Below are 254780 nucleotides of genomic sequence, written 5' to 3'. Positions count from 1 at the left end.
CGTGACCCTGATTGTGCCCTACTCTCTGTCCCCCTTCCTCATGCTGTCCCCAGCAGGACACTGCCCAGAGCCACCCCACAGAAGTCCCCACCCAGCCAGGGCTGCCTGTCTGCCCCAAGCTAGCCCTGAAGTGCCAATGGCTACCATCCTGCAGGGACAGCTGTGGAGAGCCAGCACTCCTCCGTCTCATCCCTCCTTGGTGCGTTAGCACACCTGGGAGAAGACGGACACCAAACGCGCACGCACACACTCACAAAACCAACCCCAAATCTGGATCAGTATCAGAGAGAATTAATTACTGGCTCATGCATATTCAGATTAGAAACTCAGCTGAACCTGGCGGCGCCTTGGGCGGCCCTGCAAAGGAGAATTCCTCTGGAGAGATATAAATCACTGCTCCCTTCTATTGCTTTCCCCATGGAGCGCTACCTCCTGGGGAAGAACTGAACCTTGATTTCCTTTTTTCCCCTCCTTCTTTTTCGTTTTCAATCTGCGCGGGGCCCCTGTAATTACAATGGGCTGCTTTAGGGCTTGAGTTATTTATTGGGTAACAGGGACACACCTACCCAGCTCCAGCCGCCTGCCTGCCCGCGTGTCACAGCTTGTCCTGCCTACCCAGCTGCGCCTGCCGTACCGTGCCGTGCCGTGCTATGCCGTGCCGTGCTGCTTTAGCTTGAGACAGCAGCAGCAAACGGGGACCACCAGCCTTATGTGATCCACTAAAGGCACATTGGTGGTGTAGCCCCTGCGAGCAGGGGTGAGAGTCACATTCTTGCTTATTGCAAAACGCTGTCTTGCACGCACGTTTGGGATGCCACTGGAGCTCACACCACTTGTGAAATCCTTGGCCCTATTTTATAGGTGGGTAAAGTGAGGCACGGAGCAGGGAGGTGCTTTCCTCAGGGTCATCCCCAGGGATCAGAAGAACCCATTCCTCCAACCAGTGGGTGGCTGGGAAAGGAGGTGCCAGCGCAAGTGCTCTGCTCAAGACTTCAGCTGGTGGGACCTGTCCCCTGTGCCTCTGCTTTGCTTTCCAGTGGGAATCCTCTGCCCAGCCCCTGCTCTGCATCCCCCTGCCCAAGCCCTTTCCCCCCACTGGCAGGCCTGTGCACTCAGAGGAGACGAGCACTCGGGGCTGGAGACCACATGGCTGGAGGGAATTAAATAATTGATGGACCAGAAGTCTCAAGCAGATACCAAATCTCCAGGGGCAGCATTCGAGAGGCAAAGCAGAGCCCCGGACAAGACCCTTCTCTCTGATATCATGCCAACATATCTCATTCCTGCCTGGGGCTCCTGGTGGGCTGAAGATGTGGGGTGCTGGGGATAGGAGTGAGCCTCCACTCATCTCCCAGCTTGCCCCTCGTGCAGCTGGAGCTCTGGAGGGACTGGCTACCTTCCAGCCCAGCAGGGAGGAGCCAGGGGAAGGAGGCTGCTGCTTCCAGGCTGAAACCTTCCTGCTTGGGGTGGTTCCCATTGAACAACTCCCTTGGAAAGAGTGGGCTGAGCAGGGAAGAGGAAAGAAGTCTGCCAAATCAAGGTGGGTGTTTGGCTCTTCCCTGTACAAGAACGTGGGGCCATCAGATAGCAGCAAACTCCACTCTAGTGAAAGGGAGAGCTCTCCTGCCACAGCTGAGCTATGGCCTCCTTGCTGTGGGAGCATGGAAAATGGCTTAAAAAATTACAGGCAAAAAGCAACTGGATAAGTTCAGCAGAGAAATTGGAAGAAGTTAAATACAGTGGTCCCACTCCCTGTTCTGGAGCTCCCTCAGTGGCAAAGCCTCAGTGGCTGGGAGAGGGTCACTGCCTAACAGTCCCTCTCCTGCTTCCTGCCCTCAGCATCATGGCAGAAGTGCTGGTCACCCACTGCTGGCCCAGCCACGATGGACATCAGTGGGTCACAAGGTGAAAAGACTCCCCATGCAATAGCCATGCACCCCAGGCATCAGCCTTGCAGGATTGCAGTGGCAAGAGGAACAAGTTTTCCCACCCGAAGCACTGCTCAGGAGATGCAATGTGATTTGCCAGCTGCGGCATGTAGCATCTCTCTGCATTAGACAAGCTTGTCGATATTTTATCCACCAATAAAAGCAGTGCATGACCAAATTGAATATTTAATTTAATATACACTAACCAGGAGCTAGTTGGCATTGCACCCAATGGAAAATATTTGCTGCCCTCTCATTTTTAGCAGATTTTTCATGAAAAGTTGTTGCTTTTTTGCTTGCAATTTATTCTTTTTTTTGCCTTTAGGTAATAACAATATGATCTGAAAATAAAAATTTTCATTTACCAACTCAGGATTTTAATGAACAAGCTGTTTCAATAACCATTTGGATAACTATTGGAAAAAAAAAAAGGGGGGAGAGAAGAATGCATTTGAAATCCTCAAAATAGCTCCCCCCTCCACCAACTTCAGTAATTTGCAGAAGAGCAGTTCCTTAATTTTTTTTCCCCCAGCATACTAGATGAAACATTTGAGAGTGTTTGAAGCTGGCAAGAACTGCATTTCTAGCTACTGATGTCATGAAAATATAAATTGGCAGATTTTCCACGCTGGGTCAATGTGTAGTGATAAGCACAATGCCATACCTTTAGGAGCAGCATTTGTTGGTAAACAGAGGGGAGCAGCCCGTAATGTCCATAGTCAATAACACACAGCCAACGTGCAGTGCCGGGGTGGCTGTCAGATCATAAATTGACGACCTTCCTGGTAGAGCCTGGGCCATCCTGAGCTGTCACTGTTGAGCCTGTTGTGAGGAAAATACACAATGTGGAGAATCACAATGAATAATTTAAGAGAATGTCCTTGTTCAACGTTCTTGAACTGCCCATTGACTCATTTCTGCTGCTCCCGTTTCAAGCAACTGGAGGAATCCTTCCTATTTTCCATGCCAAATATAGCAGTTTTTCCAGAAATGCTCAAACACACAAGCCAGGAAGTTTCCCTTCTCTGGGTGAGTCACTGGAAGTTCAGGCTGCATTTTCATGATTGCTTCAAGCCGATCGAAATCTGTGCCGCTGCCAAAGGAGCCGTCCAGCCCTGCCGGTGTGCGGCCTCCCTCACTGCTTGTGCAACAGAAGGAAATCAGGGAATGGACTCTGCCTTTTTTCCTTTTTTTTTTTATTTTCAACCAGTTTGTTTGGCCAACTTGTCTCATGGCTGTGCAGGCTTTAGGGAACTCGTCTGGTCTAGGAGATATATAAGAATGCTCCTTACACCAGTAGCTAAAAGCAAAGGGGTTATGGGGGAAATGCCATCCCCATGGGGTCACAGTGTCACTCAGCTCAGCTGCAGAGCTTATGGGGTCTGTGTTCACTCTCCTAGCCCCAGGATGGGAACACGGGGAAGATCCCTGCCAAGAGATTTTCTTGGATGGCATTTCTGAGATTCTAGATAAGGTTTGGGGTTAGGGTGACCAATCTGTATCTCAGGACTGTCCCCCACTTGTTAAGGATGCTCAGGAATCCTACTTCAGTGGAGACACCTGTGATAGGCAGGATTTTGGAGAGAAGAGATATTTTAGCAGGATCATTCTCTTCCTACTTCTTTCCTTTACACCTTCCTGCATCCCTTAGCATTTATTTTAGCTACTGTCCACATTGGTTTCCAAAGAAAAGGAGCCTTTCTCCCATTTTTCCTGATCATTCCTTTCAAAATGTTGTAAACCCATGGGACCAATTTTAAACAAATTTGGTGGTGATGTGAGGGGGAGATTCTAGATCTTCTTGCAATGTCCTGGAAACAAGTGGCTCAGCAGATGGGGGACACTGACTGGAACCCACCCCAAGAGACCTGCCACTGCAGATGCACTGTCTTCTCTTAGTCAGCAGAGAATCCTCACCAAGCACCACATCTGAAGCATGGCTTTGAAACTGCAATGTCCCCAGTGCTTCCCAGGGGTGCACCTCAGCTTTTCCCAGCTTCACTGGATGCCCTCCTGCTCACTCCTTAGTGGGTGTGGGACAAGCATTGCTCTTGCAACCCCGTGCCCTGGGATTTTGGGGCTGCAATCCATTTCATGGGGCTCCCATGAGGGTAAACAAGCCTGGTTTGTGTTTCCAGTGCTCTTAGGAGCTGCAGCTTTTGTGGCTGGGGGATCCCCATGGCTCTGTGGCTGCTTTTAAGGAGGAGTAACTGAGGCCAGGAAGTGTCTTGCCAGGTGGTGTGGGTTTGCTACAAAGGAACTCGCATCTCTGGTAGGATATTTTTGGAGATCAGCAAAGCAGAACAGGTTGAAAATCCCTGCTCTAGAAACCAGCATTATTTTTTTCTTCCTCACAATGTTTGTTCTGTTATTTTTCAGAGATGGTGCTCACCCCTTTGCAGAGAAGCCTTGCTAACAGGCAATTCCTCTTCCTGCTTTGGAAAGGCATCTCTGCTTGCCTCAGGTCCCTCCCTCCTCTGATGGAGCCTCATGGCCAGAGTTTGCTCTCACTGGCCCTGATCCAGGCAGGCACTTACACAGGTCACTGCTGCAACTCGAAAGCCAGTGGATCACTTCAAGGCTGCCCTGGGGACTGACAGGTTTTCCTGCTCTATCTCCTAAAGAAGCTGGGGAAGGAAGGGAGTGTCCAAGCTAGGCCAGAGCTGGCTCTGGTGCATGTCTCTGGGTGAGCTATTGGAAATGCTGGGGTAGTTACTGCCTACCCTATGTGGCACTGCTGTCCCCAGGCACTGGCACTGCAGGGTAGCAAAGCCACCAGCGTGGGACATGGCAGCTCCTGGCCAGTCCAGGCAGGGAGGTTGCCCACAGACAGCAGCAGACAACTGGGCAGCACCAGTGTTGGATGTCACAACTCCATCATGGACTGCTGGATGCTACTGAGGAAAGTTCTTCCTTCTAAAGGCTTTGCTTCCTATCTCCCGTTATTTCCCATCTGCCAGGGAAGACTGGAGCCAGGACTCCTTGCTATGAAAACCTCCAGGCAGATGCCACCATCCCTGCCTGCCCTCCTCCTCCCCAGGGTCCTGAGGGGATATGATGAGGGACAGCCACCATTAAACTGTGACTCCCTTGGGTCCTTACAGCTTCTGCCCCACCTTGGGTGTATCTCCCCATGCAGAGCCAGGCAGGCTTTGGGACACTGATAGTCCCTCCCCATATCCAGGTGACTCAGGGGATGGGGACAGAGTTTGAGGAGGACAGTGCTCACCTGCAACAGCTCAGCTCAAGCACTTTGGCCACCCTGGTGCAATGGGGATCCTAGCTTCTTCTGCCCCACAATGGGGGCCTGGCTGAGATGCATGAAGCACTCAGGCTGGACACCCAAAATCCCTAGCTGAGAGCTGCCACAGGCTGGGCAGTGGGTGCTGCAGGATGCAGCAGACATGAGGCAGCCAAGCCCCTGTGGATCTGCTGTTTATCTCCACTCACACAGCCTTGGTCAGACTCTGGAAGTGTAAATCATCCTGGCCCTCCCCAGAGATGCCATGTCCACTCTGGCTGGGACAATGGGGTCCCCACCAGTGCTTTCTGCACCCCACACATCCTGCAGCAAGCATGCCCTGACTGAGGTCTGCTCCTTTAGCACAACCAGGACTCTGCTCCCATTCCCCAGCTGAACTGCACAGGCTTTGCCCCAGGATGTGAATTTGGGTGCTGGAATTTATCCGCGGCTGTTTTGGCTGTGCCTGAACTCCACCTCCGGGCAATGACATGTTGTTTCCATAGTAGCTAATGGACTGGAGATGGAAGGGGGAAACACATAGCTGCGCTAAAAAGGGACTCGTGAGTAATGTGGTTTCTCCCAGCGCAGAGTAGGAAACTTTCTAGCACTCGAGGAGCCCCTCCTTCGCCCCTCCTTCGCCAGCGCCTGTGAAGTGTCAAGAGGAGAGAGAGCGTGTGTGTGTGTGTGTGTGTGTGTGTGTGTGTGTGTGTGTGCAGAGCTGTGCACGGGGCAGGAGGACAAGGGGGTTCTTGTGGGGGCTTGGGGGGCCACGTGGCGGCTGTGCAGGGGCAGCCTGGGGGACACATGGCAAGCATGAGAGCTTGTGGGGAGGGTGCAGCACAAATGCTGGGGACACATAAGGAAAGCACGTGTCTGTCAGGGTGTCCCCACCCTGTTGTGTGCAGAGGGCAGTTCCCGGAGGAAGGCGGGAGCAGCCTGGGGCAGCCTGGCATGGTGGTGATCTGCTGGAGCTGAGGTTGTCACAGGCAGCAGTGTGGCTGGGGTGAGCCAGGCTGTGGGTGTCTGAGGGCCCTGCTCACCCATGGGATAATAAAGAGTGACAAGGAGAAAATCTGGAAGATGCAAAGAGGCAGTGGGAGAGATGGCAGAGACTCTTTGTCTCTGCTGCACCCATTATGCAGGCACTGGTGGGTCTTGGTGTAGAGCAGGGGGTCAGTCCTGGCTCTGCTGCCAACCCACTGAGAGCCATCCACCATCCCTGAGTCCAGTACCTCTCCAGGAGCAGGGAGAACTGGATTTTCCTCTGTGCCACGGCCCTGGGCTTCCCCCTGGCCAGTCGGGCACAGAACTGTGGGGCCTCCACCCTTTGACATTTCCATGGACCAAATCTACCCTTGGCAGGAACACCTCCATGTACAAACTGAGGGAAAAACCTGGGGATATCCTTGTGCCCATCTGTGGCTGGCAGCCCTGGCCAGATCCCTGCACCCTGGCTGCTGTTCCAGCATTTTTCTTCCCCTTGCACGTTCCCCAGCTTGTTCGGTTGTGTAGCTCCTGCCGTGTCCGGCTCTTTGTGTTGTTTGCTGTTAAGTAAATCACTGGCAGCTCCCCAGAGCGCTGGGTAATGGCAGGATAATTCCCAGCAAGACCCTGGTAATTCACTTGAAGGAAAGCAGAGCAGAGGAAAACAGCACTATTAGCCATTATCCTGGCCTCTCAAAGGCCTCCTCGCCTGCAGAAACGCCGCATGGTGCGGCAGGCATGCCTGCCACAGCTCCCAGACACTGTGGGCCGTGGGAGGGCCAGCAGCAGCAGAGAATGCCAGGATTCAGCTTTCCTTTGCCATCCTGGATGAGCAGATGAAATGTAGTTGAGTGCCTCCACCTGCCATGGATACAAGGAGGCTGATGTCAGTCCTGGGAGAAGCACCCCAAGGACAGGAGTCAGGAAATGCAGAAGTGCCCATCAGATGGTGCAGACCACAGGATGCTCCAGCTTTGGGTCTCCCACCAAGAACACGGGATGCATGGCTTAACTGAGGTCTCAAGCTGCAGGAGTGACCCTTCAGTCAGGAGTCACCAGGCGCCTGCCTTGCTGTTGGCCCAGGTGCGGTAGCCAGAATATGGGGGAAGACAGTCACAGTACTCTGGCTTCCATAGCTCCTGGCAGCTTCTCTGGAGCTGGGGGGGCTTTGCCACCTGCATCAGCAAAGAGCATGTCCCTTCCAGATGGCCTCAGCACCTTTCACACCTCCCTGTTATTGGAAACCCCCGATCCTGGCTGGGGTTCAGTGGAAACCAAGAGCATGGTTTCTGCTGGGGCCTTGCCAGTGGTAGCTCAAGCACCAACCCTGCCCCACTCTGCACCCACAGGATCCACATCCATGTGCACATGTTCACCAGGGTTCTCCAAAAAGCTCCAGCAGTATTTCTGAGTTGCACAGGCAGGTGTGTGGCACAGTGAGGGCAGACCCTCCAGAGAGCCTGGAGGAGGCCTCGAGGTGACAGGCTCCCTGCAGAAGCCACTTGCTTCCTTCCAGCTCTGCAAAGGGGCACTGAGCTCCTCTGCAGACCTGCCCCTGAAGTGGCTGCCGGCATTTCTGAGAGAGGCCTCTGTTTGCAGAACTGCTGAACTTCCCCCCTGAGCCTCCCAGCAGCGGGAGGGTGCCTGGAGCCGCTGGCTGCCCCTGCCTGGCTCCCCCAGCAGCACAGGGAGGGCGAGGTGAGCTCCCGCCCCACCCAAACCCACGCTCAGAGCCCTTGGCATGCGCACACAGCCAGGCACCCACACACCAAGGAATGCACACAAAGGTGCACCAGGCTGATCTACGTGCATGCAGGTTTTCTGATGCTTCCCATTGGCTGGCTCGAGAGCAAAGTCCTGGCTTTGCCGGCAGCAATAAAGGCTTCCAGGCCAGGCTAGTAGTAAAAGTAGTAAACTTTAAGGGGAAAGGCTTTTCTGACTGTTTCCGCAGTGCTGCTTGCCGCTGTTGCCTGACAAAGGCTTTCTCTCTGTTCACTTTATGCACATTTGGTGCTCATTAAGCGTGTGGGGCTGCAGCTCCAAGCGCATGGGGCAGCTCTGCTCCCAAGCACTACAGACTGACCCACCCCCACCTTGCACTCCTGCTCCCATCTAGTTCCCCTGCCTGGCAGCCAAGTGGGATCTGGAAGACCTTCCCCAAAGTGCTATGGCTTTGGTTTCATTCCCATGTGCTCACCAGGAGTGGCAAGTCCATGGAGTCATGTTTTGATAGTCCATATCTGCCCATGTTTCCCAGCAATGCCCCTTGCTCTGTGCATGTGCAGCAGGAAATGAATGACCACAGAAACAGAGACAGGGAGACTGGGAGCAGCCTGTCCCTCTTGGAGAAGTTGGTTGCAGCATTTGGACTGTCTCCTGAAGAGGTCCCAGAAGAAGCAGTATGGTTGTCCTCAAATGCTGACCACACACACACACACACCATGGAGCACCCAAAGACAAGGAGAGCTTGAACTCACCTCTGTAAAGATATCATAAGTATTATCCTGTTGGAAGTCAAGGGTTTGCATCCATTTCAAAGATTCAACAATCATTTCCAGAACAGCATCGAGGGCAAAGCATTGACCCTCATCAGCCCCTGTGACCTCCACCCCAGAGATGCTGTATGGAAAGCATAGGACATACTTGGCATGGGTCACTGGAAATAAATATGGCAAAGCTGTGTGCTCTCTACTGTCTCCTCAGAGCAAAAGTCCTTATGCCCAGGGTGCTGTGCTGCTAGGGCGGCCAGAAATGGTGGTGGGAAATGGAGGAGATGCCAGAGATGTGGCCGTGTCCAGAAGGGCAAGATGAGGTCTGCCAGCTGGAGCAAAGCTTTATGAGGTATGGATCAAGGTGACAACAGAAGATGAGATTTTACTACCCCTAAGACACCCATCCATTACTGGGATGCCTGCTATCATCAAGCAGGAGGGAGAACCACCATCAGTGCACAGTTCATCCTCCCACCTTTTACCCATCTCATCGGGTTAGTGACGTTCCACCAAGTAACAAGGAAAAGGAGGTTCTCTGTGTCCAGAGGTACCTCTCAGTTAATGAGATCTCTCAAGACAACCTCTTGGGTTGTATCTGAGAGGACAATGCTGGCATAGCTGCCATAAAGCACAGAACAGCACATTCTAATGGAATTTCCTTTTAGGACCATGATCAGCCTCAGGCTGGGGTTGAGGATTTGATTGGGAGCAAGTTCTCCAAGTTGTGACCTCCAAGGAAGGCTCTGTTTGGTCTTTTGGGTTGGTGACACTTCCAGACACGTGTCAAAAATTTATGCATCAGAGAGCCTCCCAGGCCTTTGGTAACTCTGGGCTGGGGTTAGCCACACTTTGGCTCTCTGCCCTTCACTGCTTTACACTACATATCAAGGGATCCCTTGAAGGCAGAGAGGGCAAGCTGGATGAGCTGTCTCCCCAACCCTGATATCAGGGAGCCAATTTGCTCACCTCCAGGTCTTGGTGGAGCAGGTGGAGTGCATTGCTTTTGGAAGGATCAGACCAGAAAAAATGGCCACCCCTCCCATGTGGCTTCCTTTACACCGCAGGACCTTGTATTTTGCCCACTTACTGTTTCAATGGATGCCAAAGCAAACACCTCTTCCAGGAGAGAACCAAGTCTTGATCTGAAGATAAACCCATAGAGTCTCATTAGCTGGTTGGTTCTGGTGATTAATCATGCATCTTGTGGAGGAAGCCTGATAATTTCTCATGTGAGTTTACCCTGGCTTTAGAATTTGGCCTTTGGTTTGTTGCCTATATGAAAGCATTTAGCATTGAAATGGAGGTAATTAGGCTCCTGAGAGAGTTTTAATTTAAAAAACTTTAACTCCTCGTTAAGGGTTTTGTCAGCATAAAGAAAAGGGTCAAAGGACCCCAGATGAAGAAGATGGTGGACAATTTTGTTAATGGAGCAATAAAATGATAAATCTCTCGATGTGTAAAGGTGCTAGATTAAAATGGGCGTAGAAGGAGCAATAAGGATATTTTAACATTGCCGGTTCTCATAAGATGTTAACAAAGTCAGGCTGTATGAACATCACCTTCCTTAAGACACTTGTGAGATCAAGCACCGATAACGATATGCAAAGTGGCCCTAATGCTTCAACTAACGAGGAACTGATAGGAGTGTGAAGTTAGCCAGCAGAGCGAGGTATCCAAGGTATGTGCTGTGGGATACCTGCTTGGAGTAGGTTGAGATGAATATGTACGTTTGGATTGCTGAAGGGGATCAAAGGGCGTGTCTGAGGGTTTTGTTTCCCAGGGTGAGGTCTCCAAAATCTGTGGTGGATCTTTCCTCTGCCAAGCCAGAGAGATTGGGAACATGATGAGAAAAGGCTAGAGGTTTAACTTTGATAGAACGCACCCCTCATGTCGGCAGCAGGCTGAGGAGTTTGTCTTGTCGGTTTCTCCTCTGTAAATGTTTGGTGTTGTCTACAACAACTGAAATTAGCTTTCCCGTGGCCTTAGGAAAGCACTCATACACCTCTTAATCTCTGTTTCATTTAGATAACCAGACTAGGCATGTGTGCTCTCGCTCTCTCCCATGCTCAGGCTTCCTTGCAGTGATTATTTTCTGCCTCTTCTCCCATGTTTCATCTCCATTAAAAACAAAACAAGACATAACAAAACAAAACTGAACTGAACTGAACTGAAAACCATAGACATGACTTGCATCAGGCATGTCATTACTCTCCATTCAAACACCCAAAAGCTGTGCTACTCCTTGCACTCCCATATCACAGCAGGAGCTCTGCTTGAGTTGTTTGCTCTGACCATCTCCATCCATCTCCATTTCCATCCTCCCACTTGGTAACTGAAGTCCACAGTTTGCTGTTTCCTCCTTGCATTTGACTTGCTAAGATGTTTTGTTTGAATGGGTTGAGTTCACCAAAGTAACAAACCACTGAGCAGGACTGTGATGTCCCTATCTCAGTACCCATCCTTCCGCCATGCGTCAGCCTTGAGAAAGGTTCAGGAGCATCCTCCTATCCGTGGGGAAAATTCGTGTGTATCAACAGAGGTCATCTCTTCCTGAGGCTCACCTGTAGCTAACTCTTGCAGGAAATACTTTATCCTATTGCATCTCAGAGTTCTCAGTCAAAATGTTCACAAGAACAATGTTGTGGTCATGCAGTGACCTTCACACACCAAACCCAAACATCGTTGCCACAAAAACTGGGCAATTCATTATTTATATTCTGTTAGCTCTGTGTTGGCTAATGCTCAGATTTTCTTCCACTCTTTTGCATGATGCCAGGTTAACAGGTCTGATTTATCCAGTGATCTCATTTGCCTTTTTTAGAAATTCTGGCAAAACATTAGCATTTCTCTGATCTTCTTGCAAATAAGGATTAGTAGGGCAGGACACCTCTGCCAGCTCTCCAAGGACTCATCTGGGCTTGTGAGTTTACTTCTATATGTGCTCTAATATCTCTAAGCTCTAAGATTCCAGTGGTCTATATGATATCTCATCTGATACAAGTATATCCCCTCCTGGAATTACTTACTGAGAACATCAGCTTTTATGTATCACTGTCAGTTTTACCATCTCCATGATGTTAGGTGGAGACTGTATCAATGCTGTCACTTCTTTTCTTCTCCATCTACCTGCACTTCTCTTCTGTTGTCCTCACCCTGGCCCTGTATGGACTTTTTTGCTTGTTTTACTTTAGCATTTGTAATCAACATCTTGAATTTCCATTTTATTGACTGATTTTTAGTCAGTCCTTCTTCCCTTCCACTTGTCATCTGTAGCTCTTTGGTTTCCAATGTACCACTGAATCAGAATGGGCTTGTAGCCAGACCCATTTCCTTTCTGTTTGCACTGTGACATGCCACATATGAAAAACTCTTTCTGAAGAGCTCACAATATTTTCTCACATTTTTTTCTAAATTATTCCTCCCAATCTGAATTCCTCTTCTCCTTTCACCTTTGGAAAAATTAACCCTATGGAGCATCACACTTAAACGAGCCAGAACAGCTTTTTTTTTTTTTTTGCCCAGAACAAGCAGAATCAGGTCAACCAATCAGGACAACCCCTGCCTTCCAGCCCAGCAATTAATTCAACTGTATCTGTCATAACGAGGTCCAAAGTCAGTTTATTTTGTGTCCTGTGCGGTTCCTTTCATGTCAGATTATCACCTACAGTTTCATTCTTTGTTTTTTTAACTAGTGGATGTGCCAGGCCTTCAGGATGGTCTTCACCCTGGTGTAATTTCTCTGAACAATCCACTAGGTTGTTCACCATTCTGCTGTGTGTTAACATGAACAAAGACTTACCAGACAACTTCAAAATTCCACCTGGCCTCACAGCTACATCCCTTCTTCCAGGAGAAACCACAGCAGCATGTCCTATAGCTCCTGGGCTATTTAAGCACCTCTGTTTAGTTTTTAGCTCTCAGCCCCAGACTTTAATTCTCCTTCTATAAAGTATAATCTTTCTTCTCCAAGTGCCTGTGGCACCATTTGTCTGAGTGCCCAGAGGGTCCCAAATCCATGAGGTCCCCAGCGTGTCTCAGTGCTGGATATGACGCCCTGGGCACCTGGTGGCACAGGGAGCAGAAAGTGTGTGTGGTGTTTTACACCCACCTGGCAGGACTGTGGGGCAAGAAAAGGGACAAGAAAAAGGTGTAATTTCCAGGAGAAATCACTCAGCTGGCAAAGGATGTGTGGGAACCTCACAGCCCCGCAGCCAAGAGGCCAAGGTGATAGGCTCTCAGCTGGAGCTACAGGCAGTCAGCCAGGGGGATAAAGGCTAGGGAGAGGAAAAGCCCAGAGCATCTCCTGGCAGCTCAGGGAGGCCAGGGGAGCACAGAGAGAAGAGAAGCAGCATCCTCCCCTCTTCCCTTGTGTGCAGGCAGTCGGGAAGCTGTCATGATTTAGATCCCAGCCTGGCTAGGCTCGGTGTGCCTTGGCTTGTCAGGAAAGCTGGCAGCCCAGGGCTGAGGGTTGTCTTCTGCAAACAGATATGGCAGTTTGGGGCTCTAGAGTCCACATGTGGGACAGTCTGCTTGTCCTTCTACGGGATCCTTCTGCTTTGGAGTCTAACAGCCCTCCCTACCCCCTCCAGTGTGTCCCCAAGGACTTTTGCAAAGCTTCCTGTACAGAAAAATTTTCTGACAGCAGTAGTGTAAGGAAAACCACAACAAATATTTGCTGTGTCCCAGCCCTGGGAGGGGGACAGGAGGATGAAGAGGGTCACAGAGGTGAGAGAGCTCTTATTTGGGGAGATACACAACCTGCATTCGAGTGTGCCGCTCCCTCGCTGTGACTGTGACACCAGTCCTTGTCCTCCCAAGCGCTGCCTTCTGCAAAGTGTTTTTTCCCATGGTGTCCTCTGTCACCTCAGTGCTGTCCCCAGGAGACCTTTCTCATTCCTGAGCAATGCTGGTAACTCCTGGCCATCAGGCTGCCAGCCAAAGGCCTGCCAGGCTGTCTGGGCACTCAGGTGAGGGTGGTTTAGCATGATGCTTTCTCTCTCCCTGCACTATGCACTTCATAGCTGGGGAAGGTGAGAAACACAATGCAGAGCCAGCAAAGCCAGGCTGGAAACAACTGCATCCATAAAAGCTGGCAGCCAGGTGTACCAGCTCCCCCCAGGCAGCCCTGCATGGGCACCAGGCTGCACTGTGGCATTAGAGGAGAGATCAAGCTGCTGGTAATCAGCTCAGGGCTCAGGCCATCAGGATCAGGACAGAGTCTGAGGGCACAGTGCCAGCTTCTCATCCTCTTGTTTTGGTTCCTTCCCCAGTGTTTCCTTCCTGTAGGCAGCAGGGACCGGTGGCATCAGACTCAGCAGGAGCAGCTCTGAGGGGCTGCCGGAGGGTACCATGCCATGATTCCAATCCATCTCTCTACAATCTGCAGCCAATTCTTAATCTGGCCCTGAGCTTTGGGGATTTCCCAGTGCTGACACACTCTACAATTGCAGGAGCATCTGAATTACAGCACCGATCATTCCTCTGCACGAGCACAGCCTCTGTCCCTGCAGCAGAAGGAGGTGGTTTATAGCCTAGATCCTATGTCACAGGCCGCCCCTAAATCCACCTCCTTTGTGTATCCCAGCTTCCCAGAGAGGTTCAGCTGGAGGCAGTTATTTTTATGGTCTATTTCTTGGTCCTTTGCTCATGCAATGAAAATGAGCAACTCGGAAGCCAGATGGGACAGGTATTCCTGGGTAGGAGCAACTGCTTTCTTTTAGGAACCAAAAAAAAAAAAAAAAAGAAAAAAAGAAAAGAAAAAAACCCAACCAACCAAACAAAAACAAAAAATCAAACCAAACAACAAAAAATCCCCAAAAAATCATATTAGCTTTTATTTTTTATTGCTCTAGACTGAGCAAGAAGGGAAGCAGGACAGCCCAGACATCCGTTTCCATCACTGCCCCATGGTTGCCAGCCTGGATGTCTCTCAGATGTGCAGGGAGCAGTTCAGGAACAGGAACCACAGGATGGACTCTCATCTCTGACACCTCTCAGCACAGGGGTGTCTGAGCTTTTGTATCTAACAGACTTCCATGGATTTTTCTTCTTGCTGTGGGGAGTCCTGTAGGCAGTCCTTGAGTGACCTACACCACCCATTTTGCTTCTCCACCTTCAGTCTTCATTTGCTGCCCCAATGGCTTTTCTGTTGGAGGCAGCAGGAACTGTCACCCCTCCTCACCTTTTCCTTGACACTTGGGATAGTAGTTTAACCTTCTATCATCTCCCCTTGGTGTCTCTTCATCCATGTGGACATCACAGCTGTTCCCTCCACAGAACATCCTTGAAGTGCCACTCTGAGCCTCATCCAGCTGTGGAGAATCGTTAGGAAATATGAAGGCTGGAGTGGCAGGGGCAGGACCTGCCAAGGTCAGGGATGCAAGCTACAAACTACCTTGTCCTTCATGGGGCAGGGATGCAGGGAAGCAAGGATGCAAGCTGCCAGCCACCTTACCCTTTACGGGGCAGGGATGCAGGGATGCACACCACCTCACCCTCTGCGGGGCAGGGATGTAGGGATGTACACTACCTCACCCTCTGCGGAGCAGTGGCAGGGCTTTTGTTTCAGGAGGCAGTGGGGTTTGCTGTGGGCTTTGGGAAGCAGCGCCCTGTCCCTGTCCCCTGTCCCTGTCCCCTGTCCCTGTCCCCTGTCCCTGTCCCTGTCCCCTGTGCCCCCGCCCCATGCCGCCACTCGCAAGCGTGGAGCGGGGCGCCCTCTGCCGCGAGAGAGCGGCACTGCCGGCAGCGGGCGGCGGGGCGGGGGCGAGGCGGCCACCCCCGAGCCTCTCACTCCGCTCTCGGCAGCCCCGTTACGACAGCAGGGTAGGCAGCAAGGCAGAATCCCCCATTGCCTGCACTTGGAAAGTCTGGATCCCACTTCTCTCGCTCACCGCCAGCCCCCCATTCCCAACCGAGGATGCTGTGACAAGCCCCCCAGTTAGTGTTCTCCTCCATGCAGGGTGCAGCACCCTGCTGTGGAGCAGGAGATTTCCCTCCAGGGGAAGGAGGAGAAACGTGTTTGTGCTCCCCAGCTTTTCCTCAAAGGCTCTTTTCAAGCAGTGGCTCCCAAGTGAGAGGTGCTTTGCGGCGTGTCCGGGCTCGTGGGTTTGGCTGCCGAGGACTTTTCCAAGTGCTTTTTGTCTTTGTGGCTCCTTTCCCTGTACCCCGCTGCCTCCCGACTCTCTGCAGTCCCAGTCTCTTTCTGGTTCTTTCTCAGAGGAAGTCGTGCCTTCTTCCAAGCATTCCCAAGCTGCTTTATGCACCCTGTTTTGGCAAACTGGCTCCAGCAAAGCTGGCAGGGGTGAGCTGAAACATCACAGCATCCAGCTGGCTGTTCTCCTCTACTGCCGGAGGGTCCTGCACGTCCCTTGTGTGTCCCTGGTCCCTTTTTTGAACCTGAACGTGGCCGTGGATTTGTACTCAGGCCCCAAGCTCCAAACCCGGGCCTGAAGAAACGTCCCCTGCGGCTGCCTCCGCTTCCCCAGGGGAGCGTCTGGCAGAGCCCGACACCAGCCAGGGGCTGATTTATGCCGCCGCCTGAAATAAAGCGTTGCCCGTCCTGCTCTTCACGCTGGGTGAGCCAAGCCCGTTCAAAAACCAGTTTCAGGATGAAACTTCTGTGATCCCTTGGTGTGAACCAGGCCTAGGCAGACAGGAATGGGGGAACGCTGCACCCCTGGGCAGGGCATGGGAGAGGTGTTCACAGCACGGGCACCACAGGGATGGGGGCAGCTGTGGGGGCAGGTGCCCTGATTCTGCAAGGGACCATGCCAGGGGCTCCCTGGGACTGACTTAGAAGAAGGGGAGCAAAGGGGTTTTTAGTAAGTCCTCACCATCTGGGCAGATCAGGGGTCACCACTCCAGGGGTGCAGCACCCCATGGCACCCCTTGGTGGGAAGTGGCACAGGGTAGCAACTCCCCTGTTCATGCCACACACTGGGTGCTTGGAGCAGGGACCCATCTGCCCCAAATCACAGCCAGGACTTACGTGTCTGTCCCCTTTGTGCTCATGGCCCCAAAGTGATGTCCACTGCCCCCGCAGCGATCTCCTGCCCTTTCTCCCGCCCCCACCCCAGCTCCAACATGCCCTTTGGGAAAGGAGGCGGTGGTCTTTGTGTCCCTTTAAGACGCGGCGATGCTTTGCCAACGCCAGCTGCTCCCCAGCCACACACGCTCCCCTACAATGCCCTTTTCATGCGCAGCGGCCGTCTGAGCAGTGAAATGCCCCTTCAGAGCCGCGCCGTGCCCGTGCCAGCTGTGACTCTCGCAATGCGGGCGCTCTCTCAGCATGGCACAGCGTCCTTGCCAGCTCCGGCGACAGCGATGCCAGCGAGTGCCCCCGGCCCGCGGCAGCTCTCCCTCGGGGCAAACACGGCACCGGCAAAAGCCGCTGGGCAGCGCAGCTGTCCCGCTCCTCCCGGCATCCCCGGGGATGGGGTGCTGGTCTCTCTTCCCCGGCACTGAATGCCCGATTCTACTCCAGGTCACCCGGCAGCGCTGCAGTCATAAATCCTGGCCACCTGCCCTCAAGGGCCAGCACAAATGCTGCCTCGTTAGGTTTAGCTAATAAAGCAATAACAACAGGAGAAAAAAGTGAGCTAATCCCCGAGTGCTGGCGCTGGGCTTTGAGGTGCCATATTGCACCAGGGAGAAGCAGCGAGGCAGCCGGGCAGCGGGGAGCCCACAGCCATATGGAACCGACCTCGGGTCTGCTGGGAATTACAGCAGTGATATTTCCAGGGAGAAAGGCGGTGTCCCAGGCCTGGCTGCTTTATTTGCAGAATAAAACGTCCAGAGAGGCAAGGCAGCACATCCCCAAGTGCAGGGAAGAGGAAGAAATGGGTTCAGGAAGAGAAGCAGCATCACAGGGATGCTCGTGGGGTTGGAGGGGTGGGTGTGAGCCCCCCTGCCTGCTCCTGTGGGCAGAAGGGTGTAAAACCAAGAGCAGGGCATCTCTAAGGGCACCTCTCAAAATGTAGAGTGTGCCTGTCCTTAATGCCTCACAACCTAATTTTTCCCTATTAGAATCCCTCCCTAACCGAAATGCCAGAGCACTTCCAGCCTGACACACCCCACCCCAGCTCTCCTCCCAGCCACAGTCCCTCTGCAGTGTGGTGGCATCATGCCAAGTGTCACAGTGAGTGGATTGTCCCATGGAGCATGCAACTGCCTTGCTTCCCAAGGGATTCCTGCAGTGGTGGGGAGCAGGTCCCACGGGTGATCCTGCTGTCACACTACTGTGCCTTGCTGCCCTGACCATGGCTCCCCTGGACAGATGGGCTAAAGTCCATGTGAATGTTGTACCCCCTGAAACAGGATCAGTTCCCAGAGAAACCCCAGCTGGCCAGGGATGGGTTCTCCAGGTGCGCTGGTTGCTTGGACATTTCAGGAGGAAGGTCCCTTCCTTAGTATCCTCTCCAAAATCTTCCAGATATGATCAGCCCTGGGACTGCACCCATCCAGGCTGGGATTTCTACACTGAATGTCACCCAACATGAAGCCATGTCCTGATTGTATGCCCCTGCCTTCCTCTCTGTCACCATTATGTCACCCTGGGCAAGCATGATGGGGCCCACACCCCTTGCTGCCAAGAGCTGTGTTCATGTCCAGGCTAGGAAGCAGAACATCCTTAACTTGTTGGTCAAGGTGGAGTCATATATGTTTGTGAAAAGGACTGGGGTGTCCCAGCAAAGAAAAGCTGCTCAACCCTTAGAGAGAACGGTCCTGGACAGAAACACTCCCTGGTACAATGTGACAGTGGGTGCTGGGACTCACTGGTCAGTCTTGGGTGCCATGAGCACCAGTGAATGTGGGCACAAAAAGCCAGAAGGAGGCTGGTATGCTGGTACCCTGCCTAGCAGGGTGTTTGGCAAGCTGGAACCCAGGGCTCTTCCTCTCTCATGGGTATATTTCCCGAGGAGAAGTGCGTGCTCACCACTTTCTCCTGAGCTGCAGCCCAGGTTGGGTATGAATAATGTATCAGATAACAGGCGATCGATGTGTCTCACCCGGATGGACTCCTCTCCCCCAGCCTTCCCCCAGAGCCTCTCTCATTCTGCATGGCTGGACCTGTGCCCCTTGTCACTCCTTTGCTGGTGGCATCACACACGGACAGTTGGGACCCAGCCCAGCAGAGGAGTGGAGTCAGAGGCACCAGCAGTGATAGCCAGGCACGACACCAGTTCCGTGGATCATTTCATATCGCAGTTCCAGGGAAAAATTTGGCAGGTACAGGATCTTCCACCCCACCAGGGATTTCCCTGTGAGGCAGAGCTCAACAGCAGCAATCAGTAACTCTCCCCTCCACAGCAGCAGGGATGGGAGTCTCATATCTCTGAAAGATGACCTCAGCTGGAGGGAATATGGACCTGGAGATGCACGACCAGTTCCGGAGAAAAAGAAGGTGGATGGAGGAGCTGCATGTGATTTGTGGATGGGAGAGCAGTTTCTAGCCACTGCCAGGCCATTTGCTATGGGGACAAAGGAGTGATTTTTATTGCATGCACTCCTTGAATGCTGTGTCACTTGCCAGAGCTTCCTAGTTGAGTGAAAATGGGGCACAACCCTTCTCAAAAGCCTCCTGAGAGGATGCTGCTGAAGCCTAATGAAATTTGAAGCTAAGGGAGCTGAGCCAGGAGCAGGAGTAAGGGCTGAGACAACCTTGAGCAAAGGGGGATTGGCAGAGGTGGATGCAGATAAGGAATGGCTGCTCTTGGAGGGGTGTGTCTGAGCACACATGCCTGGTATTTGCAAATCCAGACTGATTTATCCTGCCTCCAGGACTTTGGCCAAATAACATCTTGGCAGGAATTTCTTGGTAAGATGTAGAGACAGCTCTGGCCTTGGCAAGGCCAACAGTGAACCTTTCAGAGAGACCAGGACCAAGAAAGTCTCTGATCACTTAGACTTCCAGTGGGGTGCAGGCACCAGGGCTCCAAGCATCCTCCTCCTGTCCTGCAGCAGCAAATTCATGGGGCTCCCGCAGCACCTCTCAGGTAGCTCCCAGCCAGTGAGGAGAGCAGCTGGATGCTCCCAAGCCTTAGAATGCTGCACTTCAGCTGGTTCCCATTGCATTTCCAGGTCACTCTGGGACAGTGTCACCTCTGTCAACCACCCACAGAGCCTTCACTGAATTACAGATTCACCTGGATGCTGTCAGATCCCCCATCACCTTTTGTCTTCTCCAGGAGCTCAACATCTGGCTCAGCATCTCAAGTCCTCTGTTCCTGAAATGTTTTGGGATCACACCATTACCAGCAGGGCCAAGACTTGATCTCTTGGCAACACTGGAGATTAGCTCCAAGGCCTTGAATTGGCAGCAGAAAGAGAGGCAGAGGCTGCTCGGAACTGTTTCCAACTGGGCCAGGCACAGTCGGCAGAGGATGTAATCCCTCCCCAGGGATGCCACTGTGATCACAGAAGAATTATGGATAGACAAAGCTTACAAGCTCCAAGGGTGAGAGCCAGTTCTCAGGACACCACAGCCACATAAGCTGACCATGCCAGTGACAAGGCACCATAGAGCTAAGTTTGGGCAGCCACACTGATCTGTCACTCCTAAGCACTTCCTGTTGTTCCCAGGTGCCCAATGACAATCCCATAACCCCACTGATTCAGAGCCAGGATCAAAACCCATTGCCTCACTCCTTCCCAGGGACTCTCCTGCCTCATCCCATTATGCCTGCACAACTTAGCCCACTGTCTGCTCTTCCCAGCTGATGCTGCTTTGCTTCATGTTTCTGAGAGCTTTGGCTGCCTCCCTCTCCTTCTCCTCTCTCAGGGGAAAGTAGTTCCCAAGGTGCTCAGAGCAGCGAGGCCAGAAAACCAGGGCACTTCTCCAGCTCACCTAATTGTTGGTTACTGTCCCTCTCCCTCAGTGCCTAATTAAGTGGAGCAGGAGGAAAGCCCAGGAGAAGCCACTGAAGGCACAGGAACACGTGTGCACATTACGGAGAGGCTGGTGAGTGTCCTCATCCACACTGCTTCAAAAACAACAGGAGGAGATGATGCCAGGGATCAAGCAGGAGCAGTGACTGGACCTTGTGTCTAGACCTGGATGCAGACCTGTGATGTGACAAATGCTCACACATGCTTGTTGCTAAGTGATCTGCAGACAGCTGTCAGGTTTAGAGCAGAGAAGAGAGCTCATCCCAGGGGGCTGCACTAGGGATGAGCAGGACCAGGGCTGGTGGCCAGACTCCCTCCTGGGCTCCCTCTTGCTTATCTCCCACCCCAAACATCAAACCACCCCCTTTATATTAAATTTTTGTCATGAATTCTTGAGCCCAGTCCCAGGAGTGCATGGGACATGAAAAACCATTTTGAAACTGATTTCCTGGCTGCCTCAGCCTTGTAATCCCTTAGAACAGTGGATGGAGTTGGATGCTGGTCCAGGTTCTGAATGAAAATCCTTGAGCAGACCTGACTCTTTCTCCCATCGTTTAGGGAGGATTTCAGAAGAGCTTTTTCAGCTTTGAATCCTTGCATCAAATTTATTGCAAGCCAGGGCTGCCTGAACAAGCACCTGGCTGCAGTGTGTTGAAGGGGAGGAAAATCACTCCATCAGTGCAACATCTGCGAAGCTGCAGTCCCTGGGACGACATCACTGCAGGCAGAGGAGGAGCTGAGCTGCTACTGGAGAGAAGCCTGTCCCAAACTCGATGCCAGCCCAGCTCCTTGCTGTGACACCACATCCCCATGCTCCAGCACCTCTGGCTCAGCTCTGCTCTCAGCTGAGGACAAGCAGCCAGACTGCCCCATGGTGTCCCCATGGGGCACGTGTGTGTGGGGCACTGTGTGCAGGGGAGCCTTGCCCAACACGTGCCCGAGCCCAGGAGGGCACTGAAGGCAGGACCCCGAGCACAGCAGCACGTGGTGCTGGCATGCTGGAGCCACATCTGCCCCATGCTTGGCTGTAGCCTTTGGCTCTCCTCCTGCTGCCTGCCAGGGCATTTCTCCCGATGACAAACAGTCCCTCGATGTCACCAAGGATCATGATGTTTCTTTCTTGCTGAAAGAAGCAATAAGGGCTGGGGTGGAGTCAGGCCTTTCTGGCTCCACATCTCCCTCCTGCAGCCAGCCTAGCCCCGCAGGGCTGCTCCGATGGGCGGCGGAGCAAACTGGCCATGGCCCTGTTTAATAAAATAGGGGGCTAACAGGAAAACTGGAACAAACACTAGCGGGGGCCTTTGCTTTGCCAGGGTGCTCCAGCCAGCTCCAGGCAAAAAGTTGGAGCAGCCAAACTTTTCCTGCTCAATATTTGTGTTTGTTTTATCCCCGTTGCCTGGGCTGTAGTGAGAGATTTATCTCCAAGAGAGAAAAGGCAGCTGGATTTGGTGGCATATGTCTCCTTTGGGATCCAGCCCATTGTGGGCCATGCATGGCTAAGGGTGAACTTAACGTGCATGCCTGAGCTGAGCGACTTCCAACAGCCTTGGGAAGATTTAAGCAGGAAGGTGAGCCCTGTGGAAGGACAGAGCATCCCAAAGCAACATGCTATCCTTCTCTGCCTGCATCCCTACCCAAGCAGAGCCCAGGACCCTTCAAACACCCAGTGCCCACCATGCCTTGTCCCACTTGTGCCCATGCTGGCAGCCTGGAGACCTGTGTAGCCACGATGAGTTCTCAGGTGCACTTCTGAGCAGTTCTGGTTGCACACATGGGCACTGTGACAGGGCTGTGTGGGTTTAAATACCCGGCAATCTCGTTAAAGTCTGGGTTTTAACAAGTTGTGAGCACAATGCTGTGTCATCATTAGCACTGTCTGTCAAGGAGCCCTGAGCACTGCTAACCCAGACTGTTCAGCTCTGGGGTTAATTCCAAAGCCAGCCAGCCACAATCCCTCTATGGTTTTACCTACCTGCAAAGGAACAGCAGAAATCCAGAGTCAGGTCAGGTTCTATACAAGAAAAGAAAAGACAAATCAAAGAAACCGAGCCTGGATGCAGCCTGTGTATGATGTAGCCTTATTTTTTTTTCTATATACCCACTGATCTTCAAGATGGACTTGCCACAGCTGGGTCTGGCCCTCTATGAACAGGCTCAGGAGCCAACTTGCCCTTGGTGTGGGTCCCTCACAGTGTGCAGATGAGCCCTTTGGAAACCACTACAGGGGCTGGAGGGCAAGAGCAGTGCTGAGGCCTCCTGCATCCTGGCTTTGAATTAGAACTTTTTTTTGCAGTATTGCCACAGGTGCCAGCCTGACTTCTGTGCCTCAGTTTCCCCCTCCCTCCCTGCCAGAGGATCCCAACTGTCCAGGCAGAGTCAGACAATTCCAACAGAAGATGTGTGGAGAGGGGAAGAGGCCACAGCATCTAACTCCATATCCACTGGCATTGCCAGGGGAAATTCTTCCTGAGGGCATGAGACAGCAGCCACAGTGCCCGGCTTTGAGAGTGGAGTCACCGAGTTAATTTGACTTTCCAATTAACATCAAGAAAGGTCATTACTGAATTGCTCATGGCTCTCTGTCCTGACACATTGTTGCCCAGGGCCTAGAGCTTGGCAGTGGAGCAAAGAGGACAGGCTGGGGGCCTGGGTGAGGCATTCGCCCCCTGCCCTGTGAACAAAGCTCAGTGCAAGAGAAATTCACAGCAAACGAGGGGATTGGGATTGGTGTTCCCAGAAGCACTTACCCTCCTGCCTGTGCCAGGACCCCTCACTTCCCCACTGGGTCCTCCCCTTCCTACAGCCATCCCCACAGCATCCATGCTGTCTGAGCAGGGCCTTGGAGCTGCCCTGCACCTGCACAATTCCCAGCTGCACATGGACACTGCTTGCTGTCCTACCCCTGTACCTTTGCTCCTGACAGAAGGTATACCCAGCCCCGAGGGGTGATGCTTCATATGCAAACCCCAAAATTTATTACAAGAAAACTGGTCAGGAACACTTTGGATTCAAGAGTGGCACAGTGAAGTGCCAAGGCTGAAGCATGATGAGGCTGGAATTTTTTCCCATCAGGATGGGATTTAGCAAGGTTTTTCTTTCTGTAGCTGGGTCAATCTCATGCCCAGCGCCTGTGAAGGCATGATAACCCTGGGCCAAACATGCAGCTACTGAAAAGGTGTGACACACTACTGTGAGCATCCCTGTCCTGACATCCTAAACACTAAATGTGCTCTAAATGTGCTGCATCAGAGCCACTGAGCCCCAGAACATCCCCCTTCTGCCAGTGCCCTTTAAAGCAGCTTTGGTGGGGCTAGAAACACCTTCCAACGGGTGGGACAGGGTGAAGAGAGTTCTCCTACCCACCACCCTTTGGGGTGCAGCCAACAGCAGCTCCCTCTGCCGTGCCAGTGCTGGTGTCAGCAAAGCCAGGTTCTCCTCCAGCCTCGGGGGTGGCAGCTCTCGGGGGCCCGGCCTGTCTGCAGCCCCGAGCGGGATGGGATGGGATGGGATGGGATGGGATGGGATGGGATGGGATGGATGGGATGGGATGGGATGGGATGGGATGGGGCCAGCATCCCGGACAAAAGAGCTGGATTATTCGGTACAAGCATACCCCCTGCCGACGAGCTGGAAAAACACAGCTCTCCGGACAACACACCCTCCCCCCGAAAAAACCAACCAAACCCAAACCAGCTACAACCATGGGATGGAACAGGGCGTGGGGGGGGCCAGGGCAGCCCGGAGGTGAAGCCCGGCGGCTGGAGAAGGGCCGGGCCCCGGCAAGGGGCTGGAGCCGGGAGTCGCCCACAACAGGAGTGAAACACCCGCCCAGCCCGTCTTGCCAGGCCCGGCATTTACAAGTTTTTTCCTCCAGAGGTTTGCGGTTTCCAGCCTTTCCCACCCGGCCCCTCCGCGCAGCACCCGGGACCCCTCTGAGCCCCCCCAGCCCCGCAGGGCGGGAGGAGCCGGCGGGGCCGTGCCCGGGGCATCTCCGGGGCTGTTTTTTCCGATGCTTGCGTGCTTGCGGCTGGATTGCACTTTCCCTCCGCTGTTTGCTTTTCTTTTTTTTTTTTTTTTTTTTGTTTAATTCTGCTCCCCCCGCTGCGCGGCTCCCCCCGCAGTGCTGCCCGCCCCGCCAATCCGGGCCCTGCGGGGCTGGGGGGCTCCGGCAGCGGCTTTAAAAGCGGAGCCCTTTGTGCGCCGGAGCCCGCCGGAGCCCCGCACCGGCAGCTGCCGGGGCCGGACCGGGATGTGCCGTGCCGGGATGTGCCGTGCCGTGCCGGGATGTGTCGTGCCGTGCCGGATGTGCCGTGCCGGATGTACCGTGCCGTGCCGGACCGGCCGGCCGCCGCCGGGAGGAGCCCTGGACCTCGCTGCACCGGCAGCCCCGGGACCCGAGCATCCCCCTCGGCAGGTATTTCATCCTCCCTCCCTGCACCCCAATAAACGTGCCCGGCTTGCCCCGCTCGCCGATTTGCCGGGTCTGGCCTGGTCGGCTTTTATTATTTATTTACTTCTTTTTTTATTTCCTTTTTTTTTTCTATACCCGTCTTCCTTCTTCTCTTCCTCGCACCCGCTGGGTTGGGATGGTGGGGCTGAGGGTGTTGTGCTGGTGGCACTGGAGCAGGTTGAGGTGACAGGGCTGCTGGATGTGTCGGGGCTCGTTGGGGACAGCTCAGTGTCACTGCTGCTGAGGGTGGGGTGAGCACAGAGCGGCTCCGCGGAGTCTGGCATTGTACGGTCTCTCGAGGGGGTGGGATCAGCACTACGGGTTGCTGCTGCCCCGCACTGGGTGCTCTATGGGCACCTCCAGACTCTCTTCGCAGTGCCTATGGGCAGACCTTTCCCAAACCTTTTGAAATTTGGCCCTAAACAGTCTTACAGCTCAGCTACCAGCTTTAGAGGGACGCCAAACTGGCCTGGGATGTCCCTGCAGCTGCCTTGTCACCAAGTGGTACCATGAGTAGTGGCCGCAGGCAGCGACTGCAGCCAGCCCTGTCTCCAGCCAGCCCTGCTGAAGTGGGACCTGCCTGCATCCCTGGAGCCCCCAGCTCAGCCCTGCCCCACCTCTGCATTTTGGCGAAGGCTCTGCTGCAGTCCCAAAGCTGTGCCGTGTCCTTGGAAGCAGAAAGCTTCCTCCTGGGCTGAGCAGTGGTGGCTGGAGCCGGCTAACAGCACCGCAGGCACTGGATCTGGGCTGCTATTTCCCATCCTTGTCCCTGACTCCCCGACCCCCGGGCTGGGGGGATACACTGGTGGCTCAGGCTGGAGCTGGGAGACTGGGGATGTGGTGGTGAGCTATCCCCCCTGGGCTTGCTCTTTGCCCCTGGGTTCATCAGGCTTGACTGGGAAGCACGAGGGGCCTGGACCTTTGCCCCGTGGGAAGTCACCCAGCGAACGTTGGTGAACTTGGATGCCCTCACGGCACTGCTGTGCCAAAGCCACCAGCCCTGCGCGAGCACAGGATGGAGAAGACATCGGTCACAGCCACCCACGGAGCCACCGTCCCTCACCCCTGTTGTTAGAGGGACGCTGCTGCCCAGATTGCTGCCTGAGCAGCCGAGCAGCCACACAGCGCCAGGCACTCCGGCTGGGCGTGCACTCCTCGCGGCACTTGGGATGGGGACGAGCCCTGAGCCCTGGCTGGGGACCAAGGGCGGGCGCTCACCAGCCCCCACGTGCAGGCAGGAGCCGTTGGTGCAGTTATTTGCATGAGCAAGAGCGAGAGCTGGGGCTGACCGCAGGAACCCACGGCTGCCGCAGGGGGCCCGGCTGCGGCGGGGGTCCCGTTGGCCCAGGGAGCAGCTGAGGGGCTGTTATGCAAATTTAGAGGAGCCAGGAAACCAGTTAGAGGGCAGAGGAGTCTGAATTTCTCCTCTCTCCTCTGAGTCACCAGGGCTGACTTCCCTGGCTCCAAGATGATGTGGTGGTGCCTGATGAGAGCCTTGCCTGGGATCCTTCCAACACGGCATTGCTCTGGCACCTGGCACTGGCTGGTCCTTGTCCCCAGATCTGGGCAGGGCTGGGCACTGAGTGTGTCCCTGCTCCCAGGCTTGCCCCCTAGGAATGGCACAGCCTCGTGGTCTCCACCCTGGTTCTGCAACCTCTGTCAGCACAGCCACAACCTATGGCTGTTCTGGGACGGGGCTGGAAGCAATGTGCAGTGGTGACTGGGGGGCTGGTGGTGGGACAGAGCAGGTGCAGTTTTGGGAAAGGACCAATACTGGGTGTTCTGAACTCAGTCTCTGTTCCCAGGGTCCTTCCATGTAAGGCTTCATAACAGCCTCAAGGGACAGTGGGACTGCTGCAGGGCTGGGATGGAGGGGACTTCCCTTTGCCCTGGAAAAGTGGCACTGGCTGCAAGCATGAAATGAATAAGGGTGGTGCTGGTGTGGTCTCCTGAAAGTCATCCTGGTATCTTCCTTATGGCACATGCCTGGGGGTTAGCAGTGGGTTTGGGATCCCTGCCATCCCCCAGGAGGGCAGGGGCTGGTTTGCTCTGCTCTGTCCCCAGACAGTCCTCTTGCACACTGTCTTTTGTCACAGCCCCTTGGCAGCAGCAGAGGATGATGTCCTTGCCTGCCCAGGAGTGCCAGAGAAACACCACAGCCCCACACATCCCCCAGGTACTATCACAGCCACACTCTGCCCTGCTCTTTGCACCCTGGTGACCCAAGCAGTGGGCACAGGCAGTGGCTGTCCCCAGGGAATCAGGTGCTGTGGACCCTGTGATTTCACATACCAGTGGCCAGGCTGGAGGCAGCAGCCTCCTGTCAGATGCAATAGGAGGAACGTGTGTGTGAGCAAGAGAGGCCAGCACCCGTGAGCAAAGCACAGCCAAGTTTCTGCCACTTCCTCACTCCACAGGAGGGACACAGGGAGTGACAGCTCTGAGTGACAGCCACCACCAAGCACATCAGTGTGGCCAGCCTGGCAGCATGGCTCCTTCCTGCAGACCAAGCCACAGGTGAGTGGGATGTCACCTACCCAACACAGGAGCAGAGCCCAGCCCTCAGAGCAGTCTCTGGTACGGTGGGAGGGGACAAGCCTGGCCAGAGCCTGGCATGGCATGGGGAAGAAAATTAGTCACAGCAGCTGAAGGTCCCCATCACCACACACTCTGCCCCAGTGCCTGCTGGAAGTTCCCTGACAGGCAGATTCCCTCTGGCACAAGCAAAGCCCCCAGGCCCTGTAATAGTCCTGAAAGCACCTTTGGGTGAGAGAGGCCAGGTGCCTGTGACACTGACTGGCAAAACATTGTTCCAGTGGGACATGGTAACTGTTTTTGCTCCTCCAGTATGGTGCAAAGCCTGATCCCCTCTGCCCCTCTCTGGGCCCTGGCTCCTGCTGCTGCCATTTGTCCCTGTGCCCTCCTTCCTGTGCTGCAGGGAGGCAGAGCACAGCTGAAAATTCACCTACTGTGTCCCCCCTTCCTGCCTGTTTGCTTCCTCCCCTCCAGGCTTTGCCTTTCAGTGCAGCTTCCCAAGAAAATAAAGGTCACAGCCTCACACTTTGCCTATATACACACACACAAACACTCACACAAACACACACACACGTGTGTGTGTGTGGCTGGCATCCTTCTAATAAACTTTGACCACATTTCCATCCCTGTGGACAGAGGGGCGGCAACCTGCAAACATGCTGAGGTCAATGGGGCTGGCAAAAATGTGCAGCTGGGGGAGGGAGAGAGAGGCTTTCCCTTCCTTTAGCACAGAGTCAGGCTGCTCCACTGCTCAAGCCCTTAATGGACAGGGAGAAGCCACACATGGTGCACCCAGCACACCCCTCCTGCAGGAAGGGCTTTGCTTAGGGTTCACACCTGAGCTGTGCTGCTGGGGGAGCTCCCTGGGGACCCAGGGCATGACTGCCAGCCCCCTCACCTGGGGTGGGCCCTGACAGACTCATTCCACAGCCATGGGGCTCCCAGTGCCATGCCTAAGCCACAGGCTGGCCCCTGAACCACTGCTAGCCACAGCCTGCACTCCACACACCCCAGAGAAGCCAAATTCCACCAACACAGAGGCAGCAAGGTGACACCAAATGTGCTCATCTCACAGCTCCCCCACTCCATTTTCCCTCCAAAAAAGGCACAACTGCCCAAATTCCCTGCAGAATCCACCCATCGGTATTTAGGCTGAGAACACAGGGGTTGGAGTGATTTATCTGACATAGTTTTCCAGAAAGTTCCCCTCTAGCCTTGGCGTTATCACTGTGTTTCCGTGCTCTCTCAGCAGTGGGGTGCCTGGGGTGATGGGGGCTCCAGCTGGAGCTGCCCACAGGCTGGGGGCAATGAGTGGGTAACTCACAGTGGGATGCTCTTCCTTCACTTTGTTCAGCCTAAAATGTAGTTTAATTATTAAAATACACTTTGGGAAGAGCTTCACGTTGAGCAGGCCAAGGACAGAACCTTCCAAGACTCTATGGCAGTGGGGGACTCAAAGCACCTTCACTGCTTGGTGAAGATGTGACTCCTGGACACGGCTTGGGACAAGTGTCCCTTTCTGTCCCCAGGATGCAGGCAGTGCTCCGGGGGAGCACAGAGGCACTCGATCGGGGTCAAGCTCACCTTCCTGAGATGTGACTCCTCTGGGGCAGGGGCATCCAGTTCTGGGCAAGCAAGGGCTGCCGGGCACGGGGGCACGGCCCCCCAAACGCGCTGCTCCACAGGGCAGGCATGGGGCCCGCAGCAGCCACCCAGCACGAGCCAGCCTTCCCTCCGCCCTTCCCTGCTGTCACTCGGGCTTCAAATGGGGTTTTATTGTGTCCTGTTTTGCAGGGCCGGGCCGTGGCAGGGCTCTGGAGGCCGTGTCCCCCAGCCCGGCGGGGCTGAGCCGGGGCGGGGGGCGGGCACAGCCCTGCCCGCTCGCAGCTTTGGCCGCTGGCCCTTAACGCTGGGGGTTTCTGCTCCTTATCGCCAGGACGTGGTTTATTCCCAGGAAGGAAGCCAGGCAAAAGCACGCTATTAAAATGCTCCCGTGGCCTTTGCAACGGGAAGCCCTCGGGCTTTGCCAAGCAGATGCCTCAAATTAGGGTAGGGGATGCAAGGAACGGCCTTTGAGCGCCGGGAGGCTGCCCCAGTGCCCCACATCGCCTCCCTCCCCACTGAGCCAGCCCGGGGGGCTCCCTGGGCGGAGCAGAGGGGAGCGGGGGGGCCCCGTCGTGTGGAGGAGGCAGGAAGGGCAGATTGAGTTATCTCTGTGCCGGGGGCTGAGGGCGGCGCTGCGCTGGCACCCAGCCCGGCGGCAATTACTGCAGCGGCATCGCTCCGTGCGCGGCGATGATGCCACGCTGCAGGAATGGCAGGGGTGGCTCGCCTCTGTCCCTGGGGCTCCCCGAGCCGCCAGGCTGGGACCGGGCTCATTCAGCCGTGCCCTGCGTCCGGTTCTCCCGGCCCTCGTGGATGTGCACCCCGGGCTGGTGCTGCTCTGGATGTTCCCCCTCCCGGCTGCGGACAGGGAGTTTCTGCCTTGAAGTCAGCGTGGGGACATTGCTGTGACCTGGTGTCCTGGTCCCTTGCATGCTTTGTGCTCGTGAGCAGGATCGAGCTCTCATTTCCACCACACACTGCACATTCCTGGTCTTCGCTGGTCACAGAAGGAAGCCTGAAAATGGACCTGAAGGTGAAAAGAAAATGACTCCCTTGCCTACCCCTCTCCCAGGGGATTGTAGGCAGCTGTAGTGTGGGATGTGGTGTGGCACTTTCCAGCCTCTCCTCAACCAGAATTCACTTCTCTTTCCCCAACTATAATATTTATTTCTCTTAAAAAATATCACTCCTGCCATTGTCCTGCCCTGTGATACCCAGGCAACAGAACACAGTCCCTGCCACACTGTGACAGCTGTTTCTTCCCACTGCCCTCACTCTGTCCTGCCTCCCAGTTGCCCTGGGCTCCCAGTTGCCCTGGTGGATACTGAGATTGCAGCTTTTGCTGAGCTTCCCTCCCTCACAGCCCAGGGTGCTGGCTCGGACTCCCAAAGTTGGGATGCTCACACATCTCTGTCACCAAGGCTCTTCTCCAGCCTTGCCTCTGGATCAGGGTTTGCTGTTGCTCTGCTTCACAGAAGGACCCTCAAGCCCCAGCACTCGTGCAGCACTCAGGGCTGCCCCCTCAATCATATTTATCTCCTTGCAGACACTCATTAGCTCTGCTGCCTGCTGACCATCCCTTGGGATCTCCACAGGGGGACAGCCACCCGCCACCCAGCCTGCTTCTGCTGCAGCCTGCAGGGAGCCCCCACTGCCCTTAAGTGATCTTGTTTAGGGCCTGATGGCAATTAATCCGTGCTCAACAGGCCACTGGGTGAACAGGCCAGCTGCTGCTTGAGGGGTGGAGAGGCATGAGGGTAGCGAAGAGGGAGCTGCTCCTGGACAGATCCGAACCAGGGCTAGAGATGCAGGGACAGCTGAAGCCTGTATTGCAGCATAGCAGAGCAGCTGGAGAGCAGGGAAGGTGACCCTGGTCCCCAGGGCCAGTACCTGGCCGTGTGCTGGGGATGTGGCTCTCCCCTCCCGTGCTCCCAGGCGCTGCTGCAGGAGGCTGGCACGCAGCATGGCCCAGACACATCCCAGCAGCGCAGGGCACGGGCAGGCCAGCGGGTTCATTGCCATGCTGAGCTCCTTCACAGGCAGGGGATGAGAAGGGAACTGAATATTTAATGCCGACAAAGTGCCTTGATGCTGGTGGCTGGAAGGCGCCAGGGAGGGCCGGGAGCCGTGATCAGGGTACTGCTCACTGTGCACAGCGCACACAGGGCAGGGCGGCACCAGCCCATCCTCTGCCTTGGTGTTTTGTACCCTCAGCTGATGAAGGTGGATTTATGGCTCAACTGCCCTGACTGGCACCCAGCAAGAGCACCATGGGGTAGAGTAGTGGGGCACAACAGGGGCTGGGGGCTCATGTATGAACAAGCAGGGGCTGTGAGGCTGAGGATGGCACCAGGCACTGGTCCCAGCCCATTTGCAGGTGAGCTGTGCCCTGCACTGCTGCTTGGATTGGTTTCTCCTTGGAAGGATATGGCAGGGAGGGGGGCAATACAAGCCGTATGCAAGGGGAGATGTTTTGGTTGCACCCAGCTTAAAGAATGAGTGATGCCCAAAGCCAGGTTTAGCTGGGAATGACTGGTGTGTAGTGGGAGGTGGAAGAGACAGGGCTGTCATTGCCAGGACAAGATAAACCTGAAAGAGGGAACAGAATAAAAACCAGGTGGAATACAAGGGAAGGAGTCAGGAATGCCATGGGCTTCAGAGGACAGGAAGAGGCCCTTGCATGGGGTCCATGGCAAGGAGGACTGGGCAGGGCCAGGGAGCAGCATCCCAGCTGCCTCCTGCATTCCCAGCCACACACGTCTTCCAGTGCCATTCCCTCCATGCCCCTCCCTGGAGCACTTGGGGCCATATCCATGGGCACAGGGAACAGGACAGGGCAGCAGGGACCCCAGGCTCTCCTCCCAGTCCTGATGTTGGCTTCAGTGTGACCAGTGACTGGGGCACAGCTGGAACTGAACTACTGGGGAGAGGAAGAAGAGCAGAACCACTCTGTCTGGGGACCCTGCTGCTGGTACCCATGGGGGTTCAGTCCAGCATGCCTGTGGGCCAGGGCTGTGCCCTGTGCTGTGCACCACAGTCCTCTCTTCTTGCCTCCAGACTCACCCCTCTGCCCTCACACTGAGGGAAAAAACGGGGAACACAGCCTGAATGTACAACATGGGTGCCAGATGTGTGTGCCCCCATATGCACACTCACACTCCCCTGAGCCACACACAGGCTCCCATGTATAACCCCTGGTGCTGATGTGCACACTTGCACACACTCCTGATGTCACACCCCCACAGCCTGGCACCCCCACAGCCATGCCAGCACACATGGTGCCACGGTGCCACATGTGCAGAGACACACCTGCACGGTCACACCCGGGCACACCTGTGCCGGCTGTCCTGTCACCCCACACCCACAGCCCATCACATGTGCCATGTGCTCTCCCATGTGCACAGAGTGCCACAGCCGTGCCCCGCTGCTGTGCACACGTGGGCACACCGGCACACAGGGGTGCACACACAGCCCCTCTCCGAGCCTCCCTTGCACGGTGCTTTGGGGAGCACCGCCGGCCGGCTGAGCCCCGGGACACGGGAGGTGCTGCTTCTGCCGGGCTGAGACTGCCACAAACTCATCGCACGTGGATTCGGGACAGGTCTGAAATGACGCCGCTCGTCAGACACAGCCCGGGCATAGCGGGGATGCCCGCGGTGCGGGGGGACCGGGGAACACGCGTGCCCAGCCGCGGGGCAGAGGCGGACGGCGGCTCTTTGTTCCTGCCTCCGCCGGTCCTCCATGATGTGGAGAGGGCGCGGGTGAGGCCGGCGCTGCGAAATGGCGGCCGGGGGGCGGGATCGGGGAGGAGGAGGAGGGGGAAGGGGAAGGCCGGGCGCTCTCCCCGCGCTCGGCGCCGCGCACACAAAAGGCTGCAGGGAAAACACGGAGGGCAGCGGGGGGTGCGGAGTGGCCTCGCCGGGGACCTCCTGCCCGCCCCGGCCCTCACAGCTGTGTTGACCCGCTGCCCGCACACGCTCTGGGGGTCCCCGTGCCCCGCAGCCCCGTGTCCCGCATCGTGCCCGCGGGCCCGTCCCAGTTCGGGGGTAGTCGGGGTGCGCGCCCAGTGCCGGCTCATCGGGACGGCTCCGTTGTGCTCAGCACAGCCCAGCCCAGCTCACGGCACAACCGAGCTCAGCCGTGACAGGGTGCCGCCGGTACCGGAGTCCCGGCCCGTGCGTGTCCCGGGATTTCCCAGGCAGGGCCGTGCTGCGGCAGGCAGGAGCACGCGGTGAGGCCGGGCACAGGGCGGTTTGTGCCGGGCTCTTTGTGTGAGTGAAGGGGTGACGCGGCCGAGCACTGGCACCCACGGCCGGTGCCTCCCGGGCAGCGAGGGCCTTTCCCAGCCGCGGGTCAGGAGCACACGTGGCCCCGCTGGGCCTCTCCCCTTGCCTGTGGGGATGGGGCCGTCCCTGGGGCAGAGGCAGGCGCTGGGGAGGGGACCCGCCGGGGCTCTCCAGCCGGTCTGGGCTCCTCGGCCGGTAGAGCCGGTTTGGAGGAGCTGCGGGCCCGGGGAGGCTCCCGATCCTCCCGCCCGGCCCGATGGCAGCTCCTCGGGGCACACAGCACCCACGGGGAGCTGGTGGGGAGCCTGGGAGTGACCCGTGCACGTGGGGCAGACCGGCAGAAGATGTGGGGACAGAAGCCGATAGAGCTGGGAGAGGGATGGATCAGAATTGCGGCTCCCCCCCTCTTCAGTCTGCCCTCTCATCTCTGCCGTGCCTGCGTGTGGTGAGTTTGGTCGGGTCTCAGCCTCACGAAGTGAGGATGGGGACACGCTGCAGCCCCCACCCCACACCTGCAGGTGTGACTTGAGCATCTCACATTCTGGGCAGGTTTATGGTCGCTGCAGGCTGGGTGCCACTGACACCCAAAGATGTGTGGACACAATAGAGGAAGGGGGGGGAGCTGCCCACCCATCCAAATCATACACAGACCCTGCAGTTTCTCCATCCTGTGCCTGCTTCCCTGCCACCAGCCCACCCCCTGCAGCAAAGCCCCCTCCTCCAGTGCCACCAAGGTGCTGATCCACCCCCTTCTCCAAGAAAGCATTGGCACAGGCAGGTGTCACCGTGGCTGTCACTCTCCCCTGGCTATGGTGGGGACCTCTGCCTGGCACAGAGGGAGGTGTCCCCTCATGAACCCCCCCATGTCCTTGTGCAGGGAGCAGGTTTGTGTCCCCAGAAGGTGACACGGAGGCAGGGCACCATCTGCTGGTGCCTGGGCACAGCACACGCCAGCCCACACGAGCGCTGCTCACCCACACTCACTCTGTGAGGCCCCATGCACTGTGCACACACGTGTGTGCACCCCAGTGCCCAGAACTCGTGTGTGTGCACACACGTGCCCAGAGTGCACACACGTACACACAACCCCACGTGTTAATGCACACCTCCGTGCTTGCACGTGTGCTCGCCCACGCAGGCTACAGACACTCACAGGTGGGTGCCCAGCCGAGCCACGGGTGCCCAGGTGAGCCCATGGGTGCTGGCATGGCCATGGGGCGAGTATGAGGCTCGGTGGGCCACCTGTGCCAGGCGTGTGCCGTGTCTGAGCACGCACACACAGGCAGGTGACATGTGTCACTGCAGGTGAGCAGCACTACACCCTCCGAGTTCCAGCCGGGCAGGCAGCACTGAGAAGGTGAGCACAGGGCATGCCTGCTGGATTCCCTGCTCCTCTGGGGCAGCAGGGCTAGACTGGCTTTTATTGCTCCCTCCTTGAGCCTGGGGAGTCATTTTCAGCTCTGCCCCAAATTCCCTGGAGGACCTTGGGCCTGTGATCCCTTCTCGCTTGCCCGGGGCACAGGCTGAGGTGAGCGCAGGTGTGAGACATCGCATGGGGAGCGAGCACAGGGCACTTCTGGGGCTCCGAGCCCGCCGAGGCAGCAGCGGCTGCTCTCCAAGGGGCGTGTTCGGCTGCAGAGGTTTTGGCCGCCAGCCCGGCTCGCACAGCTGGAGAGGGAAGAGCTAAATTTGAAGGTGTTCGGGGGGGCCGGGTGAGGCTGCCTGGCGCGGGGCTTCTTCCTGGGCGCCTGCACGGGAGGCACGGGCATGTTCTCACCGCCGCACCCTTTCTTTCACTGGGGAGGCAGAGGCCTGATGGGAGCAGTGCCGGTTTCATCAGCGGGAAATGAGGTTGAGGACTGAGCTTGAGCAGTGAATGCCATGTGCCCCAGCAGGGACATCCCTGCCCCAGCACAGCCCTGACCTGTTCCATGCAAGCTCCCCCAGACCCACACACTGTCTGTGTGTACTGCTCACACCCAGCCAGACATGTGTCTGCTTGCACAGCTGGACTCACTGACAGCCCCCCAGACTCTTTCACCTGGGGCCCAACCACTCCCACATGCACCCAACAGCCCTGGTCCTTCATCCTCGCACCATTTTAGGGTAATAAAAGTACTATTTGAGGGTGTTTACAATTTTTATTTTAAAATCCCTTTCCCAGATAGTTTTCAGGGCTGTAAGCCAGGCATGAGGGGTGTGTGTGTGAGCCTCTTGCAGGCAGGATGGAGATTTAAGGAAACCAACAGCAGGAAAGTAGGGGCTCCATCAGGCCCTGAAAAATACTTTTGACTGCACTGGCCCCCAGGATCAGGGAGAGCACCCAAATTTTGGGGAGCAGGGAAGCATCGAGCTAGTGGGGTGTCTGTGATGCCACCCCAGCACCTGCAGGAACTTAGGCAGCTACGTGGGTGCTCCCACCCCCCAAGCACCAGACTTGGGACCCGGCAGGCGCCAAGCAGACTTGGGAGTTTGCTAAAATGAAAATAGAAAAGAAGCCTGGGACATCATCCAAAACTGCCGAGTGTTAATTAATTCATCCCTGCGATGTGATCTGCCCTCGGCCCCAGAACATCCTAACATAGTCACAGCCATGGCCGCCCACCCCAGCCTCCCTGCTGGCCACGGCTTTATTTTAGGGAAGAGGTGGTGCAGCTGCTCTCCTGACTCTTGAACACCCATGGGTGCTGAGGGTCCTGAGATGTGGGTCATGGAAGGAGGGCAGCCATGCCAGTGTGTGTGGCCTTGACTATGGGGCCACAGCCACATCTGCCCTATAGCAGCCTGCCAGCTCCACAAAAAACCAGCCCAAAATTCCCGTGGGAGCTGGGACAGCGTAGCAGTGGGACACCCCATCACCCCTGGGAGGTTGGATGGGGTCCCACTCATCCCTTGTTCCCCCCCAAGGTGAAATGAGAGCATCAATATCCTGGGTCTGGCAGGAGTCGGTGCTGACACCTCCCCTGAGGGTCAAGCAGAGCTGCCTCATTCCCCCATGTCCCACCACCACTGTGACCCCAGAACTCCTCCTCCTCCTACACCCCATTCTCCTTCCATGGGACAAGGGGGCCAGGCACAGCACCCCAGCCTGGCCCTTGACACAGAGTGCAAAGCAGCTCCTGCCTCTGCCTGTTCCTGTCCTATCCCCTGTGGTTTGGGGATAAGGGCTGGGGTCATGCTGGGGACCGCTCAGGGTCTGGGGACATCCCGATGTCATGGAGTTGGGGACAGTGAGATGGTGCAGTGCCACCTTCTCCACAAATCCCCATCTCTTGAAGTCCTGAGATGGGAGCACATGAAGCCAACCTCAAGCTTTGCCCTGGGAGAGGCAATACCCCATAAGTGAGAGTGGGGCTGGCTTGTGGGGCACCAGCACCTGTTTTAGGGGCTGGGGGTGGGCAGGAGGGAGGGGGAGGCAGGGGCGAGGGGAGCAGGCAGTGCCATGACTCAGCCGGGGGTGGCAGCAGGTGAGGTGTTTGTGTTTAGTTTCTAACGTTACGGTTTCCACAGCGCCGGGAAGCAGCCCTGGGGGGCCATGGGGACCCGGCGACACTGAGGGCGGGATGGGGCAGCAGCTGGACCGGGGAGGCTGTTCTGTAGCTAAGGCCACAACAGCTAAAAATACTGCAGGCCATTGTCACCAGCAACAAAGCCACTGGCGTATTTTCAGCATTATCTCGGTTGCCATCAGCTCTGCCGCCCTCCCGGGAAGTGCTGTGCCCACTCCACCCGGGCACTGCTCTCCAAAGAGCTGGACAGGGCCACCTGCCCCTGGGTGCAGCCACTGTGCCTCAGTTTCCCTCCTGCACACTGTTCTGTGGTGCCACCCCCCATCCCACTGCTGTCATCTGACTTCCACACTCATCCCCTTCACATCCACAGTGTCCCCTGCCCCTAATGACTGCCTGGGGACACATGGCTCCAGGACAGCCATCTCCAGCCAGGCAGCTCCAGCCCAGCCCAGGCAGCTGGAAGGGAACGGCAGAGACTGGAAGCAGTGAGTTGGCCAAGTGTCACCAGGAGATTGGTGACAGCCCCTCCTCCCTGCTGGGGCACTAGCCTTCCTCCTCAGCTCATTCCAGCAGGCAAAGCCAAGAAGCTGCTGGGCTGCCCAGTCCAGCCATGCTCCGCAGGGAGCTGTCATTGCTCGCCCTGGGTGAAGTGAGTTGGCGCGGTCTCAGCACAGAGACCGGGTGGCCAGGGAGGGCTGTGCCAGGCTGTGCAGGCACTGCCAGCAGCTGGGCACTGCCCCAGCCCCAAACCACCAGGATAACGCTGGATTTGTGCAGATTTCCCCACTAAAACAGGCAGTGAGGGGGGGTTAACTTGCCTTTTCCCTGCCAGAGCAGCTCGGCTTCCCTTCCTTCCAGCGAGTCGTTCTCCACCACGGAGAGAACAGATCAGCAGCAGCTCGTCTGCAGCAGCTCGGGGCAGGGACAGGGTGGTGGCAGTGACCCAGACCTGGGCACAGGAGGTGGGTGGCCAGGGACAGGTTGGATCTGCGGGTGGCCCGTGGCTGCCCATGGGCGCTTTGCCGGGTGGGAGGCACAGCCAAGGCAAGCAAAGAGTCCGTCTGGTGCTGCTTGGATTTCTCAGCACAGCCCTAAGCTGGGACTGCTGTGGCCCTGCTGGGATCCCTCCCCAGCCAGTTGGTTGCGTCCCTCCATTGCTGTATGGGAAGTTTAGGACCAGGGCCAAGCAGGTGGGACTGGTCGCCCCTTCCTGGTGCTCAAGTACCTGCTGAACCTCCCTGTCCTCATAACAGCCCCATCATGTCCCATGGTGCACACTGGGAGACCCTTTTGGTTTGCATGGAGGGTGGCTCTGCACCCCTCTCCCTTGCCCCATGCCCCCTTGACATCCTACCTCACTTTCATCTTGGGGTCTTGCTTGTTCCAGCTGCAGATCCTTGAGCAGAGCAACCTCTCCCTACAGCGCAGATGGTCCCTACGGCAAGGGGAGAGGGAGGTGAGACCTGCTTTGTGAGAGGCAGGGAGCCCCACTTCCCTGGGGGAAGACACACGGATAGAGCTCAGTCCATGCTGTGACTGAATGCTGCTGCTGGGGCATCTGTGGCTGGGGATGGGGGGTGGAGGGTTGGTCATCTACACCCCAGAAATGGGAGAGCTGTGGGCCACCCCACCAGCAGCACCCCTGGAAGCAGAGATTGAAGAGTGGGTGGAAGAAAGGGGTCTGCTAAGAGCAGAACTCTGCACGTAGGTGGATGGGGATGCTGGGGAGCAGAGACCAGGAACACGGGAGACGAGACGGCATTATTGTGGGGGGAGCTGTGGGGGCCAGGCAGAGCTTGCAGGAGCAGATATTTGGGGCGGGGAGCGGGGGAGACCTGCAGCGAAGTGGGGTGTGTGAGCCCAGATCCGCCACTGCAGTAGGGATTGAAGGGCGGGGGGAATCGGGGTCCTTCCTCAGCCTCAGTCCTGGACCCGGTTCCCCGGCAGCGGGGCGGGGAGCACGCAGCCCCCCCGGCCGGGCCCCGCGGTGGCGGCCCGGGGGAGCGGGAGGCAGCGGCGCGGGGCGGGAGGAGCGGAGGAGAGCGGCGGCACCGAGACCGTCCCGGCGGCCGGGGACCGCGGTGGGTCGGTACCCGGCGGGCTCCGGCGGCCCTGGCTCCGCGGCGGCTCCGCACCCGGGCAGCTCGGCACCTCCCGTACCCGCGGGCAGCTCCGGTGCCCCGAGTGGCTCCGGTACCACTGGAAGGCTCCGCTGCCCCGTGGCGGCTGCGCACCCCGGCGGCTCCGGTGTCTCGGCTCCGGGCAGAGGCGAAGGAGGCAGCGGCCGCAGCCAGGCAAGCGGGCGGGGGCGGCCGGGCCGGAGCTGAGCCCCCCGAGTGCCGGGACCCTCGCCCGCGCCCCCTCCGAGGGCAGGGGGCACCCAGGGGGGATTGGCTGTGGGGTGAATCCGGGAGGGCAGGGGGTATACGCAACCCCCATGCCGAGAGCGGGCCGGATCCGGGATTTGCACAGAACAAAGGACCATGGAGGGTGTGTATGGAAAAGTACCGGCGGGAGGGGAGCGTTGATCGTCTGCAAACTGGGCTGGGGGCGACGGTGCGTGGTGCGAGGGCTGGGTGTGCCAGGGCAGCACTTCCCCCCTCCCCGGGCTGGGGGCTGCTCAGGGCTGGGGGCTCTGCAGGGAACAGGGATGGCAGCCATCCCCACGTCCGAGGGGTTTCTGTCTCCCCAGTCATCCTGCCGCAGGTTTAATGGTACAGACGGGCTGCAGGATTTGCATCTGGGTCGGGGGTGCAGAGTGCCCGGAGAGCAGCAGGAAGGGGTGAATGTGTAGGTGGGCATGGGGGTCTCATGCAGGGCATTTGTGGTACTGTACGAGGTGGGCTTAGGGGCGTTGTGTTTGTAAAAGGGTTGGGGGTGGCTGGGGGGCAGAGGGGGATCCAGGGGGCTGGCATTTGCCACTCTCTGTGCTAGTGGCAGAAATGCCGCCTATGCTTGCCCACATGATCGGCACTGGGGTGCCATGCCAGCCACCTCTGGGCTCTGCACCCCAGTGTCCTGGCCATGAACTAGGACATGGGGGCACTCCAGGGGCTCCGAGACCTGCAGGAGGGCAGCGCTTCCCCTTACGTGATCTCGGCTGCGTGACTGGGTCTCGCAAGGGGAGATATTTATAGCACTGCTCCACTGGCCCGGGGTTTGCACGGCCTGGAACGGGGCTGGCAGCTGCTGCCCCCCACCCAGAAACCTCTGGATGCAGCTGAGCCGTTTGGGTGGGTGGGAGCCTGCAGGGCTGAAACGGCTGCATGGAACATGCTGGGGCTTGCTGCCAGCTTACAGGCTCCTGCGTGCTCTGCTGCCTGCAGTGCTGCCTGCAGTGCTGCCTGCAATGCTGCCTGCAGTGCTGCCTGCAATGCTGCCTGCTTGCTGGGTGCTGCGGAGGCCTCACAGGGAGGGTGCAGGGAGCAGCTTTTGCTTTGGCTTGGGCCAGCCAGGCGCTGGCAAAGGAGTACACCACTGTGCAAGGATGGGGACCAGAGGGAGAGTTCATGTTTTGACTTTGCCCTGAGACACAGATTGGCCAGAGCTATTGCGGGGGAAGGTGAGAAGGCAGGTGGGGCTGCGTATCCAGGAGTGTTTTCCACATGCTTTGTCCTTGTGATTCCAACCACCACGTGTTCCCAGACCCCAGTAAAGGGAAATGAGAGGTCAGGGAAGTGCCCCGAGTCAATCCATGCTGTTCCATACCCTGTGCATGGAGCAGCCTTCTCTTGGGTTCTGCTGGAGTCACCAACATGTGGTGACAGCCAGTGCCGGAGCCATGTTCCCTCTTTGTGTCAGATGGTCCCACAGACGTGGTCCTCTCCTGACCAGACATCTGCTCTGCTGATGTCCCCAGGCTCTGGCTTCCCTGGCACAAAGCCTCGCAGTATGTGGGGACGCCTCTGTGCGTGCCCCGGCTCCTCTCCCAGTCTCCTGATCCTCACAGTTTGCACGTGCCATCCAGATGCCATTGCTGTGCTGCTGTCACCACCCCATTACAGGCCCCCTCTCCATCTTCTTTACCCCCTCCACCCAGAAATGCCAGCACCAGGCCAGCAGCTGTGTTGTGCCCTCCTGCCATGCTCACGGGGTGCCTGGCATCTGCTCACTGTTGGGTGGGGGGAAGGAGTAGGGCAGGGAGAGGCAGGAGTGGGAGATCAGGGCGAGGGATAAAGCCAGGCCTATTTTTACACTGCAAAGTAATTACCAGAGCTTTCCAATCCTTAATCTGCTGAGAGCACCCTGGTGCGATTGGATCCTTCCCCGAGCCTGGCAACAATTCCCCCATCACACATCTCCTGCGTCAAAGCCCCGTAAACTCCCACACTTGGGCTCACACTGGGAGACATGTGCTGCAGAGCTGCCAGCTCGTCTGCCCTCCACTTCCAGCAGCCCCTGGCCCAGGAACAGGGATGGGGACCCTGGCTGAGACCCTGATTTACAGCTGGGAGGATCTCACCGCCGAGCCACTGGAGTAGGATGCAGCCTTGGCCACCTGGCTCAGCTGCTGGCTAGATTTGGGTCCCAGCACTGTGAACACATTAAATCTATGTTTTCCCCATCAGCTGCCTTCCAGGGGGTTTTGGTCGAGATTAGTGGCCCACACAGCACCCTCCAGCACCCATCCAGCTTGGCTTCCCCCTGGCACAGACAGGGTTTGGGGTGCGTCTTTCCCGATGGCGCGCAGGGCGGTTCTGGGTGGCAGTGCCAAGTCTCGGCTGGCTCCTTTCCCGGCCTCTCCCTGTCCTGTCCCCGTGCCAGGGGGCTGCTGAAGAACCTGTTCCATAGCTCCCGCCACGGAGGAGGAAATGACGGGTGATGTTTGCAGGAGCACCTTTCATCCCGGGGCTGGGGGGCTGCTTCGCCTCTGCCTCTGTGCAGCTGGCTCCAGGGCAGAGCATGGGATCTCCACAGCCCAGGGATGGAGGTGAGGACTCACCTTCCTCCACCTGCCCTGTGCCCACCAGCTCTCCGACACCTCACCCAGACCTCTGACTGGGCTCTTCAGCCCTGTTCCATGACAGGGAAAGGGGCTTTTTGTGCTACAATTCTTCCACTGTGGAGTTTGCAACATTCTTGCTAAGTATTTGGGACTAGCCCTCGCTCCATCTGTCTCAGTGCACGGCAGCAGGCACAAAGTAAACTTGGAAGTGTACAGGATGCAGTGCCCCCACAAACGCTGCTGTTCTACACAAGGACCCAGTGCCAGGGATTGCCTGTGTGAGCCGCCTGCAGGGCATCCCCAGGTGACCCTACCAGTGTCCCTTCCCCCTGCCTGGCAGGGACCCGGCGCCCTGCCTCAGGCAATGGCCATAAAAGGCCCTGAAATGGAGAAGATGGGCGGGGGGGGGGGGGGGCCGGGCTGCTTCTCCAGCCTGAATGGGATCTTCCCGTCTGCTCCCGCAGGTCAGGCTTGCCAGGAAGTGGGAATGGGAGGCTGGATAGAGGAGAGCAGCTCCAGCAGCCTGGAGCGGGTTCAGGAGGCTGGGGCACACCGTGCTCCCCTGCACCTCCCCCAGGGGCACGCTTGGACCATGGCCCGGGATGCTGGGGATCTGCATCACCTCCCACCAAGGGCCCAGGGGGATAAAGCTGCCTTCCCATCGGCACCTGAGCTGGGGGGCAGTGGGGGCTGGGGGCGAGGGGCACTCAGCGGGCTCCCCCACCGGCCCCCACTGCCTCTCCCCTGACAATGGCCACCCTTTGTTGGGGTTTTATGCATCTGGCCCCCTTCCCCGTGGCCCAGCTGGTGACATTTTACCACCTCCACATTCCCATGGGGATTCAAAGGTCGCAGATGCACCGTGAAACCACAAAGCACAGCCTCCCCCCTCAACGCTCCCCCTCCCCTGTGCCTCAGCATCCCCAGGGAAGCAGAGCCGGGATGCACAGAGGGGATGCTCCCACTGGGATCCTTCCTTTGGAGCTATTTCAAGGGTGACCTGCCAGCCCTTGGGAGTTCCCTCCATCTTCCTGCCCTTCCCTTGTCATCAGTTCTCCATTCCTTTGTGCCTCTTGAGTCACCTCCCTGTCCCAAGAGGGCTTGGCATGCCAGACCCCCCCTGATGGGAGATGAAGGGAGGCAGCGTGGGCACCATTTCCAGGCTGGTGACACTTGACCTTTTGGAGCTGGAGCCGTGTGGGTGGTACCCACCCAGCTGCCAGGGCAATGCCAGGCAGGGCTGGTGGTGGCAGACCCGGTGTTGCCCTGGGCTCCTGGGTAGCCAGTTTGTGGGTGTAGCCAGGCTGTGGGATACACAGTGGCCTCTGTCCCTTCGAGAGAGGTCCCAGCATGTAGGCGTCCAGCCCCTGCCCGTCCCTCCTGCTCCCAGACTTCTGGGGGCTTTCCCTCAAGGATCTGGGCAAACAGCCCAGTTCCTCCCAACCAGTCATTGCCTCCGCAGGGACCTTGGGAAAACAGCCTGTAAACAGGCAGATGGAGAGCGTGAGTCACAGTGACCGAGAGGGAAATAAATGCAGGAGGGGAATTTGCAGCATGCACTGGGTCATGGGGATGAATCCAGCCTCTCCCAAGGATGGTGAGTGGCTGGCACGTAGGTGCTCTCCTATGGAGCCAGCTGTCCTAGGAAGGGTTGTTTATCCCCCTGATGGCAATGTGTCCAGACAATGTGTCCAACAATGTGTCCAGACAAGCTGCAAAACAGCTCCAGTCCTCTCCCCCCACCAAAAGCATCCCCTGATCCTTGCCACTTTCATCCCGAGGGATGAGCAGTCGCTGCCCTGGAGGCAACAGCATTTCAGCACGCAGCACCCTGCCCGTAGAGCCATGCAGATCATTTCCCCGCTGAAAGTCACCCTGCCGTGGTTATTTTTGGCTGCCGGCGGGGCCGGAGGAGCTGGCTCTCTCCCAGCTGCTGCAGCGCGTCCCGTTTGGAATTGCGTCTTGCGTGGTGGGCAGCGCTTGGGTGAGCAGGCTGCCTCCAGCATCCCGCTCCTGCTGCCAAGTACCTGCAGCTCCCTCGCCCCGCGCAAAGCAAGAGTGCGATCTAGTGGCTAATCCCGCTGGGGACACCGCTGACGCTGGGGATTAACTTCTGCAAAGGTCTCCGGTGACACCGGGCGCCTCTCTGAGCGTCACCTCACCGTCCCAACTCGGGGACTGGTAGCCCAGGGTGGGAGAGGTTTATCGAGGCTCCAAAAACGCTGTCCTTTTCCCTGGCCTCGCTTGAGGCTGGAGGGACATCCAGGGCTGGGAGGCACGGCAGAGTGTGCAGGGCCTGGGGTGTGTTTGCCGGGGTGAGAGGCGCCCTCGGTGGGGTGGGGGAAGGATGCAGCTCCCGGGGATGAAGGGTGCACCTGGGTTTGCCTGGGGGCATCAAGCAGCTCACTCGAGGTGCTTCGCCCAGGGCATGCACTCAGCCGCTCCCCCCCGGGAGCACCCAGCCCAAACCTTTCCGTGCTTCTCCATCAAGAGCCGCTATTGCCGTGTGCCCCACGGTGCATCAGCTCCGTCCCCTGCCCAGCGAGGGGGGGACCCGGGGCGGGGCTGGTGTTCCCGGGCGGCGTTGAGGTGCTGCTGAGCGACGCTGAGAGTTTTGGCGGCGAGGGGTGTACGTTACCTCTTTTTGCCCCCCGAGACCCCCGTGAGGTCCGGCTGGGGCTCATTTCCCGCTCTGCCCCTCCCCACGCCGTTGGCTGCACTGGGGGTGACGTCCCTAAGATATGCTGATTTATTCACATTAACCCTTTTCCCGCGGGGCTTGGGGGACCTCGGGGAGGCGGTGGCCGTGGGGCGGGGGGACCCCTTCTCTGCCCCGGCCCCTCCAGCCCCGGGTCCCCCCGCGAACGGCCCCGGCCTCCCTCCCTGCCCCGCGGGTTGCCGTGGGAACCGCACCGGGCTTCTGATGTCACCGGGGCTGTTGCTACGCGACCGCTCCGCTCGCCCATCCCCGTGTGAGGTCACTGTCGCTATGGCGACGGCCGGTGCGGCGGGGGGGGAGATGCGGGGCCTCCCCCGGGGCCGGGGGGCGGTCCCGGGGCCGCGGAGCTCCCCCCACGCACCCCCGGGCGGGAGGCGGGCACGGAGGCGGGGAGGGTGGTGTCCTCCCAGGGGAACGGCAAAAGCTTCGCATTAAAAGAGTGAAAAAAGGAAAATAAAGCTTTTTTGTTTTTTGGCTTGTCCCGAGATTTTATTTTTAGAAATCCTGGCGGAAAAGCTGCCTGCGTCGGGAACGTCCTCTCGTTCCACGGGAAACGCGCTTCCCCGTGGAAACAGCGGTGGGGCTGGGCTCCGTGGGGAGTGGGCGCGGGAGGGAGGGGGGGATCGGGGGCTCGGCCACCTCCCCGGGCTGCAGCCCATTTTCCTCTCTGCTCCAGTCCCCGCAGCGACTCAGAGACCGTGGGGTTTACATCTCCCCAGCTTGCATTCCTGCTGGAGGCGGTTTATTCCTAAACCCTGACATCTGCTCCTTGGAAATTGATTGAGCTGCTCCTTCTGAGGCACAAATCCCTGCTCCTGTCCTGCCACTGGCTCTGGGACCCCGGCCAGGCTGGGCACCATCACAGCCAGTGGCTTTGCTCATGATCCTGCGGGCATGTCCCCTCTCTGCCCCTTTTCCCTGGGGACCTGCCCCATCCCTCCCCCCTGCCACCCCCAAGGCTGCTGCCCTCCCCGGTGATCCCGCTGGCCATGAAGCCACGGGGATTAGCAGTTTCCTCTGGACGGGGATTTAGCCAAAGCTACTCAGAGCCACAGGGGGCAGGCAGCGGCCAGCTCGGTTGGAGAGAGGGAGGTGGGGAAAGCCAGGACACGCGGCCTGAGCCCTCCTAAGGATGCTGAGAAGGGAAGGGGCTTTCCCGGGGTTAATAGCTCAGCACCTCTTGGTGAAACCCTGGGTTTGGCCAAACCATGTGTCCTGCAGTGTCTTCCCTTGCCCCGGTGAGCCCTCAGGCTCTGTGTTATTTCCAAAGCTTTGTGGAGACCTGTGAGCCAAAGTCCACCGTGTGCGGGCGGGCTGGAGAGGACAGAGGGACGGGAAGGGGCAGACGCCGCTCACACGGCGCTGCCAGCCAAGATGTAGCACAGGAGCTGGCAGATGGAGGCGGGCACACAGAGGAGAGTGAGGCTGCACCCAGACGCTCCTTGCTGTGACGGGATCTTGGCTCGCTGCTGGCTCAGCAGCTGCTGAGCTTCCCAGGGCTGAGGGCTGCAGGACTCCAGAGGGACAGAGGACACAGGGATGGGGAGCTCGGGCGGCTCCCCAGGGAAAGGAGCAGCTGGGGAAAGAGCAGGCAAAGGCTTTCTGCTGAAGCTGTGGAGATGAGGGGTCTGGCTGGAGCTGTGGCTGGGGGATGGAGCAGGGGGGAGGGGGCTCACAGCCCCATCTGGGACATGTTCCTGTCCTGCTGATGGCACAGGGACCTCCATGTGCACTCCTGCTCTGTTGGACCTCCTGGGTCACTGCGGAGACCACAAGGAAAACTCCACACCCAGCCTGTGTAAAACTTTGCAGCAGGTGAAGCTGAGGGCAGTGGAAAGCCCCCACACACCCTGCCACAGCACATGGGCGAAGCAGGAGCTCCATCTGAGGGACCCTGGGCCTGCTCTGGGCTCTTCAAAGTCCCCTCTGGTGGCCTTATCGTCTGCTAACAGGATTCTCTGGTGCCTTATGGGCAGAAGCTCAGGGGAAAACCTGGCTGCAATGAGGGGATAGGAAGGATATCCTGTTTCCCTAGGGAAGAGGTCATCAGGTAAAGTAGCCAAGGGAATCTTGTCCTGCAGCAGCCAGACCAGAGCAAAGGCTGCCCTGGGGATTGAGGAGAGCCTGACTGCCCACTGGGAGGTTTGGGGTTAGTCCTGCTGGCACTGAGCCTGTGCAGGCCCCTCACAGAGCCTGTGGTTTAACCCAGGTATTTGCAGGGTCACAATTATCACAGTCCTTATGCTCCCAGGCCCTCTGTGGTGGCTCTAGCCTGGCTCCTGCTCCTCACCCATGCTATTATGGGACAGCACAGGATGGTCAAAGCCTTCATCTGCCAGACCCCAGGCAAGGAATCCTGGTCCCCACTGGGCAGCCCTCAGGTGCCCTGTCAGCTGCTGGAGGACAAGGTAGGACCCCCAAGCTCCACCTCCCCTGCACCCACCTCTTCCACCCACTGCCCCCCTCTTTCCCAGAGGAGGGGGCTGTGGTTTGTCCAGAGGGTGGAGATGTGGGAAGCTCTGTCCCTGGCAGAGAATCCCTGCCAGGCAGGGCAGCTCTGTGCACACCTGAGCCAGGTGAGGCTTTTAGAGAGGAGGCAGAAGATGAAACCAGGGGATGAAGCAGAGAAACAAGGATCAAGTTTTAGACACCTCTCCCCTGTTTGACACCTGGAGAAAAGCAGGAAGATCCAAAGCTGGAGGGATGCTGAGAGGAGCTGCTGTCAGGGAACTGCTGCACAGCTCTTACCCTCGAGTGGGGCACGGCCAAAGCAGCTCCCAGATGAAGGATCACACAGCTTTAGGGCTCGGGGACAGGGTCCTGCCATGCCACCATGGCTGGGGACACTGCTCCGGGTCTGGTGCCATCGTGTGGACACACAACACTTGCACGAACGCCTTGTCCCTTTCCCTGGTGGAGAGACCAAGCTTGGCAGCACAGCTCCCCCAGGCTGTACCGAGCACCAAAGGGTTTCTGTCCAACTGTCACCACTGCAAGTCTCCGAAAATCTTGCCCATTGGATCTGGATCTCCGGCTCAGCCGTCAGTGCTGCACCTTCCCTCTCCAACCCATCAACCCCATGGCTGTACCCCACCTGCTCTGGCTACCCCCAAATTGTGACTACATTGAGGGGTCAAGTACCTGCTGAACTGGGGGGAAATCCCCCAAGCCCCCTGGGCAAGGGAAAAGGGGGAAAATAAATGACCACAAGTGGCCAGACATGGAAAGATATGCTGGGATTGGGGGAACCTGCTCTGCTCCCCGAGTCTTAAGAGGCTCTCTGCCACATGTAAAGTTTCTCTCCAGATTTAATACTCCTTGCCCATTTTCCAGGAAATCCCGCACACCTCTCCATGAACTACCCCAGATGTGCTCCAGGCCCCCCTTTTTCCGCGGGGGTCACCAGGGGGAGCGCATCCCCAGGGTGCCCCATCACCGCGCCCCGCCCTGGGGGCTGCATGAGCGGCCACAGCGGATCCCCACGGCTGCCTGCCCGGCCCGGGAGCCCCATCCCGGCGGGGCCCGGCGGTGGCCCCGGGGCTGCCGGACCCGCCGGAGCTCCCCGGCGCTCCCAGCAGAGGGAGCCCAAAGGACGCGGATGGTGGGCGCGGCCGAGGGGCGAGGGGGACTGTCACTGTCACCCCTGCAAACGGGACTGTCACTGTCACCCCTCTGAGCGGGACTGTCTGTCACTGTCACCCCTGCAAGCGGGACTGTCACTGTCACCCCTGCAAGCGGGACTGTCACTGCCACCCCTCTGAGCAGTTCGCAAATGCCCCTAAAGCTCCTTCCAGCCGCCACACCCCGGGCAGAAATCCCTTGTGTCTGTCCCTCCGTGAGCCATCCCTGTGCGGGGGCTGCACCCCCTGCCAGAGCTCTCCTCCAGCCCAGGCGCCCGTGCAGGGAATTTGGGGCCGGACACATGGGAAAGCAGCGGCTCAGGCAGCAGAGGGTGTTCCCAGACTCGGGGCAGCCCCAACAATCCCTCTGAAAAGTGGATTTCCCCCAGTTGAAGCCATTACCTGACACCACATCCAAACTCAGAGCACGGTGAAGCATCCCTGCTCTGATCCCTTTACGGTGGATGTAGTTAGCCTAAATCAATGCAGAAGCAAAGCAGCAGAAAGGGAGGGTTTGAAGTGAAGCTCCTGGTGCTCTTGGAACGTCGGCTCGTGGCACTGCACCAGAAGATTTCCCGTTCACACCTCATCGTTCCACAGGTTTGGGTACTGTTGGACACATTGGTGTTGCTGGGAAAAGGGAGCAGGAAATAACCTGCCAGATGGGGATGGGAGATGGGTGGAGGGAGAGACACAGAAGAAATATTGCAGGCAATGCTTCATGATGTCAGAGGAAAGTCCCTCCCATTTGCCCAGCATTTGCTGGTTTATTTAAAGCCCATCATTAGTGGCAGCCATGTGGAAGGGGATTTAAACCAGTCCTGAGTGAATTAGGTGCCACATTTTGACCATGTGTCTAATCTACCAAAGTCCTCTCCAAATCCTCCTTTCCACTGAAAACTGCTGCTTTCTCCATCCGCCAGGAGGTCTGGGGGCTCCAGCCCTTCCCCTGCATGAGGGACATTTTGGGCACAGGAGAGGCTGGGGCTGAAAGCAGGAGGCTGCCACAGTGTCAACAAGAAGTAGAGAGGCTGTGGGCCAGGGAAAATCATGGAATAAATGGGATCTGGGCCATATCCAGGCAGACAGTGCCAGGCTGCTATTCAGAACTGCTGCCAGAGCAGTCTGGCACAGACAAGGAGAGGAAATCCCAGCCAGACCTGGAATTTAATCCTGACTTCCTGGTGAAGTGGCTGAAAATGTTCAGCTCTTGGGGACTTTGGGGCACAGAAGCAATGAGAGGCCAAGACACTTGAGGGAGGCCATCAAGCCTGGCTGGGAAACCCCAGCGTGGCCATCAGGAGGAAAACACTTCTGTGGGTTGGGTTTGTGCCCCAGACTCTTCACAGCAGTCCCAGAGATGCTGGAAGCAGGGTGTGCATGTCCCCAGCCTTGTGGTGAGACAGCTGAGATGGGGAAAATTGCCTGTCCATCTGGGGAACACCTCGAGGAGGGAAGAGAGGAGAAAACAGGAATTTCCTTAGAACTGCTGTGGCAGGCAGGAGCACTGAGGGAAGCTGAGGCATAGGAGAGTGGACTGGTGGGATGGGGTGGCCCAGGGCACTTGAAATGTGTGGGTGCAGAGCTGTCCCCAGCCCTCTCCTCTAGAGCTGCTGGTGAGGGTGGCATTAGGTGGCTGGCAAGTGTAGGGTTAACCCAGCCCATCCCTTCCCAGGTGCTGCCCAGCCTGGCCCAGGTGGTGCCAGGACTCTGAGAGGCTGGGGGAAGCTGCAGGGAGAGCTGATGGGGCAGAAGGGAGAGGCTGCTGGCTCCAGGCTTGAAAGGTGGTGGCAGCAGAGCTGTGCTGCCCCACCAGGGCTGTTCCCTGCCTTGGGAGCTGTTGTGCTGCACAGCACTGAGAGTTTTCCTGTGGCATGACTGTGCCAGCCTGGGGGCTTTCACCCACTCACCACCATCCTGCTGGAGAGGGGAACAGCACTGGCTGGACCTGTTTTGCTTGTGAGATGTGGGTTTGGGGTTATCCTTAGTGGGTGCAGGTGAGATGTTTAATTTTTCCTTTTAGTTTCCTTCAGAGTGTGAAAATCAGGCTGAGAGTTTCTCCACTTAGTCCCTCCTCTTAGGGAAGAACTTCATGCTGAAGTTTCCATATTCCTATCTCTGAGAGCTCATGAGCTCTTTGAGTTCTTTGAGCTTTAATTCTCTCTATATGCAGCATAAACTTTCTGATGGAAAAAAATGAAAGTTTGCACCTGTCCCTTTTTTTTAGTGGAATTTCTTTTGGATGCAAAACAAGAGTGGAAAAGTACAGCCCTGAACTTTATTGGTACCTGGAAATTGAGGCTCAGAGTAAAATCCTGTCACAGGACACAGAGCACAGTGTGGTATTCTTGCACAGGGAAGGTGCACCCCAGCCCTTTTTTCTTCCAGTGGAGCAGCAAAAGTTCCAACAACCAGTGTAAGATGCTCCCACCCTCCCCTGCCAGCTGCTGCACTGCAGAGAACAAAGCATTAAGAAAAATTGTGGTGTCATTAATGTGATGATTAAATTGGCATCTGGAGGTGTCAGCATGAAGAACAAGGCTCTCACATCCTCATCCCTGCCAGACCCATGGTCCTGCCCCTCAGCCCTGTCCCATGCCAGACCTGGGAGATGCTTGTTCACAAATAAACTAATGTGAAAGTGCTGCAGGTCCTGTGATGAGTTTCCCCCTCTATCCTGCATCTCTATTTGCTGCCATGCTTGTGTTTCATTGGGATGTTGTTGTGGCTGATTGGGGTTTCTTTATGACTGGAGGTTTTGATCTTGGCTTGCAGAGTGAGTCACTGCATGGCAAATGGGATCCCATCCCAGACATGTAATTTCCTCACCCAGTGTTCTTAGCAAATGAGGTTTTGCAGGGCTTGAGCAGCTGTTTTTCCTCCCAGCTGAAAGCCTCTTCCCAGGCACATTTAAAGACATGAACTGGGTGCTGAGAGCTGTGCATAGGCAGGGAATTAATATCTCCCATGGCCCAGTGGGAGATGTAACAAGTCCTGGCAATCAATCCTGGGAGGCCTGGGGGCCACCATAAATCAACCTGTGAGTGCCAAGTGGCTCTGAACCAAGGGGAGGGGGGAGAGACCATCCCTGTGCTGTGCCATGTCATTGCACAGGTTTGATAACTCAAAAAGGAGGAGACTGGGAAAGTAACAAATAAAGCCATGAAGTGACTTCTCGGTGCCTGGTAAAATACCCTAGACCCAGGCTCCATTTAAATGTGTTTTGGAGATGGACTTGCTGTAGATGAGGTGGTCCCAAGCTCATTATGTGTTGGCCAGGATGTTTTCAGCTGGCAAAATGCTCCTTTGGGTGTCCCCTGGCTTGGCTGTGCTGCTGAGGGAAGGCAGGGCAGCTTTGGCCGGGTGCTGAGAGTGCCACAGCTCTGTCATGGAGCAGATCTCAGCCAGGGTGAGGGATTTGCATCACAGGTTGCTTGCTGCTTCTGGGGCTGGCAGAGCACTCTGCTGCAGCCCTGGGACCTGCCTTGGGCCACCTCTCATCCTCCCCAAGCTTGGCTTTTTCAGGTTAAGGAAATTGTGGTGGTAGCTCTGCCTGTAGTGCAGGACTGAGGCCCACAAGACACCCCCTTCTTGCAGCTGCATCTGTCACCTCCAGGTACAAAATGCCACCTCCATCTCTGGTAGCAATCCCAGCCTTGGCTCTGCCACCTCTGAAGACCCTGCATGGTGCCATGGAGCAGCATCAAACAGGAGCCAAAAGAGGGGGAGACAGGAAAGCAATGTGCTATTAGTAGAGCCCTGGCCAGCAGACATATCCACAGCTTGGGGTGAAATAATCTGACCCTTTTTTGATCTTGGGTGATTCATTCTGACCTTAGTAAAAAAAAAGCCATGGTCCCCAGCCTGGTGCTGAATGGAGGGCACAGAGCTGGAACTGTGCAGATCCTTGGCCTGCAGCCAGCCCTCATCCAACTCCATCACTGCCCAGGGGCCCGGCCCTGGCTAACGCAGCCTAATGGCCAAAGCCCAGTGCTCCTGCCAGGTGAAAAGCACTTCAAGCCTGTACCGGCCCTGATTAGCAAAACTATGGTTGCCATGGAGCCTGAATACCTGCTAATAGAGTGCCTGCCTCCCCTGTCCCCTCTGCAGACCCAGGGGACACAAGCTGTGGAGCAGAGGCCAATTTTGCTGTTCCTCAGAAAGCTGATTGCTTTCATCCCAGTGAATATTGAAATGGTCTCTATATTTTTTTTCCTTTCTCCTTTCAGTCTTGTTTGGGGCAGAGGAGAAACGTCCCTCCCCAGCTATTCCCCAGATGATCTGTGGGGCTCCCCAGACCTTGCAGGGAGAAAAGCCAGGCTGTGAGCTGAGCACCAGCCCAGGGGTGCTGTCCCAGGGGAGCAAAGGCTCCCTGCTGTTCCTTTGCCAGATGCCTGCACTCTGGAAAAGGTGCTGGCCAGTTTATGACCAGCTCAGAAAAGGGGATTTGGAAATGTAGAAATAGCTGCCACTATTGTGAGAGGTTAAGATGTCACCTGCTTAGGCTGTGTGAGAGGGGAAGAGAAGGTAAAAATGCTGAGGTGAGATTTTTGGGAATGGGCACAGCTGTTACACAGTGAAAAAGGCCTCTGGAGAGTTAGTGAGTAGAAATGCACAGGAGAGTAATGGCCAAAAAATTATTACAGGAGAGACAAGGATGGGTGGGTGGGCGGGCTCTGCTGGGCAAAACACAGCAGGGCTGCTTTGAAAAGGCCACCCCATTGACCTGTCTGTGCAAAATTATCCAGATCTGGGCCTGTTTGATCAGTCTGTGTGGCCTTTCCTGGCCTTGAGGTCTAAAAAAAGCATCCTCCTGCTCTCTGAAATGCATCCTCTAGGCTTGTCATCTCCAGGTGACCAAAGAGGGGCAGCTTTGAGTAGGCAGCTCCCAGCAGAGAGAGAAGCCCCTTTTACATCCTCATGGCCAAAAGATTTGCTTCCTCTCCAAGGGGAGGGGGCTCATTCTTGCTCAAAAGCTTCATGACCCTGTTCTGTCTGTGCTGGCTGTCCCTGCCCTGGAAAGTTTGCTGCAGCAATTCCCTGACAAGGGGCTGCTCATCTGCTTCCTTCTGTGGCAGCAGAATGCAACCCAGGGGCTCTTGCCTGCTGCAGGATAGCACAAAGGGGACAAGGGACTGTCTGTGCCTCAGTTTCCCTCTTGGATGCAATGTTACTCTGTGGCTGGGTGGCTTTTTGTATTCGCAAGCAGAGGGTGTTAATTAAATCTGCAAAGTGCAGGAAGAAATGAGGATGGAGCACAGACAGCTCCACAAGGCTGGGCTGGGCTGCCCTGCAATCACTGTGTGATGCCCTCTGGAAAGCAGCCACAAGTGGGTGCAGTGGGTTATTAGGGCTGAGCCTCTCGAGCTCTGAAACTGAGGTTTGCTTTCTCTTTTGGCTTCTTAATTCCTAATTCTTAGTACCTGATCAGAGGAATAGGCTGAAGGATCAAGCTCCCAAGTGCAGTTTACCCTCTTTTCAGCAGTGGGGGAGCAGTAGAGGAAGAGGGGTTGTCACCTCCTGGTTGTTTTGTTTATCAGAAAATGAAAAGAGAGAATGGATAATTCTAAAGGACTGTTAGATTTGTGAGGACCTAGAGGTGGGATGCAGGGAGAAAGAGATCCAAGAGAAAGAGGTGATAAGCAGTCAGTCCCTGAGAGCTGCCAACTCTTCCCAGAGAGATGTGACAGCAGGCAGGGCGGGAGCAGCTATTGAGGCTCCAGGTGTGTGGGATGCTCCAACAGGCTGATGTGAATGATGAGGGAAATGAGGAGGCAAAGGGAGAAGGTTCCCAATGTCCTGTGGTTCTGGTGTTCCAGAAAAACTGGGGCTGCAAATGGGGCAGAGAGGTCTGCCACCACCTGGAATTCTGGATCTGGCAGCCCGGTGGGGATGGAGGGACTCGTGGGTCATTTTGGAGAGAACCAAGCTTTGTCTTGTTCTTGCTCCTTGCAAACCTTCCTTCCTACATGCCTGTTGTCCTCAGGAAGGAAAGGAGGGTTTAGGGAAGCAGATGTTGAAGTTTATCAAGAGCTCAGCAACATCTCCACTGCTTTGTTCCAATCCCAGCAACCTCCAAACACCCCAATGCCTGCAGACATCCCCTCATCCTCCTGGGAGTGCCGGACACTTGAGCCATGGGGGTTCCTGCAGGGACAAGGACAGAGGTGCAGAGCTCAGGGGGCTCCCCAAGGGCTGCCTTGAGGCAAAGCCCAGACAGAGATGAGGAACAGGACAGTTGAAGGAATTGTGGCTGCATGCAGGGAACAGCCTCTGCCCCAAGGATGGGGAGGTGGCAGTGTAACAGTGCCCAGAGCTTGGGGAGCACCTGGGACTGTGCTGGGAGCTGTGTGTGACTGTGCTGAGCACCTGGGACTGTGCTCATCAGGGCAGTCAGAAAACAGAGGAGGAATGGAAGGGAGCAGAATGCTTCTTTCCATGTTGTAATCCCTGAAGTGGGCTCATGCTGAGGCTCCTTGTGCCTCTGCACTGGCACAGATCTGTTCCCTGCCTCGGGCATCCCCCAGGGAAAGCAGCCTGTGCACAGTCTGGAGGCAGGGGAAGAAATCTCTGCCTCATCACTTACTGTTTGTAGCTCTGCCACCCAGGGGATGTGACCTGACGTGTGCCACTTCCCTGGCACTGTCACCCATCCTGGCATCTGCAGAAACAGCCCTGCTGAGCCCTTGCCAGCATCATCCTGCTGCTGTCCCTGTGTCCTGTCCCAGCTGTCACGAGCACTTTGCCATAACCCTGTTTTACTGTGTCTCCATCCCCAGAGGGGATGAAGTTTCATTTCCTCACTTCCATAGGAGCAGGCAGCAACTCTTCTCCTTCTCCCTCCCAGTTTCAGACACTGTTTCCAGTTTGTTGATTTCTTCCCTAGAGTAATGTCTTGTTTACACTCATTTACCCTCCAGGCCTTTGGCTTCAGCAGTTCCTCTCCTCTGGGGGAAAAGATGGTTTCCTGAGGAAAGTCAAGGCTCAGGGCAGGCGCAGACCCTCTGTGCCCTTGGAGTGTTTGCTCTGCCAGTCCCCTCTGATTGATGCTTTTTGCTGCAGGGAGCAGAGGTAGGGCCAGGTCAGGGCTTTGCTGGCCTTGTACTGTGATCCCTGGCCTGTTCTGGAATTTCTTTGAGCAAAGTCAAGGGGGAGGGAGTGGTGCTGCTCCATCTGCCGTGTGCTCTGGCATCAGGAGGATCACTGGGCCATGCAGGACCCAGGGGCTGTGTCCTGGTGCTGGAGGCCACCAGATCCAGGTAGCTCCTCACATCCTGGCCACAAGCACCAGGCTGGGCAGTGCAGACAGCTGTGCTGGGGCTCAGCCCGTGTGGGGCTGGCAGCAGGGCTCTCCTGGCAGGTCTCTCCATGTTCCTTCTCCAGATTCCTGGGGGAGAACCCTGCTGGGGCTCTTTCAGCTCAGCCTCTGAGCAGGGTGGGATGTGCTGGGACAGGCAGAAGGAGGTAAATCCCGGGATGCCCCCCGGGGGGGGACCGGGTCCACCTGCACCCTGCCACCCTCAGAGGGAATGAAGGGACCGGGGAGTGTCCCTGTGCGCAGGGGCGCCTCCCGGTCCCGCGGGGTGGCAGTGCCACCAGCGGAGCGATGCGCTGCCGACCCCGCATCCCCTCCCCACCTGCGGGGCTGGAGAGCCGGAGCCGCGGAGCCCCCACCCCGCAGGCGGAGCGGGAGCCCCTGGGCTTCTCCGGCTCCGGGCGGGTGTCGGACCGGACCAGCGCGTCCAGCACGTCCAGTGGAGGAGAGGAGCAGCGGGCAGAGCGGGGACACGCAGCCTTGACACGCGTCCGTGGGACTCAGGAACCGTGAGTGGGTCCGTGTGTGTGCGACAGGTCCGTGTGTGTGCGACAGGTCCGTGTGTGTGCGCGGGTCTGGAGCTCCCTGGCACGGGGGTGTCCGCACGGAGGGCAGGAGGGAGCGGACAGACACCGGGCACGGGGAGGGCAGGAGGGAGCGGACAGACACCGGGCACGGAGAGGGCAGGAGGGAGCGGACAGACACCGGGCACGGGGAGGGCAGGAGGGAGCGGACAGACACCGGGCACGGGGAGGGCGCTGAGCCGGACGCGGAGCACGGGGCGATGCTGCGAGCGCGGCAACTTCCTCGCCCCCAAGTGTGCCGGGAGCCGGCTGGAGGCACCTGCTCCACGGGGGAGTGATTCGGGTGACCCAGGGATGGCACATCTGGAAGTGGGAGACCTCGGGAAGCCGCTGGGTCCATTCGGATGTCCCCGAGATGAGCCCGGACAAGCGGGCGCTGCACAGGCTCCCGTGCCGGACGGTGCCGGGGCTGATCGATGCTTTACTCACCACCGAGGCCACGCCGATGACAAATGCCGGCGTTGTGACGGCTGCCGGAGGGGCAGGAGACGTCTGTGCTGCCCTCCCCTGGGACTCTCAGAGTCGATGGAGTTTATTACCTTAACGTTATTTCCTCTCTCTGAAGGGCAGCTTTTTGGCAGTGCTGCTTTGCAGATAAGGACCCAGCCCCTGGCAGGGGCAGGGTCTCGGCACCGCGATTTGTTTGGCCAGCGGTGGGAAGGAAACCCCTGGCACAGCCCCCAGGCTCTCAGCTGACAGAGGACAAGAGGGAGAAGGTGGATAAGGGCAGGCGGCTTCTCCGAGCTGAGCTCCGAGGGGAAAGCAGCGGCAGGATTTCATTTGCCTGCCTCTTAAGGCAGTGAAGTCTCCATCCCCTCCCACGTTCCCTCCCCAGCCCTGACCCCGTCCGGCGCAGGGGTGGTGGGACCTCAGTGTTCATCTGGAGTTTCCCAACGAGCCGTAAGTCCTTGTCATGTTGGAAAATCAATTTTCCCTCTGTCTGTTTTATTGGTTGCCCTGCCAGCCCTTCTACATATCCGGTAGAATTGCTGCCAGGAGAGATTTTGGGGCTGTATCCCACTCTGCTTACCGAGCAGGAAAAGAGGACAGCCCTGCTGACATTCCCCTGATGGGGCAATGGGGCTGAGGTGGACTGGGGAGCTACCAGGGGTGTTTTCAGATGGGAAATGGGGCAGGAAGCACTTGGGTAGCCTGAGGGAGTTTAGGTGGAGGTTTTGTGTGGTTTTGCAAAGGAAAGGTGGTGTCTGGGGCCGGATGGGTGTGGGAGTGCAGAGCCCTAGTGATCAGCAGAATCCCAGCACCCTGACACCAGTGGGGAGAGGGACAATGGGAGCAGAGGGAGCAGAGAAGTTGGGAAAGCATCCCACAAACCTCTCCATCTCTCCACAGCCATGAATCCCTATGTCAACTGCTCCAGTTCTGAGTTCCCCCTGCCCCAGCAAGATTTCCCTGTGGAGCCCATCAGCCCTGATCTCAGTAACAGGACTCACCCAGAGACCTTTTTCGACCCTAAGGATGCCAACCTGACAGAGGAGCAGCTGCGGGATAAGTACCTGGGACCTCGACGGTCCAACTTCTTTGTCCCAGTCTGTGTCATTTACCTGCTGATCTTCTTGGTGGGGGCTGTGGGCAACACTCTCACCTGCATCGTCATCCTGCGGCACCGGTTCATGAGAACACCCACCAACTATTACCTGTTCAGCCTGGCCGTGTCTGACCTGCTGGTGCTGCTGCTGGGGATGCCTCTGGAGCTCTATGACATGTGGAGCAACTACCCCTTCCTGCTGGGGGCCAGCGGCTGCTATTTCAAGACGCTGCTCTTCGAGGCCGTCTGCTTCGCCTCCATCCTCAACGTCACGGCCCTGAGCGTGGAGCGCTACATCGCTGTGGTGCACCCGCTCAAAGCCAAGTACGTGGTGACCAGGAACCACGCCAAGAGGGTCATTGTCACCATCTGGGTCTTGTCAGTCATCTGCTCCATCCCCAATACCAGCCTCCATGGGCTGCAGCCTCTCTATGTGCCAGGACGGGGGCGGGTGCCCGATTCAGAGATCTGCACCCTGGTGAAACCACGCTTGACCTACAATCTCATCATCCAGGTCACCACCATCCTCTTCTTCTTCCTGCCCATGGGGACCATCAGTGTCCTCTACCTTCTTATTGGGTTGCAGCTCAAGAAAGAAAAGATGCTGGAAGCCTTGGGAGCCAAGTCTGGCAGCAGCCGCAATTGCCACAGCTGCCAGGGGCAGAAGAAAGTCAAGAGGAGGCAGGTCACAAAGATGCTGTGTGAGTCGGTGCTGGGCAGGGCAGAGCCAGGGACTACCTCCCAAGGCTGTCTTGGGAGGGTGCTGGGGGAAACTGAGTCATGGGCAGTCCAGAGCACCACTACTGGGTCATCCCAGAGGAAAGCTGTGGGTTTGGTTTGTGGGGTGTTGGGGCAAAGGCAGATCTGGTGATTCTTGTCCAGTAGTAAGGATTGCTTGGGCCGGCTGCCTCCAAACCATACTATATCCCCTCCTCGAGGGAAGTGCAGGGTGAGAAAGAGAAAGGAGGTGGGTTGGGATGGGGGAACTCACTCCCCATCCCTCCACCCAGACCTCAGATGCTGGTGGCAGTGGTGGCATTTCCCAGAAGGGCAGAACTTCTGCCCAGCCCCTACAGCCTCTATGACTCTAATGGGGCAATGACCCAAGGCTGGATTGAAACATCCTCTTTCCCACTCCTCTTCACTCTTGCTCCCCTCTCCACTATGGTTCCCAGAGCCTCTGGCCCCTTCCCAGGAGTGGGAGCTGCCTGCCCTTAGGTAGCTCCTCCACAAGTTCCAGTCCCGTGGTGGCACAGCCATGGCAGATTGCCCAGCCCAGTCCAACAGTACAGCCAGGCTGTTTCTCTGCCACCTCCCAGAGAAATGGTAACTCTGCTTTCCAATGCACCTGGGCTGGGCTGTGGAGAAAGGGGGACCTGCCCTGCACGCCACAGAGATGCATTATGGCATGGGTATGGCAGAGGACTACCTGTACATATACATACCTACACCCTTTCCTTTCCATCAACAGAGCTGATGGGTTACAAAACGAACAAACAAGCAAACAAACAAACAAAACAAAATCAAAACCAGAGCACAAGGAAAGGTCTCAAACAGCTCGTGCTCCTTGGACTTTGCTGATGAAGTTGACAGGTTTTTGGAGGCTGGATGCTAACTAGGGAGTGAGTTCCCCAGCTGTGCTGCATGGCCGTGACAGGGCCACCTGCCTGTCAGTGAGGAGTGGAGAAGTGCAGCACAGAAGTAGCACTGGCAGGAGATGGAGAGAGGAGATCCTGTCCAGATCTACAGCCCTTCTATGACAAGTCCAAAAGCACTGAGGGGACCTTTCCCTTCTCCTCCTTCCTCTCTCTCTTTTGCTATGGCCAAAGCTGAAATGGGGCAGTGCTTGGCCAGGGGCTGGAGATCTCAGTGGGGTTGGCAATCCCCATGCTCCCAGTAACACCAGCTGCTTGTCTCCCCACAGTCGTGCTGGTGGTGGTGTTTGGCATCTGCTGGGCTCCCTTCCACACTGACCGCCTCGTCTGGAGTTTTGTATCCACCTGGACCAGCCACATGCTCCACATGTTCCAGTACGTCCACATCATCTCAGGCGTCTTCTTCTACCTGAGCTCAGGCCGCCAACCCCATCCTGTACAACCTGATGTCCAGCCGTTTCCGGGAGATGTTCAGGGAGGCCCTGTGCCGGCCCGGGCGCCGCCCGCCCTGGGGACACTCGCCCAGCGTCACCCGCACCGCCAGCCGCAGCACCGAGTGCGAGCCCGCGCCCGGCGCGCTGCCCCTCGCCCACGCCGAGGAGTATGAGCTGCAGGACGTGCAGAGGGGCCAGGCCACCAGCCATGTAATGTCCCTCTGCTGAAGAGTGGCAGCACAGGGACTCTGGGACCAGCTTTCCTCACTGCTGGCATCCATCTGACTGTGGCGCTCAGGCTGTGGTGGGGAGCGCGGCGGGAGCGAGGGCGGGTCCCTGCCTCTCTGTGCTGTCCCACTGGCATGGAAAGGCTGGTTGTGTCAGCAGCACTGCTGCAGGGACATGCTGGCAGTGACCTGGCTGTGCCCTGGATGCACAGCAATGCATCCTCAGCACCAGGCCTGGCCAAGGCCAGGGCATCCCTTGTGGTGTGGGACAGCTGACTTCTACGTCAGGGGTATGTCAGCAATCCCTAAAAATATTCCATTCCTCCTGGCCCAGTGGGGTGAACCCACAGGTACTGGAGATGGGGGCGTAGGCATCCCAGGCTGTTGTGGGACACAGGGATGGATGGGTGCCCCCAGAGGTGCTTGCATCTGGGCTGAGATCCAGGGCTGTGTGAGAGGTTTGTATGGGATTGTGGAAAAACCCCATTCATGGGGAAAAACGGTCTGTGGGTGCCTTCTCCCTTGAGACCTCTTCAGGGCTGTCTGGCACCTGTGTAACCCTGATTTTCTGGAACATCTCTTCAGTGGTGCCAGCTGGTGCCTGGCTGCAGGTGCTGCTGCAGCTGCTTGCTCCCAGCCTTTCTATGCCCGGCATTCCCAGCCCTTTGAGGGCAAGGGAAGGAGCACGGCTGCTCCCTCCAGAGCTGGAGTCCAGGGGGGAGAATATGGGACAAAGGCATCTCCAGGCTGTCTGTAGTGCCAAGGCAGAGCTCCATAGCTGTCTGTGTCAAATGAATATGCTCCCCTCTCCCCTCTCTGACCAGCATGTGCTGGGTGCCAATCTCTTCTTCCTCTGCCCGCTGTGGTCACCTGAACTTGTGGGGAATGTGGGGAGCCCTCCTCCATCCCTGCCCTGCATGGGCTGAACCTCACTGAGAATTAAAAAAGCCACTGGCCTGATTTGTGCCCTGATTGTGTCCCTGAGCACCCAGCTCTGCTCCCAGCATGGGACTGAACCCAGGCCATGCTCCTGGGGAGGGTGGTGGATGAACCACGTGCAGGGTGATGGACACCAGGGCTGCTTCACCAGATCTCCCTGGGGCTCTGCTGCTGTGCTGGGTCTGCAGGTCCAGGGACACTGAGGGCATGGCAGGGAGGGCACAAGTGGGATACCTGCACCCTTCCTGGCCTCTCAGCTGAGCTGGGGCTGGGGCCTGTGCAGAGGGACAGCTGCCTCTGGAGCCGTGGCCATCAGTCCTTGCCCAGACACACGGCTTGGAAAATGTCACGAAAATGCCAGGGAGCGTGGGCTGGCTGGTCATGCTCTCCAGGCTGGAAGGACCCATCGATTTCCTGCCTGAGATCAATGCTGCTGCCTTCCCTGTGCACACCAACTCCTGCAGGATGAAATATTGAGGATCTGAAATGGGAGCTGAGGGACCGCCCAAGCAGTTTGAGCTCTTGTTTTGCACTACTAACTCAACCCCAACTCCCTCACAGCCAGCTCTGGAGGCTCCCCTGGCTCAGCATCACATGGCCGTGCCTCTGGTCAGCATGGGCTTGCCTGGGGCTTGCTTGAGCAGAAATACTGGATGAGCAAGCCCCAGGCAGAGCAGTGCCAGCTGCTGCTCTGCTTCTAGCCCCTCCTAAGCACACTGCATGGGACCATAGCCAGGCCAGTGACCGAGAAGAGGCAGGGTCTGGGGCTTGCACACTCCCTCCGGTCCCATCTACCCAGTCCCTAGTTCGGGGCGGTGCAGTTGGCTTCCCCTGCTCCCCATCCCACAGCCAGGACTGCCATGGGCAAAGCCCTTCCTTGGCCCTTGAGGGGTCCTGGTGGGTGCTGCAGGGTGAGGGTGGGCATTGGGCTGCCCACTTTGTGTAACTTTGTGTTTCAGGGTCGTGCTGACTGCTTGCAGCCTGTGTCTGGGGGATGTCAGTGTGACCGAGGGCACTGAGATCTGTCTGTTTCATCCCTGTCTCTCTCCTGTCGGTGATGGTCCTGGCAGGGCACAGCACCCTGGCAGCCATGTGGGGCCCCTTGTGGCTGCTGTGTGGGTGGATGTGACTGATGCCTCCTTGATGGCCATTATTGCCCTGTCTCACTTCACCCAGCTGCTTCCTCAGCCACAAATCTCCAGGGAATGGCTTTTTAATAGGCAGTCAATAGTATTTTATAATGCAGTGACAGACGCCCGTGTGGAGTTTTGGGTCCCTCGTGCTCCACAAGGGCAAACTTGTCCTGCTGTCCCTGAGCAGGCAGGCTGTGCAGGGATACAGCTGTGGCTGCTGCAGCTCCAGTGCCTTGGCCAGTGTCAGTCTGTGTCAGAGTGTGTGTTCCCAGGGCTTTTCTTGCAGCATCCTTGGTTGCAGCACAGCTGGGATGGAGTCCAGAGCAGCCAGAAAGGTGAGGCACTGCCTTTGCCTTTACCCAGCCTTGTGTTCCCAGCTGCCCAGAACCTGGGACTCCCCGTCCTCCTTGGTGACCCCAAATTCTCCTTTCTGAGACACACAAGGGAAATATGCAGCCCAAGCCCTGATATATTGGGTGGTGGTGCTGGGGCTGCCCCACCACGCACTCCACGTGCACAGCTGGGCCAGGATCACCCTGCAAAGCACCCCAAACCTTGTCAGAGATGTAGCTGCAGCATGGCTGGTGGCAATTCCTGGGTGGAGATGTATGGGCAGACTTTGCTCCCCTGGCTGGGTTTTGATGATGTGGAGACTTCCTGGGTACCACATGCCAGCTCCCAAGAGATGCTGGACTCAAAAGCTGCTGGGCAAGTCTGTTAATTAAATCCTGTAATTAATGAATGCATGAAACCTAATAAAGAAGGAACTGATCTCCTCAGGGAGAATGGTTTCATGAAGAGCATTTTACACCTCTCCACCACTGGGAAGGCGGTGGTTGAGGACTCCTTCCTGCCTCAGGCTCAGTGCAGCCCCCAGGAAGGGAATTATGGAACTGTTTGCTCCAAGATTGATGCTCCCCACTGCCCTGAGCCCTCAGGGCCAGCCTGGCCCCTGCCACCTTCCCAGGATAAACGAGAGGGATTATCCCTCCCAGGGAGGTGATTTAGAAGCAAAGGGCCCTGTGGGATGGGGAAGGCAAGGATGGGCAAGCTGTTCCCACTGCTCCCACCCCTGTAACTGGCCAGGGGGAGTGACTGGTGCTTCAGGATGGCTGGGCTGCAGGAGCATTCCAAAACACTGCCTGGGAGTCAATAAATATTTCAGAGCCCAAGGGACCCCAGATGGGTCAGAGTAGAGGTAAATTGAGGGGCCAGGAGATGCAGGGAGTGTGTGGATGCCATTGCTCTGTGTCTTTGCTCAGAGCTGGGAGAAGCATCTCTCTGTCCCTGCAATATGGAGCACGTGGTCAGGTTGGGCTCCATGCCACCATCTCCTCTCCAAACACTTTGTTTCTGAAGAGCTGTTCCCCAAAACTTGTCCATCTGTCCTCCCAGACTTACAGCAGCTTCTGTCCAACCGCCAGCTCCTGCCCCATCACCTGCTCCTGGCTGCAGGAACCCTCCTGCCCCCTGTGCCAGCTCAGCTCCTGGAGCTGTTCCCCCCACGCTGCTGCATGCCCTGAGTGACACAGTGTCTCCAGAGCTCCCAGTGAAAAGATTTATCACCATAGCTTTGGGGATTAAAAAGCAATTCATCTATGAGGCTGCCCCAGCCTTGTAAGGCTTTTTTTTGTGCTGTGATTATTTGCAACAAGCATGGGGTGGGGTTTTTTTCCTTTACAGAGCCAAACTCGAGTTTTACAGCAATTGCCTTGTATATCTGTAGCCATGATAAATGGCTCCAGAGTGTGCCAGCGGATTTTTTGCTGCCCCTTTTCAAGGGAAAGTGGTTTCAAGGGAAGAGTTGTTTTTCCTTTCCTTCACACAGCCATGGGATGGGGAAAACTGCTGCAGTGTGAATTTGGCAAAGCCCTTGTGAGCCTGGGAATGAGCAGTCCCTGTCTAGGGCTGGGCAGGGGGGCAGGTTAGGGCTGCACAGCCACGGGTGCAGCACAGCAGCCTTTCCCTGCAAGATCCCAACCTTTGTTAGAGGAGGAGGGAAGCAGGAAAATGTACATGTCAGGAAACTGTGATGGGTTTGAGCTCAGGGTGCTTTTCAAACCATATTTCATTTGTTCCCCTTATTCCAGGCTAGTGGTGGTGGTGAAAAGCCAACACATAGTGCCTGCAGATGGTGATGGGCAGCACAAAATAGGCAGGAAGACAGACAGCAAGAAATCACAGAATCATGGAATAGTCCAGATTGGAAGGGACCTTTGAATGTTTTCTAGTTCAGCCCCTGGTGTGTATATGTAGAATTTGATTCTGCTCCTCAGGGACACCTCTGAGCTCAGTTTTTAGGCCCATATCAGAGGCAGCCCCTCTTCCTGCCTGGCTCCTCAGTGGATTCTCACAGAAATCCCACAGCTTCCAGGCAGGCACTGCAGGGAGGCTGGGAAGGGCAGGGTGGGGAGCACAGCCCAGCCAAGGGCCTGGTGGAGGAGCTCAGGTGCAGCTCTGGGTGCTCCGGCTGACTCAGCAGTGGTGCACTGGGACTGTCACCTGCACCAGGGACAGTGTCCTCCATGTCACAGCAAACCCAACAGCCCTGCAGGGATGAGGCCACGTGCAGGGAAGTGATGGGGCCCTTGCACCCCACCTCTCTTGGGGCACACGGCGGGGAGAAACATTAGAGCCAGAGGGACAAAGGGCATCTCCAAGAAGTGAAGGACTGTGTGCTGTTCCATGTCTGAAACCCCAGTGTTCTGCTGGCAGGGTGAGGGGAAGGACAGAGGTGCCATGCACAGTGCCCTTCCCCACAGGCCAGCAGGGACAATTAAAGCCACTGGGCACCTTTCACAGGCATCAGCAGGGGCAGGGTTAAAACCCCACCACAATGGGTTAGAAGAGAGAGAGGGGTTAGCCCACATCTTCTCCTGTAGCAACTGTGGTTGCTAAAGATGGCAGAATTTATGTCAGAGAAGCCTGTGTGATGCTTAATTTTGTTCATGGGGACACTTTGGTTAAAAAATGAAAGTGAGGAAAGATAATTAGCACTGCAGTCAGTGGATTAAAGCTGGCTGGATGGCTGAGCTCTGAGGCAAGGGCGTCTGCTAACAGCTGGCTGTGACTGCTGGCAGGACTGGGGGACTGGGCTCAGGGCCCTGAGACTGACCTGGAGGACAACAGTCTGCCAAGGGGTTTCCTACAGCCCCACAGGCTGTGCTCAGGGCCCCCAGCACACACATCCCAGGGGCTGCCCTGCTGCCCTGGCTGGGATGTGGTGGATGAGGGGGCATCAGCCCTCTGGCTCTTATTGGGGTGCAGCAAATTCCAGCATGAAGAGGAAGGCTGGGAAGGCCAGACTGGAAAAAGCTAACTTTCATCTGGTGTTCTATATATTTAGGACCAGTGGAACTGGTCCCTGACCAGTCCCTATTGTCTCTGCCCAGGCTTCTAAGGGCAAGGGTATAGTACCTCAAGGGGAAATGCCTTCTTATGAACCATGTGCTTTTCTATAAGGTCAGCTCCTCTTCAAATATGGTTTTGAGTGTGTTTACTTCTGCTAAGGACTTCTCTGTGTTACAGCCAGGAAGGGAACAACAGCCCTGGTTCCTGCACTGCACCATGCCCAGATGGCATTTCCCTCCCTCCCTCCCTCCCTCCTGGCACCCGGCAGTGCTTGGGCTGAATCTCTCCAAAGTAAGTTTGAATGAGAACAAGTAAAACCCAAGGTATGGACCCAGGCTCAGGGCTAGGCTCCAGCTGTCTCTGCTGCAACGTTATTACAGTGGCAGACTTTAATTACGTGGGTTTATCACTCTTTGTGCTTATCACGGCAGCCAGGGCAAGTTTGTCTTTTCAGTTCAGGACTATTTAATGTGGCACATTGGAGAAAGCTGTCTGAGACGACTGGGAGGCCAAACTCATCTTTCTTGTTATCTTTCCCGGGCGGGTGGAGTGACTGTGTCACATTAATGACCATCTCACTTTGAGGATGCTGAGACTGAGCATGAGACATCCTCTCCTGCCCACCCCCGGAGCCTGCATCAGGCACAGGATGGCTCCAGCTGGCCCTGGGGCTACAAGCTAGGCCAAAAGCTGCATTTCACACAGCAATCAGCCTGGGGCTGCCAGGATGGGAGGACACAGGTTCCCAGAAGGTATTTGGCAGAGACTGATGGACTGGTTCTCCAAGATCGTCTCCATGCCCTGGCAGGGCAGGCAGTGCCTCAGGGGCAAGAGCTGCCAACAGGTGGCAGAAAATGGAGACACAGACATAGATCTGTTTTTCCTCAGTTCCTGTGCCTGGCTTCTTCCAGGACAGATGATAAAAACTCCTTGCTGCCTGAGACCTGCTTGTACCCGCTTGCAAAGAAGCTCAGCAGCACTGTCCTCCTTCATCCCCAGGCAGGGAATGTTCCTTGGAGGGGGAATCCCTGAGGGGCTCCCATGTGTCCTCTTGCATGGCAGCCTCAGCTCACACAGGGCTGTTCCCTCCCCAGACAGACCTGACTGTGGCAGGCACCTGCTTTTCAGTGTCCTGCTTGCAGGGAGAAGCACGAGCCCTGAGCCCATTTCTCCCTTCCTGGCATTTCCAACCACCCCCATCATCCCATCCCATCCCATCCCATCCCATCCCATCCCATCCCATCCCATCCCATCCCATCCCATCCCATCCCATCCCATCCCATCCCATCCCATCCCATCCCCCCTCCTCATCCATCTCTGGCCCAAAGCACCCCTCCCCTGCACACCAACCCCACCAGCACTTGGCTTGTTCAATTCCTTTTAATTTCTCATCCCTTGCTCAGAGCAGCTGGGGCCAATTTGCTGCTGCTGTCACCAGAAAGAAATCAAGTTAATGACAAGAAAGACATGATAATTTAGGAGACCCATCAAGCCTCAGTGCTGTATTAATAAGGAGCAGGAGGATATTGCTGCTGCCTGCTCTGCTCTTATCTCCCACACCTACAGCCCCAAGCCATCCTGGGAGCCAGCCAGCAATGCCAGGCTCAGGATGACTTTTTTGCCCCTCTGGTGTTTTCCAGTGATTTCTGCTCTGGCTAAAGGAAGATCCACATCTCTCTACAGCTCTTCACTTCTCCAAACTTATCCTGGCGTCAGCTCCAAACCTCTCTGTATTTCAACAACCTCCCTGCACAGATGGAAAAGCAAATGGTTGGAGCTGGGTTTGGTTCCTATTTTTCCGTGGCAATCCCGACCAACAGGCGGTGAGTCCATCTGGCAGGACCCTGAAACACAGCAGCAAGTGCTGTGCTCAAGCATCATCTGCAAGATGAGGGCTGGGTGAGCACTCCTTCAGGCCCTTCCCATGGAGGAAGGGAGATAGATAAGATGCATTTCTACTGATTCAGGCAAGGATGGTTGAATTAGATGTACAGCAGCAAAAAGCTAAAAGAAACAAAACACAGTAACTGGTAACAATTGGGCTGAAAAGCACCCATTTGCACCCAGTGGGGTGGGGTGAGTGTGACAGTAGGATTTAAAGGTAATCTCTAGCAAGATTTTTGTCTCTGTGCTGATTGTCTCTGGGCAGACATAGCTGGGAGATATAACAGTCTAACCCTATTCCAAAAGCCAGTGGTTGCAGTAGGAAACCACCTACCCTTGGAGCTGAGATTGGTCTGAAGGGTGAGCATCTCCTATCTTATCTATCTGTATCTGTGAGCATCTCCTCAGCTGTTGGGAGGAATTCTCTGTGTCTTCTTGCTGCTCCTCAGGACCTTCTGCTCTAATTTTCCCTCCTCCAAGAGGCTGCTCTGTGCCCTACAAAACCAGGCTTATCCCACAAGAGAAGGATTTAACTTTTTTCCAGAAAACAAACAGGCATTTTGCTGTGAGCCCCCAGGTAGCTGCTGTACCTCTGACCCCCCTGTTCACTGCCTTCACCCCAGACCCAGTGGTGGCAGGAGCAGGATCCCCTTTCTGCAGGTGAGAGCAGCAGAGGTCAAAAAATGGGTCCTGATTTTGTGCCCCTTTGGTCTGAGGCACTGGGCAAAAGAGAGGTGGTTCAATATGAGTAAGCAAAGTGTGACTATTCCTGCTTGGTGCATTTCTGCACCCTCCAGTCATTTCTGTGCTAAATGCACCTTTCAATACCAAGAGGGTGAAGCTCAGGCTGCACAAACCCTGCAGCCATGACAGTGCAAGTACAGCTTGGTGCTCTTTTAGACTCACCAAGGTTTGCCTTTAGCTGGTTTTCCAGCAAAGCTGGTGTCAGGCAGACCTGGGGATGCACTCGTCTCCTCTTTCTGTGTTAGAAGTAGGAACAGCTCTTGACCTCCTCACACTTGGCCAGTCTGCAGGACCTTTTCAATTGCCCCAGCCTGTTTTTTGGCCAAGGCTTTGGCAGGAGATGGTTGGTGAGACCAAGCTCTGTGTTAACCCCTGCACTGCTGCAGGTGTTCATGAGAGCCCAGGGCAGCCCTGGACAGAAACTGCCTTTGTCCTCTCTCACAGACAGCCTTCACCCACAGTGTGATGGGGCCAAAAAAACCCCATTAAAATAGAGAAATCTGGTACCATTGTGGCTGGAAATGTTTGGACTTTCCCTTAAATTTCCTCTTTTTCTTCTGGACCTTTCTCCCAGTGAGATCTCCTTTTGCAAAAACGGTTTGCTCCCTCCCGGGCTGTGGCTCATCCACTTGGGATCTTTCATCACCTTCAAGGTCGGGAGGATGCTGGCCCAGCAGCAGGAAGCACTTTGTGTGGAGCAGCTCAGTTTCCCTGGGAGTGATGCCCAGAGCAGGGTGAGGATCAGGCTCACGATGAGCCCCAGCAGGTGGCAGGACCAGTTTGGGCACTCCTCAGCCCAAAGGCACAGGGTGATGCCACCTGCACCAATTTCAGCAGGTTTAGGCACAAGGCTGTGAGGCTCCAGCCCAGAGGGTGCAGGGTTTGGCACCCATAGTGGGGATGATTCATTCTGCTCCTGAAAAAGGGAGCAGAGCCCCCAAGCTCTGCCCATCACTGCACAGGCACATCCCAAAGCCTCAGAGCAAATGAGTGTGGAGACAGCAATGTGTTCCCTTGCCCTCACAGCATCCTCAGGAAATGCTTCTTTCCTAATAACCCAACAACAGTCCCTTACTGAGGCTGTTGTACACACATATGTACCAACACAGAGGTATATTTTCAGTCTCAGAGAGGCTTTTCTAGAGGAAATGCAGCAGCTCACCCAGCCAGGGCTGCCTTACCTGGGGAATGGGACACTGGGAGCACCAGTGCTCCTTCTCCCCAGGCTCAGATATATCCAAAGCACCAGAGACACCTTCTTCCTCATCCCTGAGGCTGTAAAAAAAGCACCTTCCCTTCTTTCTTTCCAGACTTATTTTTTTTAAGACTCTGTAAAGAAATATACTTAGAGATGTTCAATTTCAAACCATGAATCAAATGTCTGGGAGAATTGCAACCTCACGAAGATAAATCAAGCCACAAACAGTGCTCAGAGGTTATTTATCCCACTGAGAATGACTGTAAAATCCACTTTTCCAGTCGGCAGTGTACCCAGGGAGCCTGCCCTCCCAGACAAGGCAGGAGGTGCCAACTACTTGTAAATCATATTCCTGGACCTTTCATTGGGCAGATGCTGCATTATTGGACTATGGCACAGGGCAGAGAAAGTAATGAAGGCAAATGGAGCAGAGCCACCAGAAAAACAAATCAAATAAGGATTTGACAGCATGATCTGTACTTGGACTTGCTCAGAGAAAATTGCCAGTGCTTTTGGTTTTCATGCTGGGGGTCAGGAAGGGCTGTGCAGGCTCCCCTTATCCTTGGGCAGGGGGTTGTTGACACGGGTTTGAGAGCTTAGGTGGAAATTTTGTCTCTGGTGGCTTTTTAGGCCATGTCTGCTGTGTCCCTGAAGTGGCTGCAGGTGGGGTGACCCAGCGTGCCATGGCTGGAGGGACAGTACCTCGATCCTGGGGAGGTGGAGAAGAACTCAGCAGAGGGACGGTCTTGAGAAGGGTTGCTGCTCTCCCCGTGATGCTGCAGGTCCTTCCTTCCTTCCTCCATCTTCTATAAATGGCCCTCAAGCATCTCCCCTGTCCACAGCACATGGGATTCCTGGCCTGTGCTGGGCTCTGAGGTCCCTGCAGGTGGGAGGCAGGGCAGCCTCCATCCTTCACTGGTGAGACCTCCCCTGAGGAAGGGCGCCGTAGCCACCAGCACAGCACGTTCTGAGGGCTGACTCTGCCTCTCCCAGCAGGCAAATCAGCCTCTCCAGCTTGGAGCAGTGCTCACTCAGCTCACTTTTATGTGCTTAATGCCAGGCAATGTGTAGACTCTGCCCTGTGCTCCACATCATGTGCATAATAAACAGGCTAAAGCAGACGGCTAATTACTGGGAATGGAGAGCCTGGCAGGAGGTGGGCAGACGTTCTCTGCCTTTGCCATGGCTTGTTATAAAAGGGTTGAACTGCTCAGATTCATCTTCCTGATCCCATGGCTGACAGCATCCTAGAGCTGTGCTGGGGGCAGCACTGATGCTCAGAGCCCACTCCCCTCCCACTGCCATGGCCAGGGGGATTTCCCTGGGGTAGGGGCTGCTCCCTCCTCCATGGTCCTGCTGGCCCTTCCCTGTTTCCCCTGCTGCCTGGGATGAGCTCTTCCTCCTGAGGCTGTCACGGCACTAATTCAGTCCCTGAGGTTTTTCACTGTTGCTCCCATCCCATGTTACTCTGGTGCTCCTCAGGAGCAGCTCGTGCCCCTTCCTAGCCATGATATAAGTGATTATTAATGCATTAGTGTTGGGCTGCTGAACCATAATGTCTTTATAGTCAATAGCATTAAGCATTTAATTACCCAGCGGGATGAATCGATGGGCTGCTTTCTTTGCTCTACAATTAAAACTGAGCAGGAGAGATGCAGTGCAATTCTCAGTGTAATTTTCAGTCTGCTTTAAGCTTCCTCTGCCTTTTTCTACACAGGGAGATGAGCTGATGGCTTGCACAGGATGGGAAGGAGAAAACTTTTCCCCAAGAAACCATGTTCTTGCCTCCCTCCCAGGATGCAGACATCATGATCACAGCTTGCCCAGCTAAATGAGACACCACTGGGTCGTTCAGGACTAGGTTTTAAAGGTCTGAGGCACCAACAGTGGGGAAATTATTGCTCTGAGTCTTATTTTTAACTATGGTCGTAGGAAGTTTCGAAACCATGGTTTTATCTCACATCCTGCAAGTGGGAATTTCTGTGGTGAAAGCTGGTAAGTGAAACAGCCCAGTGTGCTGCTGGGATGAGGCACAAACAGTCTGAGAGTGGTCTGGGCTGGAAAAGCACTTTCAGCTCTTACTTTTGACCTCCTTTTGATGGAGCTTGCTGCAGGGGAGCAGATGGATGATGAAATCTGGATGGGCTCAGTCTCCCCAGCTCCCAAGCTCTGACTTCTCCCAGGCTCACAGGTGGTCTGTACACCTTGACACCTGCCCCGGTCCTTCAGCTCTGCAGGCACAGTCAAGTGCAAAGTAACCCTTTCTAAAAAGCTCAGCCCATGGCTGGACCATGGAACCATGAGAGCCCTTGGGGTGGCTGTACCCTCTCAGCAGCAAGCTGGGACAGGGCCTTTGCAAATTCCATGGATGAGGCTCAGTGGGCAACTTTAGCTGGGAGAGCACAGGACAGAAGCTCTTAGGGGAATGATAGAACATTTTCCACTGAGCCTAAGAAGCCAGCCAGCATTTCCCACTGGCACTGATGCCTGTTTCCTAAAGCAGTTTTGGCTCTTGCTCCCTGGCAGAGGCTGGGACATGCTATACTGGGGACACGTGTGTTTGTGGCTCTGCTCTCCCTGATGTTATTTGGTTCTGTTCTGGTGCTAGAGGTGAGGATAGGGGGCAGCCCCAGGTTCACCATGCCATGCTGCCCACTGCCTTTGCTGAGTGAGGGGGGCATGTGGCATGTGGCTCCCAAGCAGGGATGAGCTCACCCCCTCACTCAGATACAAACACAAAAATAAACTGATATCACAGAATCTTCTGAGTTGGAAAGGACCCACAAGAATCATTGAGTTCAATTCTTAAGTGAATGGTATATGGGGATCAATCTGGTGACCTTATACGGGGAGTGAGGAGAGACTCCTGCTTTTCCAGTTTGAACTCAACAAAGATTCAATTTTAATTTTAATTTTTTTTTTTTTTTTTTTTTTTTTTTTTTTTTTTTTTTTTTTTTTTGAGAAGGAAAAAAAGGAAAAAAAAAATCCCCTGGTTTGGATTTGTTCCAGGCAGAGCGTCTGCCTTCCACTGGCCTTGTGCCCAGGAGCTGCCATGAAATGGAAATAGCCCAACACAGGCCTGGGAGCAGAGGGAGCTTCCAGCAGGTAAAATGGGAACAGAGACAAAGCCCCAGGTCACTGCTCCATGGGCTGTACCAAGGGGCAGATGTGCTAAGCCATAAGAGTGTGCAGATGTCTTACCTGAATGCCTTGACAGCCATCCCTGGAGACCCAGTGCTTGTCTGGATTCTATTCCCTATTGCCCCAGCTCTGGGAGATGAATGGGATGCACAGAAATGCCCAATGCAAAGAGGAGCTTCCTCCTCTGGGCTGTCTCCACAGAGCTCCTGGAAAGCCTTCCCAAATGCTGCAGGACAATGCAGGAAGATGTGCAGTTGCATGGAAGTGTGACAGGCTCTGGCTGCTGGGCTGGCATTGCTGAACTGGGATCACCTGTAGCTTTGCTCCAGATTGACCTCCCCTGGCTTATAAAGGATTTGCATGCATTGCTTCAACATGCCTGCCTACTCCCATCTCACTGACTTTCTCCACTTGGAGTTTCTCTACTCCAATAGAGAGAGAAGGGTGCTCCCAAGGTCTCCTCTCACCACCCAAATTGCTCCACATTCCCCTGGTGTGTCTTCTTTATCTCACACCTGCTGCAAGTCCTATTCCAGTCCCACTTTTCCCTCACACATCCTTTTATCCAGGGCTGCACTTGTCTCCTGCTGAGCAGATCCAGAGGGGAGCCCACCTGGCTGGGAGGCTCTGGGTGGCTCTGTGGGCTTGCTGGGGGCTCACAAGCAGACCACAAGATCCTTCTGCCTGCTCCAGGTCAGGGGTGTTGGGGAGAGGAACTGGCCTGCCAGAAGGGACATCTTAGGGGAATTGGCTCCTTCTGGAAACTAACACCTCCTTTTCAGTGTACCAGAAATTATCACTACAAGGAATACTTGGAGGTCATGTGGAGACTAAATCTGCATGTACAAAACTCTCTGTGAGTGTCACCTGCAGGCTTCCTCGTCCATGAACCCCAGGAAATGGCACAGAGAGGTGCTGGGTTATCACCCAGCCTCTGCCAGAGTGACAATGGGCATGCCTGGCTCCAGGGGCCCATGCCAGTTCCTGCAGCATCCCACCTGAAGAAAGGATACTCCCCAGAGAAGAAATCCCATACTCTGCCAGGCACTGTTGACTTTCATCTCTGCAGGCCAGCGTGTCCCAGGCTGCCCATTTCAAGGCAGAGGACGTGCACTTGTCTGTGACTACTTGAATTAAGTGCCATTTGTCACAGCAAGCCCTGCACCCACTTCATACTCATCATCCTTGAGGACTCTCCTCTTGGCACAGACAGGGATAATGAAGAAAATACTTAATTAGACTGCTACACAGCCCCATCTCATTTTCTGTCCTGCATTAATCAGAGCCTGGGGAACGGTGCAGTTGGGAAGAGAGAGGCCAAGCCCTGAGTGCTGGTGCTGCTGTGTCACCATCCATCAGCTGTGGTACCTGCTGGCATAGGAGCACCATGGTGGAGTGAGGTGGGCACCAAGAGGAGAAAAGGATTTGACAGTGGAGCACAGGGTTATTCAAGAAGTTTTGAGCAGCACCCAGACCTGGGATTTGTAAATTTGCTTTTATAGTGGGCTTTGGTAGGGGTTTTTGTTTGTTTGTTTGTTTGGGGGTTTTTGTTTGTTTAGTTGTTTGTTTGTTTTGTTTTCTGTCACCTTAGCCATGCCACTGCTCAGACCACATAGCAGGTGATGTCACACTGGGGTGCTCAGGGACACGTTTCATTGCTTTTCTAGCTCGTTTCCCCTTGTCTGAGCACCCCCTGGGTGTTTGCTGGAGACAATTTTTTGGCAGCAGACGCCTGCACCAGCCACAGGTAAAACTTTTCCCCTCCGGCCTGCACTTGGCTGCTGCTCATACCAAATGCACCCCGGGATGTCCCGGGAGCGACGGAGGAGGCAGGGCGGGATGTCCCGCTCCGCTGCGCCCAGGGAGGCGCTGGGGGAGCCGGCTGTCCCCGGGTTCTCGCTCGGGACGCGCAGCCTTTTGTCACCATCTAGTGGAAACACGCAGCCGCGACCGGCCACAGGCTGAACAGGACGTTTGGAACTCACCTCATCTGTGATTCCTGCGGGGCTCCCACTCGGGCTGGCCACCCAGCTCTCCTGGATTTTGGGGAGCGCGTTTGCCGCGCAGCCCAGCTCCCCCCAGCCCTGGGCAGCAGCAGCCGGGTATGGTGTTCCCAGCGCTGCAAGGCTCGGGAAAAGCACAGGGGTGAGCGTCTGCCATGCCAGAAACTGAGAATCTATGGCAAATCCCTCCTGGGGTCTCCACTGAACCAGCTAAATTCTCTTTAACTGTGGAATTATATCAACACTCCCTAGCCACTGACATGCAACAACAAGAGACAGCCATAAAAGGACCTGAAGTATATTTACTGCACAAATGGAGCTGACAAACCTGCAATTTTGGCCTAATTACCCTTCTCATTGATGCTTCTCTGTGAGACTTCCCTCGGCCTTGAAATTCCTGGAGCTGTCTGCAGAGGAGCTGGGCTGTGCAGTGCCACAGCAGGGACAGCCCTGCAATGTGGTGTGTCCCAGAAAAAGGCTGGCCTTGCTCCACTCTGGCATCATCCTGCCCAGTGCTAGGGCTGTAAAATCCTGGCCACACATGGGATACAGGGAACAGCCCAGCCTAAACTCTGGCATCTGCAAAGTCCTGGCTGCTTTCCTCTCTGCAGTATCCTGGGCCCTTTTTGGCCACAACAGCAGCTGGCAGGTTGGGCCATATCCAGACCTGCTCAATGGTGCGTGGATAACAGTGCATGGATTGACATGGAGCATGGATTGATGCAGAGCGTGGATTAATACAGTGCAAGGATTGATACAGAGCATGGATTGACATGGAGAATGGATTAATACAGTGCATGAATTGATACAGAGCATGGATTGACACAGATTATGGATTGATATGGAGCATGGATTGATATGGAGCATGGATTGACTCAGAGCATGGATTAATACAGTGCATGGATTGACCCAGAGCATGGATTGACACAGATTATGGATGGACACAGAGCATGGATTGACATGGAGAATGGATTAACACAGAGCATGGATGGACACAGAGCATGGATTGATCCAGAGCATGGATTACACAGTCCCATGGGCAGTGCTGGTTCTCACTCCTCTGCACAGGGTGCTGTGCTCCTTTCCCCAGATGCTGGGTTCTGCTGCAGCCTCAGAGATGCCAGAGGCAAGGACAAGCTTCCAACACACTGCTGGGGAAAGGGACAGAACACAGGCCATACTGAGAAGTCCCCTGCCAGGGTTGGGAACCAAGACTGGCCTGCTGCCAGCCCAGCCCTGTGCAGATCCCACTGCTGGCACTGCCACTGGACACATGCAGTGTCCCAGCTGCCAAAACTGCCCCTGGCTAAAGCAAAGCTACAGTTGTACCTTTCTCATGACAAACCAGCCTCCCACAGCACATGGAGGAACCAAGGCCAGCCCCAGCACAGGCAGCAGAGCTGTTCAAGCAGTCATGGTACACAATTTTTGTTGCACTACATGCATGGTGAGGAGAGTGCAATCAGCTCTTGCTTCAGACAGTTAAAAATCACTTTCAGGTCTCTCTGTGTTGCATTCCATCCCTCTGCATCCCCTTGGGCCACACTTGGTCTGTGTCACTACTTCCCCAATGCAGTGTCCCCACTTGGGGACAGCTCCTGCAGCACACAGTGGGACATGAGCCAGGCATTGCTATTTCACAGGCAGGGCCCAGCTGCCCTACACAAGGGCTTTTCCCAGGTGGGATCCCCATCTCTCTGCATGCATGTGACCAGGGCTGGAACAGGGGCACTATCCCACTCCATTCCAGCTCCTTCCCTCCCCATACTGGCTGATGGTGGCAGGCTCTCCACAGGCTTGGCTTACTCCTGGAGAGGCTGATTGATCTCATCCCCTCTCAGTGAGCAGGTGCCTTTAACTATGGCTCAGCTTGCCTGGAAACTGCCTCTCTTACCCAGCAGAGGAGAAAGAGGCACTAGGACAGCCTAGGGCCAGGTATGTTGCCTTACCCACAGTGTGTCCCTTGCTTCAGGTGGCACTGAACAATCCTGGGGGGTGCCCTCAAGGGCATCAGTGAAGGACAGCATTCATTGAGAGTCTGCATTTTTATTCTAGGGCTCACTAGGATCTCATGTTCCCCAAGTCAGGTGCTTATCTCAAGTAGGCCTTGGAAGAGCAAACTGCTCGAGTCACCCATGGCTGAGTCAGGAGCCCCCAGGAGCTGGCTGAGTGCCCAGTTTGAAGTGGTAGGGGAGATAAGGCACTGGGGAAACCTCCAGCAATGGAGGTTGCTCTGTCAGGTAGGGGCAAGGCAGCACCCACCCCTGCCAGCAGAGTGACAAGTGAAACAGGGGTACCAATTCTGCCCTGGGGTCATTTCTACCCCGACTTTATAGCCACCGGGGGAAAATTCCACAGGGAGAAAGGTGGTGTCTTCTTGCAGTGACTGAATTCAAAAGCATCCATCAGGCAAGCTCAGGCTTATTTTTCTCTTCCACTTTGGGCCTTTTCTCCCAGCCTGAAGCAGTGGAGGACGGCAACTGCAGAACGCTCCTGTGCCAACTGCAACCTCAGCAGCAGCAGCAGCAGCACACTGACCGGCTCCTACGGACGTTTCTTCGAGCTGTCCACGGGTGCTTAGTGCCTCCCGAGGGTCGGGGAGGGGACGCGGGGCCAGGCAGAATGGGTGGCAGGGACAGCGCCGGGGCGAACCCAGTCCCAAAGCGGAAGGCAAAAGCGTGTCCGGGCACAGTTGCACGCCAGACGCCGAGCTGCCGCAGGGCCGGCCGGGGCAGCCGGGACCGCCGGGGAATGGCAGCGTCTCTCCCGGCGCCGGTCTCTGCCGGACCCCCGGGAGCCGTCACACGCCCGGTCTCTGCCCGAGCTCCGGGAGCCGTCACACGGCCGGTCTCTGCCCGGACCCCCGGGACCCGTCACACCCCCGGTCTCTGCCCGGACCCCCGGGACCCGTCACACCCCCGGTCTCTGCCGGACCCCCGGGACCCGTCACACCCCCGGTCTCTGCCCGGACCCCCGGGACCCCCGCCCGGCCCCACCACGTGGCCGCCGCCCGCCACGTGCTCGCCCTTGGCCCGGCCTCGCCGCCCAATCAGCGCGCAGGCGCCGAGCTGCCTCTGTCCCATTGGCTGCGGCCGAGTCCTCCCGGGCGGGCGGTGTGTCCCCCCGCGCTCGCCCCCCGCCGCACGGCCCCGGGGCTGGAAGGCGCCCGCCGATTGGCGCGGCGGCTCGAGGGGCGGGGGCGGCCATTGGCCGGGCGGCGCGGCGCGCGCGGCGATTGGTCAGGGCGGGGGCGGTGGGGGCGGAGCCTGGCGCGGGGCTAGCAAAGGGGGCGGAAGGGGCGCGCGCTCGCTCTTTCGTGTCAGTGCCCGGTCCGGCCGCCCGCGCGTCCCCGCCGCTCCCGCCGCCCGCCCGCGGCCCGATCCCCCCCGCGCCGCCGCCCCGCCGGACGCGCCCGCCCCGCTCCCGACACAGCTCAGCCGCCGCCCCTGCGCCGCCAGGCACCGCCGCCATCATGGTGAAGATTACCAAGGTGAGGGCGTGGGGGGGGGGCGCAGCCGCCGGGCGGGCAGCGGGCGGACGCCGCCACGACGGAGCGGGCGGGTGCGGATGGCGGCGGATGGGGGAGGGAGCCGGGCCGCCTTCTCGCCGCCGTGCGCTCGGGCCGCGCGGTGGCTCTAGGCCTGCTCTCGCTCGCCGTGAAGATGGCGGCGAGGGGAGGGGCCGCGGGCCCAGAGGCAGCGGATTCAAGCCCCCCTTGTCCCGCTGTGCTCCGTGCGGCGGCCGCGGGCGGGGGCGCGGGGCGGGAGGGCAGCGGGGTGCGGGGTTGGGGGTCCGTGTGTGTGAGGGGCGCGGGTGGGCCCCGCGTGCGAGCGCGCGCGGATGGGGGGGGGTGGGGCTACGTCACAGTGCGGCCACGTGGGGCGCGGGGACAGCGAGCACGTGGGAGCGCGCCCTGCTCTCGGGAAAGGCCCCGCGCTCCCGGGAAGGCCCCGCACACCGGCGGGAGCGACCCCGCAGCCCCCGGCGGCCCCTGAGCGCCGCGGGGGCCAGAGGGCGGCCACGTGGTGGGGACAATTGCCCGCCGGAGCGAGCGCTCGCAGGCAGCCCGGGTGAGCACGGGAGCTAAACGTGCTGCTCCCGCTCTCTTTCAGACCCCGAAGAATCAGATCAAACAGAAAAAAATGGCTCCTCCCCCGAAAAAGTTCGAGGAAAGTGAGGAAGAGGAGTCCTCTGACCTAGAGGAGAGCAGCGGAGAAGAGGTGATTGATCTAGAGATGGAGTCAAAAGGATGCACGTGTTACAGAAGTGTCGTGAGGGTTGTGGGTTACACTGTAACAGCGTATCAATAAACTGTCCGTGTTCCTCACTAAACTGTGGCTGAAGAATAAACTGGATTTTATAAGGCTAAAGCAGCATAGGGAAAAATAGCTCAAAATGCCAGGCCTGTAATTCCAGGCTTTTGGAAATACTGTTGGGGTCTTAAAGCGATTGGTCACTGTCCCAAAGCTGATAAGCAAGTGGGTACCTAATTAGCCTAGTAATAAGCAGTATGACATTTGTCACATCTGCTTATGTGCAAGTGTAAAAATTCCAAGATGCTGAATGCTAATATACACCGCTGGTCTTGGATCAGGACCAGGGAATTTAGAGGTGCTTTGATGTTCCATAAGTAGGCTCCTCAAAGCGTGAAAAAGCTGAGTTTGGGCTTATTGATTCATCAGGGTGGGCATTTAAAGTAACTTAACAAAACCTATCAGAAGGATATTCTTTAGATTTTACTTGCTGTATGTTTGTCTGATAGTGAAGTAATGGTAGATTAAACAGGCCGCCATGAGTTTTACACTAATGTGTCTTTCAGATGATCCCCCAGAAGAAACCACAGAAAGTTGCTGTTACTCCGGCCAAGAAGGCTGCAACTCCTGCCAAAAAAGTTGCCACTCCTGCAAAAAAGGCAGTTACACCTGCAAAGAAGGTTGTGGCTACTCCACAGCCCAAAAAGGGTGTTACTCCAACTCCTAAAAAGGCTGCTGTCCTAACCAAAGGAGCAAAAAATGGAAAGAATGCCAAGAAGGAGGAGAGTGAAGAAGAAGATGATGAAGATGATGACGAAGATGATGATGAGGAGGAGGAGGAGGATGAAGAAGATTCTGGTAAGTTACCTTAGAAATACACATGGACTAAAGATGGTTCAATCAAGTTATTAAATATGAGTACCTTTGGAATTGAAAGATTTGTATGATTTAATACTGGGGGGTGGTTTCATTGATTAAAGAGGGGTTATGAAGGAGAGGTGGGCAATGGGTAAAGTATGGAGGAGAGCTTGGGCTGCAGCTGCCTTACACACAGCCTGTAAAACATCTTGTTTCTTGATTGCTCTTTCCTAAACTTTTGGGAAGCTCTAAGTAGTTTTTACCTGATTCATTGAACCTTAGTAGTAAAGACTTGTGGTACTGTTGGTGCAGATGAGGAGGAGGAACCACCAATGCCTGTGAAGCCTGCAGCCAAAAAGCCTGCAGCAGTACCAGCCAAAAAGCCTGCAGCTGTGCCAGCAAAGCAGGAGTCTGAGGAGGAGGATGAGGATGAAGAGGATGATGAGGATGATGACGAAGAGGATGGTATAAGATGTTTATTAAACACTTATAGGGACCTGGGGGAGGGAGGTAGCTCAAAGGATAATGGGAGTGATGCAGTGTGTGCTCAGCTGGTTTTAGCTGGTTGCTGTTGTCCATGTTGTTGAATGGGTGTTAATTACACTATTGTCAGTAAAACTTTTTACTATTGGTGAACAGGTTTTGGATTTTTTAGTACAGTAAAATTCAAGGCAGAAAGACATATTTTATAAAAATTAAGTGTATTAAACTTTTTTCCTGAGAACATACAAATTTCAGGAGGCATGAGAAACATTTTGCTCAACAGCATTTTGTTATCTTAGTTTCAAAAGGCACTTAATGTGGAACTGTCTAAATACTGTGCTCATCTTCTTTCAGAGTCTGAAGATGAAGCTATGGACACAGCCCCTGTTCCAGTGAAGAAAACCACTCCAGCCAAGGCTGCACCAGTGAAAGCCAAGGCAGCAGAATCTGAAGATGAGGAAGATGAGGAGGAGGATGAGGATGAGGATGATGATGAAGAGGAGGAGGATGAGGAGGAAAGTGAAGATGAAAGTGAGTTAAAGTTCAAAATCTTACAGCTGCTGAGTAACAGGAGGTTTTGTGTATGACTGATGTAAAGATTAATGCTCCTGTGTTGATTCAGTTTAGGAAAAATTCTGTATTTTTCAGTGTTGTTTTTTTTTTTTTCTGGCACAGAACCTGTCAAGGAAGCACCTGGAAAGAGGAAGAAAGAAATGACCAATAAAAGTGCACCAGAGCCTAAGAAGAAGAAAACTGATGGTAAGTGGGATCATCAAATGATGCTTGTTTAATGGACTGTGATGACTCTGTTACATGAGGAATGTAACTGTGAAGGTCCAGGATGTCAGGGGTGGGGCTTCCAGCACAAATGATGATTATAAGGGACTTAATACTGAAATATGATGTCACTTTTGAGCAAAAACTGATGTGCTAAAGCTGTTTGGACTCTGGCTCCCAATTTTAAAAGCTGCCTTAAAAAAACCACCATTTTACTGTCTTTTCATTTAAAGGGCCCACATCAGCTTTCTCTCTATTTGTTGGAAATTTGGTCTGCACCAAGGAGTTTGAGGAGCTGAAGACTGGCCTCAGAGAATTCTTTGGGAAGAAGAATATTGAAGTTGTAGATGTCAGAATTGGTGCTTCCAAGTGAGTTCATCAGTAGAATTTTGCTGATAATTTTCTTTTATTTGGCACTAATTTGTTCACAGGGGTCCAAGTGTGCTGGTGCTGGTTTCCCCTCAAGATGCTGGGGTGGTTGCTTGGTAGTGGTGAGGGTTTAACTTTGCCTGGAACCTGACCAGCCAGGACCTCTCTGGTGTTAGGTTTGTGTTTGTGGTCTCTGCTGCCAGAGATGGATCAGAGACCTCAAGGATGCTGTTCTTTCAGGCGGTTCGGCTACGTGGACTTCTCATCTGCTGAGGATCTGGATAAAGCTCTCCAGATGAATGGAAAGAAGTTAATGGGTTTGGAAGTCAAACTGGAAAAAGCAAAGAGCAAGGAAGCTATGAAAGAAGACAAGAAAGGTATGGCCCAATTAGGAGTTTCTAAAACGCTTACATACAGATATACATGTTCAGACTGGAATATCTGCAAATGTGATCCCAAGAAATAGTCCATATTGGGAGGGCTGAGGAAGAAATAGGTTTCTTTCTGAAACTTTAGGACCTGTTTTTTGAACTTGATGCCCTTAAGAGAAGCACAGCAGTTTCTTTAACTCTTGTTACAGTTGCTTTTGCAGCTTCTGAAAATGTGAATGCTTGCTCTTAATTTCTGCTGGATCAGCTTGCTGAGTCTCACTGAACTGGCAGTGTAGATGCGGAGGGATTTTTAGCTGGTAACCTGAAAGTAACTTGTCTCTGCAGAGAGAGATGCCAGAACACTGTTTTTGAAGAACCTGCCCTACCGCATAACCGAGGATGACATCAGGGAGGTGTTTGAAAATGCAGTGGAGGTCCGGATAGTGATGAACAAGGATGGGAGCAGCAAAGGGTGTGTAGCTGAGGGGACTGTTGTGTGTTTGCTGTTCCTTTAGCTCTTGGCATATTCTGATAAGCTTACATGTCCTTTGGCTACCTTAAGGAACCTGCTGCATTAGTTGTCCTACTTTTTTGCAGCATTTTTCTTCTACATTGTTCCCCCCTCATTCGCATACTTTGTTTTTCTTTGAAGGAGGCATTTGCTTACATTCTTTTCTGTGTTGTAGGATGGCCTACATTGAATTTAAAACAGAAGCTGAGGCAAACAAAGCTCTGGAGGAGAAGCAGGGTACAGAAATTGAGGGTCGTGCCGTGGTCATTGACTTCACTGGTGAGAAGAGCCAGCAAGAACATCAGAAAGGTACTTTCCATACTGATACCATGCATACAGATGGCATTCAGGATTCATTTCCACTTGCTTCAGAAGTTCCTGGGGGTATGCCAACTTAAAATACTACAAAAAGATCAGGATACCATAAATTTTGCCTGACTTGTGCTCTGCATCCTATGCACTTTGTCTCTACTGCATGTTTCAGACAAGGGGGGCGACTGGTCTCAGTGAATAAAACAGGGTTGGATTTTGCTTTGTGCCTCACCTTGAGGTGAGGAAAGGGCAACTGAGTATTCTTAACCCTTTGGCAGAGTCTGGTAACTAGAGAACAAGAGTTCTCCTTCTCCAAACCTGCACTTAACAGCACTGACTTTTCCCCATAGGAGAGTCGAAGACCCTAATTGTCAACAACCTCTCGTATGCTGCTACAGAAGAGACTCTCCAAGAAGTGTTTAAGAAAGCTTCTTCCATCAAGGTGCCACAGAACAACCAGGGCAGGCCTAAAGGGTAGGTTGTGCCTTTCACTTGACCCCCCAGGCTGGCATTGCTAGTGACTTGCCTCCAAGGTTATCCCCTGTTGTTCCCAGGATGACTGGAATCTTCCTCTCCACACAGGTATGCATATGTAGATTTTGCCACAACTGAGGATGCCAGAGAGGCATTTAATTCCTATAACAACACAGAGATTGAAGGCAGAACAATCAGACTGGAATTCAGTGCGCAGAAAGGGAACTCAAATGCACGAGGAGGAGGATTCAGTCGTAAGTGTTCCATGTTTGATCTCCAGCTGTGGCAGGAGAGCACCATGCAGGCAAATCTGGGGCTGCTTTAAAAAAAAACAAACATGCCAAACATTGTAAGCAAGTGTGCTGGATATGATGACTGATTATCTGAAATACTGATGAAACTATTGTTAAATTCCTCTAGATAGTCAAGTGCTGATCCAGCAGTGTTTGTACAGTTGTTATCATTGCTGATAAGGTGCAAGCATCTATTTTAAAAAAAGGAGTGGAGCAAACTTAATTTGGCAGTATCAGGTTGGCTGATGGAAATCCTTTGATGCCAGGCTCTAACTGCAGTCCTGAAAAAGTTTCCATGGACTCCAGGTGCTTGAGCTGCTCCTTGCAAACAATCCCTTTATCCCTAAGAGCTGTTCTGGGAGCCAGTAACGCAAGCTGGATGTGATGTTATGAAGCTGAAGGTTGCCTTGCTCAGGCTGAATGAATTCTGAATGTGCTCCCTTTTCACAGAGCAAAGCAAAACATTGTTTGTCAGAGGCCTTTCTGAGGACACCACAGAGGAGACGTTAAGAGAATCGTTCGAAGGCTCAATAAGCGCAAGAATAGTCACAGACAGAGACACTGGATCATCTAAAGGGTGGGTTAAACATCACCTGGGCTGGGTTCAGGTGCTACAGAGCACCTCACTTAAGCTGATCTCTGCCATACAGGGTGTTTCTCACGCTCATGTGGGTGGTTCTATGAAGCTGGTAAACGGGGTGGGAGCAGGGAACACACAGCTTTGGGTCCACTGGTGGAGGGGCAGCACATGCTCACTTCTCACCTCTTCTCAATGAGCTCCTTCCTGCCAACAAATCTCCGTGGCAGCTGATGGATTCGCACGAGAAGAAAATTAACTGTACAGTACTGGCAAACTCACACTGGGGCTCCATCGATTGTGATTAGCCACTGCTGAACTACAAGTGACACATCCCGTGGGGTGCAGAAGTGCTGGTGTTTGATTCTGAAAGGTTTTCTGTCAGGAGCCTGTAGGTGGTGCTGCAGCTCGTGAAATTCGACTGACTGTTGTTCTTGTAACCTGTTTCCTAGATTTGGGTTTGTGGACTTCAGCTCTGCAGAAGATGCCAAAGCAGCTAAGGAAGCCATGGAAGATGGAGAGATAGATGGAAACAAAGTGACCCTTGATTTTGCCAAGCCAAAGGGTGACTTCCAGCGTGGCGGTGGATTTGGTGGTCGTGGTGGCAGAGGAGGTGGCCGAGGAGGAAGAGGTGGATTTGGTGGCAGAGGTGGTGGCAGAGGTGGATTTGGAGGTAAGAGAAAGCAAATGCTGCTGTTCAGAGGGGGTGTGCTCCAAAATGAACCCTAAGCCATTCTTGGGGTTATGGTGTAGAGCTACTAGAGAATATTGGATGTGAATTTATTTTCTGTCCCGTGCCAGGATGGGTTTGGAAGGCAGTGGTATAGATATGCAATATATTTGTGTGCGTATAAATACTATAGTGGTAACTCTGCTTTTTGCAATAATTTTCTTTCTAGGTAGAGGAGGAGGTGGCTTCCGAGGAGGCAGAGGAGGAGGTGGAGATCACAAGCCACAAGGGAAGAAGATCAAGTTTGAATAAACTTCCCCTTTCCTTTCCCTTTTCCTGCTCTCCGAGACTATCTCTAAGGACTCCGGGGGTTTTTATTCTCCTTTGATCTTGGCGGAGCCTTCGGAGGACATTCCAAGAAGCGAAGCAGTACTGTGAGCCACTTGGAAGATAAAATTTTCATTTCAAGGAAGAGAGAGCAAGCCATTTTGACTGCTTGCCTGTTCAAATGAACTTTTTAAAACAAAGAGTGATAGATGTGGGAATTTACCCCTTGTCTGTGAGTTGTCTTGAATTTATAATGTTTTACCCATGTAAAAAATTTTTTTTTTCCTATAAACTTCTGTAGCATTTTTGCTGTAAAAATGCAGAATGTTTTATCATTTGTGCTTTAGCACCCTGTCTTGGACAGATTAAAGGACCTAAACTGGTTCGTGTTACTTCTGTGCCACTAAATGAAGCCAGGCTGTGAGAGAAACAGGCTGTCTGTAGCCTTCCCTCTTTTGGGTTAAGGTCATTGGTGTCACAGCAGCAGCTTCTGTCCTGCTCTGCTCCAGCAGTGTATGCATGCTGTGTTAGCAGGAAGTAGGGGAAAGGATTATGATGGCCAAGGTAAGCTCTCTCTTTTTTTTTTTTTTTTTTTAACTGAGGATGCTGTGATGGTGCTTGCTAGCCATTTGCTTTTCTACTTTCTTTTTAAACGAAGTAAATCAGATCTTGTACTAAGGCCCTGCAGTTCAGTTGCTCTCTCCTCCAAGTATTTTCTCTTGTGCTTCATTCCGAATCGTCTCTTCTTGCCCCTAACTGTGAGCAGAAGTCTGGGCTAAGTGGCTGCTTGTTTGTAACCAGTCTCAGGCCTGCTGTCCTTCCTCACGCAAGGTCAGGCACCAGGCTGGGGATGAAGGGCCTCAGTCCTGTGGCAGAGGTCACTGGCTGGTTTTTCTAGCCAGGCACAGCATGCTGCCCTGCAGTGGCAGCTGTTGGGAGTACATGGTTTTCCCAGACTAGTGGATGCAGAAAATAGGCACAGAAGGCAGGGCTGCGTAGCTGAGCATTCCTGGGTATGGGGTCCCTTAGTGTCCTCTACCCCTGCCCTGGCATTTGGCCCGTGCCAGCTCCGTCCTTGGTCAGCCTGTCCCACCCTCCTGGCACACGGCCACTGCTGGGACCCTCCCTGCCCTGCTGAGCCTCTGCAGCCACTCACGCTGCTGTGGCCATTTCTCCCTGGCTTCCCAACATCGAGCCTTGTCAAAGGCCATTCCCTGTGATCAAAACTAACCCGGTGGTGTCTGGGCTCGCTTCAGCTGGAGAGCTGTGCGGTTTGTGTGCTGTGTGCCATCGCCCCCGGCCCTTACCCAGCCTCTCCCGGCCCTTCGCCATCGGCCATTTTGGAGCCGCACCCGCGGCCCGGCGGCAAATGGTCGGAGGGGCGGCGCGGCCGCCAGGGGGCAGCACCGGCCCGCGCTCTGCGTCCTTCCCGCCGTGCGCGAGGGGGCAGCTCCGAGGGCACTGCCGGGGAGCCCCGGCCGGAGCCGCTTCCATACCGGGGCAGCTCTGAGGGCACTGCCGGGGAGCCCCGGCCGGAGCCGCTTCCATACCGGGGCAGCTCCGAGGGCACTGCCGGGGAGCCCCGGCCGGAGCCGCTTCCATACCGGGGCAGCTCCGAGGGCACTGCCGGGGAGCCCCGGCCCGAGACGCGTCCGCACCGCACATGGGCCCTGCTCCCACTGCTGGACACGTGGCACACAGTGGCATGTGACAGCGTGGGGTCACACTGGAGAGGGAATGGGCAGGAGTATCCATGAGTGCATCCACTGAGCGCCTGTGTTTTGTCCATGCGTATGAAATTTTTGGTGCCCTGGGGAAGCCAGCCCAGCCTGCCAATAGAGTGTGTCCTGGTCCCCTTTGCTGATCTGTCTGCTCCCCAGGCACCGGGAGTGTCCGAGCTGGGTGCTAGCTCTGGAAACAGCCCCTCGGTGTCCAAAGGCCAAGGTAAGACCCACAGGTTCACCTGTGCCTTTCCTCTTCACCCCAGCCAGGTTGGAACCTCATGACCAGGGGCTGTGTTACCCCATGGTGCTGCTTTGGCTGTGGAAGTGAGCAACGTCCTGCTGTGGGGAGGGTAGCAGGGACAGGAGTGCCCATCTCCTTCTGCACAAGGATAGAGTGCTCAACAAAACCAGTGAGTTCCCAGCCCTGCTGAGGTGGCTTTTGCCACAGAGGTTGGTTGACATGAGAAGCTCCTCCCTGCAGGGCACCAGGAGGATCTGAAGTTTAGTTTGAGATGAAGGTGGAGGAGTGCATGAAAGAGAAAAAATACCCACCAGCCTGGTTACCGTGCCCAGCTCCACAAGGAAGCTGTGCCAAAAACTGGAACAGGGCAGCTTCAGTCCCCAGTTGCCCATTCCAAGAAGTCAGTTTTGTCACTGTAGCACATTGCCAGGTTTTGTTCCCAGTAGAAATTCACTAGTAATGACATGAGGTGAAGTCTTGTAGGATTTTTTTCTTCTTCTTTTAACCTTTATTTAGAAACTAGAATATTTACCAAACTCTACAAGGTTTCTCTGTACAGGTCCCACCAGATGAAGAACACTGAGAGATGTCTGCACACAGCCCTGGCTCACCATACACATTGATACAGAGAGCGAGAGCTGACCCTGCATCCAGAATAAATGTACAGGCTAAAGTACTGTACCTGACATAAATTATGGAGGTATTGATTTGGAAAGTGTTTCTGAACTCACTCCTGTTTGAAGGAGGGAGAGGAGGGGAAAAGGAAAGAGTTGAGTGCTGCCTAAGCCCAGTGGGTACCAAAAATGCCCTCAGGACTCTGCCCTGCTGCTCCAGGGACCGGGTGCATTGTACATCCAGTTTCACAGTATCACCACCAGCTGAGCCCTGGGCAGCACTGGCTCTTTCTCTTCCTTCTCTTCAATCTGCATCTCATCTGAACAGAGAGTGGTGTGGCTTGGCGTGTGGGTGCCCTTTTTGACTGGTTTATGCTCTTTTTTATTTGTTTTCTAACCTGGGAAATGTACTTGGAGTAAATGAAAAAGGCCTGTTTCCAGAATGCATTAAAAAAATAAGAGAAAGGGAAAAAAAAAAGGCACTGCACAGGGAGACCTTTGAGGTAGTAAAATTTTTTTCCTTTCAATGTCTGGCACCACAGAGGGAGAGAGAGTTAAGGGCATCTGTGCCCACGTTTTGCTGTGCGTGGTCAGGGCCATGGATGTGGCTGTGTGTGTCCAGCCCTGCAGGGACATCTGGGCATGTCAGCCCTACACACAGGGACATCTGTGTGTGTGGAGCCTGTGCCTGGGAGCACGTGTGTGAGCATGTGTGGCTTTGCACATTCCTGTGGCCTTTGCTCATGCCTGCAGTCAGTGGCTGGACAGCATCCGTGGCCCTTGTGTGGCCACATGTCTCTCTGTTGGGTGGTTTCCACCAAAGCAACCAGCCCAGGGCTCCCCTCAAGAGCTCGTGGCCCTTTTAGCCTGAAGAAAAAAGGCCATGTCTTGTGACACCATTTCCTGTCATGCTTCAATCTCAGCCTGTAGAATAAATACTGCAACAACCCTGAGAGGAGCAGACGTGTGAAACACCAGCTTTTCTTCACTTTGTCCCCTTGGACCCTGCTTCTCATGCCAGAGCAGGACCAATGTCTCCAGCCTACCCTGGAGCATCACAGCCGCTGACAACCAGGGCTGAACCCGAAGCAGCCACACACAGAGCCTTTGGGGCTGTTGTTCCCCTGCAAGGCAAAGCCATGATGGCAGCTGTGCAGCACGGAGAGGGTCTCCCCACAGCACCCCCTGGGATGCCCAGGAAGTTGGGTCCCAGAAGTGACAAATCCCTGGGGCACTCCAAGGGGGGGCCACCACTTTTTCTCCACCTCTTCCTTGGCCACAGTCAAGGGCAGCTGGCCTAGTCTCTTTCCTGCCAGGAGGAACAAATCCCTGAGGAATTTCAGCTGGGTGCATTCCTCTGAGGCCACATGCAGAGGGGCTGGGGAGCCAGGCACAGCCCAGGCTGGTGCTGGGAGCCACCATTGCCTGGGTCCCTCTGACAGGGACCAGGACCCCAGTTCCCCAACTGCCAGGCTGAAACCCTAACAGGGACTCAGGGCTGTTGAGGGCCAGCCTCAGAGAAGAGCCCCTTTCCCCAACTGCATATGGGGACACAGAGGACTTTGGTGGGGGTGAATCCAATGCATACAGGGTCAATGTTACGAAGACCTTACATAGAGGAGAAATTTGAGATAATGAAATCCCATGATTTTTGAGTCAGGAGGGGTCGATGCACTTGTAATTGGTTGAACTCCCTTGGAGCAGCTTCCCTGGATAGCCAGACCCTGAACATCTCCAAAAAATGCCAGTGCCACATCCCTCCCTGCCTCCCTCCACTTCTCCACTCATCATGCTGCTGTGGAGGAGGTACCTAAAGCAGAGCACAAACCTCTTTGCCCTCTCTCCATTTTGTGCTAGACTTGTCATGTTTTGTTGTTTTTTTTCTCTTTTTCAGCAACCCCCAACCCAGCTGGAGATATGTGAACCACAATACAGTACAGGAACAAGCCCTGCCCGTGAGTGCAGTGTCTCTGCCCTCCTCACCCCGGAGGGCAGTGCCCCTGAAGGATTTGTGTGCCACCAGCGGAGGCTCACCCCACCCCAGAGCAGGGATCTGTTGTCCCAGCTCCTGCAGTCCCAGCTCTCCAGAGAGACTGAGCTAAAGGACATTGAGTTTTCTTGAGCATGTCAAGTTACTGTGGACCAAGTCCCACATTTGGAGCAATTCTGGAGGCAGCAGTTTATGAACCACCAACATACTCCGGTAAAAACATGGCTCCTTGTTCATCTTGCTGTTCTTGTTTTTCACAATACCAAAAGTCTTGAAGCCCTCGTGCCCAACAGGTGACACTTTAAGGACCTCCAAGCACATCCCTAGGAAGACGTCATCGATGGGGTACAGCTCCAGTGTCTCTGAGGCCTTGTGCAGCCTCTTGGCCAGAGCTCCATCCATGATGAAGCCCCCACCCCCTGCATAGGGTGGGTAGATGTTTTTTTTGTAGAGGGCACTGGGGATGTAGTACTTGTTCTCCTTCTTACGGATTGGCCTGGCCCTGTGGAGGACATCCCCCACAAAGAGGTCCTCTCCCTCCTTCTTGTCCTCCAGGAACTCCAGGATATTGCTGGGACTCACAAACACATCATCGTCGCCTTTGAAGATGAAGTGGACATTGTCACAGTAGATGTCGACCCACTTCAGGAAATGGACCTCTTTGAGGGTGAGGTTGAAGAAGCTGTCCAGGAAATCCCACTGCAAGATGTCCCCATAGATGTGGTTCTCATAATCTAGCAGTTTCTGGTGGTTGGCTCTCTCCTCCTCCTTGGAGGCGGTGCCCAGCAAGAACAGCGTCCTGATCCTCTTGCCCTCCACCTCCTTCTCTTGGCCCCAGGTCCTGCGGATGGCCTCGCGGCGGTCGTGCTGTGTGATGATGGACTTGACCACAATGAGCAGGTAGACATCCCCGCTGCACTTCTCTGGGTGGTTGATCAGCATTGGGAAGTAGCGGCAGTGCCGATAGAGCAGGAACTGCTGGAAGTTGGGCTCCAGCCCTTTGAACCAATCCACCTTGCTGAAGTTCTGGTTGGCTGAGCAGTTGGTAGTGGTGACATCCCAGGATTTTGTTTGCTTTGCTGTCACGCTCTCCTCCTTCACAGGAGCTTTCTCCTTCTTGGTCTTCCAGAAACTGTTGCTGATGGAGAAGGTGTTGTCTCTCTTCTGTGATTTCAAGGGCTCTGAAGGGGGCAGTTCTTTCTGCTGCTGGCTCTGCATGAACTGGTTTGGGGCCATTCCACGCTGCAGCACCGTCACTGTAATGATCAGCAAGAAGGAGAGACAAACTGTTTTGTAGATGGTCTTCTTCCTAAAGGGAAGAGACAAGGGGTTAAGGAGAAGAGTATACAGGCTTTAAGAGGCTTGTCTGCAAAAGCACTTTCTTGAGACATCATGGGATGCTCATAATCTGTGTTCCATCACCTTTTGAGGAGGAAAAACCTTGTGGGAAGAGCTGCAGAACACCTCAATGCATACTCTTCCCAGCTGTATCCTGCTTGTGCTAGACTCCACCCCCTGCTTGTGGGGTGGCTTTGGGGCCACACTTAACTGTAGGGACAGCCACAAGGTATTGGGGGTGATTGCAGTGTCATCTGGTAACCCCAGTACTAAGATCAGGGAAGGGTTCACAGGAGAAATGAAAATGGCCTGAGAGAGAGAGAAGTCAGGGTGAGAGTTTCAGCAAGGCAGCTGTTTCAGGAGAAAATCCCAAGAGAAACTGCTGTTTCAGCCATGTGAAAATTGTAGTTTAGGACAAGAGCAGGAGGGAATTATCTTTTCCACAAAAGCCTTAGCTGCAAGACAGACATACTGTCCATGGCCTAGACTGGCATCACAGGTTACACAGCACTGAGAGCTGGGAAGGCCATAAGAGTCAACATGAAACTAGCATTGCTGTTTAATTTCAAAATGGCACATCAGGACAAAAAAAGAAAGCCATTTGAGTCAAATTTCATGGTTCAGTGGGAAAAAGACATCCCCAACCCTACAACCATATTGGGAGCCAGTATTTCTGGGGGCACTCCTGGGCATTTGGGCAGCTCTTGGTTCCCATTGCTTCCTTTGTGGTGATAAGGAGCAGCAGATGCAGGGCAGATTGGGTGGGCAGATTTTCCCAGCCTGTGACAAACCAGGTGTCTGCATGCCCAGGGTGTGCAGGCCATGAGTAGATCAAACCCAGTTCTTCCTGGGGCCATCCTGCTGCTCTCCTCTATGCAGACCTATAGCCCTGGGAAGCTGCTGGCTCAGGAACAAACCCTGGATGGAGTTCATGGGGAGCTTAAGCAGGATCCTCCTGAGATCCTTGGGACTGCAGGAAGGCTGGACTTGGAGATTATTGATGCACAGTTCCTCCCCAGCCTGCTTTTCCATTCAGCTAAAGGTGGGTTTCTCATCCCACTGCCACAGAGGAGGGGAACTGCCCTCTCTGCCCAGCTGCACAACGTAGCTCCTGAGCGCTCAGCTCCCTCCACAGCTTGCACACTGTACCAACTTCCTCCTGCCTCAGTCCTGCGTGTTCCAGCTGCCTTGGGCCGTCTCCCTGGGCAGATGAGCACTGCGCATGGGAGGATGGCAGCTGAGCTCCTTGTCTCTACTCCCAACAGCTTCCCAAGGGCAGCCCCATCTCTGTCTGCTCTGACACAAGGTGCTTGGCAGTCCCTGAACTCCCTTTTTCTGCCACTGTGTTGTGGAGCTGATGGAGACAGATGTGGCACTGTCTTGGGATGCCCCTGTGCCTGTCCTCTTCATGTAGAAGCACATCCCAGCCTGGGTGACACCCACTGGGGACAGCCCGCAGCCCCTTGCTCCTGTCAGAGCCAGAAAAATCCAGAATCATCTCTAGCAGGCAGATGGCACCTTCACTTCAGGACACTCCAGAGAAGGAGCTTGGGGCTGAAATCTGAAACATTTAACCCAAGTATATTCCAGATAGACAAAAAAACCCCCAAAAGCTGCAAAACTCTCCTAGACCTGGGAACTGGATTGTGATCAGAACCACCATGAAGCTGCTGGAGTTTTGGGCCTCAGGCTGCACCAAAGCACTTATGGGACACCCTATAGGTCATCAGACTCCCCAGGGCAGGAGACAACACTGTGCTAGGCGATTCCACTCACCCTGAAATGCAGGAGTCCCAGAAGGGAACCAGGAACTTTCAGGAGCTCCTGTCTCTGGCTTCGTTCTGAAGCACAAAGAACTTTTGAGCTCAACGTTGTCCTGGGAAAACTGTGATCACTAGTGTGGACTGTGGGAGCGAGCGTGGAAATAAGTAATTAAGGATAAATGGATAGATATTCCTCATCCGGTTTTGTATGTGGCCACTCATCTGAGACTGATGAGAGAGCAGTTCTGATTAGATCTCACCATTCCCTTAACCCTCTCCAGCCCTGCCTGCACAGCTTTGAGCTTATTCTTACAAACCCTTCAGTTCTAATACAACTTTACTCCAAGAACAGCCAAGCAATGTTTAAAACCTCTCATCCATACCCAGCAAGAAAATGCTGCATAATTTATGCTGCAGAAATAACCCCTGTCACCCTGTACAGTAATTTCATTTGCATCCATCCCATCCTGTCCTGTCCCACAGCATTCTTACACTCCCCGCCATCCAAGGACAACAAGTGATAAGATACTCAGCCTGAAGGATGGCCAAACGTTCCCCAGAGCCAAAGGACAGGGAATTACTGATACAAATTTTAACAATTTGCATAGGTAGGGTTGTCACTAACTGGCACAGATGGTCCCAGCCTCGGCAGACTCTGCCTAACAGTGCATGGGTGCACTGACACCCATTACTCTCCTTGGGACAGAAGGTTCTGACCCAGGGCTGAAGGGAAAACTCCAGCTTTTATAAGACGTGGAGCATCAAGTGGCCTGGGTATGTTTATAGGTGAGGTGTTGCACAACAGCACAGAAACTTATTCCTCCTTCCTTCAGTGGACCCTGTTTCCTAGTTCTCACCAGTGCAATTCCTGCTTTGTTACAAGAACCTATTTGGGATTTTTCCTACTGGTCTGACTGCAAACCACGGGGTCCCACCAGGTCCAGCAGGAACCAGGAGACCCACAGCCACCTCTGCCCTGCAGAAACCCTGTCCCTGCACTGCCAGGAAAGCAGCGGAGACTGAGAGGACCCTGAGCCACAACCGCAGGCAATTCCCATATCAAATCAAGGATTTGGGGGGTCTGCCATCGGTGCCAGTCAGGTCTGTCTGCCCCAACTGCTGGTGTTGGTGCCATCAAGAGAGCTTTCAAAAGGTCTTAACATGCTCCTTCTCTTCCCTTTTATCCACCAAGGAAACTTCAAAAGCCTCCCTGTGAGGTGGCTTTGCCACCAGGCAGTTAAATATAAACTCCAAATTAGAGGTGGGCAGTATCCCTTTCACGTCTTGATGCTCGGGGGCAGATGAGGCCCCGGGAGACAGGGGCTCTCTATCCCTATCCCATTCACTTTGGATTCACATGAAAACCTCTTTGATCCGCCAGCGCTATATATTTTTGTGATAGGGGCTTTTGCTGGCCCCTCAGTTAGACCCAGTCACTGGAGGCACCACCAGTATAGAGTCCTCTCTGTTGGCAGCGCCAAGGATTTGGAGAGGGGATCTTATAAAGGGGCAGATGCTGGGCAGAAAGAACCCACATGTCCCCAGAAGTAGCCTGTGCAATAGCTGGGTGCAAGCACCAAGCGGGGCCACAGCTCGCCATGCGGGTGCCTGGACATGCGTCCCCTCCCCATAAAAGCCTGGTTTAAATACAAGGCCGTAAAACCACGCTTCTGGGGAAGGGCCAAGAGCCGAAACCCCGAGTATTGCCCCGGCCGAGGGCATCTGCCCCCAGGCTGGCGCTGCCGTGGGACGGGACACCAGCGGCAGGGCTGGAGGCCCTGCTGCCCCCGGCGCCTCCACACAAACCAGCTCTTTTCAGGGAAAAGCTGGGAAAGGCATCCCCACGGGACTGGGGGCACCGACCGGTCGCCCTGCCCGTTGCCTCCGTCCTGCCTCCCGCCGGGCCGGAGCTCCGGTGCCCCGAGATAGAGAAAATTTGTGTCGGGAGCGGAGCCCCAGAGAGCCTTCTCCGGGTACCGCGGCCAGCGAGACCCCGCCCGGGAGCCCCGCAGAGCCGCGGCGGCGGGAGGGTCGCTCCTGGGATGGGGACAGACGGACAGGGGACGAATGACACACTCCGTCCTTAGTCGCTTCCGCACGCCCACCGTCCCCACCAGAGCTGTCCTTCCCCGGCCAGCCACCCCCGGGGCGACGGGAGAGAGAGACCCGGTGCGGAGGGGTCCTCGCAGTCCCCCGGCTCTGGGCAGCGTCGGGACGGCAGCGCCGGGCAGCGGGAGCGGAGGACACGGGACGGCGGAGCCAGGGATACCGGGATTCGGTGCGGGAGCGGGGCAGGAGCGGGGCTCGGGCTCCGCGCTCCCCGGAGATCACTCACCACTGGAACATGCTGGGAGTGGGACGGGGCGGCCGCTCCGCTGCTGGCCGGGCTGCCCGCGGTCCGGGCGCTTCTCTCTGCACTCTTCCTCCTCCTCCTCCTCTTCTTTTTTCTTTCTTTCTTTTTTTTTTTTTTCCTCTCTTTTCCCTCCCCTCTCCCTCCGAGGTGGAGCCTAGAGATGGATGGCAGAGCAGGTAGGTTAACTCTTACCCTGCCCCTCTGTCCCGTCCCCCCCCGCCCGCCCCAGCAGACAGACACCTCCCCAGTGCTCCCTGGGCAAGGAGTTTAAGGGTGACACCCCACACGTCCCCCTGAGGACCCTCCCCGCTGCTGATGGCACTCGCACCAGGATCTGGGAACTCGGGGGCGTCCTAGTCCGGCTTCTTGTGTACTGTGCCCTCTCTGGGGTGCATCAGCTCTGCCCCAGAGTCTTTAATGTGCCTCCCGGTCCCACCTCTCCTGGGACCCACCCTTCCCCCACGACCCACATCTCACTCAGGGTCCACACCTTGTCAATACTCTGCCCAGGACTCCAGTCTCACCCAGACATCCATGCTCTGCCCAGGACTCACACATTTCCTGGGACCCACAGCACACCTGGGGGTGTAGGGAGTTGACGGGGAGTTGCTGCAGCAGGAAGGTGCCTGCTCAGCATACTGGACCTCTCATGGGTCAAATTTCCAATTGCATCACAGCCAGGTGAGGGGTCCTTTCAAACTGTTCCTTCAGCCCTTGTTCAGATGCAGTTTCACCAGCACTCCTGCTAGAGCCGAATCAGTATGAGACATCCCATTGCCCATTAAGAGGCAGATTAAAGACCTTCTTTTCCTTTTAAATGTAATGTTTCAGTTGCAGGTGTTTTTCAGCCATAAAAATCAGTCCTTCTAATTTCTGATATCTCCCTTTTTTGTCACCCTCCCAATCCCACCAGCTGCTCATGTCTGCCATGAAGCCAGGCTGGGAAGCCTGCAGGAAATTTGCAATATTTCCTTTCCTGTCCAGCAGAGATATCCCAGTCCCTTTCTGAACAGTTCCTCTGCATTTTTCATGATGAGGGTCAGGGTCTCCTACAGCTCTCACAACCCACTGGACACACTGAGCTTCTCATGGGAAAGACTCTTCTTTCAAAGACTGGACATGTAGAGGGACCCACACAACCCCTGCTACTCAAACAGCACCAAGAAAAATCCACGTCCAGCTCAGTTTGGGGAGGAAGACTGCATAGCTTTCTCCAGATCTGTTTCTCTCTCCTTATCTCAGCTTATCGCTTTCCCAGGTGCCCTGCAGCTCTGTGTCCTGGGGCCTGTGAAAGCTCCCCAGGAAACATTGCCCAAACAAGCTGCACCAGCTCTACAGCATCCCATGTCCTTATCACCAAAAGTCCATACATACCTTTCCTGATTCCTTTTTAGCCTGTTCCCAATGCCTATAGGGAAGTTTATATTTGCTGCATTCAAGAAAATGTTTGTATTTGCTGGCCCCAAGAAAATCATGGCCATGAGATTCACTGAGCATCAGCTTGACCAGAACAGGCTGTGAGAAGGACCCACCTCATCCCTGCAGCACAAGGGATGGTTCAGTGCATGCCAGCCCGTGGCTGGGAATTCACCCCACTCCGCAAAGAGGGGCCCACAGTGGAGGAGGACCCCACTGGAGAATGGCCCTTGCACAAAGGGATGTGAACAGGAAAGCCCTGAGAGCACAACCATTTCATCCCTGCAATTTGCCCTGGGACCATGATGTGGACAGGGATGGCAGCATCCACTCGTGGGGAGCTGCAGTAAATCCCAAACCACAGCCCGGGGTGACTGCTGCCATCCTGGGCACCCAGCAGCTGTGGTGTGCTGCAGTCTCCCGGGGCTCTGTGGATGCCCCAGCAGTAGCACACCCAGCCTGCGGGCCGTGCTGCTCCACCCCGGGCTGGCCGTGCTGCAGCCTGCGGGCCGTGCTGCTCCAGGGTGGAAGGGGCACTGCCGCAGGGTGAGGAGGGCTCCTGGCAGCCCGGGGCAGGGAGCTGTGCCAGCCCTGCTCCCGCCTCTCCAACGGCTGCTTCCGTGCAGGAAAGCTGCAGGGCCACAAGCATAGGATTTCCCGGATGATTCCATGCTGCTGTGCAGGGTTTTGGTTCAAATAACCCCCTACCTCCCCCTGTGCGGGAAAAAGATGCACGTCCCACTGCAAGGGGTGTGAGGGCTGCACAAAGCTTTACCTCTGATAATCATTAAAGGCTCAAATCCTGTCAGGTCTTGGGCTTCTGATGCCTGGGATAAACACAGTCCTGGGCATCCCTGGCACCACCAGCTCCTGTTTCAAAGATGAACCCGAAAATGAAGCAGAATTGTTTATGATTTTTTTTCATCATTACATAGAAAAGTTTAGGACAAAACCAAGTTTCCAGCTCTTCAGATTCAGCCTGGGAAAGCAGAAAAGCAGCAGGAAGAACAAAATCCAGCTAAAAGCATATTTCTTTAAAAAAGTCTTACACCACACACATTCCCTTTATCTCTTTCCAGCACCCAGCAAGAACAGGTTTCACATGAGCAGCTACAACCACTCTGCTGAGAATGAAACACGAAAAAGAGAAACCTGAATATTTTTATTCACCCCAGCAGATTCAGCCAGCAGCATATCCCTGCCATTCCTGCCCAGCCCTGCCTTCAGCAAAGCAGCTGAACCTGTAGCCTTGCCCCTTCTTCTCTGCAGCACCCATCACCTGTATTTCTTAGGTCTGAGCCATTAGACTGAAATTTGGAGGCACCAGGTGCCTTTTTGGCACTGTGGGCAGAGCTGCAGATTTCTGGATAAGTGCTCTTGTGTGGCAGGTGCTGCTTGAGCATGCAAAAGCCGAGTTCCTCTTCCTTGCACAACACCAGTGACATTTGAGGTGTGCCAGGCCACTGCAGCCCTGGGAGAGCTGGCAGGGCACCTGTGAGGAACAGCATTTGGACACACTGTCGCTGCATTGGACGGGCATGTAGAGGGGAAGGCAATGCGTGGATCTTCCTGGGTGACACCCAAGTGACAGCCAGGGTGACACCAGCTCCTGCTGGCAGCAGCCATCTCCACATCTGATGGCTCCTGTGACCCATTTGGAGAGAGCCAGTCCCAATGCCACACACTCACCCCCCTCCCAAACATTATCCCAGCTGGTGGCACTGCCAAATATGGGGAGGGACAACCTATGGGGACAACAAGGTTTGGAACTGGCATCAAACAGGGCTCCAGGACATTGTCTGGGTTAAGGGAAAGGATGAGGTCTGGGGTGATACCCAAGTGGCTCATTTAGATGTTCTCAAAGCTAACCACAATGCTTTTTTTGTTTCAAGAATCCTCTTTTAATTTCAAAGTGGACCTGAACTAAAATGTTTTATTTTAAAAAATAGTACAAAGAAATAAGTGAACTTTTTTTATTAAGTTTATGTAATCCCAGAAGACTGGCTAGTGGCAGATTGACCTAGCCAGTGTTTTCCCACTGATGGTTTGGAATTTGTTTCACTGGGGAAAGCTGCACTGGTTTCTTTGATATGGTTTTTTTTTTTGTGTGTGTGAGTGTTGTTTTCTGATTTATTTTCATTCCAGCAAATTATACATACACAGAAAAAACTCTCACTTCTTCTTCCCGGAATTCTCACACCTCCTGACCACTTGTGCCAACACTGTGGTCCCTGAGCTGGGTTTCCCACACAAGCCGAGGTCCCATTGCCCTGCGGAGACACACAAACCGTCCCTCTCCTCCCCAAACCTCTGAGTGCCTGGAGCAGGACCAAGGGCTCAGCCTGACCCGAGAGCAGCTGCATGGGGTGGTCACACTTTTAGGTTTTTCTTTGTTAAACCACTCACCTGTGGTGTACCCTGGAGCGGGGAGGGAGGTCAAGGCTGCAATTTGTTTGGCTGAGCCAGACTCGCACCACATCAAGACTTTGCACACACTCAGGAGCAAACATCCTGGATGTGATAGGACAGGGAATGTTCCTTTCTCCTTCCATGTTTGTTTTATAAGCACCTTTCATGATGCTGTGGTAAAGAGCAGCCCTGTGAGACTCGCCCATCACTGCGGCTCTCATGTGGAGTGCTGTGAGTGGGACTGGCTCTGCCTCAGTCCCAGGGAAGGTTCCCCAGGCAATTGGAATTAATTATTAACCTGATTTATTGCTGCATCTTGGAAGGCGGAGCAGACGTCATGAATTGACCAGTCTGACGTGGGACACTGGGAAAGACATCCACCCCCACAGAAATCTCCCTCTGCTTGCCCATGCTAACAGAGCCATAAACCAGACCCCAGGCAGGGCGAGTGATTTTACTCATTAACCCCAGTGCCCCGTGGCTGTTTCCATCCCAGTGCTTCTGTCAGAGCAGGACCATGCTGGCACCCAGGATGCAGGAGGAGGTTTTCTGCCTTCCCACAGCCAGCTGCTCCAACCCACTCCATTGGCCTCAGCACCTCACACACTGAAACACTGAGGGCTGCAGAAACACCTTGAGCCACAGCTGAAAACCATGCCCTCTGTCCTGCCTGGAATCAAACACTCTGGGATTTGCATGATTTCTTCCAAAAAGAGGGGAGGAATGTAAGCTGCTTTGCAGGGTGATGGCTGGGCCAGCCCCCATGCTCTGGGGTCCCCAGGCTGCTGTTGCCCTTTGCAGACCCAACTGTGGGATGCAGCTGGGGCTGCAGGGAAGTGCTCTCCTGGTCACTGTGCCAGGAGCCACAGGAGCAGGACAGGGGGAAGCACTCGGCAAACCTGGGTGAGCAAATCCCAAACCCAGACCCACCCAAGAGTTTCTGTCCTTGGGCTGCCCCTTCCTCATTTTCCCCGGTGAAAAGGCCCCCTCCAGCCTCAGGGCTGCTGCCCAGTGAGGATGCTGCCTTCTCTTCCCATGGGATTTAAACCCCTGGGACACCTGGGTGTCCTGGGAGCCCTGTGTGGCTGTGCTGTTGCTTTAAAGCAGCAGCTGGATCCAGCTGTGACTGCGAGTAACCCTCACCGCAGCCTTGCCCAGGCCTTTTATGCATTTTCCAGTGGTTCCAGAGGCACTTGGCGGCAGCGCGCAGGGGAAACCGGACTCACTGGCTGCGGGCGAGCAGAATGGGAGGGGAAAGGGAAAACATTTCCCTTCCCAGAGGAGCAGGGGGAGCCCAGTGCTGCAGCTTGGGCAGCGGGCACAGAGGGGCAGGCTCTGGGGCATGATGCAAAGAGCCTGAGGCTGGGCACAGTGAGCCACAGGCTGTGGCTTGTTTCTCCCAGCTCAGTGCCCCAGCGAGGGGTGCTGACCCCAGCGTGCCTCAGTTTGCCTTGTGCAGAAAGCCCCAGGGTCTGGGTTTTTCCTCAGGACCTGTGGTAGGATGGTATCCAGGCACTGAAACAAACATGCCCATGAGGACATAAGATGGAGAAATCTTAGGGGATGGGAATGTGGGGTTTGAGGTGGGAGACACTCTCATGCTGCCCAAACCCAGTAAGGAAGGAGGAGGATGAGGTACTTGGCCTTAGGAAGGGAAAGACCTGTCCTGGTGCTGAAAGACAGTCATTTCCATTCTGGACCCTCAAAGAGGTGGAAAAGAGGAAATCAGGAGTGTTAGGAAAGCCCAGCAGTGAAATCAGGAGCCCTGCCTGTAGAGATGCTCCTGCCCCGGACCATGGGCCAGTCCTGCCCAGCCCTTGCCACCCCAACTTTTCTGCCACACCAGCTGTGGGCACAGCCTGAAGGTAAAGCCCTGGTTGGGCATCATCCCATGGAGCCGCTCTCCCAGCTCCAGCCTGGGAAGAGCTGGGCTCCAGGTGCCAGCACAGCCCTGGGAAGCTGTGCTGCCTGGGGACTGGCACGGGCCCAGAAGCCATGAGCTGCAAGGAGACAGGAGACGTGTTTTCCGTTGGGCAGGAGAGCACTCACGACGTCTCTCATGAGTCAGATGGAAAGGACGGCTCAGGAGTCACCTGAGCCCGGCGGCTGCCTGCCCACGGCCCCTCTCCAGCCCAAGTGGAAAAACATACAGCCCCATCCATGCCTGCTGAGACCCTGAGCTCTGGCCGAGCCCCCTCCTAGGCTGGCAGATGCAGAAATGCTCACATTAGCCTTTTTTGGCCAAATTGGTTTAGGAGAGAGGCAGAGACAACTCAGACGTCCCTGGCTCTGTGGCTCTGCTGAGCATTAATCATCACTCTGCTGCTGCTCAGTGCCAAAACCTGGGCTCTGCTACAGCCACTGGTGGATCTGTCTCCAGCAAGAGACGGAAAGAGGGAGAAGGAGGGCATGTGGAGTGCAGACTTCCCCTCTTTGGCTGGGGCTACTGGACTGAAGCCATGGCAAAGCTCCCTGCATGCACACGAAGGGAGGGCAGCACCCGCAGTGCCACCCCCGGGCAGGCACCCTCCAGGCACAGGGGATGACCCTTGCATGGGCCCTGCTCCTCAGCCCAGCTCAGGGAGCTGGTGGGAGAGGTGACAACAGCAATTTGCTAGCCTGGGAGTAGCTGAGACATAAGAGAGCCCTCTGGAGAGGAGAAGAGAGTCGGCACACCCAGACGCATTCCTGAGGTTTGGTTTCCATGCTGGGATGTTCACCCGACGGTGAAGTCATTCTATGCTGTGAGCTGAGATGGCCAGTGAGTTAATGCATGGATCCAGCTCCTTCCCTGATTCACAGCAGGCGCAGCCACAGCCCTGTGCCATCCCTTGGGCTGACGGCCTCACGTGGCTCTGGCATTTCCAGTGGCTCGGTGCAGGGAGGCTCCAGACACCGCTGCTGGGTTGATCCCTGCCTCACCATGGGAAAACAGTTCCTGCACAGGGTGGAGGACGAACTGATGGCTCTCCTGGGTCCTTCCAGCCCATTTGTATCATCACACTGTGCTCCCCATCGTGGTTTACTTTCCCTTCATCCTCCTGCTGTCACTGGGGACTACAGGACAGAAATGCACCACCCTAAGAGGTCATTCCTGCAGGGCCAAAGCTTTGAGGATCTGCCCAACACTAGAGAGAGGCTGGGAATGATGGAGAACTGGGCATCATGGAAGGAGCAGGATGGAAAGCCCACCAGTCCATGGGGTGAGGTGGCAGGGACACTCCCTGGCACAAGCAGCTCATGGTGCCAACACCATGGGGGTGCAGAGTTCAGCCACGGGGCTCCACAGATCCACAAACCAGAGGTGTAGTGGGTGAACTAGCCCTGAAATGTCAGCCAGCAAGTTGATAGGATTATTCCCAGCCTCTGGGGTGGTTTTCTGCAGGTCTGGAGGCACAGGGATGTGGCCAGGCTGCCCAGAGCCATCAGCTGCCATTTGCTCCCTCTGCTTTGGGCCACAGCTATTTGTGCAAAAGGGAAATATCTAAGTCTGACTTTTCATCTAAGTTCAACTCCCTCACAGTCCAGTCAGCTAAATCCCCATAAAAAGCACATCCCTTTAGGATGCATCTCCTGATCAACCAGCACTGCAAGGGCCTTCTGCACACCCTCTGCACCTGTGGTCCCCTCCTGCTCTCCCCAGCAGATGTGGGCTCCAGGACAGGGGAAAGCTGAACCCTAAGGGGCCTCTACTCTTCTCTTGCCAGTGTCTTACATGAGCACGTGATACCTCTGGAAGACAGTAGGACATGACTAATCCTCAGATACACGATGGGGGACCTCTCTGGGTGGTAGCACCACCATGTGCAGAGCTGTTTGCTTTTGAGATGAAACCAGACCTTCCCATACATGTTTGCATCTAATCTAAACCAGAAATCCCTCCCTGCTTCTCATCTCACTTGCAGCCAGGCACAGAGGTCCTAACTGGGGCTACCAGGAAGCCACTCTCCCTTTGGAACTACCCAGAGCTACAAGCAATGTTGCCTGCTCCAGGAAGTGACCAGACACCTCCTGGCTCTGCCCCTGCAGGTGACATCCCTGGGGCCCAGGAGTTGGTGCTGGGGATGTGTAAGGTGCTGGCACAGCCCAGCAGCCGCCTGGGTGTGTGTCAGGCAGAGCAGGAAGTGCACAGCCAAACTGAGCCAAAGAAAACCAGCAGCTCCAGGGATGTTTTACACCAGCCAGGATGGAGCCCCAGCCCTGCAAGCTCGGGGCACCAAAATGTGACACAAGACAGCTCCATGTCCCAAAGACCCCAAGGATCTTTCCAGGGCTTTCCCAGCCCTTGCCCAGGCTTTGACTCCCAAGGTCACATCAAAGTCCAGTGATGGATGCAGACAGACCCAGCCTCCGCTGCCCCCTTCCCGTTCTCGTCCCTGACCCCTGGCAGACACCCAGGTGTGGTGCAAGGCTCCCTCAAATCCCTCCGCCCCTGCAAACACCACCTCAGCCTCCCTCCTTCCTCGGGCCCTTTGCCTGCACTCCACGCTAATGAGCTCCATTTCTCCTCCTTTCCCCGGGCAGCCGGCCCCTCCTGCGGCAGCTCTGGCTGCTCCTCGCCGGCTCCCAGCTGCCCTCCGGCCGGGCTGACTCACGCTCGGCGCACACTGAGCCCTTTCAGAGCCCTCGGCCCCGAACACTGGCCCAGTCTTCCAGCGCCGCCGGGCCGAGCCCCCCCAGCCGGGCCCGGCTCCCGGCCAAGGGGAGCCCTCGCTCAGAGAGCGGCTTTCACCGCGCTGCCCGCAGAGATCGGCCAGGGTGAGGCACGGGCAGGAGCTCCACCGAAAGGGATGGACACACAGACCGGGTCGCTTTGAGCAACGGCCAGCAGTTAAAAAAATAAATAGATGTGTTTGAGAAGAAAGAGGTTTACAAGCTTCTAATGTGACCATTCTTGGCTGAGACAGATGAAACCTGTCAGGAATCTTTTCCTCCTTTCTGCCTTCACCAAACTTCCTCTGACCAACAGCGGGGCTCTGTCTGTGTGGGGATGGGGCCGGAGAAGGGGCTTCTCTGTTCCCAGCTCCCAAACCAGCAGGGGCGTGGGCACCACCATCCAAACCGCCCCTCACCTGAAAACCTTGCAGAATCCTCCATCTGAGGAGCTGCTGGAAAAGCCACTTGCGCTTTCTCAGTGCTGGGGCTGTGCAGAGTGGGCTGCAGCCACACTTGTCTCACACCAACCCCTGCCCTGCCCTGGGCCCTGCTCGTGCAAGGGGACATGCTGGGCCTCCCCAGAGTCTCTCTGACATGCTGTCTCTCCCCAGAGACACACGTCTAATGGCCAGGGGTGAGGTGCTGCAGCCTGGGAAAGTTCATGCATGGAGTTGTAGGGGAGGGTGGTGCTCAGGTGTACCCCAAAAGGAGCCTTACCAGCCTGCCACAGCCTAACACCAGGGCTTTTCAGCTGCCAGGGCCTCTCCAGCAGGGCGTGCATGCCTCAGGGGACACAGAGAGCAAGGTGAACTCTTGTGACCCTGGGTGACACAGCGGGGATGTGCACGGACACAGCAGCAACCTCCAGGCATGAGACTGCACGAGTATCTTCTGCCTCTTTCTTTCCTGCCTCTTGCTGTGGTTTTCACCTGTCATTTTCTGCTCAGTTTGCCAGAATGCCCAAAATACCTGACAAAACAGATTCCTCTGTCTGTCCAGGGAGATCTCCTTTACCACAGCTCTCAGCACAGATGGGACAAAGGGGACAAAGGGGTCTCACTCACCCTTACACCATGGGCAGTGTGGCAAGGTCACCAGTGTAGCTGAAGCTGTGCTGATTTACACCTGTAGAGCATTTGGACCCACACCAAGCTCAGCCTTGGACTTGGGAACATGGGACAGCCCTGCAACCCTGCCTGTGCTACATGCAAGAGGCAGCTGAACAGGCTCAAGGGGAATCTCCCCCAGGAGTTTGCTACTGACTGCCTGACAAACCTCTGCTCTTGCCCAGGCATTTCTCCTTGGAGGGTTTGTTTGTCCTCTTCCACAAGTAGGGCCAGAGAGGGGAAATCTCAAAATCTTGGTGGGAGGAATGTGGTAGCTGAAGGGCTGAGATGTGCATCAGAGCCACCCTCCCCTCTGGGCACGCGCCAAGTTTCGGTTGCAGTGAAGTCCCTCTTCAGCTCCTGAAATGAAACTGCAGATGAAATCACCACAATAAATGAGTGAGTTTTATAAGCCTGGGAAGAGGCATGAGGTTTTGCAAGCTGTGCTTAACCTGTGAAAGGTCACCTGGAAACTGCACTCCTGGCGGTGTGGGGTGAAGCTGTGTGTGTGGACAGCAGCAGCAGCTGCCCCAGGGGAGGGACGTGTCTTGTGCACGATGCTGTGGTGAGCACAGCCCACAGGCTCAAACTGCCTTGGAGCAGAGAGCAAGTGCTGCTGCATCAGGCTGCAGAAACATTTTCCTCTCCTCTCCTCAGTTATCCTTCCAACATTGCCTGGTTTTGTTAAGAGGAGGGGGATGGATCCTGTGAACCCCTTAGCACAGTCCAAGGTGGGGAGGACAAGACCCAGCTTTCAGGGCAGTGGTAGCTGTGCCAGATGTTGTGATGCTGAAGGAGGGTGGTGGCAGCCACGGGGGACAGCTCATGGATGAGGTTTGAATATATACAGAGCCCTGAGATTCCTAGAGCCCAGAGGGACCCCATTACCCAGGCCTAGTGTTGCTGAAGTGGAGGAAGGGCCAGTGAGCATTTCCCACACCCAAACCCTGCAAGGGCAGGGCACTGTGTGCTGGGGTCAGCAGGGAAGGAGGGGAGCCCTGCCCCTGCAGGCAGCTCTGTTTTGGGCTGGTCCCGAATCCCAAGTGGGTCCCAGTGGAGCAATCTGCTCACAGGGCTGACACAAATATCTCCACTGCTCCTGCTGACCTTGGGATCACCCATCCAGAGGCAGAGCCGTGGGCCAAGCCATAGCTCTGCCAGCAACATTATCTCCACTGCTTGCAAAGGGAGAACCAACACATTTCACACCCAGGAAACACAGAGATTCTTTTCTCAATAATCTGGAAAAGAAATTGATATATGTGTGGAGGAAGGGGAGAGGCAGAATAACGTATTTATGGAGCTTTATTCGTCACTGGTTCCTGCACGGCCAGGCTGGACAGCTCTAACCTGCTCAACCTGCTCCTTTGTGGCAGAACACATTGTTTGAGTAAAACCCAGCAAACTCACTGATGCAACAGAAACCTGACCAGATGCTGCCTACGCAAAACAATGCAACAGGAAAAAGTAAAATTCAGGCTTAGAGGGAAAGGAACAGTCCTCAAGGAGATGTGTGGCACTGGTATTTTGCACCCCATTAACTGGGGGTGGCAGAGCAAATGAAAACCTGGGCGTGCACAGCCCCAGTCTTTGGCGTTTGGTGAGGGTTGCACGTTCAGTGGATATGGAGGAAAAGTCAGATCCCATGTAACAGCTTTTAGCTGATGTGGGGCAGAGCATGGGCTAAGTTTATGCAGAAGCAGGATCAAAACGGTTTCAATGTCACTGTGAAGTTAATAGTATGTAGGAGCTTCCCTCCTGAACCGCATCAGTGGGGGAGAAATGTGGTTGTCCAGACAAACACCATCTATTTCTCACCCTCAGGGTCAGCATGTTAGCTTCGAACTGTGCCTGGAAAAGAAAATAAGAAGAAGCTAGTACTGATCATGTTGACATTTTAAGTCTCCAGACAATCTCAGCAGCCCCCATAAGCACAACACTGCTGCTGTTCCCCAGCTGCACCCTCCCTATGCACAGAGCAGTTCTTTCACCCTTACCCTGCCCAAATAATTTCACTTTGCTGCAAGAACACAGGAGACAGCACTAAGGGATCGCCCTTAGTGAATAAGAATCACCCCCTTAGTGAATAAGAATCACCCCTACCACCAAGAAATGGGACTCCCAGATTAAAAAATAAGGATTAAAATAGGACCCTTCCTAAAACTCACCCTCTGCCTTTTTGGGCTGCTGGTCCTTGCAGCCTCCCAGCCCCGCTGCCCACACTCCATGGAGGCTCAGGGGGAAGCCCCATATCTCCCCTGCTTTTCTCTTGCAATCTCCCCATCTCCCCTGCGGCAGCTGCAAAGCTCTCTCTCGCTTGAAGGAGTTAAAATAAGGAGACACTTTTAAACTATTACATTTGCATTTGAGACAACGACCCACCACAGAGGTTTTCTTCAACTTCTTTGTGATGTGCAAGTTCTGAAAGTAGGTGTGGTAGTGGTAATAAAGTTTCCATTCCAGAATCTTTACAGGCACAACCTCAATTTCATAGTGATTCAGCCTTTACTGCACCAAGCCTATTGTATGACCTTCTCCATGGTTATGCCTAATAAAAACTGATTGGTGTATATACATACCTGAACACTCGTCAAACTCCAGGTTTGAGCTGCTGTAAAAGAATCCTGAATTCAAATGGCTCTAAATAATAATCCAAGCTGAAATGCAGCTGCCTTGTTGATTTGGTGCTACTTTAGCAAACCAGAGGTTTTAGCTTCTTTTCTTTCCCCATCCTTTTGTTTCAGAGCCCAGGGCTGCACAGAAAGCCCGGCACAGCAGCAGCTGTTTGGGGCAGTTACAGATCTATTGCATCAGTTCATGATGAGACACAGAAGAAAAGCTCTTAGTGATTAAAAAACTGATATCCTGATCCATAGGGCTGAAAAGGAGCCTGCAACAGCTCTGGCACAGTCAGGCAGTGACAGCCTGACTTGGAAGAGCTGCTGCAGTAGCATGAACCTTTCCTGAAGTGGTGAAAAGCTAGCAGCAGCTCCCAGTGCAGGATTGATTTCTTCCATGCTGTCCAGCTGGGGGTTTAAAGGTCCCTGCCAGCAACTCCCTGGAGATGGAGCAGATGATCAAGAGTCTCCTTTCAGGGTTGTATGCCACATCTCAGATCTCCCCAAAAGTGTTCAGGAAACCCACAGTTTCTACTCTCTAACTGGTCTGTGTCCAGTAACTGGGTGCCAGCCCCTGCTGCCACCACCCCGTTCCTCTGGTGCCCAGCTGGGCTCAGAGGAGCTTTTGCCTCTCCTGAGCTGTCCTGTGCTTCCACTCCTCACCTGCTGTGGCCAGTCCCATGCAAACCACAACAAGAAGACCCCCCTGCCCTGCCTGGGGCCAGGACAGAGCTCCTTTTCTGTCTAGCAGCTGCTGTGGGGCTGTGTTTTGGATCTGGGAGCAAAGCAGAGCTGATAAGGCAGGGGTGTTTTAGCTGTTGCTTACACAGCACAAGGCCAGCTCTGTTTCCCACACTGCCCCAGCACTGAGCAGCCTGGGGGGCACAAGAAGATGGGAGGGGACAGAGCACAGAGCCCAGCTGGTCAAAGGGACAGCCCAGACCAGGTGCCAAAGTGCTCAGCAATAAAAACTGGGAGAAAGAAGGAGTTAGACATCTGTGTTCCCAAATAAGAGTTATGCAGGATGGAGTGACTGTTCTGGCTTTCCCAGAATGGCTGAACACCTGCCTGCCCATGGGAAGCAGGCATGAATTCCTTATTTTGCTTTGCTGGTGCACACAGCTTTTGCTGTACCTATTGAACTGCCTTTATCTCAATCCACAGATTCACTTTTGCCCTTCTGCTGCTGTCCCCCATTGCTCTGGGAGGTGGGGGAAGCAGATGAGAGCTGTGTGGGGCTGAGCTGATCCCCAGGGTTAACTCACCACACACCCCAAAGGTTGTGCTGGTAACACCCCCTCCATCATCTCCCACATGCCTAAACAAGAACATATTTCCCCAGGAGCTGATTTTCTAGCAAGGACAGGGTATTCCCAGCACAAACCACACTCATAGCCCAGAGAAAATTAATTCAAGGCAGCACGTGGGTCACACCAGAACCTGTGCCAAGCTGCAGGACCAGTCAGCTCTGCAGAAGATAAGGCAGCTTGAGAGTTTACTTCTCTGCCCAGGACAGCTGTCTGTGTTGGGAGAAAGAGGCAAAATATGCCAGCTCATGTGTCCTCACCCTGTCCCGTTGCTACTGCCCAGAAATGGTTTGAGGGGTGTCTAAGGAAGACCAAGGTCTCACCTCTGGACAGGTGACACTTCAGGGCTGAGTTGTCCTGAACTTTTCTTACTAGGAAATGGCTTTGCATGAAGTCCTGACGTTAGCAGGCAAAGGTAATGAGAGATTTTAATCAGCCCCAGCACAAAAGGAAGGGAATTTCTGCTAATACCAGAGACTCTAATTTGGGATCTTTTTGGGATCAGGTCTGTTTGCAGGAAGAGGCTGTGGCACAGACGAAAGGGGCTACAACCAGCAAGCACCAAACACCCAACCAGTTTTCACAGAATTCCAGCTTGGGACAAGCATCTTTCAAAGCCTCCTTTGCCTCTGTAATGCGTGAACATGATCCAGCTCCATGGAATAATTCCCATTGCAGGAAAAAATAAGGCAACCCCCCCACTTCAAACAAAACAAAAAGAGAGAGGGAAGGAAGCAGAGACAGGAAAGTACAAGGACACTCTTCAGAGAGGCCACTGCTGCAGGATAAAGGGACAGATTTTTATGGATGTACCAAGGTTCCCTCTGAAACTTACTTTAGGCACCTGAACAAAACTTACCAGCTTTGTGCAGGAGTTTAAACAATCCCCTGCTGCCAGCAAGGAGCAAGTGCTTGTGAAAAAGCAGCTGCCTCTTCAGAGCTGCTTGGGGGAAGCTGGACTGGGTTGAAACACAGGAGATGTTTCCAACTCACTAGGAACAAATAATGAAACAATGAGATGTAGAGCAAGGAAATCTCTTTTTCAGATTGGGCTTTCCAGACACAAATGTCTTACTGTCACCAGAGAGGTGTCAGATCACCTGGATTGGTTTTGGTTAAGAAACCTTGGACTCTGCCCTGTTCATGGACATGACTCAGGAGCCAAATCACTCGAGATGAAATTGGTTCTCACTGCTGCCATTTCTGGGTGACTTGAGCAGTGACACAATTGCTGACACTGCTTTAGTTGCTGTAATTGAGGTTTCAGGGAACCTTAGGAGCCCCAGCATGGTCTGAGATTTGTGGAAGTTCACAGTCCTTTCTGCAATGCTGCCATGGAGCTTTTGGTACAGTTAGGGTGGAAATTCTGGCTGTTTCAAACAGCCCAGTTTCCACAGGCCTTGAGGGTGGCAGGGGCTTAATCGAAACAGAACTGTTTTCCTCAAGTCCCAGAGCTGCCACATTTCATTGCCCAGCTGCTCACTTGGATGAAGAAGAAATAGAAAGGAGCCAGTTTCATGGAAAATCATGGTAGGCCACGATCTGCAGAATTAACAAAAAAAAAGTCATCTGCTTACCAGGAGCCAGTCCCCTACAATACTGCAAATTTGATCCTGGGGGAAGGCTGCTAGAGAAAAGAGTAAAAATTTCAGGGAGACTGTGCTGCTTGACAAAGAATTCATTTGGTGCTAATGGTTCTGCTTCTTGCAACAACATGAACCACGCTCCCAAAAGGCAGTGCATGAACAGACAGGAACAATAAAGTGATTTGTTCTCAGGAAGGATTCAACCTCTGCCAGCAGTCAGCCGGATCCAGGCAAGGGCTCGGACACAGGCCGGCACACGGCAGCCCGAATGAGGAACTCTATCACTTGGCACACAGCTGCTATTTCCAGCACTTTCATCCCATCGTCACTCCAGCTCGACTTTTTCACTCTTCAGAGGAGGAGAACTAAATCTGGATCTACAAAGGCCAGAATTTTTCCTTGAGATCAGTAGAAGGAGGTGTCCTTGAACTCTTAAAATCCCTCTGCAGGTGGTCTGATTGTCAAATGGCCTCAGCATTTGTAGCTGTCAGTTACAGCCCAATATAAAAGGGACCTTAAACATCCACAGAATAAACCTTATTGTTTCAGGTATCCGCTGCTGCTTTTTATTTGTCCTGTTTATTTGGTTACTCAGAAGAATTAGCTCTCAGCCTTATTAAAGGAAAAACAAATAAAATGAAGTAACACTTTAAAAGTCTTTTAAGAGGAAGGCCAGCAAGGCATACTGAAAACCATTTTTGAAATTAAAAGCAGTCCTAGGTCACTCACAAGAGAGTGAACAAAATAATTGACACTCCCAAATCTGTTGCCTTAAAATTATATTAGAATAGCATTTCTCATACTTGAAGATAAGAACAAAATGTTAAAGTTGTCACCTGGATTTCTTACTGCTTATGTGAAGCATTCTCACTTTCACTGCCATCAATTACTGCCCTAGTTTCTTGGAAACTTGGACCATATGCTAAGGACTGCTGACAGAACTTGTACCAAAAGGAGGACATGTTCCAGAAAGTTATTAGATGTCCTAGGGTGTGCCACTGAGCCTGCTGCTCAGAGAGCACCAGGTCCTCAAAAAGTGGAAATTTGGATCATGATGCTGTTACTGAATACAATGTCACTGCAGGGCGGAAAGGAGCCTGGAGCTGGGAGGAAATCTGCTTTGAAATGTCGGATCCCAACTCCTGACAAGATGTCAGGCTACAGAATTACAGGTCTGGTAACAGTAGGACAATGCCCCATCTTCTGCACCCAGAAGTTGGTTTCTTTTTGAAATCCATTAGCAGCAGAATGCCATAGCTTGGCCAGAACAGTCTGGTCTTAGTCTGTAGTGTTTGTCTTGAAAGATCTTGCTATTTCTCACCTGTCAATAAACTCTCAAGAGTCTCCCTCCTTTCACAATTTCTATGACTAGGTTGGGAAAGTGCAGCCTAGCCCAGAGAAGTCCATGTGGCTCAGTCACAGAGGTGATTTGGCACAGGGTTCCCACAGGATCAATGGAGGTTTGCAGGGCTGTAATGATAGATATCCTCTATTATAGAGGTATATATAGATATAATAGATATCCTGTGTGCTTGCCATGCCCACAACCTGCTCGGGCTCACAGAGCACAGGAGGTGTCTGGGGTGCCTGGCAGGGCTCACGCACTCCTTCCTTAGATTCAAGCAAGGAGCACCCCCCAACTCTCCCACATTTCCTCTCCTGGGAAAGTGCTTGTTCCAATATTCAGTCAGACTGCAAGCAGGTGTGAGGACGGTCCAAACTGCCAGGAGGTTCTGTCTCAAAGATAAATTCAAGCCTCTAGCTGAAAGTAAGTCTGGATATGCTTAAACACCTGCAAGGAAGGCAACATGTTTGGTTTTTGGCTACCACCACACCAAGATGTGCATGAACACCATGCAGAGCTCCTTATCTCTGCACTGCCATCTCCCCCATGATTTATAAAGATTAGTGAAACTTTGTTTAAAGGGACAACTCAAAGCCAAACCAAACCACCGTCCCTTCCCATCACAGCAATATTTTCTCTCCAGAGAACTTCCGTGCTTGTCTTCCCTTATACACTTAAATTGTACAACAAATAATACTTCTGACACCAACCCAGTGTTGCTGGTGGCATCCCACATGCCTGGGCTCTCCTCATGAGAGACCACAAACAATGAGTGGTTCATGCCTGCTTTGCAACACTTCTGAGTAAACACCATTACCTGTGCAGAGGCAGGCCAGGCTGAACTGAAGGGAGCTGAGTTTCCCACTTAGATGCAGATAAAAACTGCTGGGGACAGAATTTATCAATAATAAACCAGAGGGAAATGTAAAGAAATTCATACAAAAAAGTTGCATGACCCCCAAACCAAATATATCAGAAAGAGAAAAAAAACCCCAAACCCTTTAGAAGCATTTTTATTTAGTCATGGAAAGATAGTACAGAATGAGCCCTCTTTGCAAACTCCAGTAGCCTTACACAGACTCAAATAACACTCTGCATAAACAAAATGACACTGAATATACAGCACTTTCATCCAAAAGGCATGGTGGCACCACTTGGGACTTTGGTCCCGGAAAAACTTTCCCTGTAGATCTGTGTGTCATTTGCAATAATTTTATTTGCTCTTTGTGAAAGAAATGACAGCCACTCGAAATGCAATCACACCCCTCCCACAGGGGCAGCAATTTCCACTGCTCCTGTTATGAATTTCCCAGGAGAGTGTTGAATCTAGCAGCTACCTCTTCATGGCACATGCAAAAGACACCCAACAACTTTTCAGAGTGAGGTGCTGAATTTGCTATGTGTGTGCTACTGACCTTCATTCAGGGACCTTTCCACCCCAAAGAGTGCAGTTCTATGAACAAAGGCAGAATTGACATTTTTTATTAGCTTCAAATCTCCTGACTGCCATCACAGGGGCTTTTTTTGAAGACAGAGGAAAGGACATTCACTTCCTCAGCTTCTCAAATTACTGTTCAGCTGATAACTTATTTCTAAGCACATCCATAGTTTTTCTCAGGTATTTGGAAAATTAGGATTCTCATGCATGAATATAAAAATAGTCTTGGATTTCAAACTCCATACTCACACAGCAAGAGAACATGGGAAAATATACATATAGAGTTCTGCAATGCAACAGGCCTGAGCGAGAAACACACAAGCTCACACACTTCAGTTGGTTCCTTACAGTCCAACTCAGCATTTTGGTTTTCATGAATCTTGATCAGCTCGAGCAGCTGCCACACCTACCAACCACCTTGGGGTGTCTGGCAAGGGGTGGTAAAGTTTTACCTCAACTCATAGAATCGGTGAGGTTTTGGGGTTGTTGTTCCCCACTGCCCCAAAAAGATTAGTCTGCTCTCAACACTTTTCAAAAGCTGCTCTCCGTCTTACACAATCAGATCTATCATGAACATAGCATAGATCCAACATGAAACACAGCATTGCTGTAAGGTAAATAAAACTCAGCTAATGGAGCATTCTGTTATTCATGTATGCAAATGAACTGCTTAGCACTTCATTCACGACTTGGCTGTTGATGTTACAGTGCTGGGAAAAAAAAAAATTCAGAGGAAATTCTGCCTATCCTGGAAAGCCAGAGGTGAACTTTTATGTCTGTTTTCCATTACTGCCTTTTTGTGAACCAGAGGACATTTTCCCATTAGTTGTGTTTATCAGCTCTGAGAGGAGGCAGATGAATCTAAGCACAAGTCAGAGATTTTCTGTGACTCCTCTGTCTGGCATGGGGATCTGTGTGACAGGGGCTAGCAAGTGTCTGGAGTCACTTCATGTCCTGAGTAGTTTGGGGGCTAAAGCAACACTCATACTCTGCCTGCTTGGTGTTACTGAGTAGTAAATGGTAACTGCCACATGAATTGACTGGATTTTAACCTATAGGAGGTCTTCTCTTACAAAACACCCCCATTCTAATTTAATGTCTATCCAAAGGGGTTTCCTGAACTTGTGTGTGGGAAACACAACTTTCTGCAAACATTTGTCACAGCCTCACTGATCTCAGTGGGTCTGAAGCAATGACATCAGTGGTCTTGGCTCTTCAGTTGCCACCACAGAGCAAGAGGCCCAACTGAATGTCTTGTCAGAAGCACAAAACTTTCTTTTGGCTCTACAGAAATGGCTTTACAACTCTTTACTTTAGGGGAAGGCACTGTCTCTACAGCAGTTGCTTTACCTTTCAGGCTGTGTTCCACCTGTTTGCTCTCCAAAACCAAAGCCTTACCTTTCCCATTTTCATACTCATTCAAACATGTGTTTCTGAAGTCTGACTATGGCAAATACACTGTCAGCTTTTTGTACATCTCTGCCTCAGCAGCAGCCAAGTCCCAGTGTAAACTGCATTTATGTGTCCTAGCAGCGGTCACATGAAGGGGTGTTACTCAAAAGCCCACCCCCAGTGAAGACTTCAGTGTTTCCTGGTCACTGTTACTGTTGAGAGAAAGAACAACAAACAGCACCAGCCTTGTAATGCACCAGCAGAACTAACTGCTGCTTTTTATTTAGTGGAAGGATTCCTGGCCTCTCTTGTCTAGCCAGCACTTCACATGCACCAAAGACCAGCACAAATTCCATAAAGACATAAACAGTCATTGCTCTGAAGTGAAGAACATAAAAAAGCCAACAAACACCAAAGATGACAGAGCACAGTTACAAGTAAAGAGAAAGTTGCTTCTGATCTGTTCACATTCTCATGGTTTCTTCTATGAATGAAGAAGCAAAGCTCTTCATTCCAGGAAAAAAAAAAGATTTTTCATTCCACAGATGTTAAACAGTACAATTAACAAAAAAAAAAATGCAGAAAGAAGTAATAGGAGTAATTGCTGCAGATAAAGAGCTCAGAGGTGAGCATGGATGGTGCCTTGGGCACTGTAACAGTGTTTTTCATCTGCTGCAGGTCAACCAGAAGCTGATAAAATACCTCCTCTTCAGGGTCAGGAAGATCTCACCCCACACAGGAGTGCTCTGGGCTGGAAGGCTCTGCACTTGTGGCAGAGACTGTCCCTCTTCACACAGATCCTTTGAACACAGACACCTCCCAACCCAGTCACACAGACAAAATTTTAAAAAAGCAGTTGGCAGGCTGCTTCAGCAAGCAATAAGTAAAAAATACGGTTTCTTGGTAAGACTCCTGGGCTGAGCCTACATTCTGTTTCCAAAGACCATTTACACTGACACAGAAGGCAGAGAGCAAGAGTTCCTTCTCAAGGTGGCAATGTCACTTTAGAGCAAACAATCAGAAAATATCCATCTCCTGTGTCAGTCTGGGCTGCTGCTGAGACTCAAATTCTAATAACAAGGCCCTTGTCTTAGGCAGTTTTAGAGGCCACAGACACATCCCATCAGATAATCCCCAGTCCCTGTGCAAGGCCTGCAGTGCCAACAACCTCTCTCTCCTCTGCAGGTCACCAGTGAAGCTCATTACAGGAAGCTGGCTCTGTCCTTCAGCAATGTGACAGGTGATTCTCGAGGAAAGGAACTGTTCTCACTTCCTGTAGGACTGGCTGCCTGCAGAAAAACATCCAGAAAGGGTCTGTCAGCTGAAAGCAGGATTTATTTACAAGACAGAAGCTGCCTGAGGGCAATGCTTGTTCAACTTGTACAGGGACACAAACATCACAAAAAACATGCAGAGAGGCACTTTAACTCCTTTAACTCGTGATGCTGCAACTCAAAACTGCAGAATGCATTTATGGCAGCCCCTTTTCAGGGGATATTGAAAGAACTGAAAGGGCATCACCAGGGCCCAGTTACACTCCCAACAAAAAACATTCCCCATTCTTCTGGTAGAGATTTTTGTACTGCCCTAGCTGCAATGTACCTTAGAACTTGGTACACTGCAAACAGCTTCAGCACACCCATGCAGAGTTGCCTGGAACAGGCAGAGAATAAGGATCAGAGTGGATTAAACCACACAACCATGTCCACCTGGAACACAGTTGAAAAGGTCTACATCTGGAGATGCCTGTGCTCCCTGTGGAACTCTATTTTCCAGCCATGCTGCCAGTGTCATCCCTGTACCAGCCTGGAAGTGGAAACCACAGAGGATCCCAACATAGCTGATTTTATTTCATATTTATTTTATTTCATATTTATTATATGAAGAGCTTGCTTTTGCTCCAGAGTTCAGCTAACAGCAGGGGCTGCATCTCAGGCAGGAATCTGGCCCCAGGCCTGTAGCTGCACTAAGTACCTGGGCTTCCTCTGCATTCCTCAGGCATTCCACACACTCCATGCTCCAAGAGGAGCAGTCTAGCTGGTTCAGGTAGGTTTACATAAAATCAACTTGTTTCCAGAAAATACACCTGTAATAAATACTAAAATCAAGCTAAAAATGTGCCTCTAAAATAAGTGAATGCAGCAAGTAAAATCAGAAAGTCATCTTTTTCTTATCATGTCCATCAGCTATAAAAACTTGCATTTCTTCAGAAATACTAAGAAATCCACAAATTAGTCTTCCACTGGAACAGAGTCTCTTGATCTGTAAAATCCTACATACCTATGCAGCAGGCAAATGGGAGGCAGCAACCACTGGAATCTACTGATTGCTGATATCTGTGCATCTGATACCATTTTTGACCTACAGATGAGTCAGCTAGGAAATTAAAGGAGCAGTAAGCACAGAGCTTTACTGAGGAAACATTAGGGGCTCACTTGCTTCAGATCTCTTCCATGCATCTCTAAGTAACAGCTGAGAATTACCTTTGAGAAACTCAAGTTTCAGTGTAAGTGCTTAAAACCCTTTTTAGTCCTTAAAAATCTGGTCCTTACAACTTTCATGTAACTCTTCCCACCTATAAACACCTGTGTGAAAGTTCCTGCAGGATGGACAAGAACTAATTGGTGCTCTGTGACAAGAAGGCTGGACACATGTACACAGAGTGGAAGATTAGTTGTTTGCAAAATAATTTATTTGCTATTTTTAGCAGGAAGAGCTTAAAATTTAATTGCTAATACTGTCTCGTTGCACATGTGGACAGATAGAAAATGATAGCCTGGATTCCTAAGAAAACTGGGAGAAATGGTAAATGGACTATAGCAAGATGGAATGCTTGCTATACATTCAGCATACATTCCCAGCAAAGAGGCATAGCGTAAAACAAATAAAACAATAAAAGTTAGAAGAGCTCAAGTAACTGGACTAACAGATCACATATACTGAATCTACAGAGGACCCCAAGTGATCTACTTTAGAGCAATTTAAAAATAAGATATATTTAACACTGTGCCCCTGGAAAGGGATCTTGCTCCAGAGCCTCCTGAAAGCAACACTGGTCTGTCACATCTTTCCTAGGATACTCTCCCCAGGAGTGCAAAGCTGCCCTGAGAAACTAGAACATGCAGAAGATCTTTTTGTGCACACACACACACACACACACACACACACACACACTCTCTCTGTACTTTTCCTTCCTTTACTAGGGCTTTTCAATGGGCCAATGCTTTTGGAAATGAACTGAAACAGGAATCAGGGACAGACTCCTGGGTGTTAACACCAATTCCAGTCAGGGCAGAACAGTGCTGCTGTCACAGGAAACAGAGAGCACTCGTGTCAGAGGTAAAACCCAGGGCACATGCAGCAAAGGTAAAGCTGAAAGAGCTGCATTACCTCAGCACAGGAGTGTTGAAGCAAGGAGCCTCCAGGTCAAAACCTCCTTTCACCACCAAGAACATTCCCTTCCAATGCCTCACCTGTACTCCCTGAATGAAACCACACCACTTCTCTGCATGTGCAATTGTGTGGAACAGTGAATGAGCAAGACAGAAGGCTCAGCATGCTCTTTCCAGCTCTGTTACTGGTTTACTGGGTTATTTAAACCCTCTTCATTTTCTCTATCTGTAATGAGTAGCTAATGATATACACACATTTCGAGTTTCTTGGGAAGGTATTGACTTACTATGTTTTTGTCAAATGTTTCAAGGTAACAGTTACAGCTAAAGAATAGAGCTAATGTTGCATTGTGATCAAACAATCATCACTAAATTTGTTATGATGCCATGCTCCTGCCATTTTCACTGATGATGGACACAGAGTTGTATTAGAATCCAGCTTTTTCTATCCACACACCTGAGAAAAAGTTTGTTCATTACCGAAGAATGTACTTCTCTTCCCCCTCCACCCCAAAAAACTCCACAGCTGACACTCCACACATATTTACTGATGTGTGAGCATCCAAGATCAATTTTTCCTCTCTACTGAGCTTGTGTTGCCTGGCTCAAAGCAAGAGTCCATCATTTTCCTCCATCCTCATGTCAAAGCCACCCTCTCTTCTGAACCCCCCACAGATGAAGTACTTTTTATAAACTTCTGCAGGCCACAGCATGGCCACATGGCTCTTGAGTACCAGTCTCCAGCAGAAAGGAGACTGCCAGAAGCAGCACACTGTGCTTGGCTCCCTGCTTACCAAGCTGCCCTGAGCCATCTCCTGGGCTGCCTGACATCTGCTCTTCATTCAGCTGCAGTGTAGACACACCCAGGGATCCGACTTCAAGTTACACCCTAACCCTAACCCTAGGCAGGTAAATCAGCCTAGGGTTAAGGATGGTCCCAAGGAAAAAGCTGTGGAAGCAGCCATGTTGTGGCACTTTTGTGCTCCCCTTGGGATGCCTTTTGCAGCTGCAGTGTGCCTGGAGCTCGGGGCTTTCTGCTCTAGAAAACCCTAACCCTAGGCATAACCCTAACCCTAACCCTAGGCAGGTAAATCAGCCTAGGGTTAGGGATGGTCCTAAGGAAAAAGCTTGGAATAGGGTTCTGTAAGATTTAATGACCAGTCTGCAAATCCAGAAGACACAAAAAACCTGAAGAAAAAAATTCTAGATTTCTTAAATGCAAAGTTTTTAATCACAGTCTTGAAGTTCAGCTGCTACTAACCAGCTTCTCATCTTATTACTGTACTTGCTCATGCCTCTTGTTCACATCCACATCGGCATTAGTTTAAAGATTTAGACAGTGTTATGCCACCATTCCTTCTATCTCTACAGAAAGAAACTTGAAATACTTATATGAATTGGTTCAAGCCTTGAAGCAGGTTCTGTTACAATTCCTGTCTGGGTACCCTGAAATAAGTTTGGAACATTGCATTTGATGATCTGTGTTAGCTGGGAGGGAAAATGTGGCCTACTTGTGATTGCCACCTTAAAATGTCCTGACTCATATCTGGAAATTTAGCTCTTGCAAAAAAAAGGGCACTTCTACTGCACTGATTCATCTGTAGGTGTTACTGCCACAGAAAATATCATCTCAGCTGTGCCAATAGTAAAACTTGCCATAGAACTGCACCTGAAGGATGCCTGTAGGCAGAGCAATGACAGATGCAGGTCCATTCAGTAGGATGAACAAGTGTCTAAAGAAAAGGAAAAACTCTGATGACATCTAGAGAAGGTCTAATCTGAGACTCATAAGCTTCCCCAAAAACTTCTGAGAATTTGGGTCACTTTTCTCCACCCAGAGACAGGAAAAAGCATGTCTTTTAACTGCTCACATGACAGCCTGGAAATAGGAGCAGTGTTCAGCAAGATATAATTACATGGTTGTACATCCTGCAGATGACAAGCACAATGTCATATACTCCTGGCACATTTGTAGCCTGCGACTTCATTCCTGAAGAGTTTCTACAACGCTCCCTCCTTTCCCACCCAAGGAATGACAAACAGAACGATGGCATTTTCCACTTACTCTGTCTACTCCTTGTAGATCCTGAAGAGCTTGGATGGCTTGATTGTTGGGGTCCAGACTGAGAGAACTGGGGGGCAATGGTTGGGACCTTTCCCTTCCTGGGGCTGCTGCTCTGCCCATCAGGAGTGCGCGGGATCTTGGGTTTGCTGGTGAAGGCCAGGGCAAAGTCACTGGAGGAGGAGAGGGAAAGGGTCAGCAATGCATGGAGAAACACATCTGCATAGTGAGGCTGCAACCAAGTGAAACCTGCAGTACGTGCTGGGACAGCCTGGCAGGTGCTCAAACCTCAGGGAGGCTGCAAATGGAAAGGAACATGGCACCACAGGCACTGCCTGGGCCGTGTGCTCACTGCACAGCCTCCAGCCTGGCTCTTGACCTGTCCATCCCACCCAAACCTCACTCTGCACAACAGGAGTGAACATGGGCACTTAAGTTCCCTGCAAACCATGAACTGAGCTTTAGCTTGTTTTGTGTTGTATTTATCACATCCAGTGACTCGTTCTGGGGTGCAAAAAATACACAGATATGCTACAGCACAGGCACACATCCTTTTAGGGCACAGACACCAGGATTTCTTCCAGGTACAGGTCAGTCTTGGCAGACATAGGCAGCCTCCCTGGCTCCTGTCTGAGATAAGATTTGTAGAACGCCCTGAAGGCTTTGTCAAGAGAGCAAAAAGCTGTGATGGCATCTCTAAAATAAATTCCCCAAACACACAGGTTCCTTGCTCACACTGAGAACATAAAGCAGGTGCTGCTATTTCACAGCCTGCAAAAATACCATTCTTTAAAATTTAGTCAATAACTGTTTGAGGATACACTGCCCTTCCTTGTCCCCAGCAAATAAATATACCTTTTCACAGTTAAAAAAATGGAGGCTACCAGGAAATAGCAAGTCTCTAAAATAATTCTGAATCTAAATTAATGTTTGCACTAGTGAGTCGATTTTCTCTTAAAAGGAGAAAAGGTTAAACTAAAGTAACAGCTACATGAAAACTTCATCATATTTAAAAAGGGAAATAAAAGAGCCAAAGGCAGGACATCGAAAGGTGCCGTCTAAAAACCGGGGATTCAAAATATAAAGTCCCCGTGTTATTAGCTCCATCAAAAGAACCCTTTGTGACCATCAGGAGGGGCGATTAGGGGGATTTTCAAGATATTTGATCTCCCCTCCGCCCCTGGGAATGCTGCTGAGTCAGTACTGATTAGCCCTTCCGTAGCCCTGCTTCACCTTGCAGGGAGATTTGAGCAAGTGTTCCTTTTGTATTTTAAATAGCATTACTGTCTGTATTTCGCATATGTATATGCTAACTGTTGAGGGCAGAGACGTGCTAACTGCTCTGCTAAGAACCATCTCTGCAGCCCTCTACCTATGACTATTACAAGTGTTAATACTTGTCTTAGCTTCAAAGGAGGACGTGGCAGATGGCAGCAGAAACAGATTGGCAAAACAACCAAAAAATAAGACTGGCTAGATAAAACCTCAAGGCGTGGACCACGGAGATCTTTAAATATCTTTAGCTCCATATAGCACTGTCATTGTTACTGCTTATTTTGTCATTTAACTCAGTCTGACCTGCATCAGTTGGAACAATAATTTGTTCCTGTGGAAATAAAACAGCTGCAGCAGAAATGTCACTACTAAGGTCTCATTCTTCTCTCCAATTGATTTTGCATCTTTTCACTCAACTCTGTGCAGTTAAGTTCCCAATTTACTCTGCTAAGGAAGAGGGGAAAGAGAAGTGACCACTTCCACAGCCCAACTCAGCCCTCCTTTTCTCATACATACCTCTCCTAGGAAGGTCTTGGTATTTGCCAAACAGGTATTTGCCTCCAGGAAGGAGGCAATTCTTACAGTGGACAAAACTATGAGCAAAGACGTGATTTATTAGTCCTGTTTGTTTTGCAAACAAATTATAGTCTGCGTCCAGGAGTGAAAGAATGAAAAGGCAGGTCTAGTTGCAGGCATTGCAACACCAACATATTAACAAAAGACCCTTGACACAGAAAACCCTGTGCTCTCTTCGACTGAGAACGGCTGCATTCCTGTATCTGTAACTCAAGGCTGCGTTTGGAAATCCAAATTACTGCATGCATGCTGAGGAAACACAGGATGAAAAGATATGATCTTCCTCTGCAGGATACTGCACCTGTGCCTTCACTTCTATAAATCCTATCCTAAGATTTAGACATATGTTTGTGAACAAATATTAAAAATTACTGGGAACACACCTTTTAATAATAGGTTATGTAGAGAAGCAAAGCATCTCACTAAGGTGGGGGACAAGATGCTACCAATTTTACTTGCTTCCTGGAAGCAAAGCCTGAAAAATAATATCCCTATCTCCACCACAAAGCAAACAACTTGGTGATAAATTTGTATGGTCTGTTATTCTATGCATTTCTATTATGTGCTTAGCTACTGTTACAAGAGACAACAGAAACAAAACCAGTAATGCTGGCCCAGAGGTGTGACTCCTAATCACTTCAGCTGAAACCAGTGACAGTTTGTTGACAATGTATAATTGCTCAGATCTCCCCATGGAAACAGTACAACTGGGGAGAAAAACCCAACCAAACAACCAGAGCCACACCAGCCCCCCAAAAACCCCCAAACCACACACTGGCATCTGTAGGCATGAAGGCAACAAAGTTCTAGACACAGAATCTTTCTGAAGTGCTAGAGCTGTAATTGACACAAATAACCAAGCACCTCTGAAAAATCAGGTGCATAAAGAGTTGTAAAAGCTTTCCTTTAACACATCTCCACCCATTCTGTGTTTTAGTTCTGGAACATATTTGCTTTTAAAATTTGTCTACACTGTTTTAAAACCTGGCCCAATCTAATTAGCTATAGGAAAAAGCTGTTAATGTCTGAAAGACAAATGCAGACTCTGAAAACTTTGGTAGACTTTAGTCCAATTGCTAATTAATTCCTTGTTCTCATCCAAGATATAACATCACAGTTGTACACGTGATGGCAGACTTTAGTCCAATTGCTAATTAATTCTTTGCTCTCATCCAAGATGTAACATCACACTTGTACACGTCACAAAGGCTTCACAGAGGGCCTAAGGTGAACACAATAAGTAGGATAAGGAGAGCAAGACCTTTAATTTTACAGGAATGATTTCAAGGAAGAGTTGAAACCCATTGCTGGGTGATCTCATAACTTTGCCTCCTTTGCTATACCCATCTAGTGGATAAATGAAGGACTCTGGTGAGCAGTGCTAGCAACTCAGCATGTTTAAGCACTCTTAACCCACTTAAATGCTTCATTTTTCTTCCTTCTGCATGTTAATTCCTGTTCCCACAGTCTTACCTATTTCTTTACTAATAAATGATTTTCATGGACTACTGTTGAGTCATATAAGGAAGCAATCAGGAAGTTTTATTTTCAGAAGGCTGCATTGAGCATACATGTGAAGTTCATTAATAATGTCTTGCTTGAGACTTCTCTCATTCTGAACCAGATGCTTAGAAATTGAGCAGCTGCCTCTGGCACAGCAAAGGGTATTTTGTTTGGCAAGCACAACCACAGCTGTCTCAGGCCAGACTACATCACACATCAAGTAACTTCACAGATCTCTTTACAGCAGCATGGAATTAGCTGGTAAATCCTGTCAGACTTCTCTCACAATTTTAGGTATTCTCTGATAGATCATACCTGTGTGATTGACCATTTACTCTGTCCTCAGTGAAGTCAGCAGATTGAGAAGATAAGGTATCACCAGCTGGGATGTGTTGGTCCATTCTATGGCCTGATGCAAATACTTCAGATGACTTCATTTCAACTGCTGCTTAAAAAAGAAACACAGTTCAGTGAGGAGTTGTCTCCTTACAGTTTTATTAGAAATACAATCAAGTCACAACTCCTGCTGTATGAAGGGAACCTTGAGGTTTTGGCAGGCTACTGAGTTTGTGTGGCAGAGTGTATTAGGGCTCATCACCTGAGCAAAACAGCTCTAAGTGTGGTAATTTAAGCCCTCTGCAGTTGGAAAATAAAACTGGCTACACTGTGCACTTGCAATGGGATAGGACCATGCAGACCTGCAGCTAACACACATCAGCTACACCCAATATCTCATTAAAGCCACAGGAACACAACCCCTTGTAGTTGTTGTACATGTCCACAGTAACAGGGCTACTGCAGACAAAAAGAAGTGTTTTACACTTATGTTAGACTCAATTTCTGCCCTACACTAATGGGGAAGTGAAGGGCACTCAGTTTGCTTAGAACCACAAGGCTACCAAGATGTGCAAGTTCAGTGAAAGTTTAGGGAAAATCCCTAGCTCCATTCCTGCCATGCTCAGGACAGGCTGCTGTCCTGGTTTGTTCTCTCATGCTGATAAGAATGCAGATCAGGTCACTCTCAGACAGGCATTTTGCTGCCCAGCACATGTTCTGTCTGGCATTCAACATAGTAAGTGTAGGAAGATGACCAGGGCTCATCTTTGGTCCACAAGTTTTCTGCCCACAGGAGACAAAAGAGTGCAAGAATTACTGATTCTTTACCAAAGGATAAAGGGGGAGAGGATGGACCCAGACAAAATCAGACCAATTCAAGAACAACCAAATATTTCCAGGAGGACATTAAAGAACAATGCTCATTTTTGGTAAACAAAAGAGGATCAAGGTTCCTTGAGGCTAAACTTAGACTCCTTGAGATAGCCCCTTGAGGAGGCTAATTGTTCACATGAAGCTTTTATTCTGTTTTTTTCACTCATTGTCTCTTACTATTCATTTCGTGACTTGGCTGCATGAAACTCTGAATCCCAAGGTACTCATGTGATGCTGGGAAACAAATATTCTGAAATAAGGCTCCTGGTACTGCAGAATGACCATCAGACCAAGATCAGAAGTCAATAAACAGCATATTTATTACAGAGCAGAGATGTTTGGCAGAGTATCATGAAAGCCTCTAGAAGCAGTACCATTATTTTTACACATTTCTGTTCCCTGCTGTATCTTAGAAGGCAACAGAAGAGAAAGGGCTTATTTTCCATTGTCTTAAAGTAAAGCCTTTTTAATTTAAATATTACAATCCCCAATGCCTTTTGGAAACATGGAGATGTTCAAAGACCCAGCTCAATTATCATCCTGCAGGATAAAGTCCTGTCACTGACATAACAACCAGGGGCTACAGCAGTGCAGTCTCTCTTTTCTCTTCTTTTTTCCTTCCACCTCATTTCTAAATCTCAAAAGATAAGAAAGACAAGCACATATGTCACTGCTACTTGGAAAAACCCAAAACAAACCTCAGGCCATCTTTCAAGTAGCTCAGTGTTATTTTATAGCCTGGATTAATGCTAGGAAAAATTTCCTCTGTTACAGACAAAAATTATTTGTGTTTTTACATCTATAATGTATATATAATGTATAATGTATATTCTGACCTCAAAGATTTTTCTACAGGAAAATAATATAATCTAGTAGTCTTACTAGTATCCATCTGCATATAATTTTGACTGAAAGCAGCTAATAGAATGTTTTAAACAGAGGCTACAAGCAAAGTTCTGACAAAATGAAACATTTAAGCTGGCAGAAATATCTTCAGCATGAACACTTTAAATCAATATTCATCAAAAACTAACAACATTTGCTTTGCTGATTGACTCAGGCTGCCTGTATAAACCTCTCACAAATCTCTACAAAACAAACTATCAGACAGCATCAGTAGCATAGCAAAAGTGACAGAGGTGAGTGCATGCATCTCACTGGACAGAGATCAAAATCTGTTCACTTAGGCTCTGGATGGCTGCAAAATGCTTTAGGAACTGCATCCAGTTACACTTTAAAACACCAAATAGGAGCACCCTTGATAACTACTTGGCTTAATTTCCTTTACAAAGCACAGGTATGTAAAAATCCATTCTTTTTTTCCTACTCTGCAGGAACACTGCCAAGTCAGTATGCTTTTACTTGGTTTACAACCTTTGCTGGTGTGAGTTGCTGACCAAGGGCAGCCAAACCCCCTGAGCTGTACTCAAGGTGTTACTGTGCACAGAGAGGCTGAGAACAGCAGCTCCCATTGCTGCACAACAGCAAGAACCCAAGTGCCCATCGTGGACAGGAGCTTCTCCTGCTCCTGTCCTCCTCTCTTTCAGCATGTTACATTTATCAGCTCTGGGCATTACGCAAGTGAATTCCTGTCTGCAAGACCTCGGTTACTTTTCTCAGAATCCTTTTCATTTCCTTTAGGAAATTTAAAAAAATAGAAGAGAAAGTAAAAAGTATGCTATTCCTTTACTGCTTCAAAGCATATTTTTCAGAAAAGAAAAGGCACACTTTGTCTGAACTTATTAATTATTCTGTCCCGGATATGCTGCAAGATCCTTTATCTGTGATTGCTGAGCAAATTGCCTTAGATCTGCAATTGCAAATGTTAATGAATCCCTGCAGGAAGGTTGAAATTCCAACATCCAAAGTTGCAGAATCTCATGGATATCAGAAGTTTATAACCTTTTAAATTCCATCACATGTTTCTGAGCTCTCAGGCCTAGCTGAGTTTGCATTAATTTCAGCTGAAGCTGCAAGGGCAGAATCTTTAGCAGCATCACCCACAATGCAGCCACACAGCACCAGGCTGCCCATCCTCCACAGCCCTGGATGGTCTGAATGCAGTTGCAAATCTCAGCAGATAACTGCAGCTGCCTTCAGCTCTAACACTGAGATCCAGCCAACAGAGCCTGCAGGTGCCAGCAGACAGTGATTCATTTAGATCCAAACAAGGGATATTTGATCAAGCAAGGGCCTTTGCCCATTGGGAAGTGCACTGCCTCTGGCTGCAGCTCCTTTCCTGGGCAGGGGACACTGCAGAGAATCCTTCACACAGTGGAAGCCCTGGGTCTGATGCTTGGCACTCCCACAGGAAGCAAGATGGAGCGAGGCAAGTGAGACCATTGGTGTCTGCTGGCCACACGTTCCCTTCTGTGGCCACTCAGCTGGAGCTGGAGCCTGCTGGGTGCCCCAAGGCCCTGCAGACTGACCCAGGCTCTATAAAGAGAGGGCCATTGCCACACTACACTAAAAGAATCCCCAATCTACAACACATAGTCCAGGCCCCCCACACCTGCCCCAGCCAAGGAAGACGTCAGCAATTAAGAACAGCACCCACAGGCCATCCTTACATGAGGGGGAAATGCAGAAGTCAGAAATGCTGGACTGTCTCCCACCACAAGTGGAGGAGGAACCACTTGCTGGAGACTGCAGCTTCTCATCCCTCTCGTGACAGGAACTGGAACCGTTTTCTGGCCTGGAGGAGAAAGGAGAATGCAAGGTGAAATAATAAGTACAATATAAAAAGTTTAATCAGAGTAAATTCTAATTTCTTCTAATTGCCTGTAATGACATAGTACACACTGAAGTTATTTTAAATTTCATATTGCAAACCAGTATTAAGGATGTAATTAAACTGTTTGACTGTAGCTCTCCCAAACCAGCTGACATCAAACATATTTGAAATTAATATTTTTTCCTACTGCAATAAAAGAGCTGAGGAAAGGAAACCATAACTCCAGTCTGCAGTCTGAAAACCATAACTGCAGTCTGAAGACCCAAAATACCATCATGACACTTAAAGAAAAAGACAGTAGAAATGGGCCTGAGAGATCTTCAATACTTAGCTTTTTCAAGGGTTTAAGATTTGCTTCTGAATGTTCCAAGGATTTCACTTTAAAGAGCAATATGCAACACTGACTTAAAACAAATAAAACTCTTGATTTCACAAGTGAAAGGGATCAGTGGGAAACTGAAGCAGCTGAAGGACAGAACAGAGACACAATTGCTTACTAGTAAGCAATAAAACACAGCACAAATGAGAGGGTGTGAAAAGTGTGTGAAAAGAAGAAAGAAGTTGGCAGACATGGAAAGTTTCCCTGCCCAATATCAGGTTAAGGTAACTAAACCACATATTTAGTAAAAAGGATGCAGTCCAAGGAGGCAGTTAATGATTTCACAGCTAAATTTCACAGCTATTTCCTTCAGTTTCTAAGGAAATAGCTAGCAGAATATTAAGTAGTTCAGGCCCCCTTGAGTGATCTCAGCCAGCGAGTCTTTAAAGAAGGAGGGAAAAATGAAAAAAAGAAAAAGAAGGCAGCTTTCCAGTATTTCCTGACTCCTTCAGCTCCATACAGCAAGAGCTTGTCCATACAGAGATCCCATGACAATTCATCTGAAGTAACTAGAGCCTTGTCTGCACTGGGAAGTCATAGAAAAATTAGCATGAAATGGCTGCTTCATGTGCAGTGGCTATTCTGCATTAATTTTCTGTGTGAATACTTCTATTCAGCACTAAAGATCTTCACCCCCCTCCATTTTGGAGGTATGAACCAACAACTCAAAGAGACACGTTATAGTATCTCCTCAACTGCTTCCTCTTTCATGATGTTTTTAAATGGAATATATTACATTGAGTCTCACATGAAGAACTTCAAACAAGTTATATTCACTTCAATTTTGAATGGCAGTATTTACAAAAATTTTTAATGCAGTTTAACCACTCTGCTGAATACGAGACTCCAGATAATTCAGATGAACTGTCCTGGATTGTATCTGGTAGACAAGCTGTATCCAGGGCAAAAGTATCTAACATTTTTCATAAGATTTCACATGATACAAGCCACTTAAATTATTTAAACTACAAAATACATCCAGTTCAGATATTGCTTTCAAATTAAGGCAGCTAAGTTTTATTGTCTTCCCCCTGCAATAATTTCCAATTGAGTATTTCCTTATTTTAGTAAATGAATTTGTACTAAAATTAGAACAGCATAAAAACCATCAAAGCTTGTCCTTTTTTGCTGCTGTCCTTTTTTGTAGTTCGAGGATGTCTTCATCTACTCACTGCAGTTTCCTGCACACAAATTAGTTAGGTACAAAGGACAAACTTCTCATTCAGGGTGGTAGTGATTGTTTCCTGCTTAAAACATGGAAGCATCAAACACTCATAGTATTTCTACCATTTGGGCAGAGCAGGAGGGAAATTAATTTTCACATATTTTCACAGTGTTGGATTTCTGCTGTTTATATTTCTCCTCTGTAGTTTGCATAGTGAGGCAATCTGTAAAGGCTGCTTCACACCATCAAACTAACACTTCTCTTAGACCAAGAGCTACCAGAACCAGCATGATAGAAATGTGGTTTTAATTTGTATCCAGCAGTTACCTGCAGCCGTCCTTGCAGAGGCACAAGCTGCACAACTGAGAGGATTCAAGTTGTGCCAAATACAAGACTCGAGTCACTCCAGGATCCTGGGACATTAAGTTAACACCCTGCCTGGGTAGATGGTGCTAAAGAGAGGCAGCAATCACTTCCAGAGATCATTTCTGATGCAAAAATTGCAGTGCAGTACATGATACAGGGAAATAAAAGGCACTCCCGTGGGTTTGACACAAGTTTTTTGACTTCCCAAAGGGAAGTCAGTTCATTTTCACAAGCTTGGTTTTATCTCCACTTACAAAGCAAGAATGTAAAGCTTAGACACTCCAGTGATAATGATGATTTATTCCTGAAAATATACTTTCTAAATAGGCTGTAAGGCTGCCAGTCAGGGACTGAAATGGTTCATGCCTTAAACATTGTTAGGAAGGAGTTTTGCCCTATAGCAAAAACAGTTTAAAGAAGCTACAACCACAGAAGCCCCCCCTCCTTGAAGATGCCTGGCTGGAACTTTGAACTGTGAGTTAAGCCACCTAGATAAGATAAAGATACGTTCAATCATCTCAGATCTAGGGATAAGCAAACAAGGCTGAGAGCAAGGAATGCATTCACAAGAAAGCCAAATGCAGCAGAGAATCATCCCTGGCTGGGTTTAGGGTGAGGAAGACCACAGCCCACAGAGGCCAGGTTTACACAGACTCCACTGAAATGAGGAGGGTGGTGGTTTTGGGTGTAGCCTCTGGTCAGAGGCACTGAACACCCTCCTCCCTTACACAGACTGGCCCAGCTGTGTAACCCCCCAACCCCACAGGCCACATCCACGGGACACTGATGTGGGAGGCAGCTGAGGGGGTGTCATAATCCACCCAAGACCCCCAAAGCATTCCTCAGACTCATTCCTAAGGCCTTACACCACAGGACTGCACGTGAGGCAAAGTGATGCAACAGCCACAGAGCCTGCTGCAAGAAACTGAGTCAAAGTGCCCCCCCAGGGGAGGTACCTGGGCATTCCCACCTGGCCTGGCCATGTCCTCATCCATTGCATTCCAAGCTTTTTGGGGCACCCTCAGGACCAAGAAGACCAGAGCTGGAGAGGATCAACAGAACATCCTTGGGATCCATGGAGTGGTGAGACTTTCTTTAATCTGTCACTCTCTTTCTGTACTCCCACCTCTTTTCTGTTTCTTTCTCTTCCTTCTTCTCCCTCTCTCTCTTATATTTATTATCAAATTAAATGCACAATATTGACTTTGGCCTATGGTCTCATTAGCACATTAATTTGGGCAGAGGAATTTCTAGTAACTTTAAAGACTGGACTGTAACAGTGCCCTAGCAGCCAATTCCACAGAATCAGTCCAGGTCTCCAAGCCCACCATGGGTAAAAGTGGGGAAGTGGGACCTTGAACTCTAACACTAACCCCACAGTAAAGTGGCAATGTATATTTAGGCATAGATAACCAGTATATGTATATTTAGGCATAGATTAACCAGTCTAGATTTTTAAGGCCTGCAGTTCTTTTGGAGAACTGCATGACAATTATTAGGTAATCACTATTTTACAAACATATTAATTAATTGCGGCTTTCTTCTGACACACAAACACACATATTTCATATATATGGGGAGAGGCCTTGCAAAAACTGTGGATGTTGTGATGGTGCAAAATGTTGGCCACTGTAAGAAAGGACACAAAGTCAGAACTCCAAATCCACATTTAGGCTATACCAGGCAGACAAAGTAGGGCCATGCTCAAAACTGCCATTTTATCCAGGCCAGCACTCAGAATAAAAATTAAGATTTTAAGACAAATTCTGCCATGGGATAGCCAAAAATTCTTCTGCTTTGGAAGTGTGTGTTTCCTTCATCTTGCTTTCTAAAAAAATAAATGTCTTCTGGGGTTTTGTCTACGCCCAGTTCTGGTATATTACACTTGTCTGTTTCAAGGCCCTGGTAACCTAAAACATATAATCCCATGAGAATGGTACACCTGCCAAAAAGGTATGTTTGGATGACTCAGGAGGGCTCACAATCAGGTCCCCTGCTTGTAGGAATGCGAGGCAGTGGGAGGCAAGATAAAGCTGTGACCACTCCTTGTCCAAAACAACAGACCTCACTCAGAGTCACCTACACCTGTGCAACTACATCAGTCCTCACTGTCTTCTGTACCCATTTTCCACACTAAAATGAGGAGGAAAAGTACTTTAGGAAATAGAAAATACGAACAGAAAAGCAAAGAGTGGCAGAGAGACAATGTGGGACAATCTTCAGGACTGATGTGTTCGAAGAGCCACCTGTAATTTCATTACATTGCTGTGTTTCAGGTTACCCACTCATTTGAACATATTTACCTATACCAATCCTGTGAGTCTTGAGTACTCTCATCATACTTTGTTAGTCTTGTAGTGTCTCAGATTAAGTATCCACAGAAATAAAAACATTAAATCCTCACAATAAACATGCCTGTATCATAGCTACCTGGACTTGATCAAATCCAAAACTATGCAACTGAAAGTTAAAAAATTTTAAATTTGGGATCTCATTTGTATTTTACTTCCTCAGTCAGGACCGTGAACAGGACAAATCTCATCTCAGAAATTAAGATATACTTGTTCTAACAGAAGACAAAGAATATTCAAGGTGCTCTACATGGTAAGACTCCTTTATTCCATTTACAATAAACCTTCTACTCTGACCCTAATCACACCAAGAGCAAAGTGCTATACACACTTCTGACAGAAAATGTGTTTCTTCCAAAGCAGGGAAACACAACATAACAAGATTTTTATCCTATCCATTTTCTTTTTCATCTGTCCTCTAGCCAACCTCCCCAGAGCAAATACACTTTGTTGCTTGTGAAGTGGAAGATCCCAGGCATTGTAGATGTTTGGTGCAACTTTCCAATGGAATATTTTACAGAAGATGCAAGAACATGTGGGATATAATGCAAATTTAAATCAACCTGATCAGTATATATTCATTGAACTATTTTGAGAATGTGACCTCAGCCAGTGGACCTTTCTCTGCCTGCAATGTTTTGCTCCCTTTTTTGAAATTACCCACTGAGTGACAATGGCAATGCACTTTTAGGTAGAGAAGGTTTAGCTATTAGGCATTGTTATGGGCTTCTTTTCATTGTTGTTATGCTTTTTAAAAGAGCTTAAAAAACCCAACTTGGTCTCATTTGTTTGGACTTACATTAGATATGCAGTTCTGTGATAACCTGGTGTCACAGGTCTCTGGAGTGGCTCATCTATACTCTGATGGACACCAGCAAATTGCTTCTTCTTAGTCTTTGGAGTGTGAGTCATTATCTGATATACAGAAAACGAAGAAAAAAATAATGCAGTGGAACAACAGGTATTTGAAGCCATAGAGAAAATTCTTTAGAAACATTGCAGCAGAAACTTAATTGCATTCTGGTGTCACTGCATAAAACTTCCTGGAATCACTGAAAGCTCTTTCACAACAGCTTCTCTCAGGTCACTTTTCCATTGTCAGACTCTTGAATCCAGAAGGTGCACATTTATAATAGAATGGGTTGAGTTGGAAAGGTTCATAAAGACCATCCAGTTACAACCCCCTTGCCATGGGACACCTTTCACTACATCAGGTTGCTCAAAGCTTCATCCAACCTGGCCTCAAACACTTCCAGGGATGGGGCTGCCACAGCTTCTCTGGGCAACCAATGCCAGAGCCTCACCATCCTCACAGGGAAGAATTTTTTCCTTGTATCTAATCTAACCTACTCTCTTTCAGTTTGAAGCCATTCCCCCTTGTCCTATCACTACATGTTCTCGTGAAAAAGCTCCTCTCCAGCTTTCTTGTAGACTCTTTTAGGACTGAAAGCCCACAATAAGATCCCTGAGCCTTCTCTTCTCCAGGTTGAATAACGCCACTCCCTAAGCCTGTTTTCACAGGAGAGGTGCTCCAACCCTGTGAATATCTCAAATTAGTCACAGCACACTAAATGGCATTCATACAAACTTTATGCTTTTTTACTTAATAGCTTTTTGCTGCTTGAAGTAAGGCGGACAATACTTGATGCGGCACAACGCCTGCAGGAGCAGTTGACTTTTCAACTTTTCTTTTTTCTAAAATAATTTCAGACCAGCAGAATGTTCCAGTTATTAACCTGCTCAGTACTTTGCTTTGTGTGCTCAGAGTCACTGGTGTAGCACTAGAACCCTAAGGCTGCCTGTAGCTTATTATTAAGCCACAGCCTGACCACCCCCTGTGAAAGGGTAGCTCCTTTCTCACACTGGTTCTGCCTCTCCTGAGCAGCAGCTCATACACAGACTGTGAAAGATTCAGACTGCTCTGCAAGTAGCACCTGCCTCTTCAAGCAACAAATTGAATAAAGTGGTGAAACTACTGAAATAAAACACTTATCCCAGGAAATTAATTTGTTTTAAGATTCTAATGAGTGGTACTCACTCCCAAGTACTCCGTTGTTAGCAGCTTCTCTCCTGAAAGCTCCCCCAGCTGTGGCAGCAAAACCTCATCTTTGTCCAGATCAGGCTCCAGGATGTCATTGTCCTCCTGCAAGGCAACAAGAAACTCAGGTGTGTAAGGAAGCTTTAAAGCTGGTAATTAAAAAAAAAACAAAACAAAACAAACAAACAAACAAAAAGCTGGTACTAAAAGCTTGGAATCAGTATTTCAGGATAAAAAGATCATACAAGGAGGGAACAACCCTATGTTGATTTTATTCCACAAACCCAAATATAACCAGCTTAAAGTAAAAACTACCAAGAATTCACTCTCCAGTGCCTATTTCTGGAATAAGTACGTGTGATTCATCTTTCATCGCAGCCCTGCAGCTTCTGCACATTAAAAAAGCCAGGAAATTTTGAAGTTTGAGGGATTCCTCCAGCAAACCAAAACCAGTAGTACAAGGACAAGACAGTATTTTTGCTTGTGTTTTGCTACTAGAAAGAATTCTCTTCTGTCCTGTACACGATATCCTAAGACAGACCCACTCCAGATGAAGAAAATCTTCTTTGCTTTTGAAACCTGTTGTGACAGTAAATGTAAATGACTGTCAAAAACAGTAAATGAGAAAAAGTAAAGGAATCATTCTAAAAAGGTATATTGCATAGTTATGTAGAGAGTCTGGCACAAACTCAATTAAAAACAATGTCCGCTGGACTCTGGTGAACTCCAGAACACAACAAAAATGAAAAGCAGTTTTACTTTTGTGAGATTTAGACTCAGTTTTAAATAATCACAATCAGTTCTTAATTACCTGGAAAGCTGGGTATGTGTGAAAAATAACACAGATGATGGCAAAAGGACAAACACTTGTAGACTAGGCAACAATCATCTGTATCAAGCAAAAAACAGCCCATCACCTCCCACCTCCCACCAAGAAAGCACACTCCAAAGTCCACAATATAGTGTATTTTTATGGGTGGGGGGAAGTTGCAAAGATAAGCTCTATAAATAGGTCTGGGGGATTGTTTTTTTTTACAAGGTCTGTTAATGCAGCCAATCCTGCTCCCTGACATTATTTAACCTGCCAGGTAAACGAGCCTTAAAGTGTCCTCCCTCTGCCTCCTTGTACAAAATAAGGACTTTGCCCATGTGCCATCACTCCACTGCTGAAATAACACAATTGGTGCCTTGTTCCCCACTGCCCCCAGGCTGCAGCAGATGTTGGAAGCCAAGCCTTTTAGGGTAATGGCTGGAAGCCCTGTGATTAAGCCCTTTCTTTTGATGTGCTCTGTGGCTGAAGTGGATTTTCACACGGCAGCTCTCTGATTTTATTGCCAGGTGCTGAGTGACAGCGGATCAGAGGGTGTCTGATAAATCCTCACTGTACAGGCACCTCACACAGCTCCAGCTTGTAACCAAGCTTTGGAATCAGAGCTACAATATCACATATTCACTTTAACAAGCAGCTTTTCAAGATGGTCCAAGTCAAATAAAAAAACAAACGCAAAGATCAAATATTGAAGATAAATTAAGTTAGTATTTAACAGACCAGTCAAGAGAATATTGAGCACCAGGAAATACACACTGTGACTGTGGGTGTCAACACACCCCAGAAGGCTGACATCTCAGGGCTGGGTATGTACTCCAGGAGCTCTACACTAGTTAATTTAAAGCTTACCAGCCAAACACAAAAGCCAATTTATTTCTGAAGAACAGCACACACAGAGACATTTTTTATATGGTTATATGCTCCAGCATTACACTGTACAGAATCTTAAACTTCTGAAATCCCAGAATTTTCCTCTAATAGGCTCAACTGCATCTTAGCCACAGTGTTTAGGAGAAAGTAGCCATTACCACAAGATCTGCTCAAAGCCAGGAGAGAATTCATCAACTCTAAATTAAACACAGATAAAAGCAAAAAAATCCCATGAAAGGTAATAGTAACAGCACTGGGAACATTTGCACGCTCTTGTAAACAATTAAAGCTGGAGCAAAACCTCCAAATTAAGGCTGTATGAGAGTCTTTTTGTTGTTTCTTAAGTTCTAAAGGTATAAATAAAGGTATTGAGCATCAAATTCTAACATCAGTAAGCAGTCTGAAAGCATGTCACTAAAATGGCAACATTGGCAATATATGGACATATCCTGAAATGTATTCAGTCTGTAGTGGTTTAAAAGTTACATAAAAGCAAGATTTTGGATAAAATTTTCCAAAACTTTCTGTTGCTAGGTCACAACATCAGATGTTATCACAGAACACCATTGAGAACAATAACTCACTGCAATTCTAAAATACAAAAGAGTTCCAATCATTGAGGTAGTGAGTCAACAAATCCTTGTTTATTTAACAAAGTAACAACATTATGCATTACTGCCATGTTATTTGTAAACTATATTTTTTAAACTGAGGGACTAAGAAACCAGATGTCCTTGTAGCAGAACAGAATTATAGTTCCCAGCAGCAATAAGGATTCAGAATGTGCTGCAACTAATATTACACTAAAAACAGTTTCAAATTTGGCTTTTCTTTTTAATATAATGGCAAAGCTAAATGAAAAACTGGAATTGGACACAAAAGCCTACTGCTGTTTTTTGAGTCAAATAATAAGAAATGCCAGAAGTCCATTTTAATCACATGATGGTCCAGTGACAAAAATACATTTCAAAAGGATTTGACCTAGAGCCTTTGCTGGGATTGTATCAAGCAGCAACTCAGGGGGTAGGACTGAACAGGAGAAGTCACCTTCCTTTCATTCCCAGGAACAGGTAAAGTGATGGAAGTGTTGAACAGTATCATGCAATTCAATGCCACACCTTTCAGGAAGGAGCTCCTTATCCATGTGTTTTCACAACAAAACACAGTATCCTTTAAAAAAGTATACTGAAGTTCAGGCAAAGGTATTATCACCTTGGATTCTCACCATACACCCAAGACATTCAAAGCCTTGAAACGTCAGTTAAAAGGTGTAAAGCAGCATTTTAATCAAAGGGAAGTTTTAATGATTAATCTCCAGGAAGCCCATCTTGCACCACAAGCATTGATTTTCAGTTGGAGGAGTGGAAAGATTATAAAAAACAGACTTCAGGATTGCAGGAAGTGAAACAATTACAATAATCTAATCCTACAAGAAAAGAAAAGTTTACTGTATTCCCTTAGAATTCACTTAGAACTCTCCCCTTAGAATAAAAAGGGGAGGGTTGACTGTCAAATAAAACTTATTTTCTAGCTCTAAACTTAGAATTTCCACATAGCTCTAACTTTAGAGAAAGGGATTATTAGTTTACCACCTATTGTGCCACAACACAAAAGGTATACACAACACAAAAGCTGAATAAATAATGCAACCAGTGCAAGGCTTCCCTGGATACTGCCAGGCAAAGGCTGGATATACTGCATGATGCTGTACCCCATAGCAGTTGAGAGCACACCACACCTGCTGCAGTTAGGATATTTGCATTTTTATCTGCTCCCAAAACAGGAAAAGGTCAATGTGCACTAGAAAATGCATTCTGTCATACTGCAGTAACAGGAAAAATTTTAGACTTGGTTTTCCTCAGTCACTGTCATTCCCATTAATGTACAATGAGCTACTAGAATGTGGACACAACTAAGTTTTTTCTGTCTTATTCTTTGTTGGTTCAGGACAAAAAACTTATATTTAGTCTAAAAGCATGGTTTTCAATGAATCTGTTCTGCAGTAACACTTCTAATACAAGAACATTTTGCAGTTCACTCGCTCTCCATGTCACTGACTTGTTCAGGGCCAAACACATGCTATGAATGTATTTGCACACATACACACACCTAAATATGCACAAATACTGTTTCCAGGACATCTACTATAGCTGTTCTTTTAAATTTCTCAAGCAAGGCTTCTGAATAAAATAAAAATGCAGTGGGGTAGATTTCCTCAAGATAAAACTCCCACGTAACTGCTGACACTGTATTTTCAAGCTTCCACTGTGCACTCATGGCAATGCAGAAATGGCAACACCACAAGTGAAAACTGGGTATAACATTTCCCTCACAAGATTTACATCTTGCTTTAATTTAGGTGATGCAGTATGTTGTGTTGTCTACACCCATGGCTCTATGAAGACAGCTTCTTAAAAGATGTTGAAATACTGGTGTAGAATGCATTTATTAACAGAGAAGGAAATGCAAAGCTAATCAGCTTATATTTACTATGATATAGTTTCTCATGCTTATTTTATTTTATTTTCTCATGGGACTTACTTGTAATAACTGTTTCCCTTTCTTACATTCCAGCAATTTACTAAATATATTTCATAGTTTTTAAACAACAAATAAAGTCACACCCTGAATAGATAATTATACCTTAAGAAAAAGTGATAATCTGTTTATAAACTATTCTGGTAATATACTTTTTTTTTTAACTGCAGTCAATAGGTCTGCTTGAAAGCAAGATTCCTAATGCTACAGTAACTCCTCATCTCTTCACTTATGTCCAGTCAATCCTTTAATTATCACAGAGGTGCTGAGTTGCTAAACTAAAAGAGTAGGACTTCAAATGAAAAAAAAGGAAATGGAAACAGCTCCAATTTTCTTGTTAATGCAAGAATGATTAAGTAAACATAAAAACCAAAGCCAAACCAACCTCTGGTTTATTGACACAAATATTTTCTTTCCAGAAGGTTAAGGATTTTTCGAAAAGGTGCCAGAAAGCCTTTACTTACTTCCTCATACTCCTCTTCCTCATCATCATCAGACACAATACTATCATTGAATGGCTCTTCTAGAAAGAAGCAAAACAAAATGGTGTCAGTTAAGTTATACACGTACACCTTGACAGAATCTCATTATTACCTCAGTTTTACAGGAACAAGATTTAACCTGCTTCTCATACAGACATGTCTTTTTCAGGACAATTATTGTAATAATTTGATCCTATAAGCATTCTACTAGAAATCACTGAATTCAATTCATATTTTGGATAATGGCAGAAATAGAAACACTCTGGAATAGTTACTTTCTCAGAAAACCCACGGTGACACCTCACTGTATTTACTGACAAGACTTGAATGAAAGTGTGTGCACTTGCAAGTTTGTCTATTTTTCAAATATTTTTTTAATAAGAGACTCTACCTCTCCCTAAAAATACTTTAATATTATACTGCTTTTGTACATAAAAAGTTAGTACTCATGCAGAATACTAATTGTAAGTTTTGGACAAAATTATTTCCTCAGGAAAAGACTGGCCAGGCTTATACTGGAAATCTGAATCATTAATGACTCAGACAAAAGCTCTTAAAAATGCCATTTTCAGGTAGAAGAGGAGTGGTTCTATAACCTTGAAGAACAAATATTGTATAGTGGCAATACAGTACTTAACTATTTTATTTGTTCTTTTACAAGGTAGAATTTGTAAAAGTTCTAACTTGTAAAAGAACAAACAAAAAAAAAAAGACAGGCTGTGTTCTTTTTCCAAAAGCCAAACAGAGCAGTTCAACTTGTTCTATGTTTACTGTACAGAAAGATGCAACCAGAACTAATCTCCTTTTCATTATTTGCTTTCTCTTTCTTCAGTCTTCCTTTCAGTCACAGGCAACAGAAAATGGAATAAATATTCCACCTTCTCAGTCTGTATTAATGGCATCTACAACTCTGATGACCCATCAACATCCTCTCCAAAAAGTATGGTCTCTGCTCCCTATTCAGGATAAGCCATTTCACATAAAGCTACACCTCAACAGAGCAAGAGATGAGCACAGACAGACCTAGTCCCTAAATCCTATTTTACAAATTTCTACTGCATTTTTTTAGTTGGCAGCAGTCTCTCATTATTATCAGACCACTGCCATGAAAGAAAACAGCAAAGGTAAGTTTATTTATGATCCCAAAACTTTGGAATTGTGTCTTACTCAGCCTTTTATTTCTTCTTTATTACTACAACATAAAGGAAATTTTAAAACACATTACTTTCAAATCCTGACATTCATTATTCACCCTCTCTCAGACCATCACACTACTGTTATTCTTTGAGGCTTCCAATGCCAAGTAAAAACATGAGCTTTTTTATGGCTTTTGTGAAAGATTTAAAGCTCTGATAGCTGCCTGTGTTCTGACCTGAATTGAGTTGCTTGATAACAAATTCCATCTGTCGAACCATCTCTTCATTTCTTTCCTTGATAAAGCAGCGCAGAATTTCTTCCATTCCCTGGATGTAGCAGAAAACATTGGAAGATCAGTGTTTCATGTCCCCACAGTGACAGAGTTCTGTTAGCTAAAATATCTTTTTTTTTTTCGGTCAGGGAAGCCAGAGGCAGTGTGAAGCAAACCACGGTGTCCAGCTCCAAGTGTTGTACAGACAAAAGAAATATGTTTTCTAGATTGCTTTGAGGCTTAAACAGAGACATGTCCATGATGAACAGCAAATTTTTACAATAGATCTGTTGCTTTTGCTTTCTGAATTCAGTACACAATAGTCATCAGAACAGGGTAAAATTTGTATCCAGAGAGACAACAGTGCAAGGTTCAGAGAAAGGAAGCAGAAAACAGAACCAGCTTTGACTTTAAACCTGGTCTCTGTCTTTATGGCTCCTTATAGCCTTGATGTTGTGTCTTTAAGCATTTATGATCACTTCCAATCCTCTGTGAGATAGAACATCTGACAACAATTATGTCAGATGTTAGTTCTCTGAGTTAGTTCTCAAGATACAAAGACATGCTGCTATCCCAGGAACAGCTTCCTCAAACACTGAGGTTGTGAAACTCATTACCGTTTGACTTTCACAGGAAATCAGTTCCTAGTTCTGAAACCTTCCTCCTGCACCTTCCCCAAGTAACCATGTCTACAACAGGCAGAAGGAAAAGTAGCTAGAAGTCCTTTTAGTGGCTACTCACTGGTGCAGAATAAGTGGAAGAAGTAGTAGGTGAGATGAAAGCATTTCCTGGGACCACAAGGATTCTACAAAATGCTAGAAGGACACAGAATTCTAAAAGAACACCTTTAATTTATAATTCAGACAGAATCCTTCACTCTACTGGGGCTCCACTCCTGGGAGAAAGATCTGGAAATACAGCAGAAGTGTTTGAGAAATACAGTCATACTTCCCTGAGGATCAAAGGGGAAGGGCCTTTTGTGGGTTCCCTTCTCAAAATGCTCCCACCTCACAGCCCTGCTGTGCCCTGCTCAGCAGCTCCCTGTCTGGGCCATTTCTGGCAGAGATGTTGATTTTCATGCTCTGCAAAGCAGCACTTCTTACCATTTCTCTGGCTTCTTCTCGGACAGAAGGGATGGCCAGAATACTGTACAGTACTCCATTCACATATGACTGGACCTAAGAAATAGTAATACCATGAAGAAAAACTCTTCCATTCCTCCCAGTTGACTATCAAAATATAAGAGCAAAAGTATAAAATTACTATACTTCAAAGAGTTTAACCAGGCTAGACTGGACTTGCAAAATTCCCACATGGGAAGCAGAGAACTTTTAGGATGCAAATATACTGTGATATGGCTGATCTAAACCAGTGTGCTGCATGCCAATTTCCCAAACAGCCCCCCTGCTTCTGATGATGTATTCTTGCAAATTGACCTAGCCATAAGAAAGAAAAAAAAAAGGAAAAGAAAGAGAGAAAAGCAGAAAAAAGGTTAATTTCTGACAAACACTAATAGCAGTACAAAAAACAGGACAAAGAACAGGGAAAAGTCCCTGCCAGCATGAACTCAAGACAGCCTTCAAGCCTTGTAGCCTCAGGCAGGATGACAAAGCCAAAGCAGCTTCATGAATGTCACAAGTCTTCTACTTTCTTATAGCATTCCTTAAAACCACAGCAAATGTGTTCCCCTGCACCTGATGTTTTGCATCACCCATTGCTCATCTCATGAACAGTCAAGCCTGAGATGAATTGGTGCATGACATTTAAGCAGCATCAGAAGTGGGAATCAAGGCACATGGACTGCATGGTAACTGCATCCAAAGCTGCCATTCTTAGCTGCTAATATTTGTTAAAGCAAGACATACTTCCGTCTAGAAAGATCTCTGCTCACCAAAATAAAATATATGCATTTGTGAATTTTAGGCAAAATTCATGCAACTTAATTAACAAGGATCTAATAAAGGAAACAAAACAAATTTACTTTTTACATTTTTTCCTTTCTTCTTTTTCAAATTTTTCTTTCCACCTTTTCATTAACCCAAAGTTTGATGTACAAATACCTTAGGATTCTCATGGTCAAGAAGACCAGAAAGAACTCTGAGCATGGCGTTTGGGATACTTGCACATATTTTCTTCCCTGCAAAGGCAGAACACATAAATATGCTTGAAAAACAGAACAGATCAGAGCAAGTTTCTTTCTTACTTTTTAGAATCAGTATTAAATATAGTTTGCACAGAGCAATATTGTTTCTTGTTCCTGACAAATGCTGTTCAGCATAACCAAGTTGAAATCAGTGAAATTATTCTGGATTTATGCAGTTGTAGTCTTGGACAGGATGCAACACAAAGGGGATTTAAAAATTTACAAAAGGCATTTTTTTGCTTACAAGAAGCAGATGATTTTTCACCCTTAACTTACTTTCCTTTTTAAAACGAAATTTAATTGATGCTCTTTTTAAGTCTCTTGGACACAGAGAGGATCTTATTTTCTTGGGGGGAATCTGCTTTGTAGAAGTGAAAGCAAGGTGAAGGTTAAGATCCTCACCCTTACTCCTCAACCCAGTTCTGTCTGTTTACAAAGAAATCTCTAACACAGAGTCTGTAAGTGGACACAAAGTGTCCTTTGAAAAGTGGGCCTGAATGTAGCAATGGCAGCCTTCACATACTAATATAAAACCTAATCAAATCTTAAAGGGTGCCATTGCTTAATTCTTTAGAATTCCCCTAACTGGAATTCTTGGGAAAGGAGATTTGCTCAAAAGCATTGGTTATAACATTCAGATATCTCTGGTTGTGGTTCCTGCTGCTGATTGTAGCCACTTGAAAGAATCCTGGTAAAACAAGAGAAAAAGATTCACAATCTTCTCTATCTATTTCATGGAATAAGGTTGTAATTCAAAATGTAAGACACCTGCACTCCTCAGACAAAGATTCATGAGCAAGGCAGCACAATACTCCAGGTTGTAATCAGACAGGCAATCTGGGTCTATTAGAACATCAACCAGCCAGAAAATGAGCCCATCCTGGATCATTGCTGACTGCAGTGTGCGCCTAGGATTAAAAAACAAAAACAGATTGCAAATCACAAATGTCAGATCCTAACATAAATAGCTTTCATATACATTTATGGCCAGTATAAGCATATTAAAAATAAAATAGCCTGCCCAAAAAAAATCCCTAAACTACCTGTTTCGGCAGAATCACTAAACTAAGTAATTAACAAAGCCTGAAGAAATTGAAGATGGAGATTCCCATATGGTTAAGAGGACTAAAACATTGTTGGATAGATCGGGAGGTTTTGTCTTTTGTTTTATTTTGTTCTTTTTAAACCTGTGAACTGCTGAGGTAAATTTCTTCATTGTTTTCTAGGGCTTCATACTCCAGCTAAAATGGCATTTTCAATTGTCTTTTTTAATTGGTTTTAAAAGGCAGCTACAAACAACAGATCCATAAAATAAATTAATTACTTCTTCTGTCAGAGGTAGCCATAGCACTGTAGCACTTTTGTACTGCCAATTTGACAAATGAGGTTTTTTGCTTGAATCTATTTGCACTTTTCTCTAGAGATTCTTAAATCTCATGCTCTTTTAACTCAACTTGTAGTTGCCCTCAAAGACTATGGTGAATAAAATGCCAGGTGGCCAACCATGATCTACAATAACAATTCTGCACCTTACAATACAAAAAAAGAAGAAGTATGTACTGGTAGAAAAGTCTTACTGAAGAACAGAATTTTTCATAACATTATTTCCAAGAGGCATTATACCTAAATTGCAAAGATCAAAGTAGGTGCTTCCCTGGCTTTGGTCCTGAAAGCTCATATGTTTCTTAGCGCTGGATATTGCAGCATGTCTGGGGCATGGACTAAGCAAAACAAGGGAGCATGCGATCACATATTAAAAAAGTTTCCCTTATGTCAAGTATCTGGAATTAACCTTCTATAAGATTGTTACTTTTTAGACAATAAACTTCCAAATTTTCAGTATTCCTCCTGACTGCTGTGAAAACAGAGCTCCTCAGATCATTATTTATTTGATAAGTAGAGCATGCCCTTTACTGCTTTTGCATATTTCTTTTGTGGTGGGCACTTGAGTCAGACTGCTAATGCAAAAGTAACAAGACAGTCTGTGCATAGACTGCTCCAGGAAGGGGGTCAAGAGGATAAAGATGAAATCCCTGAAAAATGTTTGCAGAAAGGATAATGAAAACCTTATGCTTTGGAATGTAACACAACTCTTTTTTCCATGTAGGATTGTCAGAGCTTTCTACATTAAGATTTTTACTTCCTTCAGTTACGGAACACATACAAAGCACACAAGGCTGTGGCAGGAGATGTACATTTACTTGGGTCTTGACAGCTGGTAGGAAGTCAGGTTAATTCAGTCAGCAAAACTGATTTCTCCTTCATAATAAGTGACACTGCTTTCATCAGCCATCAGGGGTTCTGATGATTGTTATAGGAAAATCAAGTGCTCTTCTTTCCTCCCTGAACAGAGCCTAACTAGCCTGCATTTCCTCCTCTGCTGTCACCACCACATGCTGTGCTTTCATCACCTGAGGCTGAATTTCTGCAGAGCCCCCAGAACATTCTCCCATGTAAGGGAATCCTTGTCTTCAGCTTTCAGTCTGTCCTCCAGCATTTGCAGCAATGTTGGGTTCTGAGAAAGGTAGGCACGACCTGGTGCAAAAAGTGATGAAAGAACAGATGCTGAGATAGCAGCTATGACAGAAAACCTCCCTCTCTTTGGAAAAGTAAGCAGGATTGACCTCAGTTTCCTCTTGACAAGCTACAAACTTGTGCCAAGATCCAAACAAACCTGCACAAAGTTGTGTAGCAGACCAGTTGCATTCAATCCAGACACTTGGGGTATCAGAGGTCCACAATTGCAAATCAATACCACACAGAATCCACTTTCAGTATATGCTTTCTGATCTAGCAGTTTTGTACAATCAAGAAAAAGAACAGAAATGTCCAAGGAGCTTGGGAAAGTCAGGTATCCTCCTGCTACTGACTTCAAATGAGATTTCAGCACCTAGCAATACTGAGCTCCAAAAATAGCAGCAAACCAAAAGCTATTTTGGGACAGGCAGAGATACAAAGCTGGATATATGTGCATCTGGATTGTTAGCAGTGATGCACAAAGATTTATTCAGGTGAGGACCAGGAAATGCAGGAGCCACAGTAGTTACTATTGCACAACCTGGTAGCAGGTCTGTCCACAGGAAACCTTATTAATGGAGAAAAATTAATGGAAAAAAAATCCCCTAATTAATGGGGATTTTTCTCTTTAACCCTCATGGAGAAACTGAAGACTATATTAAAGGCAGTATCTGAGTAAGTTCTCACATAGATCACAAATCATCAAAACAAGTCAGAAATACTGAATACACAGTGTCAAAATGAAAACTTTCCAGATACTGAAAAGCTGTTTTGAATGCATGCTACAAAAGATAGTGAATCACTAGAAAAAGGGTGGAAATAAGGCTCTAAATTATCACATGCACTGACATGCACTTGTGAAGCACCAATAAGAAAGCATTATATGAAAATGTTATCTTATTTTTTGCAGTGAATCATTTACCTTCTATCAGTGAAGCAAAAGCATTGATGAGCCTTGCCATATACTGTCTGACTACCTCACTCTTAGAATATAATAATTGGAGGACACTTCTCTGAAAAAGAAAGTGGATGTTAATAAATCACAAAGAAGAAAAACACAAAAGTTAGTCTTCTATAATGTTTTAAAAGCTTCATTAAACTTACACAGAAAAAACCAAAACCCTTTGAATGCATACTGATTTGTCAATATGATGTACAATTTCTTTTTTTTATTCGCAGGGGGCTGAAGGAGAGATGGAAAATGAATAAATAGGCAAATTACAGCTTCTCATCTCAGTCTGTTAAAACACCATTAAACTCTATGGTGTAGAGTGGAAGTTATATTGAGCCAACACAGTTCAGTTAAAGCTGGTAGCTAAAATTAATATTCAGTCAGTAACAAAAAAAAACCCCACAAACCAAACAACTTAGTTTTGTTGACAAACTAAAGTGCAGTAACATTACCTGAACAGGAATGCTTTTCTTTGACAACAAAGAGTGTGGGAAGCAGCTCAGTAACTTACCAACACCACCACACTGAAATTATTTCTTATCTGTTTTATTGCAGGCTTTACATATAACTTCCTTCTTACAGAAATTCAGAGGGAGAAAAACTGATGGTTGATTTAATAATCCTTTATGTTTCCTAATGGTACAAGAGACTGTTGCAAAGACAATAAAGCCACAATAAACCAAGTAGGCTCAGAGCCCCAAACCCCTGGGAAACTCAATTATGCACAGAAGTCACTACAATCAATGAATAAAGTTGTGCTTTTCTTAGAAACAGTACTGGGTTATCAGGGACTGAAACAACTTTCCAAAATCAACACACCAGAATTACCCTTTCTAAAGAAAGGTGCCAATTCACCTCAAATTCACAGAAACACAGTTGATCATTGCAGGTGCACAATGACACATTCCATAGCGGCATTGGGACTGAAGTCCTAATTTAGTTCTTATCTTAGATCAGTGAAATGAATTGAGTGTATTATTTAACAATACACAATCACTCAAAAAGAGACACAACATCTGATAAGCAAGACTTAAAGGGCCTTAGGCTTCAGTTCAACTCACAGAAGTAAAGCACAGGGAGCTAAATGTATCACCCAATTTTGGCACTGCTACCTTTTTTTCTTCTCCTCTTCCAGAGAGCAATAAAATTTTATGATTAGCACTTCATAGACACAAGTGAGCAATATCACACAGAAGTTGGACAACTGACAACTCAGTTTCAGCTGACCTGACAGTTGCTGTGGCAGTCCAGGAGGTCATTACTGATGTAGGCTTGCATGATAGTGTCTCTCTGTTCACCAGGATATGATGTTGTCAAGCGCTAAAATAAATAACAACATAAATAAACAAGTAAAGAACATAAAAAGACAAAACTATAGATTGATGAGCCCTGGAGATTTTAAAGGTGCTGATACTCTATAGCTGAGAACCTCTTTCATGGGGAGCAGTAATTCAAAATCAGTGACCTAAGGGAAAGAGATGAAATGAACTGACCTGACCTCAGCTCTGTGATCCAGTACAAAATTGTTACTTGGGAGCTGTCATCACTGTCCATACAGGAAGGATACAGAATTACTTCCCATAAAGTTAAAAAAGCCCCTCTAATAGTTACAGATGTGGTGCTTTTCTTAATCATTTGAGACAGAGGATTGGGCAAGAAGTACTTTTGGTTAGAACAAACAGATTGTTTTTATGTGAAAATGGACACTGAAACTTGCTCAGAATTCCACTATTATCATCTTTCATGACTGTCACTTTGAACACATCAGCTTCCTTTGCAGCAGGAAAATGCAACTTCCTGTTGTCATCTGTAATTTTTCTTAAATGTCATTACATGACCCAAGTCAACCAAAAGGTAGTTTCCTGTAAAATATTGATTATAAAGGAAAACTGGTGATTAGAGTCAGGTATGTCTTGGATACAGCAGTATTTATATAAATATAAACCAAAATGATATGTGGAAAATAGAACTGCCTAAAACAACAATTTATTTGGAAGCATATCAGAAATTATTTCCACTGAATATCCCAGAAATTTGGGAAATCCTTGTGTGAAAAATCTGTCTCTCCTCAGAGGAGAAGGACACTGCTACACTACAAAGAGACACCTCCTGCCTGGGCTGCCCTCATCATCTCAACAGCCTTTGGAAGCTTCATCAACAGGAATTTGCCTGTCATGCTGAACTCATCACTAGAACAACCATCTTGTTTGCTAAATGGATCTTAGTTTGGATGCCTCCTGTCCTTACCCAGCGCAGAGCCTGCAGTAAGAGCGCCTTGAGACGATCACTCCCTGTAATCAAATCTTTCTTCAGCTTCTCATAATCCAGAGAGGGCAGCAATGGCACATCCTGCACCTTCCTAAAGGAAAAGACATTCATCAAAACTCTCTGTCCTCATTCAGTGCAGCTGATGTTACTGAGGTGAGAAGAGCCAAAACAGGAAGTCTGCTTCAGGAAAAGAACTTCCACATTATCATACTTTTATTACCATTATAGTGTTAGAACAATAGACTTGTTGAATTTGGGGTGATTTCTTACTTATGTATGCAGCTCGCTTACCATCATAACTTGCAGACAGTAAACTGATAGCAAGACAGCTGATGACCTGAGATTTTTACTGGCACAAAACAGTACAGTAACATCCTTTCTCCCCCTTCTCTACTGGACCACAAGGGCATGAGGACAGTTAGATGCAGTAAAAAGCTGCAGCTCCATCTCCAACTCCAAGCCTTATGCACCCAGAACTGTCTTCTCCAAAGCAGAGCTGGTGTGGGCTGAATGGATTTTTACAGCCTGAAGTATGCTGACTTAACATGAGACTTAATACAGACTACTTTCTATGCATCAATACTATCTTGCTATTCTGAAATTTAACACTGCAATAGAAGTTTCTCACAAGAAAACTGCTTCCAGTCAGTGTTTCAATCTTAATATTTAAATATAATCCACTAAAATGTTTTAGTATCTTCCCATCCTACCACAAACAACTTTTATATCCTATGTATAATTGCCCATTATCTTGTAAACAACAAGATAAAAAGTGTCTCAAAAATTTAATAAAACTTCACCTTGAATATACCATTTCTATTCAGTATTACAAGCCGAATTTTATTAAGTCAGACACAAAAAAAAATCAAAGTTAAGGCATCCAAAAATCCATATTAGGGATTCCCCCTTTTCCTGGACTTTTGAGAATCAAACCAATTACAACAATAGGACTGAAATATGTGGAAACACTAAAAATAGAGCAACAACCTCACATGTGTGGAATGGCAGATTTACTGGATTAACAACATTCTGCTGAAATTAGAACATTACTGAAGCTGGTCAGCAGAAGAACACAGATCACACAATATTTGCATCAATGTTCACTGAGGTCAGAGGCAGCACAGAGGAGGAGTCCCACTTGAGGACAACTGGCAGTGTGTACTTCAGTTTACAAACCCTTCCCTACAGACAGAAATGGAGCTCAGCAACAAATACTTACATAGAGGATAAAGATGCTCTTAACAGTGTGGAAGCCTGAATCACAAAAAGAAAGAAAAAATGAAATTACAGCATGTAAGTCCAAATTTCATATAATGTTATTAATGAGGTCCAAAGTGAATTCTTTCACTAAGATTCTGCAGTTCTTTTCCTATAAAAACCTGCGCTGTAAACCAGAAACACAGCTGAAGAAAGAGCACTTCAGTGTTTATCTTTCTTTTCCCTTAAAGTGTTTTACAAGTCAAAATCTCTTTTGTTATGATTTGACTATATTATCCTCACCCACATAGTCCAAAAATTACCTATGCTTGAAACATTTTAAAAAATAACAATAATAAACGAATAGAAACTACTATCTGAGCCCACTGAGGAAGATGAAGAACTTGCTAAGCTCATTCACTGACTTCATAAATTTTCATATCTTTAAAATTGCAATAATATTTCATTGGAGACCCAGCATGCATTCCTGCATATAGATTTATTGTAATTCTTTGCTCCAACACTAATGTTATCAAGTGCCTACTGCTACCAAAATATATCCCTATATATAATTATTAATATGTAAAGACAGGATTATGTATTCTGATATGGATAAAACCAATATGAAATAGTGTGCTATTTCTTAGTGGTTCTGCCTAAGATATTATAATTAAATCCTGGATATTTCTTCTCTGATGCAGGGTGACACAGTGCCTGTGCAGGCACCACTGTGCAACAAGGAGCACCAACACCAGACAAAAGTTCCACATGAAAGTTGTCTGCCTCAGTGAGTATTTTTTGCTAGATTTAATTGTAGGTAAGCAAAGAAGCAGCAATTCTGGCATAAGAATGCTTCATGTCATGCATTCTGATGTCAATTACATGCTGTATTTGCAGAATATCAATGTCATCTCTTTGTGCTGATCTCTCTGCTAAAAATCTCTCATAACCACTTATGCCTGTAAAACTGGTCTTGTCTCCTAACTGAGCCTCTTTCAAAGGGAACTATATAATCAATGTCTATTGTCAGATTTAAAACTGGGATTTAGGAGACAAAAAGCATGAAATACCATAGAGAATATTGAATTACATCAGCTGACATATTCCTGAAAACAACCTCGTGGGTATCCTTGTAATACAAGGAACTGCTCTATTAGATGTGAAATAAGCTTATGTGCACAGTGGAAAGCATTTTATATTATGTCAATGAATGATTTATATACAATAAACAGCTCATACACCTCAAAGGTAAACTGTCTGGACCAGCACTTCTCACATCATAGTTTATCTTACACAATACAAAATTCTTTCTAAGTATCATATCTGCCCCTAGACTGTTTTGCCCTCATCCATTTTCCTTAGCATTTTCAATATGTATAAAGAGTTAATTTAAATAATAAATAAATAAAAAACAAAACTGTTTTCCCAGTCAAAACCTAAAATCTTGTAGCTGCATGTGCAATGAAATCACAAATCACTTTTGTTGCCTCTGTCAGCACCTTTCTCCTTTGTCCATTAGGGGAAATGGAAGAAAGTGACTATAGCACTTGAATGCAAAAATAATTGCAGAGCCTTTAGAGATGGAAGGTCAAACAGAGAATAGCAATGTGTAAAGAAACAGAGCAGGGCACTAGGGCTATATAAATGCATATAAAGATTCTCTGCTTCTCAATAAAGGGTTTTTTTATGCACTTCTTTGCTGTCTTAGAAAGAAAAAGGTGCTCCAACCAAAATCTATCCAGAGGATTACCGGTTAAGATGCACATATCACTCTTCTAAACAAATAAAACTTTTTGGCAAGTGGAGGATTTTGCAAGCTTTTATAAAATTTCAAACTACAGAAAATTCAACTGGAAAAACATTCAGATCAAATGGGATAAGGTCCTATTAATTCCCAAATTATTTTTTAAGCCAGCAGATGGAGCACAGCAAGGTATGGTTTCCATTTGGTATGGTTTCCTTTTGTATTCTTCCTACACCAAAAAGGCACCAGAGAGTGAGGCAGGCCCTGCACTGGGGCTCTGAGGGCAGAACACTGAGCTGGAAAAACTTCTGGTCACTTTGCTGATCAGACCCAGTTTATCAGTCTAGAACCTGCACAGGAAGAAGTTCTTTCAGGTTTTTGGTGTTTCTGGGAAAGCAATAAGGATAAAGTTCATATTACATCAGGTTCAATTGTCAAGGTTCAATTGTCAAGGCTAAACAGGAATGAAGAAAGTTTTGGGGGACTAGTTTGTTCTTCACTGCACTGTCATTTCTCAATCTGACAATGATCAGCACCACTGATAAGCAGAAAGAATGCAAGCATGTTACATGCAGAGGTTTCCTTTCTTCCTTTTCATCTGCATGATTGCAATTAGTCATAAGTAAGCTAATCTGTATCTGTGGCATGCTGAGTAAGGCATTGGCTCAGGACATACACTTCTAGTCCTGATTCAGCCAGCAGCTGCAGACAGAATCCAAACACATCATTCCATGTCTCTGGGCCTCAATTTTTTTAATCTGAAAAGCAGATACAGGCATCAATCTCGAACAAGCTGGGGTTTGAGATCTACCAATGAATGGCAGAGTGCAGGAGCTAGAAGTTATTATTTTGCTATTAAACAATTTAATGCTTATAGCACAGTCACCATAAATAGAAATTATTTAGTAGCTCCTCTTCTACTCATTTTTCTTAGCTTACAAGATTTATTTCCTCAGCATTTTCTCCCTAGCCCTTCCCCCAGTCTTTCCTGGAACAGGTTAACAATTGATTTTTAACCTTTTGAGTGACAGTATATCTTAGATTGCCAATGAAAGGCAGAGTGTGAAGAACCTGTGGCAAACACATTCCTATGTCCCAACACTCATAGACTTCATCTTGAATAAAATACATTTCATGCAAAACCTATCTTGAGAGAGGATCATTTGTCATAACTGAAAGACATGCAGAAGATCAGTGTCTTAAGGGAAGAAAAAGAAACACAAGAAAAAACAGCCCAAGCATAGCTCATTCTGGTAGGATCATGGGTATGGCTTATATTTGTGTTGGTTCTTGCCAAAGCCAAACCAGGTGCCACATTAAATCAAATAATTCTGTCACGATGCACATTAGCCCCAGATGGCATCCCTTTATTTTTGAACAAAGACAGGCATGAATATGAACAGCATGGAATAAACCAAAGAAGTTCAAAGGGAAAAAAAATCAGTATTTATAAAAGAAAGCAGATGCACTTCATGTGCAAGCCAAAACCACAACTGATTTTATCAAATACTGCAGCCCTATATTCAAACCATATCCCCTTTGCTGTTTGATGTATATATTCATAATATGCTGAAGGCAAAGCTGAAAGTTCCCACTCTGAAAATGTGCTGCAAGAATTCAGTGCAAATTCAATGCAGATTCAGAATTAATAATCAAAGATACGTGATGAATATGTGAAGAGTAAAACCAAAATTTGAGCAGATTTCTACAAATCATCAGAACTCACAAATCTGTGTTGAGTTCATTTGTTACACACTAATAACAAAAAGACTGCTCCACACAGCCTGTGAGGGTTTGACCCTGAGCTTGTGTAACCTGGCAGGTCTACTGGGGCTATGCAAAGTATTATTTCATAAGTAGATCTGCAAATGTTTTTTATTATTTTTTTCCTACTTATACTCGAGATATGCTGTTATGAAAATTTCCCACTTGCCATATAAAACAGGTTCTCTAAGACATCTGATGTGTACATTAAAAAGTCACACAGCAATAGTGTGTGAGAATGTAATGACAACACAAATGTCAGAAAGAAGTATAAAATACTATACAGAAACAGTGAGGGGAGCTGAAAGCTACCCATATATTCAAGAAATACCTCAGAATCAGTCGGACAACTTTGCAAAAATTTTATAAACAACTCTGCACACTAAGCTATTACATTCTAGACTGTATAAAGTTACATTTAACTAATCTTTATATTAATCTGTAAAAGAAAAAGGTTTTCTTTAGTAAAAATAATTTGATTAATAATTGCTCATTTGTCATCAACCTTTCTCAATCTCAAAACAGAGAACTACATGAAGGAACAAAATGCTTAACATCAAGCAAAAAGTGTCCATTATGAACATTCATGTCACCAATGGGAACAGGTTGATTGATACAGGTGATCTTTCAGCATAGGTGGATGTGGGTTGTGTTCTCTACATCAAGATAAAAATAAGTATGTCAGGAATAGTCCATTGCATTCAATATTTTTATGACTATTTCTCAAAATAAAATGTTGTTCTGAATGGAAAGTTGAATGCCCACAAGGGTTTACTTTAATTCCAGGTGATATATATGTTTGAAATTTAGTCAGCTTTTCTTGAAAGACAAAATCTAGTTTTACCTAAAGAAAGTGATATTATTATAATATCACTTTCTTTAGGTAAAACTAGATTTTTAAAATTATTTTAAATTGACTGGCATCTTTCAGAATTGGTGTCAATCACTTTTATGAATTGATTACATACTGAGTTACTTAGAAGTAGACTCATTTCCTTTCTTCACAAAGAATGCACTGACTATGGGCAAAATTAGATACTTATGGTGTACTTGTAGTATTGCCAGAATACAAACTTCCATCTGGGTTACAGAAGTCACAGGCAGTACAGAGAATATAATTTTGTGTTTTCAATGAAAGAGGATCATTTTAACTGTGTGAGAGAATTTTGTAATCTTTACTACCAAAAGGAAGTTTGACTTTAGGAACAAAAAATACAAATATGTAGAATACAACACCCCTCTGAAAAGCATGAATCAACTTGCTGAATTATCTCGAGCAATAATATTTATTTGCTTTGTCAAAGGTGTTGTGGGCTCAGCTGGTTTTGGCACACTTCAGAGAGAATGTATACTATACACAAATGATCCCATGGAAGAAACAATTGCTTTCTGCATGCTGTAAGAAGCTGAGTTTCATGTCAAAGTTGTGGACAAAGCTGCTCTTATGCTGACATGCTGTGTTAAGTGAATTATGAAGCCATAAGGTTACCCAGAACATCTATTCCATTCCCCATGCAGAATTGCCAAGCCCTGTACGTTTTCTGGCTCTTCATAAACCACACAGTTATTGTCATGACAAGATAAAATGCAGGGAAAATTGCTGCATGTTGTGAAATAAAGAGAAATACAGACTGTGACAGACTGAGCAGGCAACGTGAAAGGAAATAAAGATAGACACTTACATATCCGTCATCACAAGGGCTCATAGAGTAATATCCCTTTATAGGCAAACAGACACACATTAAAATAAAGAAGATTAAAAAAAGTAAGTTAACAGAAATAAATCACAGAGAAATGCACAAAAAAACAACCAAGCCCAAGCTAAAAAGTATAAACGTGTTCTCCCAACCCTCATACTTGTATGTCTTAGAACTGAAATTGCTGTGTCTCTCTTCTGATATATTTGGAAGTTCTCCCCTCAACACCTGGCAAACACACCTAGTCTGCACATTGTTTCACACTGTCAGAGTCAGAACAGCTACACACAAAGCACTGACAAATTGACAGGAATATATGACCTGTGCTGCTCACTCCAGTGAGGCAGCCAAGAGAGAAACCCTGAACATGGCCTGGATCAAAGACCTCAGCTCCTGAGAAAGCCCCTGCCACTATTCTCCACACTTCCTTTGACTGGAGTTTCTGACCAACAAAGACTGACAGAGACAATTTAAGGTGTTTCAGCAATGTTATCAATTCTTCATGCTAAAAGGTTCCAGGGATAAACTAAAGAAGTCTCTGGAAGGAAACCTAGTATGTAGTAACTAAAATAAAGAATGGTGCTAATTCATGGTTTGAGTAGTTTAGTACAAAATATGCCATGTTCTCCTTAATTAGACTAAAATACTTAGAACAGCTTGGTATCTAAAAAGAACAGTCTTAATTAAAAATAAAAGTACACAGTTCAACACAATGAAATAAGACCAACATTAATTACTTGCCTTTTTGTGCAAACCTGCCAGTACTTTAGAGGACATATTTGTACAGAATAATAAGCACATAAACACTCTATTTAGCAGGCTGCTCTTTAACAGACATATACATCCTTACACAGAAGGCTCAAGAAACTTGCCACTCTTCACCTTGAGCAGAAAATAAAGTTCTTTTTATTCTTAAACCAATTTTAAAAATCTGGCATTCTTCTTTTTATTACTACAATACTTAGAATTCCCTGATGTGAATGATTACTTTAACTTTCATGGTGCTATGCACACATACAGAGAGTTCCTGGCAAAGACAATTTAAAATTAAATTTAAGACAAAGGATGACATCAATAGAGACCAATAAGTGAGCAAAAGAAACCAGGAGATAAACTGCATCATGATGAGAGACATTTCAACACATGCACAACCTGAGCCACTGAGAAAGGATGTAGGCATCAAGACAAAAGATGACATTAAAGTAAAGTTTTAACATTAAAGGAAATCACAAAAGGTTGGACCAGACAACCTTTCAAAGTCCCTTCCAAACTGGGCTATTCTATGATTTGAGGACAGTGACAGGAAAAACTTGTGGAAACCCCTACTGCAGTCAATACCTTACCCTTAAAGAGTTCATGTAAACAAAAAACCTTGCAGCAACTTGTGAAAAGGGCATTATATACTGTATCAGCAGGAAAATATGAACTTCTCCTTGTTTACATGAAGAGGTAGGCTTGTTTCTTCTTTTCCATACATAAATGGGAACATATAAAATAATCCCAGGGACAGAGATGTAGAAAATTGATTATGTCATCCAAAGAAAAGTCCACTTAGGGTAGATGCTGTTTGCTGCAATGAGCACTTTATTTTTAAATGAAAGAGCAAACATCTGCATAATAATGCCTGGTGAATCGACTCTGAATGGTTTAGAGAGTGATTAAAAAAACCAAAATAAAAACCTTCTGTTACCCTCATCCTAGGTTTCATGTGGTCTGCTGGTGCAGAAATTTCATAAGTAAGAAATGGAATGGAATACTTGCCACCAACTATTACAGCTTGATGACAAGTACACAGTTGCAGTAAAAACCATATTTGAGGAAAAAAGCAAAGAGTACAAGAAAAATAGGAGCCCATAGCAGTCATTACAACTATCCCAAAAATAAATTTAAAAAATCTTTCTTGTTCACAGTTTGTAAGTGACAGTTTAACTTTCCAGATGAGCTGGTAATTCTGTCCAGTGACAGAACTTAAAAAAACCACCCCACTAGTTTTCCACAGCTTGAAGAGTGGTAGAGATCTACCCAAAGAGACCCAAAATTTGCAAGGGACATTAATTCACCTAATTGCAGCTACGGGTAAATATAATCAGAATGAATAGCAGCAAAAACATAATGGGCATTTATTCTATTTCATGACACAGGTGCAATACATGCAAACAATTTTACAGCTTTCAGGTCACAGAAAGATTCTCCAGTGGTTTACACCCATCTCTATTACTGACAGAAAGTGCACATCTGAAGAAGCAGTTCCTGTTTTGCCTATAATCCAAAACTTAGAGAACCTTATTCCTCATTCAAAATATTCCAGGAAGTTGTACACCTTACTTCAATCAAAAAAAAACTGGTGTTGGGTTTCAGACTTGAGCCTGTGCTACTTTTGGTGGAGTGTGAATGTACTGCGTTTGTGATAAAAAGCCAGAATCCTCTTGGCTTCATGATGTGTATTGAACAGAAAACTGCAGGCATCAAAAACTACAAACTCTGCTTCTTATCCACCAGACAAATCAAGACTAGAAAAGGAAAATGGTAAAAAAATAATTAAAACTTGGCTTATCTCAAGAGTGTTAAAAATATAAGGGACTGTGATACTCCTGTAATAGATTACTGTATTTGAAAGTATACTTTTCAAATTTACCATTACCTACATCAGCTCCCTATCCAAAGGAACACTAAAAAGTCAGGAATCTATTAACTCCTTAAATAAATGTTTTCTTCAGCTTGTCAGACCTGCTGCTCTGACCTTCTATTCTTAAATCCCCACCTTCTGCTCTGACAATTCTCTCAGGTTTCTTATCTCCCAATTCAGGACCCACATGCCAAATGACATGACGGAAGGTGGAGATAACATTCAACTGCATCTAAGAGAAAAACCTTAGGGTGAAACAGAGCTTTAGAGGCCTTGCAAACATCTCCCAGCTGTAACAGTAGTGTGACCTCTCTGCCACTGCATGCAGCAGATGCATCCTGTTCATGGATTGTACATCAGGCTCACAAGCTGACCCAGGAAGTCACAGAGCAGGCGAGAGACATGGAGTTGCTCTGCAAAAGAATGAGATCCAATCCAGCTCACCAGAGAACACAAAGCTGACACTAGAAGCCCTTGCTAGGTAAGATTTCAGGGCATGATTACAATGGAAAACTCTTTTGGCTGTCATTGCCCCAGGTCTTAAAGCCAGCTCAGTAAGACTTGCCTCTGGGATTTTTCTCCTGATACAGATTTCTTCCAGTTTGAAAGGACAGGCCTTCAGCCATGGGGGAGGACAAGCCAGGAAGCTGATGTTTGCACATTAACTGATACAGGTCACCTTTATTGTAATTTCAAAGCCTGAGACCTCACAGCTTTCTACTACACAATATGACTTTCTCCAACATTAAGAGTTGAGCAATGTACTGGGAACAAAATCAACTTTGCATACAAATAATGCTACCTAGGATATAATCCAAGGTGTACTCCTTAATTTCCTTGGACAATATTTCATTTTGGTTACAGCACTCATATAATCCTCCTTCCAGTGTAACTAAAAACTACCAGTGTAGCTGATTTAACAAAATATACTCTAAAGCTCAAGTACAGTTCTCAGAGAATGATGTAGTTTTAGCATTCTTGCTAATGATTCCTTTTTCTGCTCATTTATATAGAGATATTGATCCAGCAGAACCAATTTATTTCAGGGCCTTGTCCTGACATTGGTGATGTCAGTGAGACAGGATCATCCTGAACACTCAAGGTGAAGTGGGGGGGAAAAAAACCTAACAACCAACAAACCACCATATTTAATGCCTGATAAAAGCCTTTAGACAATGACAGTATTTTTAAGCCTCTCACTTATCTTGCCTACAGAATGAGGTAAGATGATGGTAAGGTAAGGATGAACAAAGTAGCTGCCCCTCTGCTAGTCTCTTCTCTCTGTAATTATGCATCTGGCTGCCCCTTACAGCAGGAGGTTTGAAATGGAGTAGCTGGAAAGACCACACTCTAGTGTCTCTAAGTAGTTATGGGCAAAAAGTGAATGAATCTGGCAACACAAATCCAGCACAGATGCTGTGAACTCGTGCTGCTACTTAGTCTGGGTCACGGTGCCTCCAGCTTTATTCCAAAACTTATGCAAAAACCTGAAACCACTTAAGGGTAGAACAATAACATCTGAGTGTATAACAATGAAGTACTTGAATCCTTGAAGAAAAAGTAATGGCATGCCTGAGTGGCCTAGTGGCAAACAGTCAGAATTTTAGTTCATCTCATCTGGCTTCCTGCATCAACAAAGCCAGGGAGTGGTTAGAAATATTCTGGGATGAGAAAAGAATCTCATTTTTCCTTTCATAAGAAAATATCTATTTTTTCTTCTCAAATTTATTTGTGTTTCTACATGTTTGCTATTCATGTATAAAACCAGAACCCTTTACATGGGAAATAAACAAGAAAATATGATCAAGAGGGGACAAAAGGATAAGATGAGGAAACCTGATTATGATGCAGTTATTGTCTATATGCAAAGACTGTGATTAGCCCTCCAAAACTTGGCTAATGCCTCAGAGAGCCTGTGTGGATCTGCTTATAGAAACAACATGGGAGTTCAACCACAGTAGCTGCTAGAACCTCAATGTCAAGGCGTGACCTAAACCAGTCTAGAAACCCTTAATCTAAACAGCCTCAGGGCTATAACTGGACTGGTCCTTCACTAGAGAGCTTGGCTCTCACAGCACCTACCTAAAACAATGTGGATAAATGAGCCACAAAGTCACACAGAAATAGTTCTGCTAGCAAAGACTAGTATAAAAATAGATACAACTGTGCCAGGAAAACACAGCTTTGCTCAGGGTAACCTAGTGAAGGGAGACAAAAATGTACTTACAGCAGGGAAAAAAAATCTACCACCAACATATTCTCTTTCTCTAACCTATCTTCATTGGTGGAGACTGTGTCAAAGTGGCCATAGTGCCATAAGTCTGGTGGCAAAGGTGCTTTTGGAGCAGAAATGCTTTTAGAGACACTTTTAGGGAAGCAGAAATCAGAACCTTGCTTAATGATGACACTTCCCTCTGCCTCTTTTCTAAAAGGGTTCAAGAGACTAGAGGATCAATGTATGATAAAAAGAATAGAAATAATAAGCAAAACCCTGGGCAAATGAGAACCTTGAAAGCACAGGAGAAAAAGAGAAGTCTTGATGCAAGCAGAGAGCAGGAGCAGAGGGCACGTGGCTGTACAGAATGGGTGATCTCCATACAGGGAAGGAGAAACACACACAACCTCAACATCAGATAGCAAAAATACAGAAGACTACCAAGGTACCTAAAGCATTATCTCAAAAAGCCACTGGCAAGGGAAGAGCAAAGACATCTGAAAGTTGTTGGTTAGAAGAAAGGTGGGGTGGGAGGAGGGACATTACAGGATGGGAGATGAGATAAACTATGGATATGATATCAATCTGAAGAGAGGGGAGCAGCAGACAGCACCTAATATTGAGGTAACAGACAAACAGATGCTGGTTCCTTCCTGAAACCCTGAAATAGCAGCTTTTGCAGGCTGCATAAGAGTGCACCTCCTAAACTCATGGCAGGTCAGAGAAAGGAGTTCTGACAATTAACAGGAAAGTGAGGGCATTTAGAACAGCCTGAAGAGCAATGAGGAATAATACTTATCTCTGAAAATATTAGCACATAGAAAAGAAAAGGAAGCATTTATATTATCTCCTTATCTCTATGTAGCAAATTTTCAAGAAGAACAAAATGTACCCATAGCAGCATTGTTATTAAAAACCTTGGCTAGAATAAGAAGCAGGAATTTTATTTTCTTCTGCTTTTCCTTTGACACTTCACTAAGTTCTCCTTCTACAAAGTTAAGTACACATGAATGCCTGCCATGGCAAAAACAGTAAGAACAGTTCATGATCTTGGCTTGTCTTTGTAGAACAGTGGTATACAATATTTTCTTAGTAAAACATTTTGATGCACTTTTATGATTAATGTTTGTTTAAAGCATTTTGTTAGCATTTTAACAGACACAAATTTTACTGTCCTCACAATAACAGAATTAACCATACTTACACAGCTATAACTACACAATCAGGTCATTGACCAGCATCTGAGATCAACAAAACAATGTATTGCCATATTCTTATACAAGCTCGAACATATTATGTTTTGTCTTTCCCATTACAGAACATTTATTGTTCTATATGTCGCTTAAGTAGTATTGTCATTTTAGACAGTTACTGTAAAAATCCCGAACATTTGTACTTACAGTTCCAGGCCTTGTGAAGTCAATGTTGTGTGCTACAGTTTGTTTCAAATGATTGCTAAACAAGCAAGCACAAACATTTTGAATATACTCTGGTGTAATCTAAAAATTAGGAAACAAAATGAGAACAGGATTACATAAAACTTACACTTTCTACCAGACAAGTGTTTCTATATTAAAGGCTGTTTGTTTGTTTGTTTTAAAGTAAGAAATCACACACCTGAGGCTCACTGACACAAGCACAAGGTATATACTGCAACTACCATTCTGTACAGAAATTTTAAAACTGTAAATTCTCTTTATCTGGGAATTGTTACGTGATTCACAAAACTAGTACTTAACACGTTCAGAGAGTCTAGGAGAAAACCAGATTTTGTCACCCCTCCATTTGCATACAGATTTTTGTGAATCAAAAGATTTAAAATCAAATCAAATTAAAAAATGAAGCAGTTTTGAGCTTGAAACAATGCTGATGTGTTGTTTACCTAAAGAGCAGAACTTACACAACTGTCTTGTACAGCAGAGAGAATAAATATGAATTACACAGTACAGAACTTTGTTTTTCAATGCAAAACATCTCAGTGGGTTTAGTGGTTTTGTTTTGGGAAATCTACACTTCAACAGAACACCTTGGTTTCAGGAGACTTATTACCTTCCCCAGAAGAGAGATGAGAGGACCGAGGTTATAGAAATTCAACTGAGGACACTTCCCAGACCTTCAGCAGGACAATGAACCCCTTCAAACTCAGAACGCTGTAAGTTCAATATCACTTTATTCAGTACCCAGCTCCACTTTGGATTCAGAACGGACAGAATCCAGGATCCCTAGCAGAAGAGCACCCTCAGCTGGACACACCTGGGAAGCACCAAACAAGTGCCCCGCACGAGGCTCACAAAGGAAACTGAACAACATCCGCAACAGAAGAGAGCCAGCGTCCGGATCCCGACCACAGAGGGTAATTGGATATCGCTGGAGAGCACGGAAGTGTAAATGGGAGGCAGCAAATAAATGACTGTGATTTTATTGTTGAGCAGATACCTTCCCTAATCTGCTGTAAAGCATAATCCATCCAAAAGCAAATTCTTCCCTGCAGTAATAGCAGCAGTGATCCCAGAGCAGAGTAACAAACCATATGGTGTTCATGCTGATGACAGGAGGAAGGTACATATTGACTTTTCAGCAGGCAGCCCAGGAAATGCCAGGTGGTTCTCCCTGCTAACAATTCACAGTTCCTTTAAAAGCACCTAGAGGCCACTAACATCTGCCATAGGAACAGCCTTCAGGTTACACAGAACTCATGCTCCCAGAGGAGCACAACACATGAAAAAGACAATCAACTTCATACAAAAAATACTCCTAAGAAAGTTGTACCTTCTCCACTTAGATACAAGTGGCTCATTTCACATGATGAATAACTCATTCACTCCTATCTCCCTGTTCCCTTTATCAATTAAATTAACAAGTCCACTTTAGCAGAACAGAGAGCAAATCTTTTCCTCACCAAAATTTTGGATAAGAATATTGTTTCCACTACCGTGGAATTTAAAACAGACCTGACTGAAGTTTTAAATACACAACAATTGTTGATGGGCTGGACTGCAATCAGTAATCACCAGAATGCCCTCTAATAACTGCTGCTGCCAAAGCTCAAAAGGGGACTTGCACAAGAGATCTGAGATGCCTTGTGAGATGGTGATAATTTTTTCAAGATTTCTGAGCCAGCACAATTCAACCCACTTTTTGCATTTCTTTTATCCTCTTTCACCAGGGCAATGGGAGAACAGCTCATCCAAAATGCTGTGTTTCATTAGTAAAGGGCCACAGCTCTAACAGAAATGCTCATAACTATGAAGCTTAATTCACCCTTTCGTCTCCATTTTCTGGGGGTGTGGAAGCAAGTGCACATCTGGGTCATCTCTTACCATCTTGCCAGTGACAGTGGCCTCCAAAGAATCCACCAGCTCTGCAGTGACTTCAAGGAGACCACGGTAGTCCATCTGCAACTTGCGCAATCGTTTCAGGTTGGTCATGTACCTGTGCTCACGCTTCACTAACTGCTGATGAAGATGTTGCATCATTTCTGTCAAGAGAATATTAAAAAAAGAAATAACATCACCTATTCAAACAAAAGGACAAAAGAACCCACAAGCCTTTTTACTGCTCTGAAAGGACAACCTCAATTTCTGAGGTGTGGCATTTGCCTACAAGGATAATTTCATGCCTCTAGCAAGATTCCATTTCATTGCAACACCTACGAGTATTTATTAAGCCTTAATTGTCCAAAGAACCAACTGCTTCACAGTTACAGTAGCAACACAACTATAAGGCAGTAAACATTACTGAACACATTTGTGAAGAGGATAATCCATTACTCAGTGGTTAATGGTAAACTCTATCGCTTATTTTTAATATCCTAAGTTTCTGAAAATTTGTCTTTCATTTCTATCTGAATAATAAAAAAGTTACATTTTTGATACATTTTGTTCCTTCGGGTTCAATTACTTTCGAGACAAAAGCAAAGTGAGTACCAGAATCTGTGTACTCCACCCCAGTCTCAGACCTAGCCAAGCCAGTGTTCTGCATGGAACTGGGCACTGAACCTGGAGCTGTGGTCCACAGTGCAGATTTCTGTGACCAGACAAAACCATGAAGGGAGGCACAATAATTCTGTTGTTACAGCTGATGCTGTGTATTTTACTAGAACATTATGTTTTAAATTAGTTTGCTGAGAAGCCAGCACTGCTTTAGTGCTGTGAAAGTGGCATCAGGGCCCATCTGCAAACAGATACAATAGTTACCATAGGAGGTTGTGTTAAACAGTGGGAAGGAACCAGCTTGACTGTGGAGTTTCAGACAAAAGTAGGATTCCCTCTCACAGATTGAGAATCTTTCTGGGTTTAAGTGAAGTGTTCTAAACAGCCCAATATGACACAGTTTATCTCGTTGATAAATAAGCCACAGATCCTGTACAAATCCAGCAAAATGCCCTTAAAAAAACCCAGACCAATAACCAAAACACCACTAGTAACATTAAGCAATCCTGCTGAAACTGCTAAGCTTTTTACAATTCTGTAAGCTATTATATTAATCTCAACTTCAATCAATACTAACTTAAAAATCAGTAGAGTTGAGATGACTTCCAAAGACAACCAAATTATTCAGCCTTGATGATAATAATTCAACTTTGATTTTGTTTTTATTTCACAGCCATTACTGTTAAAATGCTACCACATCTTTAATATGATACAGCTTCAAAATAAGAACATTTTTCTAAACTGAAAAAAGATTCTGAGAGCAACCACTGCACAAAACTAGCTACTCCAGCACTTTATTCTGTTGCCTAGATGAGCAAATGGGAATATATTTTTATTTAACTGTGACATAACACATTCAATTTGTAAATTTCCAATGGACGTATCTAGAGCATGACTTTCACTCAGAGGAAAGTTGGAAGCACCAAATCACAAAGCATAACCCTTCTCAGAGTTTGCTTACTTTTCATAGCCCAGTGGGGAAAATTTCCAGTGATGAAAATATGTCTTCCAACTGCAGTCAGCAGGAAAAAACTACATAACCAAAACTCAATGCACCTCATGAACACTAGTCTTGGAAATTCAGAAATAGGGTCCAATTTTACCTCTTGGCTGTTAAATCCAGGGATTATCAATAATAAACTGAGAAAAGGCTGTCAAAAAGGAATCACAAAGTCTTGGCATATCTTGCAATATGTATTACGATCTTCTCACACCTAAGTAATTTTACTGAAAAGGGGAAATTCTTTCATGACAGCTTCTCCTGCTGGAGAGCAGGAAGCTCTCATCCCTGTACAACAGCAAGCAGCTGTTCCAAGCTCAGACAGGAAGAGCTGGTTCTGTGCTGCCCCATTCCCTCATGGCACTCCTGCCATATCCCTCTAACAGCATTCATTTAGACAAATCAGGGAGCTACCAGCCCAGCTAAAAATTAGTATTAAATTCCTTTTTTAAGATGTTAAATCATTGTCATCCCAGTCCAGATTTGGTAAAAGAAAATGGTACCTTCAGAGGCATTTCAGCTGACATTTTATGTCATCTTGCAGCAGTGATCAAACTGCACCATTACAGGAATCAGAGTAATACTGTGGCTTCTCTCTTTCCCAGACACAACTCCCAGCACTGACAAATGCTTTGTACAGTATGATAAGCTTATCAAGGAGATAAAAAAAGCTCTGGATCAAACACCTACCAGAAACATTATTCATATGTCGATGAAAAGAGGGGAAATACAGCACAGAAGACTAACTTCCTGGTGCAGGAAGATACAAGATACAGTAAAGCTTGTGACTGCCAAATGAAGATGCTGGCACTGGCTATCATCTTAACTACTGCATGTTTCTACCAGAACTCTTGCCTGCTCTCTCACGTGTGTAATTGTCAAGTCTTCTAACTCCACTTCCTACAAGCAGCCAAAGAGTTACACATATGCACTTAATTCAGTGATAACTTTTTCTAAGTGAGAGACTCCTTTAAACTTACCTACACCTGAAACACTTGTTTCCTGAACTTGTACTTGCTCTGTCTCTTTCTGTCTAATCTCAGCCCACCTTCACATACTTGTCCAGAAGCACTGACTCCAGCCAGCTGAGTTCCTGCACACAGCAAAGCAGAGCTCTGAGCAGAGGAGCTGCAGGTCTCAGGAGCTGCTGTTGGACACTGAATCTTGCTCTCAGGAGAAGCAGGAGTCTCCTTCTTGCTCAAAAATTACTACCCATACTCTAAACTGACACTTTTCCACATAAATGATCAGACTTTAGCAAATCTTCACAGACAGGTAAGTCACAGTCCACCTTCTCTAGTGCAGGAGCCTGACACACTTCCACCACTCTCCTCCTCCCCAAAACGGTGGAAGAGTGGCTGTGAACTCATCCACAGGTTTGAAATAAGGCAGTGAAGGGAACAGTGGCTGAACACACTTCCAAATACCTCATTCCCTCAGTTCCTGTTAGCAGAGAGGACACAAAGAAAGTCTGAAGCTCTCTATGCAAGATGCCAACCATTCTGCAATTTTTTCCTTTCCAGCCAAACTGAAAACATATGGGAGAACTGTAAGTTAAGCATAGCTGCCACACAAATAGTTTTGGAAGTCATACAGGAACTGAAATTTTTTAGCAAATGGGTAAGAAGCCAGGTAAAGGCTGGTAAAGACCAGGTAAAGTTTAGTGTAGCAGGCAAAGCGGGCAAGGTAAACACACTGAACACTCCAGACCACCCTCAAAAGCATTTACACCAACCCACCCAAACATGAAGTATTTCAGCATGTCAGACTGATGACTGGCAACTATTTAAAAAAGGTGTTTTCAGGATTCTGCCATACTGCTCTTCATTCATATGTTGCCTGTAAATTTCCTTTGCATTTCCCCTTCACTGATAAAGTAAATATTCTCCAGCAGCGAGTAAGTGCTGTGGATCCCATGTGATGGGAACAGCATACTGCAAAAATAACCTCTTGGATCCAAAACCTTCATATGAGACAGTCCTCAAGTAACCTTTATGAAAAATCCAAACTGACTCAACCTCCAAGTCACATAACAGATCTGCAAATTCAGGCTGACCTGCATGAATTGAATTCCATGACAGTGCCTGCACAAAGCACAGAACCTGCCCAAATTAAAACTAATTAGGCCCTAAATAAGTCAGGTACAATTGGGTAGTTATTTGTTTTTAATAAGAGCATGGGATTATTGCCTTCAGTAAAGTCCTCCACAAGGAAAAATTGTAACTTCTGGAAAATAAAAATCCAAGAGATCTTTGTATTATTCTATTATTCTAAAGTCTAATGCAACAACACAAAGCACAAAATAACAAAGAAACACATGGAACTCACACTGGGAGAATACCTAACTTTCTGCCTAATCTACAAAAAGTAAATCTTCAGGATAAACCTACAGATAAAATAACTCAAGAGGAAAAGTCATTTTAAGAATCCAATTGGTCTCATATAAATCCATAACTAGAAAGTATATGCAGAAAGTCAAGTGAAAAAACTCAATGAAAGGTAGTTGGAAATCCTAAGTTCTATTTATTGACCTGATTTTCAAAAGGCACATGTTTCAAGTGTTACCACCATCTAACAGGATTCTGTGCTGAAATTATTATTTCTAGAGGACCACAAGTCACACACACACAATAAAGCGTGTATAAGCAGCGTACCTCAAAATGCAACATATCAGCCAGTCCCATTTAAATGAACACATTCTTATTCAGGATATACTAATATGCACTATTTTAGGAGGTACTATTTAAACAAAATGAGTAATTAGGAACAAAAATCAACTTTGTCTAAGATCATCAGAACAACTGAATGAGACATAAAACCTGGAAGCAAGGGAAAGGAATCTGAGGCACCTTACTTTCATCAGAACTAGAAAAGGAAAGCTGGTATGCTTTGTATGGAGTTCTCCACTGGTATGCTTTGAATGGAGTTCTCCACTTGTTTTTACCATGTTTCAGAACAGAATAGATGTTTAATACAAATCCCACTACTAGGTCCTTTCCCATTTCTAGTCCATATTTACTGATACTTATGGACTGCTTGAACGTTACTGAGTTTGAAAAGCTATCAATAGCTATCACCAAAGCTGGGACCTGGATTTCCAAGGACTTTCTGCTATGCATCACTGGTTTCCCCACCCCTGCAGATAGTAAACCCCCCACTACTTTCACAGCCCCTGACAATTTTACAGAACATCCTTACCACAGCCCCGTATTTACCTTTGTTGCACTGTCCACTCTCCTTCTGTTGCATGAGTAAAAGCAGATCAGGAAAATGTGCACCTTTTCAGCGTTTGTTCCAGAGACTCAGAATGAGAACCTGAACCAAGCCAGGTATTCTTACTATCCCAGCAAACTGCAAGTGCCTGATGCTCTAGAGAATACATAAATCAACAATAAAGACATAAAAATCTCATAAGTGCACAACTTGCAATATTGCCTAGGGACTTGAGATCTTTCGCTGACCTATGAGAGATGAAATAATTTGCCCTGGATAATATGCCCCAAATAAAAGCCCTGGAAAACTTTCAGCTAGTCCCTGAAAGGCTAATTTAAAAGACTAACAGCTTTAGAAATGCTAAGAAAGAAGTCAGGTCAGGTTGGTGCCTTTGGGCATCCTGTATTTATACATGGAAACAAAGACTGATCACATGACAAGCATGTAGGTTCATATGGATCTGGACATGGTCTTTATATGACTTTTTCAAAAGTTTGTTTTTGAATGTAGAATATAAACAATGCTCCCTGTCATAAAAACACTGAACTGCAATGTTACTGCAATTCTGCAATAAATCCTATCAGCACACTCTTACAATAAATTATACTGCCTCTTTACATTATTTCTAGTTATCTGCAGAGTGTTTTCTTAGAAGGATACAAATATAGTGAGAAGCCGAGGAGTCTGTCTGGCTTTGAGAGCAAGAGACAGGAACGTTTCCAATCTTGTCCTTAAATCCAGTGTCCAAGAATCCTTGAAAAGAAAAACAAATAATGACAGTTGTTCACCAAATATGTACACTCTGTAGAAAGTACTGCTTGAATCACAGCAATTTCCCACTAGCAAACAAGGCAGCCAGCACTGGATTTAAAAGATTTTCCCTTCACTGTTACTGATGTGAATGTATTTGCTCACTCCCCATGAAAGTACAGAAGTCAGAGGGGAGTTCAGTATTATTCCTAAATAAGAGTTCTAGAAACACAATGTATCTTTATTTAAAGTACAAAACTGTCACATAGTGTTGGTGGCTTATATACACAAACAACTGTCCTGAAAATAAAAGCACCTTTAAAAGACAAGCAACTTGAGAAAAAGATAAAAAATTATTTTCACATATATTAAATAGAGTACAAAATTTGTATTTTGCACAGCTCAGTTTTCATCCTTTGCTCCTAACAAGATTTGGGAATTGTAAGTTTTGTCAATAACTACTGCAAGCATCATGACATGACACTGGTGGGTACAATGTTTCTAAAATAAGGATTTGGAGAAAAACAGCCAATGCAGGAAAAACAGACCAGAACAGACTCAGAGCATTAACTGGAATGCTGTCCTCTGCCTGACGTAGTGTCTCATACTGACAAGGAAATAACAGTTAAGGGAAAAAGTCAAACTACACCTAGGAATCCACCAAATAGTCATGCCTTCTATTTCAAGCCTTTAGTGAAGCTGGTTTCTGCTTGAGGAAAAGCCAGCCAATGAAAAAAAAGCTCTGTCTTCCAACAAGTACCAGGAGCTCCCTAAATTTACTGCTGTATACATATATATTGCAAGCTGTTCTCACAGCTCAGATTTGCCCTTATTTCACCATGCTGGAGAGTGTACAGAATTTACTTGTTGCATTTACCAATTCAGTATCCAGACAGTGGTGTACCACAGGACACTGTATATTACCAAAGGAACCTTGTCTCCTACAGAGAGGAGTGCATATGATTTTTCAAGATGTATTACACAAACTGACAGGAACTCCAGCTATATAAAGCATCAGATGCCTGAGAAAAATATATGCCATAAGAACTCTGCTTTGTAAACTAGTGACTCACTGCTGCTCTTTCTCAAACATAAAACAATCTGTATTTCAACACTAACATGGAATGAGTTGAACAATTCCCACAAGAAAATATGAGTGAGTGTGGACTAAGAGCTTGGGCCCTGGGTTACTCAGAATAAACCTGAGGATCTCGTCTTAGATAACACATTAAAAAAAATGCTGCTAAGTATAATTAAAAACGAGTAGTCATATTCCATCTCTGAGGTCAACCATCTATCTCATTATTTATAGTTAGTCCCAAAGGAAAATGGCAGGATATGCCTTTTTTTGGTGTTAAACTGGAGCTCCTCATCAGCTGGTACATCCACAGTCAGCCCAGGGCAAGTATCACTTAAGCTTTGATTTGGTATCAAAAGCAGGGTGGCAGCAATGCGGGCTGAAGACATCTCCTTGCACCAGAGTGGCTGCCCACAGCTGCTCAGCCAGGCCAGCACAACTGTCCACATGGTCAGGGAAGCATTCAGAGCAAATAACTCTAAAAAATACCAAAACATGCTTTACAAACAAATTTGTGTAGGTATGTCAGTGTAAGTCACCACAAAACCATCTCTGCCACACAGACACTGACCTGGAAAAGTTCTTTAAAGGAAGGATGTACCATGGGGTTTGGAACAAATGGCAAAGCATAGAAGGGAAGAAACTCTGTAGTCTGGCTCAGTGCAGCTCCTTTTGTTTCCAGGTATGCCTTGAAATAAGCAATCCTGTCATCAAGTTCAGCTTTGTCCTAGGAAATAAAGCAGCATTTTTAATTTAGAAAACTACCATTCTAAATGCACTGTAAAGCTGGCAAATAAGAGACCCAAGTATATTAATACCAAATTTGAAATTCCAGTATATTTGTTATTTAAAAATCAGTATTTATTTAACTAGAGAACATACTGTATGTTTTCACCAGTCATAAAGGAAAATGTAAAACAATGCTGTTATTTTTCTCATCCAGGTCCAAAGAAAGAAGAGACATACAATTGCTTTTTGAATGTAAATTATTCCTGTTCACTTCAGGCTAGACTTTTAAAGAAAAATGCCATTGCTACACTCAGGGAAGAGAGACAACACATACTTTAGACATACTTTATTTCAGTGGTAAGTGCAGAAACAAAAAAATCCACTTGCACAGCAGTGGGAAGTGGAGCTGGCACACAGAACAGAACAAAAGCTCCTTAGAGGCTGGAAAACAGACAGCAGGCATCCAAACACTCCTGTAGCAGCTGACAGGTGAAGGCCAGGAGCTATTAAGCCCTGGCTGATCTGGCTGAATCCAGGCTACTTAAATGTCTCTTCACCATAAAAGTCCCATGTAACAGAGATTTTGTTTTATAACATCTTGGGATTTGTATTTCTCAGCATGATATATTGAGCTGGTCAAAACTGAGCTTTGCCATTTAATCAGAAATTATTGTATTTCAACTCACAGCTCAAGTCCAAACTTCAAGCAAAATAAATATTTTAAGAATCTGCTATGATGTACAATTACAAGTGTGAAAATATTGCCATTCTGGTATTTTCTGAGTTGAAATATTCAGGAACTTTGGGATAAGGACAGCTCCAACTTCCATCTCTGTACTCCACAATACAAAAGATCTGGCTGAACTAAAAAATGCAGACTGTGGCCAAAACTGGATACATATCCTTGGAATAATTCTTAGAAAATATCCCATCCTCATCCATACTAAAGACAAATAAATGAAGTGAAACAAACAACAGCAATCTGAGATTTGAATTGTGAACTAAACTTACAGGCTTTCCCATAGTTTGTTTCAAGAGGAAGGTGGCAAAGTAGATGTGGAGATAGAACTCCAGGTTCTGAGCAACTGGATCACTGTCATGGACTGAAGACAAAATATGCTCCTCCCAGAGCTGGAAGAAAACTTTCTGATCACCATCTTCAAATGCTGTAAGCATTTCTTCCTGTGAAAGGGAAAAGCATCAAGTGAAAACCCAAACACAGAAAAGCCACATATTCTTAGCAGCAGGTTAGTGATGAAGAATTCCAGTGCCATCTGAACACTTCCAATTAAAAGTTTTATTCACAAATGTCCCACCATTCAGTGACCACCCAAATATTCTTTCTTCATGTATCTTTAGTAACTTTGAGAGCCTGAATCAACCGTCAATACAAGAAGCAAAGCCCACATTTTCAAGCAGATCAGTAAAAACTTAAAGTAGTGTAAATTAAAACTAATGCCTTGAGTTCAAAATGACTGCAGTTGTGAAAAAAAATAACCCCAACTGCAAACTTGAAGGCTCCTGTGCTGAAGAAGACTAACAGGAGATTTCTTCAAATAATCAAGAATCTGTTCAGACAATTCACTGTTGTGATAACTCACAGGGTGGATATTGACCTCTGTTTTCATTATTACTCAAAGTAAGTGTAAATGATGTATTACCTGAACAGGCAATGAATCTTCTGAGGAAACATTTGCTGGTTTAGGTAGTGGCTTCCCTTTTATTTTACATTCCTTTTTAAATACTTTCACTGTTTCTTGAAATCCGGCAAAATCCAAATACTGCAAGATAAAAACATAGAGGAACAACATTTGTCAGATGATTATTGCTTCAGTAAATGATTAATCCTTTTTTAGGTGATTAATGCTTCAATTAATGGCCCATTAAATGCCAAAGTTTCTCTGCAGGATGGTTCACAAATGCCAAAGACTGCAAAGTTATAAACCAAGAACTGGTACCTCATGGCAGGAAAACACCGTCTCTGAATTTTCTCCTGCATCCTAGAGACAACTGAGCACACCATCTCTCAAAGAATGATGCCTCTTGGTTTAGCCAGTAATTTCATTCAACCAAAGAAGAAAATTTACTGCTGGCATTTAATGGACATTGAGCCTTTTGAACTGACAGAGCATGAGAGAAGTCAGCACAATTTCAGAGTGTAGCCACACTCAGCCAGATAAATAGCTCCAGAATTTAGGCCTCCATTACAATGCCTGACACTGAATGCAGACACTGAGAAATCTTGCCTTGCAAGAATTATTAAAAAAAAAAAAAAAAAAGAAAATAAATAAAGAGAGAAAACCAACCTCTTTCACTAGTCCAAGTAACTCGGCCTCATAGGCTAAAACATCACCCATTGCTAAGGGCTGCTGCTACTTCTCATCGCTGATAAAGCTGGAAAATGGCAAAGAAGGGGGTGTTAGTGCAGAGCACAGGGCTCACACAGCACAGCCCCCCAGCCACGGCATCTCCAGAGGGCATGAGGAGAGACACAGACAGACAGACAGACAGGCAGGCAGGCAGGCAGGCAGGCAGGCAGACAGACAGACAGACAGACAGACAGACACACACACACACACACACAGGAGCGCAAGGTCTACCTGCCCCACTCTCACCTGCACCACGTCCCACTGCCTCACATCCTCCCTGTCCCAGCTCCTCCTGCCCCACATTCTGCCTTGCCCCAGTCCCACCCCTCCCACATTTTCACCCGCCCCAATCCCCCCTCAACTTCCCCTGCCCCAATCCCCTATCTCCCCCACTCCTCCCTCACCCGTCCCCCATTCCCCCTGTCCCTCACTCCCACTCGCTCCCCGTCCCCCATTCCCACGTTCCCCATTCCCCACGTCCCCCATTCCCCGGTGTCCCATTCCCTCCTGTCCCCCATTCCCAGGTGTCCCATTCCCCCTGTCCCCCATTCCCACCTGTCCCAATCTCCCCTCAGCCGCCGCCGGTGTCGCCCCGGCAACCGTGGCCCCGCCCCCGCGCCGCGTCTCGCGCACGTGACCACTCTCAGCCAATCGCCACCCGGGGCCCGCGCGTTACGCGGCGAGGGCGTGCCCGTGGCTGTGGGGCGGGCAGCGCCCCCTGTGGCGCGGCGGCGGAGCTGCAGCGGCGGCCTGAGGTGGCTGCGGGGGGCTCTGGGGGCGGTTCGGGTTTGAAAATGACGAACGGCCCCAACCGGGCCTCTTGTGTCCCCGCTCCGCCTTGGGCCGGGAAAAGCCTTCCCGCTTAGAAGTTTCGTCTGAAAGAGATGTCGGGCGAAGAGGGCGGAGCTTTGCGGGGAGCGAGCGGGACGGGAGGAGGCTGAGCCCGGCCGTGGCACGGAGCGATGAGCCCGGGCGGCACCGTCCGACAAGTCCATGCCTGATGGAACTCCCGCCAAAGCAAAGGGGTGGATTGGCCAAGCCCCTTATGGAATCTTTGTGCCTCTTCAATTAACAGTGCTAATGAACTTTCCCCCACTAAGATCAGGTTTCCAGGGCACGTTAGCTGCGCGCAGTAAGACAGCCTTGTATGATCAGGTAGGTGCTGCCCGGGGTCTCGGTGTGAGAGAGCTGCTTTTCAGTCACAGCAAGGCAATCCGGCCCAAAATGGCAGGGGCCTGGGAGAAAGGAAGAGCTAGAGATGCTCCATTAGAAAAAAAATAATATGGACAAAATAGTCTGGGAACTGGGTGCACAGAAACAGCAGACGGAGAGCTTCATCATCAGGAGAAACATCCCCACTCCCAGCGAGCCTCACTGCCCTCATCACACCAGCACAGCTTTGGTGCTGCCACCAACACAGACCAATGGCCACCTGTCCCATGCCACCGACACAGACCAATGGCCTGTCCAGCCACTCAGGAGGAAACTGCAAAACCTGTAAGAGAAGCAAGCATCAGATTTCATCTGTGAAGGAGCCCATGAACTCTAACTCTACTGTCCAATGCAGATGTTTCCAGCAAATTATTTTCAGCTGCTTCTTGTCCACCCCTGAACCCCAGATTTCATGCTTAAGCTAAAAATAAAAAAGACCATGATGTGAGGTTAAATTAAACAGAGAATTTGCCCAGCCCTGCAGGAGCTATCTCAGTTCCTCCTCCGGGAAGGCATGATGGGGAGACAATAAGTTAATCCATCTTGGTTCTCATTGACACGGAATGGAAAAAAAACAATGAAATGGGAGAGCCACCCTAAAACTGAGAACAAAGACACTGCACCAATATTTCAGGCCCTTTTTCCTTCACTCTGAAGGGGAAAAATTTGTTCATGCCTCATCCCTTGCAGGTTATCTTGGGAGGAGCAATGTCCCCATAATTTCTGCTGACAATTAACCTCGCCTGTGCAGCCATTCTTCCCTGGGTCACCAGAGCAGCTATTTATACCCTTGGCCAGGGATGCTGTTGCCACCAAAACACTGTCCTTCCCCTTGGCCAACCCTGCACCCAGGCAGTGGCCAGCAAACCCAGGGTGTCCCCCCAAGTACTCTGCCCTGCTCCCCAGAACCTGCTTCACCTGGACCCTTACTGGGTAGACACTCCTGTGCCCATTTTCTGCTCATGCTCTGCAAACAAAGAAAAAAACCCAGACAAAAACATTGCTGAACCAAACCCTGTCAGGCAGCAGGGCCCACCAGAATAAGTGGACTGGGCAGAGATGTCTGGGATTATGCTCTTGAGTCACCTCTCTGCCATATGTGGGTAACACTGATTCCCCAGTGGCAGAGACACTGATGGCTCACCTGAGCACCTGCATAGGCATTTCTTCTAAGCAAAACCCAGAGCTTTAGCTGTGCAACCAATGCCAGGAACTGGAGTATAGAGCTCAAAACAAAACTCCAGATCCTGGCTGCTGCCAGCTGGAACATTTGCCCACAGAGCAGGATTTCAGAGGCCAAGTCAAGCCAATTCCAGAAGCTGAGGCAGCATCTCCTCCCAAGACACAGAGCATGGGCAAGGCTAATCCCCACAAGTGCTGGAGGAACACATTGAACCAGGTCTGCCCAAGGAGTTTCTTTCACTGAGGGACCAAAGACCCTTGCTTCCACATAAAACTGCCTGGGCAAAGAACAGCACCCTCGGTTGAAGGCCTTCAGGCCCATTGGTCCCAGCAGAGGGTACAAGCAAACCACACAAGGCTTGCACAGTCCTGAAATGTCCATGATTACCAACTCTCCTGTCCTGCCACTGCTGCAGGCTCAAGGTGGCCCCAGAGCTGGGCTGAAACCCAACCAGTCACCCACGCCAAGAGCAGCAAGCAAGGGAAGAGCCTGGGGCTGGCTGGCATTTGGCAGGGGTGAGGGTGGAGGGTGCTTCAGCCACCAGGATGCAGGAGATAAACGGCCAACATCATCATTATTATCAGCAGTGCCCACCCTTCTCTCTGAAAGGCAAGGAGGAAGAGCTTTTCCTGGCCCTGGAAGGAAGGGCAGAGATAAGGGAGAGTGATGGGGAGAGGTGAGAGGATGAGGCCACTGAATGCCTGCAGGGAAGGAACAGCAATGCTGGGGGGCTTGGGGCTCTCAGCCCCCTCCTTGAAGACCTCTTGCCTTGGGAGCTTTACCTCCAACATCTCCACCACCACTTCAGTCCCAGCACCATTGGTGCCAAGCAGGGGGCTTGCATCCGAGTTAAGGAGTGGAAAAGGGAGGCAAAGGAAATGTCCAGGGCCTCCTGGAGGGACTCTGGGATCTGTCAGAGCAGCATGCTTTAGAAGTGATTTAATTTGCACTAGGGTTAATTGAGATGAAACCCATTAGTCAGGAGGGATAGAAGCAGCTTCCTGTCATCCCCGCCTCTCACTCTGGCAAAGTCAGGAGTGTTTAGGTCCAATTAGCCCCTGACAAACAATCAGGGTGGGTCCCTCTGCAGCATCCCCAGATAGGCCCAGGAGAGCAGCACTTCCTCAGCACTAATGAGTCACTGAAACAAATGACATTATTCAAAGCATTGAGCCAGTCCTGCTCTTATTGGCTTCATCTGCCTGAGAGAAACTGGTCAGACCCCTTAGCACGAGGGCAGGATCCCACCAGTTTCCAGAGCCTTCTCAGAGGTTTTCTAGCACCTTTCCAAAAGATTTTTGGACATTTCCTGGCCATTTCATTGATGTTTTTCTAATCTTTCTGGAGGTTTCCTGTTGTATCTCCAGAACATTCCTACACTCTTCCTAGAGGTTTACTAGAATCCTCTTAGGGCTATATAAGCCTCTTCATATTGTTTTCAACTCTCACAGGTTGGCCATTTCCGAATTTCCCAAGTGGCACCCTGGAAACTGAGCAAAGCTCAGCACCTCATTCAAGCACCATGTGACCTCAAGTGGTCACAGAACAGCACCCTCAGCAGCCTGATTAGTAAACTGAAGAATTATGTAGAGATCAAAAAAAAATAAAATTGCATGTATGGGATCATTCTATAGTCTGGACATGTTTTGTAGCACAAACTCTCAAAAGCACTCTGTAAGAGCATTTCTAGTGCTATCTGGAGTCTTTTGAGCACTGTCCTGTGAGGAAACAGCCTGAGCTACACACGTATCTCATGAGACACAGACCAGCATCTTCCTGTCCCAGGAGGAAAAAACAGCAGCTGGGGGAGAAAACAAAAACAGTGGATGCTTTTCTATGAGTGCTATCCTTTACACAGTGAGAGAAGAAACCACCGAGTGACAGAGATGGGGAAGTGAGGACAGGCCAATTCCCAGTTCCCTCCTGGTGTCCCCAGCCTGGCTCACATGGCCTTTTCCTTCCACAGTCACCAAAATCTCCTGTAAAAATCTGTGTGTGGAAATTACCTCGTGGCCCTAGAATAACAGCTCAGAAATCAGTCTGGGACTGAGGTTTTTACATTTGCTTGTGCTAAGGGAGCTCTGGGGAAACGTCACTGCCAGAGCAGTAGGGATCTTACAGGCACAAGAGAATAATTTAGCACAAGAATCAGGAGTCCTCCATGGTGCCCCAGGCAGTACCCAGTGGCTTGGTGGGAGCTGCTCTGTACATACAGATTTACACAGCCTCACTGAGGACCTGCAGCAAGCATCAGGTTTGTTTTGATGATCCTGAAAAATCTGTTGCAATTAGAAAAGTGTGGCCAAAAGTCCCATGAAAAGCAGCATTGTTCACAGCTGGGCCAAAGCACCAATTCAGGACTTTAGGTCCTTCTGAGCCAGCTGTTCCCAGTACTTCTACTTGGACTTTAGAAATCCTCTAGCAATATCTGGTCTCTGGCAGGTTGCTGAACAGCCTGAAATGAGGGGTTTTCACCTCCCAATGTCTTTCCCTCTCCACAGTATTTTACAACACAAGGCATTACTAACAAATTACCTGAAAAACACCACACACCATTATTGGTTGGCATTGGCAGAACATGCTGGAGTAAGGGATACAGGTATCCATTCAAAGAGAAGGAACTGCAGCACCAGAAGACACCAATGTACATTTGTCCAGCTTCTGTTTCTTACACCACAATACCAGGTCTTTGACCATGGGATTGAAGCAGTGTTTCCCTCTTTGTTTCCAGGTTTACTGACAATAACATTGTCTGTAGCCATTTCAGGTTCTTGGCTCCATTCCTGGCTCCACTCCATTGGAGAACAGATCTGGATGATGCTGAGAACTGCAAGCTCTAACCAGCAACCTGAGACATTTCAACTTGAGGGACTTCTACCTGAAGCGTAGAACTCAAAACTGGCTTTCAGTCCCACATCTCTGCTCAGTATTCCTTAGTTTTGTAGAGAACAAAGGCAGACTATCCCATTGCTATAGTGGGATATATAGCATTCAACAAAATAAGCCATCTGCTGGAGAAGCTCCCAAGCACTACATTCAAGATTTATCTTCCATTATTACCAAGGCACGTGAGATGGTGGTATGTTCACATGGATAAAATACTCTCCCCACACACAGATACAATAAAAACCTCATTGCATTTATGTGCTGTTTCAAATGATGGAGCTTCACCCAGCATTTGCTGGCAGCAGACCTGGGCTGCAGTCCCTGGCTTGCTGCTGAGACACCCTTTGAAGTGTTACAGCCCAAAAGGTGAAGGGCCAGCTGGATAGTGAATGGTGGAGCACCATTCCTTCCTTCTGACTGCTCCTCATTCCATATCTCTGACTAAAATTCCCCCTTAGCTAATGAAACACATCAGTGTGACAAGTTACATGTCTGGGTCCACTCCATCTAGGCTTGCAATGTAACCTGCTCATATCAGCTATTTTGCTCATATTTGGTGAAAGCACACACACAAAAGAAAAGGGATTCTGTGAAACAAGGAAAAACATGCCCCCTATTTCCCCATCATTAACACCCAGAGCCCTTCTGTCAGCCCCACACCATCACATGAATACCAGGATAAGCAAGGGGGAAGATCACAGAGGGAATCTGGAAGCAGACCTCATCTGTGCAGCTGCTGGCAAGCAGAGACCTGCCCTCTGTGGCATCAGTGCTATGGCTGGGCCAGGCTGCAGTTGTGACCTTGCTCATCCTCAACAAGTGCAGAGGTGTGTACAGATCCCAATGATTGTACAGAGGAGCAGTCAATCAAGCTCTGCTGGACAAGGATGCACAGTATGAGTTTAGTTTTTAACATTTGGGGAGAGCAAAAGTTTTCAGACTTCCTTTTCCTTTTTTTTTTGTTTTTAGCAAGTTTTATGTCAAGAGTTTTTAATATATTTATTTGAAAACAAGGTTTTGTGAAAGAGTACACTAAATAGCATATATCTGTTCTTCAGCCATAAAACACGGACTATCAGCTTCAGCTCAGCACAGATTGGGGATGCATGCACTGAACATCAGATCTCAATAGGAAGGTCTTCATGCCTGTCTTTCTGATATCAAGCATAGTGTCTTCTTTAGATGACATGGCCCTGGAGGAGGGAGAGAGAGAAACGAGAAAATCAAATGTATTTAATTAAGGCTTCTTGTGGTTGGCCCCACACACTCACCCAAGCCTGTCACTGACACAACATTTATAGTTTTTAGCAAGGACTTTGTTTCCGTGCCCGTCCACCAATTCAAGTGCATAATCTCTGCTCCTGGGAGCCCTGAGACATGCCAGCCCATATTTGGAAATAAAGCAACTGGATTTCTGCCTCTCAGTGAGAAACTTGCACATCCATTCAGGCAGTTTAACCAAGGAACCTGAGAACTGCACCATTTATTGCCTGAAACAGATCTACACTAGCATTCAGAGCCCATGACTGAAGTGTCTTTAAATACTGCTAAGAACTGCTGGGAAGACTAGGCAACTCCAGGGAGCAGAACAGTAGTTCTGTTTTGACAAATCCTGGCACCCTGAGGTCAAGTAGATGTCAGCTTTGTTATGTAAACTATTTGCCCCTCTGGGACCATCTTTCAGGAGCTGACTTGTCCCTGTGACCCCTGCACTGCTCTTTGCCCAGTCAGGCTCTACTCAAGAGCAGTTAAGCCTGCCAGATTAGAAAGCAGATCCAGTACAACTGGGTCAGGCCTGACCAAAAAGAATGAATTTGTGGATTTCTAAGCTGCCAAACTCTTAGAATTAGGACAGAGCTTTTTTCTAAATCTGCCACAAAAGCTGTCAAAGAGCTAAACCAAGAGTGCTGAGTGCTGGTAACTGCTTCACTTGGTACAAAGAGGCTTTTCCTTCATTGGGATTTAAAAAGGAGACTCTACACACTACACTGTACCTCAGGCCTTAATCATCAATGTACTCAAAGGGCTCTGGTGGTTCAGGTTCTTGCTCCTCTTCCTCAATCTTCGGACCATGAGCTGCCACGGGTTCAACCAGCTCCTCCATGTCTTCACTGGTGTCCTTCAGGATGATGATGCCTCCAATGGAAAGCTGCAAGACAAGTGCCATGAGCATTTAGAGCTGCTTGCCTCTGCCTCATGGTGGAGTGTTTGTGGCCACAGAGTCTATCCTAGGCCATATGAGACTCCTCAGCAGGAAGGAGTTTCAGAGAGCAAAGCATCTGACACTCACCTGGATCTCTGCCTGATCAGGGCATGGAACAGGCAGAGTCTATCTAGGTTACTTTTCATATTTCTTCTATCTAGGTCTCAGTTCAACAGAAAGTGACATCTGTATTCACAGCTTTACCCCATTCCCAGTCTGAGGCTTTCCACATGAAAACTAATTGAACTGTAATTGCTTTATAAGGCTCATCTTTTCAGGTTTACAATACTTAGTGAAGCCTCTCTGTGTAGCTGCCTCCCAGGAGATTCTCTGAAACAGAGACTAATCTGATCACTAGTTTCCACAGAGTGATGAATCCTATTAGCAGAACCTCACAAAACCACAGGGGAATTAATTACAAAGATGACAACCAAACCCGTTGGCAGGCTGCAGCACCTCCGGCAGTGGAACACAAGGCCAAAGAGGCAGTGCTGTGTCACACCTGGCTGGGATCAGGCCTTTGGCCACAGCAGGATTTTGGGCTATAAACAGCATTTCAAAGAGGTCTTTTACTCTGGCATTCCCCAAAGCAGAGCAAAGGTCCAGAACGGCTCCATTCCAAGAGGCTCCTTGGTTACACACCCTAATCCCAGCAAAAACTGCACTGTTCTCTTCAAAACCTATTTATGGGGCTTTAAGGCAGGAAACTGAACTCCCTCACCAAGGACTCTGCTTCTTTTGAAATTGAAGCGAACAGACACATTTCAGTGAGTGGACACTTACTGGAACACACAGCAGATCTTCCCAATCCAAACAGCAGTTGGGTCACCTTGTTTCAAAGGGTAGAAAATAAAGAACCCTCCCACTGCTTTGCTAAAGGAGATGTTTCAAAAGGGAACAGCACACAGAGAATTCCAATGTGCTGATGGAATTCCAGGAAATCCATTTATTAAAAACATCACTATTTTCCAGGAAAAAGTATTACTACTACTGAACACCATTTTCCCATGCATAATCCTGGAAATGGGGTTAAGTCAAGCATGTTATTTCTTGAACAAAAATAAAGGGCAGAAGACTTTGACTCAAGAGATTTAGAGTTCAGGAGCCAGCTTATCAGATTTGCAATATATCTGAGATCTCACAGAAGTTAGTTACCCCTTGGGCTGAGTGCTAAAAGACCTTCTTCATTCTCCATCTGACAATCACATGCTCTCTCTTCTCTATGTTTATAGGAGCTGAAGGAATTTTCTAAAGCCAGATGTAACTCAATAGGAAGTACATTCAATGAAAACAGCCCTCCATGTAGGTATAAATCCCACTGCAGAGTAATAAAGCTCCAGCACAAGTCCTGATGTATTTCACTGCTTTGACACTGAACCTGAACAACTTCTCAGCCTATTTTAAAGATCATGGCTCAGTCTTTATGTTTCCAACAATGTCATTAATACACAGAGTATGTCTGATTTTCATGCTGCACATTTGACACAAGTGCAAGAAGAAAGAAAAATAAAGCAGCATTAGCATGGTGAAAAGGTTTGCAGCAGCTGTGATGTTCTCCCAGCTAGAACTGCCTGTGACCATTTGCAGAGAGGGACATTAAAAAAGGAAATATGTTGACAGCAAAGCTGCAAATCTCTGCAACACATTCCAGTGCTGCACCAGCTGTGAGTTCTCACGTACACACAGAACTTCTGGGCCTTACACACAAGCCCAGCACTGGGAATGCTCTGCCAAGCACATGGACTGGGAAGGTGACACTTACTGGTTTGAAAGGCTGGTACCGGCAGCTCTCTGTCATAGTGAGAACTTTGAGCTGAGCAGGCATGACTCTGGCTGGGTTGTCCAAAAGCTGGAAGTTGGGTTCAGGCTCTTTTTTCTTTTCTTTTTCATCCTTTTTTTCATTCTCATCCTGTGGGGGGAGAAGAGAAGATCAGTATGATTTCAGCAGTAGCCTCTAACCTTTCACAGTTCAGCAGGGTAAGGTACAGTTAGGCAGCAATCCCATAGTGTGGTGAGAAACCATTCTTTTGCTGAGGAACGTGCTAATATTTATCTATCAGCTGGCACAGAAAATGCCAGCATGGATCTAAGTGCTCTTGACAAGGCATTGCCTCACTCTCAGCTGCAGATGAAAGCAAGTTCAGTGAGAGGTAGCAGTGAAACAGTTTAACCTCTGCTTTCCCTTTCTCCTACCTTTTCTCTAAACTCACTCACCACTTTTTGTCACAGCTGAAGATTCTTTAATATCATTACTGAGCATATGAAAATTGCCAAAAACTGCCCTTGTATTTTTGCAGCTATAAAGCTGTCACTGACATTTCACAGTACTGGCAGTGACAGCAGTTCACCCAAAATGACTCGACCTCAGCAACTCACTAGGGAATTACAGTGAATCCCTCCCTTATCAATTACTCAGCAGCTAGAGGCAAAAAGCAGAAGGAAAAAAACCACTATCCTTTACATACTTCAAAAGGTGGGTCATTTTTTCCCTCTTGCTCAGAAACATTTGAGTAGCAAACAAAAAAAAACCAAAACAAAACAAAACAGAAAAGATGGGAACAACCACCAGGAAACTATTGGGAACACCACTGAATGCATGGCATGTCCTGCAACAGCAGACAGGGCTTTCTCTGGCACAGCAGCTGCTCATTGCTCTGCAGATCCCTTGGAAACTATGGATTACTAGTCACATAACAGGCATAAGAGAGAAACATGAAAGCAATGATACCTCTAAAACATTAGGACAATGGCAAAACACTCAACTCAAACACAGCAGGTGGCAGCAAGCTCCCTGTTTACTATCCTTGCTTTTCTGCTCGATTCAGCCAAATAAATTTTTCAAAAATCTGGCCACACACAGACACAACATGTGAACCCCTTCTAATATACTGCTTCCTCTTAACACCTGCACTTAAATGTAGGTTGTAGCAATTTTAGAAGAAATATGCATCTATTCAGCACATTTTGCTTACTACATAGAACTGTAAGAATAATTCAAAGAAAAGGCAATGTTTGGTGACAAGGAAACTTGACAAAGGAGAACAAAACCAAAACCCAGAGATTATACCTTGGATGTGTGAGACAATGAATTTTCTGGGCCAGCTGCATGACATTCAGTGCCTACAATGTGGTCACACCTATGTAGGTCTAGGAAGGTTATTTTACATACAGACATTTGATTTAATGCCACATGTATGGGGTTTGTTAGACTAAAATTTAAATTAAAGGGGGCAAAAGGAAAAGCACCTGGGGGTGCTGGTTGACAGTGGCTGAACATGAGGCAGTGTGTGCTCAGGTGGCCAAGAAAGTCAATGGCATTGTGGGTTGTGTCAGCAGCAGTGTGCACAGCAGGACCAGGGCAGGGACTGTCCCCTGTGCTTGGCACTGCTGAGGTGACACCTTGAACCCTGTGTCCAGTTTTGGGCCCCTCACTACAAGACATACATTGAGGTGCTGGAGTGTGTCCAGAAAAGGGCAACAGAACTGGGGCACCAGACCTGTGAGGAGCATCTGAAGGAGCTGGAGGGGCTCAGCCTGGAGAAGAGAAGGTTCAATGGGGACCTTATCACTGTCTACAACTCCCTGACAGGAGGTGGAGATAAGTGGGGGTCATTCCCCCTGGTAACAAGACACAGGACAAGAAGAAATGACCTCAGGTTGTGCCATGGGAGGTTTAGGTGGGATATTAATAAGAATTTCTTCTTCAAAAAGGTTGTCAAGCACTTGAAGAGGCTGCCCAGGGGAGTGGTGGAGTCACCATCTTTGGTGGTATTTAAAAGACGTGTAGATGTGACTCTTGGGGACATGGTTTGGTGGTGACCCTTGGCATTTCTGGGGTAAAGTTGGACTTAGAGGTCTTTCAAACCTAAAGAATTCTATGGGTCCACAATGCACTTTCAGCTTACAGTTTTTCTTGGAATATTTCCATTTATGAGCAGGGCACAATTCAAAGGGTCTTTTGTCACCAAGAATTTTAGCTACCATATGTTTTCCAAATTACAGCAACTACCAAAAATTCATTTCTCCATTACTCAGCTTGCTCCAGGATGACACATTATTCACAGATGAGGATGACAACTTCCAATGTCACGTCTATGAGCTGAAAGAAATCATCAGAGGACCAAAGCAATCACCATAACTACTGAGCAGCATATGGAACCTGTGCTCAAACCTCAGCTGGTTCTGAGCTGGGTGTGGATAAATGTTTGGCATTTTGATAGATGGGCAAAGCACATAAGAGATTGCTGGCAAAAAGGTGAATGTTTCAAAATAGGAGGTTAAGCATGTGCAAAACCAGAATGTTTAAACTCTTCAGTGCTCTCAAGGTGAATTAGACACAATCAAGCAACTGCTACAACACTCCTTTTTAAAAGGTCAGAGTCCCAAGGACATGAAATTACTAAACCTTTTCTGCATTAGCAAGAAAATTACTTGGATAAGAGAGAAGATTCCTCTGGGTCTAAAACCAGCAGGTAATGAAATAATACTCATAAGGTTTATGCAGTTAAAGGTGCATAAACCTGTCAAAACAAGCTTTTGCCATTCAGGAAGTCAGTTACTTAACAACACTGAGGAAGATTTATTTGTCAGAAATAACAGATTCACAATTAATAGGACCTCTTGCTTTTAACAGTGCACACACAGACTAAAGGTGCTAACCAGTGTCTGCAGCAATGTGTCAGTGCTTTGCTCATAACACAGGTTGCAAGAGGACAGAGATAAGTGCGTGTCAACTTTTCTGACACACCATCCACATTTATAAGGGTGGGGGGGGAAGAAGACATTTAAGTTTCAATGTGTGCACCCACCACTTCCATCTTTTCCTCTTCCTTCTTCTCTTTCTCCTTTTCCTTCTCTTTCTTCTTGGCTTTTGCAGTGATGGACAGCACAGCAGTGGAAACCTGGATATGGCAACAGATGAGGCATTCAGTGTGATCCAACATAGTATACTGAGTTTCAGCCCACCAGGCTTGAGTCTTTTGGGAACAAATGGCAGAAACTTTCTGAGAGGGTCAGGGAGCAACAGCATTTGTCACATTGCTGGTGAGAATAAATGGTGGGCTCTTGGCACATTTTAACTTTTGGCCAGGGAAGTTTAAAGAGAAAAGATTTGTCCAATTCACATCCTATTCAAAGGCAAGAAAACAGCTATAAGCAGTGAGCTTTGCCTTTCATCAGGGTTAATTTCTGGATTCCTTGGTGGCCTGGAAATCTGTCCTGTCCAGCAGTCAATTCTGGTAAGATGTTTTACAGTTTTCACACCATGTCATTCATCAGCATGACATGCCTGAGGTCTCCATTGCTCCACAATTGCTCCCTAAGGGCTGCTCTGCCTGCTGCCGTGCTCTGCTCAACAGCTTTTACCATCCTGTGCCAGGAGACAAATTGCTTCCACTATTGTCCCACTTGTGACCCCAGAGGTCTCATCTTCTCCTTTTCAATAGGAGATATTCTCAGTGCCACACTCACCTTTTTGCAATCCATGGAGCTGACAGCAATTATTCTAGCACATGGGCCCACTGCTCCTTCCATATGGGACTATTTGAGAAATGTCTCACCTAATATTTTCAATGGTTGCACTGGAGCAGCATTTTGGAGCTCAAGTCACAGAACAGACCCTGCTGTGCTGGGTGCTGCACATACAAGTCAGTAGGGCACGGAAAGCAGTTTTTTTATTCAATAATTCTGCTTGACCACTTCAGACAAGGGAGGTTGCAGCAATTCAGTAGCAAAGCACTTGTATGCCACAATAGTCCCAGGCACAGCAGGAAAATTTACCTCGAATTCTCTTTTGGAGACTACAGCACCTGCCAATTTTTCCTTTGCTCTTTAGATTCCCTAGTAGTACCACCAAAGTCAATGTTTATACTAGGAGGGAGAAGAGGTTAGTCTTTACACAGAAAGCCAACTCAAATACCTTTTCTTTCTCCTTTTCCTTTGGTACCTCAAGAGGTGGTGGGTAGGCAAATGTGGACGGCTTACAGTTGGACTTGTACTGGACTTTCGGCATCTAAGACAAAGAGTTTAAAACAATGTTAGAAACTAGAAAAGCAGGGGAAAAATCCACAGCAGAATAATTACTTTAGCTTCATTTTCCTTCCAGCAGAGACAAACACAGATCCTCTAAAGAATACAAGCTTCCCCTTCTCCCTCTCCGGAAGCTGAGAAACTGTTATCAGTGGCAGTGGTTCAACTAGAACAATGTTATTTAATTATTCTATAATTTGACTCTGGCAAGCTCTCCTAGCCCTCTCCATACACTCTATCCTATTCACACCATGCTTTGTTTTCATTGCTTCAAAGCTTTTGTGGTTTTGATGTTGTTGCTGTGTTTGTGTGTATTAACACAAAATTGGTTTAAGATCTAAGTGAAGATCTGCTCTGTCAATGCACGCGAGGGCAAACCAAGCACTGACACTCCCTTCCTGCCAAAGGACCGTACATTTGGGGGTGAGTTACCAGTGACACACATTCTCTTACTCTTGGCTACTTAAGCAAGGGTAGAAAGCATCTTCTGATAGCCAATCCAAGTTCTTAAACACCCCCATGCTGTCACATCCAGAAGCTTTTTTCTGGAACTTCCTCGCTTAGTTTTTCAGCACAGGAGACACAGCAGGTACACAGCTTACAGGGGCTGTACCACAGCTGATAGCTGGTAGAACAGATGCACAAGAAAAGTGCAGTACCCATGGCTGCTCAGTTTAATGTTTAGTCCCCAAGGAATCCAAACAAATCCTCTATTCCCACTGCTAGCTTTCCTAGGGGAGAACATCACATAATTTATCTGGGAGGCCGGGGGGGGGCAACACACTTTAAAAAAAAATAACCCTGACCTTCAAGAGTGATAGTGGGGTGGCCTCTGCCAAAATACTCTAAATAGAGTTCCTTTCTTTTTAAGCTACTTTTAAGTAAAGAGGTCAGTGTCTGCTCTCTACATTTTTCTTGTTCCCATTCCCAACACCAGCTCTGCAATTTAAGCCTGTTTTTCAGATTTCTTCCAGGTAATTTGTGCCTTTTCTGGTCCAAACAAGTCAGAAACATGCAAAGAAAACCAGCAAATCAATGAACATGCCTTGCAGACCACTTGAATATTCCAAGCAACTTTTCAGTCTCTTCTCTCTTCTTGTTACATACCTTAAGATCCTTGTTAAGGCCAATGACACAGGTTGGGGTGAACGCCAGTGACAGGAAGTGTGACAGAGGGAACCAGAACCAGAACTGGGTGAAGACCAAAACCCCCACCACAGAAGGCATGTGTGTATGTCCTGTCCTCGACTGCAGTGAAATGGTGACGTTATGGCCCCCTGTAAGGAATCATGAAAGTCAGTGAATGATTGATTCCTGGGTACTCCATAAAGACACCCGAGCAATGAATGTCAAGCAGCTGCTGTCAAAGGCCTGCACAGGCCACAGTGCTGCCAGTTTCCTCCTCTGGAACACACTTCCCTCCTTTATTGTGAGCTCAGCTTACTCAGTAAAACAGATGTACAGCACAGCGACCACACTGCTCCAAAGTACCCAAACAATCAGGGAATAGAGCCCTTCTTCCATGCTCATTTTGCCAGGATACAGGTTAGACAAAAGTACAGGCAGTGAGAGGGAGAGGAAAAGACAAACTTTTGCCATAAACAGTTTTAAAACATGGCATATAAATGATTCCCAAGATGAGGCTCAAGAGGAACACAGTACACATACAGCTGAGCACATAGAAGCTTTTCTTTCTGTGACTGCCTCCCTGAACTATCAGTTATTCAGAAGAAATATGCCTAGGTTTTTATCTTACACCATCTCAGTAGAAAAAAAAATGTAAACAGCAGCAACTTCAGAAGTTGTTTCTAGACATTATCAATCTAAGCTGCACAGAGACAAGCTCCTGCAGCCTTTGCAGAAAAATTACATCTCTGCCAGACAACCAAGTCTTAGATTTGTACTTGCAAAGCAGAGACCCAAACAACTCCCTATGTTGATGTAGTGCAGAAACATTGAGCTAGAAACAAAATTGAAAGACTAGACTTGCAGACAGAGTAAGAAAGTGTTAATCTGATCTTCTGTCTGCTGATAAACACAGTGCATTGAGTTGAAGAGGGCACCAGGCAAGTCCATTACCACTGACAAGAGCTGGTGCAGGGAGGTTAAGTTTGTTAATTCCCAAGCACCCGCTCCTCAGGCCACCTTATAGCTGAAAACCCCAAACTGGAGTAGCTTTTCCCAGGCTTGCACAAACAGCCACCTCAGGCAGGGCCAGACAGCAATGGAGCTGATTTTTAAAGACAAACAGAATTCTCTTCTGCTGCCAAAACTAATGAAAGCCCTAACTTGAAGCAGTACTGTCATCTTGGGCATCTGTCAGGGTTAGTCCAGCAGAGGCAGTGCAAGGTGGGACATTTTGATGCCCTCCTGTAGGATGTTCTGCCTACATTCTATCTCCTTGCTCTTCCTTTTGTGTAGCAATAGATCTCCTGCTGTTTGACAGGAAAACTCCTTCCTGCTAGGTCTTGAAGAAAGACAAAGATATGGCTCTGTCTTTTTCTACTGCTAGGTCTGCTCTGCTGCTTAGAACTTTCTCTGATAGCAATCTCTTGCCTTTTCATCTGAATTTGCCACAGCACGGTGGGGAGACTGCCTGAGGTCTTGTGCTATCCTTAAACATGTCAAGCAGAGCACACTCAAATTTCTGGTCTTCTCCTCCATCTTTGCTTTGAACTTTATTTTACTGCATCACTTTGTAAGGACCAGGCCCTGGTTATCAGCAGATATTCTGAATCAAGCAGCCCAGTGAATGTTGCACAAGCAGCTTAATTGGACTTTATCAAACTTTTGCACTTTAATTTTCAGAATTTTAACCTATGATTCAGATAAAACCTAGAATTATCCAATCTCTGGAATTTCCTGAATGAGCAACAGATTTAATATTCAAAAGATGCTGTCATGCTACTTTTTTCTGCTGTTTTATACCCAGAAAGAGTTCACCCTCACTCCCAGGATTTTGCAGGGAGCAGGAAAGGTGGGGAGACATAATACTGCACAATTGTGATTTATCTTCATGATTAAATGGCAGCCCTGACTGCCTGGAAAGGAACACATTCCAGATCTTTGGCTAGATGAATAAAAGCTGTAACATGATGCCTGAAAAAAAAATTCAAAAAACATTAAAGAAAAAAATTCAAGGATCCTTGTACTATAAGGTCCATCTCCCAAAATTCACACTGCCACTGGGGCAAGGGGCGTTTAGGGAAAAACCCCAAGCACTAAGTTAAATTTAGTGTCTACTTTTTTCTCATTTTATTAAAGAAAAGTGTTGCTGCTGAGGTTTCTCAATGCCCCAGCAATGGCAAAGACCAAATTCTTCATTTCCACTTCAGTGCTCCCAAGGTACCCCACTCCTTCTATTAAACTACCAGCCTACGTGGCTGCCTCATTGTCAGAGCAAAAATCCCACGTCCAGCTCATCATTTCCCAGGCATACACTGGAAATCTTGCACTTCTAATCCAACCCTGTCATTGGAAGAAAATTGGGCTTTTTTCCTCACCCCACAAAAAAAAGACACAAAACTAAGTTCAATTGCCCCAGCTGTGGCAGATAACACAAAGAATATTTTCCTCCTGGTAATAATTAAATTCTGTAACTCATTGTTTCAGATAAGCACCTCCAGTTGTATAAGAAGGATAAAAAGAATTTGTTCTTTTAGGAGGCTCTAATGAAAGTGGCAATAGGTTAAGAAAAGGAGTTCACAGCCTTCCCTGAGTCTCTCAGCAAGAAAAAGAGGTTAAGGTTGGCACAAATTCCCATAAAGTTTATTGTAACAGGACATTTCTGGTTTCCAAATCATTATACAATACATGGGTGACACAGGAGGCAAATAAGGTTTTAGTTGTATTTTTATGATTTAATCTTAAGGGTCAGAACTCAAAACAGGTCTGTACTGCTGAGAGAAAAATCCCAGAGCCAGCTAGTCCCTGACTTCCCAGGAACTGAGTGTGAGTATGGGAACAACCAAAAGTATTCTGAGAGTCTCATGCCAAGAACATTGCTCAGCCTAAGCTCCAGGAGGGGCACCAGGAGGCAGGAAGGTGGTGCCTGTTACTGAGCAGGCCTGGTCCTCTGTGACAGAGCAGCCTGACATGGCCAGCAGGGAAGCTTTTTAAACCTGATTCCATGCAGAAAGGAGCAGGCAGCATCACGTTCTTCTCCCCCATGGCACAGCCTGGAGGTGCAGGGATTTCACACAGACACTGCACCCGCTGCAGGCTGCTGTGCCTGAGCCACAGCACAGAGACAAATTCTGAGGCTCCTTTGCTTGTGGACTTCAGGACTAATCTTGATCTCAAGAGTACAGGAAAAACCAGCTTGTTTCTGCCTATTACAGGGGATACAGAGGTGCATGGCAAGAGAAGGCCTCAGCACAGGAGACCAGATGGGAGAAATTGTGTTTCAAAACTTACAAAAGAAGTGCCACTGACAGTCACAGCATTGTACAAATGCTACCTCAGCAGAAGGAAAAATTCAAAATGTTGTCTGTCCTCTTTGCTTACAGAAACTGTCCTTAATAGGCCCTGCAACTCAGCCCTTGTGAAATGCTGATGGCCTTAGAGAATCCTCTTCCTGACTCAACACTGAGTCATTAACATTCATGAAATGATGTTTTCTTTGCTAGAAAAAAGTAGTAGTAGGCTGTGAAACTAACTGGGTCTTCTGAAGAAACATTGATGCAGTTAACTGTGCTTCCTCCTTTGTGCATTCTCTTTTAATAATCATGAAAGTAGCAAAAACTAGTTATTAAAGACATATATATATAAACTTATATATGATTTTAAAAACTGGTCATGTAAAGTTTTAACAGAAAAAGAAAAATATGAAGACTGGATACCATATGATTTCTGAATTTCTGGAGCAGATGATGATTTAGAAAAATAAAGCAGCAACCTACCATGCTATAATAAATCAACATTCAGCGTGACAAAACAGACTTAGAGAAGAAATATTGTATTTGTCCAGACTTCTGTACATAAATTCAGCCTCAATGACTGGGCTGAATCTCTCCTAGCAGAAACATGCTGATACAAGCTGAAACTACAAAACAGGGTTTATTTCTTTAAATAGCTAAAATTTTATGAAAACTGAGATTTCTTGCTACTATGACATGACGGGCATAAAACAAGCACCTTATCTCCCAAATTAAATTTGTTGTTACAGTGATTGCAACCAAACAAGTTTAAGAAATTTTAGCAGCTTTACATGTTTGAGGAATTACCTGCATCCAAAATGCCTTGTGCCAGGATTGCTCCAAACTTTGCCATAACATCATCATGCTTATCATTGATCACTTTGGAATAGAGCTGCCTGAACTGGCTGACCTGGTTAAAAATAATAAAAAGGGAAAAAAAAGAGAGAGAGATTATAAAACTGACTGCATGAGTCAAATTGTCCATCTTCAGTAGAAGCATCTTCAATTTCTGCACCCTACAATGACATTTGCATTTTCAATAGCTTTAGTCACTGGTATTACAAATCACCCCATTAATAATTAGTGATAGAGATTTTCCCCACTTGAAGATATCCATATACTGATTTTAAAATATTCAGGATGGATGTGCATTTCCAAATCACATTTTGCAAACCTTATAGGAATACCCTTAGAATCTCTAGGGTGTCACTGGAATAAAAGATCAATTGATGAGTTTGTAGTAAGAACTATTATATGTTCTTATGTGACTGACACTGCACTTTAATAAATTTCCTCCATTTCCTATTGCTGAAAACTTACAACTTTTTCCATTATTCCTACACAATATTTCTCCTGTACCAATAATGCCCCTATGATGCACCATCAGCAAATTTTGCTATTTCACTCCTACCTTTTAAGTGAGAATCATTAATGAAAATATTTAATAAAGTAACAGTTTATGCCATGATATGTTCACCACAATATCTTAAGTACACAGTAAAGGAAACTGGTAAATCTTTGCTTATGTTATCATTATTCCCTTGAATGGTTTCATCTTTCACTTTACCAAGTATTGAAGAGACAGAACTATACTGTCACATCCAGCAATATCCAGGGCTTCACCATAAATTAATAACTTATGTCTTTTAATATATGCAATGGAACAACAATATAGCTCAAGTATAATTTTTCTAGCTGAAAAAACAGACCAGAAAATCCCAATCTGCAATCCAGTCAAAACCTGGGCAGCCACACCACACCCACAGAATATCTGGAAGAGTATTTATCTATTTTTAAAATTAATTTTAATCCAGATACTCATGTGACATTTTGTCTTCTTTTTTTTTTCTTTTTTCTTTTTACATACTAAGCCTTCATTTGACATTCTCAAAAGCAAAGAAGGCATTTTTTAATAGAATTCTTCCAAGATGTCTTTAACAAGCTTCTCTCCACTACTGGTCCACTTTGTTCCTGGTATTCCAAGTTCTCTATCTACATCTGCAGCCACAAAGGAGAGGACAAACTTCTAGCTCAAGGCAGTAGGGCCAGACACTGCCAGCAGAGACACTGAGCAGTTTTGAGAATTGCAAACACAGTTGAAGTTTCCAAGCATAAAACCTTAATACCAGACACGTCTCACATCCAAAGATCGTGTGCTGTCCAGGGACACCAGTGAGCTTTGCTCAGGGACAAGTGTCCTACAAGGCCAAGCTTCAACACAGCTTTGGCACAGCCTCTGATGTTTCCAGAGCCTAAATGTACCTGGGATAGAGGCTTAAACACTGACCAAGACACTGAGGACAGCACCCAGCAAACTGCTGGTCCCCATCCATGCAGGACACACTGAGCTCCAGAGCTGTGCCAAGGAGGGTCAGCACAGGGCACCAGGAGCAGCCTTCAGGCATCACTCCTACCACATGTGGCCTGCCTGGGGAATCTCAAGCTTTTGCAGAAAGCTTTCACACCTGTGAAAAAACATCCATTCATACAACTGAGTCAGTGACATGAGAACTGTGTTGAGAATAACATTTTGTTAAACTGGGATTCATCAATGTAAAAAATAAACATTGAAACAGAATGAAGAGCTGTCTGAGGGGATGAATCACACTGCAGGGGTTTCTCAGCAAGGAACAAGATCAGATTGCCCCGTAAAAGCACATCTGAGCCAGGAGGTAATCCTGCAGCCAAGGCAATGCTAGCACTGCATTTCACATGTGAATTTTTGACCAGTGGCAGTAAGAAGTTGAAACCAGACCTTTGAGATATTATGTCCAATATCTGGGGTGGAAATAAAAGACAGAGACCATCTCTCCAACCCATGAGCATTATACCCAAGAGCTGCAGCACTGCTTGGCAGCCCTGCACAGTTCAGAGTAAGATCACGCTTCTGCAAAAGGGTTTTCAATGCAGGGTCACTTGTCACACCACTTAAAACACAGGTGTCCTAAATGAACAGACACTCTCTAGGTGACATCTTCCCTGCCTTCACTCCTTCAGCCAGTAACCCAGTGATACTACTTGTCACCTCAACTCATTCAGCACTGATGGCATCTAACCCGATTGAGCCACTTTGTGATACCAGAAGACATTAACATTCATACAAGCAAGTCCTGCTCAATAGGACTGCATTAAAATGGCTGTTTCACACCAATGGACAGTCTCATTACCATGAAGCACCAGAGCAACAGCAGCAAAGGTGAACAAAACAACAATTCTCTGGAAGAGCAGCATGCATTTATTAGAACTGTCAGGGGAAAACAGCAGCTATTTCCATTTTTCCCCAAAGTCCAACAATTTGTGTGCTAATATTAGTTCTCCACTCACAATTCCTTTTTGCATTAAAATGTTTTTAGTTATTTTGCAATTATTAAAACTAAGAAAAATGAGCAACATGAATTATCCGGGCAGTCACACAGACAGATGTGTGGCAGGGAGATACTGCACACACAATGCAGGGTTTATTCTGGGTATTCAGATCAAACTCTGCTCTTGCTTCACTCCATTTATGCTTTTTCAAGCTCTCGTGATTTTTATTTAGAAAAGCTTACACTGAGGTTTACGTGTTCAGTGTAAATGGTTTGCTTGTTACATGTGACCTCTTTGTACACTGGAAAAACACCTTAGTTTGCATTTGCAGCCTGGAACAGGGCCTCAAAGGCAGCCACATGCAGACCAGGTGAACTTAAGCCTTCAGGTATTGTTTGGAACAGACACACTGGGAAACAGAAGTAAAAGGTAAAACTATTTGTTGAGCTGAGCAGCAGAATTCCAGTGCCTCTGTTTAGAGAACATCATTCCCTTGACTCTGGGCCCAGCCTCTGGGTTTGGAATATTTATGAAAACAGACATATGTTACAAAGCTCATTTGGTGGACTGTAATCCAGAATTTACACTGTAATCAAATCTTCAGAGAACTAAACTCTGGGTGGAGTGAGAAGGCATTCAGCAGAACTGCTGATGTTCACACTGGTGTCTGAACTGACAAAGCAGCCTTGGAACAGAGGGCAGGAACACCTCACTTGGGAAGGTGAGAGAGGGCTAGAAAGGGAAACCATCCACCTCCCTGGTCATGGTGCACTGCCTCTGTGAAAACCCCTTCCTTAATACACCTTCCTCAGCTCCTACTCCATGTGCATTGACAGAGCACATGAACAGAACACCCAGGCAACAAGGCCACCAGGAACCTGCCAGCTTTGGCACCAGGACCCCGTGCAGGGCAGAGAGGTGTCTGAGACACTGACAAGGGACCAAGGACAGAAACCTGGCTGCTCCACCTGAGCACATCGACTGCCACCTCTCCAGGTGACAGGGACAGGTTACAGCAGATCAGCTGAAAGCAGGCATTCAGTGAACAAGCACTGAACAGCTGCAGTAAGAAACAGTCCTCATGCCATCTCTCATAAAAATAATCAATTCCATCTCAAGAGCATTCTGTGTTCATATAAGTTCTGCATACCTGTGCATTGTGAGCCATGGATCACTGCCAGGCCTGGAAAATGCATTAAGCAAGTGTGCCCTTTCCAGAGTTTAAAGTCAATGGAAGCAAAATTGTTCTATGAAAGGGTGAGAGACTATCCAGACTTAGGGGCCAGGCCAACCCAGCCCAAGGATTGAGACCAAAGGTCTCAACACTCAAATGCATAATAGGCCCGCACGCTTGTTCAGGCTGTTCCTACAAAGCAAATGCTTTACAGGAATGGGAATTTTGACTGGATAAGGTCCCAGATGAAAACATTCTTGCTGCAGGGGAAAGCCTGCTTTGGCAGCTCTGGCTGCAGCAGTTCAGGAAAGTATTAACCTCACATGGAGCCAATGCTTCTCTATTGGGAGAAGGTGCTGGGGCACTCACCTCCTACAAAATGGAGCAAGATGTCAACAGCCAACCATTTCTTAAGCTGTTGAAGCAAAACCTGCCAGAGTTTGTCTAGTAAAGCCCTTTTATCTGCTATTATTTTTCCTTCAAACCACAGCAACAAGTACAACCCAAACTACTGTGTAAGTTTATTTAATATGCCATGAAACCCACAAGCTTTGTTTCTCCCTTGAAATCTTCAAGCACTTCAAAAATTCTACAGCATTTGGAAATGCTACCTAGAAATTTATTTGGGCAGCTTCCAGGAGGAACCTTAAAATATAGACAATGACTCATTTCATCTTTCTAACAAAACACACACCCCATTCTGATAACTAGTGCTGGCCAAAATGGCATGGCAGTGAGTTCAAATGAAGCCAAACACAGAACCTTGGAAACAGTGAGGAAACAACAGAGACTTTGAGATATGAGAACATTACAACACCATTTCCTACCACCAAGGGCTGTCATTTATCAGGCTATTTATCACTTCTCCCTCCACCAGTCAATATTCATGCACATGAAGCCCAGGAGATTGTCAAGAACAAGATTTTATAAACAGTTAATTACAGGAAATATTGGCAGGTGATTTGCACAATGCTTCTGGCAAATTCAAGCTCTTAAGCACAAGAGCATTAATAAAATCTAATAAGATAGGTTTTAAACTGTTTGCATGTTGAGTCTATCTTCTTCAAAAGATGAAGTTACTGTGCATACACTTGCCCTTTTGAAGGAGTGTACAGAAGCATCTCACAGCAGAGGGCTTTCATAAAGTAAAGGTGCTACCAGAATATTGCAAAATCATTCTTGCACCCTAGCAAGACCTAGCATTTCATCTAAATGGGGGGATCCCAACAGCAATCTGGTCCTGGTTTCTTCACATCTTAAAGACAACAGGCCAATATGATTGAAGGAAGATGGAGAAAAAGGCCATTATGACTAAAGGAGGATGGAGGAAAAGGCTTGACCTTATTTATTATTTTCTCATTTTGCCAAGATGACTATCCTAACACAAAACCAGGAATTAAATTTACTTTTTCAAGTAGTTCAACACCTAGTTTGTCTCCAAAACTGCTGACTTCATTGCCCTGCAAGTCACAAACATATCCTGAAGTTGTCATTGATTTCTGTTATGATGACCTCATCACATCTGTAACTTTGGATTCCATTTCATAAAATAAACTTCTTAATATTTTATATCTGGTACTAATATGGTTCTTAAATCTATCAACAGAGGTCAGGAAAAATCACATTGGCTGCACATGGAGGAATTGGTCTCAATTCCAAAGAGACCAAACCACCTTTACTCAACACCTGCTATGCCTTTTTGGCCCTTAAGCAACTTGCAAGTCCAAGGAGTTAATGTAATTACAATTCTTTATTTCACAATTCAATCCTTTATTTAAACTATTAAAATTTAAATTTTTTTGAATTATTCATTTAAACAAAGATTGAGCACAACAAAGAGGAGGACAAACACAAAGGGAAGATCACAATGAAGTTAATTCCAAGGCATACATCTACCCTTTTCTCACAATAAAAATGGCTTTTTTTAAACCAAAATACTTTGATTCTTAAATCTCTGTTTATTCCTGGCACTTTGGTGTTGCAATGCTCAGCTCTCAAAACTCTGACAACATTTTACTCCCAAAAACATCTTGAACTATTTAAGGAAGATTATTTGCTACCATCTTTCCCAAATGATCAGCAGAGAACTGAAACTATTTCTAACCCAAAGCTCACTAACAAAAATAAGTAAACTGAAAAAAATATATCAAATCCCAGGAGAGATAAACTGAGCAGCAATGAGAGGAAGCTGGCCAGGCTCTATGACACAGTGTTTTTTAAAATCACCATCTCTCACATGCAAAGCATCACCAGGTATTTAGAAGCAGGAGATGATGATATATAAACTTTAGCTTCTCTGTAGCCCCATCAAGACTCTACAGCTTGTGGGATACAAAAATCACCACACTGCTCTTCCTAGGTGCTTATTACTCAGCAATGCAAATATCCACATCCATCAAGTCAGGCCCTTTGGCACACAGTGTCCAGCATGTCACTCAGGAATCTAATCAGATCAAAATATGTCCTGGCAATCTAAAAATGGCTCCTTTTCTGAAGAACTTCACCACTTCACATCAGAGTTAAGTAATTTTTTTTCAGATTGGCAATGATCTCCAAAAAGTTTCCCATGGATAATAAATAACTTAATTGGAAGCATACCTCTCAAAATATTTACTTTTGAGCAAGAAACAATAATGGTTATAACCAACTTTTGGGGTATTTATAAAAAGCAAAATTGTTGTATTCTGTGTTTAGTTCCTGAACTGGCAAAATATTTCAGGTATTTTTTATTAATTTTTAATCTGGAACTTTGTTTCTGTTTGTTTTTTAATATCTGTAGTGCTTCTATGACCAGACAATTAATTGCCTCCTGTATCTATATCAGGCAACAATTTGGCATTAAGGTGTTTCAGTTTCTGGCCCCATTTTTAAACAAGCCACTGACTCCCAAACTATACATCTCATCCTGTATTTGCTGGCCAACTATTTTAACCACTCTTTTATCAAGCAGAAGTATCACACATGACTTGGAGGTCAAGTTTTGCAGGCCTCTTTGGGAAAAGAGATCTGCCTTATTACACACCTCAAATAATCTATGTTTTCACTAGCTATTTTCCTACCCACGTTTTTCTTTAGGACAAACAGAGTCTTTCACCTATCATCTCAAAAAGCCAGAAACTCCAACACGCAGACTCAGCAAGTGATTCATGTTTTAGGAAGGCTGACTGATTCAGAGCAGACTGCAATTCTCATCCCAAGAGGATTAGGGTGCTTTGCAAACTAAAATGAATCAATCTTCATAATGTCCTTTCATAAATAAATCATTAATTCTTTCTGCTGGGAAACTGAGGCACAGGAGAGCTATATAATTTGCCCAGTACGAGAGCAACACAAAATGATTAAACCTGATCTCCTATACTGAGGCCTGGCATTCCAGGAACAAACAATAAAAACAACCAAGGAACAAACAATAAAAACAACAATTAATTTCTTTCCACAGAGAGATAATTCAACTTCACATTACAGAAGCTTTGTATCTTGGAGGACAGGGGAATCTAACAAAAGTCTAGTGTTCTCCACTGGCTTATTCAAGTGAACTACTATTCTTGGCTTATTCACTTGAACTAGAATTCTGATAATATAAACAACATTCCCAGATTCTGGTCAGTGAAAACTAACATTTTTCTTTCTTTAAAAAAAAAAATAATTCAAAGGAACAAACTGTCTGCCAGCAAATTTTCATGTTCCGTGACTTAGAAATACCCAAACACCTGCGTTTGTAGATCCCCTCTGACTTTCCCAAGTAAAATCTGCCACTGGACAGAGGCTTTTTTCCTTCTTCTCATCCAAATGCAGTAAAAAGGTGTCTGTTTTTATCACAGTTCAGTTTCTAAAATGACATCAATAAAAGCAACCAATATGCAGCAGATGAGTAGCAAAGTACCAGCTACTGCTCTGCCTCAGCACTTACCAGAGCAGGTGAAATGAGGAACCTCAGAGCTTCTCCAATGTGGACTTTTAGTCTGTACAAATGTTTGCATATCATCACCTGTCACACACTCACAGGGAACCTACTTTTGAAAGCTAAACATAGCATATGCAACCTTTTTCACCTTATGAGCAGAAAACTCCATTAAAATATGGAGTATTTGTTATGAACTCACTAAGCCAGTTCTGAAAGTTCTGAAGTTGTTTCATCTGAACTACAAAGGAAACACTGCTGTAACAGAACCTCTCTGCATGGTCACCACATCCAAAACTAAGCTTTACTATCATCAAAACCAATGTCTTTACAGTCACTTTACTATCATTACATGATGCTTTGAGAGCTTTTAAGGAAGAGCATTTATTCTTGTAGTGCCCAGGGTTAGAATGCTGCCATCCATCAGGCATGTTCCTATCATTCAGAGCACATACTCTGATCCAAGCAGGAGCTCCCCACTGTACATTCAGCTCTGGCTCTTTACAAGACATGTGCAGTCTCTTGCTTACATGCTTACGTGCAGTGCCAGGCACTAAAGATTTGGCATCCAAGACAATTTCCCACCTAAGAGGCACGTGAGGTGTGACATGCTACCTTTGGGCAGGTGATCTCAGTCTGCTGGATCATGATAAGGGCAGATGCAATCAGAGCTCCTTGACGCACGTAGTTCACAGGATCATTTGTCATTGGCTCAAGCAAATTGATTGCTTCCTAAAAGAAATGAAGAAATACACAGTCATAGAGTTAATACTACCATTTTTAGAATGCCAGGATTCAATTCTCCAATGAAAAGTTATCAGATTGATGCTATCAGATATACTTTAAAAAATGTTCTGCCTGTTCTTGGCAAATGAAGCAGAAATCTGTATTACTGCAGATTTTAATCTAAAAATTGTGAAGAAAAAGTAAAGAAACGCTGAAAACAAGTGATCGATGGATGGAACAAGATCTACCTGCAGAAACAGGGCAACAGCTAAACAACAGGTATAAGCAACAGATGCATTCATCACATTAGCTTCCAAATTCTTTGCCTTACACTTTATTGTTAGAACCTGTAGCATTTAGCATCTTTTAAGTAATCTCTTGTTCAGAGTGTCCTTCTGTCCATACTTAAACTGAGGATGAGCAAATGTAGCTGAGTGCAGAGTGCAAGAGACTCCCAGTTCAGACCACTCTTGGTGTTACTTCCATTAGGTAAGGTTTTTAAAAACAAGTTAATTTTATACAGAACATTATTTCAAAGAACCACTTCTAAAATAACATCATGCCTTCATTAAGACTGCTTTTGCCATCTGAGCTATGTTGGAGGCTGTACTTCTTCACCTGAAGGTGACTCATTCACTCTTTGGCAAGCATTCAGTACCATGGATGAAACACCCACTATGACAAAAAGCTGAACTTTCTGATCTCCAAAACTGAATCTATTTGGGCCTTCAAAACCTACTAATAGAAACTCTGGAAGACATGTTTCTGTGTAATCAGATGGTTTAGGTCATCATACAATGTATCTGGAAATAAAACAAGACTCATTCTTGCGACTAAAAGCATTTCCACTTAAATAAACTTGTCAGATGCAGCAGGTTAAAAATAACTAACTCCTTGATTCCACCTTCCACTTGAGAATAAAGCAACCTGGATAAAAATAGGACTCTGAGATCTGCTTTCAAATCTGCATGCTTGAGCTACTAAAGATGGCAGGCAGTGCACGTCAGCATTCTGTGCTTTTGGCAGCACCAGCGACACTCGGGAGCGCTCACGCAAGAGCCACAGACCAAATGTTTAATACAGGAAGAGATGAGACAGATAAGCAAGAGATTTATCAAAGACTCAGAAGCATGACATATTACTTTGTCTGTGCACCTGTTCTGAAACTGTATTTCTGTACCACTACAGATTATTATACATATGTGGGAGAAGCAGAGGGAGGTTATTCCCAAGTTGACTTGCTGCTTGTTCCAATGAGTGCTCACTTCCCTCAGGAGAAGCAGGAATCCTACTATAAATGGTCTGTTACCATCCATGAGAATTAACCCTCACTGATACTTATAAAGTGAGAATACATAAAATGTACTGGTTGTTAATTACACTCCTGAAACTACAATATATTTAATTTAATTTCATTGCACTTGGCTTTACTACATGGATCTTCCATGAATTGTGTATCACAGGAAAGATGAAAAGAGCTAGAAGGTAAGCAAAACACCTGCTGTTTTTCTGTCACTGGCACTCCAAGGGCAAAAGAATATTGATTTTGGAGTACTGAATATACATTTAAAGTTCAGTGGCAACTTGACAGTAAGAAAACTCTAAGAAAAGTTTTGAAGACAAAATTCCAAGAATGTGGCAGTAATGTATAAAAAAAAAATCTAATTTACCTATTCTGCACAAGCAGGAAAAGAAACTCTATGCCCAGAAAAGTTAAAGAATTTAAAGTAGTGCTGTACTCCAGCTGGCTGGTAGTGTACATGTGTGAGAAATCCATCTGCATGTGTGATGTGTGCACACAATGTGTCTGTCACAGGAGGGAGCAGGAACAGTCTTGGCCACAGATGGTTCTTTGTGGCCCTCACCTTGTTTCCAGTGCCTGCACAGCAGATCCCCAAAGCCATGGCAGCCCCATAACGCACGTGGGGATTGTAGCTCTCTGACAGCAAAGAAACCACACTCGGACACTGCTCTGGAGTCCTAGAGAAAGGCAAAACCAGAATATTGTTTATTATTAGTGTTCTTCAAAATACAGTATTGTGCTTTAAAATATGGTGACTTCACTCTGTTCATACCTGAAAATTTCAAATTGTTCTTCCACACTGTATGTTTTTTCATTTCTCAAAACTTAACCAGAGGGGAGGAACAAATGGGCTAAGAGAACAGATTAATAAACCCATTAATAAACTTCCCTATCACTGCAGATAATCACACACAGTTCCCACTACTGAAGCCTTCCTTAGTGCTTATTTTCTGCCTTTAAAAGATCACCCAGCAGAATGATGCATCTATTGAGGCTGAAGTCTTTATCTCCAGAAATCATGCCTTTTTGACAGGCTTTCCATCAGCAGAGGTTTACCCTCCATGAGACACACACACAGTACTAAATTTCCCATCAGCAGACACAAAACTCACCTCCAGCATTCAATCAGCCTTCAAGGCTGGTGGGTCCCAAACTCCCTTTTGCAATCATGGTTTCTGCCAACCCCTCCTCACTCCCACCTACTGCTGTAAATCACAGCACGGGAGGAAGTGCTGATACAACACACACTTCCCGTCAGTTTATGAGCAATGTCTACTGCTGCCTCCTTACAGTGTCATGCTGGGACCGTTGCTGCCTTTTAAGAGATCTAAAATGAGCATATATGCTCTATGCCTCACCAGCTGGGAACCAGTGTCCTGCTGGTCACTACAGCAACAAAACTTCCAGCCCAGTGCTGGAAGATGAAAGAGAGCCTTAATTTCCCACAGCCAGAAGCATATGTTGCTCATGCAAACAGCTTTGTAAATATTGAGTATTTCTGAAATAGTGCAGAACTCATGGGTGTTAATATATTGATTTCCTACCTGTCTTTGTGGTCACATTTATCCCTGGTTTAATTTTAATGCCACACAAACCACTCCATAATATCAAATACTGCCAATTTCAGCATACTGAGTCTCATGGCACGATGAACAGAAGAGCAATGCAGGAATGCAGTTGGAAGGTAAAAGCTCATGAAGAAGAGAGATGTAAAACTATAAATTGTAAGTGATTTCATTATATCTGTTTATAGAGTGAACATCATCTGGCTCTTTATGCTATCTCACTGTGTCTTGCAGCCCAGACTAGCATTTACAATCACATTCACAATCCTATAAGCCATTTGCCATCTTGCAAGCCATTTACTTCTGCTGTAAACTGATTTCAGACTAAAGTGTACCTAGGAAGAAGGCAAGAGCACATCAGTTTTAGCTTCCTTTTTTACATTTGCTACACTGAAAGATGGAGGGTGGAGGGTGGCAGCAGTACCTGTCAAAGCACTCAACAACTCAAGAGAGAGAAAAACCATAAAATATACTCCAGCATGGGTTTTATTTAAATGAATAGCTGAATCATAGAAAACAGTAATGAAAAAGACTTTGAGCAATAATCTAGTTCATTCTCTTCTTTCATTGTGATGGGGGACAGAAGACATATAATGACACGCTCATACTTCAATTATACTCTACACACATAATCAATTAGTTTCTACTCTAGCTATTCCCATTTCAACACTTTCCCATGGTCTCCTCTGACAACTGGTCCTGAACTCCTCTTTGCACTCCTCTCTCCTACTCCAGCTGACCACACAGGCAGCACCACCACACAGGCTCCAGTGGCTACTCATAAGGACATGGCTCAGCAGTAATGGCAGCAAGCACCCACATCTTCCCCCAGCCACCACTTCCATCTGAGTCTTCCCAAAGAATCCACATGGGGAAAGAATCCCACCTACAACATCACCTTACAACCCCCCTGGCCTTCAACAGCAGCAAAAAAACCAAACCCACAAGAGAGAAGGAAACACCAAGCTGCTGGAAACTGCTGCCTCTAAGATGAAGCCATGATCACAAATGTTAAGAAAGGGAGAAAAGCTGGGCAACAGAACAATTCTGTCATGCCCTATGAGTGAAGACAACAAACTAAAAGACGCATTTAAAAATACCTATCAGTCTCTTGCTCCAATAACAGCTTAGACAATGTTTTTTAAAAAATGAGCTGATGTGGAGACCAGGAGACACATATCCTATAATAAATGAGGCCAACATTCAGCTGCAGAGAAGACTTTGGCTCTTGCACAAAGACCCTTAACACCTTTGTGTTTGTCTTTCTTCAGATAATGTTAAACAGGCAGATTGTGAGCCAAAGAAGAGAAAAACACTTTCTGGCAAAGATGTGATTATGCACTCTGAGGCATTAATCATTAAATTCCTGTTCAGAAAACTGGATTTTATAGAATCACTAACTTGGACACATATTTGTGTCCACAGGCTCAGAAGTTCTAACATTTTTTATTATAAAAATCAGGATTAATGTACACCAATTGTTTTTTGAATTCTTGGCCAGACTTAATTTATTTGTGGCGATTATTTGAAATACTTTTATCTCAAATCTATCCATAAAATGGTCAAACATTTTGACCAGAGGCCTTCCATAAATCCACTTTGGGAGTTGCAGCAACTTAATAGGTCCCACCATTTTCCTCAGTTTTCTCAAAACCTTAACCTTCAAAAAATGTCTTCTCACTTAAGAGAGATCTAGAAGGCAGATCAAAAAGTGGGAAAGAGTCTTGCAAAAGTGTGTATTGGAGGAACAGGACCCCAGTGCACAAAAGCATTCTTGATATCAATGCTTAAGCAGTAACATTTGTTTACTCCTTTAGTGCTGAGATGTTTGTAATTACAAAGTCCTACACAGTGTTGCCAAAGGTCAGCCCATATAAACCCTAACCCACACTCCATAAAATTTATAAAACCCAAAACAATTCTGTCAAGTGATCAAAAGAAAAGTTTAAAAGCCCTCATAAGCAGTCCCAGGCTGCAACTGTGCTCCCATGGGTATTACTTCCATCTGGTAATCCAGTTGGGGACTATGTTTAAAACATGACCATGTTCTCCTTCCCCTGGCCCTTCACTGGGAATACACACTGGTGGAAGATGGAGAGAAATAATGGAGAGTGTGAGAAATCTTAATAACAGTCCTAAAAAAGAGAAATGGTTTGTCACAACTCACACTCAGCAACCCGCTACTCCTACTCAGTCCTAATGCAGATATCTGTCATTACTGCAAGTTAAACACAGAAAATAACACCACATGAAATACCAGAATAACATTTGGAGATTCAGTGGGTGGACATTTTATCTCCAGACACAAATTTTTTCTCCCCTCTTTAAAGTCACAGTAAAAATTCTAAGCCTGGAGTAGATTAAATATATTTTGAGGACAGAAGAAATGTACCATAGTCCTCTAGCATGACCTTCCCATAACACAGTCCAGTAATTTCATCTTAAAATTCCTATATTAAAGCCTAAGGCATGTCTCAAAACTGGACTGTGTATCTTAGAAAGATAGGCAATGTCTATTTTTGAAAACCAAATTATCTTTAATGCACTGGTTCCTTCCTTTTTTCCTAACACTGGTTTTACTCAAGCAGTGTGCTTTTGCAATTACACTTTACTACAACAGCAAAATGATGACAAAAAAATGGCCCAATTATTTTCTTCATTTTATCTGAAAATTGCTCAGCTGCTCCTACATAAGCCATGAAACCACAGACGTCAGTGAACCCAGACCTGTACACAAAAAAAACCAACATCATAACTAGCTTCAACTTTGTTCTGTTATCAGGAAACTAAATGAATAAAGAAGCCAAAAATCTCAAGAAGTTTCTTCCATGGGACTTCAACAGTGTAGTCAGCTACAGTTTTGTTTCCACCCTACATCAGGATCAGTTTTACTGTTGTGATAAATTGGCTGCAGATGAAGGACTTCCTCCAAGCTTGGTTTGTTTCAGAAGTCAAACAAAATCATAAAGAAAAATAAAGATGCACCAAGACAGCAATAAGAGATTCTCAGCAAAACATAACAGCTGGCATTTTATTAGTTTTACTCATCAACTAGTTGCTCTTGAAACGTCTGCAAGAAACAAACACCCTACACTATGGATTTTGAATCTTCCCAGAAACTAGAACCAGTGAAAACAGAGAGGAGCTGCCTGACTCCGGCCCAACTGCCTTAGCCTCAATTCTGAACTCCTTTCCGGGGCTGTTATTTCTTGCATATATATAAGGACATATATATATTAAAAAAATGCCATATTCTCTCCATAAAAAGCTGAAACTTAGCTTGTAAGTACCCTAGAATTTCTGAGGAACCAAAGATAATTTTGAATTCTTCATTACTTCCAAAGAGAGATGAAAGAAAACCTTTCTTAAGCCTCCGGTGCAAAAAATACCAGAATGAAAACCAGATGTTGATTGTTAACACAGACTAATATGAAAAAAACCCACCCAGGTCAGCTGGACACAGAAGGTGGTCAGATTCCCTTTCTATCCATGGTGTTGACCTAAACTGTTTTTTTTCTGAAAGTCTTTACAATTGCAATATCTGCAAATATTGTATTTCTCATTAGGCTTTGCCTTCAAGAGCCCTGTTGGGCTACTGAAAGTTGAGGATCACAGTGAGCTACATGGCTCTTAACAATCCACTGTAATCTTTTTTCCCCAGGAGGCATGCAACAAGATAAACTAAAAGCTCAGACTGCCATATCTTGGAGCACATTCCACTTCAAGTGTCTTAGATCAGAGATCAGTTAAAACCCCATCCTTTGAGTAGCTTATCTCCAATCCTGCTGCACATCTTCAAGGTTAATGCGTTACTGCCATTTTTCTTTATATTTCAGCAATTTTTAAACCTGAAATTATATATATGTAAATATATGGTAGCATCAGTAAGTAAAGATACAGAATACTGAAAAAACCCATCACACTGGTCTCATGATTGAGGGTAAAAATGGAAGCATCTGAAGCATCACTAACATGCACTTATATTTTAGTCTAAATATTTAAGGACTATACAACTCATTGAAAAATGAAACATCAGAGAATTGAAGAACAATGTCAAATATATCTTCTAAATTCCTCATTAAGTGTCCTCAGTCATATTTCAAAAGATTCTAAATATTTATAACTTTTTTAAACTATTGGTCATGAATTAATCATTTTATACAGAACTATTTTCACAAGTTGTTTTAGTGGTGCAGTGGCAATTAAAAAAAAAAAAAGCTTAACAGAAGTTTCATTTCATCCATGAATGAGTTAACGAAGGAGAAATGCAGATATTAACTGCACAGTTTGTGGTCATTTCTGAAGGAGGGGATGTGCAACAGAAAGGGAAATATATAGAAAACAGAAAACTTGCAGAGAAAAATGCAACAAACTGCTATGTTCAGTGTAGACTAAACATTCAGTCTCTCTCTCTGGACAAAAATTATCCCAGCTATTCCCAAACCAGGAATTTCCTGCAACTATCTCATATACAGCACAACAAGTGAACTTGAATGGTATGTACTGACTGAACAGCACTCACCAGAGACAGCTCATATCTGATGGGGACATGGCTCTATAAAATCACACTGGCAGTTTGAAAACAGAAGTAACAGCAAGGGATGGGAAATAAAAACAGTATCTATTTATGGTTCAAATATTCAGTTTACAGTAGACCTGGAGTGGAGTCTAGCAAGATTTAAGGTTTACCATCATTAACACATCTGGACACAGGGCCAGGACAGTGGCCTGCACAAAAAGCCCGGCCAGAGGACACAGTGAAGAACCTGCTGCAGGTCTGTAATAGATAGAGAGCAGGATGTGTTTCCCAATTGATTCAAACCTGGTAAAGTTCAGAAAACATCATAAAGGGCAGGTATGTTTTTCATCTCTCTGAAATTAAACAATGCACCAAAAAGGTAAAAATACTTGCAAGCCAATCTACCACTAAACTTGTATCATCTTCTGCAAGTTCCTAAGATAATTGGTTTTATCTGTATTTTAAGAATAATTTCCTTTTCAATTAGATATAAATGTATTCATTAGCTTTCATCAGAACAATCTGCAGTAAAAACTTCAAGTACAGCTAGATTAATGTCAGGATATCCTTCAAGATTTTTAGAATATAATCCAGAACTTGATTAGACATAATGGAGCTTAAGAAAAACTGAATTCAAATGCCCATTAGCCAAATAAGGTACTGTCCTTTCTCAGTTTCCACTTTTTATATGTGTTCGTGTGCTCTGCTCTCTCAGTACTGTCAGTGGTGACAATAGGGAGGTGGCCAGATAAGGAAACAGTATTACCATAGCTGGATTAATCTTTATTTTTATCAGGAAAGTAATATATACTTTCCTGATTAATAAAAAAATCAACTCTCAATTATAAATGAATACAGCATGGAATCTAATTGACCATTTCCTTTAAATAGGAAAAGTAAGGAACAAGTAAAAGCTACTGAAAATTCTATTGTATGATCTGAATATATTAAGTATTTCTGTTAATTTCTGACAGCAGCCTTTTCTCTTTGGCCCCACATTATCTGCATTCCAGAAACAATTTTTTTTTTCTTTTTAAAAGAAATATGAATTGATGCACAGTTCACTGAGGACCTGATTTCCAGCTCAAGGCTGGTAAGCACTAGCAATTCATGGAATGTAATGGCTGGTGTCATACAGAGGGTCAAACCATGATCTCATGGTCTCTTCTGGCCTTAGTCAAGGACTTATTACCCAATTTTGCAGCTAATGTCCTTGGAAGTGAACTCTATTTCCATTTTAATGCAGAACTATAAGATGATGCTGAGGCTATACACACATCTGACTGAAAGTTGGAAGGTAACAAAAGAGAACACTCAGGATAATAAAAAGCAGCTGCAGAAGGAAAGTTTTAAAGTAACAGTGCACACATTTAAAGTAACTGTGCTAGACAACAGTTTTTTAAAGTTAGGCAAGGAAAAACCTTTTTAGGCAGAACTTTTTAGGGTTAACTGTGCTTCCATCCAGAAGGCAAGTGAGCAAGAGAGCCCAGAGAACGAGCAGCAGACAGACAGACAGACAGACACTCTACGGTGCAGAGACAGAATGCTGTAGTGTGAAGGGTCATTTCCAGGACCTGCACATCCTGATCCAGCTCCAGGGAGCACACACTCTAGTGCTGGAGCAGTGAATCAATTAACCCTCTCTGTCTCATTTCCAGCCAAACCCCCCCACCCACTCCCTTTCCCTGCTTTCCAAACACAGGAGCTGGATACAATGGAAGGAGTCACTCAAGGAACAAGGGTAGCAGCAAACTGCGAGCTTTACTCGTGAGCAAAGAGAGAGCTGCACACAGACCCTGCTGATCATCTCAGTAGAATCAGCAAAGAATGGAAGTTAAAGGACAGCAAAAGCAAACAAACACAACCTCATTTCTATCCTTTTTTACATGTGGTAAGAATTATTCTTCCCCTCCATTTCAGAGTTGGAGAAAATACCTGGATGAGAAGAAATACCATTTTCCCAAAATAGAAAATCTTAATCTTCGTGATAGAAGAAGTGTGCTAAAAAAAAGCACACAAAGAGACAAGCATCAGAAATATTATAAAAGCCAAAAGCAAATGAACAACTTGTTTTCCAGAAAGTAGTGAAAAATCTCAACTTCCACCATATGATGAAAAAGAAAATTATAAAGGATCTTCCTGGATGCAAAATGAACTCTACTAAAATGCAAGAGAAAGAGGTAAGGCTTTCTTCACCTGAAAACTGCAACACATGAAATCTTCTCAGTAACTGAGCATTTATTCAGCTTAATGTGGGGCCAGCTGTTTGAGTCTCTGCTTGAAGGGGGAAATGTAAGCATTAAGTCTTTAGCAGAGTTGACAGAGACAGAGAAAGACAGGAGAGAACGGGCTGTGCTTAATAAAAGCCTTGCTCAGATTACAAAAACAAGCATTTTACTCACACCGACCCCTTCAAGTAAGGAGTAAATTTAGATGTCTCAGTTCGATAAATCTCTATGGTCCCCTTGAGACTGTCAGCAGTGTTTTATTGTCTGCAGCTTCCTGACCCTCACCTGATAAATTAGGAAGTGCTGAGATTAAAACGGAAACCTCATACATAATTTCTGAAGATATTTTTGGGGTTACCCTCTGAGGAGAAATAGGATTCTTAATAAGGGGAAATATGGGAACTGCTGTCTGCCTACGCACATGCTGCTGGAGACTAGACACTCAGGAGAGGAGGAGTTGCACATACACAACTCGAGCATCTGCCTCTGCACCAGTTTGTACTCAGAAGGAGCAAATCTACATAGACTGCACCTAAAGGGAATTGTTTTGCATTCAAATTCATCTATCACTCTTTACTGCTGCAGAAAAAAAAAAGGAAGCTAATGAACTGCTTATTTTTGACAGCTACTGATTTTTTCCTTTTAATCTTCTGAAATCTGAATATCGCTATAAAGGGAAGACCAGACCCCTGAACCCCACTGACCAGAGATGGACACAAGACAGGACTTGCATTTTTAAAATTCTTTTGTGGTCAGCAACGCACAGAATAAAAAAATTGGATACCAGCTCGGACATGGTTACAGTATCTCGAAATATCAGATGACCAGTTCACTATACTGACCATGCTGGCCTATCTTCAGCACCATCCTGGACCAGAGAGGAACAGAGAATTCTTACACCGTACACAACTCCTGCGCAAAACACAGCTCTTGAAGACATTTCTCAGCACACAAAAATGTCCCATCCTTTACACTCCTTGAATGGACCTGGAGCTGGCAGTGGATCTCTGTCGCCTCTCTCAGTAACAGGAGCACCCAAGCAGGACTACCCAAGTGAGGAACAAGGAAACAAAGTGCACTGGGCAGCACTGCTGATCCTCCTGCTGATAATCCCCACCATTGGGGGGAACATACTTGTCATTCTGGCAGTGTCCCTGGAGAAGAAGTTGCAATATGCTACCAACTACTTTCTGACGTCCTTGGCGGTGGCAGATTTGCTCGTGGGTCTGTTTGTGATGCCAATTGCCCTTCTCATGATATTATTTGGTAAGTGCAGCGTGTTTGTTTCATCAGGTTTGCGCATGGGGTACAATTTTGGGAGGTCTAATTTAAACAGAAAAGTTGTTTGCTTTCCAGCATTACAATTTTAAAAATCACTTGGATGAGGGATGCTAAATCTTCTCTTCCTCTCACCTTAATACAGCCTAATGTCTTTATGGGAAGTACAACTATGTGGATATTCTTTCCTTTGAAACAAACCATTAAAAAATCATCCAAGACTTAAAAATATTCAAATATGAGCTGAAGCACAGGGAATTACATTTTGTACAGTGTAATATAATTTTTAACAACATCAGCAGAATGCTGGTATTTGTTATATTATATTACACTAATTGCAGACAGTATTCTCTTAAAAAACTTGAAAACAAGGTTAGGTATCTGTTTAGTACACTGAACAGGTTTTGAACTGTCTATGAGTAATGCATCTGGTTTTACCTGAGTATTGACTCCATGAGCAGTCATATATTTACATGGTCAGTCAGAGTTGGTCCCTGGCACTATCAGTGACAAAAAACTTTATCAGCACTGCTTTCAGAGAAACTGATTTCCTCCCACCCTGGGGAAAGCCACAGGTTCATAAGACATCACAAGTAAATCATCTGTCAAGCCAAGGAAGCCTGAATCCATGTACCTAATGTTTGAGATACGTATTTGTCATTTAGTTTGCTTCATATGAAATAAAATAGGTCTTTTTCACATGAACAAACATTGGATGTGACATTTTCTTTCTCATTAGTCGTTACTGAACAAGCATGATTTTTCCACAGCCCCTCACATACAGCTTTATTTCAGATACTGCTTCTGACAACTAATTAGAGGCAACTCCATGGGAAAGTCGCTCTGTTTTACTGCTAAATTTTCTTTAAGAATACATTTTAAATTGTTTATTTTCATATCCTAAATGGAAAAAAAATCAATGAGACAGGTTTTTTAAGAAACTTAATGATTTATAGAATTACCTTTAAGGTACACTGGGTCCTAAGAAAGGCTGCAGGAGTTCATTTTTCCTAGGCTAGACTCTAAGAGTTGCCTGAGCAACAAGCAAACACAATCAAACTATATTTCAGAAAGGCCATCAGTAGTTTCTGTACAGAAAACTGGTATCACTTTATTAACAAATGTGTTTATTCATTCTGAGAATTTCTGTGCATTACGGACTTCTTTTCCCTAAACAGAATTGTGAACAGGAGGTCAGAATTCAGCCTTGAGATCATAGAATAGGGCTTTTTTTTCCCAAAGCAATAGTTTCTAAAAAGAAAACTGAATGTACATAACTGAGACAGGTTTCTAACTCAGAAAACCCAGTCACTTATAGAAAACATTGGTATGTCATGTATGTGCACATGAGTGGGAGGCAAGAAGCAGATATGCATTTCCATACTTACACATGGATGCTGTATCTGCTTAGTGCCTGCCACAGGTCTCATTACTAACAACAATAAAGCTACTAGCCATAAAAAGTACTAGTGTAGGGAAGGCAAATCCTGGATTTTGTGGGGTAGGTTTTTGGTAGTGGTAAAGTTTGTTCTTGTTTTGGATTTTATTATTATTTTCATTCTGCTAGACTAACAAGTCTTTCCTTTATAACTTCATAAGGACTCTATTGCTCCTTAATCTCTCAATTAATCCACTGCTAAACCCTGGTTACAATAGTTTAAAGCATGCTAGGAATCTTAATTCAAAAGTCAAACAAAAATGTCTTTCATGGTGCAGGAAATTTACCAGAAAGTAGTAAAATAAATTATAATTAATTAAGACCACAACCCGCCTTCCACACAACAGTGGTTAAAACTGAAATTTCTTGCACACAAGTCTCTCTTTGGCAGCCAACCAGAAAAACTGCTTTGCCTCTTCACCAACTGGGAGAAGATGCTGAGGTGTTTATAGAAGTTCAAAGCATGAGCAAAACATGAGGAGTTACTGGAATGAAGACAGAACAGACATTAAATACATAACAAGTCTAAATCTTGAAGCTACATTAGCCAGACAACTACATGAACAAAGAAGTCATTGACAGCCAGACAGCAAACTAAATCCAGCCTCCTGGCACCTCCACACAGGAATGTTTCCATAATAATGAAAGAGCTGGGTGCAGCTTCTAGATACAGAATACAAATATTATGCTTCCGATTTGGGATTGATCTCTAATTATGTGGAGAAGATTTGAAGGAAAAGGTGTGAACAGAAGTGCAGTCACATTAAGATCCTGACTGTATAAACTAATGTGTCACAGGGTGTTCAAAACCAAAATCTGCTACAGGCATTGGCTCCACACCCTAACAGAACATGCACCAAAAAAATCTTCAGAAATGGACTGTATCTGTAGTAAAGAGCTGCCCTTTTTAAAACTAAGTAAATAAATGAATCTGTAAACTCACTTGCAGGTGTAATGCCATGAGCAGCACTTTATTTATTCTCAGCAGAGCCACCAAAATGTACTCTGGTACAAGCACACACAACAATTTTAATTTAGGAGTGTGAGTGTCAGAACACATAAACATTTCATAGCTTTTATAGCTTGCTAAATATTTCTCATTTCTTAAAAAAAAAGAAGGCCCACTAGGAGATAACTGCATTCTCTGAAATCTAGCTTTCAAAACAGTTACCCAAATTTCTAACATTCAGAACTACTGAAATTCATTGAATAGTGAAATTAGCAAACAAACTTGAGAGATTCTCCCATTTGCAAAGCCTGCAGCAGGAAGAAGTCTGATGTCCACAGCTTGGTAGGCAATGGGCTACTTGAAGACAACACATGTACCATTTAAAAAAATACATTCTCTCCTCCTAATAATCATCCACTTAAAATCAGAAAGCAATGCCCATTATCCTAGGTTGCAAACCATTATTTTAATTTCTCACAGGCAACCAGTCCTAATCTTCCCCCATTACTGATGGTAACCACAACAAATTTTCCCTTCTTGCATGTGCAAACTGCCAGAGAAAACTTTAATCGGGGACTACTCTCCACAATCTCAAATCTAAAGATATCAAGGTTTTATCAGAAAGTAAGCCTAATTGAAAAAAACACTTGGATTAAAAAACCTAGAGAACAGCCTGGAGATACCAGGCCTTGGCAGCCCAGGGAGCCAAGCACACGAGGGTGAGCACTGCACATGCAGCTGCAGACACACACACCAGCATGAAGATTGAAGCTTAGGCTTAAAGGAAATGGTGACTGAAAATATCCATTTCCATCTCAGAAAAAGCATCATTATGTAACAACAAGGCCCTTTACAGGTAACACATTTCTGCAGCCCTTAGAACAGAAGAATAAATGGTTTCCAAGTCTATTTAAAGACTTCTCTCAATCATACTTATACATGTACACAAGCTGTGCTTTCTCTTAAGCTTTCTGAAAACATTTTGGCTTACAGCAAGAGCAGCTCTTCTATACTGTACTTTGTTTTAAGGATTACACATTTCTAAGGTATTTCCTATAAATAAAGCTTTTCTTAAATAAAGATTAATCAAGGGTAGACAGTTGCAGTAAAAGTTCATTTTACTACTCTAAAGGTGCAAGACAAATTTTAAAGCATGTATTTGGTCTTATTTTGACTCAAAATATGCAAAATCTTCAACAGCAGCGCTGCTGCAGTGCTGGGAGGATCTGAGGCAAGGTTTGTAGGTAGAAGGAATTTCTTTTTAACTTATACCACCTGACAGCTGGAGAAACCAGACAAATTTTCAGGCCGGCATCTTTGTCAGGTAACTGAGGCATTTAAAAAAAAGTTTTAAAAATCCAATCCCTATTAGCTCCCAAGAAAAATGGGAGTGGAGAATCTCTACCCTGTAAATGCTCTGGTCTGCATCCACAATGTAGATCTATAGTAGGAGCATCAGAACAGTCCAAACTGAGCATGACCTGCTAATGCCTTTGTAACACTACTTGGCAGGACATACTCATTTTACGTTCTGAATTATAAAGCAGGACAGCAACTGAGCAGATCACCATCACGCTCAAGGGTCAGAGATGCTTTCTGAGCCATGAAAGGAAATTAATATTCCATTATTTCCCTAATCCTAAACTAATAGAATAGGCCAACAGTGATAGCACCACCATCACCAGAAAAGCACAAGAACTCACCCCAGAGCATTGCCTCAAACAATGGACACAGCTTCTAGCTTTGATTTGTAGGTGTAACCTACAAATCAAAGTAACTTATAGCAAAATACACCACAGAATGAATCCTAGATAACTGTGTGACTCTTCTCAACTTTAAAGTATCAGTTTTGTGATATTGGTTTCATTTAAATAATAACCATAATCTTCAGTTCTTATCAGTTATTGCATTTAAAGTTTACTTTGATTTTGTTGGATAAAAACCAGCATCTTGTACACACAAATACAGCAGAAGATAATGCTATAATCATGAATGTGATAACCTACTGCCTTCTGCAGCCAGTACAAAAATAGACAAAAATAAAGAAAATGGAAAGCTTTCTCTGTTCAGTTCCACTTGTCAACTCACAAAAGCTCTTACAAGTAAAAAAAATACAAGATTGCTTTGTATCAGATCAGTGTTTAAATGTATCTTTACTTCAAAGAAGCTAAAGGGCCTTTTGTTGCAAAGTATTTTCTTCCTCAAACAGTAAATTAACTAAAAAAGGAAAGACTTCTTACACTGGGATTCTCCAGAACTCAAAGCAGTTATAATCCAGGGAATGGCATGCGAGTACTATCCAAAAGAAGTATTAGCTGTTCACTTGAAATCCAGCTGTGTTATCTGCCATCCTTCAAGTTGTAGAACACACTTTCTATTGTTCATGTTTTACCTGAACTAATCCTTCATTACAAAGTCAAAAGAAGCTGTCAATTTTCTGGAGTGAGCAAAAACATTTCAAGCCCATCAAATCAGTTACTTCTTTTAACTGGTGTTTTTTTTTTAATTACAGCTGGCTACATAAGCCACAATACATTTTGGTTTTTCTTTTTAAAGGAAATCTGTTTTAGAAATGCATGGTACCTTACTGCCAGCTAAAAGTCTAGGCATGAAAACTAAAGATGAGTAAATGTTTCATAATTTACTAATTACAACTTTCTCATACCTGCCTGGTAGACTAAGCTTTTTGAAGCATAATTTCAATGATAGAATCTATTTTAGGAAATAATCATGGTAGATACTAAAATTTTCTGGTTAATAAATTGCAAGCAGACTGCCTCTTCCCCTTCTGCCTCACTGCCTATGTCATCCTCACCTGGAGTCCTCTACTTTGGGGATGGCTGAGGTTCAGTTCAGGGCTCCATCCATCCATTCTCTTTGTTTAACACAGGTTTCCCAGCATAGGTAAGAGTGCAGACAAGTACTTGCTATGTTTGTCTTCATAAAATTTTCCATCCACTGGAGTTTATAATTCAAGTCAAAGCAGCACCATTATCATCTCCATCTATCAGTCACGTTATGAAAAAATGTTTTAAATCTCAAATGACTGCAATGTTACTACACTGCTAAGACTGAACATTACAAAAGTCCAGCTCATTTTGTGTTCTCAGCACACAGGTCTATTTATGCTGACCAAGGAAATTAAAACCAATCTGACTTATTAGAAATGCAATTTTTTCCCCCTAATCGTCCTTCAACAAAGAACTGATTTCCCTGGCAATACTAATAATGTACCTACTGATTGAGTACAGCAGAATTTTCTAAGGGAGGAAAATACATTTAATAGATCAACTTCTACCATGAGAAACAGCTGAAAATAATCATTTAACAGTAGGCTCACAAGAACCATTCATGGTCCATTTTTAATAAACTTTTTAATCCAGAGCCCTTGCCACAAAAGGACAAAAAGACAGGGAAAGGTTTACAGCACACAAGTAGCCTGATGAACACGATGGCAGTAACCATGCCAGTTAGGAGCTAATTACAATATAAGACAAAACCCATCTGAGGCAGTGACAAAGCTCAGTTCCTGTAGTACTATGAACTTTTCAAACATACTGATGCCACATTGAAAATGACACACTGAAAGTTCTCAAAAAGCTTAGATTCTAATGAGTTTTTTGTTCTCTTTCAGACAATACCTGGCCTTTACCAACTGCCTTGTGTCCTATCTGGCTGTTCCTTGATGTCCTCTTTTCCACAGCTTCCATCATGCACCTCTGTGCCATCTCCCTGGACCGCTACATTGCCATCAAAAAGCCAATCCAGGCCAGCCAGTACAATTCATGGGCTACAACAATCATCAAAATCATCGTGGTTTGGCTCATTTCAATAGGTATGTGGGACCTAGAGACTGGAAAAGGAACACAGAAGCTTTTCATGTCCAAAACAATAGGTGAAGTGTGGGGAAAATGGAACATTTGGCCAAGTACTATTGATTGTAGGACCATAATACTCAGGCTGGTCGAAGTCCACCTCTTGGATCATACATAGCTACATCATAAAAATTTGCCTGAACCACTGCTCCTTATTAGGCTTCACCAGAAAGGCCAAGGATTGAGTCAGAGTATCAATCATCACTCCTCTTCATAGTCCTGAACGCTCAAAAATCAGAAAATAATATCTGCATGCACAGTATGTTTCTGGGAAAGCAAGATTTCATGTTCCCAAACACAACTTTAAGACTTGAACAGATGTTGGTAAAATTTCACATAAAGGAAGTACAAAAGGGTTAATTATTTATAGCAAAGATATGAATCAGTGGCTGGTAACATCCAGGCTAACACTGAAGGCTGAGACAGCATACAGAAAGGCTCATGTCTAACAAAAAAAACCCCAAACAATCAAAACAACAAACCCTGAACAGGGGTTCAGTGAAGAAGTTTATACCAACATACAAACTTCTATGATATCAGTGTCTCTGTGATGTGCACGTAGCATGTCATCTGTCTTTAATGCTTAAAAAATGAATCTGTTAAATGAGCTAAGGAAGTGAAAACATTTAATTCAAATAATTAAATACATGCTCCAGACAGCCTTAGTGCTGGATGCTCTGTGTGCAAGACCAAACAAAATTATTCTGGATTATTAAGGCCAGTGATGCATAGGAGAATGGGTACAGCTACCTTCTTGGCTAAGGCAAACCCCAAATTTCTGAGTTGAAAAAAATTCTGGAAGAGCTGTGAAGATAGCATTTTTTCTCCTATCTGTATTCTATCACCAACCCACCCCCCACCCAAAAAAAAACCTTAGCATGACAAGACACTCACAAGTTGACCTTTTAATGTGTGATTTATTGCCATTAAACAGCACTGTACTTTTCAATTTCTTTTTACCTAACATAAAACTACTCTGCAGTTGAGCTAGGTTCTCCAAATCAAAGGTTAATTTGGTTCAATCTTTATTTTAAATGCTTTTTGTATCTGAAGGTGTGCTTCTAATTAAGAAAGGGATCAAGTTTCTGAAGGATAACCCATTTTGCTCTTGCTGCTTTAAACGAGCTTCAGTAAGCCAAGTAGCAGAGGAATACAGTAAATCCCTATATCTCATTAAGTGGTATCAGAAAACTGCACAAATCACCTTCACCAGACAGCAAGGAACCTGTTGTTTTTGTTGTAATGTCAGACTGCTGGCAAATGAAGTGCTGACTGTAATTTAGTGGTTATAAAAAATTCATTTAAAAGACAAGACTGTTAACATTTTTTTAAACCAGTGGTGAATTACAGAGCTAGCCAGCCTCATTTAAACACTCCTAAATATGCAGGAGACTTTAAACAACAAATCCATCTCAAACACACACTGCATAATTCTGGCAACTATTTAGCTACTTGTATATATGAAAGAGCCAAGCAGGGTGAAAAAAAATCAGCTGTCTGTGCCCAGTCACTTGATGTGGTTAATAGAAGAGGGAAAGACAAGATTTATGTATTTACAAAATTGCCCTTCAAAAAATGCAAAGGTTACTCTGGGGAAGAGAAAAAAAAGGGGGAGATGGCATTAGGGAAACATATTTCACTGGAGGAAAAGCCATACTAATTCTAATAACCAGAGTCAAAGCAATTCATGTGTTTTACACTTGAAAAGTTGGCAACTTCATACTGCTTCCTGAATCTCTACAAGTTAGGCCCAAATCCCTTAGAAAGGGCACTCTGTTAAAGCTCAGCCTGCCAAGTCTTACAAAGTACTGTTTGCCCAATTACGCACGTGATGCTCTCCACACTTCATGTTGTGTTCCTGTGCCTGCTCCAGAGCTCAGGAATTACCTTTCTTTAGAAACCCCAAGGCTTCAGACTCAGTGAAGCGATTGCAAGCGATTACCCTCTGCTGAAGCACTTGTTTTTTCTCCTACAGGTATTGCAATTCCAGTCCCTATCAGAGGCATTGAGGATGGAAATGGCAACTCTACAAACATCACGTGTTTCCTGACACCTGATCGTTTTCATGACTTCATTCTGTACGGATCAGTGGCTTCCTTCTTCATTCCCCTCGCTATCATGATCGTCACCTATTTACTGACGATCCAAGTGCTGCGCAAAAAGGCCTATTTGATCAACAAGCCGCCTCAGCGCTTCACCTGGTCAACAGTGTCTACGGTCTTTCAGCGTGACACAACACCTGCCTCCTCTCCAGAAAAGGTGGCCATGCTAAATGGCTCCAGAAAGGACCAGACTTTGTCCAGTGACATGCCTATCAGCAGGACATCCACCATTGGGAGGAAGTCCATGCAAACGATAACCAATGAACAAAGGGCATCAAAAGTTCTGGGGATTGTGTTTTTTCTTTTCTTGCTGATGTGGTGCCCATTCTTCATAACAAACATCAGCTCAGTTCTGTGCAACTCCTGCAACAAGGAGGTTTTTCAAAAGCTTTTGGAGATATTTGTTTGGATAGGGTATGTATCCTCAGGAGTGAACCCTCTTGTATACACACTCTTCAACAAAACATTTAGGGAGGCTTTCAGCAGGTACATCACTTGCAACTATCGGACCACAAAGCCTATCAAGGCCCTTCGGCAGCGCTCCAGCAGGATCTCTTTCAGAAGCTCTGTAGCAGAAAATTCCAAGCTCTTTGTCATGAATGGGATGAGAAATGGGATTAACCCCATTATGTACCAGAGCCCAATGAGGCTGAGGAGCTCACCCATCCAAGCATCATCGGCCATACTGCTGGATACGCTGCTGCTCACCGAGAATGAGCTTGATAAAACAGAAGAACAAGTCAGCTATGTATAGTGGAATGGCAGCCATGTCCCTACAGCATTACTGTATGTATTATTCTAGATAACTGCACTGTAAAAGGGTATAAATACTATTTTTTCTGTTATTTATGCAAGCAATATCTTATAAATTTATATTAATTCCTCTCCTTCAAAGTCTCCTCTACTTTAACCCCAACCCCATGGTGGCAACCACAACTTCATTCCATGACAAATGACTCATGCAGAACTGTAGCCTAAGGAAGAGGGAAATAAATAAAAGCTAAATCAGTTTAAGTATCTGACTTCAGTTCTCATCACCTTCAGTCTCTTCAAAGCACATCTTTTTAAGAAAAGCTGTCTGTACAAACACTACACTAACATTTGCTCTGGCAAGAAGACAAAACTTTGTAGGTTGATGCTCTACAATGGAAGCAGCAGTGGGATACAAGCTCACTGGTTTCAATCTAAATGTCTGCAAACAGAGCAGCACACAAGCTCACTGCGTTCCCTCCTACAGATACATTCCTCTGCTGAGACTGAGTATCCACATAGGAGCTTTCCTTGTTCTCTAAGGGTGTGTAAAACACAAGCAGAATCACTCACTCTAGAGACCAATGTACAAGCCCATTCCATAAGGCACAATTAAAAATTCCATGTATGGAAATTATCCCTTTACTGTAGGGATGGGCAGAATTTCACCCACTTGAATTTCATCTCCATTACATATGCATAAGCTCAGTGTTGCCAGATTGTTCACTGAAAACTGCCCTTTCTTCTTTTCATACTAAGAAAATGAATTATTTAATCAAAATAACACAACACAAAATGAATGATCATAAGAAAAACAAGATACACAAAGCTTGGAACATCCCTATAATTTATATGACAAGCCTCCTTTTAAATGACCATGGAAACTTCAGTGAAAGCCTCCCCTCATCCAATGGAGTTCACAGGAAGTAGAGAAATCACAGACAGAACAGCTACTTCACAAGAAAATAAGAGCAAATATTTAAAAGACAGCAGAGACAACAGTACTGGCTACACCTGCACATATTCACAGTTTAGCTGAGCTCAAAATGATTTAATTGGACTAATGGCCAATTACAGGTCCCAATTTGCACTCTCTCAAAGATGCTCAAGACTTTAGTATGAGCACAAAATTAATAGAAATAATTGGTCCTCACAGTCCATAAAAGCTACCAGAGTCTGTTATTTGGGAAATCATAAACTTCTGACAGCTCCAGACTCTTTGGGAAAAGAAATCTGATTTCCCCAAAGTACTGGAGTTCTTATATCAAGCAGCCAGCTCACCATTTTTTCCATAGTTTCCATTTACAGTAAAAATTTCAGCTTGGGCTTTGTTTTCATTTTTAATATTTTCAGCATTCTTCAGTTACACTAAAATTAAGTACAGCAAAAGGCTTAGGTTTTTTCATCTGCAGAACAGAAAGTCCTAAAGCTAACATGTCCCTCCAACATTTATTTATATATATTTAATTTAAAACATATGCAAGTTCAAAACAGAGCTTACTGTAACAACTGCCAGAGATTTTCAGGCAAAAGCATTAAAAATACATCTGTGGTATTTGCAGTAAGTTGTCTTCTTCCCAATTTTGGTGATAATCACTAGCCACTTAAATCAGAGTAAATTCTAACTGCTCTCCCTCCTCTTAACTTAATCAAAATTTGTTTAGGAGGATTCTGTAGTTAAAAGCCAGAATGGATGGACTGTGATAGCTGTAAAAGACACCTTAATGAGCAGTAACACCACCATTCCTGAGGGGTTATTGTCCAGCAAAAGGCAACCACCATTCCTGAGGGGTTATTGTCCAGCAGTCAGAAAGCAAGAAGCAATCATCTTTGGAAACTCTCTTGATATTTAAATAAATCCATATTAATTAAACAACAAAAAAAAATTCATATAGCAGGCAGCAATCACCTACTTTGAGCAGCAACTTACAGTTTCCCTTTCCAGCAGAAACATCACTGCTGGCTCACAGCACATAGAAAAACTGAGAGGTAACTCAGCTCTTTTCTCTCTGACCCTGTTCTTGTATAGCTGTGAAGTCTGCACTCTGTCTTACATGAGGAGTAATTTGCCCTAAATGTCCCACAGAGGAAGATTCCAAGGCCTCTTTACAATCAGTGCTTAGATCTCCACCAACAGGAAATCATCCTTGAAAAAGTCTCACCCAACAGAGATGTATTTTCTCAAGCCAGTATACAGGTTTCTCAGTTTTAGTAACTGTAAGTAGAAGCTCAGCATGTTCCAGTTACTGAGTTCAGTCAGCAACAACAAACCTCAATCTAAAGGACTAGTGACTAATAAAAAATCCAGTCTTTCTACAGACAAAGAAAATTTCTACATAGACAGAAACACATCAGCCAAGAAAGCATGCACATTCCATGCTTCCACTTTCCAAGTGGAAAACATTCCACTTAACATGCTAAGTGCAAGAAGATATTGCTCAGAGCTTGTCCACTTGCAAAGCAAACAAGCTGAGAATTCAGGTAACAGCTTGGAAAAAGCAGGACAGAGCAAGAAAAAAAAGATACAGAACTATGAAGTAAGAAAACATAATGGACAGTGGAGTTCTTGTTTTAGCAACTGTATCTACAAGAACAGCTCTGAACAAAGACATCACCTTCATTAGTAAGACATGATGGAAGAGTCACTGCAAGCTCCTGAAAGAAAGCACCAGTTTGTTGTATGGTAACTACAGACAACACTGCTCTTGTGGCATCAACAAGCACAACAGGAGGCTCAGGACTACATCCATGAGTATTGCCTTTAGGTAACACAGATTTATAAAATATACTTTTATATGCTGTCTGCAAAGTGAGAGTATTTTCATAGCATTATAATATTTTACAGCTTTTTTCATAAAGATAGCAGTATAATAACTGATAAAGCTTTGCAGTCATTTGGCTGTAGAAAACAAGACATTTTTTCAGAAGGAAGGGGTCATGCACTTTCCCCTTAACACACACAAACAAAAAAAGGATTCCTTTCTCTGGAGCAAAATGCCACCAGTTCTTTCCTAATGTGACCCACACCAAATCAGCCACCTGGCCAGCTCTAAAGTCTCAATACAGTAATAACTCCGAGATATTACTGTAGAGAGGCAATAAAATAACAAAATAATAAAGTCCATAAAATAATAACTTAGAGATACCTAGTTCAACTTTTCTCATCATCACAAAGATCTTTATATGGCATATTTAATTTCTTTTTAAACTACTGAAAAGCAAGATAAGTCAAAGCTTATCTGCAACCCAGGCACTATGGGAAGAACATTTTAAAAGAACAATGGACAAGCATGGTGGTTGTTTTGTTGTTTAACTGTTTAAAATACATTAGGAGACATCAGTCAATGTTCTGTCTGCCTATCTAATTAAAAATTACAGTACAGACATGCACATAAGGACTCAGCAGTCTTGCAGAGAGGAAAATAATGGAGTTCAAAGCCTAACAGGATAAGTGTCTTGAAATGCAAATAAAGGCATTACTTTACAAAAAACTAAACAAAACAGCCACAAAATATACATGAAACAGACGAAGCCAGAAAAATCAACCAAAAAATATCCCAACCTTTAAATTACTCAGAAACAGAGATGCAAGAAATTCAGCTAATCCCAGCTATGATGTAAAATGCATTTTGTGAAGCCAGTCCTAAACCATCTATAAGCTGCAGGCTTTTAGCTGTCAGGAAACCTACAGGCAGCTAGAAAAACTATCAGTTATCTTCTATCCTGCAAATATAAAACTCTTCCTGACTATATCACACTAGGCCATACTAGCATCAATTTTCAAATGCAAGTACAGTTAAAATCAAGTGTTAAGCACAAGGCACTGAGAAGAGAGGCTGATGCTACAAGCTGCTGCTGTATCACCTGCACACAAGAGGCACATAGGATTTTTTTATAGTTTCACAGAAAGTGCTGCTTTTCTACTCCATTTCCATCCTGTGGAAACATACACATCACTGCAAGCTGGTAAAAGAAAACAAAAACATAACTCCCCTGAATCTTTTTCTAGGTTGCTGTATGTAACATCAGACTTACAAAGTAAAGCAGTGTAAGCAGAGTAAACATGGTAAAGGCATGCTGAACAACCTGGGACATTGGACCCAGAGAGGCAGAACATTGCCAGAGCTCTTCTGGCTTTTTACCTTGCAAGCTGGAGCCAAGAGTCCCAGAGTTCTGGCCAGTTCTCAGCACTGAGTTAATATTACCATGAAGCTTTAGACCTTTTTCTTCACAGTGATAAAGATGCCTACGTACAACTGCTCAGAAGCCCTCCTTTGTTTCACTTCCCCTTTGGCTCTCTAGGCAACCATTAACACAGCAAAAACAACAGGCAGGAGAGACGTAATTTCCATCATTTTGTCTTTGGCATAACAACATGGTGTTTACTATCAGTGTCCATTCCCATGAGAAACAATGTTTTCTCCAGTGGAAAAGGAAGACTTTTGCCCTGCAGAGGAGAGGAAGATCTTTCATTTTATGATGGGAAGCTAGGTACAAAAATAGGAAAGATGGCTTGCTAAAAGTGTCCATTTTTTAACAATTCATGTCAACCCTATTTGTCAAGTCACAGCTACAATTCCTTGCATCCAGGTATTCAGGTCCTTTCCAACCTCTGAAAAGCAACATCACACTCCTAAAAATTAAGAGCTTTTTACTCTCTAAAGGATCCTCTTTACAAATGCTCACACAGGTAATGGCAAATCATTTTCAAATTCATTAAACCCTGCACAAATTCAGTGAAAGTCTAAGGCTTCTTCTGATTATAGTACAATTTCTGCTACTATTTCTTTGAAAGGGACCTTCATCCTCCTCTACCAGAAAGACTGAATACGACAAGACAAAATGTGTTGGATTGTAAACAAAACCCTTTTCATCTTTCCTATGCAAGAATTAACAAGCAGATACATTTCACTAAATTCCTCTTCACAATTAAAACATTGAAAAAGTCACTGGTGCAGATGACATTAGAGTGACTGTCAGCCTCACACTCAATTACCCAGATCATCTGCTATCTGCCTTCTGGATAAAGGTAGGTTAGAAGATATAAAGAAAACAAACTGTCCCAGACTTCCTGCAATAAAATCCAAGTATCTGATCTGTTTGCCTTATAACAAATATATAGCCTTAAAATACCAAAGGCTATGTAAACACACAAAGCATACAAAAGCAGGAAACATTACTATTTCACCTGCATCATCCTAAAATGAAAAATTGAACAGAAGCCATGCAGAGTTCTTCATGTTTGGGTAGCCTACACTTATCATCTGAGACTACATCTTCCCTTTGGGACTCTCTAGAGGCTGCATTGTTCCCTCTCCTGCCCTCAGCTTTTTCCCAACAGTATTGCATGAAGGCAAAAGCAGCATCCTACAACTCAAGTCCCACTTCCCCAAGAGTTTCATTCCTCTGGATTTAACAACTGCTATGAGAGCATTACACATTTTTAGTTCATGCTTGCAAGCACTGTTCCATCCCACATTGAAGCTTTCTACCAATCAGATTTCTTCTATCCATAAAACATCTATCTCCTCATTTTGTACATAAAGTGTTTAGATACTCCGCAGCACTGCTCTAATAATGTAAAAATAAGGCTGGCTACATAATCCAATCACATCTCACTCTGCAATACCAACAAGGAATTCATGATCTAAAGTGGTAAAAAGTATGATAAAAATAAGTCTTTCCATTTTTAAAAAGCAAAACACTTTATATTGATCATGTTTTCCATTGCATCATAATAATTTTTAAAAGCTGACTGAAAATCACAGGTGATTTAAATGCTGTTTCCAGCAATCATAAATATTTTATAAACCACTTCAGCAGAAAAAACCACCAGTATGTAAACATCAACAATTAGGTAAGTTTGCTATCTATCTGTGATCAATGGCAAAAGGAGCAGGACTGGGAAAACAGAGACACCTTACAGCAGCCAAGTCAATGCATCATTTCTCCTCTTTCTATTGCACAACACAGCTTCTTGTTCAGCCCTGCATGCACACTACAAGCTCCAAACATCCCAAGCTTTATTAGTGCCTCTGTATCACCTTACAATAACATTTTACTTAGAAGTGTCTCCTGTAAGAGGTGGCCATTTTTAAAAAGAGAGAAGATGTAAAGTCTCAGGTTTTCGCTCCACACAGTTTTGACTGGGTTTTTAGATGGCAAAAGGAAGAAAAGAGGAGGCAATTTTGAAACAATTCTCCTGCACCAGAACATTTTCTGATAATTTAATATAGTGGTATGAAAATGATCTGCTCTGAAATCCATAACTAGTGCCTAATTTTTGTATTGGACTAAGCCAAGAAGGGAAAAAAGCCACACCAAGTCCTATAGCCAGCAAGGTGTGCTTTCCATCCCCAGCCTGAACCTATGGACTGCTTCTAAACAGTCAGCAAAACCAGAATTAACAGCAGCAACTCTGCTGGTCAAGGTTCAATTCTACACACAGGGTCCCCTGGAAAGCTTTGGGGAGCCCAAGAATCGGACAAGGAAGTTTTCGTGCTGTATGAATAGGACCTGCAACATATTCTGCACTCAAGCAATGTGATTGATACTGCTCTGCTCACTTGGGTGACTGCAGACATTCCCACAGCCAGGCAAGTGTGCATCCAACATCCCAGAGTGAAACTGTAACAACAGCACTGATCCCTGCTCCCCCAGTCCTCCAGGGACTGTAACTAGGGGGTGATTGATTATCTTTCATAACACTATGGAAATTTTAATCTTGCAATTCTTAGGTAAAACTTAAGAACCTAGACTAAAATATTCTATCTAAACCTTGATTCATGAATTATGAATAATGAAAAAAGCCACATACATTCTTTTGTATATTTTTCCAGTAATTCAAAAGCCCAATGAAAAAAAAAATACCATGCTTAAAAAAATATAAAAGAGGTAATCTTCAAGTTCAAGCAAAACCTTATTGCTCTAAAAATTAAATGTCATGTTTTATTGCATTATGTTCTATCACATTTTGCTTCGATACTGTGCTGTTTTCATAATCAAAAATAAAAGTCAAGATGGGCTCTTGAGTGAGAGAGGCAGGGTTGTATGCATGTGATAGCAAGGAAGGCTCACAGAGGAAAACAAGGACAGCAAAGCCTCACAGAATGTTCTGTTATGCAGATGCATTACCTAAAATTAGCAGTTTTGTGATGTTTATGACACTTTTAGTTCAAATCCAAGAGGAAGAACATTTATTCATAGATAGTTGTAACAACAGGAGAAAACAAACTGGATATTTATGACACAATGTGAGTTTGTGGGCTGTAGTTTCTGTCATGTTCAAGCAATGGTGCTTTTAAGGAAATTATCATCCACTGACTGTGTAACCTCCACCCTTATATGGATTTTACTATTCCTATAGGAGGAACAGACAGAAGCACAAGTCTCAGGCTGCTGAAGTGTACAATCGAGCAGACAAACTCACACCTCAAGCACACTCAACCTCATGAATGCCATGAATTCCCCAAGAAAAATGTAGACTGCATTAAACAAATGTATTTTGTTATTTCAATCCTGATTTCACAGTTCCCTTTCTGCAACCACAAATAAAGAATTCAATGAGAAATCTTTTCATGGGACCTTCAGTCATGTTTCCTTCACTTAAAATGAGATTAATTTCTGGGATTTAGCCCACTGTGTCTCAGACCTTCTCACCTCCAAAACACTTCATTCAAAAGCTCTGTATACCCAGCAGCTGACAAATCACTGACTCTTGCCAGTATTCAATGCTGTGTTAGTGGCCTTTACAAGTAAATCCAGTTAGACTTCAAGAAACAACAGTCCTAAGAAAGAAATGTCATTTTAGCCATGAAATCTGACAAACTCACAACTCGCTTGGTCTTTATGTCTCTGTACACTAGCATCATTCAGCTGGGGCAGAGCACACAACCAGTTATCAAGTGAAAAGTGTTGGCAACTACCACAGCCTAACACAAACCTTTTGCCTCCAGGAGCCAGTGCTATTCAGCTAAAAAGTGTTAGTCCTTGACTACCAAGGACTACCAAGAAAGGTGGACACTAGAATTTACAAGTAAATGCTCCTCCTTATTGCACAAGTAGGTTCTGGACTGCAAGTCTCCAGAAAGGGAGGGGAAGAGGCAGGATAACATCTGAACCACAGTACAGCAGGTGAAAGAGTCAAAGATGGTGTCACTCATTCCTCATTGCTGGATATGGAGAGAACAGGCCCTGAACTATGTTGTTCCAGCAAGATGCCAGCACATGGTAAATAGTTCAGAGCCTTGAAGGTTTCTCATTTTGGTAAGAGATATCCATGTCCAATTGTGTTTTGCATTTGTTGAAAAGAAAAATTACACTGAAATCTGAGCTCAAAAGGGCTTTGTCACAACCTGTTTTGAAAAAAGATGCCTGAAACTATGGAAGGCATGCATGGAATTTTTGTTCTGTACACAGATACAGAAGTCAGCTAAACAGATCCCTTGGCTTCAGGAGAGGCAGAGATCCCGAAGCAGCAAGGAAGGAGCTGTGCTGCTTGGAAGTAACAGAGCAGAAGCACTTGAGAGACACCTGCTGCCCACTGAGAGAATCTGTCCTCTTTGCAATCCACATTCAATTATCCTTCAGATAGAGCAGAACAATGCAGAATCACTTCCATGTGGGGAACAACTTGGTACAGAAAAGCTGACTGCTCACATCAGTAACCCAAGTTTTAATCCCATCTTTAAGAACCTCTCATCCTGCTTTTAAGGACAGCTACCAATCCAAAAGAAGATGTGAAGAACAATTTTTAAATTACAATTATGGACCCAAGTATACATGCACCAACTCCTCTCAGCCACACTCAAAGGCTGCAGTTTGGCTCAGTGCTCAGATAACACAGATTATTGTATTAACAGACACAGATTATTGTATTAACAGACACAGATTATTGTATTAACAGACACAGGTGCAGTCCTTGAGGAACCTTCTAATTCCCCAACCGCCTCTCAGCTAAGGGACCTGCAGGGCACTACAAAATACCATTTCAGCAATAGGTTTCACTTTGGACAACCAAAGGAAACATTGTGATGATTTTGCGATGGGCTCATGTTACAATGTAAGCCCAGGAACTTTTCATGGTTTAATAGTGGATACTTAAGAAACAAAGACTATTTCAAGGTTCTCCTTCAGTTGTTTTTGCTTAATCAGTCACAACATTTTAGACAGTCATTAGGCAGATATATTTGTCTGGGTACTGCTGCCCTTAAGAGGCTTGGCACAAGCACAGTATATTTAATTTTTAATTAACTCTCAATTCTGCAAATATTAATTTTTCATTCTATTTGTCAACTTCATCTAGCTCTGTCCAGACAATTAAGCCACAAATCCAGAAACCTACAGAAAGACTCATTAAACATCTGCTAAACATTAAGGAAGGCTTCTAATCCTAAACCAATCTCTCTGTTTTTTAACTTTTCAGAATTCATTCAGTTAGCAGTTGAGTCACTTTGTGAAAGCAGTAGCAAACTAATTTTTTTAAAAAGTAACAGACATTAAATTGAAGGCTGCAGGAGTGACCAAGGAAGACACTTTACCTGAACAGAATGAACCCAAGTGACTCCACAGCTGCCCGCCTCACGTCATCATTCACATCACTCACCTACAAAAGGAAAAACAGGATATTCAGAATACAGTTAAAACACTTGAGGACCATGTTTCAGACCAGAAGACAGGATTATAGAGAAAGTTAGTTAAAATCATGTTCAGCCTTAGCCCAAACAGCCTCACCCATGTTTGCACACCAACTGCAAGACGATCAAAGAACAGACAGACCTCATCCTTTACAGCTTAATTTATTTTTTCTCCAGTCCATCATTACACAGACTATTCACTGCAAACCTGTTAGCTGGGTAGTTTAGGTTCATATTTTAATTTTTAATAGGTGCCTACTCTGTGATACCAGGTTGAAAGTCTGAAAGTCTACTTATTACCCTAATGAAAGAAGGCCCTGCTGGTTCTGCTCATAATACTAAATAAAGCTTCCATCACTTCACAATCTCTGATTTGGACCAGAATATTAACACTGCAGACACAAAGCCTGACAAAGTGATGTGCTTGCTTTCTGACCAAAAATTTCCTCTTATCTGCTGCTAAGGCCACAGTACTTACAGCCACATGCAGCAGGCGCCTGATGGCCTTGTTGTTCCCTGAGCCACAGTATGCCATAGCCACAGTGTACATGCCAGAACGACGGAGAATCGGATCCTGGAAGAGAAAGCATCAATATTTCACATCCATCCAAACAGTGAGTCAGTAATTCTAACTTTAAATCTGTTCCGCTCTTGTGTCTTGAACCTGCTAACAGGTCACATGTCAGCCTCATTGCTTAATTGTTCATTTGGGACAAGTAACAGGACAATCACCAAAGCAGAGTTGTCATTACCAAGTTCAGGGGGACAGAGAGCCTGCTATGCTGCAGGCTGCCCAAGAGTATAGGGCACAGGTGTCATCCTGCTTCTTATTTGCAATCTGCAATGATCACTACCAGAGCCTTGAGATGAAGATGACCCACTTACAGCAAGTCTCGTCTGTTTTTAACCACTGCATCCTGATCTACTCCCTGCTGCTGCTCACATGACTATGAAGACCAAGTATAAGGCCAAAGAAATACAGAGCTAAGCAGTATTGTTCTTGTATTTTTGATCAGAGTGCAGCAACTTGTGAAACAGTCCTACTTCAGACCCATGTAAGAACTTCTCTGGCTCAAAAGAGCCAACCCACCACAGCTGGAGATTCACAAATGGACAGGAAGGTCAGCCATGTAACACAAGAGTCAGGGATTAAGTCACAGCTCAATTTACCTTATCTCTGCAGAGACTCTCAATGAGAGCATCAGCCTCCTCCATCCTCCCATACATGACCAGAGCAATTCCAACAGCGAGGCCTCGCAGGATCTTTTCATGCTGGGTTTCCTGTGCGTAGCCAACCATGTCCTCAATAGCCTGGGCATTTTTAGATCCCAACATAACCAACCCCAGGGCCAGGCCAGCTGCCTCACCTGAAAATCACAGAAAAGCAAAAAAGTCAACTCTGTTCCCAAAGTAATAAATACTGTATCTAGAGAATCACACCAGATGTAGGCCAATAGATCACTTCTGGACATCCCCATGCCAAACAACTCCATTATTCATGGCAAAATGTGTTTGTAACCACAATTCAGTACTTTTCCCTACCAAGTTCAATTATCCCTTCCTTGGACCAAGAGCTGCTGAGATCACTTTCTATGAGCCCCACCAATGCAGCAGTAACTCCCACAGGCTTCTCCAAGCCTGTCTCCTAGCTCAAAAAAGCACATGGCTCTGGAGAACAGACACACTAAAGAAAAAACATGACAAAGAAGGGAACAGAGCAAAAAAGGAGCTGTTTAAAGACCTAGTGTGTCTTATTAAAACTTGCCACAGCGCCAGTCATGACAGGACCTTTGAACATTACTGACACATAACTAAAGAACCATAATGATCAGGAAAAGGTCAGTAAGTAAAACACAGCTAGAAACAATTTATGCTGCTAACAGAAAACCTGAGGGGAAAAAAACATTATCAAAAACTCCAGGTGCCTGATAAGGCCTCAGATGGTTATTTGCTTTGAAAGCAGAACATTTACCTGTCACTGCATCATCCTGGTATAGGTTTGTTTTCAGCAGATCGTACACATCCTGACGTGCTGTCCCCATGGCAGCCAGCCCCAAGCCCAGGCTGCCACCATGTCGCACAATCTAGAGAAGCACATGCAAGTTCAGTCATAAAGCAGGGAACAGTATGACTTCAGGTGAAGCAGACATCTTTCCATCAATATTAAACCTGCAACCTTTTAGCCCCAAACCAACCCAAAATGATCTCTTGACCTGCTAGAAATACCACCTTCACAGTCTCAGGCAGCAGGTCCAGTGAAAGAGGCGGAAAAAAGAAGAAAAACAGTTCAAAAGCCCATAAACAGTAAGTAACAGAAGCTTAACACATAGCACAGAAGATTTTCTAGTAACTTCAAACGCTTTTCCCCCACTGAGTGATTTATGTAAAACCGTAAATCTGTGCCATGTGTAAAAACCTAGCTAGTAATAAGTTCTAAATAAAAAGGTTAAAAGGTACCCACTTAAAAACAGTCTATAACCTCTTTTATTCTAACAATAGATACATTTTCAGTAAGACTATTAGGATCTGTTCATGGAATTAAAAAAAAAAGTAATTAGATTCCACAAGGAGAAAGAGGCAACATGCTGAGACAATGACCTATTCCCAACTTAAAAATATATTTTTCGTAGACGTCTACAAACACTAACTACAGAAGTAAAACACTTATTGTGCAAGATGCATTAAAACTACAGGTCATGTCAGCAGAAACATTTCGTGGCTTATTTCCTTGACAACTAAGCTGTACACAATAACAGTGCCTGAATGCTGCAGGTCCATTAGCAAAACAAAGCAGATATAACAAATAGTAAATATGATGAAGCTACAGTCACTGTCAAGTACATAAGAAATTCCTAAAAATCTTACCTAAACCTTAAGCAATAGGTTGCTAAAACCAACCTTTAACCAATCTTTAAAACCTAGAGGAGGTTTAAGTACCACACTGCTGCTTAATTACCTCTACTCCCCACTACTAAACCAGACAGCACCCTCCTGCATATTCCCAACAAAGCAAAGGCTCATTGCAGAGGCCAGTACACACATCATTACTGGCATTCTTCAGCTGGTTCAGCAAGTAGTCAATGATGTCCCCGCCGTGGTTGGCATGGATGAGACCCAAGGCATAGAGGCCTCCTCCCTCCTGGTAGGCTGACCCTGGAGAGGTGTCCTTGGGCAGGTAGGTTGCCATTAGCTGTAACGCTTCTTTCTCATGACCCTAGATGTCCAGTGACCAGCAGGAAGGGAAGACAGTGGGAAGTGAAATGGGAAAAAAACAGCAAAGTAATATTTAAACATGTGTTGTAGCCATTATTTTCTCCACTAAAATCAGTATTTCAGTGCCACACATCACCATTCAAAATTACTGAAAGTTTCTACAGTAAGGAACTTTATAGTGTAAAGACACAAAATATGTTATAGCTATGCCAGGTACAATGGACTGCAGGCACTATCCAGAATCCCTATTTCCACATTTTCACTGTTCACAAGTCGAGCATTTACACTGAGCAGACAGAAACTAATGCAATGTTACCTTGTGTATAACACCCAAGCTGGCAGTAGCAGTAAACTTAGCCCAGTTAGTGGCCCTGGCCAGCCACTCCAAATTGTCTCTAGAAGATGAAAAGAGAAAGGTTATACAAAGTTTCTCCTACAGCCTGTTCCTAATCATGCAAAGAGGGTTTAAGAGCACTGAAGACTGCTTTCAAACTAAAAAGCAGCTCCAGAAGGGAAGGCAGCTAACCACATTTCCACTTTACATTTCTCTCCCCTTCATCAGTCCTGATTTTTGCCTGGTTGTAGTCAAGCTTCTAGACATGGGTGATCTCATGAAAGACAGAGAATTACTCAATAGGTAGCCCACCAATTCTCTGGGAATAGCAGAGTTTCTGCAGCTTTCCTTAAGTCCCTTGTAAGGTCAGCCCTGGCATTTCCCCTACAAGAGTCACTCAGTACTGTCAGTCTCTACCATAAGAAGATACATCCCAGAAACTCTCTAACTAGTAAACAAAGAGAAGAGAAATTCCAGACCTTCACCCTCCAAGCTGCTCATACAGCTAGCAGTCAAACAAAGCCAGTTTGTGAGGATAGAGAAAAGGAAACAATTCTCTAACACCATTAGAGTTCTGCAGTTACCACTCCGGATGTATCAAGTTAAGGAGGGCAACAATGTTGTTCAAACACCTCTAAATGACATTGCAGCTTCCTTGCCATAGATTTACCTAAGGAACTGGTCACTGGTCGTCCCACAGTGCATAAAGGAGTTTGCTATAACAGTTGCAGTATGACACACAGAATTCCTCACTGCATCCTGAAAGAATAAGAACAATCAGTAGCATCACTCAGCAAAAGATCTGCCCAAGGTCACTTAACAAGCTTGCCAGTACAGTAGAAAAATGGACTGTAATGATCCTCAATTTAACCAGCAATTTCCCTGTAATCAGCTAATAGATTGCTAATACACTCTAACATATCCTCTAGCCATCTTTCCCATGCAAAATGATCCTTTATGTGAGTTTCTATCAGAGATGTGATTACTCCAATTGCCACTTAACTGGAGAACCACCCTGCTCTGCTTCCCAGAACCGAGCACTCACAGCGAGTGCTGCTGACGTTTCCAGGCTGTTCCCAGAACTCCACTGCAGCATCCTGAACACTTTACCAGCAGATGGAAAAGATTTTCCAATACATTTGAAATGTCATCTGAAATAAATGAACCCACTAACAAGCAACCCCTATTACTTTTACTGACAATGTGCATCTTATTTCACAAATAAAAAACTTCTATAGTTTCTAGTAAGCTTTTATGATTCCAGTTTACCTGTAATTTTTCATTTGCCCAACCTTGAGTAACACCTTCCAAAACAAAACCAGTTACTCCATTCACTAACTTTGTCTACATTACAGTATCTGATTGGTTTTGTCTCCAACATGGAAATATTGGTTTTTTACTACATACCAGGATTCCCTTGCCAAGCTGAAGGGCTTACCTAACATCTCAACCAAGACACCAACATACTGTAACCTACAGTCCTGGCTGACTCCTCCCTTCCCAACCAGCAGCATTTGCATTGGATCTGACATGGAGCTGGAGAGTAAATTTTGCCCACCTTACTGAACAGATGAAAAACAAACCCACCAAAAAAAAAAAAGGGTGAGAAAAAGATGAGTTGCTATACCCAATTAAAAAAACCCTAATTAAAATGTCAACATGCTAATAGCAGCCTATCATTAAAAACAACAGCAGCATGGTAAAAACCAACACAGGTTGAATCAGATAAATCCAAGACAACCATATCTAACAAAGTCTCTTACCTTTGTGTTTTTGAGGATCATGAGATCTGTATTGTTGTTTCGTATTAAAAACTGCAGATGTAACTCAATGGCCATTTCCCCACTTAAAATTTTAATCATTTTTGAGATCTGGTCCTTAGGCTCTGGGTTCTTCACATACAAGCAAAAAGGAAAAAAAATTCCATGAGAACTCGACTATGACTGTGTTAAAATAGAATTCATGAGAAGCCACTCTGGTATGTTCCCATCACCATATTCCAAAAGCTATCAGGTTTTAGGACTAAAAAGACATCTATTGTTTCTGTCCTCGGTGCACAAGCCCAAACCTCCCAGAAATCAAATCTTTTGTGCACAGCAGTGCAGGTGGGAGAAGAGACTCTTCAAAGAGAAATGTATTCTTTAATTGAAAGCAAAAGAATACAGTTGACATCTGACATTCTGCAAGCTGCTGTTTGGCATTACAGAGACAGTAAATCTCCTGCCAAGGCAAACCCTCTTATAAATGAACCTGTATTTCCATGGAAGCTTTCACAGACAGGGCCACAAAGCTACAATACTTCACATGAGCCTGTGCTGAGCTGTAACACCATTCTTGTGAGCTACAATCTTTATTTAGAACAACAGCCAGTAGAACTAGGAAACAGATACATTCAACCCCAAGAGCTCTTTGAGAAAAGTCTCCTTCCTCCTGATGAAACAGTTGAAAATGGATCTGTAGAAGCTGAAGTTCATTCTGAGCAGGGTGAAAAGTACAGTGCAGCTCTTTGTCCTGACATTGTTAGCTGGTCACAGACCAGTCAAGCATGAGTAGTTCAGCCCTTAAACTAATTCCCTCAGTTATTTCTTTGTAGTCAGCATTCTCAATTGTGGAAGATTAAGCTAAAGAACATTTCTGGCCACACAGATTGTTTTGGTGTACTTGGCACAATCAGCAAAGCCAATGCAGCAGAAACTCATCCAAGACACCTTTCCCGTACAAAAGCACTGTCAAGGTTCCTTGCTGGGGCAAGAAACTCAGTCCCTTTTGTTTTCTGTGTGAAATATAACTTGAAGAAAACACTTCTGTTTGCCCTTAATTAATTTTTAAGTGATATGCAAGAGTCTTTCAAATATTCCCAAGTTTTGTTTGCAAACATTTACCATGGGGAAAAAGAAGAAAAACAAAAACCAACTTGTCTTGGGTTTTACCTTCCTCTCTGGTAACGCTCCTGGTCTGCAGCATTGGAAATGTCAAAACTGCATTAACTATTCTACATGCTGAATTGTAACTGTATGTGCATGTCAGAAGTGAACTCACTTTCTCCAATACTTGGGAAAAGAAACTAAACAAAAAGATTCCAACCAACTGGGCCAGCAACACAGCACCTGTAGGCCCGAGGTAACTTTATACCCTCATGGAAAAGAAACTATGTTCCATCAGCATCCTCTCCTGCCATTCCTGCAGAACAGCATCAGTTCTATCCAATCAGAACTACAGCTGGGTTCTTGAAAGAGAGGAAAAAAAAATGCATCGAGCTAATTCACTCCCTAAGGTTCTCAGCAGCAGTTAAATTTCAGGCCCCTTCTTTTGAGATGAATTAATTGTTTCAATATCAAAAAGCAAACACATGAGCCAGATCTTTCTGTGGCCTTTTTCAGAACTCAGTAACTCCTACTGAACTCTGACCATTTCCTACTCTCACACAGCTTTCAGTATCTGAACTGCTGGACATTAAGTCAGACTTTTGGCTCTCAGAGATCATCTGCCACCTTGTCTCCAGGCACACAGAAAAGGAATTCCATTCTTTATTAGCCAAACCAATTTAGAAATTCTAGACATCAAAAGAGAACATGTAAGAAAAACTAAGTAAGGTCTGTTTCAGAAATAGCACTCACAATTTCTGCAGACCTCCCTGCTGCACAAGTGCTTCCTGGTTTCTCTTCTGCTTCCATAGCATCACTGAAATAAAACAGAAATGAAAAATGCATCACTTGCAATAAGTCAGGAACTGTAATTATGGCTGAACATTGTCCTGAAGGAGCAGCCTAGGATTTGGAGATGATGACTGTAAAAGAGGAGTTTGATAGAACAAGGGCTGACTATCTGGAGCTTACTGCTGAGCAGAAAACTCCCCCTCCACTCAATTTTGAACTTGAAGACAAAGGCCTGGAAAACCCTATTCTCTTATTCCATCTACAGAGACAACAAAAACAAAGATGCTTGTAGGGAATGAACAGACACAGGTGAGAAAACAAGGTCAACAAACAAGGCATCAAGGATAATTATATCCTCCCCTAGAAGCCTTGTGCTTGTCACTAATAGCATGGATCCTAGAGGGTTGACAAGGAATTTAAACATATTAAGCTGTTGTTAGCACCTTGCTCTAATGCTTCACAGGCTGACATAAATTATTCTGTGTCTTTCCTTTTATTTCACTGGAAAAAAAGAGAGGACGAGGAAAATGCTTGCCATGCCTGTGTCACTGATTCAAAAGTATAAATACTCAGCTCCACAGCTGGACAAACCCCTATATTCAACCAGCCTGGACCTAGGTGGGATTCCCCACCACACACTATCAAAGAGTGCTGGGAGCAGGTTGTGCACAGACATGAGAGCTCTGGTGAAAGTACCACTAAGCATTCTATGGTGATTACACAGCAGGTGGAGAACAAACTTCTTCCATGCTGCCCCTGAGCTGGGCAGCAACCTTAGCACAGATTGCCCAGTTCTCCTCTAAGTCACCAAAAGAAGAAATAAAGATAACAGAATGGTTAGGGCCAACTTGGATTTTTCTTAACAGCAGCTTCCTGCAGTTAAAATCTGTGATACTGATCACATTTTTAAAAACTCAAAATAGATTTGAAGTAGCTCTTCTGAACTGCAAGTACAAAAGGGTCTGCTGACACCACATACCATAGAGCTTACTCTTCCCATAAGCTGTTATGTGAAACCAAACTTGCACATAGATGTGATGAGCTTTCTCCCTGAGCTCCCCCCTTCCTTAGCTCTGCAAGTTGCTGCCAAGACCACACAGAATCAGCATTCCCAAGCAACTCATGCTGCACCTTAATGAATTACTGCTCATTAGCTGAACCCCAGTATAACTGCTCTGTGCTTATCTCAACGGCAAAGAAAAATCCCCTTAAAAACCAGATTTTGGTAATATACAATTTTGTTTTGAGCAAACAGCATGTCTTGCCTATACTTAAGTAAAGGGGAATAACTTGACAGCTTGTAAAAAGCATCCATACATGGAATATGAGGCTGCCTTAGAGCGGGACTGGAGCCAAAGAACTCCACCACCTCTCAAGTCAACCTCCTCACCTGTCTTTCTCTGATCCAGGGACAGTGCCAGTGTTGGTGGATCCAGGCACGGAGGCAATGGGAGTTCCAACCGTGCGCAGATTCTGGATGACAGATGACAGGAACTGCTGGCTCGCGCTTTCATACAGGTCAAAGCAAATTTGGTAGGCCATGAGAAGATTATCATCCTTCACCAATTTTTCCAAGATGTCACTCACAGCCTGTGGGTCATCCAGGAATATCAGGCACTGAGCAGGAGAAAGGGAAGAACAGAAAAAAAAAATAGGAGAAGACATTAGATACTTCAGAATGTGAAAGCAACACTACCCAAGGCCACACTCCAATGCCCTCATCTGCTGCTCCACAGAACACTCCCTCCAAAGATAGAAAACTTTTCTCTCTTTCAGTGAAGACAATAAAAACTCAGAACGGTTTTCATAGAAAACCAAGACTTGTCCTACTAGACACAAAAATTCAAAAGGACATTGAAGAAGCACCAGTCATTCTATAGGGATGTCTCAGCTGAAATGAAACAGGCATAATACTGAGTCATGTGTACATGGCCTACCAAGACTGGCAAAGATCTGAGAACATCTGAGTAACTTCACAACTGGTTGTCCAAACACTTTCAGACAATGGCTTACCAAAAAAACAAAGCACTGGAAATGTTCTTGTGAGGAATAAATAAAATTCCAAGCTGTGAACCTATCATCTGATACTCCCTACATAGGCTTAAAATATTCTGTCAGAGCTGTCTGTATCCTCAAACTGTCTTTGAACAGATTTCTTTCTCTATAAATTGAGCAAATATGCAATCTTTACATCTCTTTTTCAAGTTGGTCTCAATCTGATATATGTTGGAAGCATGCAACCAGGAAAATATATTTCATTTAACTGAACAAAAGACAGAGAACAGGTAGATGTCACGCCAAATATACCTACAGAAGTGCAACTTCTATTATCTTTAAAGATAACTTTGAAAAGTTTACCTGGCACACATTGATGAAGTCTGGTTTCTCCAGATTCATGTAGATTTTAACTAGAACTCTCAAGACTTTGTTACGAAACTGTTTATTCTGCATCAAAGACATACAGAGCTTCAAGCTGTAGGCCAGCATCCCAGGAACATCATTCTGAAATTAAATTCAGGGATATCAAACATCAGACTGACAAGAAGGATTTAGAGAGAAAAATAAAGCTACACATTTTCTATTTTAAAAAGTAGACCAAATGTGCATATAAATCTTCACAGTTCCCTTTCCTGTTTTCAGAAAAGCTTATATACAGGTGTATTGCAGTTTAAAGAAAAAACATTATCAAAATCATGCAGGACCAGTATTTAATTCAGAAGTTAAAACATGAAAATATTAACTTAAAAGTACAATACCTGTCTTCCCTTCACCCTTCTTGTTCAAACAATCAGTTTTGAATGCAGTGAAATTCACTGCGCTAACATTAAATGTCAGCTAAACAAGCCATGCACCAAGAAAAGATCAAGCCTAAGAAACTGATTTGATTACTAGACCTCAAAAAGGTATTTCAAAATGAGGGATTTATAGTGGGTAAGTTATTAAATGCACAATGAGAGCAAGATGGATGCCTTATGATTATCACTCATACACAGAAATGGGAAACATCCAAACATACATAAAAGTTGTAAACTGAAAAGCAATAAAATCTAAAGGATTCAAGCTATATGTCTGGGATATAATTGAGATACTACAGCATAACAAAACTGCACACAACTGCTGAGCTGCTGCAGATGACTATAGGCCAGCTTCTCTTACTGCCACTAACAGTAACACGACTTACCTTAAAGCCTCAGCGGAAGATTTTAAAGCCAAGGTGCACCATCTTGGAGTCAGGGCACGCCAAGACTGCACACAGTCACTGAAAATTACAGCAGCTCACCCGCTACTGGAGTTTCTTCTTTTGTTTGACATTAATAAATCACTTACCCAGTCCTAAGGATTCCTTCCCACAGTGAATTACAGCAGTTGATAGACAACTTAATAAAAGGGCTGTTCTTGCATTATACCAGTATTGTATCTCTGCCAGTAGCTGACAGGGAATACCTTAAGAAGAGGGCACATAGCCAAGCTTCCTGGGAATATTGTCCCATAAACTAGTAGCTCAAGGATTTCCTAAAGGTAGAGGGGATCTTCCTATACTTGACATTCCTGAGTGGCTCTGCTTTCCATGAACACATTGAACTGAACATCCCTGAGTTTTATCTTTTGTTCTCTTCATACAAAACAGGGCAAGTTCCACAGCAACATGGATCTTGCACTTGACTTCTGGATCCATAGCTGGAAAAGCCTAGCTACAGGCACCTCCTGCCTCTTGCACATACCGACTCGAGGATGGTTTTCTCAAAGATGTCCAGCCTGCGTGTCTCCAGAGCAATGCCAATGGCCTGCTTGTACTTGTGGTCATCCAAGCAGCGCTGGAACATTTTGTTCACTATCCCTTCCAGCCTCTCATCCACGGGCTTCTTCTCCCCTTCTGGCAGCTCTGCATTCTCCACACACTGCTTGGTATAGTGGTCGATGCATTTTGCTGAAGAGATATGAACAAATATGGGGGGAAAAGTCAAGTTCTCAGATTTTTGCAGTTTTGTACAGGTGAAGAGACCAGCATGTGCATGAACATGCTCTACCAGCAAGTACAGTATGTACCAGCAAGTACATTTGTGTAGTCATATACAGATAATACTGGAAAACACTTCTCTTATCTCCTAACAAACTCTGATTTTAGTGCTGAAATCAAGTAGGTATTTTAAAAATTAAAGGGCCAAGGATATGATCTTTTCTCAAGTGTCATGTTAAATAAATGAGAAAACAGCAGTAGGAGACTTCCTAGCTCCACTACAAACACCAGCTGGGAGACTGAAAGCCAGCCCAGCTCCATCATATCCTGTAAAATATGATTTAAAAAGCAAGTGACTCCAGCAGATGAGATTTTAAAAATGATTTCAAATGATTCAAATGATACCTACAGTCAACTGCTGACTTGCCATCTTATTGTGGGTGGATAAACACAACTGTCCCTCTCAATTAGGTGCGCAGGTACACTTAGCTGTCAATCATTTCCAAAGTCATGCTGAAATTGATAATATCAGCATGCGAATGAGAGCAAGGACAATAAACAACCAAAGCAATTTTCTCATTAGGAATTCACTATAGAATAAAGGTTAAGAATAGGAAAAGAACTCCAGAACTCCAAAGTCAGTTCCATTATAGAATCACAAATTATAAGAAAGTACAAATAAACTGGGTAAAATTAGCTGCAGCATTGGTTTAAATGAACACAAAGACAGCCAGAAGAATACAGAGAAAAAAGCTAAACCAAGTGAAATATCAAAGTTACAGCAGCTTTGACAACAGAAGAGCTTTTCCTTTGCAGCATCGGTTCTTTACCAATGATCGTCTCCACGTATTCTGAGTTGTCGTTGACATTGAAGAGGTCACCAGCTCCCAGGGCATAGTTCAGGGATTCCTCAAAGGCTCCCAGGTGGTAAAAAACTTTAGAAGCAACCAGAGCAGCAAATTGGCGGCTCCGAAAACCTTCATCCTCATAGAGAACTTCGCTGCAGAGGAGGGAGAGAAGAGCATCAGCTCTGTGTGCTCAGATCTCTTGAAGGCCCCGTGACTCAAGTACAAGCTTGACTGAACTTGCATCTTTGGGACCACAGCTCCAACCCCACAACAACACACATTAGAGCTTTCTAGGAAATAGGGAGCTACATGCTGTATTAACCATTGTCAAGAAACCAGAACTACATCCACTTCATATCCCATGTTCTTTTAAAGCAGTCGTAAGTGTCTTCTCTTACATTTTATCCACTGACTCAGAGATTTCTGCCCAGAAGTCATTGACAACAGCATTCAACTTGTGAAGAGCAAACTCCTAAAAAAAAAAAAAAGTAAAGTTATATTATATTAAAAATGCATTTACTACCTTTCCCCAGAAAAAATGAAGTACATTCTAGCATAAATATCATGAACACTGACCCATTTCAACAGCAAATTCTATTTTAAAAGATCTTTGCAAGCATTCACTACTCTTTGCAAGTCCTTTGCAAATAAAGAGCTGCTCACTTTACAGGTAAGAGAACTCCAGCATTCCTTTCCATGGCCTCTCTCTGATGAATGACTGGCTGATGTGTCTGATAGACAAAATTGTGACAACCTTTGTGCAGCACACGGAATCAACCTGTGGCCTACAGCAGCCAACTCTATTTATCTATATGGACACAGTACTTCAGATGATAAACCACAATCAGCCCACTTATAATCAGCTCACAGCAAAATCAGGGATCACTCAGATCCATTACTACCTATGCCTGTATCCAAGAAAAACAATTAGGGAATCAGAAATATTGATAAGTGCATGTTCCATAACACACCAACGCTCTGAGTGTTGGTGTTCTGTGGATTCATACCCTCTCTGCCCTGGAAAGTTTCTGTTGCTGTTTTCTTCTTGTTGTACTATTACTGTGATTTTTTTTTCCAAGTGAAAACTGTAACTGTGATTTTTGTTCTACATTGATTAAATTATTCTAAAAACCTGAGCTGCTCTTCAGCTTTGAATTTTACATAGTCAAAATGCAGCCTCTGGAACAATTTTAAGTAACAAAGCTCCGTTACCACCAGAGAGAAGGGAGCTTTCACGAATAGAGATTTTTGCATTTGAAGCTCCTGTTTGATTCATGCTTAAAACAAGGAAGTTTTCAATCTGTTATCATTTATTTAAGCCCTTTCTTTTTCAGGATAGATACAATTTGATGTCCACGTGCTGCTGTCCAACCATAAATTACTGAGATCTGCTCCTTTTTAATTTTAAGCTCTCCACATAGTCCATTTGCTGTTATTTGCTCTCAGAGCTTACCTTGAGCTGTGGCTCTTCTTCATCCAGAAGAGAGATAATTCCAGCTGCAAAACAAAATCATAGTTACTTTTGGTTTCTCTGTAGCAGAAGTAAGCCTGTCATTTAGTTCAAAACCAACAGAAAAGGAAAGAAAGCTGTCTCTGGAATACTGATTTTAAATTTCCAGTATAAAACTTCAAAGATCAGATTCAAATTTGTATTAAATATAACATAAAATAGCTCAGAATTTATAAGTGAAAATGTACATTATTTATAAAAGGTGATCCTTCCTAGGGGAAAACAAAGAATTTTTCCATGCCAAGGAAACTGGCCTCATGGATGAGAGGAGATGTACCTCAAAGCTTTATGCTTTTGACTATTGATCCTGTCCCAGAACTTTTGTACAGTTACAGAAATACTGTTTAACTGACATGACTGAGGTTCACAGGAGCTAATCTGAAGAACAGGGATAGGTGGTTTCATTGTCAGACTGCAAAGATGCAACAGAAAGGGCTGGAATATGATCTGATCAAAGTCCAACAAAATTCACTGATTTAAGTCTTCAATCTCTTGTACAGTTGGACAACTTCTTTAAATCTGAAAAAACACATGAAACTGGAAAGGCCAGCAAGCCTCTGGAGGACTGAAATGGGTTTCCAAAAGATCTTGACAAATCTAAAAGGAGCATGTGCAGGTCCAAACCAAAATGTACAAATATAGAATCTGAACAGTACAGAGGCTTAAGATAAAATATGATCAATAATATCATTTGGCTGCAGTGGGAGGCAGAGAACCCAAACCTCACAGAGATGTGTAAGTGAGAGCAGTTCTTGGCAAATCCATGAGGCACCTTCCCTTCCCTTGGCACCCACTCGCCAGAGCCCGTGCCCAGGGCTGGGCACCACGTTTGAGTCAGGAGCAAACCAGGGTGCTGGGAACAGGAACTCTGGCAGGCAGCTCCTCAAGGGAGGCTGGAGGCTTCTCTCTGGTTCCTCTAAGACACCTGGGAAGGGTGCAGCCTTCAGGGCAGCTGCCAGCAGGAAGGGAATAATCTGATTTTCATGTCAGATATTAACAGGAGGAGTAACACCAAACTTTAGTGAAGCCTCAAAGAATGAGGTCTGATGATCTCAAAAGTTTTCTCACAAGAACACATTTATTCTTTTGCCTCATAAAGTTGCAGATTCTCCATTATCAGGTATTGTTCTTAAAGACCAGGTTAGACATATCCATCAGTAACAGGAATTGAAGAACATCAACGTGGCTCTTAGGCACAGAAGGCTAATTTAGCAGCCATCCCACTTCCAGCTCCTCCCAGCGGTTTCCTGCATCTCTGCACCAAATGTTTGCTTTGGGAAATTATTATTGTTGTTATTATTATTATTATTATGTCCCTGCATTTACCTGATCTGTCAGGAAAACACAATCTCACTCCTACACAACACCTACAATACCTCACTCCCAACATACCGTTTTTACACTTTTTAAATGCCTCTAAAATTAATTCCTACTTTTCCTCAATTGAAATAAAGACTTCAACAAAGCAAAGGGTTCAGGAAGAGAAAGCTCCCTGGACACTGTCACCCTCTGCACGGTTTCTCTCGCCAAGCCACAACCAGCCACATGTTAATTTCTGGCCTGCGTATTTCTGGGAATGTTTCCCATGGTTTTTTACACTATCAATTCCCAGCAGACGGACAAACACCGCGTAACATCCAACTCCTCACACGCTTCATTATCCCGCACTCCTCAGACCGACGTTTCCTGTGCACGGCATTTGCGCTTCTGAACTCCAAACTCCCTCCTGCCCCTCTCAAGTCCCTGCTGCACCTCCCGAGTGTCCTCCGCTTTCACACCCAAACTGCGCCGTTCACTCCAAGCAGCGGAACCCGCCCGCTCCCACCGCGGGACCCCCGCGCCGCCACCGGAGCCCCCGTGAGACACCGGCGGGAGACGGACACGGCACCGGGCTTCAGGAGCCGGTCGTGCCGGACCGCCGGGCACCGGGTGGGCTCTGTCTGCCGTCCGGGGGTGTTCGCGGTGGGGAAGCCCCGGGACGGGCGGCCCCGCGGAGCCGCGGCGGTGCTCAGTCACGGCCCTGACTCAGCGAAACCCCGGCGGACAACGCCGTCCCGCGCCGCTGCCTCACCGGCCGAGGTGATCATGGTGCCGCCCGGCTGCCCTCGGAAGGGGGGTCGGGGAGGTCCGAAGGGTCCGGGGGGGGGTCGGGTCGGGTCGGGTCCGGTCCGGCCCAACCGCGGTTCCGCCACCGCCGCCGCTGCCCGGCCCGGAAGTGCAGCCAAGGGCCTCTTCCGGCGGCTCCGCGCTGCGCCGGCAGAGATGCCCGTGTGATCGCCTGCGCGGGACGGCGGAGAACCAGGCAGGCAGGAGCGGGGCAGCCCTGCCGCCGGGGGCCTTGTGCCGCACGCCGCCCCTCACGGACATCCCGGCACCCCCGCGACCTCTCGGGTCTCTCTTACAGCCCCCACGGGCTCCCCACGGGCTCCCGCGCCCGCAGACCCCACACCGGTGCCTGCGCGAGAGCTGTGAGCTCCCCACGAGTGACCCCGCCGGTGCCCGCGTTTGTGCCATGCCAGAGCAGCGGCTGCTTCCCCCGCCGGCACAGGCCGCCCGCAGTGGGCAGGCATCGTGAGGGGCACAGCGTGTCCCAGGGCAGTGCAAGGGTCAGCGATTTTATCCCATGGGTTTAACACATGCCGGCCGCCTCTGCGGCACAAGACAGATGGGATACTCAGGCTGGTGGATTGGCAGCAGGGAAAGTCCAGCTCAGGAGCAGCGATGCTACACAAGAGACCAAAGTGCCCAGACCTCGACAGCATTCGTTTCTCCTTGATGCTACTGAATAGGAAGAAATACCCTATGAAGGGCTTGAATTCCTTGAGGATGCATAATGGTATCAGTTAGTGAAAGTTATTAATCAAAGTTACTAATGAAAGCGTATCAGACCCCTACCCACAATGCCAAGAGGGGCTGCCCCGCTCTTGAACAACTGGGAGGATTTCCAGCCTTCTCCATTGCCCCACCTGGGCTGCACTCAGTTCTGATTGTCTGCATTTCAGACACTGGGGTCACTTCCATTCCATCCCAATATCCAGTTTTTTCAAGCCAAGATAAATATGAGTTAAGCTATACATAATGCTACTTTAGGAATAACACCAAGGCAAACAAATAAGCACATTCCAGTTTGGAAATTAAGTGTCTTTATTCAACAAGCACATAATAGTGCCCTTAAATTATTCAATCAATTAACCATGTAAAACTATCTGCTTACACCTCCAAGTGCACAGATAGTGAAAAGAGAAAAGCTAAAAAAAAAAAAGTAATTCAAGTCACTTTTATTCCTCAGTCAAAGAAAAACAATACTTTTGGTCAAATATATTCTCACACCCCCTAAGGCCCAGGCAGTTCATCCACTTCCACCAGTCTCTTGCAGGGATAAACTTGTATGATTTACCTAAAAAATACCAGTAAATAAATCCAGTGGATTTGCAGCACTAAGGGAGGTTTAATTGCCAGTCTGTGCTCTTGGGCCACCTCTCCATTGGAGAATGCTTAGCAGCAAAGGCTAAATGCTGCAAGAAAATAAAGATTCCTCCTGGTCAGTCCTGCTTGACCCACCTAACCAAGGGCTTTACTGGGCAATACAGACCTGTGCAGCAACTTGGGCTGTGCAGGGATGGAGCAGGAGGGAACCTTAATCTCACCAAGATGCACTGAGTGCTCAGTGCTGAAATTGGGGCCAGTAACACAGCCACCCACACCAAGTCACTTGGTTACAATTGTGTTTTCCACAGGTCATAAGCACAGAAATCCTGGAAGCTGGAAGGAGTGGGTCAGTGCCCTCTGTGCAGAGCAGCATCCCCTGCTCCAGGTAAGAGCTAGAGGGATGCCAAAGGCAAACTGCTGGGGCAGAGTGCTGGCCAGAGCTGGCAGGACTCCAGACACTTCTGCTGCTAGTGGGGAAAGAGGAGCCAGAGAGAGGACAGACATGCACAGAGGATGCATGTTGGCAATTAACCCAAAGTAGATGTAGGCAGGTTGAAATTTTCTGATCTGAGCTGGAGGAAACTCTTAAAGGAAAGCCAGCCCCAAGCTTGTGCTCAAAATAAAACAAGACCTCTCTTATGTTGCATAAAGAATTTAAAAGATATTCTTAGCATTAGAGTAATATTCCTTGTAAACCAAGGATTTCTAGTTAGTTGTGTTGCCCCACAGGCTACAGGCAACCCTTTGGAACTACTTAAATAGATAATTTTTATATTTTTATGTTTATTTATGAAACAGACACCTCTTGTTGTGCTGCAGGCCACCTCCAAGGTGTGCCACCATGCCTGTGGAGATCTCCCAGGTAAGATGGCACTCTCCTGTAGCCCCGCGTAGCAGCAGCCACACCTCAGTGCCCACCTGCCACCCCTCCAACCCAGGTGTCCCTCAGTCTATGAGCACCAGGACAAGCCAGAGGGACAGATCTTGCTCCCAAAGCCCACTCTGATCTAGATGCCAGTACCATCAGTATCCTTCGTGTTACTCTTGCCACTCAAGCTGGGCTGTTAGTGCATTCTTCATGTTACACTGTTACATTCAAGCCTTTTCAGTAACTGGTAGATCCCAGAGCTCGCATTTAGTCCCGCTGCAGTCTCCAAGCCAATGTGTTACTTGACTGGGGGGGAGGTTGGTTTTGGTTTTTGTTTGGTTTTGCTTTGGTTTGGTTTTTGATCACAAAGAGGGAGGGAAATTCCAAGCACAAATAAAGTAGGAAAACAAGGCAGCAGAATCAGTCTGCCAGGGAGGCCAGCCCCAGCAACCTCAGCAGGGAACTTTGCCCAGAATTAGAAAACATTTCTCATTCTTCAAACAGGTGGCTGCATTTCACACTCAAAGTCCCAAAGTCATATTGCCCAGGATGTGGGGTACATCCCCAAGGGTTTCTCAGAAGCCCAGTGTCCAGCAGCAGCTCCAAGTGCCCCGGGACAGCAGGGAATGGCTCTCTGGCACAGACTCTCTGTGCTGGTGGCAGCTAAAAAAGCCCTGATGAGTTCAGCCAAGCAGCTTTTCCCTGGAGCTGTGGGCCCTTGGATGAGAGGGCCTGCACCAGCTCCTCCTCCCATTGCTCTAAATCCATTGGGCAGGTGTGGGATGTGGACGGTGTTGGATGCCCAGCAGCTCTAGGTGCCTATGCCTCCAGCAGCTTCTTCACAGTTTCCATTGGGGGAAAGGCTGGCCAGAGCCACTTCTTCCTCAGGGTCCTGCAGGTCATCTGCAGGGAGCAGAGAGAAGTCAAGGCAGACCTGAATGGAAAACCCCTCTTCCCAGAAAATGCAGCTTAAGATGAAAAAAAAGCATGGGCTGAAGCAATTGATATATACTCACAACCTAAGCACAGCTGATTTTTTTTTTTCAAAACTGATCTTCATTTTGTTTTACAAACTTAACATTGCTTCAGCAAATAGACCAAAGGAGCACAGGGCCTAGCTCCTGGCCTCCTGAAGTCTGAGCAATCTCAAAACAAGTTGCATGGCCACAGGGTGTTGCCTGCCTGGCACTGACAGCAAGATCAGGCACTTCCATTTTCTGACCATGGAGAGTGGATCTCACAAGCCTCATATGTGTCACATGTCTTACAGCTGCATAAACTGGGGATTCATTTCAGTTGTTTTGTCTGACTCTTATGCTCTTTAAGTATTTCATATATTTAAGAGGCATTTGGACAAGGCCCTTAATAACATCCTTTAAAATGTGGTGAGCCCTGAAGTGGTCAGGCAGTTGGGCCAGATGATTATTGTAGGTCCCTTTCAAGTGAAAATAAAACATTCTAATCTAGTCTAGTCTTTCTTTTTACAGTGAGGGAGCTTTCCCTCCTCTTCGTGCTTCATAGTACAACCTGGATCTCCACAGCACAAGCCTTGTAGCCTCCTGCATGAGGCTCTCCTGCAAAAAGAAAGTTACTGCTGGGAAGTGCAAGCCAAAGTGCCAATCATGCACAAAGGCTGAATGCTATGCTATGTGTTACCTGAACAATTTCCTTTAGAATCAGGGAGCCCATGGCTGACTGCCCTCTCCCTTCTCTCTGCCAGCCCTAAAAGCAAATGTTTTGGGAACACTCCTTCCACCCATGTTTGCAGAAAACATCAAATAATATCAGGGTGGTTCCAATTCATTGATTAGACAGAGAGTAGTTCTGCTTCCAGACATTCAAACAAAATGCAGCTGAGTTCAGCAATGCTTCCAGGGATGTATTTGGGCACCAGACTCAGCGTGATTTTGTTTAGACAAGCAAAAGGTCAGAAAACAAGGAAGTGGCAACAAAGCAGACACATGTGCTGGTTGTCTTCAGGTTTGGGCTAAACCACAGCCAGGGAAGCAAGGTCAACTGCAGAGCTGTAAGTAGCTGGAAGAGGCTACCAGCAAGGGGCTTGGGCACCAGAACCACCAGGGAATCACGAGGAGCTTCTGACAATCACAACAGAGCACAAGGGAGGGAGCTGGGCATACCTTCATGAATTTTCTTTTCAGCTTTTGCTTTGTTATCTTTTCTCCAGCTCCTCTGATTCCAAGAAATGCACTGCAGGAAGGATGGCAGCCTCCACCTCTCCCTATCTTTCGTGTCTTCTGAATAAACCAGAGAAGATGAGTTAAGACTGGTAGCAGGTCAGCCCTGCTGGTTCTTCACCTCTCCCTCCATGAGCCTGGCATCAAAACCAGGTCCTAGCAACAAAATCAGGTCCACTCCATAAACCCACCACTGGAAAGCACAGAGCAACTCCTGGCAGTCTTTATTTTTGACTGAAACCTCTCTGCTACCCTGGAAATTTGTCCCTGATGTCAGTTTGTACTTTGCCACCTTGCTGCCAAAACCAGCCTGGATGTGGCAGCCGAGAGTGAGCAAGAAACCTGGCAGCAGCTCAGCTGGCACACATGGTGAGGCTGGGGACTGACAGACACAGTTAGAGAATTCCCACAGAAGGAAGTTTTCCTTTTGCATTGTCACACAGCTTCTACCACATCAACCTGTTTACTGCTCCCTGCTTTATTAAGCAATTCCTCCCTCCCATGGAGACCTGCTGGACCTGGGGTCTTGCAGCAGCTGAAACTGCTTGCAAATTGCAGAGAGCATGTAGTCAATGTATGGTAATTATTCTAGAAGACAACAAAGTTACTACAGACTTTCCAACCATTTTAGTAAAACACTACAGCAGCCTGTAAAATACTACAGCAGCATAATTTTATATGGTCTCCAACAGCAGCAGTTCAGTATTCCCATTGAAATATCATCCAGCCTTTCACCTCCTAATCAGATGACAAATGATAAACCACTTCAGTGTCCTTCACTTTATCGAGCCATTGCAACACTAAAGGGCTCAGTGTCTTTCTGGCAGTCAACAAACAAAAAACTCCAGTGCACTGCCTGGGGTGCACTGCCTGAAGTGTTCAACTGCCCTTTGGAGGCACAGATATGCTTGGGATCCCTCTGTCCAGGTGGAGATTTTGGAAGGCAAAGCTCACAGAAGCATGGAAAGGAGTTGTCCCTGCCTAAGGTTGAACCCTGAAGGTGATGAGTGTCCTCATTACACACACTGGGGCACTCAGATGACTCAGAGCACCAGGCAGAGCATCAGAAGTGAGTGAGCACACACATACAGGCTATAACACTCAATCCAGCTCCTCCTGCTCCTCGTTCTCTACAGCCAGCCACAAAAATACATATACTGAGCCAAGCACCAGCAAAGTGCCAAGGCAGAAAAAGCTATGCAGGGATGCTTTTCTGCCTCTGCAGCTGCTGTCCCACCAGACTGCTGTGACCAGAACTGGAGGATTTGCAGGTGTCTGGGAGCACACCAAAAATTCTTGCAGCAGGAACAATGTGAGGAAGACAAAAGCATGTGAAAGGAGAAAAGCTGGAAAGACCTGTGTGCCTCAGTAGAGAGGTGGCAGAAGACAGCCCTGTGCGCTTGCCACCAGCCACCTCTAAGTTCCTCAACATTCAGATCCAGGATTCCGGGCTGAGCTGATAGAAAGAAGCACCTGAACTGCAGCCAATCATCCCCATGTCCCAGGGATCCCAGGAGACCCTGTCAACCCTTGTGGTGCTGAAGGCAAGTGGCAGGATCCCTCGAGGTAAAGCCAGCAAGACAGGAAAACACCCAAGCCCCTGGAAATGCTGGGGAGCAAGGTAAAAGTGGGAAAAAATGAAAGAAGGGAGGAGGAAAGGGAAACAGCCCAAGACAAACAGTGTCAAAGATTAAAGTGTTTTATGTGGCAGCTGCAAGAGCAGAGCCTGCCCAGCTGCCCATCACCCCGCACTGACACATAAACCCAACTCCCCTTTCACCCCAGGGCAAATGCTGCTCCTCAGGCCTGGCTGACACCCAGCTTTCATCCTGCCATCCTCACCCTGACATATTGTTTCACATGCAAACAACAACTTGCTTTTGTTACTTATTCATTATGCAAAATCAGCACGAGCACCCTCCTCCTGCAGGAAGGTCAGGTTCTGCCTGCACCCTGTGGCACAGGCCACATCCCAGTCCTGCTTCCCCCAAACCACACATCCAGTATGCATGGAAGGCCACCATGTCATGGATGGCCACAATGTCACGGCTGTCCGCTGCCATGTCCCTGTTATCCATGAGCTATCTAGTGTTTCCCAAACTGCTGGGAAGTTTGTCCACCCTGGCTGCCAGGTCTGGGAACCACACCAGAAAGAGGCAGATCCCACTGGAAAGGCTCTGATCCCATCAGCATGAAAGAGATTGCATTGGGAAAAGGCAGATTGGATTGTGTGTGTGTAAAGATCCCATCAGTAGTGACTGGTCCAATTCCAATGGAAAAAGCCAGATCCCATTGGGTCAGAGGAAACTCCCATCAGGAATTGTTAGATCCTAATGAGAAAAGCCTGACCCCATTGTAGGGGAGACCCCATGAGGAGAGATCAGAACCCATTAGGATGGGGTAGATCCCACTGAGAAGGGGAAGATCCCACAGGAAATCGGAGCAAATCCCACCGTAAAAACCGGGCCCCGGGTGAGGGAGGGAGGAAGGGTCCCCCGACCCTGGTACCTGCGGGGTGCTGCAGGGCAGCCCGCAGGGCGCGGCAGGCGGCGGCACGGCAATCGCCGGGGCTGCCCGGGCTGTACCGGGCCGCCTGCACCGTGCCGGGCGCCGGGAAGTGCTGCCGCAGCGCCGCGTCCAGCACCGCCGCGTCCTCTCCGTCCCCGCCGGGCAGCAGGACGCCCACGACGGCGGGCGGCGGCCCCGCGGGCAGGCGGCCGCGCACGTCCCGCACCACCTCCCGCAGGCGAGTTCGCGCCCCGCGGTCCCGCGCCGCCCCGCCGCCGCACAGCACCAGCAGCAGCCGCGCTCCCAGCGCCCGGCCCCCGGCACCCGGCGAGCGCCGCGTCCGGCGCCCCGGCACCGGCACCGGGCGCGCTGCGCGCGGCGCCTCGTCGTCCAGGAGGTCGCGGGCGAAGGCGGCCAGCGCGGGCGCTCCCGGGGCCCCCTCCGCCACCTCGGCCACCAGCAGTACTGCCCGCCGGCCGCCCGCCCGCTCCACCAGCGCCCGCAGCTCCTGCAGGTCCGCCGCCGCCATCCCCCGCCGTGCTCCCTGTCCGGCCCGCATCCGCCTGTTCCCCGGCCCCGGCTCCGCACCGCCCACTGGCCCGCACCCGCCCCGGCACCCTGCACCAGCCCCGGCCCGGCGCAGAGCAACACCCCGGGGCAGCGGGGCGACAGGGTATCATGGATACTCCCCCGCTTCCAGCCCCGTCTCGGACCCGCACAATCCCGCAGGGTGAACAGCTCCTGCCTGCTGCCGGGTGGGCACAGCAGAGAGGCTAGTAAAGAGCCCCCGGATCTGCCACACGACCAGACTCAGAGCCCTTGCACAGGCCGGTGTTCTTGCCAATGAGGAGTTGATAAAATTTAGGCAAAAAACTGTGCTGTGGAGGGGCTTGAAATGTGAAAGGGGATGAGGAAAGGCCGTGGTGGCTGCAAAGTGGGACACACACTGAAAACTGCAGCTGTAACTGCTTGCAAATTGCAGAAAGCCTGTAGTCAATCCTAGAGGAGCAGCTGATCATGCAATCATGATCATCATCCCCAAGGTGTCCCCTATGGTGTGGCATCTCATACCCCAGAGCTGCACTATGCCACTGACTTGCCTAGAGATGCCAAGATGCCTCAGGCACTTGGAAGCTGGCTTTCTAGCTGGCAATTCCCCAGATTTATGAAGACGATTCTTGCAGAGAAGGTATATAAAAAATTGGAGTTTTCTTCCTAACTCAGGTACACCACTGGCTACTTCTCTGCAGTGGCCTTGATGTTCACACTGCCAGCACAGCCACTAAAAACTAATATTTGGGACCACGTAGAGCTGTTCTTCATGGCCACTGCAATCTTTAGTTTATGTTGGGTACACATGTAACACTGTCAGCACAGGCTGGTTGGAAAGGTGAATGTCACCCACAATGCCCAAACAACCTTGTTTACATTTCTTTACTCATTAACAGGAGTAAGATCTAACACATACAACTCCCTTTGTGTTACTTAAAGAGGTACAACTCAAACAGTTCAGAGGCAGCCATGAGCTCAGCAGCATTTGTAGTCTTCCATAAAATGTCTTCAGAGCCCTGTCAGGAATCTGAGCAAGAACTCAGATGTATTTAGAAAAGCTAACACTCCATCAAACATCCACCTGACAGTCACAGTTGCAGAGAATCACTATAGACAGCCTTAAGTGAGGGTCATCACATCTCTTATATATGCTTTAGCTGCTCAGAGAAGACAAAACATCTATTCATTTTTGATTTGAAAAAAGGAGTGAAGTGTATTAGTAATGCCTTGAAGCCTAAACAACAAAAAAGGTCTACTGCATTAGAGCCTGCATTTACCAAGATTAACCTTTCTTCTGAAGAGAGTAAAAAGAGGACAGGGATAAAGCATTCTTGTGCCAGTTTTGATGATAGAAGAGCAAAGAGACTGAATGAGCAAGAAGGAATCTGTAGGACCTGTTCTGAGCCCGATGTCTGATGACCCAGCCCAGCTCCATAAATTCATCCTTTCAGTAGCTTTGGTCCTCACAGGGACACTTGGAAAAGCCTCTGAGCCAGTTCCAGCTCCTAAGCTAAGCCTCAGCAGACCTTTGTACATTTGCTCTTCCACTGATTTGTTCTCCAAACTTGCTTCAATTATTACTTTGAAAAACACATGCCTACTAGATGCTGGAAAGCACATGCTTTACTTGCGTAGCACTACCAGTTGTTTCCAGGGCATTGCTGCAAGGCACCAGCACTCACTGAGCTCTTAATCCATGGAGACCTCCTTGGGTTGCCCAAAGAAGTAGCAGAGGAGGCAATTGTGAGAGAAGAAAGTACCCCAAACCCCACTCCTGCCCCCAAGATCCCAGTCCCACTGATTCCCTTCTAGCCTGCCTCCTGTTCACTCCTCCACGGCTCTTCCTATTTTCTCCACTGACCTTCTCCAACATCCTCTCAGTATTTCTGGCCCCTGAACTCAAACACCTTCCCACTTTTCAACCATTGGAACTTGAACTTTTTATCAAACCAGACATGAACCCCTTCTGTGACAGTCACAACTGAATCCAAACTGGATGGTCACATTGCTCTGACCTAGATCCCCTCGCCCCAGATCCAGCCACCTCCAGGGCCAGCTGAGGCAGCCCCACTTTTGGTCCCAAGACTGCCTGGACCAGCTCAGCCCTGGCCTGGATCCATCCAAGTCATCAGAGCCCTCTGGGCTCCACTCAGGGGAGGTTACACACCATAAGCAAATAAAGTTGGGAAGTCCCTGGCACTCCACATCAGGGACACAGCCTGGCTTCCTGATGGGGAATCTCAAACTTTTTTCCTGTCTCTTTTCTCCAAAATTCTGTTCCCTCTAAAAGTTGCCCATCTCTGCAGTTGTCCTAAGTTTCCTCATGTTTCCCTGAGTCACTGTCCCCTTCTGGATGGCAGAGGGGCATAGGAAGGTATGGCTGAAGAGGAGGATGGAAACCTGGCACAGGGCCATGCGCAGAGAGGCCAAAGTGTTGGTCAGTCCTGGTCACATAATAGAGGGATGTCCTTCCCTGCCCTCTTAGACACAGATGGAGCCAGCCTATCAGCCTATTCCACTCCTGAATCCTCCACTGGAAGATGTTAAAGAAGTGGCAATGAGTACGAAATCAGACCAAAGGACCAAGCTGCCTCTTCTGGCCTTTTTTCTGGCTGTCCTCAGCTGGATCCTTACCTTTGGTTTGAAAACAGGACACAAGAGTAACTATTCACAGCTATCAGTCTTCATTCTTTCCCAGTACACACATACCTTTGACACCAACAGTCCAGCTTTTCTGCACTTACCTTTTGCAGCTCCTCTTAAAAATCACCTCAGACCTCACCAAGCTGGGGGGCAATAGCTGGGACCACTGTACGCAGACACAGCCCCTCCTGCCTCCCTAACCCTGCCCTGCACATTCTCCTACTTCCTTCTCACAAAGCTCCTTCTTGGCATGGCCAAGCGCCCAGGTTCTCAGAACTGCTCCCTTTTATAAGGCAAAGGGCAGATCCATAGCTTCCCTTGAGTTACTGGAATGAGCAGAGCAGGTCAGTGTGGATCTGCCTGGTTTGCCAGCCCTGAAAGAGGCCACAAAGGGGCCCTTCTCTAAGAAGGCCCTTCTCTTCTTCACTCTGAGATTTTTTCTGTATCCACCCAGGATTAGGTGGAGAATGCAGCAAGGGTGCAGCTTGAGAGCACCCATGGTTGGCCTTCTGCCTCCTCTCCTCCTCAGCTCTGCGGGTGACCACGCTCCTCGTTGTCCCAGCCACACACTCCTGTGGCTACATCACTTGCCCTTGCAGGGCACTCCTGTGCTCCCAAGCTTTGGCCAGGATTTCAGCCACATCTCAGAGTTTCTTCCCTGTTTCATCTTGACAGTGCCCCACATCACCCTGACAGCTCCTGGACAAAGTACAAACATGCTGCCAGAGGAAGAACTTGAGAGCTGCATGGACTATGCCTGGATTTGGGTGGTTATCTCTGTGTTTCAGATGCTACAGGAAATAACAGAGACACAGGACCTCATTGTGGCTTCTTGCTTTAAGGATGTCCTAATATGCTGATCTTTTAAACCAAACTTTCTTCACTCACAAACAGCCTGAACACATACATGTCTTGCTTTGACTCAAGGGAACTATTTCTTCATTAGGTTGACCAAAAACCAGTGTTCTCAGTAATGAAAGGCAGAATTCATCTTGTGGAAATGCTCGTGGAAAGTCTCCTCCACAACAGAACAACTGGGTTACCTCATTCCAAAAGTCTGCCAAGCACCAGCACCACCCAAACACT

The 254780-nt window shown here is 47.3% G+C and overlaps 7 protein-coding genes and 3 non-coding genes across 11 annotated transcripts; 6 read left to right on the top strand and 4 right to left on the bottom strand.

Annotated features, from left to right (window-relative positions):
- Nucleotides 1–57457: 57457 nt before the first annotated feature.
- NMUR1 (neuromedin U receptor 1) lies at nucleotides 57458–59968 on the top strand. Its single transcript, XM_036389130.1, is given in 3 exon segments — nucleotides 57458–58352; nucleotides 59576–59724; nucleotides 59726–59968. Coding segments are annotated over 3 exon segments (1287 nt in total).
- A 17697-nt stretch (nucleotides 59969–77665) lies between these two features.
- NCL (nucleolin) lies at nucleotides 77666–85027 on the top strand. Its single transcript, XM_036389082.2, has 15 exons — nucleotides 77666–77850; nucleotides 78473–78580; nucleotides 79180–79471; nucleotides 79784–79936; nucleotides 80309–80485; nucleotides 80630–80713; nucleotides 80965–81100; nucleotides 81341–81477; nucleotides 81817–81943; nucleotides 82158–82291; nucleotides 82645–82768; nucleotides 82877–83022; nucleotides 83512–83638; nucleotides 84091–84311; nucleotides 84538–85027. Exons 1-15 carry the CDS (start codon nucleotides 77833–77835, stop codon nucleotides 84618–84620), a joined length of 2067 nt encoding a protein of 688 aa, XP_036244975.1. The 5' UTR covers nucleotides 77666–77832; the 3' UTR covers nucleotides 84621–85027.
- On the top strand, nucleotides 80816–80885 carry LOC118690453 (small nucleolar RNA SNORD82). Its single transcript, XR_004980809.1, has one exon. It is a non-coding gene; the product is annotated as a small nucleolar RNA SNORD82 (small nucleolar RNA).
- LOC118690454 (small nucleolar RNA SNORD20) lies at nucleotides 83132–83208 on the top strand. Its single transcript, XR_004980810.1, has one exon. It is a non-coding gene; the product is annotated as a small nucleolar RNA SNORD20 (small nucleolar RNA).
- Nucleotides 83825–83965, top strand: LOC118690451 (small nucleolar RNA SNORA75). The gene has a single exon (XR_004980807.1). It is a non-coding gene; the product is annotated as a small nucleolar RNA SNORA75 (small nucleolar RNA).
- A 2063-nt stretch (nucleotides 85028–87090) lies between the features above and the next one.
- Nucleotides 87091–94737, bottom strand: B3GNT7 (UDP-GlcNAc:betaGal beta-1,3-N-acetylglucosaminyltransferase 7). The gene is made up of 2 exons (XM_036388358.2): nucleotides 94641–94737; nucleotides 87091–90513 (listed from the first exon to the last, which is right to left on the bottom strand). The coding sequence occupies exons 1-2, from the start codon at nucleotides 94649–94651 to the stop codon at nucleotides 89313–89315; spliced, it is 1212 nt and encodes a 403-aa protein (XP_036244251.1). The 5' UTR covers nucleotides 94652–94737; the 3' UTR covers nucleotides 87091–89312.
- A 17361-nt stretch (nucleotides 94738–112098) lies between these two features.
- ARMC9 (armadillo repeat containing 9) lies at nucleotides 112099–171896 on the bottom strand. Of its 2 annotated transcripts, XM_036388647.2 has the most exons (26): nucleotides 171858–171896; nucleotides 171240–171327; nucleotides 170595–170714; nucleotides 169945–170115; nucleotides 168776–168931; nucleotides 167037–167129; nucleotides 166379–166403; nucleotides 161552–161709; nucleotides 159632–159730; nucleotides 153376–153411; nucleotides 148208–148242; nucleotides 146968–147079; nucleotides 145948–146040; nucleotides 144691–144781; nucleotides 143663–143786; nucleotides 142020–142159; nucleotides 141169–141245; nucleotides 140212–140286; nucleotides 139073–139163; nucleotides 137683–137741; nucleotides 132982–133086; nucleotides 131743–131858; nucleotides 126519–126643; nucleotides 123055–123184; nucleotides 119389–119558; nucleotides 112099–115220 (listed from the first exon to the last, which is right to left on the bottom strand). In XM_036388647.2, exons 2-26 carry the CDS (start codon nucleotides 171288–171290, stop codon nucleotides 115198–115200), a joined length of 2475 nt encoding a protein of 824 aa, XP_036244540.1. In that variant the 5' UTR covers nucleotides 171291–171327; nucleotides 171858–171896; the 3' UTR covers nucleotides 112099–115197. The 2 variants fall into 2 exon arrangements, with proteins under 2 accessions (XP_036244540.1, XP_036244542.1); XM_036388649.2 differs by lacking the exon at nucleotides 153376–153411.
- A 5660-nt stretch (nucleotides 171897–177556) lies between these two features.
- PSMD1 (proteasome 26S subunit, non-ATPase 1) lies at nucleotides 177557–243711 on the bottom strand. The gene is made up of 25 exons (XM_036388763.2): nucleotides 243571–243711; nucleotides 241443–241486; nucleotides 240388–240461; nucleotides 239972–240141; nucleotides 238906–239111; nucleotides 237542–237685; nucleotides 236574–236800; nucleotides 235145–235208; nucleotides 233291–233419; nucleotides 232198–232286; nucleotides 231510–231588; nucleotides 231021–231194; nucleotides 229953–230064; nucleotides 229151–229347; nucleotides 228459–228554; nucleotides 227885–227949; nucleotides 200204–200318; nucleotides 198228–198344; nucleotides 190039–190141; nucleotides 185921–186090; nucleotides 184704–184796; nucleotides 183595–183687; nucleotides 180549–180695; nucleotides 178578–178732; nucleotides 177557–177776 (listed from the first exon to the last, which is right to left on the bottom strand). Exons 1-24 carry the CDS (start codon nucleotides 243584–243586, stop codon nucleotides 178586–178588), a joined length of 2871 nt encoding a protein of 956 aa, XP_036244656.1. The 5' UTR covers nucleotides 243587–243711; the 3' UTR covers nucleotides 177557–177776; nucleotides 178578–178585.
- Nucleotides 208544–218609, top strand: HTR2B (5-hydroxytryptamine receptor 2B). The gene is made up of 3 exons (XM_036388764.2): nucleotides 208544–209219; nucleotides 215253–215453; nucleotides 217469–218609. The coding sequence occupies exons 1-3, from the start codon at nucleotides 208910–208912 to the stop codon at nucleotides 218347–218349; spliced, it is 1392 nt and encodes a 463-aa protein (XP_036244657.1). The 5' UTR covers nucleotides 208544–208909; the 3' UTR covers nucleotides 218350–218609.
- A 2150-nt stretch (nucleotides 243712–245861) lies between the features above and the next one.
- Nucleotides 245862–251028, bottom strand: C10H2orf72 (chromosome 10 C2orf72 homolog). Its single transcript, XM_036389065.1, has 3 exons — nucleotides 250500–251028; nucleotides 247935–248051; nucleotides 245862–246699 (listed from the first exon to the last, which is right to left on the bottom strand). Exons 1-3 carry the CDS (start codon nucleotides 251026–251028, stop codon nucleotides 246608–246610), a joined length of 738 nt encoding a protein of 245 aa, XP_036244958.1. The 3' UTR covers nucleotides 245862–246607.
- Nucleotides 251029–254780: the final 3752 nt, after the last annotated feature.

Source organism: Molothrus ater, chromosome 10 (genome assembly GCF_012460135.2).
Source record: "Molothrus ater isolate BHLD 08-10-18 breed brown headed cowbird chromosome 10, BPBGC_Mater_1.1, whole genome shotgun sequence".
In the NCBI taxonomy this organism is placed as follows: domain Eukaryota; kingdom Metazoa; phylum Chordata; class Aves; order Passeriformes; family Icteridae; genus Molothrus; species Molothrus ater.
This window is presented reverse-complemented; position numbering and strand designations above follow the sequence as displayed.

Bases quoted from the DNA above. Each gene is read 5' to 3' on its own strand.
- NCL (XM_036389082.2), top strand. The intron at 79,472-79,783 runs GTAAGTTACCTT...CTGTTGGTGCAG, and splicing joins GGAGGATGAAGAAGATTCTG to ATGAGGAGGAGGAACCACCA. The intron at 81,478-81,816 runs GTATGGCCCAAT...TTGTCTCTGCAG, and splicing joins TATGAAAGAAGACAAGAAAG to AGAGAGATGCCAGAACACTG.
- ARMC9 (XM_036388647.2), bottom strand. From the start codon at position 171,290: ATGGGTGATGTTTTAGCCTATGAGGCCGAGTTACTTGGACTAGTGAAA. The intron at 159,731-161,551 runs GTAAGAGATGAC...CCTAATTTTTAG, and splicing joins CCACTGTCACTGGCAAGATG to ATTACACCAGAGTATATTCA. The intron at 123,185-126,518 runs GTAAGGATGGCC...TTTTTTAAGCAG, and splicing joins CTTCTGCATTTCCCCCTCAT to CAGTTGAAATGAAGTCATCT.
- HTR2B (XM_036388764.2), top strand. From the start codon at position 208,910: ATGTCCCATCCTTTACACTCCTTGAATGGACCTGGAGCTGGCAGTGGA. The intron at 209,220-215,252 runs GTAAGTGCAGCG...GTTCTCTTTCAG, and splicing joins CCTTCTCATGATATTATTTG to ACAATACCTGGCCTTTACCA. The intron at 215,454-217,468 runs GTATGTGGGACC...TTTCTCCTACAG, and splicing joins GGTTTGGCTCATTTCAATAG to GTATTGCAATTCCAGTCCCT.
- PSMD1 (XM_036388763.2), bottom strand. The intron at 231,195-231,509 runs GTAACATTGCAT...CTGGACATCTAG, and splicing joins GCTTGGGTGTTATACACAAG to GGTCATGAGAAAGAAGCGTT. The intron at 228,555-229,150 runs GTAAATTGAGCT...TTTCTCTTCCAG, and splicing joins AGAGTCTCTGCAGAGATAAG to GATCCGATTCTCCGTCGTTC.
- C10H2orf72 (XM_036389065.1), bottom strand. From the start codon at position 251,028: ATGGCGGCGGCGGACCTGCAGGAGCTGCGGGCGCTGGTGGAGCGGGCG. The intron at 248,052-250,499 runs GTACCAGGGTCG...TGGTTTATTCAG, and splicing joins TGCCCTGCAGCACCCCGCAG to AAGACACGAAAGATAGGGAG. The intron at 246,700-247,934 runs GTATGCCCAGCT...TGCTCCCTGCAG, and splicing joins TGAAAAGAAAATTCATGAAG to ATGACCTGCAGGACCCTGAG.